Here is a 288,358-nt window from a genome sequence, read left to right on the forward strand (position 1 = left end):
GTGATTTTAGGAGAATGTGGAGGGCGGGGTTGAGGGGAGTCCTTATCCTATCCATCCTCCCAATCCTCCCTACCTTGTTCTCTGCTGGCTTAAATTATTTTAAGAGAAAATAAAAACTCCTTGTTTACAAGCAAGGAAACTGAGGCTCAGAAAGGACACAGGATTGGGTATAAAGTTTAAACTCCTAATGTTACAGGACCTCCAAAAGAGGTGACAAAAGGACCTGCTATAGGGGATAGAGTACTGTATATGAAGTAAGTACTTATAGTTCCATCCTACCTCCATCACATATAACCTATATAACTTGGGCAAGTTATTTAATCTTCTGAGCCTGAGTTTCCTTATTTGTAAAATGAGGAGATTGGATTAGATGGTATCTAAGGTGTCTTTCAACTCTAAAGCTATATACAAATATTACTATGACAAAATCCATCTACTCACCCTAAGACATAGGGGACTCTTATTCTATCCTTTCTAAATAACATATTCTCTCTCCTTATTGCGAAACCAGGGAGAAGAAGAAAAGGAGGGGCACTAGGCATTTAAAGGGGTGGAGATCATACTATAAGAAGAAGTAAAGAAAAGAAACTGGAAATAAACCTAAATTAATATGATTTCTAACATTAGCCCTTTAAGCACATTTTCCCCAAAACAAGGGAGCTGGCAAGCTGTGATTTAGTGCCTAATGTAAAGTGTCATGTGACATAAACATTCAATTTTAACTGTCCAAATGCAATATCAGGAGACTGACCTAAGATGATGTCTTTAAGAAATCTTAACCATAATACAACACTAAATAAGTTACAGCTTACCTCCCCTATATGAAATGACAAAATAATACTCTGGTGTGAACAATCATGATTATTCACATTTCTGTAGGGTTTTATGGTTACAAAGACATTTTCCAAAAAGCAGTCCTATGGCTGTGTAATATTGCTGGGGAACCTTCCTTAGTGCCTCAAGTGTCCAAAATGCCTCATCCTGCTTTAAGATCTCAACCTGATGAGCACTAGGCTTCTTTCAATAGGATTCTGCTAGAAATCTTCTAGATTTGGCTTGTCAATCTAGCTATGAAAAGAAGGGTATTCACTCAATAGCCATTCATTTGTAAACTCCTAGTAGCTAAGTCTGACCATTCCAACTCTATGTCTCACATTTTTTACTTCATTCTGGGGCTTAGCAAATACATAGTGATATTAACCCAACCCACGACCTGCCTGATTTGTACTCTCAAAAATGCAAATTGCATCTATTTAAATATGTAGTATATGTACCCTTATTTACTGGAACTGAATTTACCTCTTTTGATTTACAGGTCATTTTTCCAAATATAATTTGGTTTGGCTCAACTTTAAATTACTATAATTTCAAATCCAGACCTTTGTCCACTGCAACTCAAGGCTGGCTTTTGAAGTAACTTCCCAATCCAAGAACAGGTAAGTTAAATGATTTGCTTGCTTAGGTCCAAACCCAACATAACAGATACTTTGCTTTACATGTGGTTACTTTATCAACTAGACAGCATGTTATACCCCTGGATCCCAAAGCAGGAGATGGAGTCACATCAGGCAAATCATTGTATCTTTCTAATCATCAGTTTTGTATCCCGCAAATTCAAATGGGTAGAACAAGTAATCTCTACTATTCCTTCTAACTCTGACTCCTATACACTGTTGATTTTCTCAAAGTAATATTTCTGTTCTTGTAACATGTTAGGAAAAATTTAGAAGAGCAGCATCGAAAAGACATTCTCTATAGTTGGCATTCCTTATCAACAGAATTAAACCAAATAGAACACAATAAACAAGAGCATTTTGCCACATGTTTTAGTGCCATAGTCTTACCAATGGGTCTTCCAGAATAAAGCCCAAATCTTTTGAAATGTGAAATTTCTCTGAGTAGTCCCATGGGTTCTCCAGGAGAGCCATCTCTTCTTGAGCTATGCCTCTACTCTTGCCTGCAGTGATCTACTGCTGGGTAGAAACAGAGGACCTATTTATGGAAAGCCATGACTCCACACACCCTCTCAAAGAACATGTACAATAGGAAATTGTTGTCACCCCATTTATGGCAGAAATAGTTATGACATGGACCAAAAGAGTTTCAGTTTCTGTACTTCTTCATTTCTAACTGGAAGAGTAATCAAAGCAAAAACACCTTAGCCCTTCCTACCTCTATTTAGAAAGAGAAAGTTATTACTCCAAAAGATGGAATTTCTGATTCCAGTAATCCTACTATTCATCTCCATTATAGAATGCATTCAGTCAAACAGATAGGAATATTCACCTGGGTTGGTCAAGACACCCTTTCCACTAAATGATGCTAGGGAGATATTGATCTGTTGCATCTTTAGACTTGATGTATACTTCTACCATACGTTAGTGACAATCTGAGCTCATAATAGATATTGGGGGCAAGTGAAGTGGTCCTATAACTTGTCATAGGATCATAAACTTAGAACTGGAAATCACCTTAAACATCAGCTACTTCAACCTCCTCATTTATAGATGAGTAAACTGAGGCAAAAAGGAACTGGCCCAAGGTCAAATAGATGACAGGTGGAAGAGATGCTATTTGAATCCAGGTCCTCTGACTCTAAATCCACAGCTCTTTCCACTGGGACAAGGGAACTGAGACAATAAGTGACCTGCCAATGGTCACAAAGCCAGTCTGTACCAGAGGTAGGATTTGAACTCAGGCCCTCCTGACTCTAATACTGGCCCTTTATCCACTAAGTCATATCACTATTCCTCAATGGTTTTACTAAAAATAAGATCACTATCTATCTTACATGTTGGATTTGACTTGATACCCATCCAAAAACTATTTGTTGTGGTTTCTTCCCAACTACAACTGCAAATGACAAATTGCTCCTGCCCTACAAAAATTGTTACTACCAAAGCCCCTCACTCCTATACCCAAAAAAGTAACAAAAGGGACCCCTCTTACTCCATACAACATTCTCCTGCCCATTTTTGTTATCTCCTTCTACTCAGCAACTGATCTCTACCCTTGAGTTAGTGAGAGCCATGCTCCAAAAGCAATGGAAGGTAAAATGATCTACAGTAGAGAATTTACATATTTTGCTAGTCCACAGTGTAGTATGGATTGGGAAACATTGTTTTAGAGTATATTAAAAAATAAAAATATCATTGATGAAATGCCTAATTGTCAGAGCACTAGGGAGGAAATAGCAAAGTTTAGATAAGACAAGACACCTCCCCTCAAAGAGTTTGCAGGCTAGTAGGGGGACTTACAGTATATTAGCTGTATGGATAGCTACTATTATCTATTTTGTTGATTGTCATTCATTGCCATTGGCTCCATTTTTCAAGCATTCTCTCCAGATTCTACAGAGAGACACTGCCTTGTCTGTAGTGACATTTCCCTAACTATTGACTCATCAGACCTGGTACTATCCTGTTAGGGTCCTACCACTTCTGACACAGTTACACCCAAGAGAAGACAGTTCAGAAAGTATAGCCAAAGACATTGATAAGAATATTGCTCATTCCATGACAGATTTATCACTACAAAATCCTCTAGTGTTCTATGTACCCCAAGGCAATCCAAACACAATTACACAGCAAAAGTCACCATAGACACCCAAAGCCTGAAGCCATACTGTTCCAGTGGGAGGGAAAAAAGAAAACTAACCTTAACAAGAATTCCTTCCCTGCCATCTTGCTCATTCTCTCACACCAGAAGCAACACAACTTGGGATTTCAATCCTTGATTCCCCTGCCTTATCTTACCCAGAGCCAAGCTTCCATATCATTTGCCAGCTATCTTTATGCCATGGTTTCTTGTGCTTACCCATCCTTTATTTATTGCCTTCCTTTATCAGATTCATAAGAAATGGGACTGGCTCGCTTGCTTTTGCTTCTTCTATGCTTGGCATGGTACCTGGCACGTAGTGAATATGCCGTCAATGCTCTAAATATCTATCTTTCTTTGCCACCTTCAGGAACAACCACTTACTAGCTGTGTGACCCCAGGCAAGCTACTTAATTAATCCTGATCACCTCACAAAAAACAAAACAACAGAAAAAGTACAATTATAAAAAAAAGTTATGTTGTAAAGCATCCCTCATTATTGTGTTTTTCCAGGCAGTTAGGTGGTAAGTGGATTGGATTTAGAATCAGAAAGATCCAAGTTTGAATCCTGCCTCAGATACTTACTAGCCAGCTATGCATTACTGGACAATGAGTTTAAACTCTTCATCTTAGTTTCCTTGTTTGTAAAATAGAGATAATAACAATGCCTATCATATATTTGTCATAAGGATCTAAGACAGTAATATATGGAAAGCATTTTACAAAACTTAAAGCATAAAACTTTATAATGCTGGTGATTCTTATTCTTTGTGGATGACTGTCTTCTTTTCCTAACCCAAGGGTTATCACAGAGAAGCAGGATGGCTGATCTCTTGGAGCTGGAAGGTAGCAAATGGTGCCAATAGCCTTCTCCTGCTCAAAGGTCTTTGGTAGGTATCAGCTAAACAATTTCAAATAGGCTGCACCCTTTTGTTATATTACTACTTGTGGAAGTGGTTGTTCCTGAAGGAGGCAAAGAAAGATAGATATTGAGAGGTGAGCTATTGCTTTGGGGACTTGCTTACAAGAAGGATCTTGTAATTCTCTGGTCGAGATCCTGAGTGGCCATATGTTCAGACCCCCAACTGCTCAGAGGTAAAGGTTCTCTTGATCCAGGGGTGAATGTAAAGTATATATAGCAGTATTGTTTTGATTCAGGCAGTAGAGCCCTGTCTGTTGATCCTTATTCTTCTCTGTATTTTCTCTGTTCATATTTTATGTAATTAAAGAAGATTGTTGACCCTTGAAACAGCTATCTTTCCTAGTAAAGCAGATCTAATAACCTGTGCTAGCAGCCATCCTGGGTGTGTCGGTGTGGTTGCCATTACAAAAGTCTCTAGGGCCCCTTCTAGTTGTAAACCCTATGAGTCTATGAAAATTTCTACCCCAATATGATACCTTTGGAAAACCTTTCTTACAATCCCACATTCATTCTACTACTAATTCCACTTTTATATTCTCAGAGATTTTGAAATATGAATACGAAATACGTGTTTGAAATATGAAAAGGATGGGGCAAAATCCATTTAAAACGTGTTGTTCAGGAGCTGCCAACTCTTTGTGACCTCATAAGGAGTTTTCTTGCCAAGGGTACTAGGGTGGTATGCCATTTCCTTCTCCAGAGGATTAAGGTAAACAGAGGTTAAGTGACTCACCCAGGGTCACACAGCTACTGAGTGTTTGAGGCCAGATTTGAATTCAAGTCTTCCTGACTCAAGGCCAGCATTTTATCCACTGAAACACCATTTAAAACTAGTGTTCCTCAAATACAATTCAACCAACTCATGTTCTATTAGGTAACCAGTATTTTAACTGAAAACAACAATGACCACATTGGGGCAGTATATCACACAACATTGTTAATAAGCTAATGATTTACAAGAAAAGAAAAGTCAGTGCTTTTTTTTTATTTAAATGACAATGTGTCTCAGCCTTCTCAAGATCATTTATGAAAATCAGATAGGAAAAAGCTCCTGGCCTCCAAGATAACCTGAGCAGATGAGGAGGGTGGGAGAGGAGAAAAAGGACAAAAAGGAAAATGGAAGATACTAAGGAGACCTGTTGTCAGTTACTTGGGTGATTTGTGTCCTCTCTCTGGTCCTCAGTTTCTTCTAGATGATCTCTAAAGTCCCTGCCATCTCTGGACAGACAGAATGATCATGAAGAGTATGGATAAAAAGTAGTACAAATATCTTAGAAATACAGTGCTGGAAACCGAAGAGATGTTGGGAAATTGAATACATGGGAAATGGTCAAAAGCATATAGAATTAAAGTTCAATGATGAACTGCAAGAAAATAGTGCATTTGGTTATGAAAATTAAGCTTTTTAAAAAGAAAGTCTGATACATAAAAATATGACAGAAGGGAATTGATACAATAGAGAGAATGGTCTTGAAAAGAATGGATAGGAAGAAAGGAGAAGAACTAATCAAGGCCCTGGGGATACAAATGCAAAGAATAGAACAATCCCAACTCTCAAGGAGGGATAAAATGGCAAAGGAAGGAAGAGAGGGCATAAGAGAGGAAGGAAGGGAGGAAAGCAGGGAGGGAGGGAGGAAAAAAGAGAAAGAGAGGGAGGAAAGAAGGAAGGAAGGAAGAAGAAAGGAAGAGAGGGAGGGAAAGAAAAAAGCAGGGACAGAGGGAGGAAAAAGAGAGAGAGGCGGGGGGGCAGAGCCAAGATGGCAGCTGGAAAGCAGGGACTTGCGTGAGCTCCCCACCAAGTCCCTCCAAAGAAACCTATAAAAAATGGCTCTGAACAAATTCTAGAACTGCAGAACCCACAAAATAGCAGAGGGAAGCAGGGATCCGGCCCAGGACAGCCTGGATGGTCTCTGGGTGAGGTCTATCGTGCATGGAACTGGGAGCAGGAGGGGAGCTGAGCCCAGCATGGCCTGCCGGGCGGAGTGAGCCTTAGCGCCCTGAATCAGTGAGCTGTGGCAGTTACCAGACTTCTCAGCCCACAAACACCAAAGACAACAGAGAAGGTTAGTGGGAAAAGCTACGGGGGAGAGAGGGGAAAGAGTTTGTGGTTTGGCCACCGCCCTGGGGGCAGCAGAGGTGGGGCAGCTAAAGGAACTACAGCTGCAGTTGCTTCTGGCCCCAGGCCCACCTGGTGGAAGGAATTAAGTGGCAGATCAGAGCAGGAGTCAGAGCCTGCATAAGATCTGAGCCTAGTTCTGGTTGGGGGTTCTTGGGGAAGGAGGAGAACTGGTGTGGCAGAGCTGGCTGTAATAGCTCTGAAAACAATAGCGCATTGCCTCAAGCTTGGAACAAAGTACCCTTTACTCTACAAGCAGTCATACCCTGCTGAAAAACTCAAGGGTCAAGTAAGTTGCCTGGGAACATGGCCAGGCAGCGAAAACGCACCCAGATTCAGTCTCAGACTTTGGATTCTTTCTTTGGTGACAAAGAACACCAAAACATACAGACAGAAGAAGTTAACAAATTCAAAGAGCCTACAACAGAAACCTCCAAGAAAAACATGAACTGGTCCCAGGCCATGGAAGAGCTCAAAAAGGGTTTGGAAAAGCAAGTTAGAGAAGTAGAGGAAAAATTGGGAAGAGAAATGAGAAGGATGCGAGAAAACCATGAAAAACAAGTCAATGACTTGCTAAAGGAGACCCAAAAAATACTGAAGAAAACAACACCTTAAAATAGACTAACTCAAATGGCAAAAGAGCTCCAAAAAAGCTAATGAGGAGAAGAATGCCTTGAAAGGCAGAATTAGCCAAATGGAAAAGGAGGTCCAAAAGACCACTGAAGAAAATACTACCTTAAAAATTAGATTGGAGCAAGTGGAAGCTAGTGACTTGATGAGAAATCAAGATATTATAAAACAGAACCAAAGGAATGAAAAAGTGGAAGACAATGTGAAATATCTCATTGGAAAAACCACTGACCTGGAAAATAGATCCAGGAGAGATAATTTAAAAATTATTGGACTACCTGAAAGCCATGATCAAAAAAAGAGCCTAGATATCATCTTTCAAGAAATTATCAAGGAGAACTGCCCTGATATTATAGAAGCAGAGGGTAAAATAGAAATTGAAAGAATCCACCGATCGCCTCCTCAAATAGATCCCAAAAAGAAAACTCCTAGGAATATTGTTGCCAAATTTCAGATCTCCCAGATCAAGGAGAAAATACTGCAAGCAGTCAGAAAGAAACAATTTGAGTACTGTGGAAACATAATCAGAATAACCAAAGATCCAGTAGCTTCTACATTAAGAGATCAAAGGGCTTGGAATACGATATTCCAGAGGTCAGTGGAGCTAGGATTAAAACCGAGAATCACCTACCCAGCAAAACTGAGTATCATGCTCCAAGGCAAAATATGGATTTTAAATAAAATAGAGGACTTTCAAGCTTTCTCAGTGAAAAGACCAGAACTGAATAGAAAATCTGACTTTCAAACACAAGAATCAAGAGAAGCGTGAAAAGGTAATCAAGAAAAAGAACAAGAAAAAGAAATCGCAAGGGACTTGCCAAAGTTGAACTCTTTTGTTTACATTCCTACATGGAAAGATGATTTGTATGATTCGTGAGACCTCAGTATTAGGGTAGCTGAAGGAAGTATGCATATCTGTGTGTGTGTGTGTGTGTGTGTGTGTGTGTGTGTGTGTGTGTGTATGTGTATGTGTATATATATATATATATATATATATATATATATATATATATAGACAGAGGCCACAGGGAGAGTTGAATATGAAGGGATTATATCTAAAAAAATCAAAGTAAGGGATGAGAGAGGAATATATTGAGAGAGAGAGAAAGGGAGAGATAGAATAGGGTAAATTAGCTCCCATAAAAGTGGCAAGAAAAACCAGTTCTGTAGGAAGGGAAGAGGAGGCAGGTGAGGGGGAATGAGTGAATCTTGCTCTCATCAGATTTGACCTGAGGAGGGAATACCATACACACTCAATGGGGTATCTTACCCCATAGGAAAGAAGGAGGAAGAAGAAAAAAAAGAGGGGATGATAGAAGGGAGTGCAGATGGGGGAGGAGGTAATCAAAAACAAACACTTTTGAAAAGGGACAGGGTCAAGGGAGAGAATTCAATAAAGGGGGATAGGTTAGGAAGGAGCAAAATATAGTTAGTCTTTCACAACATGAGTATTGTGGAAGGGTTTTACATAATGATACGCATGTGGCCTATGTTGAATTGCTTGACTTCTTAGGGAGGGTGGATGGGAAGGGAAGAGGGGAGAAAATCTGGAACTCAAAGTTTTTAAAAATAGATGTTTAAAAACAAAAAAAAACGTTTTTGGCATGCAAATGGGAAATAAAATACATAGGCAGTGGGGAGTAGAAATTTATCTTGAAAGGAAGGCAGAAGGGGATGGGAGGGGAGTGGAGTGACAGAAGGGAGGGCTGACTAGGGAGCAGGGCAACCAGAATATATGCCATTTTGGAGTGGGGGGAGGGTAGAAATGGGGAGAAAATTCATAATTCAAACTCTTGTGAAAATCAATGCTGAAAACTATATTAAATAAATAAAATATAAAAAAAAGAAAAAAGAGAGGGAGGAAAGAAAGAAGGAAGAAGGAAGAAGAAAGTAAGAGAGGGAGGGAGGAAAGGAGGAAGAGAGAAAGGAATGAAGAAAAGGAGAGGGGGAAGGAAGGGAGGGAAGAAGGAAGGAATAAAGGAAAGGAGGGAGGGAAGGAAGGAAAGAAAAAGGAAATGAGGGAGGGAGGGACGAAGGGGAAAAGGAAGGAAGGAAGAAAGGAAGGAGAGAGGGAGAAAGGAAGGACTTAAGTGCTTTCTATGTACAAGACACTGTGTTAAACATTCCACAAATATTACTTCATTTGATTTTCACAACCAGCCTGGGTGGTAGTGCTACTATCATCCCCATTTTATAGTTGAAGAAACTGAGGTTGAGTGGCTTGCCCCCAAGTACATATTTGTACAGTAAGTATCTGCGGGAAGATGTGAATGCAAATCTCCATGACTCCATATCCAGCATTCTATCCACTACATGCCACCTTGCTGCCTCTAAGACAACAAGTAGATAGATAGATAGATAAATGTATGTATGTATGTATGTATGTATGTATAGAAAGAACAAATGCAAAGATGAAGAAACAGTAATCTATACAAGAGGTGATGAGGATATGAACTAGAAGTGATATTATCATACATTCTTAAAGTGGAGAACCTCTAAACAGTCCTACCAAAAAATTAAAGATATCTATAGTCATATGAAAAAATGCCCTAAATCACTATTGATTAGAGAGATGCAAATTAAAACAATTCTAACTCAACACCTATCAGATTGGCTAACATGACAAAACAGGAAAATGATAAATGTTGAAGATGTGGGAAAGTTGGAACACTAATGCATTGTTGGTGGAACTGTGAGCTGATCCAACCATTCTGAAGAGCAATTTGGAACTATGCCCAAAGAGCATAAAAATGTGCATACCCTTTGACCCAGCAACACTACTTCTAGGGCTATATCCCAAAGAGATCATAAAAATGGGAAAAGGACTCACATGTACAATATTATAGCAGCTCTTTTTGTGGTGGCCAAGAACTGAAAATCGAGGGGATGCCCAACAATTGGGGAATGGCTGAACAAGTTGTGGTATATGAATATAACGGAATATTATTGTGCTATAAGAAATGATGAGCAGGCAGACTTGGGGAAAACCTGGAAAGACTTATATGAACTGATGCTGAGTGAAGTAAGCAGAACCAGGAGAACATTGTACACAGTAACAGCCATAGTTTGTGAGGACTGATTTTCATACTTAGCCCTTCTCAGCAATGCAAAGACCCAAAACTTTTCCAAAGAACTCATGATGGAAAATGCCATCCACATCTAGAGAAAGAACTATGGAGTCAGAATGCAGAGTGAAGAAGACTCTTTTCTCTTTTGTTTTGTTTTCTTTCTCATGGTTTCTCCCATTCATTATAATTCTTCTATGCAACATGACTAATGTGAAAATGTGCTCTGTTGGAATGTATGTGTAGAGCCCATATTGGATTCCATGCTGTCTTGGGGAGAGGTGGGGGAGGAAGGGAAAGAAAATTTAAAACTTATGGAAGTGAATATTGAAAACTGAAAACAAAAACATTAAATATAAATAAATAAACAAATAAACAGATAGATAACTAGTCCTACCAAACTAAGTGATAGCTGTTTTAATAGATGATCTGTTGCTTTTTGCTTTTGACATCCACTCCACTTATTCTTCTCATGCACATGATCATGAGATTTCTTTAAATTCATAATTCGTTTTTTAATCTTGAACCCTAGAATGTCACTTCTGATATTGGAAGATTATATGTTAGAGATGATCTGTCTCAGTTTTGGTTAAATGGGAAAGACATTGCCCAAGATCACAAAGCAAAGATCACAAAGATCACAAAGGCTGTGCTTGGATTAGAAACCAAGTCTTCTACTGATTAGTAAGAATCCATAGAGCTTCCAAGAAACCACACCTTTCTCAAATAGTATGTGATTCAGATATTATTTTGTTTCTTTCTCTTTCATTTTCTCTAATTTACTTTACATTTTTTTTTCTTGTGCAAGGTTTTTTGTATATTGAACAAGTATCTCCAATAATTTAGAGGCACTTCTATACTACTGTGTATAGTATAATTCTTCAAAAAGATCTGTGATTTCATCAGATGTAGGTATTTGCTGGATGGACTGAGATTACAATATCTCCAGGCCACATGTGGCCTCAAGGAGCAGGCTCCCTACCCCTGGCCTGGAAGTGCCTCTAAATTATTGGAGGAACTTGTTCAATATACAAAAAAAAAAAAAAACCTTGCACAAGAAAGAAAAACATAAAGTAAATTAGAGAAAATGAAAGAGAAAGAGATCATCAATGAAAACAGCTATCATTGTTTATTGTACCAGGGAGAACGGAAGGCAAGCAGGAAAATCCCCGCCCCCACCCCCCAAATGTACAAACTTAAAACAAAGGAAGAACACGTGCAACTTTGCCTTGGAGTCCCTACCCCTGTGCTAACCAATTACTGGCCATTTAAGAAAAACCACCCCCCATCTCCTTCTCATGTTTTCTCATCTCTATCCTAACTCCACCCATCCATGTCCTACTCCAACTCCAGCTACTCCTTCCACTGTGCCCTCTACAATTCCTCTTCCAGAGTAAACATAACATACTCCTTTTCATCTTTAACCTGTTTCTCTCACAGTCCTTCCATTAACCTTCGCTGAGACCTGGACCCCTCCTAATTATACTGTTGTTCAGTCATTTCAATCATGACTGAAATGACTCCATTTGGGGTTTTCTTGGCAAAGATACTGGAGTAGTTTGCCATTTTTTTCTCCAGTTCATTTTACAGATGAGGAAACTGAAGCAAACAGAGTTACGTGACTTGCACAGGGTCACACTGCTAGTAAGTGTCTGAGGCCAGATTTGAACTCAGGAAGATGAGTCTTCCTGACTCCAGGCCCAGCACTCTAACCACTGCTGCCCCTAATTTTACTCCTCTGCAGACTGGCTGTTACTTCTCTCTAAGCAACTGCTTCCCCCAATACATACATACATACACACACACACACACACACACACACACACACACACACACACACACGTGTCCTGGAGAAAGAGTTGGAATACTCCTTGTCACTACCAGACTTTACCTCCCTTTACCTTCTATTTACTCATCAATGTTTTCTCCTTTGAAATCCACTCAATCAAAATTTTCTACCCAATCCAAATTATAATGGCTATAGTATACTGAACTCCACATAATTCTCCCAAATTTCTGTTCTCACTGCTGTTACAAGAAAGCTCTTATTTTTTATGCTTTGTTTTAGAGTTGAAGCTTGGGCCAGAGTGTTGGGAGAAGCCTTGGTCAGGTTAATGCAAAGGCCCAGCTTCTACTCTACTTCAGACTGAGCCTCTTTCACATATTCCCAGCCAAGTGGTCAGGAGGTCACCCAGATGCTTCAGTAGGTTCACCTCCTACCCTAGGGAAGTGGTTCATCAGGAAGTACCAGAGATATGGGTCTCCTTGGCTGAAGTCTTGGTCATGGAGCTGCAGTAGGACCTAGTTCAGGGCTCACTCTGGGGTCAGGGCAGCCTCCATGGCACCCAGGCTATAGATCCACTCCTTTTGGGCAGATTTCTGCACAGCCTAAAGGAGTACATAGGATCCCATGCTGGTTCTGGAACCACAGAAGGCACTCTAAAGCCCTCTCACCAGCTTACAGGAAAAGCACAACTATTGCATTAAGGGCTACTCTGTCACAGTGGAAATAAAACTCAGGGATATGTAAGGAGTAAAAGACCTGCAGGTAAGGTTGGCCAAGTTATTGACAGTGGTCTCAGTCTTTAGGAAGGTTTTGTGAGATCTAGAAGGTGGGACTTATGACACCTAGAGGCAGGACACCTTTGTCATAGTGACAAAGAAGGTTGTTGGTCTCAGAGGCAGGAAAGGTGCTGGCAGAAAAGGTAACTTTGTACTAGGGAGAACGGAAGGCAAGCAGGAAATTCTGCCTCCCCCCCACCCCCACAAAATGCACAAACTTAATACAAAGGTCCTAGAGTCAGAAGGCTGGTGGAAAAGAAGACAGCTGGTCTGGGAAGGAGGCAGGGGAAAGCTGAGGTGGTTGGTCCCAAGGGCTGTCCATCAGAAGAGCTGTGGTAGTCAAGGGTGAGGCATACTGGAGAAGGGGGGACCTGGATAAGTTCCATCTAAAGATGGCTGAATCTGGATGACATAGTCTGGCTCTTACTCTGCTTTCTCAAGGACTTACTTTTATATCTATGTAAATGTCCCTCAGATGCCCTAACCTCCCACTATCCGCAATCTATTCCTTTGCTCCACATCAGTCATACATAGGAACAGACACACTCTAGACTTCACCATTGCCCATAAATGTTCTGCTTCCCAAATTAGAAACTTGGACATTATCCCAATTTGACCACAATCTTCTATCATTCTACTTCTCTCTATGTTCTGCCTCCTTAAATCTATTCTTTGCCCTCAGCAGGATCTCCAGTCCCTTTACTCTTCGGTGCTTTCTCAGCCTATTACTACTCCTCCTCTGACTTCATTTTCTTCCCTTTCCAATACCAATGCAAGAGTTACTCATTTCAGCTCTACACTGTCTTTTGCTCTTGAATCCCTGGCCTATCTGTCCTATCGCTGATATTCTTTTACCATGTCAGCCCTGGATTATTTCCAACATTCATTTCCTTCATTCTTATGCAATTATTCAGTCATTCAGTCATATCTGACTCTTCATGACTCCATGGACCATAGCATGCCAGACTCTTCTATCCCCCACTATCTCCCAAAATCTGCCCAAGCTCTTGTTCATTGCTTCCATGACGCTCTCTGTCCATCTCATCCTCTGCCATTTCCTTTTCCTTCTGCCTTCAATCTTTCCCAACATCAAGATATTTTCCAATGAATTCTACCTTCTCATTGTGTGACCAAAAGTATTTAAGCTTCAGCATAGGCAACTGAATATGGCTAGAGAAGTTTCCACAACTGTGTTAAACACAAATTCATCTTTATCTAATCTCAAATGGACCCTGGTTGCAGTAAGATGTTCCCTTTTCCCTCTCTCATTTATTTCTTTGCCCTATCTCACTTCCCAAAGAAGCTATTCCAAACCCTTTCCTTCTTCAACCCCTCACATACACATCATTCTCACAGAGGTGGGGAGGGGGAGAGAGGGAGGCAGGGAGGGAGAGAGAGAGAGAGAAAGAGAGGGAGAGAAAGAGAGAGAGAGACAGAGAGAGAGAGAGAGAGAGAGCCTTAAAAATCTTGCTTTTTATTTACTGAAAAAAAAATGAGGCTTCTCCAACTCTCTTTATCTCAAAACCTCTGGGCATCATCTTCCATTTTCTTCTCTTTCCCCTGCTCTCAAACAAAGAAGTGGCCCATTCTATTTGTCAAAGCCAATTCTACACATACACTTGACCCCATCTTCCACCCCATCTTCTCCAGCAGTGCATGCCCTCAAAAATACTCCATCTTTCTTGAACTATTATCCTTTCCCTATCAAATTGTTCCTTTCCTGCTGCCTTTGAAAGTGCCAGTCTCCCTCATCCTTAAAAAAAAAAAACTTGATAGACCCTATGTTTTGTTTGTCCTATATTTTATTATTTTTTCCTCCTCCCAAAATGAAGCACATACTATAAACTCAGTGCATCTATTCTTGACTTACTCATCATTTATATAATTCTTTGATATCTACTCCTATTATAGTGGATTAAATAGTCAGAAAGTCTTGGGTTCAAAATCTCTCTTGGACCCTGTTGTTGGACTTTGGGACAGTCATTTAACCTTTCTGGGCCTCAGTTTCCTCACATGTAAAATGAGAGAGTTAGACTAAAATGACCTCTAAGTTCCCTTCCAAGACCAAAATTATGGTCTTATGATGTTTTTGATCCACAGTCTACTGAGCCTCTTCCTCTGACTCAGCCTAGTATCCTGGTCCTAAATACCCTAATTTTGTCAGTGGTACCAACATTCTTCAAGTAACCCAGACTCAAGTTAGGTTTTACTCCTCCCTCTTCTCCATCCCATTCCCAATGAGTTACCAAGCCTTCTTGACTGTTTTTGAAAATTCACTCCACACATGTTGTTAGACATGGTGTGAATTTATTTTGCTTAGCTATGCTTCTTCATTACAAGGGAGGATTCTATTACAGAGACTGAGAAATGACAGTGATATCCTAAATAATATATTTATTTTTAAAAATTCATTTCAAGAAGCATTTGTTAAACATCTGGTGTAAGGCATTCTGTTTCAATTTCCACTGTAATACTGAAGTCTCATATATTATCATACTTTTCCATACCCACCGACTTGTCCTCTATAATTCAGTCCCTCATCAACTAATGATTCAGCTACTGCTATTTACCTCTTAACTAGTCTCCTTGTCTCCAATTTCTTATTTTTTCCTTATCCTGAATACCTTCTTGCTATAATCAATGACATATTTCATCTTCCTAAAACTGCTTTTAACTCCTCTGTTTAAAAATCTTCAAGGACACATATCACTAAGGTAAAATTCACGACCTCAGAGAGGACCATGAGCATTTCTGAATGGTTTGGAATCCCAAAGTATAATGAATTCTCTAGGTAGAAGGCACATTTATTTTGACTCCCAAGGATCAGACTCAAGGACCACTGCCCCCAATCAGATATTGTGGCAATAACATTCCAAAACTGATAAGCCCACTTCCCTATAGTAACAAGGAGATTACAACAAAATATCATAGCAGCAAACAAGACCATACTTGTGCTTCCCCTCAATGCTAGGGCCCTCCTATAAGAAGATCACTCACAAATCCTAAGTCCTGGCTCAGCACTCTCCACTCTGCACACTCTGGAAGCTGGCCCTCAGCTTCTGAATCCTCAGTTCCTCAGCTTCTCCTCATCTTCAGTCCTCAGTTTCTCACTCTTTCCAAGTTCTATTCTCTCTTTTTATATAGTCCATAGCTGTCATCTGATTAACTAGAACGTCATCTGATTAACTAGAACTCGGGCATATATCATTGGTTCTGGTCTTAGAAACCCCCCTTAGGGCCCTGAGGGCTTCCACCTCTCTCAAACTAGCTAACTAGTTTGCTAACCAGCCTGGGGTCTCACACCTAATTAGACCTTCCTTTGTTGGCCCCACCTGAAGCCTATTCAATGGGTGGGAAAGATCTTTTCACTTACTGATTGGCTTTACAACACTCTACTTCCCACAGGATAAACTCCAAATTATTCATCCTAACATTCAAGGTCCTCAAAATTTGGTTCAAAATGCATAGCCAACTTTATCTTCAGTTACTCCCTGTGGAGCATTTTATGCCATTTTATGTCATTTTTAATTTCAACCAGACCCAGAGCCTGAATTAATGAGTAACTGGAAGAAGATCCAGGACCTGGGCTTCTTCGTTCTCTCAAGTTTGCTTAGAGAATATCTTTTCCCTGTCAACAAGGCCAGATCTGGCTGACCCAAGAACATTCTTTCCCCTGCTAACCATTAAGGGATGAGACCCTAATCCTGAGAGACTACCTCGATTAATATTCTACGGGTATATACTTCAACTGACCCTTGTCAACACATTGTATTGTATTTACAAATCTATTCCATTGAGGAAAATCCTCTTCTTGTATCATGGTTAAACATACATGGGGGTCATAAGAGTGAGGTAACACAGGCTTGCTGGGTCTGCTAAAATAACGTATATAAGTTTTCTCATTCCTTTGTTCAGACAGCCAGAGCTTATGCTTTGACTCCTTGTATGTACAAGTAAGCTAGCTCAGCTATGCTTTAAGGGAAAATAATAAACAACATGGATTTTTCTATCACCTAGCTTGTTTGCCTTCTTCAACCAAACTTTCAGGTTTAACATCCCCAACAAAAACTCTTCCCTCAAACCATTGTTGTCTCCTCCCTGTCTCTAAATAAATCTACCATGCCCATTCTACCTCCAAGCCTTCATTAATCCTGCTCCTTCTTTGGGAAACAGCCTCTCTTCTTCTGACAATATCTATCCTCCTTGCTTTCTTCAGAATCTTTCTGGGGTCACCCCCTTCTTGAAACTTCTATAATCACAGAATAGACTCAGGCTGGGAAGGGACTTTACAAGTCAGCTATTTCTATCCATGACTGAACAAGAATATTTCTTACAAAGTGTCCAACAAGTCATCATCCAGTCTTCAGTTGATGACCTTCAGTGGTGGGACAATCCATCATTTCCCAAGGCAGCCCATTCCATTTATGGACAGTTATGGTTGTCAGATGGCAAATTGAAACAGAAAATGTGTAAGAGAAAAGTGAAATGAGTCAAAGTACAGTAGGTGGGGGTTTTATGCTAAGTCAACATCTTCCCCTCTTCAACTTGAACTTATTTCTGTTTTCTGGGGCCAAAGAGAACAAGTTTAATCTCTTTTTTTCTACTTGAAGAGTACTGATGGGGTACAGGATCTGGGAGCCCCCTTGAACTCCCCTCAAATCTTCCTACTGGATGAGGCATTTTCCTGAGGCCATAAGCCTTTCATTATTGCTAGGCCCAAATCTGTAGGTTAGGTTACTCTTAACCTAGCCCAGCCCTCCATTGTCAGGCTAGTTTCCACCCTTGATCCTACCAAAGTGTCTATGCCCAAATCTTCTATTATCCTTAAATTAGCCTAGCCCTACTTGTTCTATTATCTCCAGGTAGCCTTCAGCTGCTTCCCACCCTTAATCCCATTCTCTTGGTTCCTGGAGACTGACCTCACCCCAGTCCCATCAAGCTCCCTCCTCAAGACCCTCCCTAAACCTCTCCTCCCATCACCCCAGGACCACCCTAGATCCCTCCCACAATCTTCCTGTATATAAGTTTCATCTTGCCTCCATGAAGGTGCTCAGATTCCAACTACCTCAGATAGAATCTGGTCCTCTTGTGAAAATGAGCAGCACAAATGGTGAGATTTCTTAAGACAACCCAATATGGCAGATCTGTAATAAACTTTGTCTTTCTTTGGCTGTGAGAAGGCTTGAGTCAAATTCATTCAAGCAGGAGCTGGCATGTTGGTATTTTAGGGTCTTGAGCACCCCTAAAAACATATAGTTCCCTGACCTCAACAGAGGGAGAAGCAATCTTCAGCAGTGACCTTAGAGACCCCAGGCCAGCGGAAGCAATTACCCGACAGACATGCTGTATCAGGACTAGAACATGGTGAGATGAAAGCTAGTTAGGAGCAAAATAAGCCTAATACTCTAGAGACTGAACTGCTATAGGAGTGACTATGCCCTGGAGGTAATGAAGGAAATACCTATCCAGGGGTGAAGAACCTGTGGCCTTGAGGCCACATGTGGTCTTCTAGGTCCTTGGGTGCAGCCTTTCGACTGAGTCCAAGTTTTACAGAACAAATCCTTTCATTAAGGGGATTTGTTCTGTGAAGTTTGGATTCAGTCAAAGGGCTGCACTTGAGGACCAAGAGGGCCATATGTGGCCTCAAGGCCACAGATTCTGCACCCCTGGCCCATACATTTGTCCCTACTATATCTTTGAAGTAAACGTCCCTTTGTAAAAGTCAATCAATGTTAAGTACTTAAATTGAACTGGGAAGCTAGTCCCCAGCTTCTAAAAATGGGCAGAAGATACAGCTGTAGGGGGTTAGGGTGCTCCCAAATCCTGAGGGAAGATGTAACAGGCCTGGTTCTAGGAGGGAGAGCCAGGGCATATATGTTAAAATAGGAAGGAGAAAAAGTAGAGAGTGATTCATCTACCTAAGTGTCACATAGAAATATAGTGCCATGGGGATAAGAAATGAACGCTACACTACCACATGCTTTTGTGTTGCTCCCTCTCCTCCTTTCCCCTCCCTTTCTCTTCCCCTCCCATTCCCTCCCCCTCTCTCTCTCCCTCCCTGCCTCTGCCTCTCCCTCTTTCCTCCTCCTCTCCTCTCTCCCCGTTTTTCTCCCCCTTCCCCTCCCCTCTCTCCTCTTCCCCTCCTGCTTTACCTCTCCCTCCTTTTTTCTCCTCTTCCCTTTTCTTTCTCCCCCTCTCCTTCTTCCTCTCCCTCTCCCCTTTCCTCTCCCTTTCTCCAGCTTAGCCCTTTAGGGATAACATGGCACTGATAAGTTTTCTTTGCTCTGCCCTTGAAAAGAACTGAGAATTACCCTAGGGTGTTTGTTCTATGTATCACCAGGGAAAATGAGGAGGCAGAGGCAAAAGTAATACCTTTAGGCAGATAAGGATGAATATCTCTCTAAATTTTCACTTTCAGCAATTATAAATGCAGATTCTTGCCAAGTCTTTTCAAAGTCACAGAGTTATGTCACCAGGGAAACGATAGCCCAAGATGACTTCTGATTCAAAACAAGGAACTCTTTGTCTACGGGGTCTACAAAACTATTATTAAGGCTGAAGTTTTTTTAAAGCTTTTAAAACTATTATAGCTTGAGCATGCTCTAAGACTTTTGGGACACCCTATACCTACTTGTCTGGATGGGAAAGCCAGCCTTGCACTAAGTAGGGACTGATAACACTTTTAAATGTAGAGACAATTTAATTTGTGGCTTCATTCTTTAAATCTTGCAACTGTTGGCCAAGATGGTGGCTGGAAAGTAGGGACGAGCGTGACCTCCCTGCCAAGAACCTCCAAAAACCTATAAAAAATGGCTCTGAACCAATTCTAGAATGGGAGAACCCACAAAACAGCAGAGGGAAGCAGGGCTCCATCCCAGGACAGCCTGGACAGTCTCTGGGTGAGGTCTATCCCACACGGAGCTGGGAGCTGGGAGCTGGGAGCTGAGCAGAGCAGAGCCCAGTGTGAGCAGCGCGGACCAACCAGACCAGAAGCCAGGCGGAACCTGCCCTACCACCCTGAATCAGTGAGCTGCGGCACTTACCAGACTTCTCAACCCACAAACACCAAAGACAGGGGAGAAGGTTAGTGGGAAAAGCTGAGGGAGTGGAAGGAGTTCACGGTTTGGCTACCAGCCCCGGGGGCAGGGGAGGTGGGGCAGCTACAGCTGTTGTTGATTCCAGCCCCAGGCCCACCTGGTGGGAGGAATTAAGTGGCGGATCAGAGCACGAGTGCACAGCCTGCTGAAGATCTAAGCCCAGTCCGGGTTTGGGGTTCTTGGGGAAGGAGCAGTGCTGGTGTGGCAGAGCTGGCACATCCCTCCCAAATGTGGAACATAGAACTCTTTAGTCTACAAGCAGTCATACCCCGCTGAAAAACTCAAGGGTCAAGTTAGTTGGTTGGGAATATGGCCAGGCAGCGAAAACACACCCAGATTCAGTCTCAGACTTTGGATTCTTTCTTTGGTGACAAAGAAGACCAAAACATACAGACAGAAGAAGTTAACAAATTCAAAGAGCCTACAACAGAAACCTCCAAGAAAAACATGAACTGGTCCCAGGCCACGGAAGAGCTCAAAAAGGGTTTGGAAAAGCAAGTTAGAGAAGTAGAGGAAAAATTGGGAAGAGAAATGAGAAGGATGCGAGAAAACCATGAAAAACAAGTCAATGACTTGCTAAAGGAGACCCAAAAAAATACTGAAAAATACACTGAAGAAAACAACACCTTAAAAAATAGACTAACTCAAATGGCAAAAGAGCTCCAAAAAGCCAATGAGGAGAAGAATGCCTTGAAAGGCAGAATTAGCCAAATGGAAAAGGAGGTCCAAAAGACCACTGAAGAAAATACTACTTTAAAAATTAGATTGGAGCAAGTGGAAGCTAGTGACTTGATGAGAAATCAAGATATTATAAAACAGAACCAAAGGAATGAAAAAGTGGAAGACAATGTGAAATATCTCATTGGAAAAACCACTGACCTGGAAAACAGATCCAGGAGAGATAATTTAAAAATTATTGGACTACCTGAAAGCCATGATCAAAAAAAGAGCCTAGATATCATCTTTCAAGAAATTATCAAGGAGAACTGCCCTGATATTCGAGAGCCAGAGGGCAAAATAGAAATTGAAAGAATCCACCGATCGCCTCCTCAAATAGAGCCCAAAAGGAAAACTCCTAGGAATATTGTCGCCAAATTCCAGAGCTCCCAGATCAAGGAGAAAATACTGCAAGCAGCCAGAAAGAAACAATTTGAGTATTGTGGAAACCCAATCAGAATAAGCCAAGATCTGGCAACTTCTATATTAAGAGATCGAAGGGCTTGGAATATGATATTCCGGAGGTCAATGGAGCTAGGATTAAAACCTAGAATCACCTACCCAGCAACACTGAGTATCATGCTCCAAGGCAAAATATGGATTTTCAATAAAATAGAGGACTTTCAAGCTTTCTCAGTGAAAAGACCAGAACTGAATAGAAAATTTGACTTTGAAACATAAGAATCAAGAGAAGCATGAAAAGGTAATCAAGAAAAAGAACAAGAAAAAGAAATTGCAAGGGACTTACTAAAGTTGAACTGTTTTGTTTACATTCCTACATGGAAAGATGACATGTATGATTCATGAGACCTCAGTATTAGGGTAGCTGAAGGGAATATGAATATATGTATATATGTTTATGTGTATATATGTAAGTGAATGTGTATGTATGTATATATGTATGTATATATATATATATATATATATATATATATAGAGAGAGAGAGAGAGAGAGAGAGAGAGAGAGAGTGGACACAGGGTGAGTTGAAGATGAAGGGAAGATATCTAAAAGAAATAAAATCAAACGAAGGGATGAGAGAGGAACATATTGAGAGAGGCAGATAGGGAGAGATAGAATGGGGTGGATTATCTCGCATAAAGGTGGCAAGAGGAAGCAGTTCTGTGGGAAGAGGGGAGAGGGCAGGTGAGGAGGGAATGAGTGAATCTTGCTCTCATCAGATTTGGCCTGAGGAGGGAATACCATACATACCCAATTGGGTATCTTACCCCACAGGAAAGAAGAGGAAAGAAGATAAAAAAGGGGGGAGGGATGATGGAGGGGAGGGCAGATGGGGGTAGAGGTAATCAAAAACAAACACTTTCAAAAGGGGACAGGGCCAAGGGAGAAAATTCAATAAAGGGGGATAGGTTTTGAAGGAGCAAAATATAGTTAGTCTTTCACAACATGAGTATTGTGGAAGGGTTATACATAATGATACACATGTGGCCTATGTTGAATTGCTTGACTTCTTGGAGATGGTGGGTGGGAAGGGAGGAGGGGGGAGAATTTGGAACTCAAAGTTTTTAAAAACAGACGTTCAAAAACAAATAAAAAAGTTTTTGCATGCAACTAGAAAATAAGATACACAGGCAATGGGGAGTAGAAATTTAGCTTGCCCTACAAAAAAGGAAGGGAAAAGGGGATGGGAGGGGAGTGGTGTGACAGAAGGGAGGGCTGACTGGGGAACAGGGCAACCAGAATATACGCCATCTTGGAGTGGTGGGGGGAAGGTAGAAATGGGGAGAAAATTTGTAATTCAAACTCTTGTGAAAATCAATGCTGAAAACTAAATATGTTAAATAAATAAATTAAATTTAAAAAAATTTAAAAAAATTTTCACCTAAGTATTGCTTTGCGTCACAAATATTGGAAAAAAAAATCTTGCAACTGTCAACCTGAACGTTTGGTTAAAGGAGGCAAACAAGCTAGGTATGTAAATTCATAGTTTATTCCCTTAAAGCTAGGGAAGCTAGGGAACTTGTATGTATAAGGAACCAGAGCAAAAGTTCTGACTATCTGAGCAAAAGAATGAGAAGGCTAAAATACATTTTAGAACAGTCCCAACTCAGCATGTCTGTGTTACTCAAATTTATGATCTCCGTGTATGTTTAACCATGATACAAGAAAAGGACTTTTCTTAACTGAATAGGTTGTAAATACAATAAGATAAGAGAGTTGACAAAGTGTCTACTGAAATTACAACTCAGGATCTCTGTGTTTAATTTACCTTTAACATGCCATAACATAGTATATCTCCATCAAATATTAAGATAAGAAAAAATCACATTATTCAAGATAGTGTCTCGGGTTAAGGGTTTCATCCTTAATGGCCATAGACAGAGGAAAGAATGTCCCTAAGTCAGCCCCATCTGGCCTTGCTGACATAGGAAGAGGTATTCTCTGAGGTTACTCAGAGAACAAAGAAGCTGTTAGGTCCAGGCTCTTCTGGTTGATTAGTGCAGGCTCTGGCCCTTATTGAAATTACTAAATTGATATTAAATGATTATCTGACACATGGAATCATAGGATTTTTAGAGTTCACGAGTACCTTGGAGCTTATTTGTCCAACACTGTCAATATACTGATAAGGGAACTAAGTTAAAAGTTTGGAATGACTTGCTCAGGCCACACAGGTAGTAAATATATTTCTTCGTAATTATTTATTTCTAATATTAAGAAGTTAATTAGATTATACTATCGTTCTTATAGGGAAAATCATATTGAGTATTTTTGTTTTGTTTGTCTTTCTCTGTTTTACAGTACAGTGGATAGAGCACAGAGCCTGGAGTCAGAAAGACCTAGGTTCCAATCCCTACTCAGATGTTTATTAGCTGTGTGACTCTGGGCAAGTCACTCAACTTCTGTCTGCCTCAATTTCCTTAACTATCAAATGGCAGTAATAATCACACCTACCTCCCAGGGTTGTTGTGAGGATCAAACGAAATAATATTTGTAAGGCATTTAGCATAATCTCTGGCACATAGTAGGCACTTTGTAAATGTTTTTCCCCTTCTCTCAATTGTCCACACTTAGAAATAGCTTGACTGCTGGGTCTACACAACCACTAACAGACATCACATTTCACTTTGTAGGAACCATCAGAAATGAAAGCTTAATACTTCAGAAGTGTGATTCAGTCTCTGGGGAAGTCTATTCTAATCTAATCTGTGTAAGACAAGAACAGAGGGTTCACTGAAGTGAGATGACTAAGTTTCCTATGAAATGGTGTTTCTTACTGTCTTTGGATACACAATAAAACCAACTCTGCCAACTACTTAGTTACCTTTCCAAAGGGATCCTATGAATCTTGCATTTAGTTATAGCTTCTTGATGTAGTCTGATTTCCTTAATGGGGAGAGTGATCAACTCACTGGTCAGTGGACAGTAATTTCACATTTTGAAGACTAAGAGTAAGATGGATGGATGTAGGTAGTCCAAAAAAGGTGTGGTCCCTACTGACCCTTTTCTTGCCTCTTTGCCATTGTCACTGCAGGTGTGAAACAGAGTCGCTTCCTAGGTCATCTTTTTGTGGCTAAACAAGTGGTGATGGGATTCTCTGTAATTATATAGGCCCTTCCATGTACTACAGACAATATATCACCATGACCACACTTGAAGCTTTTCCAGCTTGGTTTTTGTTGTTGTTCAGTTGTTTCAGTCATTTCTGACTCTTTGTAACTCCATTTGGGGTTTTCTTGGCAAAGATATTGAAGTGGTTTGCCATTTCCTTCTTCAGCCAATTTTATAAATGAGGAAACTGAGGCAAACAGGGTTAAGTAACTTGCTCAGGGTCACACAGCTATACAGTATCTGAGGCCAGCTGGAACTCAGGAAAATGAGTCTTCCTGACTACAGGCCGGGCTATATCCACTGTGCCACTTAGCTGCCCCTTCTAGCTTGGTAGAATCTACCAAAGGATATACTTTACTCCCCCTACCTCCTACCAGCTTCCTCTTATGTTTTGTCTTCCTACGTCGGAATGTAAATCCCCTGAAAGAAGGGGTCATCTTGCTGTTGCTTCCTCAGTGCTTAGCAGGAAGTGCTTGATAAATGTTTCAACTTTGTATGTATGTGGTCCATGTCTATCAATTGATGGATCGAGCCATCTGTCTATCTCTCTGGCTGCCTGTCTATCTACTACAAAGTACTTTCCCTACAGCAGTTCTAAGAGATTTGTGGGCTATATGTTATCCCTATTTTACAGATCAGGAAACTGAGACTCAGAAAATGATCAATGTGGCTAGCCAAGCAGGTAACCTTCTCTCTCTAAAAAGATGCAAAATGCAACAAAGAAATAAAAAGTGATGACAGTCAGCGAACATAGTTTTTCAGCAGGCATTGGGTTTCTCTGTGGGTAGAGAGGTACCATACAGAATACAAAAGCAACAAACAGAAGTGAATTGCTGCTGATTTCAACTCAGGAGAAAGTTTTCAGTATATATTCGTTCCTTTACGTGTCTCTGGTTAATAGACAGTGTCACAACTTAATTTCTTATTCATATTCAAACGTTTTAATTAAGTTTTTGTATGAGGGAGAGGATCAGCAGGAAGACAGGTTTGTCTGAACCAGAGCATGCAGAAAGCTGGGTAATGGAATAATTTAGAATAAGGCCAGAAAGGCAGCTTGGGACCAGGTTGTGAGGGCATTTAATTGTCAAACAGAGAAGTTAATATTTCATACCCAAATCAATAGGGAGCTACTGGAATTTATTGAATAGGTTGGGGTGACTAGTTAGACTTACGCATTAAGAAAGTCCTGTTTGGCAATTCTGTGAAGAATAGACCAAAATGAAGAAGGACTCAAGGCAGGGAGACCAATTAGAAGGCCATTGCAAAAGTCCAGGTGACAGATAATGAGGGCCTGAATCCTCACACTATGTGAGTGAAGAGAAGGGGATGGATATGAGCTGTGTGGAAATAGAAACAGCAAGATTTGGCAGTTACTTGGATATGTGGGGTAAGGGAGAGTGATAGATATCAAGAATGACTTCAGGGCTGAGAATCTCTGTGGCTAGAACTATGGTGGTCTCCATAACAGAAACTGGGAAATTCAGAAGATATGGTTTAGAGGGAAAAGCTAATGTTATGAGATCTGAAATGCAAAACACAACCATCCAAATGTGCTTATCTTATAAAACTCCGTCTCTCCAACCCAAAATGGGGGTGGAAAGGATGGGTCACTCCCCTTTCGAGTACAGAGCCCATCTGGAGGGGCACCTTCCATACCCATGAGGTTATCTGGGGCAAGGGGATGGAAATACTGTGAGGCAGCTAATGTTGCAGGTATTTTGGCTGCAGATTATAAACGCTTTGGCTGAGACTTTTGTTAAAAAAAATAAAACCTTTGGAACTTCCACAGAAGTGGGGGGGGTGGGATGGTGGGGATAGGGATGGTTAGAGACAAATCCTATAAATGGTTACCCAAGGAAGAGTTAAATGTGACCCATCTTCCCATTGTCCACACCCCTTAGGATCATGCTTTGGCCTTCCATTTTAGAGATCTCTAATCCAGACCAGAGGTTCTTAACCTGGTTTCCATAAATTCTTTTTTGTTGTTGTTGTTTTAACATTTCAATAACTCTATAATAATTGGTTTCCTTTGTAATCTTATATATTTTACTTTATACATTTAAAGACATTGTTCTGAGAAGAGTTCCATAGGTTTTCCCAGACTGCCAAAGAGATCCATCACACGCACGCGCGCACACACACACACACACACACACATACACATGATTAGAACCTCTGATCTAGAACAACATCTTCATTACATGGATGAGAGAGTTGAGATCCATGGAGGTGAAGGGTTTTGCCCATAGTAGCATAGGTAGTAGTCAACAGCAGAGCAAGAATTCAAACCCAGGTCATCTGAACTCAGATTTACTGCTATTTCTTCCATTCTAGCCTGTATCTCCACTTATTGCATAGCAGAAAGATCACTGGTCTTGGATTCAGAAACCCAAGTTGAGTCCTGGCTCTGACACTTACTTAATAGATGTATGAACCTACACAAGTCAAGTTATTCAATCCCTTTGAGCTTTCTTGTTTATAAAATGGCAATGATACTTACAAGCCCTCTAAGATTTGTTAATATTGTTTTGTAAGATGAAGATAGCAGTGTACATGTTTATTTTTACGATTCTTTTCTGTGGAATGAACAGAAAAAGCCAATCTTTCTTCCTAGTGTCAGTATGGGAATAAATTCAATTAAGCAAACATTTAATAAGCATCTCCCAGGTGCTAGGAATTGTCCTGAGAAAACAAAGAAAAAGTTCCTGCTGAGAAGAAAAAATAAATTAACTGTCTAGTAGGCTACAAGAGGTAAACATATTCTGTGAAACGCATACAAGGGACTATTACTGTTTCTTAGTTAAGATAAATCCTTTACCTCAAGAGATTTCTTAACTTCCAGTAGAAAGAACTGAAGGTCATTTGTTTCACATGCAATGAGACTAGAGCCAGGGTTATGCTGGAGCCAGCTCAAACAGGCTTTCCAGAGCCAATTGTTAAATTTTCAGTGTGAGCATTTACACCTCAGATATGGCTAATGCTAAAAATCAGGGCTTGATTCATTACTTCTTGATTGCATAGACTTAAGAAAATGATGGAGAAACTATTAATACTGTAGATTAAGCTTAAAAGTGTGTCACAGGCATATATGTGTGGTGTTGGGGTTTGTTTTGGGGGATTTTTGGAAAGCTCGTTGTTAAACATTTAACAATACACCCCTGCATATAGTGTCCCCAAACATAAACTGAAGTTTTCATTCCTGACAATCATTTAATATCAATTTAGTAACTTCAATAAGGGCAAGAGCCAGAGGATACCTCTTCCTATGTCAACAAGGCCAGATTGGGCTGGCTTAAGAGCATTCTTTCCTCTGTCTATGGTCATTAAGGATGAGACCCTTAACCTGAGACACTATCTTGAATAATGTGACTTTTTCTTATCTTAATATTTTATGGGCATATACTATGTTATGGCATGTAAATGGTAAATTAAACATAGAGATCCTGGGTTATAATTTCAATTGACACTTAGTCAACTCTCTTATCTTATTGTATTTACAACCTATTCAATTAAGGAAAATTCTTTTCTTGTATCATGGTTAAACATACATGGGGATCATAAAATTGAGTAACATAGAAATACTGAGTTGGGACTAAAAATGTACTTAAACCTTCTCATGCCTTTGTTTAGACAGTCAGAACTTAAGCTCTGGCTCCTTGTATGTACAAGTAAGCTTGCTCCGCTAGCTTGAAGGGAATAAACAATATGAATTTACCTGTCACCTTGCTTGTTTGCTTCCTTTAACCAAACTTTCAGGTCTACGTTCCACAGATCCTTCTGATATATAATATGACTGGATTCCAAGCAGTGTTTTCCTGGTGATTCCTAGAACCTAGTTCAGTCAAGGATAGTGGGGTTAGGGACTCATATATTCCTGGCTTTCAGGCCAGAATAGATGATCTCTCTGAAAGAAATTCCTGAATGCCCTGTGGGGGTAAACAAAACAATTCTGGAAGAGGGTTGGGAGTCAAAGCTTCCTCTAATTCTGATTGGTTCCCTTGGCAGAAGTATTCTGTAGTCTGAGGCTGGCTGGGCAATGGTCCCATCATTCAAGAGTGTTTGTTTCTTTGTTTGATAAAAAGTTTGGGTCTCTGAATTGGGAAAATATTACCACCCCACCTTCTCCCAGCTCATCCCTTTCCTCCCTCACAACTATTCATCTGAAAGATCCCAAAGTAACAAGGTTAGCAGAACCAGATTCTTGAACTCTGCTCCCCTCAGATTCACATCCCTCTGCCTCTCGAATGACTTTTACAGAAAACATTCCAAAGACTGGCAAACTTGCCTTTTCAAGAAATCAGCCTGCAATCCACCTGGAAAAAGTCAGCAGTTCTCCAAATGCATGTGATAAAAGGGCATATAAATGCCTACTTGTCAATATGACCCACCCTTCTGATCACTGCCTTCCTCCTGACCCTGCCAGGCTCTAGGCAGACTTCCATATTCTGGCTCAGAGAGCTCCAACACAGCCAAAAGAATATATTTCCTCTCCTTCACCTCCAAGATATGGGCTGAGGTTTCCCTAACAATTTTACCTAAAAAAGAACCTACTCAATTCTCATCAGATCTACTGTCAGAATTTTATTTAATTCGATAAACATTTTAAAAATGTCTGCTATGTCTAGATGCTATTCTAGGCTGAGGGTACAAGGACAAAAATTTCACAACTCCTGCCATCAAGAAACTTACATTCTATTAGTGAATTCAAAGGGCTTGTGCAGTCAATGTTTTTGGAGTTCTTCTAAAAGGGCTGGGATATGGAGCAAAGGGTACATGGGGGAACAACTCTCCGCCCTGGTTTAGAGTATCTAAACCTGCTTTCCTGGTAACCAGGAAAGCATCAACATCTGGGTTCACAAGCTGGGAGGCTCTTAACAACAGCTGCCCAGAGTCTCCACATCAACAATCCTCCATGAGTGAAAGCCCTAGACAGAATGCTAAGCTTTGAGCTTTTATACTCTATTCATGGCTCAAAGGATTCACACCTAATCAGCAAAAGGGCGTGGGCTTGGGGTTTAGCACCTAGTTAGCAAAAGGGTGTGGGCCTGGGGTTTAGCACCTAGTTAGCAAAAGGGCGTGGGCCTGGGGCTTTGCACCTAGTAAGGCTCAATCAAAGACACTTAATTAATTTAGCATTCTAAAACAGTAAAAAAGTTCCACCTTAATTACCAATACAAATGTATTTGCCACAGTCACCTACTAGCCACAATTTACTGTTGGCAAAAGTATTTACCAAGAGGGCATAGTAAAAACAGTAGCTGCAAAACATTTTCCCCATAATCCTAACATACCCTCTTCTACAAGTACACATGGCATCTAAGGTAAGAATAGACACAAACTCAATACAAGAAAAAGGGAAGCCCAATGTAGGGAAAATGTGGGGCCAAGACAATTCACAAGTTCAGAACTGCTGGGCCTCTGTGTCCTCTTTCTTGGTAGAGTCATATCTGCAGAGCACGTCTAGATTTCCAGGGCTAACTCACTGTGAGTCCATGGTTGGCTTTTTCTCTGTAGCCAGAGGTTTATATTCCCAGAAACTGTTTCTGACATTGACTACTTCTTTGTGCTCATGCGTAGGCTCCTATACTAATTGGATGGGATATCTCCTTGACTGATATAAAGGAAGTAGATGGAGAAAAATCCCCTTCTTTTCCATAAAAAGTTAAGAGCTAAATTCTTCCCTGACTTCTAGAGCTTGTCTTGATTCATTCAAACTGAGCACTTCATCTAAGGATTAGCTATTTGAAGCCCTGAAAGAGTAGATAAACTATATCTAATGACACAGCCCCCTTCTGACTTCCTTTAGAGAAAAGTGTTTATACTCTACAAAAAGATAGTTGGATATTAACACCTTGGCACCTGCAATATCCACAGAGCTGGGGGTTAAGCCTATGTTTCAACAATCTGGCTAGCAGCTGTTGTGGGGGTGAAAGCCCAACAACAAGAACCCTACCAGCATGCTGCAAAAGCATAGGTTCTTTTGATATGCTTAACTAAGTAAAGCAAGGTTAAGGGGTTGACAAGCTTACTTTAATTCAGTATACAAATATCATTTAATTAGTTCATGGGAAAAATCCAGCACCTGAACTTCAGAACAAAATACAAACAAATTACAAACATCAACAAACAGACCTTGTCTGATTCAAATCCCGATACATAGTTACCAGAGTTTAACAAAGTCTCAGCATCCAGGTTACAAGCGGGAGGGCTCCTAGCTACAGCTGCCTGAGTCTCTGCCTCAGCACCACCACAAGTGAGAACCCCTCGCAAATGGCTCTGTCTTCTCTTCTTATAGGGTTTCAGATGGTCATCGAATGTCATCTGAATGACCAGAACTTAGGCTGCTATGATTGGCTCTTGAGTTAGCCCCTCCCCTTAGGACCCTGGGAGGTTCACATCCACATAGGTTAGGTTAACACCTAATAGGGGTTAGAACCTGGGGCTTAGCACTTAGTAAGACTCAATGAAATACTCTGAATTACTCAAAGGAAACAAAAGCCCAACTCTTCAAGGGCACTTATTGAACTAAGTGCTAAGAGCCCATTTTGCTTACCAACACAGCCTAGGACCAAACCTCTGATGACATATGCCTATTTGGTCCTTGATTCATTACATAACTTAGTGGTTGCCACCCAGTGGTTAAATAGGTAAAGTCATTTGGGAGATGGAGCAGGAACAGTTGAGTGGATGGGGAGTGAATGCCCTCATGTAGTAGCTTGGGCCTGAGCTAATCCTTGAAGTAGACCAAAGCTTCTAAAAAGTGGTGATAAGGAGAGAAAACGTTCCATGCATAGGGGACAGCCAGTACAAAAACACAGGAGCAAAAAACAGAACAAAGTGGTATGCAAAGAACAGCAAATAGGCCATTTTTAGGGGAAAGATAATAAATTCTGTTTCAGACAAGGTGAATGTGAGGTGCCTATGGGGCCTCCAAACAGAGATGACCAAACAGATGATGTGGGTGAGGCTCTTGGGAAGAGTCAGGATTTGAACCTAAGCCATAGGACTAGCTTCTCTCCATTTAGGGCTGAAGGGGATGTTAGAGAGTAATTATTTCAATTCCTTCTTTTTAGAGATAAGAAAATGGAGGTCTTCTGGCTCCCACTTCAGTCCTCTTGAATGCCGTACTCTTGAATACAATGCTGCCTCTTCAAACTATAAATACACAGCCTTCCTCATAATCATATGTTTTATCAAACCTCAGATTATATCCCAAGCTTCACTTTCTGTTAGGCTGCATTCCTCCAGGTGAGTTATGGGGCCTCACCAACCATGGTCACAAGGAGCAGCTTGTTCAGAAAGAAGGAAAGAAAGAAACCTAGGCTGGGCAGAGTGAGACAAAGGGAATATCAAGATTGTTGCCTTTTAAAACGGTCTTCAAATATCTGAAAAACTTAGCGTACCTCAGTGAGTTTGACTGAGCAACTGTTGAATTTGTCTCTCTACGTCATGGAAAAATGGGCTATTTAAAATGACTAGGGTCAGCTGAAGCCAGGCTTCTTCATCATCTCCACCAAGGCCCCTGAAAGAGCCTTGTTTCCTTCTCACAGAGGCTTCTCCCTCACCTTTAGCTCATCCCTCCACTCATGGTAACTACCTCCCTGTCACCTCACTGAGCAGTAAGTGTATGGGGAACCCAGAGTATCCGTTAGCTAGATGCTTTTGTTTCTTTTTCCTTGCTTCCTTCCTTTCTTTTTCTTTCTTTCTTTCATTCTTCCTTCTTTTCATTCATTCTTCCTTCCTTTCTTTCATTCTTCCTTCCTTTCTTTCATTCTTCCTTCCTTTCTTTCATTCTTCCTTCCTTCCTTTCTTTCATTCTTCCTTTTTCCTTCTCTTTCTTTCTTTCTTTTTTTTCTTTCTTTCTTTTTTTCAGCATTGCTATTCATTCTCCCTTCATCAGAAGATGATAAGGCAAGGGACAGAGACACGCTTTCAAAGAGAAACACCTGGAAGCAAATTCTATGTCTTACCCATACTAGTTGTGTGACCCTGAACAAATAACTTATGCTTCTTAGATTGATTTCCTTTTTTGGAAGAAAATTTGTATGTTGGTGCAGAGGTCAGGCAAGATAATCTCAAAGATCCCTTTGAGCTTGAAATCCTATGATCCTCTGATGCTGTGGTGACTGATTCTACTCTACTGGTGAGTACCCAGAAGGGGTGAAGCATGCCCAGGAATGTACTGGTAAATATTTAACAGTTGCCTCCCTTGGTGGGGGGATGGGGGTGGGGAGGAGCATACTCAGAAGACACTTTTAAATTTAATCTGCATTGTCAACATTCTTCTTCATCACTTTATTAAGTCTGAACAATCAACAAAATAATAAATGAAACCTTGATTTATAGTATTTGCTGACTTCCCAGGTGCAAATAACTACACTGAAAATTTAACAGTCAGTTCCTACTGTAGCCAGCTCTGGCACAACCATATGCATGCCTTTCTGGGTAAAAGGGAGACACAAAAAAGCAGACAGGAAGGAAAGTAGACAGATGGCAGGGATTAAAAAAAGGCACAAAGCAGGTCAGTAAAGGGTATCATCTTCAAAGGGAGCAACATAATCAATTTGCCAGTTGGAGTTAGCTGTGAAACCATGAAATATCATGTTGGTCTTTCATGCTTATTGGCATGAGGAGCATAGTTGGGCAAAAGTAGCTGCTTCATTTTTTGTTAGGGGAATCATGCAGTCTCACACCTACTACAAACATGGTGTCATGGCCCCTGAGTCCAGACTGGTAAGGTAATGGGCCCATTCCACAGTCTCTGCTCTTCTAATAAGGGCATCAACCTGCTTATTTAGTACAGTCAATGGCACATGATGTCTCTAATGAGCACTGATATGCCCCCACAAACAACTGTATGTAGTGGTAGTCATTAGCAAAATTCTCCCCAAAGAGGAGGGCCCTTAATTGACTAGTCTTTCAAGGCTCCAGACCACTCTGCTGGACCCATACCTACTACCCAAGAATCAATGTAAAGGTTGAAATAAAGATGGGGTAGATAAGATAAAGATCTTCTTATCTGCCCCATCACTCAAGTCCCTCTCACATACTCAACATGCAGCCTACATCTTAGTCACTCTGTATATTCATCCATCATCTCTCTGTCATAAGGCAGGCAGCATTCTTCATCAGTCCTATGGAATTATGGTTCATGATTTTGCTGATCAGAGTTCTTAAATCTCTCAGAACTGTTCATCTTTTAAAATATTGATGTTATAGCACCGATTTTTCTCCTACAATCTCCATATTTTATGTTTGGTTTTGCTCCTTTTGCTTCCATGGTAATGAGTGAAGAACTACATATTTAAGCCATACATATGACTCCATTATACTATGCAAGAAGGACTTCACTGAAATGCAATTAAGGGAAGAGGGCAGAGTTTTCCTAGTGGGAGTAGATGCCCAGATAAGAGTCTAACTAGAGGAATCCATTCAGATCTCATCTCTAGACTAGTGGTTCTCAAACTTTTCCATGGGGTATAAAGAAAGCTTTGGCAGAACCTCCCTGGTAAAATCCTCTAAAATTATTTCTAATGCCTTGGTAATTTAATTACAAATAACATTAGGTTCATTAAAAAAAAAACCTTTTGGGTATTGTATTGCAGGGTTCCTTTCAGCACAAGTTTGAAAAACCTTGCAGTGAGATGTGCCACTTGGTGCAGCCAAGGCATAGAGGTTAGGGAATGGGGAGGGGTGGTCAGCCTCCCTGACTCGGGAAAACCCAGAAGCATTTATTGTTTCCTAGGAGCTCCCTCTAGTGTTTGGTAGGCCACATTGAGGGGAGGATGGTATTGCCAGTATTTGGACCTTCCTTTTTGTTGAAAAGAGGAGGGGAAAAGGGAAAGAGAATAAACATTTATATAGGACCTACCATATGCCAGGCACTATGCAAAACCTATTTGATCCTCACAAGAACTCCCTGTGGTAGGTGCTGTTATTATCCCCATTTGACAGCTGAGGGAAATTGAGGCAAACAGGGGCTAAGCCCAGGGTCACCCTGCTAGTAAGTATCTACGGCTGGATTTCTACTCGGGTCTTCCTGACTGCAAGCCCAGGGCTCTACCCTCTGCACTACCAGTGGCCTCTGAAAAGGATCACTCAAGCGGCCAAAAGTGGCCGGAGGCGGTTGAGTTTGCATGGTAGTTTAATGCAACCCATACGTGCAAGGCACTGGGCTAGGTACTAAGAATACAAAGACAAAATCAAGTCAAGTCTGTTCTCTCTCCTACTAAATGTTAGTATCCTTGAGAGGAATAAGAAAAGGAACTGTTTCTGATTTCATTTTTGTATCCTCAGCACTGAGCCTGGTGCCTTTCACACAGCAGGCACTTAATGTTTATTGAGGATCTTTGGAACTGAATACTCTTCCTTCATTTTCCATTGAGAATCAGTATGGCAGAGTAGAAATAGTGTTTTATTTGGGCTCAGGAAAAATTCATTAATTTATTCATTCACACACATTAAACAGGAGTAAAAATCTCTTCTCTGAACTTATAGGGATTCACCATGGTGGAGCCGCAAGAGTAGAGGATTTGAAGTCAGAGGATCTGGGTTCAAATTCTGTTCCTGGAATGACCTGTATGACCTTTGTAAAAATCACTTTTCCTTTCTGGGACCTTTCTTTATCCGTAGGCAGCTAGGTCACATAGTGTTGGGGCTTCCAGGCTTTTCTCTGCCATCTTGGCTCCACCCACCCTCCCCCCACCCATTGCATCACTTTTGACACTACAAATACACAGCCAGTTTAACAAGGCCAGGATTACCTTGGTAATTTAATGGATGCATGGTTTTATTGGTGTGGGTACCGCTACTGGTACAGGCTGAAACTTCTCATTCTCTACAAACCATTTTTAGATTTTTCTATATATCCTCTTAAGAAGACCTACCTAACACATTGGAAGCCTTCATCAGGTTCTTTTAGTATCTCAGGGGTAGCAACAAATCAAACTTTTAGCTACATGACAAGCTCATCTCCTTTTAAAGACATGCATGTCTTTTACATTGTCTTTTATGAGACTTTTCTCATGGAAGTCAACACTGACAAGGTATTGAAGCCTACTTTTGTTCATTGCGTATATCTCTATTACTCTCTGAGTCATTTGTAATTTTAATTCTGCTGAGGTCATAGACTTTCATGATTTGCCTTATTGTGAGTGTCAAGCCCAGAGTTCTAAGACGGACAAACAGAATTAGGTTGTAGATGTGTTTTATTTCTCTCAAGCTGGCAGTATGTACATGGAGCTGCATTCAGCACTGAGCTTACTTTGGGGTTAGGCTGCATTATAAAGACACAAAGAAATGCAAAGCTGGGTGGGAATGACTGTGTCATGACCCAATCAGGCACTGTCACAGTCTCTCAGGTTCAGTTTCCATTTTCCAAGGAGGGATCATTTCACAGAGATCATGAGGAGTCTACATGGAACAAGGAAGAGCATCACGCTGAAAAAGTCCGCAAGGTCCCGGAGCTAGGATTCTTGTGTTAGTTCTGTCCATTAGAGCTGGTATGAACCAGCTAAAGTCAGTTCTACAGTCAATAGCACAGCAGAGGAAGTTACAGGTTCAGCAACAGTACACTGCAAAGGATCTCTGGTATGGCAAGCTCAAGGGATCAATCTGTCTCCTGATTGGCTGATTCTGATTCCCAGGTTAGTCTGGCCTTCTCTTTTGAGCTCTAAGGGAGCTCAAGCAAATCAAGGTGGTTAGTAAAATCATTAACCATTCCATTTCCACAAGAAAATACAGGTATACGTGGGAAGTACCAGTGGTTTGAGGTCATTGAAAAGACTATTTCTATCCAATGTAATACAGGTTCAACTTTTTATATTACTCATTTCTGGCCAGAGCTCATTACCCATCTAAAGTACCTGTCCCAAGCATTTATATCAATCAGTAAGTTAAAAAAGCATTTAATAAGTACTTACTATGTACAAGGCCTTGTACTAAGTGTTAGGGATACACAGAAAAAAGCAAAAATAGCCCCAGCCCTCAAAAAGGTTACATTCTAATGGGGGAGATAGTATATGTAAATCAAAATGTATAAGATGTAAAATAAATTGAGTGGATAGAAGGTTACCTTAGAGGAGATAACACTAGTAGCTAGAAGGAGGGACAGGGGACCAGGAAACGTGTCTTTAAAAAAAAGGTCACAGTTTATAAAAGTGGAAGGTTGAGAGACAGAGCTTTACGGGAATGAGGAACAACCAGTACAAAGGCAAAGATCCAGGAGGCTGAGCATCATGTGTGAATCAATGAATGTATGGAGTCTGATTGGGCAGAATCCCAGTAGAACTATCACTGCCTTCATTCTGGACATTATGCTGTTTAATGAAGTCTAAGGTCATCTTGGAAGCAGGAAGACTAACTAGGACACCAGCTGTTTGATCACATACCAGTCACCTGAGCCTAGTTTTCTCATATATTCAATAGTATTGAGCTTCTAATTCTCTAAAACACTGATTTTTTTGTTGTTGCAAACTATGACCACCCTTCAATCCATTTCCCCCACCATACCCCACCAGGAGAAGCCCTTCTTTATAACATGTATGGTCAAGTGAAACAAAGATATTGGCCATGTATGAGAATGCATGAGAATAAAAACACCTTTAATCTGTAATGGCAAGCCTCCCTAAGAAACAAAAGGAAGAACAAAAGATCATCAGGAATGCAAATACACAAAAGTGTGTTGGAGAGAAGCAAAAAATAATATCATTAAAAGAAAACAAGCTCATTATGCAAGCAAAATATGCAGATCTCTGAACACAAGATGCATAGAGACAACCTAAGAATCATAGGCCTCACAGAAGAACAAGACAGGACAAAAAACCCTTAACACCATAATGAAGGAAAAAGAACTAACCAGAAATTCTAAACATAGAAAATGAAATTCCAATGGAAATAATTCACAGATTGTCTCCAGGGGAAGGGGGTTAAAAAAAAAACAGCAAGGCTTCAAACTTCAAGATGCCTTGTGGTTAAATTTAACAATTCAATTCAGAAACAAGTTCTGCAAGTCACCAGGAGAAAGACCTTTGAATATAAAAGAAAGGATATTTGAAGAAAGACTATTCCACACACACTAGAAAAAAACAAGGAAGGAATAGAATAATATGTTCCAAATTGCAATGGAGTTCAGGATGTAGCCCAGGGTGACCTATTTAATAGGTCACCTAGATAGATGTTCAATAATAAAGAAAAATTCAGAATATTTTTAGAAAGAAAACCAGAATTGAAGAGATTATTTGCCTCTCAAATACCCCAAACAACAAAAACACGGGAAGAGTGAATAAATGTTTCAGCAGAGCACAGCATCAGCAACAGTCCCAGTGAGAGACCAGTAAGAGACTTCTTTCCAAAGGTACATGTGAGACATGGTGGGAGCAGTTTTGTTTCCACAGAGTTGAAGGTATCCCTCCCGACCGCACCCCCACCCCCGCAGCTTTAGCAGAATGAAAGTCAGGTGACTGATTAGAACCAGTTCTAATCAGAGCTGTGATCTAGCAGAGACCAGGCTTCTGGTTGGGTGAAAGGTTAGAGGCTTGTATGCATGCTTAAATGAGTCATTTGAGGAGGACATGACTTAGGCAGTCAGGGGTGAATGGGATAGATAATTGTGAAGACTTCACAGGGTATGTCTAATGGAGAGGTTTTGGGATTTGGCCTTGTAATTTTGGGAAGGCATGCCCTTCCCCCTGTCTCTCTCAGATGTTAGAAGATAATGAACTTCCTGTGAGCTATTTGTTCTCTGCTCCAGGAAGGGTCTCTCCTTCCCCCACCCCATTTCTTCTCCTAGATTTTCAGACACCACCCAGGCAGCTGAGTTCTGATAGGGAAAAAACCTGAATGGACAGGATCAACCTTGGTCCTCCGTGTAGTTTTCCGCGCCTAGACTGTAAGCCCACCTCCCAGCCAATGGTGAGAAGGGATAGAGATGGGTGGGAATCTTTTCATTAAGACTATAAATTAAGGCAGGTTCCCTTTTACCTCGCCTCCTCCATTATGGAGGTGTGCCCAAATCTTGCAAGGTTTGTAGAATAAATTTACTTTGTTTCTCCTAAGGATGCCTCTGCTATTATTTAAAAATTCTGTCCCATACAGGGGGTTGCATCTGGCCAGTGAAGAGCCTGGTGGGAGATTCGAATTGGGAATCAATAAAAGGACTGGCCTCTGTCTGAGTCCTTGTACTCCCCTTATTCTGTTCAGGGGACATATCCATTTATTCAGACCCAATAAATGTAAAATATTAAAATATAATTCAAACGTTCCTGGCTTCCCAACAAGTACTGTTTATTCCTAGACAACATTATAACAGTACATAAGAAGACAGTGGTGAAGGCAGAAGTCTGGTAGAAGTAATAGTAAGAATGTTTAGCATAGAGAAGGAAAGGCAGGCAGGGAGGATATTATGGACAGAACAGGGCAACACCCTGACTGCAGGTGAATTAATACATTTTTGTGGGGCTACATTACAACGTGGAAGGATACAAAAAGAGGGAGATGGGGGCAGGGGGGATAAAAGAATGTGTGATGTACAGGGGTCAAATCAAGGGCCAGCAGTGAGGGGAAAGTGACCTCTATGGTCTCAGTAGAGTAGATAAGGAGGATGGGGGAGATTGAAAAGGGGTTATGATGGAAGGAGGTTTTACTTTGAAGGTGAATGCTTCTATAAGTGAAAAGAGAGATGGTCAGTGAAGGAAGAGGAGAAACATTCATTGCATGAGGCCTGGGGGTTTTATCCTTTAAAAGTCTATTTGGCCTAGGGCGGGGGTAGGGGAGGGAGGAAAAGGTGCTGGAAGCCCTGGGGGCAATTGGTACCTGAGCATTGGTAGAGTAGGAAGGAGATTTCCAGGCAAAAGTAGAAAAAAAAATAAAAAGGTCAGCAAGAGAGAATATAGATCAATGGTGGACTGCATAATCCAGGACATGGTGGGAAAGAAGCCCTACCACAAGGTAGTGCCCTCTCTGATGCTTATAATAATTGACATTGTTCTGGAAGTGAGGCACATGGCAATGGCAGAAAGCACCTGGAGGGGAGAGCCTAGAATGGATACCTTGGAAGCTTTGAATGCATGAGAGAGGCCAGATAATTATAGGGTCTAGAATCAGAGAATGAGTGGGGTGGGGAACCTGTGGCCTCCTAAATCCTTAAGTCAAAAAGCCACACTTAAGGATTTAGAAGGCCACAGGTTCCCCCCACCCTGGTTTAGAGTAAACAGAAAGATGGATAATAAAGAGAAAGGAATCCTTTTTGGAAAAGAGAACAAAAGTGAAATTTTAAAACTGAGGAACAGGACTAGCTGAACGGGAGAAGGGGGAATCTACTTGACTGAGAGGAAAAACAAGGGGAAAGAGATATACAACCAGATAAAAGCAGGGAAAGGGATATCATAGAAGAAAAGAAGATCAGGGCTAAGATGAAGAGATAGAATTTGGCACTCAAAGTTTGAAAAAATGAATGTTAAAATTGTTTTTACATGTAATTGGGAAAAAATATTTTTAAAAATGATACTAAAGTAAAACAAATTCCCGTATTGACCATGTCCAAAAATTGTTGTAGCTTACATTCTTTAATCTATCACTTCTCCATTAGGAGGTAGGCTTCACCATTGGTCCCCTCAAACTGTGATTGGTCATTGTGCTGATCATTGTTAAGTATTTCTAAGTTGTTTTTCTTTACAATGTTGTTATGTATGAATTTTTCTCTCAGTTCTTCACTTTACTCTGCATCATCAGTTCATATGTTTTCCCAGGTTTACCTAAAACTGTCCCTATTTCCTATAGTACAATAGTATTCCACTATGTTCATGTACTTTATTTGTTCAGCCATTCCCCAATGGATAGACATCCCCTTAGTTTGTAGTTCTCTACCACCACAGAGAATTGCTGTAAATATTTTTGTACATATAAGTCCCATTTCCTATTTATCATTTTTGTTATATTTCTGGATCAGAGGGTATGCACAGTTCAGTAATTTTGGGGGCATAGTTCCAGACTGTTTCCAGAATGGCAGGACCAATTCATATCTCCACCGACAATGCATTAATGTGACTGTTTTTCCACAGTCCCTCTAACATTTATCATTTTCCTTTTTTGTCAAATCTGGAAATCTGATGGGTGCAAGGCGGAATCACAGAGTTGCTTTAATTTGCATTTCTCTAATTATTAGTCATTTGGGTCATTTTTTTCATATGACTTTAGACAATCTGGGTTTCTTCCTTTGAGAGGTACCTACTCATATTTTTAGACCATTTTTCATTTGGGGAATGGCTTCCATGCTTATAAATGTGAATCAGTTCACTATGCGTTTTAGAAATTAGATCTTTATCAGTGAAGCTTTCTGCAGATATTTTTTCCCCACTTTCTTCCTTTCCCATTTTAGCTTCACTGATTTTGTTTGTGCAGTTTTGATTCCATGTAATCAAAATTGTCCATTTTTATTTCCCATGATCTTTTCAATCTTTTATTTATTCACAAACTCTTTCCTTATCCATAGATGTAAAAGGTCTCCTCTAATTTGTTGTGATATCACTTTTTACTTTTAAGTGATGTACCCCTTTAGAGTTTATCTTTATATACTGTGTGAGATTTTAGCATTCCAATTTTAAGAGGAATTATCTTAGAAGATACAATGACAAATATGTCCAGAGGAAGATATGTGTTATAAACCTGAAACAGTGCAATATGTGAAATTGTTGTGGGATAAATTTTTCTGCTTGTTAAGATTTCTGGATGCTTAGACTTTTTCTACTTGGCCCTAAAAAATAGAACTAGAGCCAAAGGGTAAAAGTTATAAAGAAATAGATTTTGGCCTAATATTGGTTGAACCCTAGTACTTAGAGCTGTCTAAAAATGAGCTGGGCTGCATCACTGGGTAGTGAAAGTATTTAAGGGGAGACAGAATGATCATTTGTCTGAGAAAGGATAGATGGATAGAATTCATAACTTGGGCAAGGGTTAGAATTCCCCTCTAATTCAAATATTCAATCATGATTCAGGTGACTCTTTGGAACTAATGGACAGAACATGAGCATGTGCTTTCATTTCAGCATGCTCAGACATTCCAGAATATATAATTCAGGGGTTTATAGGATAATGTATTTCCATATCGCACATAGTGCATAAAGAATTAGACGAAGTCAAAAGCTTTGTTGTTTATTGTTCAGTTGTTTCAGCTGTGTCCTACTCTTAATGACCTCATTTTGGGGTTTTATTGGCAAAGATACTGGAGCGATTTGCCGTTTTCTCCAGCTTATCTTACAGATGCGGAAACTGAGGCAAACAGGGTTAAGTAACTTAATCAGGGTCACACAGCTAGTAAGTGTCTGAGCCTGGATTTGAGTTCATGAAGCTGAGTCTTGATTCCAAGCCCATGTAATATCAATTAAGTTGGGACTTTCTTACTGTTTTAAAATGATCAATTGTTTTTGAGTCTTACTAGATGCTAAGCCCCAGGCCCAAACTCCAATTAGGTGCTAAACCTATGTGGGTGTGAACTGGTAACCAAGGTGGGGCCCCAAGTGGGGATAGGCCTGATTAGATCTTTGCTCCTACGTTTGCCCCAAACCCCAAATTACTAGGTGCTAAGCCTACGTAGGTGTGAAGCTCCTAGGGTCCTAAGGGGAGGTGCTAACTCCAGAGCCAATCATAGGAGCCTAAGTTCTGGTCATTCAGATGACAGTTGATGACATCTGAAATGCTATAAGACAAGATAGGGCCATTTGCACAGGGCTCTCACTCGCGGTGGTGCGCTGATGCAAGACTCCGGGCAACTGTAGCTAAGAGCCCTCCAGCTTGTAAACCAGGATGCTGGGACTTTGTTAAACTCTGGTAACTATGTATTGGGATTTGAGACAGACAAGGTCTGTCTGTTGATGTTTGTAATTTGTTTGTATTTTGCTCTGAAGTTCAGGGTGCTGGTTTTTTCCCCTGAACTAAGTGAGTGATGTCTGTATGCTGGATTAAAGTAAGCTTGTTAACCCCTTAAAGTTGCTTGCCTTAGTAAAGCAGATCAAAAGAACCTGGGCTTTGGCAGCATTCTTGTTGTTGGGCTTGTGTTGGTTTTTCACCCCCACAACAGCTGCTAGCCCGATTGTTGAAACAGCGCAGTGTTCTATCCACTGTGCCACCTAGTTTCAAGAGCACCTGAGTTCAAATCCTGCTGAAGTCTCCTTCTACCTACATGACCCTGGGCAAGATACTTCAACTTTCTTTGCTGTAAAATGTAAAATGTAAATGTAAATGTTGTAAAATGTAAAAATCTGTAAAATGAAGAAGCTTTGATCTCATGATGTTAGATAGAGCTGAAAGGTATCTTAGGGGTTATTTAGTCTAACCCTTTCATTTTACAGATGAAGAAATTCAGATACAGAGATAAAATGATTTCCCCAAAGTCACATAGGCTGAAGGTGGCAGATCTGGGTTCTGAAACCACATCCTTTGACTCTAAACCCAGCATTTACTTCAGTAAAAAGTCTTTACAAGAGCAGCAAGAATCACAGAAATATAAGCCAAAAGGACACACCTTGTTAAATAAAAGCTATTACTTCATAATGCTCTTCCCCAACTTACTAAATCCTCTCCAGTCTACCATAGGCACATAAAATACACATGCACACACATTTTATTTCACATAAAGAAATAATCCTTGAGAGACAGAAAAAACTATTGTATTAGCCAAGATACAAAGAAATCCCTGGGCGTTTCATTTCCAAGCAGCTAAGGTCCACCTTGCCCAGTCCAGGCAGTCAGCTGTTCCCACACCTTCTACTCTTAAACCTGTAGAAGAGACAACAGGGAAATAAGAGTGACGTTGAAATCATTAAGATAACTGATATATATCAGAACCCAAAAAAATCTTAATTAGGATTTTTTTCCAAGCAATCAAACTCACAGAATTAAAATTAGCTGTAACCTGAAATGCTGACAATGCACATGATGAAGGGATATAAGTTGATAATATCCAAGTGAAAATCTTTATCATGAAGAAATAAATCACTGACATTGATAACTCACATTAATATACACGTTAGGATTTACCAAGCACTTTACTAACAGCATATGTGAGGAAATGGAATCTCAGAGACATTAAGTGATTTGTAAGGGTCCAACAACAGTGAATATTAAAAGCCACAATTCAGACACAGGTCTTCCCTGAACTTTACCTTCTTGAAATTACAATTTTTTAACAAGTTTATCATTTCAGTGTTTTAGTTTACATAAAAGGAAAATATGTACAATTTTAAAACTTTTCAAGTTGCACCTATGTAAGTGTACTGCCATCAAAAATTAATATTTTATATTTCCATATTGAAACATCAGGAATTGGCTTCATAGTTTATGTTCACATAACAAAACAATATTCTAGTCTTATCATCTAGTACATGATAATTTTTTCAAGAAGAATTCTGTATCACATATCAAAGTAATAACTGGAATTTAAAATCTCTTTCTAGTTGTATTGACTTTAAAATATCTCTTAGTTTTTACTTTTACTGCACCTGTATTTCCTAATATATTCTTCTCTATACCATTCCCACTCCCAGAGAATTACTTCTTGTAACAAAAGAAATATGTTTAAAAAAAGCTGGCAAAATTAACCAATAAGTTAATCAAGTCCAACACTATGTATAGTGTTCTATACCCAGAATCCTCTTTTCACCCTCCTCTCTTCTTCTTTTCTTCTTCTTCTCACCCTCCTCCCTTCTCTCTCTCTCTCTCTCTTTCTCTCTCTCTCTCTCTCTCTCTCTCTCTCTCTCTGTCTCTGTCTCTTCCTTTCCCTCTCCCCCTCCCTCTTCCTCTCCCTCTCCCTCTCCTCCCCCACCCTAGCCCCCATCTCTCCTCATCTTTTGCAGGTCTTAACCTGCATTGGTAGAGAATGTTTCTTTCACCCAGGAGATCCCCATACCAATAAAGTCACAGGTCCCAGTTCTTAACTTTTTCTCTTAATATCTTTGGGTTTTCAACAATTTTTTGTATCCCCCATTGCTTCCTCTCCGGACTCTTCCCCTTTACTGATAGGTAGACCCCTGAGGCTAGATTGCAAGACTGCCTCCACACCCTCAGCTGTAGGGATATAGGCTTTATTAGCTTGGATCACTGGTACAAATATACTGCAGGAGAACAGGACCGACCCTAATTGGGTTTCAATGTCCTTTCCATTAGGGAAGGAAGGGAATAAACATTTCTGAAGTGCATCCGAGGCACCAGGCACTGTGTGAAGCTAAGTTCTTAGGTACTTTATACACACTATCTCTTTTGATTCTCACAGTAATGCTGGGAGGTAGGTGTTATTAGTATCCTTATTGTACTGTTGAAAGAAACTGAGGCAAACAGAGGTTAGGCGACTTGACCAGGGTTACACAGCTAGTAATTATATAATGTGGGATTTGAACTGGGGTCTTCCTGACTCCAGGCCCAGAGTTCTATCTTCTGCACCATCAACTGCCTTTAGTCCCATATTCCTCCTTCCTTTCACCGTGTTTCCTCCTTGTGGCTCAGAAGAATCAGTATCTGATGATACTTTTGGTAACGTGAAGGGAAGCCAGGCACGTTTGTACTAAATCACTGTCGCCCAGGGCGGGGGTCTCTATTCCAGGGTCAGTCCCTAGTCAGGAAGCCGCACGTTTTTAGACCTCTCCTGCCTTTTTTTCCCCTTTATTTGGCTGGTCAGTATTTTGCTTCTTCTTGCAGAATAGAGGGCGCCAGGGTAATTTGTGCAGAGTGTTTTGGGATGGGTCGTCCCTATTCTAGAGTCAAGAACTAAACAGGCCTGTAAGTTGTCTTGTGTTGTTATTTGTACTTCATTTTCAGAGAGGACCATGACATCACAGGGTGACGATTGCTCCCACATAAATTAAAGTGAAGCAGAATTGCACAGAATTGTTAGCCTCACTCTCTCCTCCACAGTCATCAAGGTCCAGTGACTAGATAAAAGTCAAGACTACCAGAGGCGGCCCAGGATGCAGCGGATGACCTGGGCATTTTTGATGTGTGACAAAGCTCTAAGCACTCCACAGTGCCTACTTCAGCTGCCTTCATGGCCATTGGAACAAAGCGTTCTTATCCATCCATTCTGTAAGAAAAGTCTTCTCCTGCTTAGGGTAGACACCCCGCTAATGGGTTTGAGGCCTGTCAGTCACTCTCAACCTGGTTTAGCCCATCTTCTGAGAAAGTTTACTGGTGTGTGACTGCTACACATGCTACAGCTTCTTAGAAGCACAAGTGAGAGTTGAGTGCCCAGATAGACACCAAAGATGGATGAGAAGCCCTGAAAACGGCTTGGCAAGCCCTCATACCAGAGATCCTGGTCCTCCCTGAACACCCCATACTCACTGTTGTGAGTACACATAGGCTGACAGGAAAGGGGAACTGAGGTAGTGCTCTAAGGATTAGCATTCTCTGGTGTTACTTCATAAAGGCTATTTTTATCTTGTCTCAAATTCCATATTCTGTGAATTTGGCTATAATTACATCTGTATGCAATTTTTTTTGACGGGAGGAAGGAAGGGGTGGGGGCGAAGGGCTGGACTGGTTTGAAGAAAATGTCTAATCTTCCACCTTGTTGGTTGTATGAACCAGAAATCTCCTGAACAGACTTTTAACATTTTATTCCCTGAAGCCATAAGCAACAATAAATCTCACCTAAGAGAGTAGTGCAAGAATTGGTTTGTAGAGGTAAATGTACTTTAAATAAAGAACCCACAATTCCTCTGTGTTTTTGTTATAGAGTAAAACTTACAAAACTCACCTTCATGTCTTAGATTTTTGGATTGTCCTTGGCTTCTTCTGAATAATTGTCTTCTACAAATGATCTTCATATGTAAAAGAAAAAAATTAAGTATTTAAAATAAAGGAAAAGAAAGGGAAATACTACTTTTCCAGTTACATCACTTTCTAATTAAATTTATTATTATATAAATGTTTTTTCTTATTATTCTACCTTCTACATAGTTTCATTAGAGTTTAAATTCAGAAACTGCTCTAAATCATGTCTAAGAATCTGAATGACATGTTGTGTGGTATATGGGTCTGTCATACCTCTCAGTGATATTAGGAGTAACGATGCTTGACCTGGCCCCATGCCAACTGACTTTTTTCCTTTGCGACATTTGTACCCTCACTATAAGAACTGTTTTTCCTAGCAAAGGGTTTTACATATGTTCCTCCTTCCTGAAGTGAAAACTTCTATCACAGTCTGCTAACTTACACAGACAGGCCTCCTTATTCCTAGGCACTGATATGTATATTATACTTGGCAATATAAATCTTATACAAAAGGAAGGGAAGAAGAGGAATAAGCATTTATTGTCTACTATGTGCCAGGCACTGTGGCAAAGGCTTTATAATTATTATCTCACTTGATCCTTACAACAACCCTGGGAGGTAAGGGCTATTCCTACCTCTTTTCCAATCTTCCCTATTTTGTCAAAGGCACCAAAATTCTTCTAGGCTCCCAAATCAGCAATCTCAGTGTTAAACAGTCTCAATTTCTGACTCTCCTGCATGCCACATGTCCAATCAGTTCCAAGGTCTTACTATTTTTACCTCCATACCTCTGGAAATCAGACCCCTTCTCCAGCTACCATCTAAGTTCAGCCTCTTAACATCTCTCACCTAGTTTTTTTTTTTTTTTTTGCATGGCCTAGTAATTGGTCCCCTTGACTCAAGTCAATTCCTACTTTAGTCCATTCTCCACATCACTACCAAAGCGATTTTTCTTAAGCACAGATCTAACCAAGTTCAACTCTAGTTCATCTTTTGGTTCTCACTAGGACCTGGCTCCCTCCTAATGACATAGAATCCCTGGCTATCGTGTCCAACACTGGTTGTACTTTCACTCATACACGCCCTTTGACTTTCTGGTCATGGTAGGAGAGCCATAATACTCCTTGGTCTCCAAATTCTCCCTTTATCACCATCACTCAGTAATTCCTCTTTCTCTGAGGTTCATTCAATACAAATTTATCACTCCATCAAAATTCTGATGGCTGTTATCTATTGATTTCTCCCACCACTAGCCCTGAGGACACTCTCCTTTCCTCAGTGAATTTAGTATCTGGATCACAGTCTTTCTCTCTACACTAACTCTTGTTCATATACTAAAGAACTTCAACATACACATTGATTCTCTCTTAAACACATCAGTTTTCCTGTTCCTCAATCTACTCATTTCCCATGACTTATTCTTCCACTCTTCAGTTGCACACAGAAATAATAAAACCCTTCCATGTTCATGTACTCTGAAGTTCCTTTGTATGATCATAATCTTCTATCATTCCATCTTTCCCTCTGCCTTATGACCACTGACCCTGTTTTTCCTCTTCACGGTGACCTCCAATCCCTACATTCCTCAGTTCTTTTCCAAGTCATTAACCCTGCATTGACTATAACTGCCTTCCCTATATCATCCCCCTGGTGATAGTATGACCTACATTCTCTCTTTTCCTATCACTCATGCCTTGCTAAGCCCAAACTTGGATTGCTCCCACCATCCACTGACTTTGTTCCTTTTCATATTTTACTGAATGGAGTTAGAGAAAAAATTATGAAAATTGCTAACTAGGTCCACTACAGATTTATGTTACATGATCTCAACTAGGCCCTCATTGCAGAAAGGTAATCTTTTTATGCCTCCTTAATTAATTCACTATTCCACTCAAAATAACAGCTAAACTTTTTTTATTCCTCCTCAGGCTTCACATAGCATTCACTCTCTCACCCTCTCAACTGAGGATTTGCCTTATATTTGATCACAAAGTTGAGGCCTTTTGCCAAGAGCTCCCCCATCTCCACTCCTTATCTCAGGTCACTCAGAGGTAGTCCCCCACTATTTCTTCCATACCTGTACTTCATTAGGAGGTAGCTCTTCTTATTTCCCAAACAAACCATTCTACACACATCCTTGGTCTTATCCCATCCTCTCTTCTCCAATAAATTGCCCCTCTCTCATACCCACTCTCACTGATCTTCATATTGGCCAACTTACTAGGGATGAACCCTTCTGTAGCTAGCTAAGCTTATGATCTGAAAGGAAACATAATCTATCAAGGTTATACTCAAAGCCTTCCTAGCATGGGAGAACGTGCCAGAGCTTGTATCTCATGGCACTGCTTTTGAGAACCCAGGAAACCACATCAGTTCTGAATGGGAAAGAACTTTGTGTCACACAATTTTACCTAGAGATAAAAGTGAGAAGGGAATCAGGATAAAAATACAGAAATGTTTCATAATCACTTGCTAACCTCTTCTCCACTCAAAATGAAAGAAACCAGTCTCAGCTGAGATGTTGCTATAAGCTGTCTAAACAAAAGCAAAGTTTAGTTCACTATTAGTAATAGTGACTAGTACAAGGAATTTGTATATTAAATGTGTTAGTAATATTTCATAAATTTTCAATGAAAAAGTAAAGTTACTCATCACTTGATGCATCCTGAGGTATACATTTTTTTCCTTGGCGAAAAAATATAATTGCTAAAATGACTGCTGTTGTAAAAATAACTGCCGCAGGTAAGCCAATTATGATGCCCCAGTTTTTAGATCTGTAACCTGAAGACATTGCAAATAAATCTAGGGAAAAAATTAAAAAATAAAAGCAGACATCAACCATAATGAAAAGCATTTGCCTATGAAACTGGAAAGTTTTAAATTATACTGTGATGATGCATCACTAATTTATTTATGCAGATAAATTCAATGTAAACCCTGTTAGATATTTTACATATAATGCACACATATATACAAGTACAATATCTATTAATCTCTCCTAAAGTTTTACTCCGATACATCATTGTAGAGTGAAAGTGACTCAGAATACTCGAATTCTTGAAGGTTATGGTGGGCAGCATTAGCAAGCTGGAAAAGCTGCCGGTATAGACAAGGAAAAGGATGTCAGATACATGACCAGAGGTGTTTTCTGCTCAGGGTAGAGAATAGCAGGATTGTCCATTCTGTAAAATGACACTGAAGATCAGGTTACCTTTTTTAGGCTGCCATGTTACACTATTGATTCACACTGAGTTTGTATTCCACAAAGTCTCCCAGATATCAGTCACCAATTTCATGGCTCCTCCATCCTGCATTTGTGGAACGGACTCTTTAAACCTAAGTGTACTACATTTATCCCTATAAAATTTTTTTCTTGTTAGATTCATTTAATTTGCCAAAATATTTTTGGATCATAATTCTTCTTGTACAGCATGTTAATTATCTGTCCATGCTTCGTGTCATCTGTTATTTGGTAAGTTTGTCATCTGTGCCTTCATCTACGTCACTGATAAAATTATTGAAGAAAAAAGGGACAATGACAGATTCCTAGGATACTTCACTAGAGGTCCTAAGTTGACATGGCTCTATGTATCAGTGATCTGGGCCTGGCAATTAAACCAATTCTGAATTCACATAACTATATTATCATTCATGCCACATCTCTGAGCCCTCTTGTCCAAAATAGTATCATGAGAGACTGTTCACTGTTTTATCAAGGCAGACTCAATCTGTGGCATTTAATTTCAAGGCTCTCTGCATGGGTAAAGATAAAAAGTGACATGATTCCTTCTCTCAAGGAATTTACATTCAAACAGAAAATACGTAATTAGACAAAGATAAGTACAATATAAGCATGGGTGGAGCAAAGGGGAGATTCAGAGAAAGTTCTCTAGGAAAAGTCAAGGGGGGAAAAACTTTTGGCTACAAGGATCATGAAAGGCTTTGAGGAGGAGATGGCCCTTGAGTTAACCTTTGAATGAAGAGAAGGATTTCGAAAGGCAGAGATGAAAGTCAAGAGTCTACCAAATATGGGACATAGCCTATGCAAGGATTCACCAAGCCATGTTAAATTGAGGAAAGAGCTATCAGTCCAGGCATATAGGTAGCTCAGTGTATAGAGAGAAGGATCTGGAGTCAGGAAGACCTATGTTCAAATCTGACCCCAGTCACTTACTAATTGTGTGGCCCTGGACAAGTCACTTAACCTCTTTCAGCCTCAGTTTATTCATTTGTAAAATGAGGATGAAAATAGCACCTACTTCCCAGGGTTATAACGAGGATAAAATGAAATAAGATTTATAAAATGCTTTGCAAACCTTACAGTGTTATATAAATGCTAGTCGTTTGTTTGTTGTTGTTATCCAGTTTGACTGGAAGGTAGAATATATGAAGGGAAACCTAAATGCCAGAAAAAAGAATTTGCATTTTAACTTATAGGCAACAAGGAGCTACTGATTATTTTTAAAGAGGAATAAGACCTGGTCAACTTATGCCTGAGGAATGTAATTTTGGTAGCCATGTGAAGGATTAGCAGGAAGATACCCTGGAGAGGAAGCAAGGAGACAAGTTTGAAGACTATTACAATAGACCTAGGTGGGAGATGATGAGGGCCTGAACTAAAATGATAGTAATATGACCAGACAGGAGAACACAGATTTGAGACATATTGTGGGATAATAAGTAACACTTATCAATAGAATGGATGGTGTGGGGAAGGTAAAGGGAACAATCAAGGATGACTTTGAAGTTTTGGAATCTGGGTTCCTAGGACTATGGTGGTATAACAAAACAAAAATAGGAAAGTTGTAAGGAAAGGAAAATTTTGTGGTAGATGGTGATTTTAATTTTGGACTATAGAATTTGAAGTATTGGCTACATATCCAAGGGAAAATGTCCAAAGGGAAGTTGAAAATGCAGAATTGTAGTTCTGTGGTAAAATCTGGACTATAAATGTGGATTGGGAAGTCATCTGTTTGGAGATGATGAATCCATTAAAGAATATGAGATGATCAGAAAGAAAGTGGAAAGAAAAAGGAATATGGCCTAGGATATTTATGAAGTAGAAAGAAGACAATGAACCAGTGAAGGTGGGAAAATGAGGTGACAGCAGTGTCATGGAATACAGAGTATCCAGGAGCAATGAGATGCTTAGCAATGTTGACAGATCCAGAAAGGTCAAGGAGAACGAGGACTAAGAAACATTTTAAGAATTAAGAAGTCACTTGTAACGTTTGCAAGAGCAATTTCCATAGAGTAGTAGGAGTCAGACCATAAAGAGTTGAGGAAGTAAAGGTAGTGAATGCAGACTATTATTTCTAGGAGTTTAACAATGAAAGGAAAAAGACATATGGGATGATACCAAGGGAGTGGGAATCATCATTCAAAAAGATACTGACAGGCTAGGGTAATGGACCATTTATAATATGAAGAAATTTAGTGGGACACATGACTGAGTTTGAAATTATAACTTCACAATGTGCATTTGAGTGCAAGTTACCCAAAAGGGAGTGGGTTTTTGGTAGACTTAAAGGTCAATTTAAGTCAACAGTGTGATATGGCATCCAAGAAAGCTAACATAAACTCAAGCTACATTAAGAAAGGCATAGTGGGGAGGCAGAGCCAAGATGATAGAGTAAAGGCATGGACTTGCCTGAGTTCTCCCCTAAACCTCTCCAAATACCTTTTTTAAATGCCGCTAAACAAATTATAGAGCAGCAAGATGGAGTGAAACAAATTTCTGGCTCAAGACAACTTGGAAATTTGGCAGGAAAGGTCTGCCACACCTGGGCGAGGGTGGTACAAAGTCCAGCACAGGCCAGGCCACACCAGCACAGCCACAGCCACAGAAAACCAGGAGCAGGCCTTGGGAGCCACTGAACAGCAGTAGCAGCAGCTGATTCCAAAGCTTTCAGCCCACAGACAGTAGAACAACTGGTCAAAAGTAGATTACAGGGGTCTTTTTGGTAGCACTGAGGCAGGACTCTGTAGCTTTGCCCATACTTGAATACAGGTCGCAGTCCTGGGTGGCAGTCCCAGGGTAAAGAGGAGTACTAGCACACCAGAGCTTGTGGCCACAGTGAAAGGGAAACCCTCATCACAGTTCCAGGGCAGAAAAGAGTGCTTGTGGTCACTCACAGACCAGAGCACAGGCCAGGAGAGTAGTAAACACCTCTCATCATGCCACCCTGGAAGAACTGAAAATTTACAGGTCCCTAGAAGTATCTCTGAAAAGAGCTGCACAACCCCCCTGAAGCTTGGGACAGTGTACCCTACACCCTGGAAGCAGAGCCCTACTTTAACAAAGAGTTAAAAGTCAAATAATAGAATGAGAAAATGAGCAAATGACAGAAAAAACTCTGACTATAGAAAGTTATGATGGTGACAAGGAAGATCAAAACACACATGCAGAAGAAAACAACAAAGTCAAAGCTCCTACATTCAAAGCCTTCAAGAAAAATATGAATTGGTCTCAGGCCATGGGAGAGCTCAAAAAGGATTTTGAAAATCAAGTAAGAGAAAAAACTGTGAAGAGAAATGAGAGGGATGCAAGAAAATCATGAAAAAAAAAGTCAACAGCTTAGTAACGAAGACACAAAAAATACTGAAGAAAATAATAACCTTAAAAAACAGACTAAGCCAAATGATAAAAGAGGTCCAAAAAGCCAATGAGGAAAAGAATGCCTTAAAAAGCAGAATTGGCCAAATGGAAAAGGAGATCCAGAAGCTCACTGAAGAAAATAATTCCTGAAAAATTAGAATGGAGCAAATAGAAGCTAATGACTTTATAAGAAATAAAGAAACAATAAAACAAAACCAAAAGAGTGAAAAATAGAAGATAATGTGAAATATCTCACTGGAAAAATAACTGACCTAGAAAATAGATCAAGGAGAGAGAATTTAAAAATTGTTGGACTTTCTGAAAGCCATAATCAAAAAAGAGCCTAGACATCGTTTTCAAGAAATCATCAAGGAAAACTTCCCTGATATTCTAGAACCAGAGGGTAAAAAAGAAATGGAAAGAATCCACCAATCACCTCCTAAAAGAGATCTGAAAATGAAAACTCCCAGCAATATTATAGCCAGATTCCAGAGTTTCCAGGTCAAAGAGAAAATATTGCAAGCAGCCAGAAAGAAACAATTCAAGTACTGTGGAGCCACAATCAGGATAACACAAGATTTAGCAACTTCTAGATTGAAGGATCACAGAGCTTGGAATATGATATTCCAAAGGGCAAAGGAACTAGGATTACAACCAAGAATCACCTATCCAGCAAAACTGAGTATAATCCTTCAGGGGGGAAAATGGATATTCAATGAGATAGAGGACTTTCAAGCATTCTTGATGAAAAGAACAGAGCCAAATAGAAAATTTGACTTTCAAATACAAGATCCAAGAGAAGCATAAAAAGGTAAACAGGAAAGAGAAATCATAATACAGTTAAACTGTTGACATTCCTATATGGGACGATTGTATTTGTAAATCATAAGACCTTTCTCATTTTTAGGGTAATTAGAAGGAGTATGTATAGACAGAGGGCACAGGTATCAACTGAGTATGAAGGGATGATATCTAAAAATTAAACTTAAGGGGTAAGAGAGGAATGTACTGGGAGAAAGAGAAAGGGAGAGGTAGAATGGGGCAAATTATCTCACATAAAAGAGGCAAGAAAAGTCTTTTACAGTGAAGGGGAAGAGGGAGGAAATGAGGGACAATAAGTGAACCTCACTCTTATCAAAACTGGCTCAAAGAGGGAGTAATATACACACTCAGTTGGGTATAAAAATCTATCTTACCCTACAGGAAAGTAGGAGGAGAAGAGGACAAGAGAAGTGGAGGGGGGTGATAGAAAGGAGGGCAGATTGGGGGAGGGATAGTCAGAAGCAAAACACTTTTGAGGAGGGACAAGGTGAAAGGAGAGAGAGAAGAGAATAAATGGGGGGGGGGAGTGGAACCAAATGGAGGAAATTATAGTTAGCAATAATAACTGTAAAAAATTTTGAAGTTTCTCTGATAAAGGCCTCATTTCTCAAACATATAGAGAACTGAGTCAAATTTATAAAAATAAGAGCCATTCCCCAGTTGATAAATGATCAAAAGATATGATGGTATGATCAGTTTTCAGATGAAGTAAAAACCATCAACAAGCATTATCTGTAATGGGGATAAGCTAGAAGTCTTCCCAATGATATCAAGGGTGAAGCAAGGATGTCCATTATCAGCACTATTATTCAATATTTTACTAAAACACTAACCATAACAATTAGAGAAGAAAAAGTTGAAAGAATTAGAATAGGCAATGAGGAAACAAAACTATCACTCTTTGCAAATGATATGATGGTATACTTAGAGAACCCTAGGGAATCAACTGAAAAACTAGTAGAAATAAACCACTTCAGCAGAGTTGCAGGATATAAAATAAATCCACAAAATCATCAGAATTTTTGCACATTACCAACAAAGTACAGCAGGAAGAGTTAGAAAGAGAAATTCCATTTAAAGTTACTTCAGAAAATATAAAATATTTGGAAATCTATCTTCAAAACAAACTCAGGAATTGTATCAATGCCATTGCAAAGCACTTTTCACATAAATAGTCATATCTAAATAACTGTAGAAATTATTTTCTGCTCATAGGTAGACTAAGCCAATGTAATGAAAATGACAATTCTACCTAAATTAATTTACTTATTTAGTGCTATACAAATCAAACTACCAAAAATTATTTTATAGAGTTGGAAAAAAATAATAAAATTCAGCTGGAAGAATACAAGGTCAAGAATATCAAAGGAATTGATGAAAAAAATGTGAAGAAAAGTGGCCTAGCAGTGCCAGATCTAAACTGTATTATAAAGTGATAATCATCAAAAGAATCTGGTACCAGCTAAGAAATAGAGTGGTAGATCAGTGGAATAGATTAGGTACACAATACACAGTAGTAAATGACCATCATAATCTAGTGTTTGATAAACCCAAAGTCCCCACTAGAAAGCTGTTTGGCAGAAACTAGGTACAGACCAACATCTCACACCCACATACCAAGATAAGGTCAAAATGGGTACATGACCTAGACCAGGGCTGTCCAAAATGCAGCCCACAGTGCGATTTATGCAGCCTGCCTACAAGCATAGAAATTTACATAAATGCTTTAGTAAATGAAGCTGAGCTATCACCAGAGCTCTCATCAAAAAGGCAAATCAAAATATGTTGTCTATTGTTTCAATAAAAACCTAAGGTTGGACAGCCCTGATTTAGATATAAAGGGTGATATCATAAGCAAATTAGAAGAGCATGGAATATTTTACCTCTCAGATCTATGAAATTTTAGACAAACAAAATGAAATTTATGAGAAAGAAGAGATAGAGAGCATTACAGAATGTAAAATGGATAATGTCGATTAGATTAAATTAAAAAGGTTTTGCACACAAATGCTGCCAAGATTAGAAAAAAAAAGCAGGAAATGGGGGGGGAGGAATTTTACAAGTTTCTCTTATAAGGGTCTCATTTCTCAAATATATAGAGAATTGAATTAAATTTAAAAGAATATGAGTCATTCCCCCAATTGATAAATGGTCAAAGGAACAGCTAGATTTCAGAATTAAAAATCAAAGCCATCTGTAGTCATATAAAAAAATGTTCTAAATCACTACTGATTAGATAAATGCAAATTAAAACAACTCTAAGGCACCACCTCAAACCTATCAGATTGGCTAATATGACAGAAAAAGTAAATGACAAATGTTGGAGAGGATTTGGGAAAATTGGGATAACTACAGTTTGGTGGAGTTGTAAGCTGACCCTACCATTCTAGAGAGCATTTTGGAACTACGCCCGAAGGGCTATAAAATATGCATATACTTGAACCCAGCAATACAACTACTAGATCTGTATTCCAAAGAGATCAAAGAAAAAGGAAAGGGATCTATATGTACAAAAATATAGAAGTTCTTGTTGGGGCAGCAAAGTATTGGAAATTGAGGGGATGCCCATCAATTGCAGAATGGCCAAACAAGCTGTGGTACATGATTCTGATGGAATAATATTTTGCTATATGAAATGACAAGTTTGAGAAAAACCCAGGAAGACATATGAACAGATACAAAGTGAAGTGAGCAGAAGCAAAGGACCATTGTACGCAGTAACAGCAATATTGTACAATGATCAACTATGAACGAAGAAGCTATTCTTAGCAATACATTGATCCAAGACACTTCCGAAGAACTTGTAAGGAAAAATAGTATCCACCTCCAGAGAAAGAACGAATGGAGTCTAAATTATGGAGATCAAAGTGCACTTTTTAAAACTTTCTTTATTTTACTTTTTGGTTTTGGTCTACATTTTCTTTTGCAATGCAGCTTATATGGAAATATGTTTGGCATAACCACACATATATAATCAACATCAAATTGCTTGCCATCTCAGGGGGGGAAGGAGAGAGAGAAGTTAGAATTCAAAATCTTTTTTAAAAACGAATGTTAAAACATCTTTATCAGTACTTGAGAAAAAATAAGAGAGAGAAAAAAGCACCACCAAATAGTATATAGTAATACACAAAAAATATCTTGAAGCCAGAATCAATGACAAGACCAGGTTACAACGTAACAAAAAGTGGGCCTGCATTCTCAGTGTCCTTTGTCCACTAGACTTTTTTTTAACACTATCAAAAAATGCCTTTAGATCAAACAAGTGTGATTATTTCTCTGCCTCTATATCTTAAGAGCCCAGAGCAAAATGGCTGACAAACAGACAGTCCTCAGGAAAAGGAACACAAGATATTTCAAAACACATAAATTTTTAAAAATGCAAATTAAAGCAATTCTTAAATTCAACTTTATGCCCATTAAATTGGTGAAAGCAAAATTTATTACAAGAATGGCTTTGGTTTAAAAAAAATACACTCTTGATAGAGCTGTGAATGGCTCCAAACTTTCTGGAAGGTAATATTGAATTACATACTAAGGGTTAACTAGTCAATAAGTAGTTTAAAATTTCTCCTTTGGGGCAGCTAGGTGGCGCAGTCAGTAGAGCACCGGCCCTGGAGTCAGGAGGACCTGAGTTCAAATCCGGCCTCAGACACTTGACACAAGTACTAGCTGTGTGACCTTGGGCAAGTCACTTAACCCCAATTGCCCTGCCAAAAAGCAAAAAAAAAAATATATATATATATATATATATATATATATATTAAAAAAAAATTTCTCCTTTGGTGGCAAGGAAATGGAATTTTAGTATCTATTTTTAATACTCACCAGATTTCGAATGGATTCCGCTGTCGATACTTCCTCCTAGTCCAGAGGTTGGAATGGTACAGTTTGGAGGGAGCCACCCATCTTCACAGTGACAGTGTTTTAGATTATTGCAAACCTGAAACCAAGTGGAAATGTGATGGCGATGCTGAGATTTTCAGAAAAAAGGATATTATCTATTATCCACCTTTTTAAAGGGAAACATTTAGAAACATGAAACATCCTCATTAATAACACTATTATAATAACAAGATGTGCCAAATCCAATTCTCATGCATGCATAATTTACAAAAGTACCTCCAAGCTACTCCCACTTACCCCTCGCCCCATGCATTTTCTAATATGACAGTCAAATCCCAGGGCACTAAGGTCCACACAATGCCGGTTCAAACAAACCTAAAAATTAAATGAAGTGAGAGGTAAATTGAAAGTAATTTTGCAAAAGAAGCCTTTACAATTTAAAGGTTGTTTGGATATTTAAATGCTTAAGTGATTGGAATAAAACAGGAAAGGATAGGAAAGTAGCATAAGAACTTCAAAATAAGCAAGTGGAGAAGGTACTATTATGAATGGTATAGGGGGCCAGCCCCTTGTGAGGCTGAGGCTCCTGGTTGATAATTACTGTAAAAGAAGTAAGATGATAATGAACAATAATTATAATAGCTATTATCTTATATATCACTTTAAGGTTTGCAAAGTACTTTACAAATAGGAGTGTTGATTACAAAATTCTGATCCTCACAACGACCTTGGAACGTAGGTGCTATCATTATCATCCTCATTTTATAGGTGACAGAGTTGAGTCAGGCAAAGGTGGAATGACTTGCCCAGGGTCACACAGCTAGCTTGAGCTAGTGAGGCCAGATTTGAATTCACATCTTCCTGGCTCCAGGCCCAGCACTGTCTCCACTGCATTACCAGCTGCCTTGCTCTTTTGCTTTGATTATGCCTTTTTCAACTCTCTTCTGGTCTATTTGCACATATACATTCATTGGCCCCTACTATACCCTTCCTTAAGCTATCATATCATCTTATTTCTCACCTCACTTTCTCCTACAAATTCCTTAAAAAAGCTGTCTACACTCGGTGCTTTCTCCAAAGTTAACAATGATCTCTTATATGCCAAATCTGAAGATCTTTTCTCAGACCTCATCCTTCTCTGTCAGCTGCATTAGACACTGCAGATAATCCTTTTCTCCTGAATACTCTCTCCCTCTCTGACTTTCCTGTGCTACTCTCCTTTGGGTTGCATGAACTACTCTCTCCTTGGTTGCTTCCTATGTTTCTATTTGTTTTTTCTGTCTCCTTTGTTGGTTTGATCATCCATATGATGACCCTTTACTATGAGTGTTCCTTAAGGCCACATACAAGGCCCTCTTCCCTTCTTTCTTTATATTTAGTTTCTTGGTAACCATTTAAGCTCCCAGGTGTTTAACTGTTATCTCTACAAATGACTTCCAGATCCAAATATCCAGCTCCAGCCTCTTTTCTGAGCTTCAGTCCTACATTGCCAGCTGCCTACTAGACATTTCAGGTTGGATTTTCTGAAGATGTCTTAAACTCCACTGAACTCAAGATCTTTCCCCTTAAACCTTCCTCTGTCTCAGACTTCTCTGCTTCTGTTGAATGTACCACTATCCTTCCTCTCTCCAGGTTCATAACCTTGGTATTATCTTAGATCCCTCACATTCCCTCACTCCACATATACAATCAGTTGAGTATAAATCACAACAACATCCAATCATGTGTGTGTGTGTGTGTGTGTGTGTGTGTGTGTGTACATCTATATCTACCATCTTAGTCCAAGCCTTCCTAATATCTTGTCCAGGTTATTGCAACAATCTCCTGGTTGACCTCTCTGCCTAAAGTTTTCCCAACTCCAGTCTATTTTCTGCACTGCTGCTAGTAATTTTCCTTAAACAGATCTGGTCGTGTGACTCTGATAATCAATCCTAGTGGCATTCTATTGCCTCTGGAATAAAAATACAAACTCTTCTGTTTTGGCCCTATAAAACCTGGTCTCAACCTATCTCTGCAGGCTCCCTGGACATTACCCTCCTCCCTCACTCTGTGATCCATCCAACTTGGCCTTCTCTCTGTTCCTCACACACATCACTCCATCTTTCATCTCTATGCCTTTCAACTAGCTGTCCCCCCATGCTTGGGATGCATTTCCTCATTACCTCTGCCTCTCAAAAGTCTTCTTTTCCTTTAATATGCAGGCCAAGGATCATTTTCTTCATGAAGCTTTTCTTTATTATCTTCAACTACTCACTCTCCTTTAGTCCAACATATCCAATTTGTTGCAAAATCTTATCACTAATACCTTTACAACATCTCTCCATTCAAACAGCCACTTCCCCTCATCACCTCTTACCTCGACAACTGAAATAGCCTTTTACTCGTCTCCCTGCTTTGTCTCTCCTAAATCCAATCCGTCCTTCACTCAGCTGCCACTGAAATTTTTCTGAAGCATAAGTTTGATCATATCATCCACCTGCTCAGTAGGCTCCAGTGGCTCCCTATTACTTCCAGTATCAAATATAAACTGTTATTTAAACCTCTTTATAATCTTGCCTCTCTCTTGTCTTTCCAGTCCTCTTGCATGTTAATTCTCTCTATGCATTTTACCATCCAGCAACAACAGTCTTCTTGAAGCTCTTCAAACATGATATTCCATCCCCTGTCTCTATACCTTTAACGTGGCTGTCCTCTATACCTTGAGTGCTCTGTCCCATCACTTCTAACACTGTTTCTTCAAGATTAAGACCTCAAAATTTATTATAAAGAAATAATCATCAAAACTATTTGTTAGTGATTTAAAAATTGATGTGCAGATCAATAGAGGAAATCAGATGAGGAAGAATCAGAAATAATTTCTCTCAATAACCAAGTGTTCAATGAACACGAAAATGCAAATTGTTTATGGAAGAATCCCCTATTTGACAACTTTGGGAACACTGGAAAGCAATTTGGTAGAAATCAGTTTTAAACTATACCATGTACAACAATAAACTCAACATGGATAAGTGATCTGAGTATGAAAGGTCATACCATTAAAAGTTGTTTTTTGTTTTCCTTTGAAAAGAACCAGATCAGGTAACTTTCATAGTTATTGCTAGAAGAGTAGTTTTTAATAACAGCAACAAAGGAATAGAAACAATTACAAAAGATAAAATGGATAAACTTAACTACATGAAATTGAAACTCTTGTACAACCAAAAACAATGTAATTAAGAAAAGTAGGGATGTGATCATGGCAAAGAGGTATCTTTATATCAATATGTCTTCTAATAGTCTGATATTAAGACATAAAGGGAGCTAAAACAAATACATGAGACCAAGAGCCATTTCCCATTGTATATGTTGTCAAAGGCTATGAACAAACAGTTCTCAAAATAAGATTTGTAAACTATTAACAACCGTATAAAAGATAAAATCACAAATAACGAAAGAAATGCAAATCAAACTATCTCTGAGGTTTCACTTCATACCTAGTAAATTGACTAAAACAAGAACAGTCAATGTTGGAGGGGTTGTGGCATGCTAATATACTGCTGGTGGAGATAAATCAGTTCAAATATTCTAGAAAGTAATTTGAAATTATGCTAAGAAAATGTCTAAAATATCTATACCCTTTGATTCAGGGATCCCACTACTATGCATATATCCCAAGGAGGTCAAAGATGGCAAGGGCAGGGAGGAGATGGTCCCTTACATGCTAAAAAATATTTAGAGAAATGCTTTTTGTTGAAGCCAAGACCTGGAAACAAAGTGCTCATTAATTGGGGAATGGCTGCATAAATTGCGGGACATAAATGTAAGGGAACATTAATTACTGCTCTATAAGAAACAATGAATATCAAGAATTCAACAAAGCACAAAAAGACATATCAGCTGATGTAAATGAAATAATCACAACTAGCAAAATAATAATGATAATGACTAGCATTTATATAGCACTGCAAGGTTTGCAATGTACTTTATAAATATCTCATTTTATTCTTGTAACAACTCTGGGAGGTAGATGCTATCATTATTCCCATTGCACAAATGAGGAAACTGAGGTTGAGAAGGTTACTAAGCGTCTGAAGTTGGATTTAAACCCGGGTCTTCCTGACTCAAAGTCCAGAGCTCTATGCACTGTTGCTGCAAAGTAATATTCCCAATTACCACAATAATGCAAATGGAACAAACATAAAAAGTGAAATTGAATGCTATGGAAGGCTAGTAATTATGCTCACACCCAAAGGAAAAAAAAATCCATCTTTTTTCCCTTCTTTGTAGAAGAGGATGACTATGGATATGAAAGACTATTTATACTGTCAGACTCAGTCTATATGTTTGTTAATTTTACTGGGTGTTTTTCATTCTTTGTTACAAGGGATGGCTCAATTGGCAGAGGATGTAGAGGGGCATATTTGGAAATGAAAGTAATATTTTTTCAAATTTAATAAATATTTAAGAGAAGAGTTAAATACAATTCTTAAAATGTTACATTGAACAAGGTCCCCTAAGAACAAAAGCAGAAATGTTTAAGCTCAGAATAAGCTAAGGCCAGCAAGGAATGGTAAAGACATACAAAAGGTGCTTTTAATGAATCAGGACTGTGGCTTGGTAGATAATAACAAATGATGATGGAGAGGTGATACTCAGATCTATTTTATCTCTATTTTTCTAACTATGGGGGAAAAATCTTTAAACTAAAATGGAAATAACAAAAATGGCTAATAGTGAGGTAAAACCTAGGACAGGTAGGGAGATGGTAATTATGATTAGCTAACCTTAATGAATTAAATTCAAAGGCCCAGATGAACTTCATCCCAATTCCCAGAAGAATTGACTTATATGATTGCTGAGCTACTGTCAGTGATCTTTGAAATATCATGAAGAATGAGACCAGTGCTGTAGCATGGAAGAAGTTTAGATAGCTGTCCCAATTTCCAAAAAGGAATAAGACAGAATCTGAAGACTATATGCAATGGATCTTGACTTTTACTGTCAAAATTCTAGAGATGGTTAATGAGCGCCTAACAAAGGAAGCAACCAGAACAAAAAATCAGCATGTACACATCATGCTTATAAAATGTATAGACAACACAAAGCTAGGTAAGATATTTAATATGTTATATACCAAAAACCAAAGCAATCTAGACAGCTAATTTGATCTTGGGCATAGTGTCCAGAATAAATGGCTTTCTGTACTCTGCCCTTATTCGATGATATCTGTATGCTACATATTGAGAAAAGGTCATTGATAAACTGAAAAACAAACAGGAGAGAATGATCAGAATGATCAAGGGCCTCAAGTAGATGTCATATAGGGTTGGTAAAAGAATAGGGGATGTTTAAGCTAAAAGAGTGAAGACTTAGGGGGACATCACAAAATCAAAGAGTCTAAGAGCTGAAAATGGCCTCAGAACCAAGGATGAAGGAAGAAGAAGGAAGAACTGAATTTTTTTAAAGGTAGTGTCATAGATGAAGGCCATTCAAAGAAAAATACAAAGAGAAATGAAGGAATCTATAAATTCATTCATATTGGGGAATATACTGAAAAGATGAAGCAATTCCTCTTTAGAAGTCTCAACTTTCCTGAGGTTTCATTAAAAAAAAAACAACAAAGAGAGGCTGAAAAATCCATTAAGTGGACAGAAATTATCCTAGAGGTTGAATGGAATGGGGAAGGGTTAGTTAACAAGATCATGGACATGGAGAGGGAAGGAAAATTGGAGAGTGCCTGCTACAACCATCTCATTTTTAAGATGAGAAGTCTAGGGTTCAGAGTGAAAGAGTAGCAAGCTAAGCAGGTAGAGAATAGCAGAGCATAGACTTAGCCCAGGTCAAAACTTGTGCTGTGAAATCCAGTGCTTCTTCCTTCACACTGATTTCCCACATTCATTAATGAATATTTCTAGAGGGAGTATGGGACTGTAAAGATGTATTAACCTTAATTAGTATGTCTGGGGGTGGGGCTATATGGTCTTTCAAATGAAGAAATGAAAAGTGAAGGGAATGAGGGGGTCCGGAGACACCAGTTGGCTCTGGACAAGGCTATAAAGAAAATTCTTGTCTTTTGGACCTCACACTCTTGGTGTGTTTTGTTGGAACAAACATTGCCTGGGTAGGGTAGGAAGCTTCAAAGGTTTCTCTCCTCCTGTGTGGGAGATGGGGAAGAGGAGAGGGACCAAAGGCTTCTCACAGAAAGGAGGCATTTCAGGAGCACCTGTTCTTAGAGAGGGTATGGGTTTCACCTGATCATGTTCCAGCCCTGGAGAGGAGGATTCTAGATCTTGTGGTTGTGGAGGACTGGGGTCTAGTGAGATTCAAGGATCACAGAATCAAAGATCTTGAGCTTCCAGGGACCTTATCTAAGATGGAGACCCAAGTTCATAAGTATGGTAAACTCTAAGAAGCAGGATTTGAACCTAGATCCCCGGACTTTGAAGCCAGTGCTCTTTACTCTATCACACTTCCTTCAGATGACCTAAGTTGCCTCAAGAAGATGTAGGGAGTGAAAGGCAGAGCCTGGATTCCTAACTGTATCACTTCTACATGACTTCTCTTCCACAAATTAATATTTTGAGGAATGGAGAATGTCAAAGAGAAGGAGAAGGGAGAAGTAGAGGTCAAAAATCATATGTTTAGCTAGGTTAAGAGTTTTTGTTTTCTAAAATCATCACCACGGGTCATGGAGGGCATAAAGAAATAACTTAAGAAGGGAGATTATATCCTAGAATATCCCAGTAAAGGAAAAATCTGCTGGTTCCTTCTATTCTGCCTTCAAACGTACCCAGGTATCTCCTGTCTTAAAAAAAAAAACCAACTTCATAGGACCTCACCTTTTTTTTCTCAACCAAACTACTAAAACAAAGTGGTGATCATGCTCGCTGTTTCCACTTCCTCTTCACTAACTTGCCTCTCAACCCTTTGCAATTTGGCTTCCAATCTCATCACTCAATTAAAACTGTTTTCTTTAAAGGTACCAATAATTTCTTAATTACTAAATCTAATTGTCTTTTCTCAGTCTTTATCTTTCTTGCTTCCACGTTTGACACTGTTGACTACCGCCTCCTTCTGGACACTCTATTTTTTCTGGAATTTCGTGTCGTAGGTTTCCTGGTTCTATGACTACCTGTATGATCACTCCATAGTATCCTTTGTGGGCCATCATTCATATCACCCTACCTATTTACAGATGTGCCAGAAGAATCTATCCTGGGGCTTCTTCTCTCTCCACATTTTGTGAACAGTTCAGCTCAAATGAATTTAATTATCCTTTCCATGCAGATGATTCTGAGATCTAAAAATTCAGCCCTTTTTTTCTCCTGAGTTCCGATCCCAAATTCCCAGCTGGCTGTCAGGCATTTCAAACTGGATGTCTGAAAAGAACCCCAAAGTCAACCCCTAAGCACAATGCTTTACATGTAATAAGCATGATAAAGGATTTGATAAAGGATTGATAAAGGATTTATCATTAACTCATATATTCACTTATGTCCAAGGCAGAATTAATTATTTTCTCCTCCAATCAATCAACAGGCATTTATTAAGCCCTTACTATGAGCCAGGCACTGTGCTAAGTGGTAGGGATACAAAGAAAGGCAAAAAAATCCCTACTCTCAAGACCTTCACAGTTTAATTGGAGCATAAATATGCAACTAACTATGTACAAACAAGCTATAGAGACAACAAATAGGAGATAATCAACAGAGAAAAAGCATCCACATTGAGAGAATTGGGAAAGGCTTCCTGTAGAAGGTAGGAATTTAGCTGGGACAAGAAAGAAGGGTGGAAGTCGGAAGATATAGATAAGGAGGGAGAGTGTTCTAGGCATGGTAAAGTTGAAATGAAGTGAAAATGCCTAGAGTCAGGAGACGCAGTATTTTGTGCAAGACACAGCTAGGAGCCCAATGTCACTGGATCACAGGATAAGTAGTGGGTAAGAGAACTTTAAGGTGTAACAAGCCTGGAAAGGTAGGAAGGAATCTTATAAGGGCTTTAAAAACCAAGCAGAAATGGATTTTCTAGGTTATGACCCCAAATTCACCCCTCTTCTCTGAGAAGCTCTTTAAAGAAATTCCTTTATGCATTACTATAAAAAATTAAATTTTAACCCCAAAGTTCACAAATTTCTGTGAAGGCTTTGCGTCAAAGCAACTATACTTTGCTTCAAGATTCGTTTGTGCAGAGAAAGGACTAGAAATGTCAGATTTGGAATGTTTCTTAAAATGGGCTGCTAACATTTTGTAATATAGATTTGGCCAGTAAAATCTCAGCAGACTATAAAAAGACTATAAAAATTTATAAAAAGACCATAAAAATTAAGTAGACATAATTGTCTCCAGACCAGAGTAAGTTGGGGTCTTGCTTATCCAGGAAAATGCCATACCCAGAGTAGGAAAGATTAGAAAAATAAAAGGTTGATGGTCTTGATGGTAGCTTGCTTTCTGATGTCATTGGCCCTGATCGCTGTAATAGTGTCAGATATTACTGTTTTTGCTTTATGATTTTTCCCTCCCTTTCTTGAAGAAGTCACCTACTGATGCCAGCTAGTAGGACATTTGCTAATGCTGCTACAGGAAAGAAAATTGTTAATAGCTACATATTTTCTATAGAGGTTATTTGCTTATGATCATCTTTTGAGCCTGATTCCATGTATTGGATTGAATATATCTATTTTAGCTGAGTAAATTAGAAAACTAAATTGATGTTAGAAATTATCATTAATATGGTAAGGATGCTGATGAATTAGTTGTCTATTGACAAAGGCATGTTGTCAGTAGGTGGTTTATTAAGTGCTCATGAAACACACAATGAAGTCGTAATAATGAATGTGAGTGGTGCATTTGATGAATGAATTGGCCCTTGGTAGTTATATAGAAGCAATGAGAAGGACAATTATGAAGAGATTAGCTGAACTTTTCTAAATACCTTTCTGTTTCTTTGTTTTGGAAGTGGTCATAGCTCTTTCTACTATACTTCTTAGATAACAGAAAGACATACTGCATGGAATGACAATTTTGAACCCAAGCTTTATCAAAATCGGATTTAAGGAAATTGGGACCAAAAGAACTACGTAAGTCTAAGGATACCTACAGTTGTCTAGATAACTGGAAAGCAGACCTAAGTCAAGAGGTGGCTAGGAATGCATATGGCCAAGGATAAGTGTGTGTGAAGGATAGGGAGCCCACCTCCAGAAAAGTATTTATGAGTTAAATCAGAGGTCACTTTATGGGATGAATACATCTCTCTGTTAGAAGAGATATATACTGGAGAGACTATTCATCCCCCTAAAGGCATTTTTTTTTACTTCTACCTCTCGTTCTTGAATAATTAAAGAAGAGAAGGTTAAAACTGCTAATTCCACTATGCCCACCCCCAAGGTTGCAATGAAAACAGAAAGATTATCTGCTCACCTCCAAACCATAATGACCTCACCTCATTCTAGACTACCTGTTATGTCTTCTACCTATATTCATCACAAAAATGCTGTAGACCTTACATATTTTTAAGGATCTGATAAAGTTTACAGAATTTAAGTTTGAAGTTTAGGATAACAGAAAAAATCATTTCCAATTGTCTTGAAGGTCAGACTCAATTTTTAAGATATAAAAATAAATCGTTACCTGTTTATAACCACAAACCATTCCATCACGTACCCACATGGGGTCCTTAGAATCATCATTTGTTGGGAAGTCTAAGGTGATACATAGATGTTCTTTTGCTTTAACATAAATGACAGTTGCTTGTGTATCAAAAAATGGCATTGTTTTTGTATATGCACACATTACTCTAGCACAGAGGAGGTTCCTGTAAATGTATTAGAAGAAAATTATTATTATCCATTTAGCATATGATCACAATATTGTAGCTGTATGACAACTAAAATACTCTTTAAAGCGCTGACCTAAAAAATTAATTCTTTTAAAAGACTAAATCAATTTTATTGCCAATATTGAACAATGGAAGGCCACACCAAAGTAAAAAGATAAATTATATGCAAGTCTCTAAAGTCCATGCTAGGCTTCCCTAACTCCTTTATGAGGCAGCTAAGTCTTATTGTGGATACAGCAGTGGTCTTGGAGTAAGAAAACCTGAGTTCAAATTCAGCCTCAGAAACTTCCTAGCTGTGTGACCTTGAGCAAGTCACTTAACCTCTGCCTGCCACTGGAGAAGAAAATGGCAAACAACTCCAGAATCCTTGCCAAGAAAACCCCATGAACAGTATGATCCAGAGGGTCACAAAGAGTCTGACACAACTGAAGACTGACTGAACAAAAACTCCTTTAGTGTCCTGATTTTGCTTTTATCTTTCTGTCTGGCTTAACTCCTACATCTTATATTCCTTAACCATAGCCAGGGGTGGAAAAATGTGGCCACATGTGGCCCTGTAGGTCCTTAGGTATGGCCTTTTGACTGAGTCCAAGTTTTACAAAACAAATCTTTTTATTAAGGGGATTTGTTCTGTGAAGTTTGAATTCAGTCAAAGGGCCACACTTGAGGACCTAGAGGGACACATGTGGCCTTGAGGCCACAGGTTCCCTACTCCTGACCATACCCATTGTTCCAAAAGTTTTATTTTCTCCTCCAGACTCCAAACTAACCTCCATCCCTACTACATAACACACACACACACACACATACACACACATGCACACACATATACACACACACATATACACACATCCACAGCAAATAAACTAGGCTATTACTTAAGAAAGAATATTTGGGTCAATTGAGTGGACTGTCCTCAGTTTCCATCTTTCTACTATTGAAGTGTACATATTATCTTTCTCTTTCCCTCTAGTCACAGAGGAAGAGGTAATGTTAATTCCTCTTGGTATATCTTTGGCTTCATCCCCTCCTACCTCCTTTGGAACCTTGTTCTAATGATCATTTCTCCTCTATCATTCACAGAATTTCAGAGTTAAAGACCCTCTAACACAGTCAGTGCCTGAAAAAGAATTTTCTCTGCAACATACCTGACAAGTAGTTATACAGTGTTTGGTTAGGATATCGAATGAGATATATTCACCATCTCATCAGTCTATCCGTCTCCAATGACTTTCTCCTGACTATAAACATATTCAGGTTTCTCCAATCCAGGAAAAAGAATCATATCATCACTTCTACCCTATCTAAATACTATCCCATCTCCTTCTTCCCCTTCATAGACAAACTTTTGAAAAAGTTATCTCCATCCAACGCTTCCACTCTTGCTAACTGATCTTTTTTCAAACTTTGATGACCTCTTAATTACTAAATACTTTCTTTCAGCCTTCAACCTTCTTGACCTCTCTGCAATATGTACTTTTGGTCTCTCCTTCTTTCTGAATATTCTTTCCTGGTTTTCTTGCCCCCCCCATTTCCTTCATCTATTTCAAAGATCAGTAGAACACACTAGGTACACAAGACTCAGTAGTAAATGATCTATCTATAAAGTGTTGGATAGACCCAAAGACCCCTGCTTTGGGGGCAAAAACTCACTATTTGACAAAAACAGCTGGGAAAACTAGAAAATAGTATGGCAGAAACTAGGTATAGACCAACATCTTACACCGTATACCAAAATAAGATCAAAATGGGTACATGATTTAGATATAAATGTTAGCACCATAAACAAATTAGGAGAACAAGAAATAGTTTATCTTTCAAATCTATGGAGAAGCGAAGAATTTATGAACAAGTAAGACAGAGAGAGAGAGCATTACTAGATGTAAAATGAACAATTTTTATTATATCAAATTTAAAAGATTTTGCACAAACAAAACCAATGCAACCAAGATAAAAAATAAAAAGCTTGAAAACAATTTTTACAGCAAATGTTTCTGATAAAGGCCTCATTTCTCAAAAATATAGAGAACTGAGTCAAATTTGTAAGAATACAAGTCATTCCCCAATTGACAAATGTTCAAAGAATATGAACAGTTTTTAGAAAAAGAATTCAAAGCCATCTATAGCCATATGTATAAATGGTCTAGATCACTATTGATAGCAGAAATGAAAATTAAAACAACTTTGAGGTGCCACCTCACACCTATCAGATTGGCTAATATGACAGACAAGCAAAATAATAAATGTTGGAAGGGATGTGGGAAAATTGGGACACTGATGCACAGTTTGTGGAATTGCAAACTGATCAAACCATTTTGGACAACAATTTGGAACTATCCCCAAAGAGCTATAAAACTGTGCATACCCTTTAAACCACAAATATTGCTTCTAGGTCTGTATCCCAAAGAGATCAAAAAAGACGGGGGAAGGGGAAAGACCTGTTCGTACAAATATATTTATGGGAGCTCTTTTTGTAGTTGCAAAGAATTGGAAATTGAGGGGATACCCATTAACTGGGGAATGCCTAAACAAGTTGCGGTATATGATTGTAATGGAATATTATTGTGCTATAAGAAATGATGAGCGAGATGATTTCAGAAAAATCTAGAAAGACCTGTGTAGGCTGATGCAAAGTGAGGAGAACATTGTATGCTGTAACAGTAATATTTTATAATGATCAGCTGTGAATGACTTAGCTATTCTTAGCAGAAGAATGATACAAGACAACTCCAAAAGGATTTATGTTGAAAAATGCTATCTACCTCCAGAGAAAGAACTGATGGAATCTGAATGCATATCTAAGCATACTACTTTTCACTTTCTGTATTTTTTCATAATTTTTTTCCCTTGGGTCTGTGTCTTCTTTCACAACATGACTAAGGTGATATGTTTTTCTTCATTGAACATGTCTGACTGATATTAAATTACTTTCTGTCTTGGGGAGAAGGGAAGTGAGAGAAGGAAATAGAAATTTTGGAACTCAATTTTTTTTAAATGAATGTTAAAAATTGGTTTTACATGTAACTGGGGGAAAATTAAAAAAAACATACCTCCATCGGCACTGTCTGAATCCATTTTTAGTACGACCACAGTTCCCTGATCGATCTCCCTTACTATTAAGTTCTTCAAAACATTCAGGAGCACCAAGAGATGAATCTAAAAAAATGACAGGTAAGTTTGTTATATCATAATGTAAAAATAAAATTAACAGATTTTTTAAAAATAGAATTCAAAATGTGTTTTTTCACAAACATTGAGATTTTAATTCATCCATTTCTCAAAGTTTTTTAAACCTTCAGGGCAACACAGACAATTATCATAATTACCTTGACCAAATATTTCTCTACAATGAGCATTTGGATCTGGGCATTTTCCTTTATAGCAGAAAGCTGTTCTGGAACGGCAATGATGTCCATCTTGAACATGTAAGTCAGGCATACAGAATTCTGAAGATCCATTACAATATTCAGGGAGATCACAGTCCAAATCAGCACGCTCTCTACATTGTGTACCTCTTTCACGAAACTTACAAAGGCAAGGGAGAGGGAAAGTAGGGAGAAATACAGAATAAAATGGAATATGAATTCAAAAGTATTAAAATATCATGGATAGCAGGCATTTACCAACTGAAATAACACAGATCTTACCCGACAGTTTTGACAGCACTCTCCATGGGCACACACTGCTCCACTTTTCAGTCTACAATTCGCAGTACAACATGTAATACAACTCTGAAAATAAATAAAATATTATAAAGTTTTGACCAATCTAATTTTGGTTTAAAATATATTTTAATGTTGATGAAAACTGTTTTTAAAGACTACATACAAAATATAATCTTACTATCACATACAAGAATAAACATTTATTTTATCTAAATGAATTGATTCATGTTATTAATAAGTCATGCAACTCAAAAACAATTGAAATGAGAGTTTTCTGTTTATTTAGGACAAAATTTCTCTAAAGTCTTCTGGTAGAAAAACATACTCTGTGGCCCTCGAGAATCATTTAAGGCCCTAGAGACTATCTCAAGCCTACTTAAAGTGACTTCTCCAAAAGGATAGAGAAGATCAAAAGAGAGAAGAGGAACAGATACACATACTCATAATAATGATACACCCGCTTAAACATTACATAAGACATTATCTATATTTCACTCATGGTTTTTAATATGGATCTATATTTTTAATTCAAAATACAAAATAGAAGAAAATTCTTTAATATTTTTCTGAGCACCTATTATACAAATCAATATGCACTCCAGGAGGTTAATAGGCTTCCTACGTTGTAATTTATATGCTCCTGAATCAGAAGACACTATTTTTCTAAACAATGGTAGACTCATCATCACACCCCCTGGTTCTGTTTTCTTCAATGCTGTTCCTCACCCATCCCTGGAATAATTTGCTAATACACCAGTATTCTAACTAATGGAAATTTGAAAATAGCAGAGAATACACACTTTAAAAAAGCACACAGATGCTAAAGACCCCAGAAGTACAACTCCCTCTCTGGGGTTCTCCCAAATATGGGAATATTGAGCAACATTTCAGGTAGTTGTTGAACAAGTTGGAAAAGACCCAGTAATTTACCAGCAAATAACTATAAACGTTATATTAGGAGAATAGGCAGAAATGCCAAGAGGGACTAATTTTTAGACAAACACAGCAAGGGTAAAGTGAGAAGTTCATGGACAATATGACCTAGTGCTGGCTCTACTCTTCATTAGTTGTGTTACCTCAGGCAAGTCTCTCTGGGCTTCAGTTTCCTGAATTCTAAGAAGGTCGAATTGGATAGTATCTAAGTTAGCTTCCCACTCAAACTTAGGATCACAATCTTTTTGGCAAGTTGCTTAAAGGCCACATGGTCCAGCTCTTTTAATTTACAGATGAGAATACTGATAGCCAGGAAAGTTAAATAAGTTGACAAAGTCCCATAAGTAGTAAGTGATTAGCCAAGATGGGTTTTTGACCCAGTTTTTCTGATTGCTAATCCAGCCCTGAAATCTATACCATATCTAACCTCACAATCATGCTGACTGGGTTCAATATAAATTCATGTTATTCTGATGTTCTGGTCTGGGTTTATTAACTCAATCCATTCCCCTCGTAGTTTATGTTTGATAGTGGAAAGAAATGAGTCACTTTTATGTAGATCATTCAACAGTTAACAAAAGGAGATTTACTTATCCATAGGAGGATATTCAACAAGTGTATTCAATGAAGACATCTCATGAATCAATTGATTCAGCTGAGCAATGTTCCCCTGCCCAAGTTGTCCTCCATGGTCTGCCAACCCAAGCATCAGAGCATTCTTAGAGCTTCCTGGGACTGTTCTGTACTCAGGCAACTACAAGTGACACCAATAGTCTAAGCCTTTAGCCCTTGAAACCAATCAATAGTAAGGATGGTTTCAATGCCAGTTAGGGAGAAGCTAGGGTAATTTACATTGGGGAAGGAGGTTAGGATATTACTTCCCCTACACTACTAGAAAAATGTGAAGGCCTTTTTTTCCTTCCACATTCCCTACCTTAATCTCCTGAGAAACTATTCCAAATCTTTACCATTTCATCCTGCTGTGTCCCCTGCCTGATCTCCAGGCTGCCATAGAAAGAGAAGAAGCATCATTCCACTGCACCAATCTCCTGCTTCTGTGGGGAGGGGAGAGGGAGCTATTCCATTGCACACCACTCTCCTGCCTTTGAGATAAGGAGAGAAAAATGCCATTCTATTCCCTAGATCTTCTGCTGTCTCCAGCTTTTCCCAGGAAGAAAAAAAAAACACTTTCTGTCACACACCAGTCTCCTGCCTTTGGGGTGAAGAGAGAGGACGTGATTCCATTGATTCAGGTCTCCTGCCTGATTTCCTATGTCTTGTTGGAAGAGGAGAAACAATGTTCTATAAAGCACCAAGTTCCCCCTTTCAGGGAAGAGGAGAAAGGTCATTGCATCAAGTCTCCAGCTTGGACTCCTGCCTTGAGGTAAGGAGAATAACACCATTCCTTCAGCTCAAAGTGCTTGTTCCCTCCCCTGAACTGCCTAAGGCCCTGAGGATTCCACGTGAAGGCCAAACCTCTATGGGCAATGAAAATCTTTTCTAAATTCATTCCTCAGTGATTAACAATTACCCTCCTAGTTGTACCTCTTCTATCCCAGTGATTCCGAACTCCCCATGGTCATCATTCAAACTCTGGTCCTTATTCACCATTGCCCAATATTTTGTTCCCATTCCCTTCAAACTCTCTCCTCAATTCCTCCCTCTAAAGCTATCTATCTCCTCTATTGTGCTCTCTAGAATGCTTGATCTAGTAAGCGACAAACTTGAATTCATCTTAAATCTTTCCCTTTCCTCCTGATGACACAACCTCCCTAGTGGTTCTTTCCAGCACTGGTTATACTTTGACTCTTTCCCCTGGACTCACAGGTCAATGTGAAGGAGCTGAAATATTCCTTGCTTCCCACTGCCACTTGCAACTTTTCCCTCTGCCACTATCACTCAGTTACCTTTCTGTCTTAGAGGTTCAATCAGTCCATATTTACCACCCAATTATGGTAGCTGTTACACTCCCCTTATTTCCTTGATGAGTTCAGTGCCTGGATCACAATCTTTCTCTCTTAATTTCCCTCTTTGAGACTTCTAGACTTCTCTACAACACCCAGAAAGTTCATCATTGGGAAAACCTCATGATCCTGTAAAATCCAATCAATCTTGGTATTCACACACCATTACTGTCCTCTCCCCTTCTGTTTGGAGGGCAGAACTTTGAACTCCAAAACCTCCATTTAAGGAAGGGGCTCAGCAAAAACATCTTCTCTCTCACCTGGCTGTACTCCTTTGGTACTTTTCTGATTTCTCCACCATGCATTCACATTGGGTACCTTGACCCCTACATAACCACCACCTTTCTCCTTCCTTTTATGTATTGTTATCCCTCATTAGATTGTAGGCATCTTGGAAGCAGAAACAATCTTTTATTTTATTTTAACTTATAATTTATTAACTACTAATTATTAGCTGACATTCCCATTTTTGCCCTCCTCCTAAGGGATTTTAACATATATAATGATATTCCCTCAAACACTAACCTCACGGTTCTTCAACTTACTTATTTCCTATAACCTACTCCTCCCACCCCCCTCAGCCACACACAAAAAAAGGTCATACCCTTTATTTTGCCATCATTCACATATGCTCCTATTCTATGTTCATGAACTTTGAAATTCCCTTATCTGATTACAATATATTATCATTCTACCTCTCCCTGTTTTACAACCCCAAATCATTTTCTTCATCCATGTTGTGACCTCCAAACCAGTGATACTTCATTTCTCTACCACTGTTGTCTTTGCACTAGAACTGCACTTTCCTCCATTCCCCATTTTGATAGTTTAGTGAACTAATTCAACTCTTTGATGCCCTCTTCTCTCAAGTGTCTTATCCCCTTCATCATATTACCAATATTTCCATGACAAACCTCATTCTTAGAGCATTCGCACAATCTGCTGCATTTCCTCCTTTGTTTGCTAGAGAAAATCATGAAACCATGCTGACTGGATCTATCAGAAGTTTATTTTACACAACCTCAAGTGAGCCCTCAGTGCTGCAAGGCAAACCATTTACATCTCCTCAATTAACTCACTATCTCACTGATCAAGAGTGTCTCTTCCAAATCTCCTCTTCCTTCCTCACGTCTCCGATGGCTCCCTCTATCCCCATACTCTCAGCCAAAAACTTTGTCTCATATTTCACTAAAAAAATTAAGGCCATTCAGTAAGAACTTCTTTTTACTTCCTCATCTCACATTATCCAGATGCCTTCTTCCACTGTCTCCTCCTTCCACTTTGTCTGATATGAAGAGGTATCCTTTCTCCTTATCAAATGATCCTTTTACATCCTATCTTCTCTAGCAGAGTTCCCCCTCTATCAGCCCTACTTTCCTTTTGGTAAATATTTTATTTTCCCCCAATTACATGTAAAAACAAATTTTAACATATGGGTTTTTTTCAAGTTTTGAGTTCCAAATTCCATCATTCCTTCTCCTCCCCCCTCCCTGAGATAGTAAGCAATCTGACATAGGTTATACATGTACAATCATTTTCATATTAGTCATTTTTGCAAGAAGCCTCAAACAAAAAAGGAAGGAAGGAAGGGAAAAACAGTATGCTTCAGTCTGTATTCGGACAACATCAGTTCTTTCACTGGACGTAGACAGAATTTATTTTATTTGTAACTTTTTAAATTTCAAACTTAAATACAAATAAGAAAAGAAAACAAGAAACAAACTTAAATAGTAAAACTAAAATAATACAAAATAAGAAAAAAGCACACACAGCAGAACGGTGAGAGAGGAACCAAAGTATACAACAATAAATTTCCATTTCAAGAAAGCCTATATAGTAAGTACTACACATTGTGTTCCAAGCTGTCCATCTTTTCTTCGCTTCCTTTTAAGTTTTCTTTTGTTCTCTGCTGTGCACACTTTACTTTGTTCTTTATTCCCTCTTCTTTCCCCCACCCCCGCCCCCTGCCAAAGGCTACAATTAAGCATGGAGATATGTGTGTGTGTACATACATACATACACATATATGTATGTGTGTGTGTACATACACACATACATATATACATACCTATATAGATATATATACACATATATAAACACATACACCCACATATACATATACTTACACATACATATACTTAGTGATAATCATAGCCATATAGATATATACATTCATATGCATCTTTGTAAGACCATATTATACTTATTTATTGTCTATTTCTCTGAGGGTGGATAACCTCTTCCTTCATAAGTCCAAGTCTTCCCATATTTTTCCAAGTACACCCACTCATCATTTCCTACACGACAGCAATATTCCCATCTTATATTGTCTAGTTGTTTTAAATAATCCAAAACAACATTGATAAATATGGCTAACACATTTTGTAGTTTCTCTATTTTTCTCTTTTGATTAAATCTATTTTAGCCTTAACTTTATCCAAGATCATGATTACAACCCTTGTTCCTTTTTCCCTAACAAATTCTACTCCTGATCTTTGTTTTTATGTTTGTGTGTATCTCTTATTTCCTATCCCTCCTACTTTACTTCTACCTGCTACCTTGCCCTCCTATTACTTAACCTATGCCCCTCCAAGGATCCCTCCACTATCTTCCCATTCCCATTGATCTAAAAACCTTCTACACAAACAAAAAAGGGGGGGGGGGCAGCTAGGTGGCGCAGTGAGTAGAGCACTGGCCCTGGAGTCAGGAGGACCTGAGTTCAAATCTAGCCTCCGACACTTGACACACGTACTAGCTGTGTGACCTTGAGCAAGTCACTTAACTGCAACTGCCCTGCTAAAAACAAAACCTTCTATATTCCCCCTTAACCTATTTCCTCACTCTCCCCTCTGAAGATTCCTCCCTTGTCCTCCCCATTAATCTAAACACCCTTCTATACTACCCTTTAACCTATTCCCTCACTCTCCTCTCTAAATATTCCCTCTCTTATTCTCTCCCCACTCCCTATTCCCTTAGCATTTTATTTCTTTCTGAACTTAAAAGACGTTTATACTCTCCTAGATATGTGTATGTATGTCTGTATATATGTATTGTTCCCTCTTTAACCCATTCCCAGTAAAAGTAGGTTTCCTGAACTACCAGCCTTCCTCTTCCTTCTAATTCCTGTGTGTCAGTTCTTCCTCTTACACTTCATTTGTATAAGATAATTACTCTTTTTAGATGTTCCCAAATGGTTTTACTTTTTAAAATCATATCATACTCAGGTCTACTCCAATCTTTCTTATGAACTACCCAATTACTAATAACAATCTTAGACTCACGTTTTACATTTTACATAGATAAAATGTAAATAGTTTGTCCTTACTGTGTTCCTTGTAATTAGAATTTGGTATATACCTTATATTTCTCTTGGCTCTTATGTCAAATCTTGAATTAAGTTCAGGTTGTTCAGTGTGTGGTTTTTTTTTTTTAACAAAATCCTGAAAGTCTGATAATTCATTAAATATCCATTTTTTTTTTCCACTTAGGACTATGCTTAGCTTTGCTGGGTATGGTATTTTTGGCCAGAAACCCAGTTCTTTTGCTCTTGGATACATAGTGTTCCAAGACCTGTGGTCTTTTAGTGTCACTGCTGCTAGGTTTTGTGTGATTCTAATTGTGGTACCACCATATTTAAATTGTTTTTTTTCTCTTGTTGGTCATAATATTTTCTCCTTGAGCTGGGGGTTTCAGAATTTGACTGTGATATTCCTGTGGGTTTTTCTTGTAGGATCCCTTTCATGTGGTGATAGGGGAATTTTTTCTATTTCTACTTTCCCCTCTTGTTCTAATGCTTCAGGACAATTTTCTTTCATTATTTCTCGTATTATTGTATCAAGATTCTTTTTTTGATCATAGCTTTTAGGTAATCCAATTATTCTTACATTTTCTCTTCTTGATCTGTTCTCCACATCAGTTGTTTTTCTTATGAGATGTTTCACATTCTCTTCTATTTTTTTCATTCTTTATGTTTTATTATTTTGTAATCTCTCATAACTTCACTAGCTTCCCCTTGCCCAATTCTGATTTTCAAGGAGTCATTTTCTTCCTTAATATTCTGGATCTACTTTTCTAATTGGGTGACTTTCTTCTTATAATCTTCTTGTTTTTCTTGGATTGTTCTTTTTTTTTTAATTTAGTTTTTTTCTCAATCTCTCTCATTTGATTTTTAAAGTCTTTTTTAAGTTCTATGAATTCTTTTCGGGCAGGTGACCACTTGACATTACTCTTTGGGGTAGAAGGGTTGTTTTTTGCTTCAATATCCTCCTCTGAAGACAAACCCCAGTCTTCTCTATTCCCACAGTAATTCTCTACAGTTGAATTCTTTCTCCTTTGCCTGTTCATTTGTTTTTAATTGTAGCAGCTTAGTTTTTATAATCACCTCTGGCCTTCAGGTATGGTGGGTGGTGCCTCTGGCCTCAGATCCTCCTTCAGTTCTCCCCTCTGGCCCAGAACTAAAACTAAGACCTCCAGCCTCTTGTAAGTGCCCATTGCTTCTGCACTCACCAGGCTGTGCTGGTTTCTTCTTGCCCCGGGGCCACATATCCACAGCACAGTTGGGTCTGGCATTCCTTATTAGCAGAGGTTCCTGTGATCTTCCCTGGCTCAGATGCCCAGCTCTCCTCACTGTCCCGGGGTAAAAGTTCCTGTGGCTGGGGCCAAGGTAGCCTCCTCACCCAACTAACCCCCAAGCTTGCCACTTATTGTTTAAGTGGACCTAGCCTGGAGGTGTTTACTCTTCACAGGGACCCAACCTCATCCTGGGATTTTTCTTTACATCTTCTCCAATTGTCAAAGGAGGAGCACTGTTCTGCTCCTACTCTTATTTATTTTTAGCACTCTGTGTTTGCCCTGAGGTGCTATTATTATCTCATTTATGGGGGAAATCTAGAGAGCTTGGAGTTTTCTGACCTATTCCTCCATCTTCCCAGAATCCTCTCTGTAACAAAAGATAGCATGGTATCTGGTTTTGTTCCCACAGAAGCTATCCATATAGCTGAGTTAAAGTTTACTTGCCAAGACAATGGCCATCCTGGGTTCAGGGAGGCTAGAGAGGCTAAATCAGTTGAACCAGTTCAAGCTTATCTTGTCAGTTCAAGGGTCATTTCCTGGTCAAGTGTCCAGGTCTACTAATCTGCGTAATTTGCATATGTTAAAGAGGGAGGGTAGGGAAATAAAGAATGTAGACTAATCCTAACTCAGACAAGAAAGACAGAACTAATTAACTTCACTTTTGCTTCTGTATCCTTACTATCCTACCTATATAAACTGTATAACTTAAGAAAAATATGTAAAAAAAAGTAAAGAATATAAACTAACCATAATTCAAACAGGGGTGGAGGAGCTCTTTACCCTCACTCCTGCTTCTGTATCGGTATGAGTACTCCTAGTGATCACTGCACCCACTCTCTAGAGGAGTGTAATAAATGCCTTCCTCTGTCCACTCTGGTCCTGAGTTCTTTGGGTGAGAATGGGCAAATCACATGGATCCTCCTAAGGTTATGCTAACAGGAAAGCAATGAGCTGTGGAAGTATGTCTTTGGCTTACTTTCTAACCCTGCCTTGGGGAGTCCTGTGATCCCCACAGTGGTGTTAAGGGGTCTACCACTTGGGGCTTCCTCAGACCTGTGGTCTGCACAACCTTCTTAAGGGGCCGTCACTTGGGTCTTCTGGCCCTGTGTCAGGAGCCTTGTGATCTTACCACCGTCCTAAGGGGCCATCGGGCCTTCCTCAGGGTCTAACCCCTGGGAAGCCCTGTGGTCCCCACAGTTAGAAGGGGGACTACCACTTGGTCTTCCTCTGAGAGTCCTACGGTCTACACAGCCTTCCTTTGGGGTTATCGCGTGGTTCTTCCTCAGGGCCTGACCTTGCCTAGGGAGGTCCTGTGATCCCCATAGACTAAGGGACCATCAGCTGGTTCTTCCTCAGGGATTTGGCCCTGCCCAGGAATTCTTGTGATCCCCAAAACCATGTTTCTCATACTCTCCAAGAGCATTTTTCAGCATGAGTCCTTTGGGATTTTCTTGGATCATTGTCTTGATCAGAGTAGCCAAGTCATTCATAGTTCTTCATCATACAATATTGCTGTTACTATGCTCATGTATGTCTTTCCAGGTTTTTCTAAAATTATCCTGCTTGTCATTTCTTACAGCACAACAATATTCCATCACAATCATATACCACAACTTGTTCACCCATTCCCCAATTGATGGGCATTCCCTCAATTTCTGATTCTTTACCACCACAAAAAGAGCTGCTAAAATATTTTTGTACAAATGGGTCCTTTTCCCTTTTAAAAAATCTCTCTGAGACATAGACCTAGAAGTGCTATTGCTGGGTCAAAAGGTATGCACAGTTTTATCAGTTTTATAACACTTTGGGTATAGTTCCAAATTGTTCTCCACAATGGCTGGTTCAGTTCACAACTTCACCAACAGTGCATTAGTGTCCCAGTTTTCCCATATCCCCTCCAACAGTTATTTTCCTTCTCTGTCATATTAGCCAATCTGATAGGTGTAAGGTGGTACCTCAGAGTTGTTTTATTTTGCATTTCTCTAATCAATAGTGATTTAAAGTATTTCTTTAATATGACTACAGGTAACTTTGATTTCTTTGTCTGAAAATTGCCTCATATCATCTAACCATTTATCAATTAGGGAATTACTTGTAGTCTTATAAATTTGACTCAGTTCTCTATATATTTGAGAAATGAGGCCTTTATCAGAGATACCTGCTATCAACACTACTTTCTCATTTATTTCCAACCTCTTCTTGTCTACTGGTTATTTTCCGACTGCCTATAAACATGCCCATGTCCCTGCCAACCTTCAGAAAATGTCATTTGATCTTCTGCTAACCATTATCCCATCTTTCTCCTGTCTTTTATGACTAAATTCCTTAAGAAGGTTGTTTACAATAAGTGCTTTCACTTCCTTTCCTCTTACTCTCTTTTTAACTCTCTGCAGTATGGCTTCCAACATCATCATTCAACCAAAACTACTCTCACCAAAATTATTGATGGTCTTTCAATTTCCAAATCTAATGACCTTTTTCTTAATCCTCACCCTTCTCAATGTCTCTGTAGTCTTTGACACTGCCAGTCACCCTTTTCTTGATACTCTCTTCTATGTTTCCATAACACTACTCCCTCCTGGTACTTCTCCTATCCATATGATCACTCCCTTTCAGTCTCCTGTGCTGGATCTTTATTCATGTTATGCTGCTAACTATGAGTGTCCCATGGGTTTATGTCCTGAGCCATCTTCTCTTCTCCCTCTAAGCTTTTTCAACTTGGTGATCTTATCAACTCCCATGGATTCAATTATCATTTCTATGCTAATAATTCTTAAATATATTTATCCAGTCCTAACCTCTCTGCTGACCTACAGTCTCACGTCTTCTATTGCCTATTACAAATCTTGGATTGTATGTCTAGAAAACATAATTCATCTTTCTCTCCAAATTCTCTTTCCTTCTGGACACTTTTAATATTATAGAAGGCACCACCATTATCCCAGTTACCGACTTGGAACCTAGGTGTCATCCTTGATTCTTCACTCTCTCTCACCTCCATATCCAATCTATTGCTAAGATCTATCAATTTTACCTTCATAACATCTCTTGCGTATGTCCCCTTCTCTCCTCTGACACTGTGATAGTCATTGGCTCATGCCTGGTCTACTGCAATAGACTGCTGGGTGCTCTGTCACAAATTTCTCCCCTCTCCAATATACCCTCCACTCAGCTATCATTGATCTTCCTAAAACACATATCTGACTATATCAATGCCACCCCCAACCCCACCCCCACACACTCAATAAACTCTATCGGCCCAGTCACCTCCAAGATCAAATATAAAATCCTCTCTTTGAAATTCAAAGCTCTTTATAGCCGGAGCTCCCATCTTTCCAGTCTTCTGATACTTTATAACCCATCACTCCTATTCCACCACAGAATGGCAAGGGCTTCCTTGATGTTCCTGGAACAAGACATTCCACACCTCCTAGCTCTGGGCATTTTTGCTGACTGTCCCTCATGCCTGGGACTTTTTCCCTTCTTCTCTTTGTCTTCTGTCTTCCTTGCTTCCTTCAAGTTGCAGCTTAAAGCTCACCCTCTCTAAGCAGCCCTTCTGGATCTCCCTTAATTCCAATGCCTTTTTGTTATTGATTATTTACAACTTAGCCAACATATAGCTTGCTTGTGCACAGTTTTTGAATGTTGTCTTCCTGATTAGGCTTTGAAATCCTCAAGAGCAAGGACTCTCTCTTACCTTTCTTTTGTATTTAGCATAGTTACTTCCTCTGGTATTAAATGTTTATTGACTGACTGACTGACTGACTTCCTGAAGCCCCCTACTCCTTTTCCTCTCCCCCCTCTCATCTGAGGACTTTGGCTCTCACTTTGCTTTAAAAAAAAACAGAACTGGGGGCAGCTAGGTGGCACAGTGAGTAGAGTGCCGGCCCTGGAGTCAGGAGGACCTGAGCTCAATTCCGGCCTCAGACACTTGACACACGTACTAGCTGTGTGACCTTGGGCAAGTCACTTAACCCCAATTGCCCTGCCCCCCCCAAAAAAAAAACAAAAAAAATCCTGAGGCCATTTATCATGTTTCCTCTTCTCTCACACTCTTCATCTCAAAACCCTTTGACATTATTTACCTCTTCTCTGTTCCTTTTCCCAAATCTCTGATAAAGAGTTTGCCCTTTTCCTTGTCAAAGCCAACCTTTCTACATATGTATTTCATTCCATCCCTTTCAGTCTTCTTGAGTGGACTGTACATCTAGCACCATTTCCTCTCCCATTACACCCAAGCTAAATCTTCAACCTCTCACTATAAACTGATTCCTTCCCTCCTTCCTTCAAACACACTCAAGTCTTTCTCATCAGAACAAAAATAACAAACAAAAAATTTCCCTGAACCCTACCCATCCTCTTAAATTATCTACATTTGCTGCCTCTACTTCCTGTCCTACCACTACTTAACTCTTTGCACTCTGGCTTCTGACATTGATGGGGTACATGCTCTGGGAAACTCCTTGATCTCTCCTTGAATCTTCCCACTTGATCTAGCATTCTCTTGAGGCCATAAGCCTTTCATTATCCCTATGCCCAAATCTCTGTTACCTCTGGATTGCCTCCTGCTACTTCCTACCCTTGATCTTATCAAAATCCCATTCTCTTGGTTTCCGGAGCCTGATCTCTAGGCACCCCAGCCTCCTGGCCACTCCCATCAAGATCCTCCCTGGACACCTTCTCCAGTCACCCCAGACTACTTGGCCACCCCTAGACCCCTCCCACAGTCTTTCTGTACATAAGATCCATCTCGCCTCCATGAAGGTGCTCAGATTCAATCTGGCCTGCTTGTCAATACGAGCATCACGAACACTCAGATTCTTTAAGAATCTACCTAATATGGCAGATTTTTAATTTTTTCTTTGGCTGAAAGAAGGCTTGGGTCGAATTCATTCAGGCAGGACCTGGAGTGTCACTATTTTGGATTCCCAGGAAGAACTCCTAAATCTCAACATTATCATCATTTATCTGAAACTCCTCTCTGCAGAGTTAATGGTTTCTTAGTTGTCAGATCTGATGGTCTTCTCTCAGGCCTCGTTAGTCTTAATCCTTCTGCTGTATCGACATTGTTGACCACTATCTTTTATGGGACATTCTCTTCTCTCTGGGTTTTCCCGACTCTACTTTCTTTTGGGTAGCTTCCTACCTCTCTGATTGCTCCTTCTCATTCTCCTTTACTGACTTCTCTTTCACATTGTGCCTAGGTTTTGTCCTGGGCCCTTTTCTCTTTTCCCTCTACTAATTTCATTGTTTCGGATGGGCTTAACTATCATTTCTGCACAGATAACTCCAAGGTCTATATATCTAGACCCAGCCTTTCCTTCAAGCTTTAGTTCTGCATCACAAATTACTTAATATACATTTCAAACTGGATGTCCTGAAGATGTCTTAAAATTCAGCATGTCTAAAACAGAATTCAATATTTTTACTTCCTTTGAACCCTCCCCTTCCCCGCCCCTACTTCCAAACCACTCTATGCCTATTGAAGGAATAAGTGTCTCTGGTTCACAATTCCCATATTATCCTAGATTCCTCATTCTCCCTCACCCCACATACCAATCAGTTGACAAGTCTTGCTATTTCTGCATTCACAATACCTCTCACACCTGTCCCCTTCCCTCCACTCACACAGCTAACACCACAGTTCACACCTTCATAATCTCTCACCTAAATTAATAGCTTTTTAACTGACCTCTGTGCCTCATCTCTCACCACTCCAGTCCATCCTACACAGTGCTGTCAAAGTAATTTTTTTTAAGTAATTCCCCTGCTCAATAAACTCTATTCTCCTCCTATTGCCTCAGATAAAATAGAAACTCTTCTGTTTGGCTTTTAAAGCTCTTCATGATCTGGCCTCAATCTATCTTTTCAGTATCACTGCACATTACTCCCCCTCCCACATTCTGTGATCCAACCAAACTGGTCTTTGCTCTGTTCATTCACAATACTCCATCTTCGATCTCTATGCTTTGCCCTAGCCCACAATCCCTCCATATCTCTGCTTTGTAGAGCCCCTTTCTTCCTTTTACATGCAGCTGAGGAACTATCTTCTACACGAAGCTTTTCTTTATCCCTCAAGTGCTAGCACCCTCCCTAGCAAAACTCTCTTGTATTTAACTTCTTTGCACATATTTGTATTTATTGACTTTATGTTTATGATGTATATGTGCTCTTTGTGTATGTTCCAAGCTTCTTGTGAATAGGGCCTCTTCCATTCTCTGTGCTTGTATCCCCAGCGCCTAGCACATAGTAAGCACTTACTTGTTCATTGATTGATTCTATAAAATGCTACTTTTTACAATTTGCTGAGCTCACTGGAGCTTAAATCTTTTCTTGTAGTTATTTTGCCTCACTTCTACTCTGGCTAAGGAATTATAGATGGAAGAGTTATGAGGCATTCAGAGACTCCCTATGTTACCTAGATGGCTATCAAGACAAGTTAACAGGCAAGGAGCAAAAGGTAATGCAGACATTTCACAGAAGGCAAGCTGAAAGGCAGGATAGCACTGTGAACAGGGACTGGTTTGGAAAGAAAAGGTTTGGTTTCAAGTTTGAATCCACCTCTACAAGCCACATGACCATGTGAAAGCCACTAAGTCTAATTACCTTTCTTTATCTGTCAAGTATGGCTAATGCTTCTTTTACTATGCCTGGAGAAAAGTATTGAGGATATCTGATAATGATATGTAAGCATGAACTATTCATATTGTTCATATGTTTCTCTATGAATCATATTGATTTTGGGATGTAAGATCTGTAAGATCCCATTAGCCTTGGGATTCTACCTCGTCACTACCCTCAGTCTCTCTGAAGGGTTATGAACTCCAAGCCTCCATTGAAGGAAAATCCCAGGTCAAACATCCTTTCTTTTCTCACCATCTCACCTGGGCTACTTTGGCACTTTTCTGACTGATTCCTCCATTATGCGCCCACATTAGTTACCTCTGCACCCCACTATGCCCCCTCTTTTCAGCTTCTTTTTGTAATTTGTCTTCCCCCATTATATTGTAAACTCTCTGAGGGCAAGAACTGTCTTTCTTTTTTCATCTTTGTATCCCCAGCACAGTGCCTGGCAAATAGGCGTTTCATAATGTTTATTGACTGACTGACTAGGGGCACTACAGAAAAATAAAGAAAAGCAGCATGAAATTATTTTTTTTAAATCCTAATATTCACCACTCACTTGGTCAGAGCCACAGTCACATTCTTCACCAGCTTCCAGGATGCCATTACCACAAGTGGAAGTTCTGTAAGATGGATCTAATTGTGGTCGATTCTGAAGACATTCAGGCTTTTTTGTTGATACAAAATTCTTAAAGTCTGCCATACTACAGGTACTAAATACTTTCATACCACTGGACCTCCTAAAAATAAATTGGATCATCAGGTTTCTTTCTTTAAATCCAGTCCATGTATTTTTCCTAAAATGTAACATTACAGAATCTACAATATGTAGTTCATGCTCAATATTGCTATGTTAAATTTCCCAAGAAGTATGGAAAAGGGAAACTTCCAACTGTAGGATGGCTTGAAGTTATATTATGAGAATACGCTCAAATTGTTTAGGTTGGGGGGGGGCAGCTAGATGGTGCAGTGAGTACAGCACTGGCCCTGGAGTCAGGAGGATCTGAGTTCAAATCCGGCCTCAGACACTTGACACGTACTAGCTGTGTGACCTTGGGTAAGTCACTTAACCCCAATTGCCCTACCCCCACAAAAATTGGTTAGGTTAATTTTTTAGTTTCTCATCTGCAAATTGAGGTGATGGACTACATAATTTCTGTATCACTTCCTACAAATCCTAAGAACTAGATATTTATAAAAATAATTAATTAAAATTAATAATTATAAAGCAAGAAGTACTGGTTCATAATTCCAAAGGAATTTTTTAAAAGTTACCAAGGCTAGAATGATTAACACTAAAATTCACTGCTATTATAGAACAAAGGAGTACTACTTTTTTTCCTTAGGAGAAATTTTTTTTGTTTAGATCTGACTTTATTTGTGTGAAAAGTATTTTTTTAGTTTTCAATATTTGTTTTTATAAAATTTTGAGTTCCAAATTTTTCTCTCTCCCTTTGTCCCTTTCCCCTTCCCCAAGACGACAAGCAATCTGATATAGGTTATACATGTACAATCATGTTAAACATCTTTTCACATTATTCATATTGTGAAAGGAGAAACAGAACAAAAGGGGAAAACTGTGAAAAAAATAGTACACTTCCATCTGCATTCAAACTTCATAGTTCCTTATCTGGATATAGACAGCCTTTTCCATCATGAGTCTTTTGGAACTGTCTTACATTCTTGCTTTGCTAAGTCTATCATAGTAGATCATCACACACTATTATCGTTACTGTGTACAATGTTCACCTGGTTCTGATCACTTCACTCAGTAACAATCCATGTAAGTCTCTCCAGGTTTTTTTTTCTGAAATCTGCCTGCTCATCATTTTTTATAGTACAATGCATTACATTATATTCATATACCACAACTTATTCAGCCATTTCCCAATTGATGGGCATTACCTCAGTTTCCAATTCTTTGCCACCACAAAAAGAGCTGCTGTAAATATTTTTGTACATGTAGGTCCTTTTCCATTTTTTATGATCTCTTTGGAATACAGACCTAGTAGTGGTGTTGCTGGATCAAAGGGTATGCACAGTTTGATTGCCCTTTTGGCATAGTTCTAAACTGCTCTCCAGCATGGCTGGATCAGTTCACAACTCCACCAACAGTAGACATTAGTGTCCCAATTTTCCCATCTCCCCTCCAACATTTACCATTTTCCTTTTCTATCATATTAGCAAATTATCAAATTTTATTTGATTATCAGATTTGAGGTGATATCTTAGAGTTGTTTTATTTGCATTTCTCTAGTCAATGATGATTTAGAACATTTTCAGAAGTTTTATTTTTAATATATTTTATTTATTTCACTAAATATGTCTGAATTACATATAAAAATTTCTAACTTTTGCTTTTTTAAAATTTTGGGTTCCAAATCCTCTCCTTCCCTTCTGCCCCTCCCCTCCATGACAAAGCAAGTAATATGATACCTATTATACACACGAAGTCATGCAAAGCATATTTCCATATTAGCAATCTTGCAAAAAGAAACACAGACCAAAAAGGAAAAGGAAAAAAAGAACGTTTTAAAAATTATGCTTCAATATGCATTCAGAACTCATCAGTTCGTTCTCTTTCTCTCTTTCTCTCTCTCTCTCTCTCTCTTTCTCTCTCTCTCTCTGGAACTAGATAGCATTTTTCATCATGATTCCTTTGGAATTGTCTTGGATCATTGTCTTGGTTCTGCTCATTTCATTTTGCATCAGTTCATATTAAGTCCCCCCAGGTCTTTCAGGAGGCATCCTGCCTGTTATTTCTTATAGCACGATACACCATAATAATGTGCCACATCTTTTGCTCAGCCATTCCCCTCTATTTTCAATTCTTTACCACCACAAAAAGAGCTGCTATAAATGTTTTTGTATATATAGGTACTTTTCTTTTTTCTTTGATTTCTGTGGAGTACAGACCTAGTAGTGGTATTGCTGGGTCAAAGGGTATGCAGTTTTTATAGCTCCTTGAGTATAATTCCAAATTGTTCTTCAGAATGGTTGGACTAGTTCACAACTCCACCAATAGCACATTAGTGTCCCAATTTTTCCACATCTCAAACATTTGTCTTTTTCCTTTTCTGTCATGTCAGTCAATCTAATATATGTAAGGTAGCACCTCAGAGTTGTTTTAATTTGCACTTCTCTAATACCTTTGACTTCTTCTGAAACCTGCCTGTTCATATCCTTTAACCCTTTATCAATGGAGGAATAGCTTTTATTTTTATAAATTTGGCTCAGTTCTCAATATATTTGAGAAACAAAGACTTTATCAGAGAAACTTGCTATAAATATTTTTGCCAGTTTCCTATTTTCTTTCTACTTTTGGCAGCATAAGTTTTGTTTGTGCAAAACTTTTTTTTTCATTTCATGTAGTCAAAATAATCCATTTTACTTCCCGGAATCTTTTCTATTTCTTGCTTGGTCATAAACTCTTCCCTTAGCTATAGATCTGACAGGCATATTTTTCCTTGCTTTTCTCATTTAATTATGATGTCATCTGTTATACCTATATACATTTGGACCTTATCTTGGTATACAGAGTGAGATGTTAGTATATCTTTACTTTCTGCTACACCGTTTTCCAATTTTCCCAGAAATTTTTGTCAAATGTTGAGTTCTTTCCCCAAAAGCTTGGATCATTTGGGTTTATCAAACACTAGATTACTATGGTCATTTACTACTGTGTATCATGTACCTAATCTATTCTACCACTCTATTTTTTAGTCACTATCAGATTGTCTTGATGATTACCACTTTGCCAAATAATTTGAAATCTGGTACTGCTATACTACTTTCCTTCACATTTTCTAAATAATTCTCTTGATATTCTTTTTAATCACTTAATTTTTATTTTATTTTTCTCAATCATGTGCAAACAAAAATTTTAAACATTTTTTCTGAGTTTCATATTCTTTCCCTCCCTTTCTCTCCTCCCCCATCCTTAAGAAGGAAGCAATTTGATATGCCTTATGTGGGGGCAGCTGGGTGGTACAATGGATAAAGTGCTGGGCCTAGGGTCAGGAAGATTCATCTTCCTGAGCTCAAATCTGGTCTCAGACACTTACTAGCTGTATGACCCTGGGCAAGTCATTTAATCCTCTTTGCCTCAGTTTCCTTATCTGTAAAATGAGCTGGAGAAGGAAGTGGCAAATCACTCTAGTATCTTTGCCAAGAAAACACTAAATTATGCTTCAGCCTGCATTCAGAGCTCATCAGTTCTCCTTCTCTGGAGATAGCATTTTTCATCATAAGTGCTTCAGAATTGTCCTGGATCATTGTATTGCTGAGAATAGCTAAGTCATCCACAACTGATCATATTGCAATATTGCTGCTACTGTGTACAATGTTCTCCTAGTGTTGCTCACTTCATTTTGCCTCAGTTTATGTAAGTCTTCCAAGGTTTTTCTGAAAGCATCCTACTCATCATTTCTTACAGCGCAATAGTATTATATCACAATCACATGAAACAACTTGTTCTGCCATGCCACAAATGATGAGCATCCCTCAATTTCCAATTTTTAGTAGTACAAAAAGAGCTGCTATAAATATTTTTGTACATGTAGTACATTTTTCCTTTTTCACGATCTCTTTGGGATATAGAGCTAGTAGTGTTATTACTAGGTCAAAAGGTATGCACAGTTTTACAGTCCTTTGGGCATAATTCTAAATTGTACACCAGAATGGTTGGATCATTTCACAATTTCAGTGATACTGTATGAGTGTCCCTATTTTTTCACATCCCCGCTAACATTTGTCATTTTCCTTTCCTTTCATATTAACCAATCTAATAGGTTTCAGATAGTACTTCAGAGTTGTTTTAATTTGTATTTCTCTTATCAATTGTGACTTAGAACATTTTTTATATGACTATAGATAGCTTTGATTTCTTCTCTGAAAACTTCCTTTTTGACAATTGGGGAATGACTTCTATTCTTATAAATTTGACTAAGTTTTCTATGTATTTAAGAAACAAGGCCTTTATTAGAGAAACTTGCTATAAAATTTTTCCCCCAGTTTTCTGCTTTCCTTCTAATCTTGGCTGCATCAGTTTTGTTTGTGCAAAACTTTTTTAATGTAATGTAATCAAAATTATATATTTTACATCCAGTAAGTCCATCTATCTCTTGTTTGGCCATAAAATCTTCCCTTATCCATAGACTGAACAGGTAAACTATTCTATGCTCCCCTAATTTGCTTACCATATCACCCTTTATCTAAATTATATATACACATTTTGACCCTATCCCATTATACAATGTGAGATATTGGTCTATACCTAGTTTCTGCCAAACTGCTTTCCAGTTTTTCCCAGCATTTTTTGTCAAATACTGAGTTCTTGTCCTTAAAACTTAGATCTTCGGGTCTGTCAAACACTAGATTACTATATTACTATGGTCATTTTCTACTATGTATTGTGTACCTAATCTATTCCATTGATCCACCACTCTACTTCTTAGCCATTACCAGATTGTTTTGATTATTATCATTTTATAATACAGTTTGAGTTCTGGTTCTGCTAAGCCACCTTTCTTCACATTTTTTTCACTGATTCCTTTGATATTCTTGAACTTTTTTCAGATAAATTTTGCTCTTACTTTTTCTAGTTCCATAAAATAAGTCATTGGTAGTTTTATTGGTATGGCACAGAATAAATTAACTTAGGTATAATTGTCATTTTTATTATACTGGCTCAGACTACCCATGAGCAATTAATATTTTTTCAGTTGTTTAAATATGTCTTTATTTGTGTAAAAAGTGTTTTGTAATTGGATTCATATAGTCTCCAGATTTCTCTTGGCAGGCAGACTCCCAAGTATTTTATATTGTCTGAAGTTATTTTAAATGCAATTCCTCTTTCTATCTCTTCCTACTGGGTTTTTGTTGATTGTATATCTGATATCAGTATATCATATACTGATGATTTATGTGGGTTTATTTTATTTCCAGGAATACTTTGAAAACAGATGTATTATAGGCATATATATGTATATATATACATATATATATAATATATAGAATTGATAACAGATATCAACAATTACAAATGTAAGTTAAGAGTGTTTGATCAGGGGAGTCTTTGATCAGTTTGATGAATTACTCCACCAAATCAACAAGCATTATTAAGCATTTACTCTGTGCTAGTCACTATGCTAAGCACTGGGGATAAAAAAAAAGGCAAAAAAAACCCAGTCACTATTCTTAAGGAGACTAAAGTATAATGGAGGGATGCAAAAAATAAAAGGGAGATGAAAAGCAGGGACCTGGGGAAGGAGAAGGTACAAATGTGGGGGTAATGTGGTGAAGTCCTAATAGTCAGAAGCGAAACCAAGAGAAGACAAAGGAGAGCTGGCCTTGGCCATTCCTCAAAATCGAACTTCTAAGAGGAATTCACTGATGAAAGAAGGGGGCTGCAGGGGTATAGGAATATTCTCTACACAGGAAAGAAGGAACATCCCTAGTGAGAAGGCTGACCTGCAGGTCAGAATCCTATCAGCCTGATGAGATTACAGGGCATGGGCCTTCATTTGGAGACATCTGAGAGACATATCCCATGGAACGCAGGTTTGTCCACTGGTCCCTTGATGATAGTTCACAGGGAATTAAAGATGATTCATGGCTGAGGCTCAAGAAAATGGACTCTTTTCAGAGGAGCCACCCCTCTCTGTGATTTATAAAAGCAATCTTACAGACCACCTCTTAATTTCTATATCTCATTCTATTTTTTAAATTAATTTTCTTTTCTTTTCAGATCCACATTCTCTCCCTTTTTCCTCACCACCCTAACCCACCCAATTGAGAAAGTAATAAAAAACAAAACCTCTATTATTGTATAAATTGTCCCCCTCATTCCACTCACTAACCATGAGGATATAACAACTGCAGCTGCTATTGATCATATAAACGAATATAAAAATGTTGCTAAATTCTATATCACAAAGGGATTTAATGTTTTGGTCAGCATAATAAAAAGTGAAGTTACTTCATTATCAAATTATGGAGCTAAAATGCAAAAAAGGGGGAGGGAAGTGACCAAACGAACATATTCTAGCCAATAAGTCTGATATTATAAACATAATCAATTATATTGCCAATTTGATAAACAGAAAATACCAAAAAAACCAAACAAGTACATAGTAGATGCAGATAAATATAAATGCAAGGATGAATGACAACAAATTAAAGCCTATTATATCAAGAGTGGAAGAAAAGGGAAATTTTTAATATAACGACATATTTTAAGCAATAAGAGATTCACTGCAATCTGTCAATTTAGAAAATGGTATTGCTGTATATTTATATCATATCAGAATACTTCTGATTCTGAATACTTCAATAATAAATTTTATAAGTATGCATTATAATTAAAAGGTTATATAGCCTTATGTTTTGAGGAGCTCTTAGAGATCATCTAATCTTAACCTCTCATGTAATATTTTCTCAATTTTTTCCTGCTTCCTTACTCTGAGAGATCAGGTGTTCTCCTTCTTCCACTAAAGACGGAGCAAAAATTATTGGGGTGGCCTACCATAACACAGAAATAATAAGACACTGAAATAGATTACTAGAGAATGTTCCTAAATCCTTATTGTTGGAGATATTAAAAATAACAGGCAAATCAAAAACAAAAATTCACAACATAAAAAGAGATAAACAAGGAAATTAAATTATACTGAAAGTAACCAAAGACAACAAACTTATATACTCCAAATGCCCTAATGTCTAAATACATAATGGGAAAAATTAACTGAATTATAAGATACAGACAGTAATGCAATAGTGACAGATTTCATTGTCCCTCTCTCAGTTTTGGGCAAATCTAACAAAAATATAAACAAAAGAAAAACACAGAATTGAACAAATTGCTAGAGAATGTTGCTCATTATATCAAAAAAACATCACAAATTCAGAGATTTCCCCCAAGAGGAGGAGCTAGTAACACCATAACAACTGCAAGCAGAGACTTAAAGGAAATGAATACATTTTTAAAAGGGACTCCATGAGTACCTAGAAGACATGAATCAAGTAATAAGAACTGAAATTAAAACTAGGGAGGAAAGAATTCAAAGGCAAATAGGTAGTTTAGAAGAGGAAGTAGTCAACCTTATATAAGAAATACATCCCTTGAAAACTCAATTAACAAAGCAGAAATCATGATCTAACAACAACACGAAGACTATATATTTCAAGAAATAAATGAAACCTGCCCAGATCTATTGGAACAATTGGACAAAGAAGAGAAAGAAGGAACCCACTTATTACAAAGAAGAAGAAAAAAGCATAGTCCATCCTAAATGTAGACTTGATCTCTTCTGGAAGAGAGGAAAGAGTAAAAGGAAGAATATAGTGTTGTATAAAGGAAGAATGAAGTAGCATTTGCTATGCAAGACAAAGAACATACGAACATAGAGAAGGTATGGTCATAGTGGTCATCAGATGAACCTCATTCTTCTCTGGAACAGAAAAAGCAGAGTTTAAAACAAACACAATTTGGGGTAGAAATAAATCAAACTCAACAGAGAAATAAGTGGGGATAGGGAGGGTTAAGAGGAAGGCTAATACCAGGGAGAGAGTAGTCACAAGCAAAACAAGTTCCTCAACCCTGAAAGGAAGATTCAAAGGGGAAAAAAGAAAAGAAAGATCTAAAATCTAAAAAGCGACCTAAGATTGCCACTTTGGCAACTGAGAAATGGCCGAATAGATTGTGGTTTATAAATGTAATGGAGTATTATTGTACCTTAAGACATGAGGAAGATAAATAATTTCAGAGATTCCTGGATAGTATAAAGTGATCCACAGTGAGGAGAATCAAAAGAATAATTCATACAAGAACACTGAATTCATACAAATTTATGCAAAATTCATACAAAATACAGAATTCATACAAAAACTTTGTAAAGAAAAACAACTTTGAAAGGCTTTATAACTCTGATTAGTATAATAATCAATCAAGCTTCTAGAGGACCTATGCAGAAGTATGTTAGCCATCTTTTGAGAGAGAAGTGATTGACACATAGATTGGCTGCCTCCTTAAATCCTCAAGTTGTCCAGTACCCATACTCTTACTGTCACAATTCAGAAGCCTCATCTTACAATGTTTTTCACTTTGGTCAATGATTATAGTCTTAACTGGCTTACCTATTTATCCCTGATTCAATGCTCACTTCCTTCATTCCCCAAACATGGAATCCATTGTGATAATTACATCTATCATTTTTTCATGAAATCTTACTGTTGGTGTTTGTTATAAGTTAATATTCATAATAATTATTCTTATATAAGGATTAAATCTCTATATTTAATATAGCTCAAAGAACATAAAATATGCATCCATCCATTATTCAAGTAAACACAGTGATGAAAGAACGGTATTACAAATGGACAGGTAAGCCTGCCAGTTCCTTTCCATTCAGGACATATTTAGTGACTAGACCAAAAGCTCATTCCTAAGTATAAGGCTCTGCCAAAAGGCACACAATGAAGTCATACAGATTATCTACATCTGCTTCCAGTATATATAATTTGATTTGAGGGGAGAAAAGATTGGTCAAAACCTTTCATGAATAGTATTAGTTCTGCCCACAGTTAAAATGTTAGTTGATACACACACACACACACACACACACACACACACTCACAGCTATGTATATACATACGCATGTATGCCTATATATAAAAGAAAGATATAATCTTATTGTGACAGATATTTGATAAAGGAAATATCTTACACTGCTTCTGGGTTCATTATGCAGACAGCTCTTGAACAGTGACAGCTTTCAACATCATCATAAGTTAATCCCATGTTATGACCCAGCAGTTGAGCAATGATAACAGAAAATGCCTCCAGACTTAATGTTCTTGGATACTAAAAATCAAAAAAGAAAAACAGAAAAAATTACCACTACCAAAGATTTAATAGTTCATTCAGCTGGGGAAAATGAAAAAATTAAGATAAAATGAACAATAGACAACAAACTTGAAATGGAATACAATACTTAATTCAATTCAAGAAATATTAATTGAGCATTTATTACATTAAAGGACTTGGTCTAAGCACTGGATATATTTACAAGAATGACAGAGGCCCTTCCTTCAAGGAACCTGTAATCCACTAGAGATGATAGGATGCACATAAATAACTAACAAAAATTAGAACTGACTAAGTGCATAATAGATGTAAAATAGATTGGTATGAAATATCTGAGTAGGTAATAACCATATATACTTGTAGGGAATCGTGGAAAGCTTCATTAAAGAGTTGTTGCCTGAGCCAGACCTTGAAGGAAGAGAATTCAAAGTGGGGTAGAGGGGCAGCTATGTGGCATAATGGATAGAGCCCTAGCTCTGGAGTCAGAATGATCTGAGTTCAAAGCCCACCTCAGATACTTACTAGCTATGTGACCCTGGGCAAGTCACTTAACCCCCCCCCCAAAGAAAGAGAGAAGAAGAAATAGAGGGAACATATTTGGACTGAAAATTAAATTAAAAAATTTAAATTTTCCTCTAAGCAAAGTTGCTACATACCAAAAATGTTAGTTCATTGCATCATTAGTTTCATTACCTTTAATGAAAACATCAATTCTTTCCATGATTGTTCTTTGATCCACTCATTCTTTAGGACTAAGTTAACTAATCCCCAATTAATTTTTAATCATTTATTCTGTGTTGTCTATTTTTCCTTTAGGTCTGTGTCTTCTTTCATAATATGACTAATGTGGAAATACGTTTTGCATGATTGCACATGTATAATCTATCTCAGGGAGTGAGGAGGTGAGGAAGGGAAGGAGAAAATTTGGAATTCAAAAAACTTTTTAAAATGAATATTAAAAATTGTCTTTACATGTTATTTGTGGAAAAAAGTATCATTAAAATAAATAAAATCTGATGCCTGTTTATCTTTCTAATCTTATTTGACCTGTACCTTTTCATATGTTATATTTTGAAGCCAAATTCTACTCCTCTCTCTTCCCTGATCTTATCTTGCCATTTGTTATTGCTATGCATTTGTATATATCTAAAACATACTTCTTCACATTTCTACATCTTGAACTCTTATAGTACAATAGTATTCCATCACACTCATGTACCATAACTTGTTCAGCAATTCCCCAATGGATGAGCATCCCCTTAGTTTCAAATTCTTTACTACCACAAAAAGAGATGCTATAGATATTTTTAACATATGGGAACTTTTCATCTTTCTTTGATCTCTTTAGGAGTATAGAGCTACTAGTGTTATCACTTGGTCAAAAAGTGTATCTGGCTGAAGAGATTTGGGGTGCATAGTTCTAAGCTGCTTTCCAGAATGGTTAGATCAATTCATAACTCCATAACAATGCATTACTGTATCTGTTTTCCCAGATCCCCTCCAACATTTTTATTTTCCTTTTGTGTTAACTTTGTCAATCTGATAAGTATGAGGTGGTACCTCAGAGCTGTTTTAATCTGTGTATTTCTAATTATTGGTGATTTAGAGAATTTTTTATATGGCCATTGATAGTTTGGATTTCTTCCTCTGAAAATTACCCATTTGTATTTTTAACCATTTATCAATGGGGGAATGGCCTATTCTTGTAAACTTCACTCAGTTCTCTATATATCTTAGTCTTGAAATGTTTATCACAGAAACTTGCTACAATGATTTTCTTTTCTGATTTCCTACATCTCAAATTTTAGCTGTATTGGTTTTGTTTGTACAAAAACTTTAAATTTTATGTAATCAAAATTATCCATTTTGCCTATTGTGAACTTTTCTTTCTCTTTTTTGGTCATGAACTCTTCCCCTATCCACAGATACAACAGGTGATTTCTTCCATGCTCCTCTAACTGGCTTATGATGTCACCGTTAATGTCTAAATCATGTACCCATTTAGAGCTTTTCTTGGTGCACAGTGTAAGATTTTGGTCTACACTTAGTTTCTGCCAGACTTTTTGCAGTTTTGTAGTCTTCCCAACAGCTTTTGTTGAACAGTAAATTCTCATGCCAATTGCTGGCATCTTTGGGTTTCTCAAACAAGGTTACTGTACTGATTTGCTTCTGTATCTTGTGTACCTGTTCTGTTCCACTGATAAGCCTCTCTATTTCTCATCTAATACCAGATTATTTTAATAATTATGGCTTTGTGGGATGATTTGAGATCAAATACTGCTGGACCTCCTTCCTTTCCATTTTTTTTGGAGGGGGGGAAGGCAGGGCAATTGGGGTTAAGTGACTTGCCCAAGGTCAAACAGCTAGTAATTGTGTTAAGTGTTTGAGCCGGATTTGAACTCAGGTCCTCCTGACTCCAGGGCTGATGCTCTACTCACTGCGCCACCTAGCTGCCCCCTTCCTTTCCATTTTTTTTCATTGATTCCTTTGATTCCTGACATTTCCTCTGGATTAATTTTGTTATTATTTTTTCTAGTTATATAAAGTAGTCCTTTGAAATCTTATGTGTATAGAACTGTAAATCAATTAATATAGTCATTTTATTATATTAACATAACCTCCCCATGAGATACTAACATTTCTCTAGTTAGATTTATATTTAATTTTATGTGTTTTATAATTATCTTCATAAAATTCCTCTGAGTATGTGTTTATGTGTATTTTGGCAGGTAGATTCCCAAGTATCTTAAAATGCCTGTAGTCATTTTTAATGGAATATCTCCTCCTGTGGGGTTTTGTTAGTAATATACAAAAATGTCGGTGATTCATGTGGATTTATTTTATATCTCGCAACGTTGCTGAAGTTACTTATTTCAATCAGCTTTTTTAGTTGACTTTCTGGGGTTCTTTTTAAGTATTACATCATCTGCAAAAAGCAATAGTTTTGTTTCTTCTTTACCTAGGCTTATTCCTTTAATTCCTTTTCTTCTCTTATTGCTATAGCTAGCATTTCTGGTAAAATGTTGAATAATAATGGTCATAATGGACATTCTTGCTTTCCTCCTGATCATAATGGAAAAGTTTCATGCTCTAGTAGGTAAGCCCAACCCTTGTGTAATTCCCCTTCTGTTTGGCACAAAATATTTCTTAATGGCTTTAAAAGCTTTACCTTTAAATAAAGAGCAGAGAAAAAGCTTTTATTATATTTAAATACAGTAACATGACAATAAGGAAGAATTTTAACAGTCTATATAAATATTAGTGATATTAATTAAATAATGCCATACCAAAGCAACACCACCAGCATAGTTCCTTTCACACATCTTTCCTTGAAATGTCGCTCCCACGTATTTAAATCTATTCTTATAACTTAAGCACAAAAATAAAATTTTATTAAAATATATCTTTGGAAAAAGTAGGCAAATTCATTTTCAACTGTTCCCTATAACTTTGAACCCTTCTGTGTCTAATTATCCTCTTAGAATTTCAAAGTTCCTCTCAGCCATGTGACACATATTGGTCCTATTATTTCTGCTTCTTTTAAAATGTGCAATAAAATACAAATTCACATAAAAGGGGAGAAGGAATATATGAAAAAGGGAAAGCAACTTATAAGAGAGTAAAAAAGAAAGAACAATTTAAAGTAACTGAAGATTATTTCATGAATGACCGTGCCCCAAGAGTTCATCACCAAGTTTCTAGACTATTAGTGTGATGAGACTCTTCATGCTTAGGCTGATCCTTGGAAAGTATACATATTCTCTCTCCAGGACCATACTCAAAGCCTTTTTCATGTGGTAGAGGTTTCTAGAGCTTGTGCCCCATTGGCAGTCTTTTCTAGAGACTGGAATACACTCCTAATTGGCCTCCCTGCCTTTATTTCTTTATCTCCCCAATTCATCCTACAGCTGCCAAACTGATACTACTACACATTGGTCTGGCTATGTAACGTCCCATATTCTGGCATTTACAGATCTGTCTCTAATATTATATTTACAATCTATATTCACTATCCAATCTCACACTACATCATGCATTCTATTCTTCAGCTACACTAGCCTAGTTGCTGCTCCCTATATGGCACACATTATCTATCATCTCTGCATTGTTGTGTCTCCCTTGCCTAGAATACTCTTCCTCTTCACCTCCACCTCTTGGAATTCCCACCTGCCTTCAAAGTTCAAGTGCCACACCTCCTATGTGAGGTCTTTCCTGACCATCCCCTCCAAATTGCTAGTGTTCTTTCTCCCTAAAATTACTTTTCATTTAATTTGTATATGTTTTGTATTTATTTATCCTTGGAAAACTTGTTTTCTGTAATAGAATGGAAATTTCTTGAAGGCAAGAGTATTTTTAATCTCTGTCTTTTCGTCCTCAGTGTCTATCACACCTTGCACACAGCAGACATTTGATAAATGCTTGTTTAACTGAATTGCATATTCTGGAGTAATAGAACAAGCTTCTCTGTAGATATTCTCCTAAAATCTTAACTCTTTTTCTTCTTATTTATTTATATTTTTAAAAAATTACAATTGCACTTTTGGCAACAAGGAAATGAAGGAGGCTCAGTCCTGTGGCTGGGCATTCTCCTGGTCCCATGAAGAGTTATTCAGCATTCTACTCTAGCTGCTAAAAGTTGCAATATTGATCTCCTTCAGCTGCTCTTTACATTAACAGAGGGAGACCAGGAACCATTTCCACCAACATGTTAATGCTGTCAGAATCTGGGACTCTTGCTCCCTCTGGCAGCTACTTTGAAAAAGGTTAACACAGCTGATTGCGAGAATAGATCCTAAAAATTTGCTTCTTGTTTTATAAAATTAATACTGATTTTTTTCTATGTTCTTCTCATAATGAGAAAGAAAACTTCCAGTAGAGCATTATTCCAGAGCTTCATCTTGGTGTAGCTAAGACAGCAGAGGGCAACTCTGGCAGGTTGTAATGAGCTGGAAAAGCTTTGTGTGAAGGGCCTCCATGGGACAGAACATACTTTAAGGCATCCTAGCTAAAATAAGGGAGCAGCTCTTCATCAGAAACCTGGCCATTAGGTGATGATATGCAAACATTCAAGCATACGTACATACATACATAGGAACATACATAATGCATACTTACATACATACACATTGGCTTCCACTCAGGTATGAAGGTGATAAATTTTGGTGGAAAGAACTCTCTAATTCAATCATAGGTTTAAAGAGTGATCTATATAGATCCTCCTCTCATGTACAGTGGCTTACATTCCTAGAAAAGTCACTGAAAATTGCAATGATATAAAACTTAATCTCATTTAACCTAAGAAAAACTTCATGAAAAGAGATTTAATTGCTGGTGAAGGTCCTAATGCCTAGTGTTTTTTTAAATAACCTCAAACATTATACTTAATCAGCTATCCATTATATACTTATATTGTATGAAGCTTTCATAAGTTAAATCCAACAGTTTATCACATAAAATATACCACATGATATAGTGCCAGTGTACTACAAAGAACTGCCTTCTCCATAACTTCCTATTTTTACTGCCACAAATCAGAATATGAAGAAACATCTTTTTCAGGATCAGGGTCAGGGAATTTATAAAGAGTTTCTTCAGATAGATTTTGACAAACATCTTTGTGGAGACTTGAGGGGGGGAAGATTTAGGATGGCCACTCGGTGGCTTTAGAAGAAATGAATCCAAAGCTATCTCAAAATTTTGGTTGGCTTAAATGATAATCAAATTTGCTTCCTCAAGACAAACAAACAAATAAATAAATAAGTCCTTGCCAATTAGCTTAAAATACTGGATTGTAGATATCATTGCCTTGGTGTCTGGGGTTTCTCCCCCTTCACTTAATTAACCATTTTAAAGGATTAAATCTGGGCTGTGACTATAAAGTAATGAGGCTAATTTTCTTCCCCACAAATATAGCAGGTAATGTAGGTGGTTACAGGGATTTGGGGAAGAGCATGCACAGTGTTCTAGATCTGATGCAGTCTCACCATACAGAGCCTGCTTGGCCTCCCCTGACTCTGACCATAGTTCAACTGTATAAAATAAAATCAATCTTAATTTATGTTTACATAACACTTAGGCAGCAAAGTTGACTCGGTAGATAAGAGTGCTGGGCCTGGAGTCAGGAAGACTCATCTTCCTGAGTTTAAATCTGGCCTTGGACACTTACTACCTGTGTGACCCTCAACAAGTCACTTAACCCTGTTTGCATCAGTTTCCTCATCCGTAAAATGATCTGGAGAAGGAAATAGCAAAACACTCCAGTATTTTGCCAAGAAAATTCCAAATGAGGCCACAAAGAGTCAAACACGACTGAAATAACTGAACAACACACTCCCTTGACCTTTCTCTCCCAACATCTTCCTTGCCTTCTCTCCTCCAACCCAGGCCAGAAAGACTAAATCAAAGATCTGAATTACCACCCCCCCCATGTCCCCAGGCACTGGACTAGTTCTAACCTTGAGGCAAAAGGGACTCCCTAAGTGAGACTGAGACTAGGACCTGGAAGAAGCTAGATTCAGAACAGGAGAAAGTTGATTGACTAAAGTTGGCTCATATATATGTTGCAAAATTTGGGGTAAAGAATGACTTCTTGGAATTCGAAGTGCTGTAAGGTAAGGATTACCTTATTTTTTCAAAAGTCAATGGTCAGATCATCTGCCATAAATGCACCATTTTTTTTCTTCCTTAGAAATGCTAGGATACTGTTCTTATGTGGGAATTGGGGTTTCTACTCCCGCTACAACTAATGTAAACACAGAAAACCCAGATTGTACGCTGAATTAATTCAGCCAAAGTTATAAACTAGGAGCAAATAAGTCCTTCCCTTGATCAATTTAGGAGTGAAATGCTTTGACCATTGGATAAAAACAGATGATGCCACTCAGCAAAGATTTTGTGATTGACTAAAAAATAAGATACACCTTTGGGTCTGTGCATGACACAGCAAGCTATTTCAGTTAGTCATTCAATAAGCATTTAAGTTCCTACTCAGTAAAAAGCATTGTGCTGGGAGTACTGATGCTACCCAAAAAAAGACAGTCTCTACCCTTGAGGAGCTATTTTAGCATCTGGCAATTCAGCAGCCAAGTAGTTAAGCTTCTGATTCATTATTCAAGACTGCTTTAAGGAGGCAGACCCTTGCACTAATATCAGATGTGGGAAAGGATTGGAGGAATTTTGTTTCCACAGGATTAAAAGTACTCCTAGCTTTAGCAGCATGTAAGTCAGGTGGCTGGTTCTAGTTAGAGCTGTGATCTAGCAGAACCAGGCTTCTGATCAGGTGAAAGGTTAGAAGCTTGTACACATGCTTAACAAGCTGTTGGAGGCGGGGCATGATGTGACCAGTGCAGGGGGTTGCCTCTGGCCAATGAAGAGCAAGGCAGGAGATTCATCCGAATAATATAAAAGGCTAGCATTCTTCTGAACAAATTGTACTCTCCATAAGGGACGTAGCCATTCATTCTGAAGAGAATAAATGTAAAATATAATGAAAATCTTCCTTGCTTTCCAATGAGTATTGTTTATTCCTACACTAAGTATGTTTCTTACATCAGAGAAAAGGCGGAGTTGCTTCACCACCACCCCACCCCCTTCTATCCCATGCTTCAGAGAGATTGAAAGCCACCTACCCAAACAGAAGCAAGCAGATACATGAAGAACTAATAACTTCATCCCAAAGGGAGATCCTTGAGGATTTCACAAGGGGAAGAAATGGCTTCTGTTTTAACTAGGGGTTCTGAATTATCCTTTGCCAAAGTATACTTACATATGTTCACAGCACCATTGCATTCTATTCCACAGGACACTATACCTATTTGTGGAAGCCTGTATGGCAGATTTGAGGGAGGGGATTTTTGTTTATTTTTGTTTTGACCAATTGTTTTTAATCTACAAATACCACTTTCTAAAAGCTGTGTGACCCTGGGCAAGTCACTTAACCTCTGTTTGCCTTAATCTATTAGAGAAAGAAATAGCAAACTACTCCTGTATCTTTGCCAAGAAAACTCCAAACTGGTCTGGAAGTGCAGGAGTACAGGACTCAATAACAAAAGCTAATTAAATTGGGGGAGCACACCGGATGGAAGCTCACAAATCACAATGCTGAAAACATTCTAATCCCTAGGTATTATCCCTTGAGCCCTGGGAGGAAAAGATAGTCAGAAAGCTTCTGGGGATCCAGGCTACCAATACAAGTGGGAATTGAAGAAGGTTGACCTCAGGGAGAGCTATGCTTACCTAAGCAAAAATGCCACATCATGCCTCCTTAGAACAAGGTAAGATTCTTTCCACTTTAAAAATCTCTCCAATAATTCATCAGGTTCTCCAGCAGTACTGATTTTATTTTTGTCTCTCCAGAACTCCAAGGAAGACAGTACAATAGTCAAGTTAAGTGAGCTATACATCTAAAAATGGAACAGATACAGAAAGCATATTCAGATATCACTAATCTAAATTAATTTTCGAAATAAGTCTGACTCTAATTACTTGATTATATTTCTTAGTGAAATGAGGCATTTATACAGTAAATAGATGAATAATAAATAGGGGACCTTATAAAGTACCATGACAGCTATTTAAAAATATCTAAAGCAGTGGTTCTCGAATTTTTGGTCTCATACTTTGGGTTTTTCTACTCTTAAAATTACTGAGTGGTTTTGTTTGTGCTTGTTATATCTATATATTAATATTTACCATATTAGGAATTAGAACTAATAATTTTTTAATATTTAATTCATTTGAAAATAACAACAAACCCATTCATTATACGTTAACATAATCAAGCAATAAATATTTATTAAATGTCTACTATGTGTCAGGCACTGTGCTAAGTGCTGGGGATACAAAAAGAGGCAAAAGACAGCCCTATTCTCAAGGAGCTTACAATCTAATGGGGGAAACAACATGTAAATAAATTTAAACAAAGCAAGTTATACTGAATACAGGATAATACAAGAAAGGCTTGCTTGAAGTTAAGAGATTGGGGAAAGCTCTCTGTAGAAGGCAGGATTTTAGCTGGGACTTAAAGAAATCCAGGGAGGTGAGTAGTCAGAGCAAAGGAGAGAGAGTGTTCCAGGCATAGAAAACAGTTGGAGAAAATGCTGGACCCTGGGAGATGGAGTGTCTTGTTTGTGGGAGCCAGGAAGCCAATGTCACTGCACTGAAGAATAAGTGTTGAGCAGTAAGATGTAAGAAGACTGGAAAGGAGGGGGGCGGTGCGGGAGGGGGGGGTGGGTGGTTAAGGTTTTGAAGGGCTTCGAGTGCTAAAGAAAGAATTTTATATTTGATCTTGGAGTCAATAGAAAGCTACTAAAGTTTGAGTGAGGAGGGATGACATGATAGGACCTGAGCTTTTGGAAAATCATTTTGGTGGCTGAATGGAGGATGGATTGGAGTGGGGAGAGACTTGAGGCAGGCAGATCCACCAGCAGGCTACTGCAATAGTCCAAAAATGAGGTAATGAGGACCTGCACCAGGGTAGTGGCAATGTCAGAGAAGAAAAAGGAGGCATATTCAAAGGATGCTGAAAAGGTAAAATCAAGCGTCTTGAAAACAGCTTGGATATGGGGGCTGACAGACAGTAAAAAATGCAGGATGACTTCTAGCTTGCCATCCTGAGGGACTGGAAGGATGGTGTTGCACTCACTCCACAGTGTTAGGGAAGAGTAGCATCATTTTTCACATTTTTGCAAATCTCTTTCTTAACAGAAGACAGATGTATTCTCATCTGCTTCTGCATCCAATTTGTTGCATTGCTGTTTTGGTTGAAGTTTATGAAGAAAATCTGGCCTCACACAGATATGTAGTTGGAAAAGGAAGGAATATTTTAAATGGCAAAAAAGGTCTTAATATTACTACAAAAATTGTCATAACCTTGCAGGCCCATGAAAGAGTTCCTGGGAATCCCAAAGGTCTGTGGTCTTCACTTTGATGGTAACTGCTCATCTAAAGTAACATAAATCAAGTACCCATTTTATGAAATAACTGCGTGCACTTTATTTGGAGTCATGATACCTAGGTTTTAACCCTGCCTTAACACTTTCTGAGCTGGTTAATGATGGGAAAATTACTGAACTTCTCAGAGATCAGTTTCCCCTTCTATGAAATGAGTAATATGAATTATTATTATTCTGTTATTATTTGTCCCTGTATTCTATTTAGAACACCAGGATATGGTTTTTCTGACATAAGGAACAGAAGCATCCTTTATCAATAGTGTCCTGAGCCGCCTCTGCAACTTAGAATATTAGATAGCTGCCTGGGGTAACTCCACAAATCAAGAAACATGAAAAGGCAAAAGCTTACTGTGCTGACAAGTCCAATAACCATGGCAATTTTCTGAGTAACAAGGTTTGCATCAGATCCCATAAAATTATACTGAAAAATATAATGGATTTTAAGTCTGAGTAAAATAATTTAATGACATCCTTTCTTTAGATATAACACTAGGCTAATTATCAAGTAAACACTATTGATTCAAAATGTAAATCTTAATTTGGAGAAGCAATTACTTTTGCATCATAATGAGAACATTACTCAAGGAACTATATCTTAGAGAGTAAGAAACCTTTCTAGCTAAGCAGAACATAATTAAACTCTCAACCATGTATCTAGGAAGTAAAAATGCAAGAGAATTAAACGTGTTTCCTCCTGAACTTCTCTCTGACTTTAGGTTAAGTGACTAATCATAAGAAGTAAAAGTTTTAAAATTCTCCAGATTCTTCCTTTACTTTCTGTCATTAATGTTACCAAATAATTCTAACACAAAATTAATTAAAAATGTTCCTCCCTAAACTGATAATATAAAGCAAAAAAAATCAGTTTCCAAAATTTTAGAATATATTAACAATAGAAGATTATTTCCACTATGTAATTTGAACAGAAAATTATGCATAGCAGTGTACTACTGTATCTCAATTCTCTCTACATTATTGAATATATTAGTTCTCTTCTATAGAATGATATATGACAGATACTATATGGTACCTGGACCACAGTAAGCACTCACAAATATTTGTTGGAAAAAGGTGGGGGGGTGGGGGGGAATCAATATAAGGATCAGACAACTTTGCTCCAAGAGCCCCTTGGACTTCATTTTATTAATTTTGAAGTGGATATAAGATGAGAAGAGAAATAAGATAACATGAAGGTTGGAAAAGAAAGACAAAGAAATTAGAATAATCGACTTACCAGATTTTTTTCCACTACAACATGCATTTCCAGATACCCAGAGAAAAATGATAAATAATCTAATCGGGACTAAAATTTTTAAAAGAAACACAAAGGAACATGTCAACATTTAACACTTCTCATATATTATATCTAATATTTGAATCTTTTAAGGTATTATTAAGGAACTGAAAGAAGCAGAACATTTAGAAACTAAAAAAAAACCTAAATATTTGATAATCACAGCCCCACCATAGGAATACTCATCCAAATCTCAATTACTACATGACTACATTACTATAAGAGTTTTTTGGTTTTAATTAAATTTTTTTCAATTAACAAAAATTATTTTCTCTTAACCTCCAATAAAAAGGAAGAAGAAACCATTGTAAAAATATGCATAGTCAAGCAAAACAAAATTCTCACACTGGCCATTTCCTAAAAATTTGTCTTGATCTGTCACCTAAATCCATCAATAAAGGAGTCACTGGAATTTATTGTGTAGGTGGAGTGACATGATTGGACCTGCATTTGGTGGCTGAATTGAGGATGGATTGGAGTGTGGAGAGACTTAAGGAAAGCAGACCCATCCACAGGTTATCACAACAGTTCAGGTGTAAGGTGGTGAGGGCCTGCACTAGAGTGGAGGCAGTGTGAGAGGAAAGAAGGAAACGTATTTAAGAGATGTTGCAAATAGGCATTAGCAACATATTGGATATGGCAGGTAAGAGATGATGTAAAGTGCAGGATGACTCCTAGGTTGCAAGCCTGAGGAACTGGGAAGACAGTATTACTTTCTACAGTAACGGGGTGGTGGGGTATGGGGAAAGATAATGAATTCTGTTTTGGACGTATTTTGTTTACGATGTCTACTAGACATCCAGTTAGAGATATCTGAAAGGCAGTTGGAGATGCAAGATTGGAGGTCAGTGGAAAGGTTAAGCTAAGACAGTTAGATTTTAGAATCATCAGCATAGAGATGGTAAAAATCCATTGGAATGAGATCACCAAGTAAAGTAGTCTGGAGGGAGAAGAGAAGAGGAATCAGGACAGAATCCTGTAGAATACCTACAGTTAGATGTCATGATATAGATGAGGATGCAGGAAAGGAGACTGAGAAGCAGTCTGATAGGTAGGATTGTGTTTGTCCTTCATTCTCGAAGAGGACCATGACATTAGGGAAATGATGACACGACTTGCAATTGACTTTGATTTGAGGGAGGGAGGGCTGGATAGGTAGGAGGAGGACCAGGAGAGAGTAGTGTCTCAAAAAAAAAACAGAAAAGAGAATATCAAGGAGGACAGGTTTATGTACAGTATCAAAAGCTATAGAGTGCTTGAGGAGAATGATAACTAAGAAAAAAGGCCATTGGATTTGGTAGTTTTTTGTTGTTAAATAAATTGTTCTCCCAGTTCTGCCTAATTCATTTTCTAACAGTTCATAAAAGTCTTCCCAGGGGTCCCTAAACTGTCCCTTCTTCATTCTTACTGCACAATAGTATTCCATTACATTAATAAGCCATAACTTGTCTAGCCATTCCCCCATTGATAGATAATCCGTTCATTTCTAGTTCTTTGTCACACAAAAAAATAGCAGTTATAAACAAATTTGTACATATGGATAGTTTTCATTTTTTTCTTTTATTTCTTTAGGAAACGGGCCTAGTAGTGACATTGATGGGTCAAAGAATTCACCCAGTTTAATAACTTTGGAGGCATAGCTCCAAACTGCTTTTCGGAATGGTTAGCAATTCAAAGCTTTCACAGCAATTCACAGCTCAAACCAGCAGTACATTGACATATCTGATTTCCTACAGCCCCTTTAGTATTTGTCATTTTCTCTTTTTTCAATATTAAAAATCTCATAGGTGTGAGGTAGAATTTCAGAGTAGCATAAATTTTGTATTTTTCTAATTTTAATAATTTTGGAGCATCTTTTCACATGTTCATCTACCTAATGCTAGCTCGGATTTCATCCCCTGAGAACTGCTTGTTCATATCCTTCAACCATTTATCAATTGAGAAATGATTATTTTTATAAATTTGAATCAGTTCCCTATATATCTTAGAAATTAGGCCTTTAACAGAGAAAACTGCTGCAAAGATTCTTTTACAGAAATTATCTGATTAGTCATGTATGTAATCAAAATTATCCATTTTACCTTCTCTGATGCTCACTATCCCTCTGTTTGCTCCTAAACTCTTCCCCTATACATAGACTTGAAAGCTAATTTTTTCTTGCTCCTCTAATGTCCAAGTCACATATTTATTTAAAGCTCATCTTGGCATATGATGTGAGTTGGTACTCTATAGTCCAGCACTTCTTAAAGTGTGGGGCCCACACTTTAAGAAGCACTGAAGGGGTCAAGAGTGAAAAAAGTTTAAGAAGCTCTGCATACCTAGCTTCTTCCATACCGCTTTAAAGTTTTCAAAGTTTTCTGTTGAATAGTGAGCTCTTACCTCAGTAACACCAGTCATCAGGTTTTTCAAACCCTAGGCTATTAGATTCCTTTCCTTATGTATGTTGTGTACCTAATCTATTCCACTGAGCCCTCTGTTTTTAACTAGTACCAAATTATTTTGATGATTATTGCTCTATAGTATGGTTTGAGATCTAATATTGCTAAGACTCCCTCTTTTCCACCTTTTAAAGTATGTGATATTTACTCATTTTACATTATTTTTTTTAAATTTTAAGTTCCAGATTCTCTCCCTCCATCCCTCCCACCTTTTGCCCATCCACTAAGAAGGCAAACAATACAATTTCAATTATACATGTGAAATATGCAAAACATATTTCCATTTTAGCCATGTTGCAAAAAAAGCCAAAAAATAAAGAAAATGAGAAAAGTGTACCTCAATTTGCACTCAAAGTTCATCAGTTCTCCCTCTGGAGGTGGATAGAATTTCTTCATCATAAGTCTTTGAATTACTATATTGATCAGAGTAGCCAAGTCTTTCACAGTTGATCATCATTACAGCAGTGCTGTTACTGTGCACAATGATCCTCTGGTTCTTCTCACTTCACTTTGCATCAATTTCTATAGGTTTTGCCATGTTTTTTTCTGAAACCACTCACCTCATCATTTCTTATGCCGTAATAGTACTCCATCACAATCATATGCCACAACTTGTTCAGCCATTCCCCAATTGATGAGTATCTCCTCAATTTCCAATTCTTTGCTACCACAAAAAGAGCTGTTATAAATATTTTTGTACTTTTCCTTTTTCTTTGACCTCTTTGGGGTACACACCTACTAGCAGTATTGCTAGATCAAAGGGTATACAGAGTTTTATGGCCCTTTGAGCATAGTTCCAGATTGTTCTCCAGAATGGTTGGACCGATTCAATTCATTACTCTATCAACAATTCATTAATGCACCTATTTTCCCTCATCCCTTCTAGCATTTGTGTTTTCTGATAGGTGTGAGGTGGTGCCTCAGAGCTTTTTTTAATTTGCCTTTCTCTAATCAATGATGATTTAGAGCATTTTTTCATGACTATAGATAGCTTTGATTTCTTCTGAAAACTGCCTGTTCATATCTTTTGACCATTTATCAATTTGGAAATGGCTCTTATTTTTATAAAATTTACTCCATTCCCTATATATTTGAGAAATGAAGCCTTATTAGAAAAATCTACTATAAAATCTTTTTATATTACTTCGTTGTCTGTGGTACTTTTTTTTTTTAGCAAAATATAGTTTTCCTAAGTCTCTCTTTCATTTAGATTTAATTTTACTTTTGCTTTCTCTGAGATCATGATTGCCTCCTGCCCTCTTCACTTCAGTTGAATCATAATGGACTCTGCTTCAGCCCTTCATTTCTACTTTCTGTGTATCTTTATATCCCAAGTGTGACTCTTGTATACAACACATTTTTGGATTCTGATTTTCAATCCATTCTGCTATCTGCTTCCATTCTATGAGTTAGCTCATCCCATTCACATTCACAGTTATGATCATTCTATATTTTCCTTCATCACATTTTCTTCAATTATCCTCTCTCTTTCTCTCTCTCTCTCTCTCTCTCTCTCTCTCTGTCTCTGTCTCTGTCTCTATTTCCCTTTCTCCTGTGCCTCTTCAAAAGTCTATCTTTCTTCCAACCTCTGCCTCCCCAATCCTCCCTCCCCCTAATAATCTCCTCTCATATATTTTATCCTCTTCCCCTTCCAACTCACTATTGGGTAAGACAGATGTCTATACCCAACTGAGTGTGTGTGTGTGTGTGTACGTATAATATATATACACACACACACATATATATTTCTTTCCTCTTTGAACCAATTCTGATGTGTAGTTCAACCATTAAGCACCACCTCTACCCCCACTTTCCCCTCCACTATAAAAGCTCTTCCTTGCACACCTCCTTTATGTTTCCCATTCTACTTCTCCCTTTCCCCTTCTCTCAATGCATCTCTCTTTCTTAGCCCTACATTCTTTTTCTGTAGATCTTCCCAACATAAGCAACTCATACCTGTGTCCTCTGTCTGTGAAGACAGTAAGTGATTGAAAGTTTCACATACAATGTCCAAATGTCTAAATGTGAAGCTTAGTCTTTTCCCTATCGATAAGTAAATTGTACAAGCATTTTTTCAAATTGTAATTCTGTAGAATATGTTAAATAAAGCATCTGTGAGGTCATCATCATTAAAAAACCCATCAGCTGCCATTAAGTTAGTAGTCACAAGCCCAATTATGGATTTTTCGGAGCCACCTACTCCCACCACATACACCCATCTGCCTAACCCTCGGGACCCCGGAACCTCAGGCATTTAGGGAGAATATTATTTTATCAATATTAATAATAACTAGCATTTATGTGGTGATTTAAGGTTCACAAAATTATATGTATGAGTATATATACATATGTATAACATAGATAGATATAGATATAGATGATTTATAGATATAGATATAAAGTCTTATTTGACCCTCACAACAACCCTGGGAGGTTGGTGCTATTATTATCCCCCATTTTACAAATGAGGAAAGTGAAGCAAAGGGAGGTTACACAGCTTACCCTAGTTCACACAGATAATAAGTGTCTAAAACAATATTCAAACTCAGGACTTCCTAAGTCCAGGTTCAACACTCTATCCATTATGCCACCTAGCTTCCTGACATCTTTAAAGAACAATTCTATCAAACTTTTAGAGAGCAATTAACACATACGATACAAGTTAGTCTCAAAATTGGAAATAAAACATGCTAACAAATTCTTTCTTATGAGGCAAACATATTCCTAAAACCTAAACCAGGAAAGGATAAAGCAAAGAGAAAAAGAAGTATAGACCGATGTTGTTCATGAATAGTCACTAAGTAAATAAAATCTGGGCAAAAACACTAGAGAGCTCTAAACAATGCACCAATCTGCTGCCTCAACTCGGTTTCCAAGAGGGCCAATTACTCCCACATGTCTCAAAGAAATCCAATAGGATTAATCCTACTTGGCAGACTTTTTCCTTAAAAACATGCATTAACTGAAGCTGGCAGTACACATGAACAAGGTTTCTAAGCATATGAGCGGAGTCAAAGGTTTGGGGAAAACTGTTCCTGGTCCTACAGCCAATCCCACTCTCAAAGGGGTAGAAATTCCGTAAAGGCCTAGGATGACCTCAGGTATTGTAACAACAATTCAGCTGGCAGCAGCTGTTGAGGTGTAAGACCCAGCAAGACCAGCAACAAGAGCTGCCAGCACAGGTTCTTTGATCTAAGGAAAGTAACTTTAAGGGGTTAACAATCTCACTTTAATTAAACATACAAATACTTAGTTCAGGGGGAAAAGCCAGCACTCTGAACTTCAGAACAAATACGAATTACAAACAGAGACAATATAAACAGACCAAATCACAATTCAGTTACCAGAGAAGAACCAATGGGTCTGGGTTAACAAAACCGGGGTGGGAGGCAGTTACAATGGCTTGCCCAGAGTCATACACCACTCTTCCAGAGAGTGAGACCACCAAAGGAAAAATCCCAACCTCTGAGTTTATATACCCTGTTCAGGATCAAAGGGCATCACAATATGTGACCCAAATCTATATGACCTAAAAGCGTCACAAACATGCCACTTAAACCCATGTAAACTAGGCTTTCCTTTAAGGCAAGCAGGTCATCAAGGACTCCTGATTTAATCAAAGAAACAAAGGCCAGACTCCTCCAGGGCTCTCAAATAAGTGCTTCAAAAGAGAAAACAGTAAAAAAAGTCCCACCTTAATTACTGTAACAAGTGTTAGTATCTACAATTCAATGAATACATTGTCAATAGTACTGCTCAGATAAATCTGAAGTATCTGCTAAGACTGATATCCACTTTTAGCCATTGCTGTGGTAAACAACACTTACGCAATGCTTAGAAATAACTGAACCTCTCTAGTTCTTCTGCAGCATTGAGTTCCCTGGTATGACATGCATTGACTACCCTTTCAGAAATAACAAGAGAATTAAGATTCAGACATCTACTAACTACTAAATCTTCTCCTTAAGAATTTTATGTAAACAAATCTCCATGTTTTTAATAATATAATGTTACAAATGTATAAGAATGCTAACAATACAAAGATATAAGAACAAGAGCCAATCCTCAGCAGATCAATGATCAAAGGATATGAAGAGGCAGTTTTCAACAGAAGAAATGAAAGTTTTCAACAATTATCCGAAAGACTTCTCCAAATAACTAACAGTAGGAAACGTACAAACTGAGATAACTCAGGTTTCATCAGAGTAGCAACAATGACAGAAGAAAAAACAATTAATCGTAGAGGGACTGTGGGAAGACAGACATAATAATATAATGTTGGTCTACCCGTTCTGGAAAACAATTTGGAATGATGCTAAAGGGGAAAAAAGGCACTAGAAGTACATACCCTTTGACCTCACCACACCACTACTAGGCATATAGCCCAAGTAGGTCAAACACAGAATGAAACGTCCCATACATAAAAAATGTACAACAGTACTTTTGTAATAGTAAGGAACTCAAAGAAAGTGTGTGTTCACTGAATATATGAAGAATTAAGAAAACTTTGAAAGATTTGAATGAGCTAATCCTGGATCAGGGTCAGTTACCAGTATCAATTATCAGGATCAGAACCAGGACAACAATTTTATGCAGGGGCCACAATAATGTAAAGAAAAACATTAAAAGACTTGAGAATGCTAATCAATGAAGTGACCAACCATGAACTGATGAATTGATAGAGGATTGATGGAGAAGCATGTGTCCTCAGCAAGGAAGTAGTCAACTATAAGTGTGGAGTGGGTCATACATTTTTAGACAAGTTTAATATGTTGATTTGTTTTGCTTGACTATACTTTTTCATTACAAGGGAAAATTTGGGGGAGGGGTAGTCATTGGGAAGTGACTGTGCTGTAAAATAGAACTCTTCAAAAAAAAAAAAAAAAGCTGGTTAGATTTGCTAGCTTCATCTTCATTAATTAATCCATCAGTTAAAGTGATGCCCACTAGAGGGTACTATTCTGCATCCTCTACCAATTTTCTTCACAAGTACTGGGCCAAAGGTAGTTTCTAGTATTTAATTTCTAGGTATCCCGCATATAAATCATTATAGTGAGACTGTGCTATACAGGAAATCAAAGGAGCTTTTCAAGGTTTTAAAACACCTATGGACTACGGATAAAGGGGGATTGGGGAAAAGGTCATTAATTTTCTAAGAAAATTTTGGCTAAGATGACTCCTGATTGAAATTCTCCAGGGTTATTCTAGGATTTATATTTCACTTTAGAAGATGTAAGGACTTAACAAGTTGTTCAATTTATATCCCTAGAAACAACCCAGAGAAGCAATAAAAACCTCTCCATGACTTATTATTTTGATCCTACAAGGGATATAACTATTCAAACTCTTAGGTCTGCCATTAGAGGTTATCCACAATCTAGTATTTAAATTTGCCTTTGCTGCAAATTATCAGAACTTTCTATTACCTACAGGATAATACTCTAAACTTAAACAATAATTAAAAGATCAGAGAAACGTAGTTTAGTGCTGGCTGAGAAATCAGAGCAGTATAATAGAAAGAGGCTTGGAATCAAGAGACAATTAACATCCAATTCCAATTCTGACACTTGCTTAGCTGTGTTCTCCGTGAGCAAGTCTTTCATACGTCCATCTGTAAAATGATGATTATAATACCACTAATTCATACCTTACAAGGCCATTGGGAGGGAGAGAGCTTTATAAACCTTAAAGTACTACGGGAGTGGCAATTTCTATCATCTAATCCATCTCTCTTATTTTATAGATAAGTTGCAACCTAGAGAGATTAAATGATTTCTCCAACATCACACAGGCAGTAAGCAACAGAACCAGGATTTAAATCCAGGTCTTCTGATGGTCAATTTCCTGCTCTTGCCTCTATACTACACACTAGCTGGTAACAATAAATATTTACTGAATTACCTTAAATATTGGTGAACTCAGTGCTACCTGAGAGCTGGAGTGAAGACTGCTTGCTTGACTCGATCTAAATTCACATACACTCTGAAGTCAGCAAAACCAGAAAAACAATTTCCAAACTGACTAAAACAATGTAAGTGGAAAGACCAGCAAAAACAACAAAGAAACCAAAAGACAAAGCTGAATGCTAAACTTGTTCCCGAAGAAGAGATGATAAAATGCAGAGGGCGGGGCCCATGTGTATGGAACACTGCAAATACCATCTTCTTCAGTTGTTGTACTTTATCATTTTACTTTTTTTCTTTCTCATTAGATCTTTGTTATAAGAGATAATTGAGTGAGTAGGAGAGGAGGAAAGGATAAATTCAGAAATCAAAGTGATGTGAAAAAAAGACATCAGTTTTTTTCAGAGAGACAAGAAAAAATGAAAGACTAAACCAGTTATAGTCATTCAAAAAGATGAGGAATAATTTTCCACTCTTTTTCTGTACAGGGTGTTTTATAATGATTCATTGCAATGCTTGGCTTTCTAAACAAATCATGAACGTATCCAAAGAAACAGTAAATAATAGGCAGAATAGAATTAAGAATTCAATGTTCCTGAATTTTCATCGAGGGAGCTGACTACACTAGCTTGCTTCTCTAACAGATGAATGAATATGCAACAGATTTCTTTGTACCAGCATTTAAACAAGCAAGTGGGTGATTAGTTGTGCCAGGTGTTCAAAGCTCTAATACCACTGTATCATAGTCATCTTGTAATACAAAATGAAAAACAACTTAGTCAAGTAACACTCAAAGTAGTATGTACATCCTGTGAATACTCTAGGTGTTCAGTAAATTCTGAGGTTGTGAAAGGAGAGAAGGAAACATGACACTAACTGTTGTGAAATTGAGACAAGAGGCTATACCTCTCCTGGCCTTGGTTTCCTTATCAAAGTGAGGTTTGCCTTGTGATCTCTTAGTTCCCTTCTAGATTGAAATTCTTTGACTCTAAGTTTTTTTGTTATGCTCGTTATCTCCCATCTAATAATCCCTCACTAAGACAAGGTCCCCCAATCTTGATGTGAGGAAAAGCTACTTCATATCTGCCAGGGGAGTGAGGAGAAAGGGTATATAAACTACAAAAAAATCCACTGAGGAGTCATGACAAAGGAGGGAAGCAACAAAGATCTACTGGAAGATGCTTTGAAATCTCTTGGCAAAAACTGCTGATTAAGGACCTTAACCTTCGACTATGATATGCAATCTGTAGGTAATAAAGAATATTGTTTATATTATACAAATAACATAATTGCAGCAAATCATCACTCACATTAACCATCTGGAATTCATAAGGCAATTTTCTTGACTTTATATTCATGTCGTTTTCAGCATATAGAAAGACATCTGTGTTTTCATTTCTTACTTGATAAACCGCATGTTCAAATCCTGCTGAAGACTCCAAAGGCTCAATTCCATATGTGACATTTTCAAACTGTAACCAACCTCTACAAATTCAAACACCACATTTGAAAATAATTAAAACTCTAGTATAAGGAAAATAGTAAAGAGTTCTACCAAGGACACCGCAGAGTGAGAAAAATGGGGGTTAAGGTGGCAACACATTTAGCAAACTTTACAAAAGTGTGTTGAGCATCATTCCATTCAACACATATTACCCAACTGCTTTTGGGAAATTACAGTGATCTTTTACTGACTATAAGCTTCCTTTGAGAGCAGAGGCCCATGTTTTCTATATATTTTAAGAATGTTGCTCCATGACAGAAAGAGTGAAATATGACTAAAATAATGGAGAAGTGCATAGTGGATGTGAGCTGCCTGTAATACAAAATCACTGAGGAATTCTGAAAAAGAGGAGTGAAAGACATCATCAAGGCATTGTATAACACAAAATCAAGATCAGCAGACAGTAAGAATGTTCTATTCACAGTGTCAGGGAAAAGTAAGGACAGCCTCTAGCATGTGGAGTGGAATCCATCTGGGGAACTTTCTGGAGGACATGGACAGGAGTTAAACAAGAAAAGTCAGCATGGTTGGGTTGTGATCTGCACTGTAGGAGGAAACCTCTGAATCAATAAGAGCAGATTTATTTAAGTATAAGGAAAACCGTGATCCCTCTGGGTAACAGGCAAATCTAAAGCCATTTTTGAAACCGGCACAAAAACAGAGCCACTTCAATAGGTATTAACAAAAAAAAGTTGTATGTCGTTTAATGTTATTATTATACTATTAGTGTCTACTTGCTAATATTTTCAGGACAAAAGTAATAAACTACTCCCATTTTACTTCCACGTCTTAGGTAATTGCTCCCCACCATGCACTCTCCACATTGACATTTCTGAATATGATAAAAGAAAAGAGGATTTTCCTATTTAACATTCTATAATCAATAAAAGGATATACTCATGACCTGATTCCAGAACAGGTGTTAAGCGTCACAACTGATTTTGGGAAATCTGCCACATGCCCTTGGTAGAAGCAAAAATTCTGAAAATTAAACAAAAATAATTTGTTGGACGTAAGAGGTGCTCAAAGGTTTGATACCACCACATTAAAATCACCTCATGATTTTTCAAATAATACTCAGAATATACTATATCAACTATACTATGAATATGGCAGGAGTTCAATCAGTGCTTAGATCCCAGGATCCCCACTTAGACTTCATTATTAGGGGTCCTTGTCTTCATTAGAAGAAAAGAACACTAATTGAGATATTTCTTATGTCTCTCATGTAAACATATATTATTCATGATTACCAGCTATGTGTCATATTTCCAACATCAGAAAAGCACTTGGCTGGAACAGACCCAGTTTGGTAGCATTTTCTCCATAGGCTAATGAATATATACGCTAGTTTTCTCTGCTATTCTATGCCTCTTTAGACTTTAATTGATTACAAATTGCTGCCTTACCATTATTCTTCCTACATAGCTTTATTTTCAAAAGCAGGAGGCACAACCCAAATAGAAAAATGTCTGTGTGTTTCTATACAAACCTAGCTGAAAAAACTGCATTTGTACTTTCATCATCTCCTCAATAAAAGTAGCTAATATGTAATATTTTAAGGAGAATTTTAGTCCAATTTGTTAAATACTTTTATTGTTAATTATCTCTAACTCCAATACTCCAGAAATTCAATTCAATTCAAAATGCGTTTATTAAATTCCCATTACATAAAAGGCACTGTGCCAGGTACTACAGATTCCAAAAAAAAAAAAACAATCTCTGATCTCAAAGAGCTTATATTCTACTGGGATACACAATATGTACATAAAACATAATTGGAGGGGGAAGAGTGCACTAACTAGGGAAATCAAGGAAAATCTCCCCGTGGGATATGACATATGATGTAAGCCTTGAAGAAAGCTAGGTATTCTAAGAGGCAGAGAGGTATGAAGGAAAGGCATTCTAATTATGAGTGCAGAGGAAGGAAATAAAAGGCAACGGTCAGGTAATAAGGAGCACACTATAACAACAGCAGCAGCAGATATGAGGAAAGAGATCATTCTAGGTTTGGGGGACCACCCGTACGCAGTCAGGGAGGTGGGAAGATGGAGGGTTATATGTGAGGAACAGCAAGAAGGTCAATCTGGCCAGATCACAGAGTGCATGGAGAGCAGTAGTGAATGAGACTAGAAAGGTGGTTGGAACTAGGTTAGAAAGGGCTTTAAATGGCAGAGAGAACTTTAATCCAAAAGGTACTGGAGAGTTAATAGAGCTCATTGATAATGGGCAGGAGAGTAGCATGGTCAGAGCAGTGCTTTAGGAAAATCAGTTTAGAGATATTAGAGAGGAGTAAGACAAGACAGGGCAACCAGTAGCCAGCTCTTACGATAGTCGAGATGAGAGGCCATGAGGGATCTGAACATAAAGTTGCATCTCTCAAAGTAATTAAATACTTGTTGAATTGAATGAATGTGTGTACTCTCTCCACTGAAATAGATTATAGCTCTTTCATACCTTTGTAAATGGCTTTTTTGAGTGGCTATGACCAAAAATGATTTTTTTTCATTTTCATATTAACGTTCCTGATGATGACCCTCTGAACCTAGCTCACCTGGTTTTCAGGTCATAATTAAAACCTTTATAATTTGTTGACATTTGGGAAGACTTGGCTTCCTTCCCCATCTTCACTTATTGAATTTCCACCAATTCTTCAAAGCCCAACTCAACTTCTTCAATATCATATGGCACTTTCTTTTATAATAGGATAATAGACTTAAAACTAAAATAGACCTTAAAGTTGATTTGAGTCCAACTCCACCATTTTACAGATGAGGACCTCGAGGTCCAGGGTCAAACAGGTAGTAAGTGTCTGAGGCAGTATTCAAATGTAGGTTTTTCTGACTCCAAGTCCAGTACTCTATCTACTATACCACTCTACCTCCCAAATACACCTCTTGCACTTCTCTACTGTAATTATCATGCATTACACTTATCTTTCTATGTGTATTATCTGCTTTGTTAAACTGTAAGTTCCAGACAGGAAACATATCTTAGCCAAATATTTTGTCTTCCCCAGTACTGAGAACTTGGGGCTCTACATACACTAAGAACTTAATTAGTATACTTTAATAATTTTCCCTAATTGCCCACAATTTCTCATTAATGCTTTTAGATTTGCCCTCCAATTCTCAGCACTAAGCTTCTGGCTATATATTCGCATTCAGAGATAACAGTCCTTGATCTAAGTCATAATGACTCTTTCAAGCTCTAATCAACACCTCTTTTGTGACTAATTGACTCCAAGACAGCTGCCTTCAAAACCTGGTAATGTCTGCACATTAAGTCTAATGGAATATGACCTTCAAAAGGAGTAAAATTATCCTTAAAATTGTTTTGCTCAAGAATAGAGATACATAAAAAGTCACTCTAAATCACCTGATAAAGTTGTAAGGGAATTACAAATTTAATGACAGTATCTAAGCCATACCTTAAAAAAAGGAACAAGGGAGGTCAAAAATCCCTCTTCATTGTAAGTATAAATCCTAAAATCATAAGGTAAAAAAATTCTGTAAAACAAAGAAAGAAATTATTTTGCTAACTATGTGTATTTGTGGAAAGAACGAAAGTCACATATATATTTATTTCTACATATATGTATATGTATATCAAAAAGTAGGGCCTGAATTTAGTTTTTACTTTGGGAAAATACTTTCTGTAATAGATTTGGTAACCACCTAATTTTAAATACCATGAAATCAGGTAGTATGTGTCTTTTTATTGGTAAGTAGAAAACCAATAAGATAAGGCTCCCCAGTGAGGGGATGGATCAGGATCCAAGTAGACAGTGACAGTTTCATTTGCACCCCCACCCAATCTGACCCAGAATCCAAGGTATAGAAGGCTATGTGGTATATGCTGCTATTACAGGCATAGTAGCAAGGGAATATAGAAACAGTAAAATGCTTTTACACAAGAGAATGGAAAAAGTCTGAGGAGTAATGGGAGAAAAAGAGTTGGGTTTTATCTTTAAAAGAACAGTAGATGACAAAGAAAAGTTATATTAGAAAAAATGAATCCTATTAATAAATTTATTCCATCTATTTATAATGGGAGACAGTGTGGAGTAGCTAGTGCAGAGAAGAACCTTGGAATCTGGAACACCTGCGTCCAAGTCTAGCTTCTGACACTTGAATCACCTGTATCACCCTGGGTAGATAACAATCTCTCAATGGCTCAAGAAATTTTTCTAAGACTCCAAGCTGAAGAACAGGTGCTGACCTACATCAATAAAAGGAATATTCCTTATCATAAATTTCCTGTATTTATGAAATCACAGGCCCAGTCCATTTTTTTAATGTGTAATAGAATAGTGTTTTCTGATTAGTCATTCTTACTCCTAAGCCACATCTAACTCAAATGTATATATTTTTTTATTTATGGGATTTATGGACATGGGCAAGATTTATGCAAAATAAGAAGGCATGGGTGAGTTGCAATTCGCACCACTGGAGGCTGTACCCATACCACTGAGATCATAGTTCCATTCAAGTAAGGAGTTGATATCCCTATAAACAGATGAACAGATGTGATGAAGGGAAAAGGTATACTGCATAACATCAATAAAGATAATGGTGTTATAATTCCATTAAAATTAATATTTTAAAATAGATGAAAAAATAAATGAGATGGAATAATTAAAATAAACAGTTGCACTTAAATAGCACTCTGTATTTTTCAAAGACTTTTACATATTATTAAGTTTATATCTATTTATTATTTGATACCTTTAACATTCTTGTGAAGTAGATTGGATACCTATTATTCCCATTATAGAGACAAGGAAATGAAGGCAATAAAAGTGGCTTGTCTGGCTTTACACAATGAGGTAATAACATAGCTTCTATAAGAACTTAGATCCCTTCACAACCATTTCTTTACAAAAACTCAGGATTTGGGAGGGATATCAGAAGTCATCTAGTCCAAATAATACATGAACAACAACCTTCACACCCCACCCTGCAAGTGGTCATCTAGATTTTGCTTGAGGACTTACAGGGACAGGTAAATAAAATACTGCAAACAAGCAATAAGCCACAAGCATTTATTAAGTGCTGACCATCTGCCAGAAACTGCGATAAGCACTGTGGATACAATTATGAGCAAATACATTTTAACAAGAGAATACACACAAAACAATACACAGAAGGAGAACTGAAAAGCAGTGAGCTAAAGGAGGTACCTGTGCAGGGTCATATTGACCAAGTCTAGAGAATTAGGGATAGCTGGTCTGGGGCCCTTCCCCAAAACAGAGGTTCCAGAAAGAGCTCACCATTTAGAGAAGGTGCTCACAAGCATAGAGTCAGAAAGCAGCTAAAGCAACACTTTGGGTCTTAATAGGTAGTGATGTTCAAGCAGAGACTGGTAACTACTTGTTAGAGATGTTGTAAAAGGATTCCTATACTGTATAATAAGTTAGACTGGATGACTTTTTTGATCCCTTCCAATTCCAATATTCTATGATCTTTTATGGCATTTAGTAGTTTTCAAAACTCCAATTTCCCATTTTATCAAAATGAAGTTGACTTGGATAATCTTCAATATTATCATTAAATCCTATAATATGAGGTGTATAGTTGTCAAGTTTCTCTGCACACACCTTTTAAAACTGTTCTGTTAAAAGGTCTATTTTGCTATTACAAGAAGATAGTGTTATGTTCAGATCTACCATCTAATCAAAATTCTGGTAGCTGTTATATAACAAGCTCCAGGACATTTCCCATCTTTCTTCAATGAGTTCAGTGCTTAGCTCACAATCTTTCTGCTCTCCAAACTCACACTAGAGGACTTAAACATATATATTGATAATACCCTAACTTCACAGTTCCTCAGCTTACTCATTTCCTGTAACCTACTATTCCACCCCACCTCAGCCACACACAGATGGTCATACTCCTGAGTTCCCAACGCCTACAAATGTAACTTGCAGATTCATGAACTCCGAAATGTCCTTATCTAATCATAATCAATTGTTATTCCACCTCTCCCTCAGTCTGGCCACTGTAAGCCCTCTTCTTTGTCTCCCTATTCTATGACTTCCACGGACTCAGCCCTGCAATTCTCTCCCAGGCCTTCACCCCTTTACACTCTCCTCCTTTTCCCACAGCCACCCTTTAATGAACCACTTTGCTTAACTGACAAATCTAGCGGCCTTTTTCTCAGTCTTCATCCTTCTTGACCTCTCGGCTGCCTTTGACACTGTCAATCATTCTCTTCCCCTTGATACTCTCTTCTTTCTAGGCTTTCATGCCTCTCCTCTCTTCTACATCACCTATTTCACCTATCTCACCAAGCTTTTTCAATCTCCTTTGCTGAATTTTCATCTGAGGTCATGAGATCATAGCCACTTTCCTTGGATATCCCACAGGGCCCTATCCTAGACCCTCTTCTCTTCCCCCTCTATACTATTTCACTTGGTGATCTCATCAGCTCCAATGCATTCAATTATCATCTTTATGTTGATGTTTCTCAAATCTATGTATCCAGTCCTAACCTCTCTACTGACTTCCAATCTCACATATCCAGCTGCCTATTGAGCATCTAGAACTGGATTCCAGTAGATATTTTAAACTTAATGACCAAAACTGAATCATTATCTTTTCCCCAAAACACATCCCCCTTCCAAACTTCCTTACTACTATCTCGAACACCACCATCTTCCTAGACCCCAAGCCTCACAGCCAAGGGCATCAATCTCAACCCCTCACTGTCTCAACCCACATATGCAATCTGTTGCCAAGGCCTGCTAAACTTCACAACATCTCTCCCAATCACCCCTTCTCTCATCTGATACAGCCACCACCTTGCTAAAGCTCTTCATCAACTTATACCTGGACTATTGCAATAGCCTACTGGTTAATTTTCCCGAACTGTTTATCCCCACTCCAATCCATCTTTCACTCAACTGTCAAAATGATCTTCCTAAAGAGGATCTGACTATGTCACATCGACTACTCAATAAAATCCAGTGATCTCTTATCACTTTCATGATCAAATTAAAAAAAAAACAAACCTCTGTCTGATGTTGAAAGCCCATTATAACCTGTTGTTATTATTCTGTCATTTCACTCATATCTGACTCTTCATGACCCATGGAATTTTCTTGTCTTAAGCATCTTTAGGGGGCAGATAGGTGGCACAGTAGATAAAACCCTGGCCCTGGAGTCAGGAGGACCTGAGTTCAAATCTGGCCTCAGACACTTGATACTTACTAGCTGTGTGACCCTTTGCAAGTCACTTAACCCCATCACCTCACCAAAAAAAAAAATTAGATTATCTGAAGGCTATGACAAACAAACAAATAAATAATCTGGCCCAACATGTTTCAAGAAATCATGAAAGAAAACTTTCCAGATTTTTTAGAACAAGAAGGCAAAGTAAAAGTCTGATGAATCCACCGATCACCTCCTGCAAGAAATCCCAAAGTGAAAACTTCCAGGAACATCATTGCCAAAATCTAGAACTTCCATGTCAAAGAAAAAAAGTTATTCATGTAGTCAGAAAGAGCTTAAGTAGTATGATACTATGGTCAGTGTGAGAAATGATGGAAGCAGTTTTGTTTCCACAGAGTCCAAAGTATCCCTCTGCCCCACCTCCCCCCATCTTTAGCAGAATGTAAATCAGGTGACTGATTAGAACCAGTTCATTCTAATCAGAACTGTGATCTAGCAGAAGCCAGGCTTCTGGTCAGGTGAAAGGTCAGAGGCTTATATGCTGCTTAAACAAGCCATTTGAGGAGGGCATGACGCAGGCAGTCAGGGGGTTGCATCTGGCCAATGAAGAGCTGGCGGGAGATTCGAACTGGGAATAAATAAAAGGACTGGCGTCAGAGTCCTTGTACTCCCTTTACTCTGTTCAGGGGACATACCTATTTATTTAGACCGAATAAATATAAAACGTAATTAAAATGTTCCTGGCTTCCTAACGAGCATTGTTTATTCCTAGACAACGTGAGTATATTTATAAGAATAATTTGGGGTCTCACCGTTGGGATAAATATAGCTTCAGAAAAAGCGAATATTTCATCCCAGAGAATGAGAAGGTACCCTGCTGGTTTCCAGTGGCCCCTAGTATCCACAGGTGGAAGTTTCCCTTCTTCAGACTGCTAACTTCCTGGGAGTATTTTTCTGGAATACTTGGGAACCCAGGAAAGTGAGTAAAGGCAAAAAGTGAAGGAAAATGGCCATAGACAGCATAAGTCTGGTACCTGAACAAGGCAGAAACAATTTGGGATCTAAAGTACATGTCTGGGTTCATTCTAGGTTGAGAAATGAGAGTTGCCTTGGAATAGGAAAAAGAGCTCTGAGAATATTTGACAGAGGTTGGGGACAATGGATTTCTCCTAGCATTTTTATGCATAGCCCATGAAGAAAAATGCTGGCAAATTGGGGCCAACAGGGGGCTGACTCAGGAAAAGGATTTGGAAATTTGTGAGTGGTAAAAATTCTCTCTCAGAGAGAGGTGGATTGATTGCATTTCAAAACCTTTCACTGCTTCATGGAAAGGAGAAGGTTTGTGGGTTGGGAACACACAGCCACAAGGTGATCTGGAGATGTGAAGCATGAAATGTATTATTGTTAATTTAATGCTTGAGATGGGTCTGAATTTGAATTCTAAATTGTTCATGTGCAATGTCTTATCTAATGTCTTGTCTGTGCAGCTTTTAGAACTGATAAGGAATCAGAGCCAAAGCAGCCCAGAGGAAGAGAGGGCTGATAGGGAGAAGAAAGCTGAGGGCTCTGAAATAAGATTTAATTAGGTCCTAAAGGTTAAAAATCTGTGTGTTTGCATTAACTCAATGCATCTGACATCAAGCAAAGTGTTTTAAAACTGCAGAAATAAAGGGGATCTTCTATATAATGGGATGACCACTTTAGGGGTTCAGTGGTCTGTTTAGAATGTGAATAAATTGTTAGACATTTAACTTTAAGTTTTAAGGTAAAAGCAGTTGGAGAAGAAGCTTGGTGAGTATAATCTTTTTTTCATTTATTTGAAATACTTGAGGTAGCTTGGGTCAAGATCAGGAAAGAAAGAGATTGAAACTGGAGCAAGAACATGGAGGGTAAAATGTTCGAGTAAAGATTGAGAAAGAAAGAGAGGTAGAAGCTCGAGGTAAGAGATTCGGGTAGGGTGAAACCGGAGTCAGTCCATGTGGCTCACAAGTCCGCCTATTCTTAGTCACCCCCTCTCCCACCCCACATTAGAAGACTGGGTGTGTCAGTCAGGAGCTTGAAACTAAAACTTGTAGCCTGATTGGAAAATAAGGCTGATTAGTTAGTAGTCAAAGATTTTATAGTAAAGATATTGATTTATATAATTATGCCTGTGTAAGGTATGATTGAATTTTGTTTCCACAGAGATTATATAAAATTATGATTTGAAGCCATACACTAGTGGCTAGGGGTAGGAAATTTAGCTAGCCACCTGAAAATTAGCATATATAAAAGGGCTCTATTGTTCTAAGAAAGGCCTCTGGTATCTCAAAGGGCTGCCAGGCATCTTTCTTTAGAGGACTAAGGGACTTTTTAAAGAGTCCAAAGCTTTTTGTTTGAAAGGGAAGTGGCCACACCTCCTTCAAATTTCTTAGGCCTTTTGTTAATTGAAATCTTTTTGTAAAATCTCTGAAGAACACCAGTAAGGAATTGGAATGCCTAAGGTGAGGTTTGGCGAAAGCTGACCAATTAGAGTCAGGGCACCAACTTCAAATCTGGATGGATAAATGCAAGTAATGATACGAAATGAAAATCTTTTTTTCTAAATTCATTCCTGGCCAGGCATATATTCCTAATAACTGGGCCAGAGGCAGTGGAAGGCTCAGAAGAAGAGCTGCTCAGTGCTGTATACAGTGAAATAAAATGTATTTAAGGGAATATATAAATACCAAAAGTAACAGGATCAATAATTTCTATATGTGATAATCTGGAAATGTAATTGAGGTCATCTTATTTCCAAATTATACTTTTAGAGTTCTCTTAGGTTGTAAAATTTGAGAGACTGTTGTTAGGTAGAAATGTGTTAAAAGCAATTTAATCTGGTTTTTGTTATATATGAATTGATCTTTTAAAAGGGTTGTGATAAAAATGTGACAGTTTGAAACTGTTATATTCGGTTATAAATAAGTACTATTACAGCAGATTTTCCTTTTGAAATATGGGTTATTTATGAAAATGTATACAGTGGTTATGAGATGAATGACTCCCTGTGTAAGGAGACTTAGAAAACCATTCACCTTAATTGAAGATGGGTTGTTTCAAATTTTAAATACATAAAAATGTTTAAGCTATTATTACATTTGTATGGTTTAAATGTTGTTAAGAATTGTACTGTCATGATGAAGGGATCAAAAAAATGACGAAGGGGTCAAAAAGTTGTTACTGTATTACTGCTGAAATTATAAACTTCCCAAGTGTTGGTCTTTATTTAGAAGGAAGCTTCAGTTGAAATTGTTTTAAATTTAGTTGTTATAAATCTTTGGGAATCCATGAAAAGCAATTCCTCTTGTAATCTAGATGTTGTTAGATTAAGAATTGTACTTAATCAAGAATTGAGGTTGTTAACTAAAACAAGGATTTTTGGCATAAATTTTATCAACCCTGTGTAAAGTCTTGAATTTTATGAGTCTCTGGTTGGGACCAGATGCTAGGAAGATAGGCACAAGCTGAATGTGCCTCACAGAGATACCCAGACAGGTCTGGGCAAATGTTAATTCCCCTCTGTTGTTGAGTGGGGTGGAGATTGATGTCTCTTTGATCAGGATACAGTGACCTAGGTCTACCCCAGAACTCATTTTAATATAGCTCCCTCCCAGAATATAGCCCATCAATTGGAATCCCTTGGGAACTCCTACTCTTTGAAGGGCATATGTTTTATAACTGCCATTTAGGGCCTTTTTCAACCTGGCAGAAGGGAAGGAGGGGGAGGGGCAGCAGTTACTGAGATTTAAGTTTTACTGAAAGAGAGAGAACAGCAGGGGTCAGAAAACCAGCCGACCTCCAAACCTGGCTTTTTAAAGTCAGCAGAACTGATTTCTAGTGATTGGTTTTTAGGGTAAGATTAGAATTTGGGATGGGGGTTCTAGTAAAGTTTTGATTAGTGAAACTTGCCATTTGATGTGAAAGAAGCCACCCTCTGGGGGAGATGCCATTAGTTAGAACAGGTAGATAAGATCCTGTTTTGTTTTGTGGCAGGTCTCTGTAATCAAAAATAAGTAGTTAGTGATAAAAGGAAAGGTCTCTGTCAGAATCTGTTACTATTGTGAAGTGAAGTTGTGGTACCTAAAGACCTAGAAGGTTTTGTGGGGAAAAGTGGAAAATTTGATTAACACAAATACATGAAATCTTACTGTTTTCAATCAAATGATTGGGTAAAATGGTACTGTTGTAGAGTCATGTGAAAGATAACATTCTTTCTAAATATTAATGGGAATAACTGACAAAGGGAAGAATAAGTTTGTGAAATAAAGATTATCCCATAGACTAAGGCTGGGATTTAAAGTTACTTTGTATTTATGTGGAATAAGGTCCTTAAGTGTTTCAGAGATGTAAGAGCAATTTGGTATTAATACAAATGGTTAATTAATTACTGGAATTAAATCAGAGACATTTTCTGTTTGGGGAAAATAATTTCAATGTAAGTTTCTTAAAGAGAGATAAGTTGTAGAATACTTTTGCATTGATGGGAAAAAGTAAATGTGGTTGTTTGGATTTGAATTTATTCCATGGTCCAAAACATAAAGATAAAGTTAGTGTTTGAACCTATCATATTTATATGGTTCAATTCTTGAAGTATATCTCATTCTTTCAGATCAGGAATAGTTAAGAGGAGAATAGAAAAGCCTGGGAAACAGAGGCAAATACATTAGAGCAATGACTTGTGATCTTAATGAGAAGATTTTATGAACAAGGACAGAAATACACACAAGCTACTTAAGGCTCACTTTAAAGATATTCCTTAAGGAATGTGAAATTATAGTCATATCTTAAAATGATTATTGGAATTTGCTATTCAAAGACCTAATGGGACTGTTAACTGACTTTTTCTGAGTCAAACTCTAGGGGTGAATATCAAGGAAGGCTGTCTGAGCCACTGATCCATGATGCAAGCAGCCCTGTGAGGGGCAAGTATGAACTGCAAGTATGATTTCATGGGAATGTTGAGAGGGCAACTGTTCCGCGTGCACTGAGGTGGGACTCTCTTGATTCCTTAACTGAAACCTGGCAGACTTTAAGCCTGGCTAAATGCAGTTTGCAGTTTGACACAACTTCTGCTTGGAGTTGACATGAAACTGTTCCCTTACTATAAGTTATGTCCCTGATACCTTAGAGGCAAATTTCTCTATAATCAGAAGTTTTTGTTAGTACAATAACAAATCTATTAAAATAATTGATTATGGAACATCTTACATTACTTGTAGGACTAGGACTAGTGTTCCTGTATAGGGTCCTGTATAAGTTAGGGTCCTTTAATTCTTGGTAATGGTATGGAGACAATTAGGTCAAGGGCTTGTGAGAATATTGTTATTTGGTTAATATCATGCTTGTCTAAAGTTTTGTCACAATTAGTAATGCTAAAAGAAGAATGACTTGTCGTTTGTATTGTAAATGCCATAGAGGAAACATGGCATGACTAAAAGTTTATGATTTTATATGTACTGTGTTAAAAATTGATTATTTAATGTATTTATGTATGTACTAGAGCCTGTTATTAATTCCTTAGTGAAATCTCATCCTCCTGGTGAAGAAATTAATAATGGATTAATGTAAAATATAAGAAACTGGGTTCTGATGTGAGTTTCTTAAACATGACAATTGGTCAAGGTTCCAATTTTGAATTCGTAAAAATGATCAGGATTATAAGGATTAGAAATGGTAATTTTAAATTGTGCTGAGATCACTTTTATAGAAGAATGGACAGAAAGCTGGTTCCTACAAGAAGACAAGAAGAAGAAGATGCTGAAATGCTGTGCTGGAGATGACTGGAACCAAGGATGGGAGGACTTCATTGATGATGTTCCCTGCCAGACAGCTGTATGAGAGAAGACTTTTAAATTTTAAAGGGACAACTGCATAATTGTTTTCTTTTGGATCTCTGTATCTGTATTTATAAAGGGGACTGCCCCCTTTGATTTGTCAGATGGTTAAGGGGAAGAATTCATATGAGAGAGTAAGGGAGTATTAAAGATGTGGAAACAAAAATTTGAATAAAAGAAAAGAGAAATTGTGAGAAATGGTGGAAGCAGTTTTGTTTCCACAGAGTCCAAAGTATCCCTCTTACCCCCTCTCCCTCCAGCTTTAGCAGAATGTAAGTCAGGTGACTGAATAGAACCAGATCGTTTGTTCTTATCAGAGCTGTGATCTAGCAGAGACCAGGCTTCTGGTCGGGTGAAATGTTAGAGGCTTGTATGTATGCTCAAACAGCCATTTGAGGAGGGCATGACTTAGGCAGTCAGGGGGTTGCATCTGGCCAATGACCGAATAAATGTAAAATATAATTAAAATGTTCCTGGCTTCCCAACGAGTATTGGTTATTCCTAGACAATGTTATTATATTTATAACAGTCAGGATCACACAAGACTTGGCAACAATAATTATAAAGTGGCAGATGACTCAATGTGTATCTTTCAGACATAGAAAAAATCTAAAAATAAAAATGAACACAAAAGAAGTTAAGAACCTGAATAGAATTTTAGGAATGTTAGGTATAAGTTTCTGGTGATAACTGAATACAAATAGAAAAAGTATATATATTTCTCAACTGTATGTGGGACCTTTAAAAAAGTGGCCATGGGGCAGCTAGGTGGCACAGTGAATACAGCACCAGCTCTGGAGTCAGGATAACCTGAGTCTCAGACACTTGATACTTCTTAGCTGTGTGACCTTGGGCAAGTCATTTAACCCCAACTGTCTTGCCTTCCCCCCCTCCAAAAAAGAGTGGCCATGTATTTTGAAATAAAAACTTCACAAGCAAATGCATAAGAGCAGAAATATTACTGGCAAGAATTCAATAAACATTGTATTCAATAAAGGGTTATTAAAGAAAAGATTAAAAAATTAATTTCAGGCTAAGTAACTTAACCCTAAGGGATTAGTGGGTTAAAAATCAATCACAAAAATATTACATAATTTAATTGAAGATTATGGGGGAAAATAAAAATTACAAAAGATATCAAGAAAAAGAAAATTCAAAGACCTTGCATATAAACAGATAAGTCAACAAGAAAAACATTAACAACAGGAAGAAATACGGTTATCAGATCTAGTAAACAAGGTCAGGCATCTATGAATAAACACTGCAAAACAAAGGAAAATGATTCAGTTCTTGACGAGACAGAGGACCCTGTGAACTGTAAGAAAATGGAACAAGAATATACTGTTCCTGAATAGTTTAAAAGAGAAATGAGAATTATAAGAACAGAATTTTATGTCCTACACAGCAAAAATAATGGACAGAATTGAAAAATTTGAATCTGCAATAGCAAACTTCACCAAAGAAACAAAAGAGAGAAAAACAGATTAGGAATATAAATAAACATAAGGGAAGGACATTCTAAACAAAAAGAAGCAAAAAACAATAACATTAAAAGAAAATATGCTCACTGTGCATGCAAAACATACAGATTTTGAAGACAAGATATGCAGAGAAAATGTAAGGATCTTAAGTTTCCCAAAAGAACACAACAGGACAAAAAAATCACCATAATATAAGAAATAATAGAAGAGAACTTCCTAGACCTTCTAAACATAGAAAATGAAATTCCAATTAAAAGAATGCATAGATTGTCTTCAGAAGAAAAAAAAATACCAGGCTTCAAACTCTGAGACACGTAGAGATTAAATTTAACATTTCAGTTTATACAAGCGATCAGGAGAAAGACCTTCAAATACAAAAAAAAGGGCAAGACTATTTTTTACCCACTAGAAAAAAGGAGGAGAGAATGTAATAATGTATTCCAAAAACAATAGAGCTCAGGAGGCAGGCAAGGTTGACCTATCCTGCAAATGTGAGATTTGTAATACAGGACAAAAGATAGATGTTCAATAATAAAGAAGCATTTAAGACATTTTTAGAAAGAAAACTAGACTGAAGAATTTATTTGCTTCTCAGACCCCCAGAAACAGAAATGCAGGAAGAGTGAATAAATTCACTAATTTCAATTCACTAAATTCAATTCAAATTCACTAAATTCAATAAATTCAGTAGTCAAGGTCAGCAAGAGCAGGAAAGAGACCAGTAAGAGACTTCTAAATAGACACAAGGAAACATGGCTGGAAATCTGGCAGAAGTAATAGTGAAGAGGTAGACAGGGAGTTTTATAGACATAACCTGGGCACAAACTGCCTACAGGCAAATCAATGCATTTTTTTATGGAATTGAAAGAAAACATAGGAGGGTATGTTAAAGGGGAGAAGGATGGCAAGGAATATGTGAGGTTTCTGGGTCAAATCAAGGCCTTGCAAAAAGGTGAATATAACCCCTGTGATTCAGAAAAAGAAGAGTCTACAGGGAAGTAGGTGAGGAGAAAAGAGGAAGAATTGAAAAGGAGGGGGAAAAGAAGGAGGCCTTATTTTGGTCGTAGAAGGAGACTCTACTGATGAAATGCTCTTGTAGGAAAGGGAGATGGTCCCTGAAGGAAGATGGGCACCTTTCTCTGAGTGTGGCCTGAGGGATTTGGTATTTAAAAGTCTCTTTAACCTAAATCGAGAAGAGGCATTTGGAACCCCATGAGGGCAACCAGCAACTAATAGAGTGGGAGAGCATGGACTCGGGGGAGAGATTTTGAAGCCCATAGGCAATACAGGTAAACAGGGGAGGGCATAGATTAGTGATGGGCTGCATAATCAGGAATGAGGTAAGGGATGGGCCTTACCATAAGTCAGTGTCCTCCCTGATACCTACAATAATTGGCATTGTTCTGGGAGTGAACCACAATGGAAAAGGAGAATTCACTGGGTGATCTCTGAAATGCAATGGCAGAAAACCACCTAAAGGGGAGAGCCTAGAATGGATACCTTGGAAGCTTTGACTGCCTGAAGAATGTAGAGAAAAAAAAGACACCTCAAAATTCTAGGTCTCATGAATCAGAAAACAAACATCTAGAGTAGACAGGATGGATAATGAAGCAAGTGAGTGGAATCCTTTTTAGAAAGGGGCACAAAATATGAAATTTTAAAAACTAATGAACTAGTTGAAGGGAGGAGAGTAAGAGGGAATCTACTTGACTAAATAAGAAGAAAGAGAGGGAAAAAATTATAAAAACTGGATAAAAGCAGGAATAAGAAAGAACTAACAAGCAAAACCACAAAGAAAAACAGCTAACAAATGAGGGGATCAGGGATGAGGGAAAGAGCCAGAGGGAAGAAGGCCACCTTAAAAAAAAGATTAAGGTAAAAGAATTTTGTAGGATTCCTTCTTTATCTATTTTTTCAAATACTTTATATAATATTAGACTTAATTGTTCTTTAAATGTTTGGTGGAATTCACTTGTAAATCTATCAGGTTCTGGGGATTATTTCTTAGGGATTTCATTTACAGCTTGTTTAATTTCTTTTTCTAAGATAGAATTATTTAAGTATTCTATTTCTTTAGAGCAACTTTTTTTTGTAAATGTTCCTCCATTTCACTTAGATTATCCATTTTATTGGGTATGTAATTGGGTAATAATTGCTTTGATTTCAGCTTCATTTTAATTTTTGATGCTAGTAATTTAGTTTTCTTTTTTAAATCAAATTAACCAATGGTTTGTCTATTTTTTTTCATAAAACCAGTTCCTAATTTTCTAAGTTGAATGTTTTCTTTAACTTTCACCTTTATTAATATTTCCTTTGATTTTTAGGATTTCCACTTTGGTGCTTGATTAGGAATTTTTAATTTGTTCTTCTATTTTTTTGTTGCATGCCTAATTTCTTGATCTGCTCTTTCTCTTTTTGGTTGATGTTAAGCATTAAGAGATATAAAATTTCCTAAGTACTGCTTTATCTGCATCCCACAAATTTGGATGTGTTGTCTCATTTTTATCATTATCTTTAATGAAATTATTGTTTCTGTGATTTGTTCTTTGACCCACTCACTCTTTAGGATTAGACTATTTAGTTTCCAATTAATTTTTATTAAGCTATGCTTCAAAGGCTCTTTATTGAATGCAACTTTAATTGCATTATGGTTCTGAAAAGGGTGCATTTAATATTTCCGATTTTCTGCATTTGTGAGGTGTTTATGTCCTAATATATGGCCAATTTTTATGAAGATGCCATGTATACCTGAGAAAAATGTATATTCCTTTCTATACCCACTCAATTTTCTCCACAGGGAATGCTTGAAAGTTATATATAAGGGGGGTGGAGCCAAGATGGCAGGTGGAAAGCAGGGACTAGCGTGAGCTCCCCACCAAGTCCCTCCAAAAACCTATAAAAAATGGCTCTGAACCAATTCTAGAACTGCAGAACCCAAAAAATAGCAGAGGGAAGCAGGGCGCCAGCCCAGGACAGCCTGGATGGTTGCTGGGTGAGGACCATCCCGCACGGAGTTGGGAGTGGAGAGGAGCGGAGCAGAGCCCAGCGTAGGCCACGTGGACAAACCAGAGCAGGAGCCGGGCGGAGCAAGCCCTAGCGCCCTGAATCAGCGAGCTGTGGCGGTTGCCAGACTTCTCAACCCACAAACACCAAAGACAACAGAGAAGAACTGCAGAACCCACAAAGTAGTGGAGGGAAGCAGGGCTCCAGCCCAGGACAGCCTGGATGGTCTCTGGGTAAGGTCTATCCCGCACAGAGCTGGGAGCGGAGTGGAGCAGAGCCCAGCATGGGCTGCACGGACCAACCAGAGCAGGAGCCTGGCGGAGTGGGCCCTAGCATGATAAATCAGTGAGCTGCAGCAGTTACCAGACTTCTCAAGCCACAAACACCAAAGACAACAGAGAAGTTTAGTGGGAAAACCTGCTGGAGACAGGGTGATAGAGTTCCCAGTTCAGCCACCACCTCAGGGGCAGCGGAGGTGGGGCAGCTACAGAACTACAGCTGCAGTTGCTTCTGGCCTCAGGCCCACCCGGTGGGAGGAATTAAGTGGCAGATTAGAGCAGGAGTGCAGAGCCTGCTGAAGATCTGAGTCCAGTCTGGGTTGGGGGTTCTTGGGGAAGGAGCAGTGCTGGTGTGGCAGAGCTGGCACATCCCTTCAAGCTTGGAACAAAGTACTCTTTACTCTACAAGCAGTCATACCCTACTGGAAAACTCAAGGGTCAAGTAAGTTGCCTGGGAACATGGCCAGGCAGCAAAAATGCACCCAGATTCAGTCTCAGACTTTGGAATCTTTCTTTGGTGACAAAGAAGACCAAAGCATACAGACAGAAGAAGTCAACAAAGTCAAAGAGCCTACAACAAAATCCTCCAAGAAAAACATGAACTGGCCCCAGGCCACGGAAGAGCTCAAAAAGGATTTGGAAAAGCAAGTTAGAGAAGTAGAGGAAAAATTGGGAAGAGAAATGAGAAGCATGCGGGAAAACCATGAAAAACAAGTCAATGACTTGATAAAGGAGACCCAAAAAAATACTGAAAAATACACTGAAGAAAACAACACCTTAAAAAACAGACTAACTCAAATGGCAAAAGAGCTCCAAAAAGCCAATGAGGAGAAGAATGCCTTGAAAGGCAGAATTAGCCAAATGGAAAAGGAGGTCCAAAAGACCACTGAAGAAAATACTACCTTAAAAATTATATTGGAGCAAGTGCAAGCTAGTGACTTGATGAGAAATCAAGATATTATAAAACAGAACCACCAAAGGAATGAAAAAGTGGAAGACAATGTCAAATATCTCATTAGAAAAACCACTGACCTGGAAAATAGATCCAGGAGAGATAACTTAAAATTATTGGACTACCTGAAAACCATGATCAAAAAAAGAGCCTAGATATCATCTTTCAAGAAATTATCAAGGAGAACTGCCCTGACATTCTAGAGCCACAGGGCAAAACAGAAATTGAAAGAATCCACCGATCGCCTCCTCAAATAGATCCCGAAAAGAAAATTCCTAGGAATATTGTCACCAAATTCCAGAGCTCCCAGATCAAGGAGAAAATACTGCAAGCAGCCAGAAAGAAACAATTGGAGTATTGTGGAAACACAATCAGAATAATACAAGATCTAGCAGCTTCTACATTAAGAGATCGAAGGGCTTGGAATAAGATATTCTGGAGGTCAGTGGAGCTAGGATTGACACCAAGAATCACCTACCCAGCAAAACTGAGTATCATGCCCCAAGGCAAAATATGGATATTCAATAAAATAGAGGACTTTCAAGCTTTCTCAGTGAAAGAACCAGAGCTGAATAGAAAATTTGACTTTCAAACACAAGATTCAAGAGAAGCATGAAAAGGTAATCAAGAAAAAGAACAAGAAAAAGAAATTGCAAGGTACTTACTAAAGTTGAACGGTTTGGTTACATTCCTACATGGAAAGATGATGTATATCATTCATGAGACCTCAGTATTAGGGTAGCTGAAGGGAATATGCATATAAATATATATGTGTATGTGTGTATATATATATATATATATGTGTGTGTGTGTGTGTGTGTATGTGTATATATATATATATATATATATATATATACACACACATAGAGAGAGGGCACAGGGTGAGTTGAAGATGAAGGGATGATATCTAAAAGAAATAAAATTAAATTAAGGGATGAGAGAGGAATATATTGAGAGAGAGAGAAAGGGAGAGATAGAATGGGGTAAATTATCTCGCATAAAAGTGGCAAGAAAAAGCAGTTCTGTAGGAAGAGAAAGAAGGCAGGTGAGGGGGAATGAGTGAATCTTGCTCTCAACAGATTTGACCTGAGGAGGGAATACCATACACACTCAATTGGGTATCTTACCCCACAGGAAAGAAGAAGGAAGAAGATAAAAAAGGGGGGATGATAGAAGGGAGGGCAGATGGGAGAAGAGGTAATCAAAAACAAACACTTTCAAAAAGGGACAGGGTCAAGGGAGAAAATTCAATAAAGGGGGATAGGTTAGGAAGGAGCAAAATATAGTTAGTCTTTCACAACATGAGTATCGTGGAACGGTTTTACATAATGATATGCATGTGGCCTATGTTGAATTGCTTGACTTCTTGGGGAGGGTGGGTGGGAAGGGAAGAGGGGAGAGAATTCGGAACTCAAAGTTTTTAAAAACAGATGTTCAAAAACAAAAAAAAAGTTTGTGCCATGCAACTGGGAAATAAAATACACAGGCAGTGGGGTGTAGAAATTTATCTTGAAAGGAAGGGAAAAGGGGATGGGAGTGGGGTGACAGAAGGCAGGGCTGACTGGGGAACGGGGCAACCAAAATATATGCCATCTTGGAGTGGGGGGGAGGGTAGAAATGGGGAGAAAATTTGTAATTCAAACTCTTACGAAAATCAATGCTGAAAACTAAATATATTAAATAAATTAAATAAAAGATAAAAAAAAATTTTCTCCAGAGGTCTCTCACATCTAACTTTTCTAAAATTCTATTTATCTCCTTAACTGCTTTCTTATTTTGTGGTGAGATTTATCTAGTTCTGAGAGGGTAAAGTTGAGGTGCTCTACTAGTATAGTTTGGCAGTCTATTTCCTCTTATAATTCAACTTTTCCTTTAAGAATGAAATTATAGAGGAAAGGATTCTGGGAAGAGGCAAAATAGGTCAGAAAATTCCAAGCTCTCCAGATTTCCTCCACAAACAAGACAAAGTACTACTTCAAGGTGAATGAAGAATGGCAAAAATAAGCAAGAGTTGGGGCAGAGTGGTACTCCTGGGACAACTTTGGCTGGAGTAAAATGTAAACACCTCCAGGCTAGCTCCACTGAAACAAGTGGGGAGCCCTAGGGGTGGCTGGGTTGGGAGGTAGACTCGACCTCAGCTACAGGAATCACCTCTTGGACAGTTTGGGGAGACAGGTGTCTGAGCAGGGGAAGATCAGGGAAGCCTCTGCTGACAAGGGACACCAGGCCCAGCTGTGCTGCTGAGATGCAGTTCTGGACAAGAAATCAGCACACACCCAGTGAGTACAGAACCAATGGGGAAGGGATGCTGCTGGCTCTGGCACTTACAGGAGAGCTGAGTTCTTCCTCTTGGTTCCAGGCCAGAGGGGAGAACTGAAGGTTATAGCCACTGGAGGGTCCTTATGGAGCAAGAGCATTTCCAGCATAGTGTGCCAGGGTTGCCTAGCTGTGGCTTGGAGGGGAAAAGGAGTGCAGAGGTTGGGCCCAGCATAAAGCTCAAAAAATAACAATAAGAAGGACCTGAAGCCAGAGGCACCATCCCCTATACACCAGGATTAGAGGTGATTATAATAATAAACTGCTAATTTTTTTTAAATATCAGGCAAAGGAAAAAGAACCCAACCATAGACAGTTACCACAGGAATGGAGAAGATCAGGATTCATCTTCAGAAGAAGATACTGAAGCAAAAAAGCCTCTCCTACCCCAAAGAGTAACATCAAATTGACATCTACCCAAAAAGAATTCATAGGAAAACTTTTAAAAAGACTTCAAAAATCAAATGAGAGAGATTGAGGAAATTTTTTTTAAAAAATAAGAACAATCCAAGAAAACAAGAAGATTAAGAAAAATCAACCAATAGAAGAGAATGTGAAACATGTTATAAGAAAAATAAATGATGTGGAGAAGAAGTCAAGAAGAGAAAACATAAGAATAATTGGACACCTGAAAAGTGTATATAGAAGAGCAAAAGAACTGGGGTTACAGCTGCAAATATCATACCTAGTATGATAACTATATGATTTAAAAAGACTTCAAAAATCAAATAAGAGAGATTGAAGAAATTTTTTTAAAAGTAAGGTGATCCAGAATCTTAAGGAAGAAAACAAATCCTTGAAAATTAGAATTGGGCAAGGAGAAGCCAGTGAAGTTACAAGAGACCAAGAAATAAAATAATAAAACAAAATATAAAGAATAAAAGCATAGAAGAGAATGTGAAACATCTTATAAGAAAAATAACTAATGTGAAGAAGAAATCAAGAAGAGAAAACATAAGAATAATTGGACATCTGAAAGCTACAATCAAAAAAAATCTTGATACAATAATACAAGAAGTAATTACAGAAAATTGTGCTGAAGTGTTAGAACAAGAAGGGAAAGTAGAAATAGAAAAAATCCACCAATCACCACCTGAAAGGGATCCTATGAGGAAAACCTACAGGAATACCATAGCCAAATTCTAAAATGCCCAGGTTAAGGAAAAAATATTACAAGCAACATGGAAAAAAAAAACAATTCAAATATGGCAGAGCCACAATTAGAATTACACAAGACCTAGTAGTTACTATACTAAAAGACTGCAGGTCTTGGAACACTATGTATGTAGAAGAGCAAAAGAACTGGGGTTACAGCTGAAAATATCATACCCAGTACGATAAGAATATGATTAAGTATAATCCTAAACAACAACAAAAAAAGGATATTCAACGAATTGACAAGACTTTCAGGATTTTGTTGCAAAAGGCCAGAATGAAATATAAAATTTGACATATGAGAGCCAAGAGAAACATAAGGTAAACATCAAAGATTAATTATAAGGGACTCAATAAGGACAAATTATTGATTTTTTTATATGAGGAAATGTAAACGGGATGTCTAAGATTGTCATTAGTAACTGGGTAGTTCAAAAGAAAGAGGGGGGTAGAGCTGAGTATAGTGTGATTCTACAAAGCAAAATGATACAGGAAAAGGCAAAAATAGTAATTATTTCATACAAATGAGGTTTGAGAGGAAGAACTGATACAGAGGTATCGGATGGGGGAGGAGGACGGGTAGTTCTGGAACCCTACTCTCATCAGGAATGGGTTAAAGAGGGAACAATGCAGATAGATAGATAGACAGATAGATAGATAGATAGATCTAGAAAGGTATAAAAGTCTTCTAAATTCAGAAAGAAATAAGAGGGCAAGGGGATAGGGAGGGGGGGAAGGATTAAGGATGGGAAAGGAAATAGAATAGGTGGGGTATAGAAGGGTGTGTTGACTAATAGGAATGGGATAAAGAGGGAACAACATATATATTTAGAAGGGTATAAAAATCTATATTGAGGCAGCTGGGTGGTACAGTGAATAGAGCACTGGCCCTGGAGTCAGGAGGACCTGAGTTCAAATCCGGCACTTGACACTTACTAACTGTGACCTTGGGCAAGTTACTTAACCCCAAATGCCTCACCTCCCCCCCAAAGAAAAAAAATTAATTCAGAAAGAAATAAGAGATTAAGGGGATACAGTGGAGGGAGAGGATAAAGGACGGATTCTTGGAGGGGGGTAGGTTAAGGAATAAGAGGGCAAGGTAGTGGGTAGAAATAAAGTAGAGGAATATAGAGGGATAGGAATAGGGCAAGAAGGATAGTGAGGAAAATAGGAAGGAGGAAAACATACAACTAATTATAATTTAGGATGTGAATGGGATGAATTTACCCACAAAATGGAACTGATAGCTGATTAAAAATTTGAATTCAACAATATGTTGCTTTTAGGAAATGCTATAAAAAAGAGAGATATACATAAACATGAAATAAAGGTCAGAAGAATTTATTATGTAAAAAAGCAAGGATAGTAATAATGATCTCAGATAAAGTTCAAGTTAAAATCAGATATAATCAGAAGAAAAAAATAAGGAAACTACACTATGTGTCGGCCCTATTAATCAACAGTTTTAGACTATATAAACATATAACTAGACACTATAGAGAATGAATGCTATGCCATTTGGTGTATATATGTTTAGAATTGACATTCATTGTGTATGGTACCTTTTAGCAAAATGTACTTTCCCTGATTATCTGTTAATTGGGCCTATTTTTTGCTTTTGCTTATTCTGAGATCATGATTGTTGTCCCTTTTTTACTTCAGCTAAAGTATAATAGATTCTATTTTAGCCCCTTAATTGTGTGTGTGTGTTTCTGTTTGAAATTTGTTTCTTGTAAACAACATACTCTTGGATTGTGTGTGATTTCTAATTCATTCTGCTATCCTCTTCCATTTTATGGATGAGTTCATCCCATTCACATTCAGAGTTATGATTACTGTATATTTCCCTCTATCCTGTTTTCTTTAGTTAATTCTTTTTTTTTACCCTGGTACTCTTCAAAAGTCCGTTTTGTTTCTGACCCCTTCCTAATTTAATCTGACCGTTTTCTTATCTCCCCTACCCCTTTGTATTATCCTCCTCCCCTCCTACTTCCCTGTTGGGTAAGATAGATTTCTAAGCCCAACTGAGCTTGTAAATAAATTCTTCCTTCTTTGAACTAGTTTAGATGATAGTGAGGTTCAAGCATTGCCTATCCTCTCACTGTAAAAGTACCCTCATCTATTGTAAAAGTTCTTCCTAGCATACCCCTTTTATGTGAGATAATTTTCCCTATTCTACCTCTCCTTTCCCTCTTCTCCCAGTACATCCCTTTCACTCCTCTTCATTTTTTTAAAACTCATACCAACATAATCGACTCACAGTCATAAACTCTGACTATGTAGACTTCTAAACTGCTTTAATAGTGTTCTTAGGAGTTACATGCACCATCTTCCCATACATGAGTATAAACAATTTAATCTTATTAAGTCCCTTATGGTTTCTCTTTCATGTTTACCTTTTTATGTTTTACTTGAGTCTTTTGTTTGAATATCAAATTTTCTACCCAGCTCTGGACTTTTCATCAGAAATGCCTGAAAGTCCTGTATTTTATTACATGTCCATTCACCCACTCTCTCCCTCCTGAAAGATTACACTCAGTTTTGCTGGGTAGGCTATTCTTAGTTGTAATATTAGCTCCTTTGTCTTCTGGAATATCATATTACAAGCCTTCTGCTCCTTTAAAGTGCTAACTGCTAAATCTTGTGTATTTCTGATTGTGACTCTATGGTACTTCCAAGGTGGTAAGATCTAGAGATATACATAGTCACTGTTCTCCTGGTCTTCAGTCTGGTCCTTAACTAGGAAGGCTCACTGATTCCTGCAGCCACAAGCACTTTTTCCTGCTTGTCAACGCTTCCCTTCAGAGCAACACCCAGTGGTGTTACATATAGGATATTAGTCTCTGAAGAATTAAGCTTGTGGGACACCTAAAGTGCAATGGCTGGGTCATATGATAGCCGTGGGCAGGCTACAACAAAATACCTACCAAGAACTTTGCAAGAGAAGCAGCATATAAAATCTCATAAAAAATACACACACACACACACACACACACACACGCACACACATGTACACACATATGACCAAAAAAAAGAAAGTGGGCCAGTCATTTGATCCAGAGTAAGGAATAACCAATAAAAAGTCTGAATGATGCGTTGCTATCCAAAGCATGTCAAAAGAACTAGGAAAAGTCCATTAGAACATTTGGTAGTGGGTAGAAGTAAAGTGGAGGAATGCAGAGGGATAGGACTAGTGTGAGAAGGATAGTGAGGAAAATAGGAAGGAGGAAAATATACAACAATAAGGGATATGAGACTTACCAGAAGACATAGGCATAGACTAAAGACATAGACAAAAAATTTTCAAGTGAGAAAGCGTGAATAGATTGCAATATGCTTTGTGGAAGAAGTACTGTTATCAATGAGATTACAAATACATTGAAATAAAAAACTATGTACCATTGGTCTTCCATTAATTTAATGGTTGAAATTCACATAGCTTTATGATTTATAAAATACTTCCAAAATCTCTTATGAGGTGGGTTACAGCACACAGTATGATATCCTTTTTACAATGAAGAGACTAAGGTTCAACAAGCCTTGTCCAAAGCCACATAGTTGTAAAATGGCAGAGATGGGACTCAAACACAAGCCCTCTGAATTCAAATCCAATACATGATATTACATTTGCATCAATTAATATTTTTGCTTTTAAATACTTCATTATTCTAAATGTTATGCTATAACCTTATGTCATAAGAGCATCAGAAGAGAAAATCTACCTCTTGATGTGTCTCCACACACTTTTTCCCCAAGTACTTACTATTTTGCTATGTACACAGGGTTCAAATATCTGTTAAAGATATTTTAAATGATATTTTAAATTCTCAAATTTCATGTTCTCAAAAAGGCAGAAATCTGAGCTGAGGGGATCCAAAGTAATATTGTTATGAATCCAGAAAATTTTCAAATTCAAATAAAAATATTTTCACGTGCAAAATGAGTTTTAGTTAATGGATATACCCAAAAGAAATTTGAATGAAGATATGAAGTGAAAGTAAAATTAACCACCTACTTTTGTTTTAGGAGCAAAGTATATGTCTTCCCTTCTACTGTAATGACATAAGATGCCTGTCATAAAAGCATATAAAAATAAATGAGAACAATTTTAATCATAATTTTTTTCAATTACTAACATTTATTACTCTTAACAAAAAGTACAAAATATATTTCTTAAATAAAAACCTGGAATTTGGGTCTAAGTATGTTGAATGTAATGGAGGTAAACTTACAATGATTGTCTTAATGTTTTAACAGTAAGAAACAAATCCATCAATTCTAAATTATTTAGCAATTAAAATTTATCATCAGATGATTTTCAGCCCACATAGCACAGAGACAAATACCACAGAATACATACTTGGGGCAACATTTTATGCCTACTCATGTACAATGTCATGTACAATGACTTTTAAAAGAATATTCAATGAAGTCAAGAATTATGTTAATAACACTTTTTAATGCCTACATAGGGTCTCTAAAATGTGACTGCATAAAGTTATTTGTAACCTCTAATATTCTGTAGGCTACAATTTATCAGGGCATTTCATTTAATTGAATATTTGGGTTAATAAACCTACACAGATTATCAATTTTCCAAAAGATTAGAATAGAATAAAATATAATAAAAACTATAAGAACATAATTTCATCTTTGATGATTCATAAACCTAGAAAGATTAGACTGAATACTAGGGCATAATCTATAAATTAGATTTTTAAAAATAAATATGATTGCCTTTTTTTTGTTTTATATCACTTATATTTCTCATTAATATCCCTCCCTATATCCGATCCAATCTCCAGGGGGTCATCCCTTACAATAAAGAATAAAAAAGGGAAAAAAACCTTACTGAAACAAATCAAACAAATCAAAAAGTCTGACATTATAGGTAGTCTTCTATAAGCATAGTACTCTGACTCTTCGACAAAGCAAGGAGAAATGTTTTCTCATATCTCCTCTTTAATCATTATAATTTTATAATATTCAACTTTGACTGTTTGAGTGTATATGTTCTTTACATTTACATTGCCAAAGTCATTTTATATATTATTTTCCTGGTTCTGACTACTACATTCCGAATCAATCTGTTACTATGAATCATTCATGCTTTTATTCATTAAATTACATTCATGCGCCACAATAAGCATTTATTAAGAGCTACTATGTGCTGACACTGTGTTAAGTGCTGAAGACACACACACACACAAACACACACACACACACACACACACACACACACACACACACAAAGCAGATATTGCCTGCCTGCCTTCAGGGAATTCACATTCTAATGAGAGAGACCACATGTAAATAACTAGGCTCATACAAGAGGAAGATACTTGTAGCTGGAGGAACTGGGTCTAAAGAATACAGGATATGAGATGTGAGACTTGAAAGAAGCCAAGGAAACTAAGAGGTGGTGGTGAGGAAAAAGAGCCTTCCATATATGGGAGACAGGACAAAGGCAGGCTTTATTGCAATAAGGGTCCAGATGAGATTTTTTATTCATTTTCGGTTGTGTCTGATTCTTTGTGCCCCTTGTAATGCCAATCATGGCAGCACATCTGAGGACCACTGCTGTGATCAATTTCAGGGGGTCCAATCATACAGTATAATGAACTCTCTATTTATTCAGCAATAAACCAAAGCACTGTTCAATAAAGCATAGCATAACATTCATGGCAACATCCTTAAGCTAAGTATAACATTTAACATTCATATTATCTCATATTGTTACATCCTTAAAGGGTAGCAGAAAACACCACACCATCCACCCCTAGGTCATAGTAAGGGCAATCTCCTTAAGATGGCAGCTGGAAAGCAGGGTCTTGCATGAGCTCCCCGCCAAGTCCCTCCAAAAACCTATAAAAATGGCTCTGAACAAATTCTAGAACTGCATAACCCACAAAATAGCAGAGGGAAGCAAGGCTCCAGCCCGGGACAGCCTGGATGGTCGGTGGGTGAGGTCTATCACACATGGAGCTGGGAGCGGAGGGGAGCAGAGCCCAGCATGGGCCATGTGGACCAACCAGACCAGGAGCCGGGCAGAACAGGCCCTAACACCCTGAATCAGTGAGCTGTGGCAGTTACCAGACTTCTCAACCCACAAACGCCAAAGACAACAGAGAAGGTTAGTGGGAAAAGCTGATTAGGGAAGAGGGGAGAGAATTTGGAACTCAAAGTTTTAAAAACAGATGTTCAAAAACAAAAAAAAAAAGTTTTTGCATGAAACTAGGAAATAAGATACGCAGGCAATGGGGCGTAGAAATTTATCTTGCACTACAAGAAAGGAAGGAAAAAGGGGATGGGAGGGGAGTGGGGTGACAGAAAGGAGGGCTGACTGGGGAATGGGGCAACTAAAATATACGCCATCTTGGAGTGGGGGGGAGGGTAGAAATGGGGAGAAAATTTGTAATTCAAACTCTTGTGAAAATCAGTGCTGAAAACTAAATATATTAAATAAATACATTTTTTAAAAAAAGAACAATCTCCTTAATCATTACCAAGCATCCAAGCAAAGTCTTCTTTCATCTTGACCCAAGGTTGACCTACAAGTCCCATAGCTCTTCCTCTGCAGGCCTACTGCTCCGGACTCTGACTCTCCCCTGGATTCACACATACACAGTTCACACAGTCCCAGCTCATGGGACTGCTCCACTTCAAGCTCCTGCCCAACAGCAGGCTCCAAAGTTTCCTGCCCACAGCTTCCATTTCTGAGAAAACAAACCTTAACAGGGTAGCAACACACACCACCAACACCACCATCTCAATTCACCCTCAAAGTCCAGAGGCTCTGTGCTAACAGCTCAGTTCACTTTAACAGCTCTCAAAAGGGGCTTAAGCTAAGCCTCCTTCCCATGGGCAGGTCTCTGCCCTACAGCTCCACTCACCTCCACTCACCTTCAAAGTTCAGAGGCTCCTTCAGCAAGTTTCTGCCATCAAAGCTCTCCTCTGAGCTCCTGGAGGCTCTCCTCTGCACTCCTGGAGGCTCTTCCCAGCTCTTTTAGGTATCCTCTAAGCTCTTAGTTCAAAAGCGTCTTATTTTCTCAACTCTGGCTCTCTCTCAGACTTCTTCTCAATGCTGGCAGCTCTCTTGCTGTCTTCTCTTCAACACCCTCTGGATGTCTCACACCCTGGGCTCTCCTATATTCAGTTCCAGCCAGCATCTGATTGGAACTTACGTCTCTGACTGGTTGAATTCATGCACATCTGATTGGCTAGTATTCAATGCACATATAAGTCTCTGATTGGCTAAAACTCCATGCACTTTCAATCCAACAAAAATACCACTTTGCTTGCCATTACACCCCTTTTAAGGGGCTTTTCTTGGCAAAGATACTGGAGTGGTTTGCCATTGTCTTCTCCAGTTCATTTTACATATGAGGAAACTGAGGCAAACAGGTTAAGTGATTTGCCCATGGTCACACAGATGGCAAGTGTCTGGGGCCAGATTTTAACTCAGCAAGATGACTTCTTGACTCCAGACTCAGAACTCTATCCATTGAGCCACCTAGCTGACTAACCAGATAAGATTAGATTATATAAATTTGTAGTGGGTCAAATTAATATGGTTTTATGACTTCCTTCTGCTCCATTCAACAACATGTAAACAGGAGAAAATGAGATGGATGGTTATGAGTAATCCAGTTTAGGGGATTGACAAGGTAGGACAAGAGAACAAGGGGACAGGGAATGGAGGATGTGGGATTATGTAGAGTTGAGTTGGTTCATACAAGGGTTGAGATAGGGAAGAGAAGACAGTGTAGCCAGTACTGGGGTGATGGCCTGGGAAAGAACTAATGAATGTTGCCTCCAAGAAAAATATAAATTGGTCTCAGGCCATGGAAGAGCTCAAAAAGGATTTGGAAAAGCAAGTAAGAGAAGCAGAGGAAAAACTGGGAAGAGAAATGAGAATGATGCAAGAAAATCATGAAAAGCAAATCAACAATTTGCTAAAGGAGACCCAAAAAATACTAAATAACACCTTAAAAATAGACTAACCCAAATGGCAAAAGAGCTCCAAAAAGCCAATGAGGAGAAGAATGCCTTAAAAGGCAGAATTAGCCAAATGGGAAAGGAAGTCTGAAGAAAATACCACCTTAAAAATTAGAATGGAGCAAGTGGAAGCTAATGACCTTATGAGAAATCAAGAATTTATGAAACAGAACCAAAAGAATGAGAAAAATGGAAGACAATGTGAAATATCTCATTGGAAAAACCACTAACCTGGAAAATAGATCCAGAAGAGATAATTTAAAAATTATTAGACTAACTAAAACTATGAACAAAAAAAGAGCCTAGACATCATCTTTCAAGAAATTATCAAGGAAAACTCCCTGGATATTCTAGAACCAGAGGGTAAAACAGATACTGAAAGAATCCACTGATAGCCTCTTGAAAAAGATCCTGGGGCGGAGCCAAGATTTCCACATGAAAACAATGAAAACAGTGCCTTACCGGAGCTCTCTCACAAGTTCTGTCAGATTCCTATAAAAAAGTGGATCTGAGCAGATTTGAGAGAGTTAGAAACCGCAAGCAGTCTGAGTGAGGCAAACTTCCAAGCCAGGAGAGTCCAAAAGGCTGACGGTATGAATCTGTAGGCTGGGAGAGCGCTCCGTGTATGGAGCTGCTCCAGAAAGCACCAAAGCGGAAGCAGCTGTGGAAACCAACGTGCGAGACAGGCTGGGAGAAGAGCAGTATTTGAGCTTTACTGTCATTGGATCTGGTTCAAGAAGGGAATAACACACCCTGATGAGTATAGAAATCTAACTTGTCCTACAAGCAGTAGGAGGGGAAAGGGGGAAAAAAGGGAGGAGGGGTGGTCAGAAGGGAGGGAAGAAGTAGCAAGTGGAAAACGGTAACATAAGGGAGGGGAATCAAGAGGGAGGGTAAACTGAGGAAGGGGGCAGTCAAAACAAAACTTTCTTGAGGAGTGGAAGGGGAAAGGGAAAAATAAAAGCATAAACAGGAGGGAAATAGGATGGAGAAAAAGACACAGATAGAAATCATAACTGTGAATGTGGATGGGATGAATTCTCCCATAAAACAGAAGCAAAAAGCAGAATGGATTAAAAACCATAATCCTACAATATGCTATTTACAAGAAACACATTTGAAACAGGGGGATACACACAGGGTAAAGGTAAAAGGCTGGAGTAAAATATATTGGGTTTCAGCTAAAGTAAAAAAAGCATGTGTAACTCAAAGTTTTAAAAACAGATGTTCAAAAACAAAAAAAAAAGTTTTTGCATGCAACTAGAAAATAAGATACACAGACAATGGGGCGTAGAAATTTATCTTGCCCTACAAGAAAGGAAGGGAAAAGGGGATGGGAGGGGAGCAGGGTGACAGAGGGGAGGGCTGACTGGGGAACAGGGCAACCAGAATATATGCCATCTTGGAGTGGGAGGGAGGGTAGAAATGGGGAGAAAATTTCTGAGTCAAACTCTTGTGAAATTCAATGCTGAAAACTAAATATATTGAATAAAAAAATTATTTCCTATAAAAAAAGCAGGTGTAGCAATCCGAATCTCAGACAAAGCAAAAGTAAAGATAGATTTAATTAAAAGAGATAAGGAAGGACACTACATCCTGCTAAAAGGCACCATAAACAATGAAGCAATATCATTGTTTAACATATATGCACCAAGTGGTATGGCATGCAAATAGTTAAGGAGGTAAACAGAATTTTAGAAAAGGCAGATATGATAGACCTCTGGAGAAAACTGAATGGCGATAAAAAGGAATATACTTTCTTCTCAGCAGCACATGGCACATACTCAAAAATTGACCATGTACTAGGGCATAAAAACCTCACAATCCAGTGCAGAAAGGCAGAAGTAGTCAAAGCATACTTTTCAGATCACAATGCAATAAAAATTATTTGTAATAAAGAACCATGGAAAAATAAGCTAAAAATTAATTGGAAACTAAATAATCTAATTCTAAAGAATGAATGGGCCAAAGAACAAATCAGAGAAACAATTAAAAACTTCACTCAAGAGAATGACAATATTGACACAACATACCAAAACTTACAGGATGCAGCAAAAGCAGTTCTTAGGGGAAGTTATATATCTCTAAATGCTTACATGAATAAAATAGAGAAAAAGGAGATCAACGAATCAGGCATGCAACTGAAAAAGCTAGAAAAAGAACAAATTGAAAATCATCAATTAAATATCAAATTAGAAATACTGAAAATCAAAGGAGAGATTAATAAAATTGAAACCAAGACAACTATTGCATTAATAAATAAAACAAAGAGCTGGTTTTATGAAAAAACCAATAAAATTTATAAACCTTTGAATATGATTTAAAAAAGAAGAAAAGGGTGAATTTACCTCTAATGAAGAGGAAATCAAAACAATAATTAGGAATTATTTTGCACAAATGTATGTCCACAAATTTGACAACCTTAGAGATATGGATGAATATCTACAAAAATATAAATTGCCCAGGTTAACAGAAGAGGAAGTAAAATTTATGAATAACCCCATCTCAGAAAAAGAAATTGAGCAAGCCATCAATGAACTCCCTAGGAAAAAATCTCCAGGGCCAGATGGTTTTACATGTGAATTTTATCAAACATTTAAAGAACAATTAATTCCTATACATTGTAGACTATTTGGGAAAATAGGTGAAGGAGTCCTATCAAATTCTTTTTATGACACAAATATGGTACTAATACCCAAACCAGTTACAGTCAAAACAGAGAAAGATAACTATAGACCAATTTCCCTAATGAATATCGATGCAAAAATTTTAAATAAAATAGTAGCAAAAAGATTGCAGCAACTTATCATGAGAATAACACACTATGACCAGGTAGGATTTATTCCAGGAATGCAAGACTGGTTCAATATTAGGAAAACTACTAGCATAATTGACCGTATCAACAACAAAACTCGCAGAAACCATATGATCATCTCAATAGATGCAGAAAAAGCCTCTGACAAAATACAACACCCATTCCTATTAAAAACACTAGAAAGCATAGGAATAAATGGAACCTTCCTTTAAATTATAAATAGCCTCTACCTAAAACCATCAACAAGCATTATTTGTAATGGGGATAAGCTACATGCATTCCCAATAAGATCAGGGGTGAAACAAGGATGTCCATTATCACCCCTACTATTCAATTTGGTACTAGAAACAGCTGTAGCAATCGGAGAAGAAAAAGAAATTGAAGGAATTAGAATAGGCAAAGAAGAAACTAAATTATCACTTTTTCAGATGATATGATAACTTACTTAGAGAAACCTAGAGAATCAATTAAAAAACTACTTGAAATAAAGTTGCAGGATATAAAATAAACCCACATAAATCCTTGGCATTCCTATACGTTACTAACAAAGCCCAACAACGAGAGAGAAAGAGAAATTCCATTCAAAGTTACTATAGACACTATAAAATATTTGGAAGTCTATCTGCCAAGACAAACCCAGGGCCTATATGAACATAAATATGAAACAGTTTTCACGCGAATAAAGTCAGATCTAAATAAATGGAAAAATATTAGTTGCTCATGGTTAGGCTGAGCTAATATAATAAAAATAACAATTTTACCTAAATTAATCTATCTATTCAGTGCCATACCAATCAAACTACCAAAAAATTATTTTACATAGCTGGACAAAATAGTAACAAAATTCATCTGGAAGAACAAGAGGTCTAGAATATCTACAGCATTAATGAAAAGAAATGCTAGGGAAGGTGGCCTAGCCATACCAGATATTAAACTGTACTATAAAGCAGCAGTCATCAACACTACCTGGTACTGGCTAAGAAACAGAGTAGTGGCTCAGTGGAATAAGGTAGGTACACAAGATGCAGAAGTCAACGACTTGTACTCTTTGATAGACCCAAAGAATCTAGCTTCTGGGCGAAGAATTCACTATTTCACAAAAACTGCTCGGAAAATTGGAAAATGGTAGGGCAGAAACTTGGCATAGACCAATATCTTACACCCTAAACCAAAATAAAGTCAAAATGGGCTCATGATTTAGGAATAAAGGCTGATACTATAAGCAATTTGGGAGAGCAAGGAATAGTTTACCTGTCAGATTTATGGAAAAGAAAAGAATTCACGACCCAACAAGAGATAGAGAGCATTATAAAAATGCAAAACAGATAATTTTGATTATGTTAAATTGAAACGTTTTTGTATTAAAAAAGCCAATGTAACAAAGATTAGGAGGGAAGCAGAAAATTGGGAGAAAATCTTTACAACTAGTGTCTCTGACAAAGGCCTCATCTTTAAAATATACAAGGAACTGAGCCAAATATATAAGAATACAAGTCATTCCCCAATTGAGAAATGGTCAAAGGATATGAACAGGCAGTTTTCAGAGGAAGAAATTAAAGATTATCTATAGGCACAAGAAAAAATGCTCTAAATCACTACTGATTAGAGAAATACAAATCAGAAAAACTCTTAGGTACCACATCTCTCCTGTCACATTGGCTAAAATGACAAAACAGGAAAATGATAAATGCTGGAGAAGATGTCGGAAAATTGGAACACTGTTACATTGCTGGTGGAGTTGTGAACTGATCCAGCCATTCTGGAGAGCAATTTAGAACTATGCCCAAAGAGCTATAAAAATGTTCATACCCTTTGACCCAGCAATACCACTTCTAGGGTTGTATCCCAAAGAGATCACACAAGTGGGAAAAGGACCCATATGTACAAAAATATTTATAGCGGCTCTTTTTGTGGTAGCTAAGAATTGGAAATCAAAGGGATGCCCATCAATTGGGGAATGACTGAACAAGTTGTGGTATATGAAGGTAATGGAATACTATTGTGCTATAAGAAATGGGGATGATATGGACTTCATAACAACCTGGAAAAATCTACACGATATAATGCTGAGTGAGCAGAGCAGAACCAGGAGAACATTATACACAATAATAGATATATGGATTCTGTGAGGACTAACCCTGATATACTTTGCTCTTCTCAGCAACACAAGGTGCAAAGACAACTCCAAAGGACTCATGATGGGGAATGCTATCTACATCCAGAGAAAGAACTACGAAGTATGAATGCAGATTGAAGCATACTTTATGCTCGCCTTTTTTTTCCCTTTTCTCTCTTTTGTTCTTGTTTTTGTTTTTTTTGGAGGGTTCTGTTTCTTCTTTCTCATGATTCATTCCTCTGGTCATAAGCTCATTGTGAAGTTATATGTAAAAGATATATCGGATTCCATGCCATCTTGGGGAGGGAGGGTGGGGAGGGAAGGAAGAAAATCTGGAACTCAAAATTATGTAGAACTGAGCGTTGTAAACTAAAAATTAAAAAAAAATTAAAAAAAGATCCCAGAAAGAAAACTCCTAGGAACGTGGTACCCTAATTCCAGGGTTCCCAGGTCAAGGAGAAAATATTGCAAGCAGCCAGGAAGAAAAAATTTGAATATTGTGGAAACATAATCAGGATAATACAAGATCTAGCAGTTTCTACATTAAGGGATTGAAGGGCTTGGAATATGATATTCCAAAAGTCAAAGGAGCTATGGTTAAAACCAAGAATCACCTGCTCAGGGCAAAATATGGATTTTCAATAAATAGAGGACTTTCAAGCAGTCTCAATGAAAAGACCAGAGCTTAATAGAAAATTTGACTTTCAAATACGAAAATCAAGAGAAGCATGAAAAGGTAAACAGGAAAGAGAAATCATAAGGGACTTACTAAAGTTGAACCATTTTGTTTACATTCCTACATGGAAAGATGATATTTGCAACTCATGAGACCTTTCTCAGTATTAGGGTAGTTGAAGGGAATATACATTGTATATATAGACAGAAGGCACAGGGTGATTGAATATGAAGGAATGATATCTAAAAAAAATATAATTAAGGTGTGAGAGAGGAAGATATTGGGAGAAGGAGAAAGGGAGAGACAGAATGGGGTAAATTATCTCACATAAAAGTGGCAAGAAAAAACTTATAATGGAAGGGAAGAGGGGGCAAGTGAAAGGGAATGAGTGAATCTTGCTCTCATTGGATTTGACTTAAGGAGGGAAGAACACACTCAATGGGGTATCTTACCCTACAGAAAAGTGGGGGGAAGGAGATAAGAGGGGGGGATGACAGAAGGGAGGGCAGATTGGGAGAGGAGGTAGTTAAAAGCTAACACTTTTGAAAAGGGACAGGGTCAAGGGAGAAAATTGAATAAAGGGGGACAGGATAGGATGGAGGGAAGTATAGTTAGTTTTTCACAACATGACAATTTTGGAAGTGTTTTGCATAACAATACATGTGTGGCCTATGCTGAATTGCTTGCCTTCTCAAGATGGGTGGATGGGGAGGGAAGAAGGGAGAGAATTTGGAACTCAAAGTTCTAAAAACAAATGTTCAAAAAAAAGTTGTTTTTACATGCAACTGGAAAATAAGATATACATACAGGCAATGGGGTATAGAAATCTATCTTGCCCTATGAGAAAGTAAGGGGAAAGGGAATAAGGTGGGGAGGGGAGTGGGGTGACTGAAGGGAGGGCAGACTGGGGAAAGGGGCAATCAGAATATATGCCATCTTGGGGTGGAGGGGAGGGTAGAAATGGGCAGAAAATTTGTAACTCAAAATCTTGTGGAAATCAATGTTGAAAACTAAAAATCTTAAATAATAAAAAATAAATTTAAAAAAAAGAACCAACCAGTGTTGAGAAAGGAAGTTATGATCAAGATGAAGAAATGGGTTAAGAGTTGTAAGGCATGGGGAAAGATAGAATGATAAAAGGTTAACATCAAATAAAGGAATTTCCAGGTTTTTAAACAAGGAAGGAAGACAATTAGAAGTGTTGGCAAGAAGAAGGATATGATTATCTATCTCTATGTGCAGCTGAGGTAGAGTAGAGTAGGACATAACTAAGTAGAAATGAACTGTAAAGTTAAGGTATTTGAGGGAATATTAATGTTAGGGGCGCTCTGGACCTAGGCCCCCCGAGAGGGTAGTGAGACGCCAGGGAGTCTGGACCTGCTGACGTGGCAATGCCTGCATGGCTTCTGCCACCTCAGTACCGGGGCGGCTCTAACTGGAGGAGCTCCACCCTCGGGGAGGAACTGGGGAGGAGCCAACCCAGAACACCCTGATATAAGGCGCGCCCCAGAGAGGGTCAGTGGGATTTGTGTGTGAGATTTCTGGTACGCCATTGCAATAAAACTGCTTGTCGCATTCCGGTGTACAGCCTGGTGATTCTCCTCTCGCATCCCCCGAGAGGAGCCGGAGACGTCCGAAGACCCGAGGGCAGGGTAAGTGGTAGGCGGTAGTCGGGGAGAGCGGGGTGCCAAGTGGGGCACATCCCGCCCGGCCGCCGACATATTAATACATATATTAAAGTCCCCTAGTATGAAGGCATGAGAGGGAGAGAAGAGAGAAGAGAAGACAAGCACTCAAATCACTGGAGAAGAAAGAATGGAATGGACTGGATTGGGGTGAGACTTAATAGAGGTAGAACAAACTTAAGACTATTTCGATAGTTCAGGTAAGAAGCCGTGAGGACCTAAATTAGGATGATGAGTATATAAAAATGGAGAGGAGATGTATATAAAAGATCTTGTGGAAGTATGAACAACAAGATTTGGCTACTGACTGAGTACATGGGATATCTCTCTCCTAGGCCTTCTCTTCTCAAACTATGCCTATTCCCTTAGTAATTTCATTAGCTCCAATATGTCCATTTATCCCTAGGCAGAGAGCTCCCAAATCTACTTGATCTCTAAATCTATGCAGGGACAAGAGTGTTCCCACCTCATTTCCACAGAATCTTTAACTTTCTTCAAGTCCAGCTTGCTTCTCTTCAGGTATCACCTTAAACGAGGAAGCCTTTTTAGTTGTTCTTTGTCATTAGTATTTTCTTCCTCCTCAAATTATCATAGGACCATAGATTTACATTAGAAAGGATCTCAAAGGCCATCTAGTCCAATCCCTCATTTTAGAAATGAGGAAACTCAGGCCCAATGAGGGTGACTTGTACAACATCACAAAGATAGGAAGTTTTCAAGGTGGGATTTACACCTAGGACCTTTGACTCTAGAATCAGTACTTTCTGTGCTACAACAACAGATCCCATTGCCCAGGGGACTGGGGCGCACTCTCCCCCAATAAGGGACTCTAGCTCCCATATGGACAGAATTCAGCCCTAGTGGAGTCTGGTCTCTAAAGAAAATGACCAGGCTTTTTCTCATTACCTCTAGATATTTATGCCCACACCCCACCTAGAAATTCTGTGAAAAATCACTTAAAGTAAGGTTTGACATATAGAGAGTTCCCTCCCCCCCCAAAAATAATTATCAATATACAATGTATATCATCACGTAGAGGGTAGCTATATCCTCCACACAAAGGACATACTTAGAAAAGATTCATAAGCACACATTGAAAAAACTTAAAACATGAAACAGTGACTAGACTGAGCAGCTGACCAGGGACCTATGACTATTCCAGTTACCCAGCTATCTATGTGTAGAAGTACTGCAACACCCAGTACAATGTAAGTTCCCTAAAGCCAATATCTGTTTTTATTTTTGTCTTTGTATCCTCCAGCATGTGATATATCATTGTCACTTAATACATACTTGAATTTAATCTACAAATCAAACCCTAATTACTCTCTCAAACTCCTCTCTTGGATAAACAGCTGCCTGCTAGATATCTTTATATGAATGGCCCATAACCAACTCCAAATCAACATTTCCCAAATGGAAACTTCACCCTCAGATACAAAAGTAGAAAAAGGTCCTTGAGCTATTAAGTTAGGTAGCTTTATCTTATTTTTGATGGACTGATGTTATTTTAATTTTTTATTTGGTATTAAATTTTTATTTTTTAATTAACAGAAAGTGGTTTCTCTTCTTCACACTCCACTTCCCCATTTAAAAAAAAGAAAGAGAAAAGAAAAACAAATTCCTTGTAAAAAAAAAAAAGCGCAGTTGTACAAAATAAATTCTCTCACCTGTCATATTAAAAAAAATTTGTTTCATTCTGCACCCTAAAACTATCACCTCTACATCAGGAGATAACTAGCATGCTTCATCACTGGTCCTCTGAAATAATGGATAGACATTGCATTTAATCATAGTTTTTACAGCTTTCAAAGTTGTTTACCTTTATGCTGTTTTTGTTATTGTATAAACTGTTCATTAGGTTATCTCATTTCTTTCCTCATCAGTCAATGTTTTCAAAATTATTCATTTTTATAACATTGATACGATAGCATATAAATTATTATGGTTCTACTCACTTCACACTGTACCAATCCATACAAGCCTTTCCATGTCTCTTCAAAATCATCATTCATTTCTCATAACCAATAGTATTCCATCACATTTATATACCATGCTTCATTCATCCACTCCTCAATTAGTGGGCATAATAATAAATAGCATATTAATAACAAGTACAGGGTACACAAGGAAAAAACAGTCCAAAATGGAGATTTATCCTGATTAATGAGTGAATTAAAGATCAAACCACAGAAATATTAATAATTACATGAAAGACAATGAGAATGATGAAACAAAATACCAAAATTTCTCTTGGGCAAAAAATAATCCCTAAGGATATACATTAACAAAATAGAAAAAGCACAAAATTAATGAGCAAAATGCATGATTTAAAATTTAGAAAATCAACAAGTAAACAAACCCCAAATAAGAAAAAAAAGGAAATTTGGAAATCAAAGGAGAGCAATAAAACAGAAAAGGACAACAGAATTAACAAACAAAAATAAAAGCTTTCTTAAAGACTAAAAAAGCTGATAAAACTTTTAGCCAATCCAAATGAAAAGAATAGAAAATCAAATTAGGAAATTTTTTAAATGAACAAAGTAAATTTACAACAAAAAATTATCAGTTATGTCACTAGAACTGGGAATTTTAAAAGATTATCTACAAAAATATTCCAATCAGCAGAATTAGAGTTATTAAATATAATTTCAATTATATTGAATTGAAATCAAATTAGATGTAAAGAAACTACCACAGGAAAAGAAAACTCCTGGTCCAAGTAGATTTACAATATAATTCTGTAAAATGTTTCAAGGATAACTAATATACATAAAACATGTGGTCTAAGGGCTTACAAAGCTCTGAGACTCCTACTCACAATGAGGAATAGAATCTCTGAACAAGCTACATCACCCCTCAAGACGGTAGGGAAACCCCCTGAGGGGTCAGAAGATTGTTTCTTTAGTGTAAGTGGCATTCCAGGGCATTTTCTCAGTATTAGTCACAAGTTACAGTTATTAACTCCCTTATATAAAGGATCATTTCTAGTGATTAGCACCTATTATATCAATGATCCCCTCCAGTGATTAGCATCATTATCATTTGACTCAATTAAATTTACTTGCTAACACAATGTGGCTGCTAGGTGAGTCAAGCTACTGCTGATCCAGAGTAAGTTAGTAGCTCTTCAAGGCCACTGCTACCACTTCATCCATATTTGGCCTCTCTCAGCATAAACTCCATCCAGCTCCTGGACATCTGATGCCCATTATTCCAACTTTTCAAAGATCATAAGACTGTAGTCATCTCCAATATTCCTTCACCTAAAAGCAAGAAAGAACAAATGCAAACAGGCAAAGAAAGCATTCATGGGCTACATGTCAGGACAAGGGGAGAGATCAGCAGCTGGAAACAGAGAGCCATGGTTGCCAATACTATTTGTCTCAGCAACAATAAAACCATGCTCTCTTGGCTTCATGGTGGGTGAGAGAAGGTCCAAGGCCTCTCTTCAACCTATAGAAGATCAGTAGCAGCATATCCTTGCTTACCACCAAAGTGGAGAAAAAGGTCTGAACTGCCCTTGCAGGAATTTCTTGTATGCATACCCATTTCTAGGTCAGCATCCAGTTAAAAAAAAACTTTCTTCATCACATAGTTAGCAAACTCAAAATAATCATAGCTGCAAATACCCTTTGAAGCCCACAGGGGAACTGCATCAGCCAAGTATATTATGCTTGCTCAAAAATTAAGAGAGCTGTAGGGGCTCTTCTACATAACGTGCACTTGCCTCCCCCTGCCTCCACACATGGCACCACCTCCTTTCTCTCTTAAGGGTTTAAACTCGTCCCTTCAAAGTTCAACATGGATGGTGATATTGTTGCCTTCATTGTTGACAATGGCTCCAGAATGTGCAAAGCTGGCTTTGCAGGAAATAATATCCCTCGGGCTGTCTTCCCTTCCATTGCTGGGAGCCCCAGACATCAGGGTATGATGGTGCGTGTGGGCCGAATACATGGGGATAGAGGCCCAGAGCAAGACAGGTATTCTGACCCTGAAGTACCCCACTGAACATGATACTGTCACTAACTGAGATGACCTGGAGAAGGTCTGGCATCATACTTTCTATAATGAGCTCTGTGCAGCCCCTGAAGAGCACCCTGTGCTGCTCACAGAATCCCAAAGCCAACAGAGAAAAGATGACACAGATTATGTTTGAGAACTTCAACACTCCAGCCATGTACACTGCCATCCAGGCTCTGCTGTCCCTGCATACCTCTGGTCGTACCACTGGTATTGTGATGGACTCCAATGATGGTGCAAGCCACTCTGTGTCTATCTATGAAGGTTATGCCCTTCCCCATGACATCGTCCATCTGGATCTGCCTGGCCATGATCTGACAGACCATCTAATGAAGATTCTGACTGAGAAAGGGTACAGTTTCACTAATACAGCTGGGAGAGAAATTGTGCATAACATCAAGGAGAGGCTGTTTTATGTAGTTTTAGACTTCGAGCAGGAGAATGCTACAGAATGCCATCTAGCTCTTCCCTGGAAAAGACTTGGGAGCTCCCTGGTCGTCAGGCTATCACCACTGGCAATGAGAGATTCCACTGCCCAGAAGCTCTCTTTCAACCATCTTTCTTAGGTAGACTCCACAAAATTATCTTCTACTCAACCATGAAGTTGACTTCCATTAGGATCTGTATGCCATATTGTATTGTATGCCAACTGTATTATCTGGTGGTACCACCATGTACCTGTCAGCATTGCTGACAGGATACGGAAAAAGCATTTATAGCCCTATCCCCCAGAACAATGAAAATCAAGATCATTGCTCCAGCTGAGCACAAATATTCTGTCTGGATTGGAGACTCCACCCTGGCCATTCTCTCCACCTTCCAACACGTTCTACCTTCCAGTGGATCAGTAAGCAGCAGTACGATGAATCTGGGCCCTCTGTTGTCCACTGTGAATACTTCTAAATGGACTGTTTGTGTATTTTTTGTTGTTTTTTTTTCAAGGGGTATGACATAATTGCCGCCCCCCCCAAAAAGAGAAGAGATTGACATGGCTTTGCTTTGAGGTTTTTTGTTTGTTTTTGGCACTTGGTTCAAGATTTAAAAACTGGAATCGTGAAGATGATGATCAGTCTCTAATTTTGTTGGAGGCAAACGTCCCCAAAGTTCTATGCTACATAAATTACCAAGTACAATGACACAGTGTAGAAGCCCCAGAACATATATTATCTTGGCAAGAACACCCTATTGACAAGAATTCCTGGGAAAACTGGAAAGCAGATGTTAAGAAATTTGGCTTAAATACCATCTACTACACACACAGACACACACAGGTGGATATGTGTATACATATATATATGTGTGTGCACTAAGCATATACATAATATGTACACACACATCTGTGTATACACACACACATATACATAGGATGCTTTATGTAGGACAAGGAGATAGCCAAAAGTGCAACATGGACATATATATATATATATATAGATGACATAGCTCTAGAATGGTATACATGTATACACACACATACATGCTTTGACACTTTTGACCATCTTCCCATCTTCTCATCCTACACACTCTCCCCTTTCTGGATTTTTGTAACTGTTATCTCTTGATTCACCTTCTGCTTGTGTGACTGTTCCTTTGCAGTCTCCTCTGTCTGATTCTTCATGCATGTCACGGCCACTAACAATGGATGTTCCCCAAGGCTCTGTCCTGGGCCCTCTTCTCTTTTCTCTCTATACTCCCTCAGTAACTTTATCAGCTTCAATGGGTTCAATTATCATTTGTATTAAGAGAATTCCTAAATTTCTATATCTCCAATCCTAGACTCTCCTCAGCTCCAGTCTTAAATCAACAACTGCTTCTTGGACATCTCAAATATCTGGATGTCTCATAGGCATCCCATACTAAACATGCCCAAAACAGTCAGCATCTTTTCCTCAAAACATTCTGCTCTTCTAAAATTCCGTATTACTGTTGAGGGTACCATTGTCCTTCCAGTCTTTCAGGTTCACAGCCTCAGTGTGATACCTGACTATTCTCTTTCTCACCTGACATATACAATTCACTGTCAAATCTTGTAACTTCTTTCATTATAACATCTATCGAATATAACCCCTTCCCTAGGCTCACAGAGGTAAGTACCTTATTTGAGGCTCTCATCATCTGTACCCTAGACAGCTGCAATAAGCTTCTAATTGGCCTTGCTGCCACAGCTCCTTTATTCTCCAACCCATCCTCCACAAGTTGCTGATGGGCCAAGCATACTGATCTAACTGCAGGTCCTCACGTGACCCTCCATGTCTCATCTCTCTGTCTTGTCACTGTCTGTTCCCCATGCCTCTACGTGTTCTTCCTCCTAACCTCCAACACTTAGAATCCTTGACTTCCTTTAAAACTCAGCTCAAGCACCACCTCCTCTAGGAATTCTTTCCTGCTTCCTCTGGGGACTCATGTCATTTCCTTGAAAGTTACCTTCCCTCTACCTCATATTTATCTTGCATGTTCTGGTTTTATATGTTGTCTCCCTCATTGAAGAATAGCTTGGTAGCTATTGGGCCTGACTCCCTTGTGTTCACATGCAATCTCCAAGGTCAGTGAAATAGAAGACAAAAGCAGCTACAGGACAAAATCACTTATAGGACAAAATCAATTACTTGTAAATAGGATCAATAAGAAAATGATACAAAATCAACCTTAATGTTTTCAATGGCAACAACTAGTTTTGCTTTGTCTTTGTATCTTTGTATCTAAGCACGTCTGGCACATAGTAAGTACTTAAGAGTTTACTGATTACCTGATTTTTCTATTTTTATATTTATAGTTAATTTTAATATTTATTATATTTTTGTAAATTTTTATTCATTTTAAACTTAAATACAAAATGAGAAAAGGAAAAAAAAGAATATTTCCATGGACACAGCAGAACATGAGAGGATTCAATATGAAACAATAAATTTCCATTTTGAGAAAACATATATAATAAATACTATGAGTTGTTTTCAAAGATATCTGTTTTTTCTTAGTTTCCTTCTAGGTTTTCTTTTGTTCTCTGCTGTGTACTTTTTATTTTAGTTTTTCCCTCTCTCCCCACCCCCTGCCCTAAAGAAGTCTACAATTAAATGTGGATATATACAATATACATAGATATCTATAAACATACACATAGATACCTCATACGTATATGTAAAACCATACTATGCATATTTCTACATCATCTGTTTCTCTGAAGGTAGATCCTTCCTAAGTGCAGGTCTTTCTGTGTTTTTCTAAATCAACCATCTCATCATTTCCTACACAGTAGCAGTATTCCAACAAGGTCACATCCTATCTGAGAGACTCTGAAAGTTTCTTCCCAATTTTCTGCATTCCTTCTATTCTTGGCTATGTTGGTTTTATTTATATAAGAAACTTTTAATTTAAAATAATCAAAATCATCCATTTTATACTTCAATAATACTCTCACCTTATTAGGTCAAGGTCTGATAGTGCTGAATCTCCTTCCTTTACATCCTTTTTCCCTGGTTTCTTTGAAATTCCTGACCTTTTCTTCTTCCAAATGAACTTTGTTATTGCTTTTTCTAACTTAGTAAGACAATTTTTCAAAAATTTATTTGGGACGGTATCGAATTAATTAATTAGCTAGGTAAAATTGTCTTTTTAAAATTATATTGGCTTTACCTACCCATGAACAATTAATATTACCCCAATTATTTATCTGTCTTTATTGATATAAAAAGTGTGTTATGTTCATGTTCACATAGTTGCTATGTCGTGGTAAGTATACTCTCAAGTATTCTATACTGTCTAGTTATTTTAAATGGTCTAAAACAATGCTGAATAATATTGGTGACAATAGTGTAGCTTCTCTATTTTTTCCTTTTAATTAAATCTATTTTAGCTTTAACTTTGTCTGAGATCATGATTACTAGCCCCACTTTTTTTACATAATAAACTCTACTCCAGCCCTTTACTTTATCTTTCTATGTAGCTCTCATTTTTTGTTGTGTTTCCTAAAAGTAACATATTGTTGAATTCAAATTTTTAATCTGCTATTTCTGCTTTATGGATAGATTCATCCCATTCACATTGGATTCTTTCTCCTTTGCTTACTCATTTTTATTGTTATTTTGTTTTATTTTGTTTTTAGCAGCTATTAATATAATCAAATTCTAGTCCTGAGGTATGGGGAATAATGCCCTAAGCCTCAGGTTCTTCTTAACATTTATTATTTTCTGAGCTCTGTCCTGAGGCCCTGCCTTAGACACTTTCCTCCACAGCTAGGGCACCCAGCCACACTGTCACACAAACCAAACATTCCTGTTCCCTGTGGTCCCTTTGATGGCTACAGGCTACAGCTCTCCTCTCTGCACTGGAATGGAAACCAGAGGCTTAATTCTTGAGCAAGTGCCCACAGCCAGCAGGGTTCTCACCCCTTTGGTATGCACTCACCAGGCCTATGCTAGCTCTTCCTGGGATAGGTCAGGTCAGCACAACTGTGTTTGGTGTAGCCCCACAGTGGAAGTTCCTAAAATCTTCTCCTCCTCAATATCAGACCCCCCACACACAGTGTCTGTGAGGTGAAAATTTCAGAGGCTGAGGCTGCCTCCCAATCCCAACTGTCCCCAGGCTGATTGTTTGTTGATTCAGTAAGGTCAGGCTGGAGGTATTTGCACTTCACTTAGGCCCAACCTCTGCCCCTGGAGGCCAAGTCTTTCCTGGGATCTTCTCAAATTGTCTTAGGAGGACACAGCTTTGTCCCAGAGTCTTGTTTATTTCTGTGGCTTTATGTTCTCTCTGAGGCCATGTTCTGCCTGTTTTTGTGGAGGAAATTTGAAGAGCTGAAAGTTTTCTGACCTACTCTGCCATCTTCCTAGAATCCTCTCTGATTAACTGATTTTAAAAATAGCTCTATAAGGCTTGCCTGTCAAATCCAACCCTATTCAGAGATACATTTTTAGGTTTTTTTCTTAATATAATTGCTGTTCATTTAGCCTTTCTGGTATATTTTTCAACAATATAGTTTGGAGTTACTATGTTTAATAATATTAAAGAGCGTTCAAAAAAATAAGTAAAAAAAAAGTCTTCTTTGCTTCATTTGGACCACCTACTATTATCCTAATAGCAGCTTACTCCTAATTACAGGTAAAGTACCCAAGAGAAATAAGACTCTAGGATGGCAAACTCAAACATAAAGTAACAACAAAAATATAATGATTTCATTTGAATTTCAGTTTTCTTGTAACTACTTGTTAAGTGAACTAACTAGTCACAATGCGATTTTCCTATTCTCCTACTGATAAGGAAAAAAATTTCTGGTTATTGAACTTTCTCATTTTTTAGATTCTAGACAAAAGGAAGTATGCAGCATACCAATGTTTCAAGTATTGAATTATACTAAAAGAGTATATTTTATAACGTAATTTCTTTTCAAAGTTTCAATAAGTTGACAACTTTACTTACTCCACAATTACCAAGTTTCTCTGACGTAAAACATAAGATATAAGCAACTCATCATAAAATATGTACTCTATAAATTATAATAATTCCATTGCTTAATTACATCTTTTGGTTCCAAAAATTCACTTGATGGTGATGAGATCTTTAGTGGAACTGTGATTGATAGAAACGTTTGATGAGAACCTAAAAGAGGTTTAAAAAAAAACCTGTTAATTTTTTGTACAATACACAAGCATCATGGGGTAGCACAAAGAAAGATGGCCTCAAATCATGGAAGATTTGGTTCAAGTTCCACCTTTGTCTCAGTGGTTGTGTGACCCTGGGCAAGTCACTTAAGAGCCATTAGAGTCTCAGTACTTTAGGCAACTCTATCAAACCAGAAGGTGCAGAAAAGGTATTGACCAGCTTTGGGAGATGGAATTAACTCACTTAGAAGGTTCCTATACCAATGAAATCACAGATTTAGTTTCTATCTCTACTTGTATGACAATTTGTTCAACAAATAATGATTCTGCATTTTCCTTTAACTTTTTTTCTAAAACCTAATTACAGAAATGTTTAACTCAATCTAGTTTTGTTTTGTTGAGGAGAAGAGCAGGAGATGGTCTTGACCTATGCCATTGTTTACATTGGTAGAGGGAATTTTGCATAACTTCCTCCGCTAAACCTAGGTGCAACTGTACTCCAGTTCAGTCTTAGAGATTGACAGACTTGCCTAACATCATCCCCTATGTGTGAAAGGTAGAACTTGAACCCAGATCCTCTTGGGTAAAGAAGACTCTTGCTCTCATTGCATCTCATCATCCTGTTCAGCTCAATTTCAAAACACCCCATCATAAAAAGTCCCTTTGAACTCACTCTCACTTTTTCATCAGTCCTTGTATACCTGGGCAATCTTAGGCAAGTCATTTCAACACTCTGTGCCTCCAGTTTCTTCATCTCTAAAATGGTGAGTTTGGACCAGATGATCTCTCATTTCTTTCCAACTCTAAAATACTATTATCCCAGGCTTTTCTGCCTTTTTAAGACCTGTTTTTTTTAAATTATGTATTTATAAAATAAAAAGCTCCTTTTCCCCTTCTGTACCCTTTATTTCAAGTGATTTATTTCTCATTAAGGAATGCATTCTATTGTCTTAAATATTTCCTCTATGGCTAGAAGCAAAATACACACCAATTTTTATGATAGAGAGAATGGCATACACATTTTTAAAGTGAGGCTGTAAAGCTTGAGGTTTCCTCTAATTCTTTTGTCATTTTCTACAACTATCAGAAGCCTTAAGAGAATAGTCTGCTTAGTTTACAAAATTTATTAAACATTCCCAAATGGCAACAACAAACTGCTTCTGTCTCTTTACATGCTGCTTTAACACTTTCCCCTGGGCTTTCTATACTGTGAAGTTCTAAAGAAATGCTGGCTGCTTTTTTTGGGGGGAGGGGTGGTAATAGGGGGCTACCATTTTTGAATGAAAGCACTTTTGTTACAGAGGAAGCTACACCAGGAATGCATTTCTGTGCTCTAGTATCTCCCTAAATAGGGTTATGGATACTCTGTAACCAAATAAAACAGCCCCTTAGGAAATTTAGAGAAACAGAAAAGTCCACAGAAACAAAGGAAAAAGAAAGACCAATAGGTGGAGACAGAGGCATGCTAACCAATTCTTCTCCCTCCCCAACCCGCCTGGTAGCAAGCAACTAAAGCTCCTTTCATTTTTACCACCCAGGGATAAGTAACCCAAAGCCACTGTTAGCAATTATGGCTGGTGTTTCAAAATACTCCCCCAACTTCAAAAAATATATGGAACAAACAGAACTACAGCAATAGTACCTAGGACTTAAGAAAACTATTTTAGTATAATTTGAGGGACAAACCTAATGTAAATTCTCACGATGAACTTCTCGGGATCATCATGGGATTTTCCTAAAGTGTAATTTTGTAATTGTAAATGAAGTGGGAGAAGGGGCAGCATTGATCAAAGGGGAACTTATCAACTGAGTGCCCCTCCAGTTCATTTGATAGATTATGAATGTAAGGAGCAGATAATACACAGAACAAAGTATCATGGCCTTAAAGGAAATGAAAAGCAATTGCATTTTATAACTTCCTCAATTTCTTGCACTGGAGGAAGGCAGAGCTTTTGATTGTCTGAAGGACCAGCTATGACCCTGGTGCCTTTAAGAAAGCAACACACTCTAAAAAGTCAGTCAAGTCAGAAGACAAGTCTGAAGACAGTAAACTGGCAGGAGAGATAGTGGCTAGCTTTAGAGGAAGAACACAGCTCTTGAGAGGGAATCCCTCTTTGCCATTTTCCTTGTATCTCTACCAGATGGTAGGATCCTTCCATTGAGGAGGTATTAGATATTCTGGTCATATGTGTTGCCTATTTGTATGTCATACTACCACTGTAATCTATTTATGTGTCACTCTTCCAACTGATGCTATATACACTGAGCGGAGGCCATACCTAGGATTATAGGGAGAATGTTTTGCACTGCTCTTATATATCTATAATGGGCCAGAACTGACCAGGCCAGTCAGGTGACTCAGGTCTAAGATTAGAACAAAATGAGACACTCATAGGTCATTCAAGAATTAACAAAATGAGGTTTACTTAGCCATAGCAGAGAAAGGACATTTAAGGCAGGCAAATGAAATTTACTGCAGATATAGCCTTGATTCATCTAAAGCCAGCTCTCGTGTACTTCTCTTGGTGATTCTGGTCTGGAGTCAGAAATTTAAGGAAAGAGCTCTAGCCCCTCATCTCTTGGCTGTTTTGCATTCAGAATAAATAAGCTCTTCAGTTCCTTTTAAGGAAAAATTAGTCTAACTTGCATAGGACTGGGCTTTAGGATAGCGCTCGTACCACACCAAACTCCTTGGTGGCAAGGTCCTAAAGTTCTTTTAGAGCAAGGATTCTTAACCTTGGTTCTTAACTTAGATTTCAGTGGTTCCATGAACCTGGGAAAAATACATCTTTACTTTCACTAATACATAACTAAAAATTAGCATTTCTTTCAGTTATTTAAATACATTATTCTAAAAGGAGATCCACAGGTTTCACCAAACTGTTCAAGAAGTAAATGACAAAAAATAGTTCAAAAATTCTGTTCAAAAGGATCTCCTACAACTTAATTTAACTGTAGGTCTTTTACTAGACAACCTTCACTCAGAGATGCAAGAAGCTTGACAAACTCACTACCCCTCGAGGAGGGGAGGGAAACGGCAACCAAATCCTTACTCCTTTACAAGCCCCTACCAAGGGCTGCCCCAGCTTATTCTCTCTCATCATAAGAAAGTAAGTCGCTTTCTATCATGATTCTTTGGTATTCTAGGTCCTTTCTGGGGAGAATTTGTCCAGTGATAACTGAGTACTAATAATAGCTAATAACCACTGTAAAATGAGCTAAAGAAGGAAATGGCAAATCCAGTATCTTTTCCAAGAAAACCTCAAATGGCATCACAAAGTCAGATTAAAATGCCCAAACAACATTTATACAGTACCTACTATGTGCCAGGCACTGTGCTAAGCACTTTACAAATATTATCTCATGGGATCCTCCCAACAACTCTGGGAGGTAGATGCTATTTATCCCCATTTAACAAACAAGGAGACAGAGGCAAACAGGTTAAATGATTTGCCCAAGACCAGTCACACAGTTTTTAAGTATCTAGATATGAACTCAGATCTTCCTGACTCTCTGCCCAGCACTCTTGTCCACATAGCTACCCAATTACTATACTGGCAGTAATGTAGAAAGCTCCCATCAGTTCCTAGTAAGCAGAAGGTTCTGCCCCCTTATGCTATGATTAACCTTTTCTGCCTTCTGTTGGTCCTGACTCTGCTCCCCCTGTTCAAGATTCCATGTTGCCCCATTATACTAGGGCTTAGCATTGCCACAGATGTGAACACTGGCAGAAGTGCTGCCAATGGCACCACTGCTCTGGGCCTTGAGATCTACCCCTTCGAGATGGAGACTCATGATGACCATTTAGGCAGGGCCTGAGCACAACAGCTTCCAGAGCTAAGATTTGTTTATTAATCAATATATTATTATTCAATCTTTCTCAATGACATATAACTCCAGAACCAATTCTTGGCTCTTATTGAGAATTCCAATCCCTCTATCTTTCAGTACTTTCTCAGATTATCACACCTACTCTGGCTACTCTTCTCTCTTTCCAATCTTGGTGCTATTTCTAATCATTTTTTCAACTTGAAGCTATTCTCTACTTTTAAATCCCATTATCTTGTCCTACCAAAGTTCGTGCCTTGACAAACTCTGTTGTCGTTCAGTCATTTCCTAATGGATCTGATTCTTCATGACAACATTCAGAGTTTTCTTAGCAAAGATATTGGAGAGGTTTGCCATTTCTTTCTCCAGCTCATTTTACAAATGAGGAAGTAAGGCAAATAGGGCTGAGTGACTTGCCCAGGGTCACATAGCTAATAAGTGTCTGGGGCTAGATTTGAACTCATGAAGATGAGTCCTCCTAACTTCAGCTCCACCTAGCTTTCCACTGACAAACTCTAACACTGGATATATACCATATGCTGTTGTTACTACTCACATACGAAAGAACAGAGCTAGAGGAAGCTATGAAACTGTACAGGCTGGATCTACAACAAATCTTTATCAAATCTCAACTACATCGTTTTTGCAACTAGGCAATCCTTTTACTCCTCCCTAATTAATTCATTATACCACTAATGATAGCAGCTGTCCAAACATTCTTTTCTCTTTTCAAGTCACCCACAGTATTCTCGACCCCTCTGTCCTTCACTCTATATAACTCTAAGTTGAGGATCTTGACTCATACTTGACCAAAAACATCAAGATCATATAACATACCACAAGCTCCCTCTTCTCCCATTCTCTTCATCTCATATTCCTTTGACTTCATACCCCACTATCACCATCTTATTCTGGTCACTGATTGGTCAGGTTGGCAGTCTCCTTGGCAAGACCAACCCTTATACATGTACTTTGGCTCTTATCCCTCCTAAATATTCTCCAACAGATTTACTATATCATCATTTCTCTCTTTTCAATCTTCAGTATCTAGTAACTCTATCTCTAAAGCCTACAAAGATGCCCAAGTTTTCAATATCATCAAAAGAATGTCACTATATCTTTTTTGAGTTTTTGATTAACAAAAATGTTTTAGTTCTCTCCTGCCTTCCTCCCATTCCACTGGAAAAAACAAAATAAAACAAAACTCATAATAAACATGCATAGTTAAGTAAAACAAATTCCCTCCCTTTTGTCATTTCATATAGTACAATAGTATTCCATGACGTTCACATGTCATTTGTTCAGTGATTCAATCCCCAGTTGACAGGCAAACCCTTTTCACATCTTTGCAGCTACAAAAAGAGATGACATAAACATTTTTGAAAATATGGTTCCCCACTATACCCAAAGGGCTATAAAAATGTGCATACCCTTTGACCCAGCAATACCACTTCCAGGGCTATGTCCCAAAGAGATCATATGAATGAGAAAAGGTCCCACATGTACAAAAATATTTATAGCAGCTCTTTATGTGGTAGCAAAGAATTGGAAATTGAGGGGATGCCCATCAATTAGGGAATGGCTGAACAAGCTGTGGTATATGAATGTAATGGAATACTATTGTGCTATAAGAAATGATGAGCAGATGGACATCAGAAAAACCTGGGAAGATTTATATGAACTGATGCTGAGTGAGGGGAGCAGAACCAGGAGAACAACGTATACAGTTACAGCCACATTGTGTGATGACTAACTTTGATAGACTTGGCTCTTCTCAGCAACACAAGGTTCTAAGACAGCTCCAAAGGACTCACAATGGAAAATGCTATGCACATACAGAGAAAGAACTACAGAGTCTGAATGCAGATTGAGGAATACTATTTGCTCTCCTTTTTGTTTTGTTTTGTTTCTTCTTTCTCATGGTTCATTTCATTGCTTATAATTCTTCTTTACAACATGACTAATGTGAAAATACTGGGCAAAAGAATCTCTAATATCCTGTATTTATTTTTCATTCGTTAAGTTCTCTTTTCATTTTTAATCCTGATGTTTTTTCTCTTTATTTTAAAAATAAAATTAGCTAATGATTGATGAATTCTCTAAATAAACTTCTACTTTTAATTCAATATGGTTTTGCTTTCAGTGTATTGATCTCCTCATCAATTTCCAGAATTTCTATTTTTTAAATTGTTTTATTTTTTTTTATTTGAATGTCTTGATCATTGTTGATGAAAGTGTTTAGAGATTTTCCTCTAAGGCCTGCCTGCTTTGGCGGCATCCTCAAATGTTGTCTGATGGGTGTAATTATCTTAATGAAATTATCTATTTCTATTATTTGTCATTTGACCCACCCAAATTATTTTCTTCAATTGTCCATTATTTAATATAAGTTCTATTGCAATACCAGTAAAAGGTGTGTTTAATTATATCTGCTTTTCTGCATTTGTTTGCTTTTATACCCTATTATGTGGTCAATTTTTGTAGAAGTGTCATGAATAGAACTGTCATATGCAATATCAATATGTATAATCTTTTTTATTCCCGTCCAACAATCACCTATCCATTCCTATGATAAGTATAGGATCTGTTTTTCTTCTAATCTTTTTAATGGTAAGATATTTGATATTAAGCTTAAATAACCATTCAGAATGTATTGTGGAGTGTGGTGTAAGATGGTGGTCTCAAAGGATAATAGGGTGGAGCCAAGATGGCAGCTAGAAAGCAGGGACTTGCTTCAGCTCTCCCCCAAATCCCTCCAAACACCTGTAAAAAATGGCTCTGAACAAATTCTAGACCTGAGGAACCCATGAAATAGCAGAGGGAAACAGGTCTCCAGCCCAGGAGAGCCTGGATGGTCGCCTGGAAGGGTCTATAGCACGGTGCTGGGAGCATAGCGCAGCCCAGCATGGGCCACGCCAGAACAGACTAGACCCAGAATCAGCCAGCCAGAACAGGCCTTGGAGTCATGAATCAGTGAGCTGTGGCAGTTACCAGACTTCTCAACCCACAAACACCAAAGAGCAGGTTGGAGGGAAACTGTGGAATCGAGTTCAGAGAGGTCTGATCACCAGCCTTGAGGGTGGCGGAGGTGGCACAGTGGTGCTGGCAGCAGCAGCAGGAAACTCCTGAGGCTGTTTCCAGAGCTACAGAGTCAGTTGCTGCCCGAGTCCCTGGCTCACATGGTGGAAGGAATCTAGCAGCGGATCAGAACAGGTGTGCAAGGAGCGCTTTGTGGGCACAGAGGCAAGTTCTCTTGCTGTGCCCTACTTGGATCTGGATTGCGGTCCTGGTTGACAGTACTTGGGGGAGGAGGAGCACTGTGGTGACAGTGGAGGAGAAGTAGCTCTGAAAACAGCAGTGCTTGGACCCTAAAGCTTGGGACAAAGTACTCTCTACTCTACAAGCACTCATATCCTGACAAAAAGCTCAAGGGTCAAGTAGTTGACTGAGAACATGAACAGGCAGCAAAAACAAACTCAGACTCAAACTCAAACTCTAGATGCCTTTTTTGGTGCCAAAGAAGATCTAAACATACAGTCAGAAGCAGTCAACAAAGTCAAAGAGCCTATATCAAAAGCCTCCAAGAAAAATACGAATTGGTCTCAGGCCATGGAAGAGCTCAAAAATGATTTGGAAAAGCAAGTAAGAGAAGTAGAGGAAAAATTGGGATGAGAAATGAGAGTGATGCAAGAAAACCATGAAAAACAAGTCAACGACTTGCTAAAGGAGACCCAAAAAATACTGAAGAAAATAACACCTTAAAGAACAGACTAACTCAAATGGCAAAAGAGCTCCAAAAAGCCAATGAGGAGAAGAATGCCTTGAAAGGCAGAATTAGCCAAATGGAAAAGGAGGTCCAAAAGACCACTGAAGAAAATACCATGTTAAAAATTAGATTGGAGCAAATGGAAGCTAGTGACTTTATGAGAAATCAAGATATTATAAAACAGAACCAAAGGAATGAAAAAATGGAAGACAATGTGAAATATCTCATTGGAAAAACCACTGGCCTGGAGAATAGATTCAGGAGAGATAATTTAAAAATTATTGGACTACCTGAAAGCCACGATCAAAAAAAGATCCTAGACATCATCTTTCAAGAAATTAACAGGAAAACTGCCCTGATATTCTAGAACCAGAGGGTAAAATAGAAATTTAAAGAATCTACTGATTACCTCTTGAAAAAGATCCCAAAAAGAAAACTCCTAGGAATATTGTCACCAAATTCCAGAGTTTCCAGGTCAAGGAGAAAATAATGCAAGCAGCCAGAAATGAACAATTTGAATATTGTGGAAACGCAATCAGAATGACACAAGATCTAGCAGCTTCTACATTAAGGGATCAAAGGGCTTGGAATATGATATTTTGGAGGTCAAAGGAGCTAGGATTAAAATCAAGAATCAGATGGTGGTCTCAGCCTAATGTCTGCCAGACTGTGTTCCAGTTTTCCCAGCAGTTTTGATCAAATAGAGTTTTTTCCTAAGTAATTTATGTTTTCCACTTTACCAAACACTGGATTGAGTTCTATTGTTTCTGAATCTCCCTTGTTTAGTCTGTTCCATTGATCCAGATCTCTAATTATTTAACCAGTACCAGATTGTTTTGGTGACAGCCTTTTTTCTAATCTAAAGTCTGAAAGTGCTATTCCCTCTTTGTCCTTACTTCTTTTCATCATTTCACTTGATATTTCAGATCTTTTTCTTTTCCAAATGGCATTATTATGTTCTCAAGTTCTGTAAAGTATTCCTTTGGTAAAATGATTGGTATAGCATTAAAAGTATAATTTAATTTTGTTAGTATTATCATTTTTATTATATTGGCATGGCCTCACCATGGGCACTGAATATTCCCCCAGCTCTTCTTTATTTCTTTAAGGGAAGCTTTGTAATTGAATCTGAACAAGTCTTTCCCATGTTTTGGAGGTTGATCTCTAGGTATTTTATGCATTGGCAATAAAGCTGCTTTTGCTTTGAGCTATAATCACGGCTTTTCATGCTATTTAACAAGTGGTGTTTCTGCCTGGAAAGACCTACGTGAATTGATGCAAAGTGAAATGAGAAAAACCAGGAAAACACTGTATACGATAATAGCAACATCATGTGATGATCAACTATGACCGACTTAGCTCTTCTCAGCAATACAATGATCTAAGACAATTCCAAAAGACTCATAATAGAAAATACTATCCACATCCAGAAAAAGAATTGATAGAATCTGAATGCAGATCAAAGCATACTATTTTCACTTTTTTCGCAGTTTTTTTCCTTTTGTTCAGTTTTTTCTTTCACAACAAGAGTAAGATGGAAATGTTTTACCAGATTGCATATATATAAGCTATATCAAATTGCTTACTACCTTTAGGAGGAGGTAGTGGAGTGAAAGAGAAAATCTGGAACTCAAAATTTTATTTTTAAAAATGAATGTTAAAAATTGTCCTTACATGTAACTGGAAAAAATAAAATACTATTTAAAAGAAATAAATCAGTGGTATTTCTAGTTAGAAATCATAGCTATAAAATTTGAGTTCATTACATATCTTCATGATGTTGCCCCTAAATTTGGCACACTATGTTCTTGTACATAATTTCAAGTAAAAATTTTTAAAACTAAAAAAAAACTTTAATGGGATTTTCCTTTTCTATTGTTGCTTCTTTTGTTATTATATAGAAATGTTGTTGATTTTTGAGGATTCATTTTGTAGCCTACAACTTTGCTGAAGCTATAAATTGCCTCAATTAGTCTTTGTGCTGATTTCCTGGGATTTTCCGGGATTTTCCAAGTAAACCATCATCGCTTCACCTGTTTTTGTTCCTTTAATTTCTTTCTCCTATCTTATTCCTATTTCTAGGCATTTCCAGAACTGTATCAAATAATAGTCGAGAGTGTGGGCATCCTTGTTTCATTCCTGTATTTATTGGAAAAGGTTCTGGCGCATCTCCATTGCATACATTTATTTTGGATTGCAAATGATGTTCATGATATGAAAAAAAAATCCTCTAAGCCTATATTTTGTAGGATCTTAAGTATAAAAGAGTGTTACATTTTGTCAAAGGCTTTTTTGTTCCCTGAGATGATCATGTTGTTGGGGTGTTTGCATTTCTAATATGATTACATATGTTGATTGTTTTCCTAATGTTGGAGCATCTTTCCATCCCTCCTATAAATCCCATTTGATCATAATGAATGATTTCTTGGATAAGTTGCTGTAATTTATTTGACGGGACTTTGTTTAAAATTTTTGAGTCCATGAGTTATTTAAGTATTCTAATCTGGGTAGTTTACATTTTTGTAAATATTCATCTGTTTCACTTACATTGTCAATTTTACTGGCATGTAACTGGTAAAATAACTCTTAATCATTGCTTGAATTTCATATTAATTTTCACCCTTTTTATTTGTGATACTAGGCATTTGGTCTTTTTTATCATATCAACCAATGGTTTATCAATTTTATTGTTTGGGTTTTTTTTTTCATGAAACTAGCTCCTAGTTTTATTAGTTCAATGGTTTTCTTACTTTCAACTTAATCTCTCCTTTGATTTTTCAGGATTTCCTTTTGGTATTTAATTGGGGATTTGTAATTTGTTCTTTTTCTAGTTTTTTTAGTTGCAATGCCCAATTCACTGATGTGCTGTTTCTCTCTTTTGTTGATGGACACATTTAGAGATATAAATCTTCCCCTAATTACTGCTTTGTTGGCATCCCACAAATTTTGAAACGTTATCTCGTTGTCATTCTCTTTAATGAAATTATTGTTTCTGATTTGTTCTTTGACTCACTCATTCTTTAGATTTATTTGAATTCTAATTAGCTTTTAATCCATGCTTCCATGACCATTTATTAAGTGTAATTATTGCATTATGGTCTGAAAAGGGTGCTTTTAATATTTTCACTTTTCTGCATCTGGTTATGAGATTTTTATGTCCTAATACACGCTCAATTTTTGTGAAGGTGCTATGTACAGCTGAGAAAAAGGTATACTCCTTTCTATTCCCATTCAGTTTTCTACAGAGGTCTACCATATCTAACTTTTCTAAGATTCTAGTCATCTCTTTTGTTTCTTTCTTATTTGTGGTTAGATTTTTCTAGCTCGGAGGGTAAAGCTGAGGCCCTCACTAGTATAATTTTATTATCTATTTCTTCCTGTAATTCATTTAACTTTTTAAAAAATAAATTGGATGCTGTGCCATTTGGTGTATATGTGCTTTGTACTGATATTAGTTCATTGTCTATGGTGCTTTTTAGCCAGATGCAGTTTCCCTTCTTACCCCTTTTAATTATGTCTATTTTTGCTTTGGGATAGCTAAGTGGCACAGTAGATAGAGTGCTAGGCCTTGAGTTCAAATCAACCTCAGACACTTACTAGCTGTGTGACCCTGGGCAAGTCACTTAAATCTGTTTGCCTCAGCTTCGTCATCTGTAAAATGAGCTGCAGAAAGACATGGCAAATCATTGCAGTATCTCTGACAAAACCCCCAAAAGGGAACTGAAGACTAAACACATTTTTGTTTTTGTTTTGTCTTAGATAATGATTGCTACCTCTGCCGCTTTTACTTCAGCTGAAGCATAACAGATTCTGCTTCAGCTCCTTATTTTTACTCTGTGGGTATCTCTGTTTCAAGTGTGTTTCTTGTAAACAACATATAATTGGATTTTGGTTTGTAACTCATTCTGCTATCTGCTTCCAGTTTATGGGTGAGTTTATCCTATTCACATTCACAGTTATGATTACTAACTGTGCATTTCCCTCTATCCTATTTTCTTCTGTTTATCTTTCTTTCTCTTTTTATCCTGTCCCTCCTCTAAACCCTATTTTGTTTCTGACCATTGCCTTTTATCTGCCCTCCCTTTTATCACCTGTCCCTTTCCCTTGTCTACCTACCCTCCTACTTCCATGTTGGGTAAGATAAATTTCTATTACCAACTCTGTGAGTGTATATATATACACATATACCTATATGTATGTAAATACATGTATATATACATACACACACACATATATATGTATACCCTTTTTAAATCAATTTCAATGTGTCATGTTCAAGCATTGTCTGCTTCTCCCACACCATTTTCCCCTCTACTGTAAAAGCTCTTCCTTGTGTGTCTTTATGTGAGATAATTTTCCCTATTCTTCCCCTCCCTTCCTCCCTCACCCAGTGCATTCTTCTTTCTTGCCTATCCATTTTTTTACATCATCCCAATGTAACTGACTCACTCCTGTGCCTTCTTTCTATGTAGAATCCTTCTAATGCCCCTAAAATAATAAATTCCTAGAAGATAAATGTGTCATCTTTCCATTCAGAAAGGTAAATAGTTTAGCCTTATTGAGTTCTTTATGACTTCTCTTTTATGTCTACCTTTTTGTTTCTCCTGAGTCTTGCATTTGAAAGTCACTTTTCTATTCAGCATTTCTATTCACATTCTTTTCATCAAGAATGCTTGAAAGTCCTTTATTTCATTAAATATCTATTTTTCACCCTGATAGAATTATACTCAGTTTTGCTGGGTAGGTTACTCTCAGTTGTTATCCCAGCTCTTTTGCCTTCCAAAATATAATATCCCAAGTCTCTCCACCCCTTTAATGTGGTAGATGCTAAATTTTGTGTTCCTGACTATGGCTCCATGGTATTTGAATGTTTTCTTTCTTACTGTTTGAAGAATTTTCTCTTTGACATAGGAGCTCCGGAATTTGGTTATAATATTCCCGAGTGTTCATTTTGGAATCTCAGGTGGTAATCAGTTGATTCTATGAATTTCTGTTTTACCTTCAGGTTCTAGGATATCAGGGAAGTTTTCCTTGCTTCCTCTTTTGCTTATTTGGATAGAATTGCCAGCATGGATTCAAATTTTTCTATTCTATGAATTATTTCTAATGTGAAGACCATTAATTATAGTATTTGCTCCCTATTAAACTTCTTTTCTCCTTATATTCTGATTTCTCTCTTGAACATTCTGTTGCATCTCCATGCTCTCCAGAATCCACAGGATCCTGTTTCATCAGGTATTGAATGAATTTCCTTCATCTTGCAATATCTTTTTGAAGAAATTTGTAGTCATTTAGATGTCTTAATAGCATCTTCCCATCTTTTCTAAAATATCCTCCCTGTTGATATATTTTAGTAACTCCCCATCACTATTAGGATCAAATATAAATTCCTCTATTTGACATTTAAAGCTCTTCACAACCTAGCCATTTTTCTTGTCTTTACTATCTCCTTACACATTACTGCTTTCCATGAACTCTTTGATCTAGCCATACTTGCCTACTTAATGTTCCTTACATATGGTATTACATTGCTGGCTTATGCATCTTCACTAGCTATCTTGAATGTCTAGAATGCTTTCTCCTCATTTCTTGTCTCTTATCCATGTTTCTCCCAAGACCCAGCTTTAACTATCACCAACTATCCACAGGGAGATTTTCTCGGTCCCCTTCTCAGGTAGTTATAACAACAGTGCTGCCTGCAGTTGCTGTGGAGGTGTAAGGCCAATAAACACCACCACAGATGAGGGCTGCTGGCACAGGTTCTTTGATCTGCTTTTCTAAGGAAAGCAACTTTAAGTGGTTTACAATCTCACTTTAATTCCACATACATTTATCATTCACTTAGTTCAGGGGGAAAAGTCAGCACCCTGAACTTCAGAGAAAACACAAACAGAAATTAGAAGCAGAAATTACATAAGCAGAGCAAATAACACAAATCAGCAGACAGGGCTTCTAGCTGTCTGTCCATAGCAATACATACATACATAGTTACCAGAGAGAGAAGCACCAGCATCTGGGTTTTCAAAGCTTGGGGTGCAGGGTGGCTCCTTAACAGCTACCCAAAGTCTTGTCTGGCCAAATCACAAGAACGCTCTTCCAATGACTGAGCCCCCAAGCAAAATGCTAACCTCAAAGTATATATACACTTCTTCAGGGTCAGAGGGCATCACAACCATGTGACTGACACTCATGCGACTTGGGCTTTCTTGTGACTCAAGCAGGTCATCAAAGACTCTTGATTCAATCAAAGACTTTTGAACGAAACAAAGGCAAGACTCAATCAAAGGCACTTGATTGCCTTAGTCCTGAGAAACACTCCAAAAGAAAAAACAGCAAAAAGTCCCACGCTGCTTGCCACAACACTAGTGCATTTCCCTGTAAGAATGACTTATGTGTATGTGACTTCCCCATTAGACTATAAACTCTTTGATGGCAGACTATTTTAATTCTTCAAGTATATATTAAGTGCAACTGTAATATTCTGCTATTAGAATCTAGGAAGAATCTTTTTTTAAAAGGAAATGGTACTTGCCTTTAACAGACTTACAATGGTGGAGACAACAGAAAAATCATATTAATAATGAAACTTTAAAGCATGACTAGGCAGTGAAAAGAACTGGGAATATACTTAGTCTGGAGAAGTGATTTTCCTTAAGCGTTGATGTGACCATATCACTACTCTACTCAATAAATTCCTGTGGCTTCCTGTTGCCCCTAGAAAAGGGGTTCCGAATTCTTAACAGAGGTCTATGAACTTTAAAAATATACTTTGATAACTATTTCAATATAATTTGTTTCCTTTGTATTTTATATTTTGTCATTAAAAATAGTAATTTTCATCAGACTGCCAAAGTGGTCCATAGCACAAAAAAGTTTAAAAAGCCCTCCTTCAGGATAAAATACAATCTCTCCTGTTTGTCTTTTAAAGCTCTTCCCTCTATCCCCAATCTATCTTTCTAACCTCATTATAAATTACTCCACTTTTGCACTGGTTCATCCCCATACCTAGAATGTACTCCTCACCCCACCTATCACATCTGCCTCACAGAATCTCTCATTTCTATCAGAATCTAACTGAAGCACTATCTTTTCAAATTTTTATTTTATTATTTGTTTGAATCTTAAAAACATTTCCAAACATTCCAAACCTCAAAGACCATTTGAAAGACTCATTGGTGAAGACTGATTACTCCATGCTCCATGACTGCTTGAGTGGCTAAGATGGTAAGAGCTGGTGAAGAAAGATCCTGATCCTCTTGCTTCCAGCTTCAATACGGATAAGACAGATCCAACCTCCCTTCAAACTGGACAGAAAGACTGGGAAGAAGCCCACATGTGGAAAGCCATCCTTTCAATCATGCATCTATTCCCAGTTTACTAGAGATTTTGAAGAACTTCTTGTTTGAGGTCTGGGACATTTTCTCTTGGTTGAGCTACCTGGCTCCCAAAGGGAGAGCTCAATCATTCCAAGGATTGTCTGGTGTATAGTCTCACGTGTATATTTTCTCCGGTTTCTGTTTGCTATCTGTTTGGATATATAGAGTTATCTGCTAGTTGCGCTATGTGTGCTCATCATGGAACCAGCATTTGGTAGAAAGGGTTGAAGTCAAGCCCTGGATATATCGCTTGGGGCACTCTTTCCCTGTTAAGGGGCAGTGACCAAGAATGTAGATTAAACCTAAAACTTATTTCCCTTAAACTAATAATTTTTAAGGAAGCAAATAAATATAATACTCTCCTAATAGCCCCTCTTTGAAAAGAGCAAAGTAGCCAGCTTCTGGTCCCCACCTCCTGCTTCCCTGCCTGGCAGGAAGCAAAGTCTCCCTTGGAGAAGAATTCGGGAAGGAGACTAGATGTATCTATTCTTGTCTCCCTTCCAGCCACATCTGGACTGAAAGGGACGGACTCATGTGGGAACACGTAACCTACATGGTTAAAACGACACGATTTACCACACATACCCCCCCCACTGCAGGGTCGCTAAACTTACGGAGGTCCTTCAATAGCCCAGAAAGCAGCAACAAGAGAGGAAACATAGCGCAGCCTTCAGCCAGATCGGAGAAAGCCACCGTTGTGTGCGTGAATGGCGGCGCGGGCTGAAAACAAGGCGGCCTCTGGTGGTCTCGCGAGAGCACGTAGCGATGGGGGCAGGGAGAACCCTCGAGAGGCTGCGCGGCTTGGTCTTTGAAAACCCTCGACATCTGGGCACGTGCTAGCACATGCGCAGTCTGGCTCCCTGGCAAATGGATGGGATGTCTGGCCGAGGGTGGGCGGGGTTTTAAGGTCTGAGCTTACTGGTTCTCCAGAGGCTGGGGAATGTCGAGGGAGTGGTGTGCTGGAGTCGGTTCAAACCAGGTTGAGCAAGTTGTTAAATTTTCAATATGAGCATTTACACCTGGGAAATTGGGTATAGATAACAAATCAGACCTAGATTTTATTGCTTTATTGTCTAGACTTAAGAAAGTGTCATGTATGTGTTAGTGTGATGCAGGTTAAGCCTAAAATATGCCCTGTACTTTTTTTTAGAACTTGTTAAGTATTTGCCAGCACACCTCTGCAAGACCATAATTCCCATCAGTTAAACTATGGATTCAGAGATCATCCATATCCAACGACTTTAATTTATGAGGCATCTGAAATCCAGAAAAGTGAGGGATGCGGTTTACCCAAAGCACCAGTGTGACCATGTTACCCATCGTCTCAGTAAGCTCCAGTAACTCACCATCATTATTATCACTAGTATTTATGTAGCAATGCAGTTTTTGGAAGGTGCTTTACAAATACCTCATTTTATCCTCACAACAACCCTTATTATCCCCCTTTCGTAGATGAGGAAAGTGAGGCAAAGCTTGGTTCACAAAGCAGGATTTGAACTCAGGTCTTCGTGACTCCAGGTCCAGCACTCCTGCATGACCTGGTTATACCACCTATTACCTCTGGGATCAAATATGAACTCCTCTGTTTGGCATTTGAAAATCTCCACAATCCGGCAGGTCCTGTCTTTAGAGTCTTCTTACCTGTTATCCCCTCCTCCTGACACCACTTTAGCTATGCTGACTTAATTGCTGTTCCTCACATAAAATAGTCCATCAGCCTTCTCCATCCATTTACACTAGCTATCTATTCCCCATGTCTAGGAATCTGTCTTTTCTTAGCTCCACCTCTTAAAATCCCTGGTTTCTTTCAAGATTCTTCTGCAAAGTACCTTCTGCGAATTGCCTTTCCTATTCCTGCCAGCTGCTATTGTCTTCCTTCTAAATTGACTTTATATATTTTGTATAGAACTATATATGTATGTGGTAAATTTCTCCCCCATTAGAATATAAATACATTGAGGATATTTTTGTATCCCCAGCACTTAAAGTAGTGCCTACCACATGGCAGATGCTTAATGAATTCTTGGCTGACTGATTTCCACCAAGGAAACTATCTGTATGATCCGTTGCTTCAGGGTTTTTTTTTTTTAATGTCCCAGTCATAGTTCCATGTCTGGGTCAATGGATCACTGAGAGTCTAAGAGTTCAAATAAGCAATTCTTCGAATAGAAGAATTTGATGTTCAAATATTCCAAGGTAAAAAGCATTTCCCAAGGTGGTTAAAAAGCAGTTCAAAGAAGGAAAAAAAAAAAAACAAGATAAAAGCCACTGGTAAGGAGGTTGCAATGAGCAAAGTGGTCTTAAGGGCTCACTGCCAGAACCTTAGAGCTGATTTTCTATCTTCCTTGACTAAAGGGCCCAAATCTAGTTCCCAGATCAATACACGTATGGACAAAATTCAATCAAACTGCCCAAGGTCTGCTCCACAACTTTTTTGCTCACAACAGCTCCAGCTGTGTTGGGGGGGGAGTATTGGTTAACTCAAGCCTACCTACTTATACTAGTCACCTGGGCCACAACATTCCACCGCAAGGGCACCAACAGCAGAGTCATAAATGTCAGCTTTGCAGTATAGCAGCTCCCACACCATATTTATTGCAGAATTGGTAAAAATAGGCCCCAACAAAGGGCCATTCATTATGGACTTATACCTGTTTCCTACAGTACTGGGAAGGGAACTCACTTGCCCCAAGTCATAACGTCCCTCCATGTCAGAGGTATTAACTATACCATGTTGCAAACTGTGATTGGGAATAAAACTGAGTGAAGTTTATCTAGAACGACTGTGTGTTATTAAATTGGAAATTCTAGATATAAAAATAAATGAATGAGAAAGGTTATGTATAGAAGCTCTAGTAAGGCACAGAAGATAACATTTTACTCTTAAGTATTTAACCTCAATAGATATGTATTTATTTGGAAACATGATACTCTCTCTAAAAATATTATTAAATCTAATGATTTAATGTATCTAGGTATGCTGAGAGCTAAGTCAGCTTTGGCAAAGAATGCAATCTTAGGAAGTCAGAAATCTTATTGATTTCTGACTTTTTGAAGAAGTTTTAGGGCTTTCATGAATTTTAAGTTGAAAAATAAATTGAATTCAGAAATTCTCCTGTTTTAATAAAAATGTAGTGACCTTCTAAATACTGTAATTAGCCTTGATTTGTTCCTAATTGCATTTCAGATAGAAGCCTCGTCTGTTGACCTGTGTTGATTTCTCAGACAGAAGCCCTGTCTGTTGACCTGTGTTAATGTATTAATGTGTTGATCTGTATTAATGATAGTGCTGGTAATGTGTGTAAATATTGTCATAGCCCTGTTAAGCTTTGTTTTCCTGGAAACAGAAGCTGTGGACAGGAGCCCCTTCAGCCTGCTGTCAGGCAAGAGCAGGAAGAGCTTGGAGTGGAGCAGTCCCCTTGAGCTGAGACAAGAAGCAGGAGCAGAGAGCTGCTGGCATGTGAATGCAGGCAAGAGCTGGGAGCAGTCAGCAGAGAAGGAAGCATGAGATTTGGAAGTCAGCCCCAAGTCAAGATAAAAAAGGACTTTACTTGGACACTCTATATTTACTGAAGAGATCATAACTTGCTGTGACTTAGGGACAAATGGTGTTTGGATTTTCTGCTACCCCTTAAGGATGATATGTTGTGCTAGGGAAGACCCTGGCCTGGGACCCCCCTGCTTGTGTAAACAAGTATTTTGAGGAATGCTACTGAATGCAATGAAATGTGTCATATGACATCCTGAGTGTTATGTGATATGTGTGTACATACACGCGCTCACGCACACACATACACACACACACACACACACGCACACGCACACACACACACACCGAGAGATATGTTTTGCTTAAGGATGTTGCTATGAGTGTTACGATTTAGTTTACTGAACAATGTTTAGTTCTGCACAGAGAGTTCATTATACTATGCGATTAGACCCTTAAAATTATTCACAGCAGCAATCCTCAGGTGTGCTGTCATGACTGGCTTTACAGGTGTCCAAATAGAGTAAGTAAGTAATTCCAAATTGTATCAAATATATAGTAAAACATGTTTAGTTACTGACCATGCTTAAATGAACTGAATATTACACCTACATAGACTACTGCTCTCAAATTCTCTTTAAAACCTTGTGCAATTTGCTTGCATTTCAGGGAATGCTTTATATCCATATCTTATTCTTCTTTAAAGTTAATCCTTGTCTTTAAAACAAAACTGAAGATATTAAAAGATTTTAAAGACCTTATCTTATACATAAATATGTAATTATAAATAGGTAGATAACAAGGCCAGATACTCATTTACTTATTCAGGGTATGGAATCTCGGTGCTAATGTATTACAACAATTATATGAAGGTGTGTTGGTAAGCAAAATGGGCTCTTAGCACTTAGTTGGCTTTTGTTTCCTTTGAGTAATTCAGTGTATTTCAGAGGCAGGAAGGGTTCTGGTTTGTATGCATTGAGTTTAAGATGTCTAAGGAACATCCACTTTGAAATGTCCAATAGAAAAGAAGGAGAGAGGGAGAAGGGAAATGAGCATTTATTTAAGTGTTTACTGTGTTTTATCACCCTTGTCTTAATTAGGATTTGAATCAGCAAAATTTTTCTTTGAGCAGAGGAGGTAATTTATCAGGAGACTGGTCACTGAGTCTTTGCTATTCCATGAGTGCATTCTTGTCTATCTTTGTGTCTGTTTGGAGTGCTTCATTGCTCCATGTCCTTGTCTCTGTGTGTCTATAGCATAGTATTTAGTGGTCAGCCCTATGTTAGTATGTGCTTCTGAGTGACTTCAATTATGTGCTTCAGCAGAGAGCATAGAAGGGTGGAGTTTTAAAATAGTTTGACCAGTAAGACTTTGCCAGTAAGGTCTTCTGTGTCTCCTTTGTCATATTATCTATGTTTAAAGTCAAACAAGGAGATTTATTTTCCTGAAGAACAAGAGTAAAGAGAAAACTTCTCGGAAAAAAAATCTTAGTCTTTTAACTGTGGCCAGGTCAGAAGGCAGACAGGAAAGGGGATCTTCTCCCCTATTTACAGAAATTTACAAGTGTAAACTAATTAATGGGGCTAAAATGTTAATTCTCTACTATGGATCACTAAATCATGGTTTGTACAAATGCTGAAATATTCTAAAGAGTTTGGGGTTAACATTCTTTGAAATTTTGTTCTAAGAAAATTAAGAAAATAACTGAGTGTTGTAGACAGACTTACTATTTTACAGTGAAGAGAGAAAGAAAGCAGTTTTGAAAGTAGTATTCAGTGAAGTTTCAAGATTTTTTTTTCTTTTTATGTATATGAGTGAATGTATATCCACCTAGGAGAATATAAAGCGAGCCAATTTTTTTGCTTTTTCCCTCATGGTCCAGTCAGCCTGGAGTTGTGCTAATAGAAGCATGCTCCTAGGTCACATCTGAGAATCTTTTTTGTTTTTTTAATAATGGTAACTAAGAAAAGTGAAAAGAGAACAGCAAAAGAGATTGCCTTAGAAAGAACACCTGAGCCAGGGAAAGCAGAAAATTAAAAAGCACTTAGGACATCTAAAAACATCTAACTGCAGGGAAAAGGGTCGTATTGCCCAAAATTGTAGAAGGAAAAAGCAGGGCCCCAGAAATGAGAAGGGGAATAGCAGCAGTAGGGTCTCTAAGGAGAAATAAATAATGTATGGAGGAGAAAAGGGGTAAGGGCTGTGGCCATCAAAGATAGATTTTCCTTTTTCCAGACCCAAAGAATACTCACTACTCCTTACTTCTTGCCAGGTGCTCCCTTCACTCCTAAGAGTGTCACATTGTGTTTTTGAGAACGAGCTAAGTGAAAATAATGAGTTCTCAATTTTGAAGCTCTGCCAGAAATCTGACACTTTACACGTTTCCATTAGTAGTCATAAAACCCATATGTGATTCAGTTGAAATATGACTTACAACTAAATCAGAATGTGGTCTTGAGGGTGCTCCCCTAGTAGAATAATTTTGGTATATTGGGAACCTAAATGAGAGATTGCCACTTTAAATTTTTGACAGTGGATTAGCTGAAAATAGTAGGCCTTATAATATGAAGTACTTAAAATAATTGGGCCTTGTAAAGACTAATACTAAATAATTGAAATTATTACTTAAGTATTGAGTATGATATCATTTGGGAATATAGATTCAGACATAATTTAATTAATTCTGGTTTCATTTTAAGTGGGTGGGAGAATTATGATCAGTCAGACTTTATTCTATTTGACACTGAGAAAAAGTGTTGGGAAAATGTATGGATCAGAAAATTTGCTGATTGTGTAATCGTAAAACAAGTTAACTCACTTTACCCATCTGCAATGCATATGGAGATAATGCCTAACATTAATTCGATAAGCCATTGCATTAGTGATATCATTAGCAAAAGTAACTTTTAAAATTTGGATTATATTGTTAAAAGACTGAAGTAAATGTTTGAAAATTATCTATTTATAAGCATAATAGATAATAGTAACAATTATCTTCAAAGTTGGTATAGCAAAAACCCCTTAAAATGCCCTCCTCTGTGAAATCAGAGTCCCAAATACCTTACCAACTCTGCTAAACCTAATAGAAATAAGTGACCTAGAGGCATTACATGTAATCTAAGACATAATTTGAGTTAACCATTTAATAAGTGCTATTTCAATCCCAACTGAGCCCTTGTCACTTCTTTGTAAATTCTCATGTTATTTTATAGCTAGCATTTATAAGGCACTTTAAGATTGCAAAGCATGTTCCATTTGATCCACACAACAATCTTGTGAGGTAGATAGTATATTATCTCCATTTTAGAGATGAGGAAATGAAGGCCAGGAAAAGTAAGTGACTTCCCCAGAAAGTATCCGAAGTAGGATTTGAATCCAGTTCTTCCTGGCTGCAGGTCCAATGCTCTATCTACTACAAAACTTAATAACCTTTTGATTGTTCATTTGTACCCTTGTCATTTGCTTTGGAATGTATTGAGATTGAAATCTTGCACGTAACATGTGAGTGCAAGTTGGAGCTAATAGTTAAACTATTTTTTTAAATAGTCTAATATGAAAGTATTTACAAGAGATAGGATGTTTTCAATGTGCTATTATTATGTATTGTGCTACAAAGTAAAACAACTGCAACATTTTGTTATTGTTGTCATTAAGTTGTCAGAAGTGTTAGCATGCAAGGTGAAATCTGGGGATTTTGGAGTTAATTTTTTTTATTACCTGTGATATCTTATTCCTTGTAAAAAAAAATTATGCTGATACATCAGCAATCTACCAACACCTCATATATTAAATCAATTCTATGTGGCTATAGATTACTGGAAATGGAGGGATAGTACTTTGAAGGCTGGATCCCAGACTCATTTCCCTCATTCTCAGCTTCTCCCTTTTGAATAGGTGAAGTTGTCCATTCATTAGATCATGGACTTGGCTCCTATAACCACTGAATAATGCTAAGTTATGATTCATAAACTGATTGTTCCAGAAAGATCTCTGACCTGTACCTAGGGTCAGAGTTAAGAATTCTTGTCCTTACACACCTATGGAAGGTAGATCTGTAATGTTTAGATCTAGATTTGATAAAACAGCACCAAACTTTTTTAACATTTGTCCTTCCTCTCTTATGGTAAAATTCACTAACCAATGAAGAATGACTATGTCTGAAACAGTTAAAGGAAATCAGTTGCTTCAAATTTCTTTCTGTCCCCCAATAGCACTACTCAACATGTCAGTGTATTGTTAATGTGTTTTTGCTTAATTTGAAGATCTTCCCATCCATTAATCGGCCCATGTGACCTGCTTAAGTCACATGGAAGCCTAAGTTACATGTGGGTGGAGGAGCTTGCTGCATAGGTGGAGCAGAGCCAGGAGGAAATTGGTCAGAGCAGTTAGAGTGGAGGGAGAGAAAGGAAGTGGGAAAGCAGACAGCTAGGATTGTGAGTGTTTTTTGTGGGAAGGCCCAAGCTGGGGAAAGGTTTGGGATTGTGATAATGTGTATTAACTTCTTTGTTGCTATGATGGATTCGGTTTTCTGGTGTTGGGATTTGGCTTTCTGGTGTCTGCATAAATATTTTGGTTTTGTCTTCTATATGGAGAGTCTGTTATATTTTGCGATTCAGAACTATGCTGGCATATTCATAGTTACCGTTGGTGCTGTGAATATTGCCTTGGCGATACGGTCAGTCATATTGGAAAGTCTAAAAAGATGAAATGAGTTGATCCTCTCCCACTATGAGGACCTTTTAAAGACATACAGAATGATTTTACTCAAATGCGAAAATGTTAGGTTTTTTTTAAATACACTTGTAAGCATTTGCTTATATTCAGGATGAACTGAAGCTTTTCCTTTTAAGAAAACAAGTTATTAAAAGACTTGTAAAGGAATTTATTCCTAGATTCGATACAAACCCTCTCATAAGTGACCCAACTTACAGACTAGATTGTAAGGAAATTTTGCAAGACTTTTCAGATTCAATATCATTTTCATTACCTACCCTGGCTCTACACAAGTAATAGAAGGACAAAATGGAATTCTTAAGAATACCATAGCTCAGACTTGATTTGTGCTGATATTGGACTTAAGTGATCTAATATTCATCACTCTCATGCACATTAAGAACACTGTAAACATAAAACATACCCTATACATGAGATTTTCCTGATGGCTTATGCAAATGCTAGTCAGCCCTCTAGTCCTTCTACTAAAAAGAATTCCAATTAAAAGATTAAACCATGCTGAATTACTATAAGGAACTAATGAAATGTATTGTCTTATTTACCAACAGATACCAAAAGTTATTCCCTGACTACCTGATAGCTCCTACTATAAATTCCAACAGGGAAACTGGGTCTACAAATAGGACTACTCATTGAAAAATGCCCTTATAACCTTCTAGAAAGATCCATTCTAGGTCCTGCTTACCATCGACATTGACAAGGCCATCAGACATGGATGGAACTGCAAAGGAACTTACTCATCCTTGGTACTAGCCACAATACCCCCTATGATTAAGAAAAAGAAATTCAAAACAATATACTAGCCTGCTAATCCCATTTTCCTCTGATGCTCCAGCCTGAGACTCTGCCACTCCAGAGCTTCTCCACCAGTAACAGCAGCTCTAGACTTTCTCACCTATTTTTTTTTGGAGGGGGGAAGGCAAGGCAATTGGGGTTAAGTGACTTGCCCAAGGTCACACAGCTAGTAAGTGTGTCAAGTGTCTGAGGCCATATTTGAACTCAGGTCCTCCTGACTCCTGGGCCAGTGTTCTACTCACTGCGCCACCTAGCTGCCCCACCTTTCTCACCTCTTTGATTATCCTGGGTAAAATCTGTGCCCTAGTGCACACCTTCATTGATCAGTTTGGATTTATAAAGACTAACCTCCACACTGTCTTGGACCATGTAGTCCTCTACATGTCATAGCAACAAAAGATAGGACATGGGCTCTGTTCTTGAGATTGTTCTCCTTAATAGGTATCTCATCCTGAATTTACAGTGTCATCCAAGAGTAAATCTCAATATTGATTGTTCTTTTAGTCTTTTCCCTCAACCTACAGGATTCCACATATATCACTAAAGCTTTCACACCATCCAGCTATCTATCTTCTGCTCTGAGAACCCCCAAGTACAAATTCTATTTACAGAACTATTGGAGATGGATATCACTGAGTGAAACTACTTAAGCTGAAGAGCAGGTGGGGGTGGAAGTTCAAAGGGAGGACCCCATAGTCTCCTATTAACATGTGACTATCTCGAAACTAGGTTTCATTCCAGTATAATTGAGCAGTCATATCGATATTTAAATTTTTAACTTTACTTCTACCAGTCTACTCATAAGACCAACCACAGAGAAAAACAAAGTCGCCCTATTCTCTGTTCCTGAGGTAAATCACATGAACATCTGTATTGTCCTTGAAAGAAAAAAGTTGCCTTGTTCTGCCTCCAGATTAGCTGAAAAGTTTGTAATCCAACATACTCTTCATTTTTCTTCATTCCATTCACATGAATTTCTCTGTGAACCTAATGGTGCTTTTCACTATCATGGCTTCTAATAATCATAAAGAATTTTTCTCTGACGTATATTCTAAAATTGTGAGCTGTGTTCCCCTCTCATGCATATACATAAAACAATTGGTCATCCAGATTCTGCTTGAAGATCTCCAATTATGGGAAATTCACCCTTCCTGAGACAGCACATTTCACTTTTGGATCAATCGAGTTTTCAGAAGGTTTTTCCTGACATTAAACCTAATTTTGCCTACCCAAAACTTCTAACTTTTGCTTTTAGTTCAGCCCTCTGGAACCAAATAAAACATTCTCATCCGTATGCCATGTGATAACCCTTCAGATTTTTGAGGATGCCTACCATGCTCCTACCTCCCCCTCCCCAAGTCTTCTCTTCTCCAGGCTGAATATCCCGTTCTTTCAATAGACCCTCATATAAATCGAAAGGAACTTGAAACCCTTTACCTACCGGTTGCCTTCCTCTGGACACTAGCTTCTCAATGTCCTTTTTGAAACTGTGGCACTAAGACTGATTACAAAGAATCAATTGGGGTCAGACCAGGCAGAGTACCTTCTCGATCATCTCCCTGGTCCTGGGAGCTATGTCTCTCTTCATGGAACCCATGATCACCTTACCTTTTTTGGCCACAACATTACATTGTTGATTCATTTTAAGACTATTTTCTAAACACCCTCATCCTCCCCCATCCTCTCTTTATAAAGTGATTTTGTGAAACCAAGTGTAAGACTTTACATTTTTCCTGTTGAAAACATCCCCCATTCTCCTTCCTCACTCAACCCCCTCCAGCTCTAGTACATACCAGAACCCCTACAGTTTGGCCAGTCAATGAGAAGGCCTGTCACCAGAAGGGGTGCTTTCTCCCCTTTGCTCTGTGAGAAGAGACTGTCCCACTTTTTCTGTTTGTAGCCTTCCTTTTTCCCTTATTCCTTTATTCTGGTGCCAGAAAAAGAGGTGGTCCTTTCCTTCAAGAAGTCCAACACCACTACATGTACCTTGCTCCTTATCCCCTCCCATCCATTCTGGAATATTGTTCCCACAATGATCCTGTCTCAATCTTAATTCTTTTCCCATTTACTGGTTGCAAACATGCTCAGGTCTCATCTACCCTTTAAAAACCCTCTTTCCACCACAGTATTGTCTTAAGTAATTGTCCCGTATTTTTCTCTCATCCTTATCACTGCCAAATGCCTCAAAAAAGCTGTCTACATATTGTCCCTAGCTCCTCTCTTCTTACTACTCAGCCTAATGCAGTAAGACTTCTGCCCACCACTCAGACTGAATCACTCTCTCCCAGAATTAGTTACAGACCTCTCAATTGCCGTAATCTGTGACCTTTTCTCAGTCATCATTTTTCTTAACTTCTCTTAGCATTTGACATTGAAGACTACCACTTCTGTACATTCATTCCTCCAGGTTTTTGTAACACTGATGCCTCGATTCTTTTCCTATCTCTCTGACTGTTCCTTGTTATTCTCTTTTACTGGCTCTTCATCTACAAGTCCCCTAGCTGTGGGTGTACTCAGAGCTTCTGTCCTGGGCCATATTCTCTATATACAATAACAGGTGAAAAGCCATAAATCTTAAACTCTGTGAAAGGTGGAAGCCTGGACATGGTGACCTGTTTACAATTTATATTTTAGACACTGAGTCAAAATGTAAGATATTGTGACCCATAAAAGCCAAAACAACAATATTGTGATCCATATATGGCTGGTACATGATCCATACACCAACTTAAGTTTGAGCATAACATTGGCTTAACTCCCAAGCTCATTACTAGGCAGAAAACCAAAAATATCCACCAATTAATAGTGATGCACTCTCTAGCTCCTCCTGTGTTTGTCTGTTTTCTATATATACCATGGGGATTTGGGGTTCTTCAGCGGGGATCCACAGAACTGTCTGGTTGCCTCCCCAGAATGAAGATTGCCCATTTGTAAGTATTCATGATGATTGACTAAACTACTACCTACAATCAGTCTAGAGCTCTGCAGCCTCTCTTTTGGTATAAAAAGAACATTCCATGGTTATGGGGAGGTACAGGGTTCCCTAGCCAGGGGAATTCCAGACTTGCACTTTGTCATACATAATTCTATTTTCATGAACTGTATAGTCTCACCAAACTGTTCCTCACACATAGCCCATGCTTTTACATAGCTGTCCCTCATGCCTAGAATGCTCTCTCTTCTCATTTATAGCTTCTTAAAATCCCTAGTTTCCTTTAAAGCCCAGCTCAGTTGTCACCTCTCATATGAGGCCTTTCCTGATACTCCTCCCCAGCTACTGGTGCTTCTCCACCCTCAAAATTATATTTACTCTTCATTTATTCACATATGTTTGAGGCAGTGCTTCAGTATCTCTAAAGGAAAAAAAAACTAGCTCCCCTGAAATGGGATAAGACCTTAGGAAAAGCCAACTGGGCCATGAGGGCAGGGCCTTAAGAAATATTGCTGCTACCATAGGATATTATTGAATGGGATGGATAATTGTGAAGACTTCACAGGGTATGTCTAATGGAATAGGAGAGGTTTGGGGATTTGGCTTTGTGATTTTGGAAGGTCAGGGCCTTGAACTATGGGCATGCCCTTCCCCCCCTCTCTCTCAGATGTTAGAAGATAATGAACTTCCTGTGAGCTATTTGTTCTCTACTCCAGGAAGGTCCTCCCCCTGCCTACCCCATTTCTTCTCCTAGACTTTCAGACACCACCCAGACAGCTGAGTTCTGATAGGGCAAAACCTGAATGGACCAGATCAACCTTGGTCCTCTGTGTAGTTTTCCGCCTAGACTGTAAGCCCACCTCCCAGCCAATGGTGAGAAGGGATAGAGGTGGGTGGGAATCTTTTCATTAAAGAGTATAAATTAAAATTGGCAGTTTCCCTTTTACCTCGCCTCCTCCATTATGGAGGTGTGCCCAAATCTTGCAAGGTTTATAAAATAAATTTACTTTGTTTCTCCTAAAGATGTCTCTCCTATTATTTAAAAATCCTGTCCCAAGGGGGGCGGAGCCAAGATGGCAGCTGGTAAGCAGGGACTAGAGTGAGCTCCGTACCGAGTCCCTCCAAAAACCTATAAAAAATGGCTCTGAACCAATTCTAGAACGGCAGAACCCACAGAACAGCAGAGGGAAGCAGGGCTCCAGCCCAGGACAGCCTGGATGGTCTCTGGGTGAGGTCTATTCCACACGGAGCTGGGAGCTGGGAGCTGGGAACGGAGTGGAGCAGAGCCCAGCCTGAGCGGCGTGGACCATCCAGACCAGAAGCTGGGCGGAGGGGGCCCTAACGCCCTGAATATGTGAGCTGCGGCAGTTACCAGACCCCTCAACCCACAAACACCAAAGACTGCGGAGAAGGTTAGTGGGAAAAGCTGCGGGAGTGGAAGGAGTTCACAGTTCGGCTTCCAGCCCCGGGGGCAGCGGAGGTGGGGCAGCTACAGCTGTTGTTACTTCCGGCTCCAGGCCCACCTGGTGGGAGGAATTAAGTGGCGGATCAGAGCAGGAGTGCAACAGCCTGCTGAAGATCTAAGCCCAGTCTGGACTGGGAGTTCTTGGGGAAGGAGTAGTGTGGGTCTGACAGAGCTGGCACCTCCCCCCCAAACGTGGAAAATAGAACTCATTAGTCTACAAGCAGTCATACCCCACTGAAAAACTCAAGGGTCAAGTTAGTTGGTTGGGAATATGGCCAGGCAGCGAAAACGCGCCCAGATTCAGTCTCAGACTTTGGATTCTTTCTTTGGTGACAAAGAAGACCAAAACATACAGCCTAAAGAAGACAACAAAGTCATAGAGCCTACACCAAAAGCCTCCAAGAAAAACATGAACTGGCCCCAGGCCATAGAAGAACTCAAAAAGGATTTGGAAAAGCAAGTTAGAGAAGTAGAGGAAAAATTGGGAAGAGAAATGAGAAGCATGCGGGAAAACCATGAAAAACAAGTCAATGACTTGATAAAGGAGACCCAAAAAAATACTGAAAAATACACTGAAGAAAACAATACCTTAAAAAACAGACTAACTCAAATGGCAAAAGAGCTCCAAAAAGCCAATGAGGAGAAGAATGCCTTGAAAGGCAGAATTAGCCAAATGGAAAAGGAGGTCCAAAAGACCACTGAAGAAAATACTACTTTAAAAATTAGATTGGAGCAAGTGGAAGCTAGTGACTTTATGAGAAATCAGGATATTATAAAACAGAACCAAAGGAATGAAAAAATGGAAGACAATGTGAAATATCTCCTTGGAAAAACCACTGACCTGGAAAACAGATCCAGGAGAGAGAATTTAAAAATTATTGGACTACCTGAAAGCCATGATCAAAAAAAGAGCCTAGATACCATCTTTCAAGAAATTATCAAGAACTGCCCTGATATTCTAGAGCCAGAGGGCAAAATAGAAATTGAAAGAATCCATCGATCGCCTCCTCAAATAGATCCCAAAAAGAAATCTCCTAGGAATATTGTCGCCAAATTCCAGAGCTCCCAGATCAAGGAGAAAATATTGCAAGCAGCCAGAAAGAAACAGTTTGAGTATTGTGGAAACCCAATCAGAATAACCAAAGATCTGGCAGCTTCTACATTAAGAGATCGAAGGGCTTGGAATGCAATATTCCGGAGGTCAATGGAGCTAGAATTAAAACCTAGAATCACCTACCCAGCAAAACTGAGTATCATGTTCCAAGGCAAAATATGGATTTTCAATAAAATAGAGGACTTTCAAGCTTTCTCAGTGAAAAGACCAGAACTGAATAGAAAATTTGACTTTCAAACACAAGAATCAAGAAAAGCATGAAAAGGTAATCAAGAAACGGAAATTGCAAGGGACTTACTAAAGTTGAACTGTTTTTTTTACATTCCTACATGGAAAGATGATGTGTATGATTCATGAGACCTCAGTATTAGGGTAGTTGAAGGGAATATGCATACATACATACATACATACATATATATATATGTTTATGTATATATATAAGTGAATGTGTATGTATGTATATATCTATGTGTATGTGTATGTATGTGTATGTATGTGTATGTATGTGTATATATATGTGTGTTTATATGTATGCGTATATATATATATATGTAAAAGAGAGAGAGCAGACACAGAGTGAGTTGAAGATGAAGGGAAGATATCTAAAAGAAATAAAATTAAATTAAGGGATGAGAGAACAACATACTGAGAGAGGGAGATAGGGAGAGATAGAATGGGGTGGATTATCTCGCATAAAGGTGGCAAGAGGAAGCAGTTCTGTGGGAGGAGGGGAGAGGGCAGGTGAGGGGAGAATGAGTGAACCTTGCTCTCATCAGATTTGGCCTGAGGGGGAATACCATACATACTCAGTTGGGTATCTCACCCCACAGGAAAGAAGAGGGAGGAAGATAAAAAAAAAATAAAAGGGGAGGGGATGATGGAGGGGAGGGCAGATGGGGGTGGAGGTAATCAAAACAAACACTTTGGAAAGGGGACAGGGTCAAGGGAGAAAATTCAATAAAGCGGGATGGGTTGGGAAGGAGCAAAATGTAGTTAGCCTTCACAACATGAGTATTGTGGAAGGGTTATACATAATGATACATGTGTGGCCTAGGTTGAATTGCTCGACTTCTTAGGGAGGGTGGGTAGGAAGGGAAGAGGGGAGAGAATTTGGAACTCAAAGTTTTAAAATCAGATGTTCAAAAAAAAAAGTTTTTGGCATGCAACTAAAAAGTAAGATACACAGGCAATGGGGCGTAGAAATTTATCTTGCCCTACAAGAAAGGAAGGGAAAAGGGGATGAGAGGGGAGGGGGGTGATAGAGGGGAGGGCTGACTGGGGAACAGGTCAACCAGAATATATGCCATCTTGGAGTGGGGGGGAGGGTAGAAATGGGGAGAAAATTTGTAATTCAAACTGTTGTGAAAATCAATGCTGAAAACCAAATATGTTAAATAAATAAATTTAAATTAAAAAACAAAAAAAAAACAAAAAAATGTTACTGAGAAGGTTAGATAAAATAAATAAATGAAAAAAAAATCCTGTCCCAAACATTATGATATGTGAGAAATATTTTAGGGAGACAGCTAGCCTCAAAACCAGGAGCGGCTCAGCTCTCGTGCCAATTCTGACACATACTGGCTGTATGACTACAGGCAATTCACTTAACCTCTTAGTGCTCTAGGCAATTCTCTAGGGTGCTGCCCCTGTCTTTTATATTTGTATGTATTTCCATTGGTAATATGTAAACCTTCTTGAGGGCTTGGAGTGTTTCGCTTTTATTTGTATCTGCAATGCATAGCACAGTGCCCAAAACATAGTAGGTACTTAATAAATGTGACATGAATATTAACTGCTTAACTGATTTTGTTGAGTTGTAATAAGTTATGATACCTTATAAGTTGTAATGTTACTGGATTCTGTTATAATCATTCTATGACTATTGCTCTTTTCTGTGTGTTTTTCTGCATAGTATACCTATTCCATTCTGATTACTGTTTGTACTTTGGGTACCTTTTATATTCTTCCCTTGCTAGGAAGAAGCCATTAGAATTCAAGCCAACAACTATTAACAATTAGCAACTCTAAGTGGCAACTTTCTCAGGAATGGCCCAGACAGGGTCAGGAGGCAATAATTGTGAAAACGTGGGGTTTACTTCCCCTGCTGAGAGGCCAGGCTCTCTCACCTTAACTGGGCAAACTGTGAGTCAGTAAAGGACTGAGGTGAGTACAAGTTGCTATCCCCTGAAGCCTCAGCCCAATTTAGCAAGCCATCTTGCTGGCCATTATATGGGATTTTACAATTCACATTCTTATTTAAATCTTAACACCTCATTGTGTATCCCCACCTTCCCCCTTATATTCTGTGATTTTGTAAGCTGGGCCTCCTGATTAACTTATCCTTTTATGCTAAGAAAGCTGATACCTCTGAGCCTGGCTCCATTATATTATGGAAAGTAGCTTTGGTATAGCAGAAAAAAAATATTGGATTTGTAAACAAAGATCTGTGTTCAAAGGCAGGCACTGTGTGACCTTGGGCAAGTCACTTCACATCTCTGTTCCTTAGTTTCCTTATCTATAAAATGAGGATAATCTATACCTTATGAGGCTGTTCCAAGGTTCTAATAAGAAAACCCATATAAACCATAAAAGATTGACAGCCAGGAGAGGATTCTGGAAAGATGGCAGAGTAGGTCAGAAAATTTCAAGCTCTCAAGATTTTCTTCCACAAAAGAGACAAAATAGTGCCTCTGGGTGAACGCAGAGCTGTGAAAACAAATGAGTAGGGGCAGAACAGGGGTTCTCTTGGGACAATCAGAGAAGACCTGAAGAAAAATCCCAGGAGATTTCCTCCCTGTGAAGAGTAAGCACTTCCAGGCTAGGGTCCACTTTACCAACAAGCAGCAAGCCCTGAGTTAGCTAGGTTGAGAGGCTGCCTCAGCCAGCCAAAGGAACTTTTATCCCCAGGACAGTGAAGGGAATTGTGTGTCTGAGCAGGGGAGATCTGAGGGAACCTCTGCTGACAAGGAACACCAGACTCAGCTGTGCAAACAGCAAGAACGAGAAGGAACCAGCACAGGCGCAGTGAGTTCAGAAGCAGTGGGGCGGGGATACCACTGACTGTAGGCACTTACATGAGGCTGGAGGTCTTGGTTTGAGTTCAAGGTCAGAGAGGAGAACTGAAGAGGATCAGAGGCCAGAGGCACCATTCCGCCACACCCCAGGACTATAGGTGATTATAAAAACTAAATTATTACCAAAAAAACCCCATGCACAGGCAAAGGAGAAAGAATCCAACCATAGAGAGCTACTATGGGAATACAGAAGACTGGGGTTCGTGTTCAGAGGAGGATACTGAAGCAAAGAAACCCTCTTCTATCCAAAGAGTAACGTCAAATGGTCACCTGCCCCCCAAAATTCATTGAAGAACTTTAAAAAGACTTTAAAAATCAAATGAAAGAGATGAAGAAAAAATTAAAAAGAAAAATAAGAATAATACAAGAAAAACAAGATTATGATGAGAAAGTCAACCAATTTCAAAAGGAGATCCAGAATCTTAGGAAGAAAAGGATTCCTTGAAAATCAGAATTGGGCAAGGCAAAGCCAGCAAAGTTATAAGAGATGAAGAAATACATACACACATACACACACACACACACATACACACATACACACACACACACACACATATGGAGAGAGAAAGAGAGAGAGAGAGAGAGAATGAAAAAAATAGAAGGCAATGTGAAACATCTCATAAGAAAAACAACAGATTAAGAAGAGAAAACATAAGAATAATTGGACTACCTGAAAGTTCTGATCAAAAAAAGAATCTTGATATGATAATACAAGAAATAATTAAAGAAAATTGTCCTGAAGCATTAGAATAAGAGGGGAAAGTAGAAATAGAAAAAATCCACTGATCACCACCTGAAAGAGAGCCTACAAGGAAAACTTACAGAAATATTATAGTTAAATTCTGAAACTCCAGGATCAACAACAAAATATTATGAACAATAAGAAAAAAGCAATTTACATATGACAATACCACAATTGGAATCACACAAAACCTAGTGTTAGCAATGCTAAAAGATTACTATTGAAGAGCAAAAGAACTGGGCCTCCACCTGAAAATATCATGCCCAATAAAGCTAAGCATAATTCTGAATGAAAAAATAAATGAACATTTGATCAACTGTCAGAGTTGCAAGACTGTTAAAAAAAACTTAATAGAAGATTTAATATACAAGAGCCAAGAGAAATATGAGGTACATACCAATGACAAGGGACTAAAATAAGGATAGAATGTTTACCTTTTATGTATGGAAAATGTAAAACCTATGTTTAGGATTGTTACTAGTAATTAGGTGGCTTATAAGAAAGATTGCAGTAGACTTGAATATGATATGAGTTCAAAAAGTAAAACCATTCAAAAGCAGCTAAAAGAGTAATTATCTTATACAAATGAGGTGCAAGAGGAAGAACCGATACAGAGGAATGAGATGGGGGAGAGGGGCTGTTAGTTCTGGAAACCTACTTTCAATGGGAATGGGTTTAAGAGGGGAAAATACATATACATCTAGAAGAGTATTAAAGTCTTCTAAATTTAGAAAGAAATAAAACTTTAAGGGGACAGGGAAGGGGAGAGGATAAAGGAGGGATAGGATCTTTAGAGGGGAGGGTGAGGGAATAGGTTAAAAGGGGGATATAGAAGGACCTTTAGATTTAGAGGAATGGGAGGATAAGGGAGGGAGTTTTAGAGGGCAGGGGACAGAATAGGTCAAAGGGTGGGGAACCTGCATCTCAAGGCCACATGTGGCCCTCATGCTCCTCAAGTGCTGCCCTTTGAATCCAAACTCCACAGAACAAATCCTCTTAACAAAAGTATTTGTTCTGTAAAACTTGGGACTCAGTAAAAAGGCTGCACCAAAGGACCTAGAAGGCTACATGTGGCCTCAAAGTTGCAGGTTCCCCACCCCTGTAAATCTAGACTATGAGTCTTATAATTATGACCAATGAATACTTAGGACACAGTATGTAATATCAACCTATCTTCTCATTTCTATTCAATCCCTGCTCAACATGATTATTAGCAAACTATCAAATTGCCATGGAAAAGAAAGAAATGTTAGAATTTATAATGGTTCCAAAAATTCAGTTTACTATAACGAATATCTTCAAAAGTACCAAATCATGGATTGGCAAGAGGAAATGTAGGAGAAGTAGAAGATTTTTCCTTTGTTTTATTAGTCTGACTTCTGATGCAGCGAATTGTAATTTCTTTTCTCCAGATCTTTGCTTTTGGCATCTTAGGTCGCTGTATGTTCACTGTAAAACAAAGTGTAATACTCAACATTAGTAGCAGATAGCTTTCTACTGTGATTTCTATGAAGTGCTAGATAAGTAATGTAACCAGCACAATTCAGTGTCATACTAGAGGTGATTCCTTATTACTTTGGAAATATCTAAAGCTGAATCAGTTTCCAAATTTAGACATTTGTGAATTTCAAATTCAGTTCAATGTATTTAATGACTATCATGCACTAGGCATTGGGACTAAAAAAGGAAAACAAGATAAAAATTCTTATCCTCGAGGAATTTATATTCTACTGGGATGGATAAAACCATATACAGAAAAGTATAATACAATGTAAAGCAAAGGACAAAGTATGCTAATTAAATTTGAGCAGGGAAAGAATATTCTTATCTAGTCAGGGTGGGGATGTCAGGGAATAATGGGATGTAATAATGCATTTTATAATTTTTTTAAAAATATGGTAAACTCTACTTGCTTCGACAGCACGCATACTAAAATTGGAACGATACAGAGAAGATTGGCAAGGCCTCTGCGCAAGGATGACACGCAAATTGGTGAATTGTTCCATATTTTTGGCAAGGGGATAAGAGAGAAGGGATGATATAAGGGAGGGCAGAGAAGGGGAGGATGTAATCAAAAGCAAACACTTTTGAAAAGGAGCAGGGTCAAGGGGACAAAATTAAATAAAGGAGGACAGCATAGGATGGAGGGAAATATAGTTAGTCTTTCACAACATGACTGTTATGAAAGTGTTTTACATAATGATACATGTGTGGCCTATGTTGAATTGCTTGCTTTCTCAAGGAGGGTGGGTGGGGAGGGAAGAAAGGAGAAAATTTGGAACTCAAAGTTCTAAAAACAAATGCTCAAAAAAAGATGTTTTTTACATGCAACTGGGAAACAAGATATACAAGCAATTTGGTATAGAAATCTATCTTGCCCTACAAGAAAGTAAGGAGATAAGGGGAGGGGAGTGGGGTGACAGAAGGGAGGGAAAAGTGAGGAAAGGGGCAATCAGAATATATGCCATCTTGGGGTGGGGGAAGGTAGAAACGGGGAGAAAATTTGTAACTCAAAATCTTGTGGAAATCAATGTTGAAATCTAAAAATATTAAATAAAGAAAAAAATAAGAAAAAAATATGGTAAACTAATGGCCAAAGGATGTGAATAAGCAATTTTCACAGGAAGAAATTAAAGCTGTCTATAGTAATATGAAAAAATGTTCTAAATCATTACTAACTAGAGAAATGCAAATCAAAACAACTTTGAAATACACATCACATCTATCAGATTGGCTAAGATGACAAAACAAGAAAATGATAAATTCTGGAGAAGATGTGGCATATGAATGTAATGGAATACTATTGTGCTATAAGAAATGATAAGCAAGTAGACTTCAGGAAAACCTGGAAAGACTTACATGAATTGATGCTGAATGAAGGGAGCAGAACCAAGAGAACACTGTACACAGTAACAGCCACAGTGTGTAAGGACTGATTTTGATAGACTTAGCTCTTCTCAGCCATGCAAGGACCTAAAACTTTTCTAAAGGACTCATGATGGAAAATGCCATCCACATCCAGAGAAAGAACTATGGAGTCGGAATATAGAGTGAAGCAGACTCTTTTCTCTTTTGTTTTGTTTTGTTTCTCATGGTTCTCCCATTCATTATAATTTGTCTATGCAACATGACTATTGTGAAAATGTGATTGATAGGAATGTATGTGTGGAGCCTATATCAGATTACATGCCACCTTGGGGAGAGAAGGGGGAGGGAGGGGTAGAAAATTTAAAACTTATGGAAGTGAATGTTGAAAACCGAAAATGAATAAATTAAATAATTTTTTAAAATATGGTAAACTTCATAGATGTGCTTACCTGCTACTGCTATATGAATATGTACTGAATTCTGATCCAGATCTACGTAAAAGTAAAAATACTGTTTTAAATTAGCAATTATGCCAAGGCTATATAATATCAAAGAATATTTCCTTTAGAAGATCAGTTTCTACAAGTATCTAATTCTACTTTTATTTAAAACACACTGCTGACAAACTCAACTTCTAATTTTCTCCCCCTATCAAGAAATATCAGAATTGGAGAAGTCAAGTCACTGTTTCTTCTCTGGCCACCTTCCTGAGTTTTTAGAAATGGTTGCACAGGGCTCACTAAAAAGTTAAGGCCATAAATGTTCCTAATGACATACTGGGAAGGGTACATGTCTATCATAAGATTATGTATATTTTTAGCACCTGAAGATTGAATGGTTCCTTTACCCCTCACAGATTCAGTGTATGGTTCAGTACCTCAACTAAACTGATTCCAAATACCTAAAAATTGTTTATGGTTTATTTTAATGAATTATCCCTCTTCAGTTGATAGATGACCTATATTCATTCTCATCATCTTTACTTGGCTATGATTCACAAAATCAGTGTTAGTGTTGTTTTCTTTTACATCATTGTGACAATTTTATGTATTATTCTATTATGTCTGTTTGCCTTACTCTATGTTAATTCATGCTAATGGTGAATGAAACTTGGTCCTTCTCAAGTTCCTCTGAATTCTTAATATTCATTCGCATTGTAAAATATTTTATTATATTCCTATATCCCAATTCATTTAGCCATTCCCCTTTCAAATATATTTTCCCATCATTCTTTACTACTATTTCATGGAAGTCACTAAGTTCAATTAGTGACATGGTTTATAAAATCTTGTCAAGTTCTTCATAGAATTTCTCTTTTTCTTGATCTTCTGCAAAATAGTGGCACATAAGCTACAATAATCATCTTTATTGTGGTCTTTTTGTTTATGCTTTTCAAGAGTAGTATGAATCAAGATGACCAAATGTACCATGAAATCAAGTTTCTTGTTTCCTTTGGGTACACAATGAAATCAACTCCATCAAACTTCTTCATTTGCCTGCACAAAAAGAACCCGTGATCCAATCCTTTTATTTCTAACTTTCTTGTTTCTTTTGGTTACATTTAGAGTGAGAATGTCAATATTGATATAATTTTGCTCCTCCATATTATGTCAATTCATTAACCATTCTAAAAGTATCTCATTTTTAAAGTACCAACTTCTTTAATACTTTGAGGTTTATGTTTTCATCATTGTGAGTACTTCCTACAAAAATGCAAATTATAAACTATCCATGTTGCCTTATTCTTGCAACTCTTGTCCATGTCTTCCCATGATTTCTGCACAGGTTGTCCACCCAAATTTCTGCAGGTTTCCCTCTAACTCTCCTGATATTTCTTGGATACTAATGGAGCACACAGGTTGTTCATCACTTATTCTTTACTCTTGCTACATGACTGATTTCTGCTTTCTTTTCCATCCATACTTCTCTCTGATTACATCCTTTATGCCACATCTTCAATGTTAATTCCTTGTTAGAAATTCTTCAGCCTTCTCATATCATGCACTTTTCTTTGGATGATATTTGGACATTAAAATATTTAACATGACTCACAACTACACATCATCAAAAGAATCCTGATATTGAAAAGATGGGCCTTTTTTCAGGGAGAATAGCTAACACTTATATAGTGCTTTTGAAATTTGTAAAGCGTTTTACATATATTATCTCATTTGATCCTCATGAGCTCATGAGATAAGTGCTATTATTATCCTCATTTTATAGATGAGGAAACTGAGGCTGAGAAAGGCTGTGATTTGACCAGGGTCATACAATTAGTAAGTGTCTGAGAAGAGATTTTAACCCAAGTTTCCCTTACTCCCAGTCTGCCATTCTACCTACTATGAAACACTGCTTTCTATTGCACCGTACAGTGTTCCAAAATTAATCCAGGCAACTTCCCTTTTCTTGTACAACTCAGGGCTTAAATTATCCCTCAAAAGTGTCTGTCCAAGATATAGGTACTATGGGTTGTCTACATAACAACGTATCATATTCTAGGTAATAGGCATTCTTCATTCACTTGGATTTTCCATTAGTTAGATAGTCTGAATTCTTTTGAACCATCAAAATTCTTTTAGGAAGTACTACAAAACTCTATCATTTGATGTAATCAGCACAATGTTATCTGCAACTAGGAGCATCTGAAAGCTCTCACCATTTATAAGGAATCCTTTAATTTGGACAATAGTGTATATTATGATAGCAAAGATATTTACTGAGTATATTTCTGTTTTGTGCCTTATTTAATATTGTGATTTTAATTTTAATCTAAGCTATCTCAATAATATCTTTCTTTTTTGTTGAGTTTTTTTTTTGATGGGAGAAGGCAGGGCAATTGGGTTAAGTGACTTGCCCAAGGTCACACAGCTAGTAAGTGTGTCAAGTGTCTGATGGCAGACTCAAGTCCTCCTGACTCCAGGGCCAATATTCTACTCACTGTACCACCTAGCTGCCCCTCAATAATATCCTTCAAGGAATACATTATGATTGTGTGATCTTCATGGAAGACACTTAATGGAAGATAGCCTTTAAGGTAGTATTTTGCTCTATGAAATAAAATGCCTTTTTATAGTCCACAAAAAACAGATACATTGAGATCTTATGATCTCTACAAATTTCAGTCAATTTTGTAACCACCAAAATGATATTCTGTAGAATGTAATTTTTAAAATCTTTACTGTTGACTTCTCATATCTAAATAGTTCAAAAATGAAAATATTCATAAATTTCACAGCTCAGGAAAAAATTCACAAAAATATTTTGTATACATAGGAATAATAATTAGTAGTTACTGATTACTTTTGGTATGTTTGAGATATACAAAGGAATAATGATTAGTAGTTACTGATTACTTTTGGTATGTTTGAGATTTTCCCAAGCCTTTATTATCCTCCCTTTTTCCCAGATACATTGAGAATCAATCTTTCAATAACTTCAAAACTGAGTTGTGATCCAGTTTGGACCTCCTCTGTGTATTCTTGACCCAGTCTATCTATCATTTACATCTTTCTTTAGTGCCATTTCCATTTCCTCATACAGCAAACTGTGAATAGTAATTTTAAGAGTCGGAATATGGTGGCTTCATTGAGAGGAGACTTTATTACGGAAATTCTTACAAACTTCCATTTTTCTTCCATGTATTGTCATCTTTCCAATTGATACTTTCCTATCTTTAGGATGATTTGGCTTAGTTAAATTGCTCAAAAAGTTTTCTACAAATAGGATTTTCTCTCCATTGCTATTGTTTTATGAGGTGATATTGCTCATACTCTACTCCATGTAATATTTTACAAGTGAGTTTATGTTTTAAATCTTGTTGCCTTTGACATACTTCTGACCTGACAAGGACATTCATTGATGGATAATGCAGCTTCTAGTCTCCCCTATTCTCTTCATTATGACAACAGATTTATGTCAGGTAAACTTCCCCAGAAAATGATGTGGTGAGATCTGGTTTTTTTTATATATTTTTCTCATTTTTCAGTATCAATACCTTATTTAACTGGATCAATTTGAAGTTGCCCCAACTGCACTCCACATATCTTCTCATTTTTATTTTCTTCTAGTTTGTACTGAATCTAAAATCTTCATTCTAATAAACCAATAATCTGACTTTATGCTGAATACTAATTCAGAAATGACTTCAACCTCAATAACTAGCCATTTTCTGCCCATTAAAATGTAATCTATTTTATTGTTTGTGAGGCTGACGTGCTCTCCTTCCTTCATGAGCACTTTTTTCTCTGGAGCTCATGAGAGGCTTCCACCATTAGACTTTCAGACACTCAAATTCTCTATTCTAAGTAGTTTTTTTAAATAGTATCTGGGATTTTCATACATTGTATTTTATACAATCTTTTTTTGGTTATAATAGCTGATGTTTTATACCAGCCCCAGTAGTTTAAAAACCATACGCTACAAGATATAACCAAGCTCTTTAACTAATCCAAGCAGACTTCCTTTGCAACATCACTCTATCCAGTGGGTTTCAAAGACATCTAAACTGATCAAGGACTTTTCCCACAGTCTCAAAGGTATAAATGAGTGATTAACTGACTGAGTGAAGGTGCTGTAGGTCTTGTTCACACCCAGTGAACAGCTGAGATGTGCTCACACCTGGTGCATAAAAATACACAAATTCAATTTACTCAGTAATTGGTGATTCCTCCCGGGATAAGCATCCTTTCAGAGATTTCCACTTGACAGTTATAATGGCTATAATGAAAAGAATAGGTAGAGAAATGTAGAAACTTATAAGCAGCCAGTTCTTCCTTGGAAGCTCTGCAACTCTGCCGCCTATGGAGGTAACATCTAAGAATAATTAAAAAAAAAAAAGAAATTCAGAGTAATGATAAACTAGGCTTACTACTTTTAACTATGAACGACATAAAAACCAGCTACAAGGAATAGTTTATTTTTTTCTAAACAAGGCTACAATAAACATAGACTTAAGCTTTTAAATCTAATTCAACAAGAAGTCAGTCAACAAACATTTATTCAGTGCTTATGATGTGCCAGACATTTTGCTAAGCCATCAAAATGCAAAGAAAGGACAAAGTCATCAAAGATAATGAATCAGTATCAATTCTTAGTATATGTGTGCTAAATGGCATAGCACCTAAATACTTAGAGGAAAAGCTAATCAGACTGCAGAAAGAAAGAGTAAAACTATAACAGTGGGGTACCCCAATGTACCCTTTCAGTAGTATAAAATTTGAAAAACAAGAAATTAAAGACCAGAATAGCATTTTAGAAAAGTTAGATAAGAAAAATATTTGGCAATTACTGAATGGGTATTGAAAAAAGGAATAAACATTTCTCAGCTGCGTATAGCACCTATACAAAAAGTTACTCTGTATTCAGACATAAAATCCACAGAAAAATATAAAAGTGAAACAGAAATATTAAAAAGCCTTTTTAAAGCACAATGCAAGTAAAATTATAATCGATAAAGAGCCTTTGAAGAAAGGGTCAAAATAATTGAAGACCAAATAATTTATTCTTAAAGAACTGATAGATCGAAGAACAAATCATAGCAATGGTAGAAAACTTCTTCAGAGAAAATGACAATGATGAGACAGTGTTTCAAAGCAGTCAGGAGAAATTTTACACATCTAAATGTTTCATGAACACAAGAGAGAAAAAAGTGATTAAAGAATTAAGAATGCAACTTAAAAAAATACAGCTAAACAAAAAAATTAAAATACCAAACACTAAATTAGAAATTTGTAAAATTAAAGAAAATGATAAAATAGAAAGGAAAAAAACTTTGGATTAAGTATAAAACTAAGAACTAGGTTTTTAAACTAATAAATTAGAGAACTAGCTCTGATTTTTTAAAAAGAGAAATGAAAATACAATAGTCATAAAAATGAAAAGTGAGAATTCAAAACTGAAGATGAAATAAAGGAACTTATCAAAAATTATATTGCTTAATTTAATGCCAATAAAACTGATAACAGATGAAATGTATAAATATTTGCAAAAATATAAAATATCCAGATTACAAAAAGAAATAGAATATTTAGATAACTCAGTATCATAGAAAACTGAACAAGATATGAATGAAATCCCAAAGGGAAAACAGGACCAGATGGTTTCACAAGTGAATTCTATTACACTAAAAAAATAATTGCAATTTACATAATCTATTTGTAAATAAAGGAAAAGAAGGAATCCTTCTAAACACTTTTGAGGACACAAATATGAGCCTAATACCTAACCCAGGGAGAGGCAAGGAAGAAAAAGAAAACTCGGGACTATTTCTGAACATCAACACAAAAATTTAACTAAAACATTAATAAAGCACTTAACATTTTAAACGGTTATATTCTATAACTAGGTTGGATTTATGCCAAGAATACAGAGTTTTATCCATTTATGAAAACTATAAGCATAACAGACCAGATTAATAACAAAAAATAACAAATAACTGCATCATAATTTCAATAAATGCTAAAAAATTTCTAACAAAATATAAAACTCTTTTCTGTTAAAAATACTAAAACACATAGAAATAAGTGGAACTTGCTTTAATATGGTACAGAATATATGCCTAAAATCCAAGAACCCTTGCTGAGGACTAACATACTTGACCTTCTGGCTAGGGGGACCAAGGTAGTATGTTATAAATGCAGTATCCCACAACTATTCCAGGGGACCAATGATGAACCTTGCTATATATCTCCTGACAAGTGTTGTATTCAAAGTATAGAATGAAGTATACAGGGTATACATTTTGAGATGCATTTAAGGTAAAAATCTGTTTTGACTTGATTAGGAGCATTTGTTACAAGAGATATCCTGGTATTCTGGAGATATAACCATTGGATCTGAGTGAAGCAAGAATGTAATTGGCGCAAATGTACCTTAGGGAAGTTCATTGATTGGATTCCTCCCAGGAAAGGTCCTCAGTCCTACTTTGTATTCACTATTATTAACAATAATAGTTTCTATTTAAATAGTGTTTTCAAGTTTGCAAAACACTTTATACATGTTCAGGAAGGGGGGAGAGGGGAATTGGGAGGTTTTAAGACTAATTTCTCCTAGCTCTATTCCTGATTCTGTTCTCCAGACACTGCCCTCCTACCCTGGAGATACCTCTTCCCCTGTGGCTGGCCTCCTGTTCCCATTGGCAGCCCCTCGTTCTCTCCTTTCCATCTGCATGCACCACTCTTCAGCTTCCTTTAATAAACTCTTCTCTTCCAGCAGAATACAAGCTCCTTGAGAGTTGGAACTGTCCATTTGTGTTCGTATCCCTAGTGCTTAGCACCAGGCCTGGCACACAGCAAGGGCCTCATGAATGCTCTGTTATGTCTAGCTAGCTAGTTACTTCAGCTGACTGTCTCAAAGACCACAATGCACCATAATAAACTAGACACAAAGATGAACCACAGTGATGCAGCTGCCCAATACCAATAAAAATTCTGCTGTAAAACACAAGTTCCCAGGAGAATGCTAGGTACTTCCATCACAGAAACTTCCCAATAAACAATGATTCCCCTTAATTTATCTATAACAAATACCACTTATGCATGGTTCTTTGGCACCAACTCACATTACACAAAAATATCAGTACCATTTCTTGTTCTACCTAACACGAGAAGGTGAAGATGGCAGCACAGCTTTTCCAGAAGAATTGGAATCATCACTATGGGAATGGAGGGTTCCTGCTATGCTACATGCAGCATCATCCCCTACAACTATGGAATTTTCGATACCAGCCCTTTTTCTGGCAATTGGAAGGGTTCCCCCACACTTAATGGTTGATGATGATATTGTTGGTGGCCAAAGCTCTATTATGGATACTCAGAAAAAAAGGAAGACCTAGGTCACATATGTCATTAGGTGGCTGAATCTAAGGGTAACTTGTTTTATCATTGCCTATGATAACAGCTCACATTGAAATGCACCATTTATTATTTCACAATGCTGCGAAGTGGTTGTTATTATACCCATTTTACAAATGAGGAAAAAGAGGCTCAGAAAGGGTCAGAACTTGACAAGTCCCACACAGCTAATAAGGAATTGAGGTGCGATTTATACCCAGGTTTTCCTAACTCCAAATACAGCATTATATCACTGAATATGAAACAAACCCTCTGAGTGACTCATTAAAATAACTGACCCAAAGGGCAATATGAAACTCAGAGAAGAGGAATGAATCACAGGTATGAATGGATATGTAGATGATAGATGAATGGATGGGTGAATACATGGGCAGATGGATGACTGAAAAAGCATTTAGCATTCATAATGGGACAAGCACTGTACAAAGACAAATACAACCAAGCAAAATAGTCTCTACTATCAAGGAGCTAGAAATTTGCGTGAAGAAAATACATAAAGGGAAGCCAGAAAGCAGCATTGGAGGAAGATGGAAAGAGAGCAGTAAGTGCATTATGGCATGGCTTGATAATGTCTGGAAGGTGATATGGCAGCCTGGTTCCAGGAAAAATAAGGTTTCCCCAATAAAAACCCAAGATATCAGGGGACAGAGTCCAAGGTCTGAAGGGAGGCAGATGAGAAAGATGGCCAAGATACATGTAGAATAATTTGAAATGTCCCAGAAGTTATTGGTGGCCTGGTTCCAGGCAGGATAAGGTGAAAGCTTATCTCTCAGAGTCTAGAGTTCCATGGAAATACCCAAACTCTGAGTTTCTAAGACCAGATACCCTACCCCTCTCTCATTTTTTTCTTGAACTGCTCTATTGCACACTGGCATTGCTAAACCCATCAATCATCAGCAATTCTATGCTGCTAAAGCCAAAGTTAAGTACACTGAAGTTGATCCCAGCCCCAAACAAGATTTACAGGTATCTTTCTCTAGAGTAATTGACTGTGTCTTCCCTTTCTTTAACTATATGAGAGGCTGAGTACCCTACATTCCTTTCCTGATGCTGATAAAGTTCACTTAATTCTATGCTATGCCTCTGCTCATTTGTTTATAGGCTGTATTATGGATACCAACCTGATGACAAGTCTGAATAACTGTAAGTGGCTCTAGTTTTCCTTCGGTAACAATCTGGAAATCGAAATTCTAATTGACATACGCATATTCCAGGATGATCAGTGCATGCCTAAGATAAAAAAACATTAAAAATGAAAATTTTCTTAAGCATAAATGCATGATTTGCATATTATTTGCATAAATGATTATTTGGATAACATTTCTGCATAATATTTTCTTTTATATATTTAATCAAAACAGTTTTAATGAACACAAAATTTGTATATAAATTTACATATAAACATTTATATATCTATATGCTTAGCTAAATTCATGTAGAAACAATCTGCTAGCAGCTACCGTGGCTGTGTAAAACCAATAACAACCAGCATACAGAAGGGCTGCTAACACAGGTTCTTTGATCTGCTTTACTAAGGAAAGTAATGTCAAAGGTTTAACAATCTCAATTTAATCACACATACAAATATATCTCACTTAATTCAAGAGGAAAAGCCAGCAACCTAAACTTCAAAGCAAATACAAACATACACAATACAAACAGACCAAATCACAATTCATAGTTACCAGGAAAGCATCAACATCTGGGTTTACAAGCCAGGGGCTCTTAAAATGTCTGCCCAGAGTCACATGCCACTCTTCCAGTGACTGAGAGCCCCAAGGGAGCACACCAACCTCTGAGTTTATATATCTTGTTCAGGGTCAAAGGGCGTCACAATGTGTGACTCAAACCCACGTGGCCTAAAAACATCCCAAATCTGGGGCGCAAACCCATGTGGCCTAAAAACGGTCCAAACCTGGGACTCAAACCCATGTGGCCTAAAATCCTCTAACATCACAAACATGTCACTCAAACCCATGCAAACCAGGCTTCCCACTGAGGCAAGGAGGTCACCAAAGATTCCTAATTTAATCAAAGAAACAAAGGCCAGACTCTTCAAAGGCACTTGATTAAATAAGTGCTAAGAGAGAAAACAGTAAAAAGAAAAAGTCCCACCTTAATTATCAATACAATTCATCATAGCAAAAAATTTTTAAAAAGCTAAAGAACTTCAAAAGAACTTCTTCAGGGTCAGTTAATGATTACCAATATTTCTCTAAACAGTCTAAATGGTGGCTATTTGACTAAATGGCTACTTAAATCCCAACAGCAGACCAACAAGTGCTAAGCACTGAACAAAGACAAAAAATAGTATCTGCCCTCAAGGAGATCACATTCTAAAGAGGGGGATAACATACAAACAGCTATATACATATGAGTTAAATATAGGGTAATTTGGAAGTAACTTCAGAGGGAAAGCATTAACATTAAGGGAGACTGGGAAAAACATCCTTTAAAAGATGAGATTTCAGCTGAGACTTGAAAAGATTCAGGGAAAACAAAAGTCAAAAGTGAGGAAGAAAAGCATTGAAGTCATGGAAGATAGCCATTGAAAATGCACAGATTTGGGAAATGGAGCATCTTTCGTGAGGAACAGCAAAGGGACCAGGGTCACTGGATTACAGAGTACATGGAGAGGAAAAGGGGAGTGTAAGCACAAATGGAAAGGTAGAGGACATGTTATGAAAGGTTTTGAATGTGAAACAGAGGATTTTATATTTGATCCTAGAGGTGATAGGGAGCCACTGGAATTTATTAAGTTGCGGCGGGGCAGGGGGAGCCAAGACGTGGTCAAAATTGTACTTTCGGAAGATCCCTATGAGAGTGGAGTGGAGGATGGACTGGAGTTGGGAGAGACTTGAAGCAGACAGACCAACAAAGAGGCTATTTCAATTGTCCAGGTTTGAGGTGATAAGGACCTTCACCAGGTTGGTGGCAGTGTCAGAGGAGACAAAGGGGCATATTCTAGAGGTGTTTCAAAGGTAAAATTGTCAAATTTGGCAAGAGAATGGAGATGGAGGTGTCAAAAGTTGAGGATGCTACCTAGATTGCAAGCCTGGGTGACTTGGAGAATGGTGGTACGTTCAATTCTTTTTTTTTATTTTTAGTTTACAACACACAGTTCTACATAATTTTGAGTTCCAGATTTTCTCCCCTCCCTCCCCCCTCCCTCCCCAAGATGGCATGGAATCTTATATAACTACCACATATAACTTCGCATTGAAATTAATTTATACACTAGTCAAGTTGTGGAGAAGAATTACGACCAATGGAATGAATCATGAGAAAGAAGAAACAGAACCAAAAAAAAACCCCAAAAACAAAAGAGAAGGAAAAAAGGGGGAAAAAAAAGGCGAGCATGAAGTGTGCCTCAATCTGCATTCAAACTTCATAGTTCTTTCTCTGGATGTAGATAGCATTCTCCATCGTGAGTCCTTTGGAGTTGTCTTTGTACCTTGTATTGCTGAGAAGAGTGAAGTCTGTCAGGGTTGGTCCTCACGGAACCCATATATCTGTGGTTGTGTATAATGTTCTCCTGGCTCTGCTCCACTCACTCAGCATTATGTCGTGTAGGTTTTTCCAGGTTGTTATGAAGTCTGTATCATCCCCATTTCTTATGGCACAATAGTATTCCATTACCTTCATATACCACAGCTTGTTCAGCCATTCCCCAATTGATGGGCACCCCTTTGATTTCCAATTCTTGGATACCACAAAAAGAGCCGCTATAAATATTTTTGTACATACGGGTCCTTTTCCCGCTTGTGTGATTTCTTTGGGATACAACCCTAGAAGTGGTATTGCTGGGTCAAAGGGTATGAACATTTTTATGGCCCTTTGGGCATAGTTCCAAATTACTCTCCAAAATGGCTGGATCATCTCACAACTCCACCAGCAGTTATGTTCAATTCTTAAGAGGAAAAATAATAAGAAGAGAAGATTTAGGGAGAAAGATAATAGGTTTAGCTTTGGACATGCTGAGCTTAAGATGACTATGAGACATTTAGTTTGAGGTATTCAAAAGACCTCTTCTTTTCTCCCTCCATACAAGAAGCAAGTAATATGAGAGCAACCAACATTTAATTTTAGAATTTTTTACTTTATCACTGTGTTTCTTCTTTGAATGATTTAACAGAACTTAAGTGTCTAGGTAAATTAGAAGCCACCTAAAAGGAAATGGAATAGACTATGCATTTGTAAGGTCTTAAGAGCACAAATTAGAAAAGTCTTGGGGTCTCAGGAGTTGCAAAGATCAGATTTGTTCCTATGAGGCAGAAGGTCTCTTAAGATAGTGGAGTCTTGTTGTTCAATAAAATACCAACTGAAGGTCAATCTTTATTTAAAAAAAAAACAACTTGTAACTATTTCTTTGACCTCTGAGGCTACTTTTCTGGGGAGAAGATGTTTTTTCCATTTTGATCAGAGAAAAATAAAACCATTATAATTAATTGGTATTGTATAAGAACATTCATGGTAATTTGAAAAGGAGAGATTCAGTGAAGAAAACTAGTTTTGTTGATAGGACTGGTATCAGATTGGGGAATAAAGAGGTAAGAGATTGAGAAAGTACTGAAAGAAAATGAAAATGATACCTATAGAATGATGCAATTATATCATCAGAAGATTAACTCCTCTTTTGATCTGAATGCTGTGAAATGATGAATTTAAGCTGTCACTTATTTTTTCATTATGGTTATAAAACTGAAGTATCTCCTTGGGTATATTTTGCTTTAAAATTGATGAGGAGGAAAATAAATACTGGTGTTTAAGAAAGTACAAAAGATCTTATAAATTCTCATTATCTATGAAATTCTTTGGGTATTTACCAGATCTTCAGTACTTTGAATCTTCAGCCATGACAAGGTCAAAAATCTTATCAGTTCTTTGAAAGGAGTTATAAGAATGTATGTGACTAATGAGAGCCTTATAAATTCTAAAATAGTAAATTGGTTTACTGAAGAACTGAGATTCCTTCCTCCAACACAAACACTCATAGCCAAACTGGGGGAGCAACTTGACTTACAAGTTCATTTTTAGTATACAAGTGATTTCTATGATGAATTGTCTAACTACTTATTATGAAAATTATGAAATTGTACTTGGAATATTTTTGCCTTAGGGGTTAATATGCAATACCTTAAGATACCTGGGGTAACAGAAGTCAGTGTTTTTTTGATTGTAAGTGAACTGTCATTCACTTTATATGAGATTTTCTTAATATTTACTGATTGATTAGTAAAATGATAAATGGATGCTTTGGAAAATATTTTGTATGTATTTCACACAAACACTAAAGATTTTTCTTTTTATTTTTATTTATTTATTTTTTTTGCTTTTTGGCAGGGCAGTTGGGGTTAAGTGACTTGCCCAAGGTCACACAGCCAGTACATGTGTCAAGTGTCTGAGGCCGGATTTGAACTCAGGTCCTCCTGACTCCAGGGCCGGTGCTCTACTGACTGCGCCACCTAGCTGCCCCAACACTAAAGATTTTTAATGTATATTTATTATTAATTTTTATTATTGCAACATGAAAGACCTTGTTATAATCTGTAAGCAGTGGAACTTTCTATGTGAAGTGGAACTGTAATTTTATTTGCTCTAAGTTTTGAATTCAGGCATAACTGATTGTTAAACAAGTTTAGCATTCAGGGGAAATGCCAAGAGCAACTCAAAGGCAGTGACTTTTTGGAAAAAAAAACTATCAATAGACGTAAATTACAGGGAAAAATTGAGAAGGATTTATGAAGGCAATGGCAGGATCCTCTTGATTCGGTTTCCCCATTGAGCTATTTCCTTTATAAATAATATTTCCCACCTGGCTGAGTCTGAGCCTAGCTATAATAGTCTCTGAATAATGTGGAATTCTATTATGTGGTTGGCTCTTCTAAAAGATATCTGACTTTTATCTAAAATTAAACAGAGTTAAGATAATTTTGACCTGTCATACCTATATTAGTTTAATCTGTGACTTTAGGCTTAGGCCTGAGGGATTAGTAAACTTCACCTTGGGAAAAGCAACAAGATTAAAATGTTTCCATTTGAGAACTAAGAAGTATGTGATTGGCTTTCAAATATTTTCCATTGGGTAAACAAATGTTCTTGGACCTGCAATAGCTATAAATGTACTAATAGCATTACAACAGGGGCAACTAGATGGCACAGTGAATAGAGCACCGGCCCTGGAGTCAGGAGGACCTGAGTTTAAATGCGGCCTCAAACACTTGACATTTACTAGCTGTGTGACCTTGGGCAAGTCACTTAACCCCAATTGCCTTGCTTTCCCCCCTCAAAAAAAAAGATAAATAAGATAGCATTACAAATTCTGTTGTTGTGCCTGTGGAAAACAATGGAAAAGGTCAAGTAAAGATGATGGTCCTAAATGATGTATTTTAAATTATATCCTAGGGACAATAGGGAATGACGGAACTTCTTTAAAATTCATTTAAATATCCGCAGATTCCTATTCATACGTATGCCTATATACACAGGCTTTGGATGTGTTTTAGTAATTGTTGCTAATGTTTCACATTGGATGGAGGCTTTTACATGTAGAATTATTTTAATTAGTGGTCAAGAAGTTTTTAAATCATGATTTTTTTTTCCTGTTAAAGGTCTCTCTATGAGAATATCAGTAGAAGAAATTATTTTACAAAGTTGGGTCCTTAAGGATGCATTTTAAAGATTCTTCTTTTAATTTACAGGTAGCATTATCCATAGCACAAACAGGTAAAGACAGAAAGAACAAATGGTATGTGAAGTTTGGGGACTCTCCAAAATTTTGGATGAGTTACAGTAGCTTAATTTGAAGTTCTTCCTATGGCTCTGATGTTTATAAGGTTAATTCTATAAGGGTTGCACTGCCTTTCACCACACGAGCAATTTACTGGAAAACCAGTGTGATTAAGTTCTGTAAGGTCTCTCTAAATCATACTAAATCTTTTTTTTAATTTTTTTTATTTTTGGTTTACAACACCTGGTTCTACATAATTTTGAGTTCCAGATTTTCTTGCTTCCCTTCCCCCCTCCCTCCCCAAGACAGCATGGAATCCCATATAACTTCCACGTATAACTTCGCATTGAATTAATTTGCACACTAGTCAAGTTATGGAGAAGAATTGTGATCAATGAAATGAATCATGAGAAATAAGGAACAGGACCAAAAAAAACCCAACCCAAAAACAAAAACAAAAGAGAGAAAAAGAAAAAAAAGGGGGGGGAGGGAAGGCTAGCATGAAGTGTACCTCACTCTGCATTCATATTTCATAGTTCTTTCTCTGGATGTAGATAGCATTCTCTATAGTGAGTCGTTTGGAGTTGTCTTTGTACCTTGTGTTGCTGAGAAGAACAAAGTCTGTCAGGGTTGGTCCTCACAGAATTCATATATCTGTGGTTGTGTATAATGTTCTCCTGGCTCTGCTCCGCTCACTCAGCATTATGTCATGTAGGTTTTTCCAGGTTGTTATGAAGTCTGTATCATCCCCATTTCTTATAGCACAATAGTATTCCATTACCTTCATATACCACAGCTTGTTCAGCCATTCCCCAATTGATGGGAATCCCTTTGAATTCCAATTCTTAGCTACCACAAAAAGAGCTGCTATGAATATTTTTGTACATATGGGTCCTTTTCCCGCTTGTGTGATTTCTTTGGGATACAACCCTAGAAGTGGTATTGCTGGGTCAAAGGGTATGAACATTTTTATAGCCCTTTGGGCATAGTTCCAAATTGCTCTCCAAAATGGCTGGATCAGTTCACAGCTCCACCAGCAATGTAACAATGTTCCAATTTTCCCACATCCTCTCCAGCAGTTATCATTTTCCTGTTTTGTTATTTTGGACAATCTGACAGGAGAGATATGGTATCTAAGAGTTGTTTTGATTTGCATTTCTCTAATCAGTAGTGATTTAGAGCATTTTTTCCTATGTCTATAGATATCTTTAATTTCTTCCTCTGAAAACTGCCTGTTCATATCCTTTGACCATCTCTCAATTGGGGAATGACTTATATTCCTATATATTTGGCTGAGTTCCTTGTATATTTTAGAGATGAGGCCTTTATCAGAGACACTAGTTGTAAAGATTTTCTCCCAATTTTCTGTTTCCCTCCTAATTTTTGTTGCATTGGTTTTTTTTTGTACAAAAACATTTCAATTTAACATAATCAAAATTATCTATTTTGCATTTTGTAATGCTCTCTATCTCTTGTTGGGTCATGAATTCTTTTCTTTTCCATAAATCTGATAAGTAAACTATTCCTTGCTCTCCCAAATTACTTATAGCATCAGCCTGTACTCCTAAATCATGAACCCATTTTGACTTTATTTTGGTATATGGTGTAAGATATTGATCTATGCCCAGTTTCTGCCCTACCATTTTCCAATTTTCCCAACAGTTTTTGTGAAATACTGAATTATTAGCCCAGAAGCTGGCCTCTTTGGGTTTGTCAAAGAATAGACTGCTGTAGTTGTTGACTTCTCCATCTTGTGTTCCTATCCTGTTCCACTGATCCACAACTCTGTTTCTTAGTCAGTACCAGGTACTTTTGATGACTGCTGCTCTATAATACAGTTTAATATCTGGTATGGCTAGGCCACCTTCTCTAGCATTTCTTTTCATTAACACCCTAGATATTATAGACCTCTTGTTCTTCCAGATGAGTTTTGTTATTATTTTATCTAGCTCTGTAAAATAATTTTTTGGTAGTTCAATTGGTATGGCACTGAATAGATAGATTAATTTAGGTAAAATTGTCATTTTTATATCCTACAACTTTGCTAAAGTTGTTCATTATTTCAAGTAGTTTTTTACTTGATTCTCTAGGATTCTCTAAGTAAATTATCAAATCATCTGCAAAAAGTGATAATTTAGATTCTTCTTTGCCTATTCTAATTCCTTCAATTTCTTTTTCTTCTCTTATTGCTACAGTTAATGTGTCTAGTACCAAATTGAATAGTAGGGTTGATGATGGACATCCTTGTTTCACCCCTGATCTTATTGGGAATGCATCTAGCTTATCCCCATTAGAAATAATGCTTGTTGATGGTTTTAGGTAGATGCTATTTATAATTTTAAGGAAGGCTCCATTTATTCCTATGCTTTCTAGTGTCTTCAATTGGAATGGGAGTTGTATTTTGTCAAAGGCTTTTCCCGCATCTATTGAGATGATCATATGGTTTCTTCTAGTTTTGTTGTTGATATGGTCAATTATGCTAGTAGTTTTCCTAATATTGAACCAGCCTTGCATTGCTGGAATAAATCCTACCTGGTCATAGTATATTATTCTCGTGAAAAGTTGCTGCAATCTTTTTGCTACTATTTTATTTAAAATTTTTGCATCAATATTCATTAGGGAAATTGGTCTATAATTTTCTTCGTTTTGACTCTACCTGGTTTGGGTATTAGTACCATATTTGTGTCATAAAAAGAATTTGGTAGGACTCTTTCTTCACCTATTTTCCCAAATAGTCTACAAAGTATAGGAATTAGTTGTTCTTTAGATGTTTGATAGAATTCACATGTAAAACCATCTGTCCCTGGAGATTTTTTCCTAGGGAGTTCATTGATGACTTGCTCAATTTTATTTTCTGAGATGGGGTTATTTAGAAATTTTACTTCCTTTTCTGTTAACCTGGGCAATTTATGTTTTTGTAGATATTCATCCATATCTCTAAGGTTGTCAAATTTATGGGCATACAATTGGGCAAAATAATTCCTATTGTTTTGATTTCCTCTTCTTTAGAGGAGAATTCAACCTTTTCATTTTTGATACTGGTAATTTGATTTTCTTCTTTCTTTTTTTTAATCAAATTGACCAAAGGTTTATCAATTTTATTGGTTTTTTCATAAAACCAGCTCTTTGTTTTATTAATTCAATAGTTTTCTTGGTTTCAATTTTATTAATCTCTCCTTTGATTTTCAGTATTTCTAATTTGGTATTTAATTGGGGATTTTCAATTTGCTCTTTTTCTAGCTTTTTCAGCTGTATGCCCAGATCATTGATCTCCTTTTTCCCTATTTTATTCATGTAAGCATTTAGAGATATAAAACTTCCCCTAAGAACTGCTTTTGCTGCATCCCATAAGTTTTGGTATGTTGTTTCATTATTATCATTCTCTTGAATGAAGTTATTAATTGTTTCCCTGATTTGTTCTTTGGCCCATTCATTCTTTAGAATTAGATTATTTAGTTTCCAATTAATTTTTAGCTTATTTTTCCATGGTAATTTGTTACAAATAATTTTTATTGCATTGTGATCTGAAAAGTATGCTTTGACTACTTCTGCCTTTCTGCACTGGATTGTGAGGTTTTTATGCCCTAGTACATGGTCAATTTTTGAGTATGTGCCATGTACCGCTGAGAAGAAAGTATATTCCTTTTTATCGCCATTCAGTTTTCTCCAGAGGTCTATCATATCCGCCTTTATTAAAATTCTGTTTACCTCCTTAACTTCTTTCTTATTTATTTTGAGGTTAGATTTATCAAGTTAAGAAGGGAGGAGGTTGAGGTCTCCCAATATAGTTTTGCTCTCTATTTCTTCCTGTAACTCCCTTAACATCTCCTCTAAGAATTTGCATGCCATACCACTTGGTGCATATATGTTAAACAATGATATTGCTTCATCGTTTATGGTGCCTTTTAGCAGGATGTAATGTCCTTCCTTATCTCTTTTAATTAAATCTATCTTTACTTTTGCTTTGTCTGAGATTAGGATTGCTACTTTAGCTGAAGCACAATATATTTTACTCCAGCCTTTTACCTTTACCCTATGTGTATCCCCCTGTTTCAAATGTGTTTCTTGTAAACAGCATATTGTAGGATTATGGTTTTTAATCCATTCTGCTATCTGCTTCTGTTTTATGGGAGAGTTCATTCCATTCACGTTCACAGTTTTGATTTCTATCTGTGTCTTTTTCTCCATCCTATTTCCCCCATTTATGCTTTTATTTCTCCCTTTCCCCCTCCCCTCCTCAACAAAGTTTTGCTTTTGACCACCGCCTTCCTCAGTTTACCCTCCCTCTTTATTCCCCTCCCTTATCTTACCATTTCCCAATTGCTACTTCTCCCCTCCCTTCTGACCACCCCGCTCCCTTTTATCCCCCTTTCCCCTCCTACTTCCTGTAGGACAAGTTAGATTCCTATACTTATCAGGGTATGTTATTCCCTTCTTGAACCAGATCAGATGACAGTAAAGCTCAAATATTGCTCTTCTCCCTCCCTTCTTTCCCTCTACTATAATATGTTTTTGTGCCTTTTCATTTGGTGTAACTTACCCTTTTCTACTACCTCCTTACCTCTTCTCTCATAGCCCTCCCTTTACATCTCTTAATTATGTTTTTTATCCTTATATCACTTATTTTATACAGGCACAAACAATCTATGTGTATCCCTTTCAATTGTCATAATAGTTGTACTATTCTCAAGACTGACGTATATATGTATATATATAAAATATACATAAGATGATATAAGCCTATATAAAGATGCAAATAATTTGCCCTTATTGATTAATAAGGTTTGTGGGGGTTTTCCCCCTGTTTACCTTTTTATGTCTGTCTTGAGTTTTGTATTTGGAGATCAAATTTTCCATTGAGTTCTGGTCTTTTCATCATGAAGGCCTAGAATTCCCTTATTTTGTTGAATGTCCATCTCCTTGCCTGAAAAATTATGCTTAGTTTTGCTGGGTAGTTGATCCTTGGTTGTAGTCCAAGTTCCTTTGCCCTTCGGAATATCATATTCCAATTTCTCCTGTCTTTTAATGTGGAAACTGAGAGATCCTGAATGATCCTGACTGTAGTTACACGATATTTGAATTGGTTCTTTTTGGCTGCTTGTAGTATTTTCTCCTTGACTTTGTAGTTCTGAAATTTGGCTATAATATTTCTTGGTGTTTTCAGTTTGGGATCTCTTTCAGGGGGTGATGGGTGAATTCTTTCAATGACTATTTTGCCCTCTGGTTCTAGGACCTCTGGACAGTTGTCTTTGATAATTTCTTTGAAGATACTGTCAAGGTTCTTTATTTCATTGTGGATTTCCAGTAGACCAATAACGCTTAAATTGTCTCTCCTGAATCTATTTTCCTGGTTAGTTGTTTTCCCAATCAGATATTTCACATTTTTTTCTATTTTTTCATTCTTTACATTTTGTTTTACTACTTCTTGATGCCTCATAGATTCATTAGCTTCCACTTGCTCAACTCTAATTTTTAATGAGTTAGTGTCTTCATTTTGCTTTTGAGTCTCCTTTTCCAATTGGTTGATTTTACCTCTCAGAGTGTCATTTTTCTCTATTTAGATTCTGAATCTCTGTAGCCATTTCACCAATCTTATTCTTTAAGGGACTTGATTTCATCAGTGGATTTTTTTCCATTTTTTCCATTTTTTCTTTTACCTCCCTAATTTGGTTTTTAAAATCCTCCTTCAACTCTTCCAGCAATGCTTTTTGGGCTGGAGACCAGTTCACATTACCTTTTGAGGTATCAGATGTAGCTATAGTGTCATTGTTATCCTCTTCCAAATTGGTATTTTGATCATGCCTGTCTCCATAAAAAGAATCAATGGTCCTCGGGTTTTTTGTGTTCTTCTTCATGTTGGTTAGCCTTTTCCTGGCTTTACAATAAATTTCTGCCTTTGGGGCTCAGGCTCTCTGTCCCAGCTTTCTTATTCTGGGGATTGTGAGTCTAGTTGTTGACTTTGTGAATTATAGCCTTCAGTTTCCTGAGGTGTGGGGGAGAGGTCTGGCTCCCTGATGTCTCTTCCCCTAGGGTTGCTCTCCAGCACTGTGGCTCTTCAGCAGTGGTCTCAGCTTTTTATTGTTTGAGCTGGTGTGGGCACTTCCCCTAGGGGAGCAAGATTATGTCTGGGCTCCTGGTGTTGACCCCTGCTGGCTCTGCCCCTCTGGGACTCAGGTACTGCCACTACTCGGCCACTGAAGCCCCACTTCTATCTCCTCTGTTCCAGCGTTCTTTTTTTCCAGAGGAATTCTCTGGGTGAAGGGGGGAGGAATTAGAGCCATTTACCTGGCCATTATGTCTCCCGGAAGTTCAAGAAGCCCCATTTCATACCTTTGGGCTGCAAGCCTCAGGAGTTGGTGTTTCACGGCCGGTGGCATTGCGCTGCCTCTTGTTGCTTCCACAGACTGCCGTCCTATGTTGGGAGCCCTGGGGATCTCCGCCGGTTTTGGGCACCCAGCTTTCTCCCAGCCTGTCTCCCACATGGGTTTCCCAGCCGGCCACTTCTGCTTTGGTGCCTTCTGGAGCAGCTCCACACACCGAGCACTCTCCAAGCCTACAGATTCGTTCCTTCGGCTTTTCAGACTCTCCTGCCTTAGAAATTTGTCCCACTCAGACTGCTCGCAGTTTCTAACTCTCTCAAAACTGCTCAAATTCCCTTTTTTATAGGAATCTGACAGACTTTGTGAGAGAGCTCCGGTGAGACACTGTTTTCATGTGGACATCTTGGCTCCACTCCCCAATCATACTAAATCTTAAAATTAACAGGTTTAAGCAGCCTAGTATACACTACATTTGCATTCACACACACATATAATATATATACATATATAATACCTATCTATCCATGCGTTATATATGTATATATAATTCTTTTTTATTCTGTATTTGACAAACATCAACAAAAATGAGCATTTCCATATACAAAGAATAGAAAAAATTGCTTATGAAACTACAAATCAACATTACACACAACTTGAAATTCTTTTCAAACTATGCAATAAATTCAACATGTTTCAAAGTTTCAAAGTTGTCCTCCTTGTTTGTGTTTCCCTTCAAATCTTTTTTCTTCGGTCCATTTTTTGTAAATGTTGCAATGACTTTTTTCCCCTTGATCTTTTTTCTTGTTTTGGCATCACTAGTCATGGTGATGTCCCTCCAGAATCTTCCCCTCAACTTAAAAAAAACCAAACATCAAAAAACCTTGAAACAAATAAGCAAAACAAATCTATATATTGGCAATGTATGAACGTATTTGTGCTTTCAGTCTTCCTAATTTTCTCTTAGTCTCTCCTTTCATCATTTCTTATGGCACAATAATATTACATTACCTAAATATCATAATTTGTTCAGCCTTCCCCCAAGTGATATGCACCTACGTTGTTTCTTGTTCTTTGCTCCAACAAAAAAAAATGCTGTGATAAATATTTCTGTACGAGTGGGTCTTTTCCCCCTATCTTTGGTCTTTTTGGATTATAAGTTTAGTAGTAGTATCCCTATTCGTTCAAAATTTAGTGATATTTTAGTCATAGTTTCAAGTTGCTTTCCAGAATGGTTAAACCAATTCACAGTTTCACCAAAAATGCACTAGTGTATCTGTTTTCTCACTGCCCCTATGATTATCATTTTCCTTTTTGTCTTCTTTCCCACCTGATGGGCATGAGGTAGAAATTTAGATTTGTTTTAATTTGCATTTCTTTATTAGTTATGCATTTTTTCACATAGCTATTGATAGTTTAATTCAGGTTTCTTCCTTTAAGAACTGCCTATTCATAGCCTTTGATGATTTATCTGGTGGGGAATCTATCACATATTCATCTCCAACTCTCCGAATCTTTACCTTCTTTCAAGGTAAAATTCAAGTGCTACCTCCTATAAGAGACCTCTCCTGATCCCTCAGTTCTGGTACCACCCCTCCCCCCAATTACTTTGTGTTTAATGGGTTTATGTTTTGTACTTACTTATATGTATACATGTTGTTTCCTTCAACAGGAAATTCCTTCGGGGTAAGCATTGTTTCACTTTTGCCTTTTTATTTCCAGTGCCTATTGCTGATGGGTACTTGGGTGCTTGTGCGTGGACCCTAATTCTAACATCACATTTCTCCTTAACCTCTACTTGGGTGCCTGTTCCTGGACCCCAATTCCAAAACCACATCCAGTTCCAAAATCACATCTCTCCCTAGCCTCAAAATACTATCTCAGGCAATTCCTCTCTAGTTCAAGGTCAGCATGTATTAGCAAAATACTTATCTCTACTCCTGATACTGCATCCAGCTGTACCTATAGAATTTATTAGTTTGGACTCCCCATGTATGTGCTAATTGGCTGTGCACTGGGCTAAAATGATATTTACTACTTACTGACCTTACTGATATGTATCCCAGACATAGTCAAATGTATACTCCCTTACATTCATCTTGCCTAACAAGACATTTGATGGAAGCAACCTGTATATTTCCAGTCAACCCTGACTGTTAGTTGATTTAGTAATGTTTCAAGGCAAAAACCACACCCCCAGGTCACCCCACCTTGGGCTATTTCCCAGTGAACTCTGGGTAAGATACCTGTGCAGTAGATAGAAAAAGTGCATGTTCCTTTAAGAACTGACCACCCCTTAACCACTCCTTAATCCCCAAAACACCTAATTGACATGTTTCACCCCAAAGTATTGTATATAAACTTACCCTGTCCCCCTGTAAGGTTGCAGTTTCCCTAAGAACACTTGCCTGCTGTAAAGCATAATAAATCTTTGCCACCTTGACTTAAAGAATGCTTGAGATTGTGAATTCATTCCAGACAGGCCCAACCCTCTCCAGTACTCAAGTCCTTGACGGGTACTCCCCCTCAACTACCCTGTCTGGGAACTCCAGTCTTGGGGTTCCTGGACCTTGTCTCCCTCAACATCACAATGCCTAGTACATAGTGAGTACTTAATATTTGTTGAATGAGTAATTAGGCAAACAATTGGCAATTATTGAAATCTACTCAATTTTAAGTCAGGGGAGTTGGATTTTAATCTTAACTTTGCTACTTAATACATATATACCCTTGGACAATACATAATCTCCCTCAGTCCCATTTTCCAATTATATAAAATATTGTTAATGATTTCTGTGATAGCAATGAGAGTACCTTATAATGACCCTTCCTTGAGTTGAGGAATATCATTTTAGAATAAGCCTCTATTTCAGTATAAATGGGAAGTCAAGTGTCTGGTTCCTATGTTTTGGTTCTCCTTAACCTCAGTCCTTTTACAACAATCAATTTTTTTGTGGCCAATGACAGAAGAGCAGATTTTCTCTCCCCAGAAACACAACAAACTGCCATCAAAGCCACTGACTGGGTTGTGAACCCAGAATGCTTATGTATTTTCTATATACAATAACTACCTGTAGGAAATGGCTTGCATCGAGAAACCCATTTGCTCCATAGAGATGTCCTTTTTCTATGGACCAACAAATGCTATGTCTTGAAAATGAATGAAATAAAGCCTTCTACCGATTTACACTAAAATTTAAACAGTATTTTCTGAGCCAGGCTTAGCTCAGTGAAGTCCAGTTGCTGGGCTCAGGTTTAGAAATCAATGAATACTCTTGGACCAAAAAATGCAATAAAAACAACTTTACTTAGACCTGAGGTTAAAAAAGATAAAATTCATAAAGTTAAAAAGTATACTATTTCAAATAAAATATTACTTCCCTCTTTATAGTCACAATGGCAATAAACATGGTTAGATCATAAAGTCTCTGTTATCCTTTTATAAGGTTTAAAGAAGATTTTAATCAAGTTTGATAGAACTGGAGGCAGTAGACAACTCTAAGGAGTGCAACAGCAGACCAGTGGAATTCTGCTAAACCCTGGGGTTTGCCTTTTACACCTCAGTCAGCAAGGAAACCAAAGCAATAACAATCCTAAGAATGCTCTCCCCACCTCTTCAAAGGTAAAACGGCTCTATTAATAAAAGTGCAACCCCTACGTTGCAATGAGTTTTCTTTCCACAACATCTCTAAATTCCCTTCGAATAAAAAATTGGGGTCTGTGATCCTATGAACCCTTAGTAAATTGACCAGCACAGGACCCACTTTTTAATCTCTTCAGCCCCACACAAATACAAGTACAATATGGCCAACAAGCAGACACCTGCAAAGGAATTCCATTCTAATGGGGATAACAAAGCACCAGATCTATCTTCCCTGGGACTAGAAACTCAGGCACTGGCTGAGAAGGAAACCTGTACTCAGGTACAAAGGAAAGGAGGTTTAGCTACTTCAAGACAAAGAGGACTGAAATTTCAGCTTCACTAAAACTGTATCCTTCACTGTGGATACAGGCTCTCCAGAAGGAAAAAAATTAGGATCATGTTCTGTTTAACCATCACAAAAGGGCAACTTTTTTGGAGGTCTAGGTACAGGAATGGGGTAGAGCACCCTAATTGAACATAGGCTATCATTTCTAACACTATGGCTAATTCCACAGCTATGTAGAAATAAACTGATGACATGACAGATGAAACTGACTCTATCTGCTACATCCCTCCAATCTTCCCAGCCTCCTTGGAGTAGGGAATTGAGGGAACAAGCAACTAGAAGGTCATTGTCATTGACTTGTATCCAAGAATGATGCTGGTAAATGTTTAACAACCAGCCCTCCCCACCCCCAAAAATAAGCATGACACATTTTTAAGTTTAATCAGCGTTGTTAACATTTTCTCCATCACCTTTTAAAGTCTAGAAATTGACAAAACTACAAATCTAGCCTTAATTTGTAGCATTTGCCAATTTCTGAGGTGTAAAAGCTCATACTAAAAATTTGACAATAGGCTCTCCAGAACTGGTTCAACCCAGCTCCAGGACACTTCTGCCTGTATCCAAAGGCATAGGAGCTATAGCATAGAGCATCTTAGCCTATGTTAGCAAGTTCACGTATATACCACAGATTCTATGCCCCTTAGAAATCACTGATTTGTACTTTTATATTCATAGATTGGATAATTATCTTAAAACTTTCATCCTAAACTAGCCTTAGCTGTTTTTTAATACAACTGTAAATTCTGAAATGATATTCATAAGTACTAAAAATGATGATGATAAAGGAAATACCTAAATCACAAATTATAGTATACCAAATGACACTACTGAATTAAAATGATGTTACTTACTCCACGTGCATAGCACCTTTCTTCTGAACAAGTTTTTGCCTCCTTTATGAGATTATTCATATATACACACTCAGAATTAAGACAAAACTAAAAAAAAAAGTCCATATCAGATGGGCCAAGTCATCTTAACTTTCTATTAATTTTTGTACAAAAAAATCAATAATTAAAGATTGTCAGAATTTGAGATGAAACAAAAATTTATGTGGACATGACCACTTAATTATTGAAAGACAGTATTAAGTACACATACAAATAAATGTTATTTTTTATATCAATGTAGTCCCTATGTCTGTTTAAGGAAGTTAGAGATTTCAAGACATGAGAATCTCTGTTATAACATTGAACATTATTAACCTGTGTAATGATAACATGAAAAGATGACTAAACTATTTATCATCAGAGGACCTGAATTCTAGCATTGGCACTGCCATTGTATTAACTATGTTGACAGTTGGCAAGATATTTTATTTCTCTAACACTTAACTTCCTATTTCTATTCCCATCCCATTTCTATCTCCATAAAGGCAGTAGATAAAGTAACAGGCCTTGGATTCAGGAAGAAAGACCTGAATTCAAATGTGGCCTCAGACACTTATATGACTCTGGGAAAGTCACTTAACCTCTGTTTGCTCCAGTTTTCCCAACTGTAAAATGGGGATAATAATAGGACCTACTTTGCAGGGTTGTTGTGAGAATCAAATGAGATAAGTGCTTCAATCAGTGCCAGATACATAGAAGGCATTATGTAAATGTTTATTGTCTTCTCCTCTTTCCCTATATCTATTTGGTAAAAAATGGGTATAATAATACCTAATAATAATGCCTCACAGAGACTTGATGAGGAAGTGCATGTGAAAGTACTTTAAAAACCATAAAGTATTACAAAAATATAAAGTATTCTTTATTTGATATCTTTGAAATAATAAAAAAACATAAAATTTCCAAGTAGATTTTACTACTTTTATTAACCTTCATCATAACCATTGGTTAAACTTGCTTCATTTATTTTTTTTTAGAAAATATAGCTTTCAATATCAAATAAAAGGTTCCTTGCCTAAAGAACCATATTTTCCAACTCAATAATAGCATGCCATAAGCTGGATTTACTGAGCTTTTAAAAGCTCTATACCTAAATGTAGTATCTGGGAGTCATGGCCTGTGTTCCCTATGTCCAGAGCAGCTTTGGTTTATCTTGGTTCTCAACAATGTTACGGTCAGGAGTGTAGTTTAATAAATGAATTTTCAGCCTCCTAATTTCATTGTACAAGTTCTGGATTGCTATGATTTAAACTGTAATTTATATTTACATGTGTAAATTCTTATAAATATAGATCATATCAGTATTGTCCTGAATAAGTGACTTTCAAAATGGAAGTGCTCCTGGAATCATCCTGGGGACCCTTGAGGGATAGTACAGTTCTAAGTTTAAATCTGTGACTCAGAGAAGGCATAATAGGCTACAGAAGTAACAAAGCCACTATGGCCAAGCAAGATTGGTGGCAAGATTTCTGGGTATTCATTGAGGAATGATCTGTTTATATTTTCCTCATATTCTGTACTGAAAAAAAAGTGAACTTCTATGTTTTAATAGAAAATAAATACGTAATATTTTCTTAAAGAGATATTAATTATTTACCTTATTACTATCACATGGATTTCCATTTGCCATCAGCATTGGATCTGGAGTATTTAGCTGAAACTTGTGATCTAAACTTATACATACAGTGTTTAGCACAAAACTATATATCACAGCAACATTTTCTCGAACATATGGTTTTCGATATGGGTATGTACAAATTAACTTTCCACAGAGGAGATTCCTACAAATATAAAAAAGAAATTGTTAAGCACATAGTGGGAGAACCCTAATCATCTGATTTCTAATGATACCATTTGATGAAGTTAAACAATGTGAGGGGGACAGGCAACAGAGACAATAGAATATTAAATGAAGTGTAAAGATGTAAAAACATTAATCAGTCAAGCCCGACAGAATTAGAGGGTGGCTTTGTTACCCTTTTATAAGTTTAAAGAAGTCTTCAGCCAACCTTGATAGAATTAGAGGGTAGATAACATTCAGTCTAGACAATAGATAACTCTGAGGAGTGTGAGGTCTGCAAAGACAAAGAAGGAAGGACTTAACGAAGAAGAACCTGTGAGTTCACCTTTCTAAATCTATAGTTCACAAGCTTCCACCAGTGTACTTATCTTTAATAGTCAGTCAGTTGTATCAGCAAGGCAATAATCACAGTATAGATGATAATTGTCAAAAATGCCTATGTGGTTCTGTATAGCAAAATATATGAGACTCTCCACATAGAAGGTAGAAGAAGTAAACCATTTATTCAGACACCAGAGAACCAGATCCTAAAACCAATTAAGTCTACAACATCACAGCAGAGAACCCCTCCATCCCACAACCTTCCACCCCCTACTGGGGCCTTGCCATCAACAAGCAAACTTAGAGCACAGCTATCATACATCTGCTATCTTTCCCTCAGCTCTGACTGTTATAACTGCTCTCGTAGCATTTCCTGTGACACAATTTCCTTTTTCTCTCAGCAAGCTGCTCCCACCACATGTGACTTAGACTTCCTGTGATATAAGCAGGTCCCATGGCCTATTAATGGGTGGAAAAGATCTTCACATCTAAATTGCTATTACACCAGTAGATACAATTAGCTCAAAACAAAGACATTTACTGAGATGACATCATAAGAATAGTAGCTGCAAAACATACTTCCCAAAATCCTGGGCTATGCATTCTTGAGCTGTTGTAGAGACATGATTCCCACTGAAGAAATCACTAATCCTTCTATTTATCAAAGTAAATATTTTCAAAACATACCTCCAGTTACAGAATTTAAATCTATTTTCTCCTTGCCGGCCACAATTCCCAAACCTATCTTGCTGACTATTGATTTCTTCATAGCAGGCAAAGGGACCATTTTTGGAACCTGAGAATTTAGAAATAAAATTAGATAACCACTTTCTTTCTCACTCAGACTACATTTTCCACATATTTGTCCATATGCGTGGTGTGAACTCCCTGACTGGTATAGCCAAGGATCTTTCTGGAAGTATGAATGGGAAGAAAAGGCATATGTCAGGGTTGTCCAACCTTAGGTTTTTATTGAAACAATAGACAATATATCTTGATTTGCCATTTTAGTGAGAGCTCTGCAGTAGCTTGACTTCATTTACTAAAACATTTATGTAAATTTCTATACTTACACTGCAGGCCGCATGAGGCCCACAGGCAGCATTTTGGACAGTCCTGGCATATGTGAATAATTATCACATATCTGTCATTGCATAACATAATACCTCACATCCTGTCTCTGCTTGTTGATGATTCCACTATGTCTCAAAGCCCATTGATTTGGTGATAGTTCAACTTTAGTCCTAAAATAACAAGGCACCTACATGGAGTACCACTAAATTGAGAATGTCTTCCTGAACCTGCAAATGGTAACTCTGAATGATGAAATGCACTGGAAAATGCAGTAAATAGTAAATTTTCTAGCCAAACAGAAGAGGTTGGTGATTTGGAGCCTGAATTAATCATTATATTATATATGAATTATTATTAAGAATCCACCAATCACCTCCTGAAAGAGATCCCAAAATGAAAAGTCCCAGGAACATTACAGCCAAATTCCAGATCAGATCAAGGATAAAATATTGCAGGCAGTCAGAAAGAAACAATTCAAATATTGGGGAGCCACAGTCAGGATGACACAGGATTTAGGAGCTTCTGCATTAAAGGATCTGAGGGCATGGAACATGATATTCTGGAAGGCAAAGGAGCTAACCAACTTTGAGGGGATAATACCAAAAAAATTAAGGAGTGAGAAACAGGATTAACACTAGCAACAGGAGTAAGGGAGAGGTAGAATGGGATAAAATGAAGAGGTACAAAAGACCTATTACCATGGAGGGTAAAATGAAAAGGTGAGCAATGGGCATAGCTCGAACCTTACTATCATCAAAATTGGCTCAAAGAGGGAACAACATACACAATCAGTTGAGTATAGAAATCTATCTTACTCTATAGGGAAGTAGGAGAAAGATAACTAACAAGGGGCGGCAGGGGGTGGGGTGTGAAGACTGACCAAAGGGAGGGCAGATTGGGGGAGGCAGTGGTCAGAAGCAAAACATGGTGGAGGAGGGAAAGGCTGCAAGGAGATAGAGAAGGACAAATCAGAGGAAAAATAGGATGGACGGAAATACACAGTTAGTAATAATAACTGTGAATGTGAATGGGATGGACTCTCCCCTAAAATAGAAGTGGATAGCAGAGTGGATTAAAAAACACAATCCTACAATATGTTATTTACAAGAAACACATTAGAAGCATAGAGGCATACACAGAGTAAAGGTAAGAGACTGGAGAAAAATTTATTATGCTTCAGCTGAAGTAAAATAAGCAGGGGTAGCAATCCTGATCTCAGACAAAGTGAAAACAGATATAATTAAAAGAGATAATGAAGGAAACTACATCTTGCTAAAAGGTACCATAAACAATGAAGTAATATCAATGCTAAACATATATGCACCAAGTAGTATAGCATCCAAATTCTTACAGGAGAAGTTAAGTTGCAAAAAGAAATAGACAGCAAAACTATACTAGTGGGTAACCTCAACCTCCCCCTCTCAGAACTAGATAAATCTAACCACAGAAAAACAAGAAAAAAGTTAAGGAGGTGAATGAAATCTTAGAAAAGTTAGACACAGTAGACCTCTGGAGAAAACTGAATGAGGATCGAAAGGAATATACCTTTTTCTCAGCAGTACATGGCACCTACACAAAAAATGACCATGCACTAGGGCTGATGCAGAAAGGTAGAAATATTAAATGCATCCTTTTCAGATCATGATACAATAAAAATTACATGTAATAAAGGGTCATGGAAAGATAGACTAAAAATTAATTGGAAACTAAATAATCTAAACTTTACAAATCATAGTAACAATCAATAGCTTCATCTAAGAGAATGACAATAATGGGACAATATCTCAAAATTTATGGGATGCAGTGAAGGCACTTCTTAGGAGAAATATCATATCTGTAAATGCTTACATGAATAAAATAAAGTTAATATCAATGAATTGGGCATGCATATTAAAAGAACTAGAAAAAGAACAAAATAAAAATCCCCAATTAAATACCAAATTAGAAATTCTGAAAATCAAAGGAGAGATTAACAAAATTTAAATTTAGAATAAAACTAAAAGCTGGTTTTATAAAAAACAAAAAAATAGATAAACTTCTGGTTAATTTGATTTAAAATAAAAGAAAGAAGAAAATCAAATTCTGGCATCAAAAATGAAAAAGGTGAATTTACCACCAATGAAAAGGAAATTAAAACAATAATTATGAGCTATTTTGCCCAACAGTACACCAATAGATCCTTAGTGAAATGGATGAATATTTACAAAAGTATAAATTGCCCAGATTAAGAAAAGAAGAAATAAAATAGTCAAATAACCTCATTTCAGAAAAAGGAATTGAACAAGTCATCAATGAACTCTCTAAGAAAAAAATCTCCAAGGCCAGATGGATTTACAAATGAATTATACCAAACATTTAAAGAACAATGAATTCCAATACTATATAAACTATTTGGAAAAATAAGCAAAGAAGGAATCTCACCAAATTCTTTTTATAATACAGATATGGTGCTGATACCTAAATCAGGAAGAGCCAAAAGAGAGAAAGACAATTATAGATGAATTTCCCTAACGAATATAGATGTAAAAAATTTAAATACAATATTAGCCAAGAGATTACAGCAACTTATCACAAGGATAATATACCATGACCAGGTGGAATTTATACCAGGAATGCAGGACTGGTTCAATATTAGGAAAACTATCAGTATAATTGACCATATCAGTAACAAAAATAACAGAAATCATCAATAAATGTAGAAAAAGTTTTTGACAAATTACAACACCGATTCCTTTTAAAAATACTAGAGAACATAGGAATAAATGGAGTTTTCCTTAAAATGATAAGTAGTATCTATCTAAAACCATCAGCAAACATTACACGTAATGGGGATAAGCTAGAAGCATTTCCAATAAGATCAGGGGTAAAACAAGAATGTCCATTATCACCACTGCTATTCAATATTGTACTAGAAATGATAGCTTTAGTAACAAGAGAAGAAAAAGAAATTGAAGGAATTAGAATAGGCAATGAAGAAACAAAGCTATCATTCTTTGCAGGTGATATGATGCTATACTTAGAGAATCCTAGAGAATCCACTAAAAAACTTCTTGAAATAATCAACAACTTAAGCAAAGTTGCAGGATATAAAATAAACCCACATAAATCATCAGCATTTCTATATATTATTAACAAAGCCCAACAGCAATAGATAAAAAGAGAAATTCCATTTAAAGTTACTGTAGACACTACAAAATATTTGAGAGTCTACCTGCCAAGACAAACCCGGGAACTATATGAACACAATTACAAAACACTTTTCACACAAATAAAGTCAGATCTAAATAATTGAAAAAAACATCAGTTGCTCATGGGTAGGCCAAGCTAATATAATAAAAATGACAATTCTATCTAAATTAATTTACTTATTTAGTGCCATATGAATCAAACTACCAGAAAATTATTTTGTAGAACTAAAAAAAAAATAACAAAAATTCATCTGGAAGAAGAAAAACGTCCAGAATATCAAGGGAATTACTGAAAAGAAATTAAAGGGAAGGTGACCTAGCCATACCAGACCTTAAGTTGTATTATAAAGCAGCAATCATCAAAACTACTTGGTATTGGCTAAGAAATAGAGCAGTGGATCAATAAAATAGGATAGTTACACAAGACACAATAGTCAATGACTACAGTAATCTACTTTTTGATAGACCCAAAGACTCCAGCTCCTGGGATAAGAACTCACTGTTTGGCCAAAAAAAAATTCTGGGAAAACTGGAAATTAGTATAGCAGAAACTAGGCAAAGAACAATAACTTACACCTTATACCAAGATAAAGTTAAAATGGGTACATGATTTAGACAGAAAGGGTGATACCATAAGCAAATTAGGAGAGCAAGGAAAATAGTTTGCCTGTCAGATCTATGGAGAATGGAAGAATTTACAACCAAACAAGAGACAGTGAACATTATGAAATGCAAAATGGATGATTCTGACTAAATTGAAAAGTTTTACACAAACAAAGCCAATGCAACCAAGATTAGAAGGGAAGCAGAAAGCTGGGAAACAATTTTTACAGACAGTGTCTCTGATAAAGGCCTCATTTCCAAAATATATGGAGAACTGAATCAAATTTATACAAATACAAGTCATTCCCCAAATGATACATGGTCAAAGGATATGAACAGGCAGTTTTCACAGGAAGAAATTAAAACTAGAGTCATATGAAAAAATGCTCTAAATCTGGGCTGTCCAAAATGTGGCCCGAAGGCTGCATGTGGCCCACAGTGCAATTTATGTGGCCCACCTACAAGCATAGACATTTACATAAATGCTTTAGTAAATAAAGCTGAGCTACCACAGAGCTCTCTCTAAAATGGCAAATCAAAATATATTGTCTATTGTCTCAATAAAAACCTAAGGCTGGACAGCCTTGCTCTAAATCACTATTGATTAGAGAAATGCAAATTAAAGCAACTCTGAGGTAACACATCACACCTATCATATTGGCTAACATGACAAAAAAGGAAAATTATTAATGCTGGAGAAGATGTGGAAAAATTAGAACACTAATACATTGTTAGTGGAGTTTTGCGTTAATCCAACCATTCTGGAGAGCAATTTGGAACCCCAAAGGGCTATAAAACTGTGCATACCCTTTGACCCAGTAATACCACTTCTAGGTCTGTATCCCACTGAGGTCATTAAAATGGAGAAAGGATCCACTTATAGCAGCCCTTTTTGTGGTGGCCAAGAATTGGAGATTGAGGAGATGCCCGTCTACTGGGGAATAGCTAAACAAGTTGTAGTATATGAATGTAATGTAATACTATTGTGCTATAAGAAATGATGAGCAGGCCGACTTCAGAAAAATCTGGAAAGTTTTGTATGAACTGATGCTGAGTTAAGTGAGCAGAACCAGGAAAACATTGTGCACAGTAACAGCAACATTATGCAATGACCTACTTTGACAGACATATCTTTTCTCAGCAATGCAATGATCTAAGACAATTCCAAAAGTCTCATAATGGAAAATGCTGTCCACATCCAGAGAAGAACTATGGAGTCTGAATGCAGATTGAAACATACTATTTTCCCTTTTTTTCTTTGTTTTTTTTTTCATTTTTCCCTTTTGTTCTAATTCTTCTTTACAACAAGATTAATGTGGAAATGTGTTTAATATGATTGTACATGTATGTCTATGTCAGATTGCATGCCATCTGGGGAGAGGGAGAGGGGAAGGAGGGAGAGAAAATTTTAAACTCAAAATCTTATAAAAGTGAATGTTGAAAACTAACCCTAAATAATTATTTTTAAATAAGTGAAAAAAATTCCTACATTGGATATTACAGAATAACTAAATTATATCTGAATTCTAAGGTCTTACAAGATTGGAGCTAGTAGTCTTGAAACCACAATGACAGTTCCCCTTAAGAGAGGTCATAGCTTATAGAATTCATTGTTTGAGGGAAGTGAGGGGATTTGAACAGCAAGTAGTTAATTATGTGAATTTAATGTACCATACTGACTCCATCTTGTAACTCAACTCTGGAACTAGCTCAGTTCCTTTTCTATTCAATTATGAGTCTATTCGAATTTCTGCCTTTTGAGAAAACTTTAGTCAGTTGTGGAAATTGGGAGGAAACACTTAATGCATCATTTGAACCTAGCCCTATATGGCGGAGGAACTGGACCACCTCTATCTGCTTTAATCAAGGACTTAGGTTATACTGACAAGAAACCCAATCAGATCCAAAGATTGATGCAAAGAATATTCTCACAATTTTACATTTCAAGCAATCCATATGTCTTACCTTAAAACTGGCCCCAAAGTGATCAGTTATTGTTTCATATTCCTGTTTTTCCACATTCCACATTCATAGGCATTTGGGGGAGTAGGGCACCTCTTTTTCTGAATTCAGGGAATTGTACCTGTCTGTTCTTCCCCTCCCAGCTTGGAAAGTCCCTAATCTTTCCTCCAATTAGAAATTGGATTACCTAATATTGTATTGTTTTCTTTTAATTAATTGGTCTTATTTGATTGTTTTTCGGTATAAAAGTCTGTCTCCCCCTGTATTCAGGGTCCAGGGCTAAGCTAAGGAGGTCTGGTGCTAGTATGTTAGGCAATTACCATGCTTTTCTCAATAAATCAATATGCTCAGAAGATCAAACCTGTCTTTCTTCAGTTATTTCATCTTTCACTCACCACATAAGATTAAACCTGATGGTTTTGAGGCCCTTTAGGGAGTCTGTAAGCTAACAGAATATGGGAAAATATTGACAATAATATTTTTTGAAGGTTACTACACCACATAATATTTTGTCTACCACCAGTTTGTTTTTCTCTCTGATATGAAAACTCCCAAAATAATATTTTGTCTACCACCACCTTGTTTTTCCTCTCTGATAATAAATCCCCAAAATAATACTTTTCCCTGACACCTAATACACAATTCAGCTAGCTCCAGGGAGGCCACCTAAAATTATAGTATAAAAGCCTTGCTCTCAGAAGAACATTTACCACACTCCCTTCTCCAGCAGGAGCACCTCCTCCCACTGGGGCAAACCCTTCTCTCCAGCAGAAGCACACCTTACCACTGAAGCACCCTTTCCCCTCCACCAGGATCATGCCTTCTCTTCCAACAGGAGCAGCTCTTCCTAGTGGAGTACCCCCTTTCTGCCCAATGCAGCATTGCCCTTACACGAGTTATATTCTGTGATAATGTGTATACTTCAGTTGTATGTCAGGTCCCCTTTTCCTTTCTTCCCTCCCCCCTCTTTCCCATTACTTGCAATAAAGCTTTGCATTGAACTGGCTATTGTTTTATATGTTATTCTCAGCACCTGAACTCTTAGGTGTTGTTTTCCCCATGTCTCTGGTTGGCCTACAGGCCTTTCCTCTGACATAAACTGGGTACCCAGAGAAGGACATAACCTATTGCTGCACCTACACTAGGGGAGTATGACACTCTGAAGCCAATTGTAGAAAAGTAGGGTCAACAGGAAAACCCTATGTCCTCCCTTATGCCAAGAGACTAGCACAAAGCTCAAAGTCAACCCTGGGATGACTAAGATTTCTTAAGATTTTATGAACTAAGAAAGAGCCAGTGACAAGACAAGCCATTTGAGTCTAAAATGGTACCATCATCCTAGCCAAATCTGGATCTACATCTCTGGTATAAGCTCCATTGGTCACATAATTCACCTTGGATTCTTCCCTAAAGAATACGTCCCTTCAAACAGCATTTCATTATACCTTATGGACCCTTCGAATCAAGAAACTGGGTGACCGTCTGTATCACCTATCCCTAAAACTGCTAATATCATTTCTATCATTTGTAGTGGGATATCTACTGACATTGTAGTTTGAGTCATTTCATAGGTGAGAGACTGGAATTCAAAATGTGGGTTAGAATGGCTAACTCTGTTTTCACTATGGAAGTCTGTCTACTATTTATGATATTTTTTTAAATTTACTACAGTTTTGAAGTTGAGTTCCTCTTTTAACTTACTAGTGTTGATGACAGAAACCAAAGTATACACAAATATCCTACCTTTTCCAAATAGACGCTGACATTTTTTATCAGGGTTCTGGCATATTCCATCATAACATATACTTGAAAGGTCAGCACATTTACTTCCATCTTTTGCCCTTAAATCGTGTGGGCATTCTGAAGAGGTGCCATTACATTGCTCAGGAAAATCACAGAGTGGATCATATGCAGGTCTACATAAACCCCCTCGATTAAACTGGTAGATAGGATAAGAATAGGAAAAAATAAGAAAATTGCTCTGTTAATGTAAATAGACTTACAAATTTTCTACTTCAAAACTTTGCAATTTCTCTTTGTAATTTGGTAATGATGACAAATTTCCCTTTAGGCAAATGAGCTAAAATTTATTAACATTCCCAATGAATATTTCAAACCACACCTTGAAAACAAGTTGAGTGTTTTGAGAATTAAGTTTTGAGATGAAAGTGCAAGGAAATATAAAGCAATGGAAGAGAAAAATATAGGAAGCCAAAACAAGGCAAGAGTTATGATTTCTTCTCTCACCTCTTAAATATAAATATTCTCTAATGGTCTATTTTTAGCACTCTTTTCTTCTTTCTATATGCCTTTTTTCAGTGATCTCATCCACCTCCCATGGTTTTCTGCAGAGAGCTCCCAAATCTACCTATTTAACACTGGCCTCTTTAGAACTTCACTCATTCTCTCAAATATCTATTAGACCTCTCTACCTAATATGAAATTGTATCTACAATTCAACTTAACTCATCATTCCATCCTCACCAAAATCTGTTTCACTTCTTTATTAGCTCAGCTAATGACACCACCACTCTTCTAGTCATTCATGTTTGTAATCTCAGATACATCATTTTTGATTCCTCCCTCTCCTCCAATCTACACATCTAATCAATCAGTCACCAAATACTGTCAATTTTATTGCCAAAATATCCTGCATCAAAACCTGCCCCCCCCACTTAGCATTCCCACTACTACAACTATAGTTTAGGCCTTCATTACTACCCATCTGAATTACTGAAATAGTAGTCTTAAGATGTTCCCTAATTCCTATTGTTTATACCCTCCAATTTGTCACATACACCACTACCTAGGGCACAGATATGGTTCTATAACTCCAGGAATTAGGAACCTCCTATTGTCCTCAATAAAAGTTCAAGTATATCAGACAAGCAATCAGATCTCATTGAGTTAAGCTCCAACTTACTCTTACAGCCTTCTTTTATTCTATTGCTTCTCAGTCAAACTCCAATCATCATACTGAATACATGACTAATGCTTTCACACTTCTATGCTCTTGTTCAAATTGATCCTTATACTTATAACATTATCCCCCTACATCTTCACCCACCGACATCTTAACCATCCTTCAAAGTTCAGTAAAAATAGCAATTACTCCTTCCCCCTTTGTACTTCCTTCTTTTGAGGACCCAAAGCTGTCATCAGCATGGACCACTGAACACATTAAAGTGAGATACCATGTGGACACACTTAAATACCAATATTTCACATTCCATTTGGGATTTTGGAGGAAATTAATTCTCCAAGTCTTAATAGTATCATATATTGAGCATTCTGTACAACTATGGGCCCAGTTGAAATAAGATAGCTTCAGTTAATTGTGGAATCAATCACCATGGTTGTGTAACTTTGTCTAGTATTGAACAGCATGGAAGTTGGAGTAAATGAGATACACAGTGGGAACATTTCAGGCCTGGAGTTTGGCAAGCTCTGAGCAGTGACAGAACAAGGGAGTGAGGAATTCAGAGTTAGAGGATTAAGAACTGGTTCACTAATGGGTGATATGGAAGAGAGTGAATTAAAGCCAGATCAGGAATGATGTATAGTCTGGGAATAAACTGAGGTGTGAAAGGATAAGAGGATATGTTGAGAATGAAGAATGTGTTCAGAAAGAATAAATTATAGGAAAAGTTGAAATAACAGGCTATGATCAGATATGATGCATTTCAGAATTTTTGATCTTGAAAGTGGAGTACTTTTGAGCAACATAAACATCAAGGATATGACCATCCCTAGATATAATTGTGGTAGAGTGAGACAGGACAGTAGATGGAGGAACTGGGAGATTAAGGTGTTTGAGGCTATATCAACATGAATACTGAAGTTCCCTAGTATAAAGGCCAGAGATAAAGTACTGAGAAAGATTGTGAGTTGGGTATCAAACTCCTTAAGAAAGGAGGGACTTACAGGCCCTGCCAGAGTCTAAATTCGATGATAAATTTGGATACAGTTAACCTCAAAGGTGGAGAACTTTAGTAGCAATTCATCTGTGGCCTATAGGGCATTCTGAACTAGATATACCAAAAGAAGACCTGAGTGCTGTGGCAGATGGAGGACTGCAAAGCAAGGAGTATTCTTACTTCCCTTCAGTACCAGTGTGTCAGGAGGATGAGGAGTTGAAATCTGTACTGAACAGGTTTGAGAGAAGCCAACTCTCAGTGAGTACCAGAAGATAAAAGATGCATGAGATGAAGAGGTCCAAAAATGAAAGAAATCTTGTTATGGAATATAAGTCTAGAGAATATGGTGAAAAAGGTGGGCAGAACAGATGTGGGACATTGCAGAGGCAGAGTTGAAATGGATTGGGAGGAGAAAATGGATTGTGGAGGTTGGAGAGAAGGTGGTTTATTCTTAGGCATCCAAGGATTCAATATCACTAGGATTGGCAGAATAAGGTGGGGAAAGGGGAATTAGTTTTTGTCTCTATTATGGTTGTGTCATGTGTTAGCCTACCCATGAGCAATTAATATTTCTTCAATTGTTTAGATCTATCTTTGTATGAAGAGTATTTTGTAATAGTATTCATATAGATCATGTGTCTATTTTAGCAGGTAGACTCTCAAGTATATTATATTGTCTGTTGTTTTAAATAGACTTCTCTTTCTAACTCTTTCTTTTGGATTTTGTTAGTAATATGTAGAAATGCTGATGATTTTTGTGGGTTTATCTTATATCCAGAAATTTTGCTAAAATTGTTCACTGTTTTTTAGTTGACTCTCTAGGGTTCTCTAATGCTACAGACAATTATATTGTTTGCAAAAACTGATAGTTTTGTTTCCTCATTGCCTTTATGCATTCCTTCAATTTACTTTTCTTGTCTTATTTCTAGAGCTAGCATATCTAGTACAATATTGAATAATAATGGTGATAATGGATATCCTTGCTTCACTCCTGATTTATGCACAATATAGTTAATGCTTATTCTTGGTTTTAGATAGATGCTATTATAATTTTAAGAAAACTCCATTTATTCCTATGCTATCTAGTGTTTTTAATAGGAATAGGTGTTATATTTTGTGAAAAGCATTCTTCGTATCTATTGAAATAAGAAAATTATTTTTATTTTTGTTATTGATCCAGATGTTTAACCCACCTTGCATTCCTGGTATAAATCCAATATAATAATAGTGTATGATCTTTGTTTTATATTGTAAGCTCCTTCATAGTATATTATTTAAAATTTTTGCATCAATATTCATTTGGGAAATTGATCTATAGTTTTCTATCTCTATTTTTACTCTCCCTTTTTAGGTATTAAAACTATATTTGTGTCATAAGAAGAAATGACTCCTTCTTTACCTATTTTTTAAAGGAGTTTCTATAGTATTGGAATTATTCTTTAAATGTTTGGTAGAATCCACTTGTGAGTCTGGTCTTGGGTTTTTTCTTCTTTAAGAAGCTGATTTATGGGTTGATTTCTTTTTCTAAGATAGGGTTGTTTAAATATTCTATTTCAGACTTCTGGGAGCTAAGAAGGTGGAATAAGAAGTAAATCACTCTCACCCTCCCTTATTGACCTCTTAAAGCCCAGAAAATATTGCCTCAGAAAAAACCCTAGAATAGCTGAGCCAGCAGAAAGACAGGGTGCAGCAGTCTTGTAGTCCAGAAAGCTTGGGGAATTAACAGAAAAGGCTCCTTTTGCTCTGGGGGAGAGAGAGCAGTACAGGATGGGAGGCATCCCAGCAATACAGCGGCAAGCCCCACTTCAGCAAAACAGGGGGAGATCCTGAGCCACAGGATGGTAGAGCAGGCAAGCACCAACACCAGGACTCCCCCTGTTCCCCAGTGCCTCAGCAAGGCAAGGGAATTGGTAAACATCAGCTTGGAAAACTACCACATGCACCAGTATTCTCCAGCCACAAAAATCTCCTAGTGCTTTAGCACAACTTCAGGAGGCACAGTTCCAGGGTGGCAGACACCCTCCAGCAGCCATACATTCAAGTACTTTAAAGAAGCTCAGGTGAAGAGGCATCCTCCAAGGGCCAGAATCCCCACACCCACCCAGAGAGCTCCAGTGTTGCTGACCCCAGCTCAATAGCAGGTAAGGGGTCAGACCCCTACAGCCTCCAGTTGCCAGCACCTGAGGCCCCAGCACACAAAGCCAGTGACCAGGTCCCGGACTCCTAGCACAAGAAGCTTGGGTCAGTGCTCCCTGACCCCCAGCAGGAAAGCTCAATTTTAAAAGCCAGGAAACAGGCAAACACCATAAGCAAAAAGCAAAAATGTACAATGACCACAGATTATTATTATGAGGTTGGGGAAGAACAAGGTACAAATTCAGAAGAGGACAACACTGTAAATATACCCATATCCAAAACCTCCAAAGGGAATATTCACTGGTCTCAAGGCCAAAAATCATTCTTAGAAGAGCTCAAGAAGGATTTTAAAAGTCAAAGAAGAGGGGTAGGAGAAAAATTGGAAAAGAAATGAGAGTTATGCAAGAGAGAGTCAATAGCTTGGAAAAGGAAGGACAAAAATTGACTGTAGAAAACAAGTCCTTAAAAAATACAATTGGCCAAATGGAAAAAAAGCACACTGGAGAAAACAACTCCTTAAAAAGTAAAATGGACCAAATGGAAAAGGAGGTACAAAATCTGATAGAAGAAAACAATTCATTAAAAATTAGAATTGGGCAAATGAAAGCTAATGACTCTATGAGACATCACAAATTAGTCAAACAGAAACAAAAGAATGAAAACATAGAAGAAAATGTAAAATACCTCATTGGTAAAAACAACTGACTAGGAAAATAGATCCGGGAGAGAGAATTTAAAAGTTATTGGTCTATCTGAAAACCATGATGAAGAAAAAGAGCACGGACAGTATCTTTCAGGAAATCAAGGAAAACTACCCTGAGGTCCTAGAACCAGAAGGTAAAATAGTCATCAAAAGAATCCACTGATCACCTCCTAAAAGAGACCCCAAATTGAAAATGCCAAGGAATATTGTAGCCAAATTCCAACATTACCAGGTCGAAAAGAAAATACTGTAAGTAGCAAGAAAGAAGCAATTTAAATGTCAAAGTTAGGATTATGTAGGACCTTGCAGCTTCTACATTAAAAGATCTGAGGGTGTGGAATACAATATCCCGTGAGTCAAAAAAGCTTGGATTACAACCAAGGATCAACTACCCCACAAAACTGAGCATGAGCTTTCAGGCAAGGAGATGGACATTCAATGATTCCATTGACTTTATTCCATGACATTCCATGACTTCCAAAACTTCCTGATGAAAAGACCAGAGCTTAACAGAAAATTTGATCTCCAAATACAAGACTCAAGAGAGGCATAAAAAGGTAAACAGGAAAGAAAAACACAATATGTTATTAGTAAAGGCAAATTGTTTACATCCCTACAAGGGAAGATGACACTTGTAACTCTTGACAACTGTATCATTATTATGACAATTTGAAAGGGTATACATAGTCATAGGGAGTGGGTATAAGTTGACTTTGATGTGATGATAAAAAATCTAATTAAGTGGGGAAAAGGAATTGTTCTGGCAGAAGAAGAAAAGAGGAGGCAGAAAAGGGTAAATCATATCACACGAAAAGGCACAAAACCCTTTTCTAATAGAGGGAAAGAAGGGAGGGGGATGAACAGTGTTTGAACCTTACTCTCATCAGATTTGGCTCAAAGAGAGAATAACATAATCAGTTAGGTACAGATATCTAACTTACCCTATAGGAAGTAGGAGAGGAAAGGGGAAAGAAAAAGGAGGGAGTGAATGGGAGGAAAGAAATAGTAAGGGTAAAGGAGAAGAAAAGAGAGGAGGATGATAGAAGAAAGGGCAGACTGAAGGGAGGTAGTGGTCCAAAGCAAACTCTACTGAGGAGAGAAAGGAGAAAGAGAAGCATAAACAGGGGGAAATAGAATGGAGAGAAAGACATAAATAGTAATCACAGCTGTGAATGTGATTGGGATGAATTCTCCCATAAAATGGAAGCAGATACCAGAGTGGATTAAGAATCATAATCCTACAATATGTTGTTTATAAGAAATACATTTGAAACAGAGGAATATACACAGAGTAAAGGTAAAAGGCTTTATTCCAGAATATATTATGCTTCAGCTGAAATAAAAAAACAGGGGTAGCAATCCTGATCTCAGACAAAGAAAAAGCAAAAATAGATCTAATTAAAAGAGAGAAATAAGGAAACTACATCTTGCTAAAAGGTACCATAAACAATGCAGTAATATCAACACTAAACATATATGCACCAAGGGGTATAGCATCCAAATTCTTACAGGAGAAGTTAAGTAAGTTACAGGAAGAAATAGAGAGCAAAACTATACTAGTGAGGGACCTCAACCTCCCCCTCTCCGAATGAGATAAAACTAGCCAAAACAAACAAGAAAGAAGCTAAGGAGTTGAATAAAATCTTATGAAAGTTAGATATGGTAGACCCTTGGAAAAAAAATGAATGGGGATAGAAAGGAATATACCTTTTTCTCAGCAGTCCATGGCACCTACACAAAAATTGACCATGTACTGAGGCTGTGATAGATTAGTTCTTTTCAGCAAAGCAAGGATCTAAGACAACTCCAAAAGACTCATGATGAAAAATGCTATTCACATCCAGAGAAAGAACTATGGAGTCTGAATGCAGATGGAAGCATACTATTTGTTCTCCTTTTCTTTTGTTGTTTTGCTTCTTCCTTCTCATGGTTCCTCTCATTAGTTCTAATTCTTCCTTAGATCATAACTAATGTGAAAATGTGTTTAATATGAATGTATAAGTACAGCCCATTTCAGACTGCATGCCTTCTTAGGGAGGGGATAGGAGAGAGAAGGGGAGAAAATTTAAAACTCAAAATCTTATGGAAGTGAATGTTGAAAACTAAAAATAAATTAATTATTAAAATATTTAAAATATTCTATTTCCTTTTCTGTTAATCTAGACAATTTATATTTTTGTAACTATTCATCCATTTCATTAAGGTTATCAGTTTTACTAGCATATAATTGGGCAAAATAGTTTCTAATAATTTCATCTTCATTGGTTTTGCATTTACCCTTTTCATGTTTGATACTGACAAATTTGATTTTCTTTTTTCTTTTTTTTAAATCAAATTAACCAATGGCTTGTCATAATTATATTGGATTTTTCCCATAAAACCACCTCTTAGGTTTTTAAAATTTTGATAGTTTTTTTTTTAATTTTCAATTTTATTAATCTCTCTTTTGATCTTCAGGATTTCAATTTTGGTATTTGATTGGGAGTTTTACATTTTTTCTAGTTTTTAAAATTGTATGCCCAAATTATTTATCTACTTTTTCTTTTACTGATGTAAAGGTTTAGAAATACAAATTTTCCCTAAGTATTGATTTGCACACATAACATAATTTTCAGTATGTCGTCTTATTATTGTTATGAGATTAAAATTATTGACTATTTCTATGATTTCTTCTTTGACTCACTCGTTTCTTAGGATTTGATTATTTTGTTTAAAATTAATTTTTAATCTATGCTTCAAAGACCCTGTACTGAATGTAATTTTTATTGCATTGTGTTCAGTAAAGGGCGAATTTAGTAGTTCTGTCTTTCTGCACTTGTTTTTGAGGTTTTATCACATAATGCATGGACAATTTTTGTAAAGGTACCATACACAGCTGAGAGGAAGTATACTCCTTTCCATTCCCATTCAATATTCTCCAGGGGTCTATCATACCTAACTTTTCTAAAATTCCATTCATCTCCTTTACTTCTTTTTTTGTTTGTTTTATGATTAGATTTATCTAAGTCGTAGAGGGGTAAAGTAAGGATCCCCACCAGTATATTTTTACTGTCTATTTCCTCCTATAACTCATTTAACTTTTTCCTTCAGAGTAAGCACTTGTTAATTATTTTAAAAAGCAAATGTCTTGTTTCACTTATCTGAAATAGAATTGTTATGCTTTGGGTGAATTCAACATAGAGAGCAATCATAAGTTTAGATAAGGCTACAGTAAATATAGACATGTACCTATAGACAAATATAGACCAATAAAAAAGAGAGAGTGACAGATAAGCAGGGGATCTATATTATGCCTTAAAGGCATAATATAGGAATCAATACCAATACTTAGGACACGCATACAAAATATCATAGCATCTAAATAATTAAAAGAATTATTCAAGTTGTGGGGAGAAATAGATTGTAAAGCTACTTACAGTAGAGCACCTCAATTTACCACTTTCAGACCTAGGTAAATCCATTCAAAGACAAGCAAGAAAGAATTTAAGGACTTAAATGAAACTCTAGATCAATTAGATATGATAGATCTCTGGCAGTTACTCAATGGGGCCAGAAAGGAGTTTACATACTTGTAAGCTGTGAACTGCACCTTTAGAAAAAATTGAACATGTTACAGGGCATTAAAAACCTCACCAAAAATGAATAAAATCAGAAATATTAACAACATCACTTACTGATGAAAATGCTATTAAAGATCCTATTCAATAGCAAGACTTTGAAGTGAGAATTCAATAATAAAGACTAAATAACTTAGTCTTAAGTAACTGATGGGTCAAGAAAAAAATCATCATAGAAGCAATAGAAAATTTCATTGAAGAAAATGATAATCATGAGACAACATACCAAAAATTAAGAGATGCAACTAATACAGTTCTTAGAGAGGAAAGCTATATCTCTACATGCTTTCATCAAGAGACAGAAATAGAACAGAGGAAAAAAGTCAATGAAATGAGAATGAAACTAATAAAACTAGAATAACTGATCAAAAACCTCCAACTAAAAACAAAGTTCTAGAAATAAAAAAAGAGTTTAATGAAAATAGAAGTTTAAAAAAATCACATCGAACTGATAAATGAAATTAGCACCTACTTTTTAAAAAACTAAAAAATACATAAACAGCTAATTTGACTTTTTTTAAAGTCAGAAGAAAATTAATTTATTTACTTCAAAAAAGGAAAAGGATTTGTACACAGTAATAGCCACATTGTGCTATAATTAACTTTGATAGACTTATCTCTTTTTAGCAATGCAAGAATCTAAGATAACTCCAAAAGACTCATGATGGAAAATGATGTCCACATCCAGTAAAATAACTATGGAATCTGAATGCAGATTGGAGCATATTTATTTGCTCTCTCTTTTTGTTTCTTCTTTTGCGTGGTTTTTCCCATTGGTTCTAATTCTTCTTTACAACATGACTAATGTGAAAATAGGTTTAATATGAATGTATATGTAGAGCCTATATCAAATTATATGCTATTTTGGGGTGAGGGGAGGGGAGAGATGGGGAAAAAATTTGGAACTCAAAATCTTATGGAAGTGAATGTTGAAAACTAGAAATAAATTTTTTTTCTTTTGTTAATTTTTATTTAATTTATTTAATGTATTTAGTTTTCAGCATTGATTTTCACAACAGTTTGAATTACAAATTTTCTCCCCATTTCTACCATCCTGCCCACTCCAAGATGGCATATATTCTGGTTGCCCCATTCCTCAGTCAGCCCTTCCTTCTGTCACCCCACTCCCCTCCCATCCCCCTTTCCCTTCTTCTCTTGTAGGGCAAGATAAATTTCTATGCCCCATTGCCTGTGTATCTTATTTCCTAGTTGCATGCAAAAACTTTTTTTTGCTCTATTTGAACGTCTGTTTTTAAAACTTTCAGTTCCAAATTCCCCCCCTCTTCCCTCCCCACCCACCCACCCTCCCTAAGAAGGCAAGCAATTCAACATAGGCCACATGCGTGTCATTATGTAAAACCCTTCCATAATACTCGTGTTGTGAAAGATTAGCTATGTTTTGCTCCTTCCTAACCTATCCCCCTTTATTGAATTTTCTCCCTTGAGCCTGTCCTTTTTCAAAAGTGTTCATTTTTGGGGCGGAGCCAGGATGGCGGCTGGAAACCAGGGACTTGCGTGAGCTACCCGCCAGGTTCCTCCAAAAACCTATAAAAAATGGCTCTGAACAAATTCTAGAACTGCAGAACCCACAAAATAGCAGGGATCGAGCCCAGTACAGCCTGGATGGTCGCTGGTTGAGGTCTATTGAGCATGGAGCACAGGGGAGTGGAGCTCAGCGTGGGCGGCAGCAGGACCAACCAAAGAGGGAGCCAAGTGGAACAGGCCCTAGCACCCTGAATCAGTGAGCTGTGGCCGTTACCAGACTTCTCAACCCAAAAACACAAAAGACAACAGAGAAGGTTAGTGGGAAAAGCTGCCGGGGACAGAGTTCGAGGTTCGGCCACTGCCGAACATTATCTTTCTATGTAGGAATGTAAACAAAATAGTTCAACTTTAGTAAGTCCCTTATGATTTCTCTTCCTTGTTTACCTTTTCATGCTTCTCTAGATTCTTGTGTTTGAAAGTCAGATTTTCTATTCAGCTCTGATCTTTTCACTGAGAAAGCTTGAAAGTTCTCTATTTTATTGAAAATCCATATTTTGCCTTGGAGCATGATACTCAGTTTTGCTGGGTAGGTGATTCTCGGTTTTAATCCTAGGTCCATTGACCTTCGGAATATCGTATTCCAAGCCCTTCGATCCCTTAATGTGGAAGCTGCTAGATCCTGTGTTATCCTGATTGTTTTTCCACAATACTCCAATTGTTTCTTTCTGGCTGCTTGAAGTATTTTCTCCTTGACCTGGGAGCTCTGGAATTTGGCGACAATGTTCCTAGGAGTTATCTTTTTGGGATCTTTTTGAGGAGGTGATCTGTAGATTCTTTCAGTTTCTATTTTACCCTTTGGCTCTAGAATATCAGGGCAGTTCTGCTTGATAATTTCTTGAAAAATGATATCTAGGTTCTTTTTTTGATCATGGCTTTCAGGTAGTCCAATAATTTTTAAATTCTCTCTCCTGGATCTATTTTCCAGGTCAGTGGTTTTTCCAATGAGATATTTCACATTCTCTTCCACTTTTTCATTCCTTTGGTTCTGTTTTATAATATCTTGATTTCTCATAAAGTCATTAGCTTCCACTTGCTCCAATCTCATTTTTAAGGTAGCATTTTCTTCAGTGGTCTTTTGGACCTCCTTTTCCATTTGGCTAATTCTGCCTTTCAAGGCATTCTTCTCCTCATTGGCTTTTTGGAGCTCTTTTGCTATTTGAGTTAGTCTATTTTTTAAAGTGTTGTTTTCTTCAATATATTTTTCAGTATTTTCTTGGGTCTCCTTTAGGAAGTCATTGACTTGTTTTTCATGGTTTTCTTGCATCATTCTCATTTCTCGTCCCAATTTTTCCTCTACTTCTCTAACTTGCTTTTCCAACTCCTTTTTGAGCTCTTCTATGGCCTGAGACCAGTTCATGTTTTTCTTGGAGGCTTTTGTTGTAGGCTCTTTGACTTTGTTGACTTCTTCAGGCTGTATGTTATGGTCTTCTTTGTCACCAAAGAAAGATTCCAAAGTCTGAGACTGAATCTGAGTGCGTTTTCGCTGCCTGGCCATGTTCCCAGCCAACTTACTTGACCCTTGAGTTTTTCGTTGGGCTATGACTACTTGTAGAGCAAACAGTACTTTGTTCCAAGCTTGAGGGGATGCACTGTTGATTTCAGAGCTATTTCTATACAGCCATCTCTGCCATACCAGCACTCCTCCTTTCCCAAGAACCACCAACCCGGACCTGATGCAAATCTTCAGCAGGCTCTGCACTCATGCTCTGATCTGCCACTTAATTCCTCCCACCAGGTGGGCCTGGGGCCTGAAGTAACTGCAGCTGTAGTTCTGTAGCTGCACCGCCCCCACTGCCCCTGGGGCAGTGGCCGAACCTCGAACTCTGTCCCCGGCAGCTTTTCCCACTAACCTTCTCTGTTGTCTTTGGTGTTTGTGGGTTGAGAAGTCTGGTAACAGCCACAGCTCACTGATTCAGGGCTCTAGGGCCTGTTCTGCCTGGCTCCCTGTTTGGTTGGTCCTGCCACTTCCCATGCTGAACTCAGTTCCCCTCTGCTCTGTGGGTGATAGACCTCATCCAGTGACCATCCAGGCTGTCCTGGGCTGGATCCCTGCTTCCCTGTGCTATTTTGTGGGTTCTGCAGTTCTAGAATTTGTTCAGAGCCATTTTTATAGGTTTTTGGAGGGACCTGGCAGGGAGCTCATGCAAGTCCCCACTTTCCAGCTGCCATCTTGGCTCTGTCCCCCCAAAATAAATAATTTTTTTTAAAAAGGAAAATGAGAATTTATAAAAATTGAAGAGGAAATAAAAGAAACTATTAAAACTATTTTGCCCAATTATATATTAACAAAACTAATTACTTAGAGGAAATGGATAACTTACATAATTTAAAACAACCAGATTTTTTAAAGAAGTGGATTATTTAAATAGCCCAATATCAGAAAAAGAAATTGAGCAAGCCAAAAACTCCTGAAGAATAGAACTGCAAGATTAAATGGATTTACAAGTAAATTCTATTAAACTTTCAAACAACAGTTAATTTCAATACATAAGGTGCAAAAATAATAAAAGGATCTTTTCAGTCTCTTTTATGATACAGTCTTGAAACCTAAATGATGAAGCAACAAAGAATAGAAAGAAATTATAGATCATTCTCTCTAATGAAAATTAATGCAAAAATCTTAAATATAATATTACCAAATAGACTGAAACAACATGTTAAAAAGACTATATACTATAACAAGTTCAGATTTATACCAGGAATACAAGGTTGATTCAATATAAGGAAGACTGTGAAATAATAAACCATATCAATAAAATAATATAATAAAATAAATAGATGTTTATCAGATGTGACAATGTCCAAAACTCATTTCTCTCTAAAATGGTAGAAAGTATAGGAATAAATGGACTTTTCCTTAATATATATAGCATGTTGCATCTATCTAAAATCAAGAGGTATCTTTATATGTAATGGAAATAAACTGCCTTTTCAATAAAATCAGGGATAAACCAGGATTGCCTATTATTACTGCTGTTATTTGATGTAGTGAAAGAAATACCAGGCATAGCAAATAAAACAAGAAAAAGAAACCAAGGGAATAAACATAGAAAAAGAAGGAAAAATATTATCACTTTTTGGAGATGATGTGATAGTCTATCAATTCTGGAGAAAACTAAAGGGTGCAGCTAAGTGGCAGAGTGAATAGAGTACCACCCCTGAAGTCAGGAGGACCTGAGTTCAAATCTGGCCTCAGACATTTGACACTTACTAGCTGTGTGACCTTAGGCACATCACTTAACCCCAACTGCCTTGCCTTTCCCCCTCCCCCAAAAAAATGGTGAGAGAGAAGTCAACTAAAAAATTAAATGAGACAATAAATTCACCAAAGGTGAAGATATGAAATAAATCTGTATCAATATTTTGAGTAGCATTTTTAAAACAAAAGGAAGAGACAAAGAGAGAAATTACATTCAAAGAGAATTTTATCTCATCCACGTGACCTTTTGGGCATCTCCAAATCATAAACTATGCACCGAAGATAAAGCATCTTCGACTGTCTCCATGGTCTAAGACAGGACTGTCCAAAAGGTGGCCCACAGGCCTCATGTGGCCTGCAAAGCGATTTATGAGGCCCGCTTACAAGCATAGAAATTTACATAAATGCTTTAGTAAACGAAGCTGAGCTACTGCAAAACTCTCACTAAAATGGCAAATCAAAATATATTGTTCATTGTTTCAATAAAAACCTAAGGTTGGACAATCCTTGTCTAAGATACCAGAAAATAAAAAGGAGATTTTTAAAAACCTCCACTTAGTAACAGCTCCCCCCACCACAATGCTGGTAGCAAGGTTGCACTAGCTGATCCAGCCCACAGGCTTACAACATAATACAACCCCATACCCTACATGGACCTCCCCTCTCTTTCCAGTTTCACGGAAGTCCAAGCTCCAAATTGCAGAAATTTGCCAAAGTCTCAACAGCCAGCACCATGGCAGCATCATGTGCTTTAAGAAATCTGTGCAGGAAGGTAGAAGAACAGAAGAAAAGAATAATTTAACACTTGATAAGATAGAGGACCACGTAGATTTTGAGAAGAACATGGAACTACAACATGATGTTCTTGAGTGGTTTAAAAAAGAAATGAGAATTATAAGAACAGAATTTATGGCCTGCAAAGCAGAAATAATTGGCAGAATAGAACAACTTAAATTTGCCATTGAGAGTTTCAACAAAGGAACAAAATAAAGAGAAACTGATTAGGAATGCAGCTACATAGAAGTGAAGGACAAACTAGAAGAAGTGAAGCAAAAAGCAAAAACATTAAGAGAAATTATACTCTCAATTCAAGCAGTAGATAGCAATCTAGAAGACACAATACACAGAGATAACCTAAGGACTGTAAGTCTCCCAAAAGAACAAGTCAACCTAAATACCATAATACAAGAAAACTGATCAAACCTTCTGAATACAGAAATAAATTCCAGGTGACAGAATTCACAGATAGCTTTGGTGGGGGGCGGGGTGGGGGAGTTGCAAACAACAAGAAACAAAGTGGTTAAATTTAATAACTCAACTCAGAAACAACAAATTCTTCAAGTGACCAAGAGAAAGAGGAAAGTAAATTTGAATGACACAAAACTATTCTGGATCCACCAGAAAATGCAGGAGGGAATGGAATAATGTGTTGTGAAGAGTAGTGAGGCTGAGGATACATTCCAAAGTGACCTACTTTATCAATCTGAGCTTAAACACACAGGAACAAAGATAGACATTCAACAATAAAGAGATATTTGAAACATTCTTAGACAAAAAAAAAAAAACAAAAATAGGATTATTTTCTTTTTGAACACCCCAGACAACAGAATTGTAGGAGGGAAGAATGAATGCAGCAGCCACAACAACAAAATGACAGCATAAAGATAAGTAAAATTCTTTGTAAACATACACAAGAAGATAGGGTGAAAGTAGAAGTCAGGTGGAGTGACAGTGGAGAGATGAGTCAAGAGCATTATTGATAGGGCTTTGGTAGGCAAAACTTTTAGGGTGTCACTGAAGTTTTTTGATCAGGATAATTGTATGTTCAAAGTTTTGCCCCAAGAAGATTATTCTGATAGCTACAGGTGAGACAGCCAAGAGACAGACTGGGTGCAGAAAGATGTTAGGATTCTACTATGATAGTCTATGACAGGGCTGTCCAGCCTTAGGTTTTTATTGAAACAATAGACAATACATTTTGATTTGCCATTCTAGTGAGAGCTCTGCGGCAGCTCCGCTTCATTTACTAAAGCATTTATGAAAATTTCTATGTTTGTAGGCAGGGATCATAAATCACACTAAAGGGAGAAGACAAAATATTTATTTTAGCTAGTGACCTCAAGACTGAATATCAATGGTCTGAAACTCAAATTTCAGGTTTTTTTAAGTTTATCAACTCAAGAATTTATGCCACTGCAACTTGAATCTTTGTCTCTCTTTTTTTTGGCAGGTCCATTGAGGTTAAGAGACTTGCCCAAGGTCACACAGCTAGTAAATGTGTCAAGTGTCTGAGGCCAGATTTGAACTCAGGTCCTCCTGACTCCAGGCCAGTGCTCTACTCTCTGTGCCACATAACTGCCCCAATCTTTGTCTCTCTTGACCAAGATTTGCTAATCTGAAGGGTGTAAGAACTGTATGGCATACATGATAATGGGTGTGGGGAAGACTGAAAGCAGTCCCATGCAGCTTCTTGGTTTGACACCCCTATTCTATATAGTTTCACTAAGAATTTTTAAAATTTTTTGATGCTACCAAACAAAGCTCTTACCCGACAATCTGGCTGGCAGCAAACCCCAGTAATACAGTATGCAAAATTACTTGCTCGACAATAACTTGGATTACAGCATTGTGAATATCCACATACCTATTAATAAAAAAAGTAAAGGATTAAATGCATTTATCTCATTTCAATAGGACCTACATTTATTGACTGTCTCTTAAAGTATTAAATTTTTTTCTACTCACAAAGTTACCACCTACAATGTTTTAATGCGACAGTCACATATATGCCAGGCTTAATTTAAGGAAATATGATAATTTAAAATTTCTTTCAGAGTAGTACAAAGTGGATAAAGGGGATGAGTGCCAAACCTGTAACATCATGAGTACTATAGATGTTATGAATCTTTGAATATGAAAAGCTTACCAAAGTGAAAGAAAGCTTTGTGTCTGAGTCTAAATATTTTTCATGGTGTTTTCCCATCTTCATGCCACTAAATGAATGGAATTATAAAATCACAGAATATTAAAGACTGAAGGAACCTTAGAGATCATTTAGTCCCAACCTTTAATTTTGTGTTTGGGGAAAGTTAAGGCCAATAGGCCCCATTCTCTTCCCAGAGGTGATTTTGATTCTCCAGACTTTGCTACCATGACTTATACCGGCATCTCCCTCAGTACCTGAGATTTTCTTGCCTTGGAACATCCCTTCACTATACCAGCCCTTTTTTCTCACTGGTAAATTCCTTTCCAGGCCTCCATTTAAGGGGTCAATTCTAAGCTGGCCATGCTTCATTCCCTTCCTGGATACCCTCTTCCAACTTTGCCACTATGACTTAGTTGCCTTCTCATCCTGAAATTTCCCTCAGAACCTAGATTTGGACATGGCCATGGCCATACACATAGATAGCCACAGTACATCCCCTTAGTTTCAATCCCACATCACTAACTGCCTAAGGAATATACTGGATACATCTCAAATTAACATATCCAAAACAGAACTCATTATCATTTTCCTCAAACCCATCCTTCTTCTAAACCTCCCTATTTTTGTCAGACACCATCTTTTTCCATTCTCTCAGGTTCATAACCTTAAAATATCCCTTTATCTCACCCCACATATCCAATCAGTTGCCAAATCGTCATTTTAATCTCCACAATACCCTATACGTATGACTCCTTTTCTCAACTCAAAGGGACGCCAAGCTAGTTCATATCCTCTTGCCTAGAATACTACAAAAATACTACAAAAAGCCTTCTAAATGGTCTCCCTGACGTGAGTCTTCACCCTAGTCCATCCTTTACACTGGTGAAAAATTTATTTCTCATTAAAGAGAAAGTCTCTCCATGCCAGTCACTTATTCAATAAACAATACTGGATCCCTATTTCTCCTAGGCTTAAATAGAAACTCTTATGTTAAGCTTTTAAAGCTCTTTACAACCTTGCTCCCACCTTTCTCCCACTTTCCAGGCCCACTGGATATTACTTCCCATCACTCATTGTAATCTACCCAAACCGGCCTTCTGTCTAGCTAGAAAGAATATGGCAATCAAGTGAGGGTTTCTGAGGATGGGAAAGACATAGGCATGTTTGTAGGCAGTAGGAAATAGACCAGTAGACAAGGAGAGATGGCAGATAAGAGAAATGGGAATAGAGAGGGCAATTGGCTGATGACAGGGTGTAATGGGATCCCAACTGCAGGTAGCAGGGTCTATCTTGGCAAGGCAAAGGGCTACTTCTTTATGTGAGACGAGTGAAGAAAGATTGAACTCAATCTACATATATCAATTGAATCCACTCTGATTACTGAATGATGAAGAAAAGGTCATTTGATTTGCTTCTGAGATGGAACTGAATGTGAATACAAAAAGGACAAATTGTTTCTCTCTCTCTCTCTCTCTCTCTCTCTCTCTCTCTCTCTCTCTCTCAGCACTTAAAGGAACTATAGGAAATGTCCAACAGGCAGTCAAAGCATAGCATCATAGAATTATAGAATTCAGAGTTGGAAGGATTTTTAAGAGGACATCTGGTCCAACTTTTAGAGTTTTAGAGAAGAGGAAATATAAACCTAGAGAAATGAAACAACTTTCCCAAGATCTTTTTGTTAGTTACTGGCAGAGGAAGGATTTTAACCTAGCTCCTCTTACTCCAAAGCCAGAATTCTTTCCATTGTACCATGCTGCCTTGGACTGGAATTCTAGGGAGAGACTGGGATGCAATACATAAATCTGGGAATCATCTGAATAAAGATCCCATTAAATCTATGGGACCTCATTAGGTCAACAAATTAGAGAGTATAGGGAAGAAAAGAGGGCCCAACACAGAACATTGTGGTATATACCATAATTAGGGACATAATGTGGATGATTGCCTAGGAAAAAAGATGAAGAAAGAGTGGTTAGATAGAAAGAGAGAGAGTCCAAAGAGAATAGTGTCATGAAAATCTTGAGAAAGGGTGATCAGCTGCAGAGGTGGTTAAATTCTGTAAAGAGGTTAACAAAAAGATTAGGATTAGGAAAAAGCCATAATATTTTGTAATTAAAAGATTACTGGTAACTTTGAAGAGAGAATTTTCAAGTGAGTGGTGAAGTCAGAAACCATATTATAAAGAGTTAAGAAGTTCGGAAATGGAGGTAGTGATATAGACAGCTCTTCCAAGTTTTGCTAAGAATGGAAGGAGAAATATGGGAATAATAGCTGCAGAGCTTGGTAGATTCTCCAAATCTTTTTTTTCTTCTTTTATGGAGATTTTAGTATGTTTATAGGAAAGAATCAGTAGATGGGAGAAATCAAAAGCAAGATATGAGAGGATGATTGTCAGAAGCAATATGGTAGAATAGATAAGAAGAGAATGGGATCAGGAATACAGGGATACAAAAGACAATGGGAAGAAGAGTTACTACTTCATCAGAGATTACGGTAAATTTAGAGAGGATGGGAGATGATATCAAGGCATTGTGAAATGTGGTTGGTTGTTGTCCTTTGTTTTTGAAGAGGACCAAAATGATATCAGTACGCTAGAGTCAATTTTCAATGTGTATGACTGTGCCTGATCAGACCAATATGAGCTTGGAAGGTTTTACCACAGGCCAGACACAAACAGTCTGTGTGATACTCTAAATTTGTGTATCCTTCATTTCCTTTGAACTGTTTCAATACTGCTTTGGTCATAGAGCACAGCGCCATCTCTGATGTGGGCACACATGTTGAGCAGTCCTGTGCCAGTGTCTCCCATATCACACAATCAATTCCAAAGTTCTTAAGGAAGACCTTGAGAGTGTCCTTGTATAGCTTCTTCTGACCACCATAAAAACACTTTCCCTGTGTGAGAACTCCATAAAACAGTCTTTTTGGCAAGCATACATTTTGCATTCGAACAACATGACTAGCCCATTGGAGTTGCGCTTTCTGAAGCAGAGTTTGAATGCTGGGCAATTTAGTTCAAGTAAGGACCTCAGTGTCTGGTACTTTATCCTGCCAGGTGATCTCCAGAATCTTCCTAAGACAATTCAAATGGAAGTGATTCAGTTTCTGGCATGGCATTGGTATACTGTCCAAGTTTCACAGGCATACAACAATGAGATTAGCACAACGGCTCTGTAGACTTTCAGTTTGGTAATCAGTTTAATACCTCTTCTCTCCCATACTTTTCTTCAGAGCCTCCCAAACACTGAGCTAGCTCTGGCAATACATGCCTCAACCTCATTATCAATGTGTACATTCCTGAAAAGTATACTACCAAGGTAAGTGAACTTATCTATAGCATTCAAAACTTCTCCATTTGCTGTAACTGATGGTTCCACATATGGATGGTGTGGTGGTGGCTGTTGGAGTACCTGTGTTTTCTTGGTGTTGTTAGGCCAAAATTAGCACAAGGAGCAGAGAATTGATCCATACTTTGTTGCATCTCAGCTTCAGAAGCTTCACTGAGAGCACAATCATGCCCCAATACTCCCTCCACTTTGGTCTTGGCTTATAGTCTTTTCAAGTCGAAGAATTTTCCATCAGTGCAATAGTTGACCTTGATGCCATGTCCATCTTCATTGAAAGCATTTGATAACATGGCTGAAAACATCATGGTAAAAACCATGGGAGCAAGCGCACAGCCCTTTTTAATTCCACTGGTGACTGGGAAGGCACAAGAGCATTGTCCATTATCTAGAACCCAGGCAAGCATACCATCATGAAATTGATGTACGATGTTGATAAATTTCCCTGGGCAGCCAAATTGTGACATAATTTTCCATAAGCCCTCATGACTAACAGTATCAAAGGCCTTGGTCAGATCTATGAATGTTGTTTACAGACCTCTGTTCTGCTCCTGGCATTTCTCCTGGAGTTGTTGGACAGCAAACACTATATGATTGTTCCTTGGCCCTTTTTGAATGAAGCCACACTGGCTCTCATGTAGATGACCATCTTCTAGATGAAGGATCAACCTACTAAGGAGGATTCTCACAAGAATCTTGCCAGCAATGACTAAGAGAAAGACCCCACTGTGATTGTCACAGGACAATCTATTTCCTCTACCTTTATAGAGATGGCCAATGGATAGATCCTTGAACTCCCAGGAGAATAACCTCCTCCTGTCATAAAACCTAGAAAATTTCAGTCAGCTTTTGTATGAGCAATGGACCCCCTATCTTGTAAATCTTAGCTGGAATAGAATCAGCACCAGGTGCTTTGTCACATGAAAGGAGCCTAATGCCATTCAAAACCTTCTTCATCTGGAGCTTCAGGTAGAGAGGGATTGACTTCAACCTCAGGTTCAGTCCATCTCTCTAGGATCATATCCTTATCACTAATCAATGTGGCTCTGTCAGCACAATAGCCTTCAAGGTATCATAAAAGTGCTTTGGATTGTTACTATCAGCATAAAACTGAATTTCATCTGCCTTCTTACTGAGCCAAGAATTCTGCATCTCTCTAAGCTTTGCTTGTCCTTTACTTTTGACGTATGATTTAAATATTGCCTTCTTACAGATGGATGAAGTATCCTGCTGATAAACCCTTGTGAAATATAGTGAAAAGGTAAAAGAAGGAGCTTGTGGTGAATATCTTCTGTTGTTTAAACAAACATAAAGTGAGTTCCCTCCTCGGCTGCAAGGATGGGGTGGAGGAAGAGACAAGGGATTTGGGTTATTTCTGCAATAGAAGCCAGATTTAAGAAGAGTATTAACCTGAAAACATTCCACCCACACAAGAAAGATGAATATGTACAATTAACAATTTTTTTTTCTCTTTTTCTCATTTTTTCTCATATTTCTCATCCAGGGTTACAAAGAACTAAAAGAGATCATCAAAGGACAATACAAAAGGATCTAAAGGACTAAGAATTTACAGAGAATTTTAGGAGACAGAAGAGAAAGGAGCCAAGATGACCACATGAAAACAACGTCTTACCAAAGCTCTCTCACAAGTTCTGTCAGATACCTCTAAAAAAGTGAATCTGAGCAGATTTGAGAGTTAGAAGCCACTAGTAGACTGAGTGGGGCAAATTTCCAAGCCAGGAGAGTCCGAAAGGTCAGGAGAGTGCCCGGAAGGTGGAGCTGCACCAGACAGCGCCAAAGCAGAAGCAGCTGCAGAAACCAGCCAGCAATCCAGGCTGGGAGAAAGCTGAGCGCCCGAAACCGGCAGAGAACCCCAGGCCTCCCAACACAGGATGGGAGTCTGTTGAAGCAATGGGAGGCAGCAGTAGCACAATGCCTGCGGCCATGAGACATCTTCTCCTGAGGCTTGCAGCCCAAAGGTTTGAAACCTGCCTTCTTGAACTTCTAGGAGACATAATGGCCAGGTAAACAGCTCTCTTTCCTCCCTCCCTCCCTCCCTCACTGACTCAGACAATTCCTCAGGGGGAAAATGCTGGAATAAAGGAGACAGAAGTAGGGCTTCAGTAGCCAAACAGTGGGAACTCCTGAGTCCCAGAGGGGCGGAGCCAGCAGGGGTCAACACCAGGAACCCAGACATGCCTTTGCACAGCCAGGGAAGTGGCAGACACCAGCACAGACAATAGCTGAGACCACTGGGGCTGGAGAACACCCCCAGGGGAAGAAGAGACTTCTGGCAGCCAGATGACCCCTCCCCCACACCTCAGGAAACTGAAGGCCATAATACACAAAATCAGCAACTAGGCTCACCATTCGCAGAATGAGAAACCTAGGACAGAGATCCCTGAGCCCCCAAAGCAGAAATCCACTGTAAAGCCAGGAAAAATATAACCAATATGAAGGAGAACACAAAAAAACCAAGGACCGATGATTCTTTTTATGGAGACAGGGAAGGTCAAAATACCAATTCAGAAGAGGACAGCATTGACACTATACCCACCTCTGATACTTCAAAAGGGAATGTGAACTGGTCTCAAGCCCAAAAAGCATTCCTGGAAGAGCTAAAAGAGGATTTTTAAAAACCAAATTAGGGAGATAAAAGAAAAAATGGAAAAAAAATTGGCAAAATTACTAAGGAGATTCAGAATCTAAATACAGAAAATGACACCCTGAAAGGTAAAATCATCCAATTGGAAAAGGAGACTCAAAAGCAAAATGAAGTCAGCAACTCATTAAAAATTAGAATTGAGCAAGTAGAAGCTATGAGGCATCAAGAAGTAGTCAAACAAAATGCAAAGAATGAAACAATAGAAGAAAACATGAAATATCTGATTGGAAAAACAACTGACCTGGAAAATAGATCCAGAAGAGACAATTTAAAAATTATTGGTCTACCAGAAAACCACTATGAAAAAAAGTCTGGACAGTATCTTCAAAGAAATTATCAAAGATAACTGCCCAGAGGTCCTAGAACCAGAGGAGAAAATAATCATTGAAAGAATCCACCCATCACCCCCTGAAAGAGATCCCAAATTGAAAACTCCAAGAAATATTGTAGCGAAATTTCAGAATTACGAAGTCTAGGAGAAAATACTGCAAGCAGTCAAAAAGAAACAATTCAAATATTGTGGAACTACAGTCAGGATCACGCAGGATCTTTCAGCTTCTACATTAAAGGACAGGAGAAATTGGAATATGATATTCCAAAGGGCAAAGGAACTTGGACTACAACCAAGGATCAACTACCCAGCAAAATTGAGCATAATTTTTCAGGTGAGGAGATGGACATTCAATGAAACAAGGGAATTCCAGACCTTCCTGATGAAAAGGCCAGAACTCAGTGGAAAATTTGGTCTTCAAATACAAAACTCAAGACAGACATAAATAGGTAAATGGGGGGAAAACCCACAAACCTTGTTAATCAATAAGAGCAAATTGTTTACATCCTTATATAGGATTATATTGTTTTATATATGTTTTATATGTGTGTGTATACATATATATATATATATATATGCCAATCTTGAGAATAGTACAGTTATTATGACAATTGAAAGGGATACACATAGACTGTGGGTGTCAGTATAAAATAACTGATATGAGGATAAAAAACATGATTGGGAGATGTAGAGGGAGGGTTCTGGGAGAAGAGGTGAGGAAGTAGTAGAAAAGGGTAAATTGCATCAAGTGTAGAGGCACAGAAACACATTGTAGTGGAGGGAAAGATAGGAAGGAGAAGAGTAGTATATGAGCTTTACTCTCATTGGATTTGGTTCAGGAAGAGAATAACACACTCTGAGAAGTATAGAGATCAAACTCGTCCTAAAGGCAGTGGGCAGGGAGGGGGTAAAGGAAAAGGGGAATGGTCAGAAGGGAGGGAAGAAGTAGCAAGGGGAAAAGGGTAAGATAAGGGAGGGAAATCGAGAGGGAAGGTAAATTGAGAAATACGGTGGTCAAAAGCAAAACTCTTTTGAGGAGTGAAAGTGGGGAGGGAGAAATAAAAGCACAAACGGGGTGGGGGGTTGAAACAGGATGGAGAAAAAGACGCAGCTTGTAATTATAACTATGAATGTGAATGGGATGAACTCTCCCATAAAACAGAGGCAGATAGCAGAATGGATTAAAAACCATAATCCTACAATATGCTGTTTACAAGAAACACATTTGAAAAAGGGGGATACACAGGGTAAAAGTAAAAGGATGGAGTAGAATATATTGTGCTTCAGCTAAAGTAAAAAAAGGAGTAGCAATCCCAATCTCAGACAAAGCAAAAGCAAAGATAGATCTAATTAAAAAAGATAAAGAAGGACACTATATTCTGCTAAAAGGCACCATAAACAATGAAGCAATATCATTGTTTAATATATGTGCACCAAGTGGTATAGCATACAAATTCTTAGAGGAGAAGTTAAGGGAGTTACAGGAATAAATAGACAACAAAACTATACTAGTGGAGGACCTCAGCCTCCCCCTCTCTGAACTTGATAAATCTAACCTCAAAATAAACAAGAAAGAAGTTAAGGAGGTGAATAGAATTTTGGAGAAGGCAGATATGATAGACCTCTGCAGAAAACTGAATGGGGATAAAAAGGAATATACTTTTTTCTCAGCGATACATGGGGCACACTCAAAAAATGACCATGTACTAGGGCATAAAAACCTCACAGTCCAGTACAAAAAGGCTGAAATAGTCAATGCATCTTTCTCAGATCATCACGCAATAAAAATTATTTGTAATAAAGGACCATAGAAAGATAAACTAAAAATTAATTGGAAACTAAATAATCTAATCCTAAAGAACAAGTGGGTCAAAAAACAAATCATAGAAACAATTAATTACTTCATTCAAGAGAATGACAATAATGAGACAACATACCAAAACTTATGGGATGCAGCAAAAGCAGCTCTTAGGGGATGTTTTATATCTCTAAATGCTCACATGAATAAAATAGATTAAAAAGGAGATCAATGAAATGGGCATGCAACTGAAAAAACTAGAAAAGAACAAATTGAAAATCCTCAATTAGATACAAATTAGAAATACTGAAAATCAAAGGAGAGATTAATAAAATTGAAATCAAGAAAACTATTGAACTAAGAAACAAAACTAAGAGCTGCTTTTATGTAAAAACAATAAAATTGAGAAAGCCTTGGTCAATTTGATTAAAAAAAAGAAAGAAGAGACAGAGGAGAAAGAGGAAGAATGAAATTAATTATCTCTGAATTTAAAAAATCATGCCCCCTCTAAATGATCAATATTTGTTTTTGGTGAGGGCATCACCCACCCTTGACTACTTACTCTCATTCCCCACATTCAAAATGTTGCCAAGATGTACATATTCCACCTTCATAATATCTTTAGTGTATTCTCACTTCTCTCCTCTGACAATGCCACCACATTTCAGGTCTTCATTACCTCATGCAACAACTCTTCTGGTGGTCTCTCTGACTCAGCTCTCTCCATTTCAATCCATTCTCCACTCAGCTATCAAATTAAACTTCCTAAACCATAGGTCTAATCATATCACCTCTCCCCCCACCTCCAAGATCAAATATATAATCCTATTTGACATTTAAAACCCTCCATAACCTGGTCCTTTCCTACCTTTCCAGTCTTCCTTTACTTTACTCCCTCCCCCATATGTGATGCAGTACACTAGTCTCACACAAGATACTCAATCTCCTGTATGAGTATTTTCACTGGCTGTCCCCTATACCTGGAATTTTATTTCTCCTCATCTCCATCTTCTACCTTCCCTGGCTTTCTTCAAGTCCCAGGTAAAATCCTGCCTTCTACAGGAAGCCTTTCCTGATCCTGCTTAATTCCAGATACTTACTTGCTGTATGACCCTGGGCAAGTCATTTAACCTCTATTTCTCTCAGTTTCTTCATCTATGAAATGGGGATAATAATGGAATCTACCTTTCAGGGTTGTAGTTAGGATCAAATGAGATAATATTTGTAAGGCATTCAGCACAATGCATGGCACAGTAGGTGCTTAATAAATGTGTTTCTTTCCTTTTCTTCCATTCTTCCTTCTTTCCTTCCTTCCTCCCCACTTCCTTCCCAGTGACTTCTCTTTGTTGTTTATCTCCAAAATATCCTATAGCTATGATTTGTGCATAGTTGCTTTCATGTTATCTCCCCCATTGGACTGAATTTCTTGGGATCAGGGACTGTTGTTTGCCTTTCTTTGGATCCCCAGCACTTGTCACAATGCCTGGAACATAGTAGGCACTTAATATATGCTTACTGATTAGACTAACAAGAAAAGGAGCTGGTCTCAACCTCAAAAGACCCTAGCTGTAGCAAGGCAGTCTTTTTACTCCATTCTAATATATTCTCTGTTAAAGCCTCACAGACTGAAATCCTTTTTCTCATTAATCCTCCCAGGTCTTCTCAACAGAGGACCTCATTTTATTCTTTATTGAGAAAATATAGCCCCATTTACCATGAGTTCCAACTTCTCTCCAGTCTCAAAACCCCCTAAAATCAGTCCCCATTTCCTGATTTACTTTAGTTTCTGATGAAAAGGAAGCCCTTCTCACCAGGGCCAACCCCTCTTCATGTGTTATTGATTCCATCACCTTCCATTTCTTCTAAAATCATTTAGTAGATTGTCTCCATAACATCTTCAATCTCTCCTTATTTACTGGTTCATTCCCTGAAGTCTATGAATATAGCCAGATCTTCCCCAGGCTTAAAAACCTTCGGTTGACTCTGCCATGCCTTTAAGGTAGCATGAAGTTTTCCTCTCTTTCTCAACCAGCCTCCTAGAAAAACCTATCTATTCTCATTATTTCCATTTTCTCTCCCCTTACCTATTCACATGGTGACCACCTTAGTCTAGGCCCCCATCATCTTCCACCCCAACTATTAAAATAGCCTAATTGTTCTGCCTGCATCAAGGGTCTCCCCTCTCTATTCTATCCTTTATCCAGTTGCCTAAATAATATCCTGAAGCTTGAGCTTCTTAAAATCTGACCATCTACTTTCTTGCTCAATAAACTCCAGTGACTTATTATTAACATTTAAATGAAATACAAACACCTCTGGTATTTAAAGTCCCTTACAACCTGGCTCCAACCTACTCTTCCAAGCTTATTATAAATGATTCCCTTTCACAAATCCTATAATCCAATCAAACTGGTCTTCTTGTTGTTTCTCACATACTATCTTCTGTACCCATGCACACACCATCCCACAAGTCTGGAGTGCATTCTATCCTCCCCTACACTCTTCAAATCCCTTGTTTCCTCCAAAGTTCAGGTCAAGCACCACTTCCTGGATGTCTTTCCTGATCTTCTCAGCTAATAAGGCCTCCTCCCCTCAAAATTATCTAGTATTTATTTTATGTGCAAGTAATATATATGTACATGTCTATGTATGTGTTTTCTCTCTTACTAGGACTAAAATCAGGGACTGTATCATTTTTTTGTCTTTGTATCCCCAATTTCTAGGACGGTGTAGATGCTTGACAAATGCTTGTTGACCCATAGATTAATTGCTTGATAAGACAGAAAACAAAGTGGTGCAATTGATAAAAGATCCCATGGGGTAGAAGGGAATGATAAGGTCCTCATAAGGTGTTTTTGTTTCTAGGGAGTAGAGACCTTAGGAGCCCACTTTAACACGTTTAAAAAAAATAAACAGGAGAGGATGTGATAAAATCTACAAATTACCGTGACAAAAATGGGGTATAGATTATTCAATTGCTGTACTACTGAATGCCTAACTTTAATGAGAAACATAGAGAGAAAAGAATTAACATAGCATAATCAGATAGAGTAATAATAAGGAGAACAAAGTAAAAGAACATTTCTTGGAAAAGGGAATCACAAAAGAGAGTTACTTAAGTTAAGAAGTTGTGTAAGAGAGAGCTCAGAGAGCTTTGACCACATTCATTTCTGCATGGGAAGAGGGAAGGGTCAAAAGGAGGAAATAATAAGAAATAAATATATTAACAATTTAAATAAATTCAAGGAACTTGGGAAAAGAAAAGTAAAGGGGAGTGGGAAAGAGAACTTATAGATAAGCAAAACTAAGCATAGGGGCATAGTTCTGACCTAAAAGAGGAAGGAAGTTTAAAAGCAATACGAAAGAAATAAATGAAGGAAAATTAATTCTACCTCCCTCTTTTATTTGGAGACATGGAGGATGTAAGTACAAAATGTTGCTCAGGTTGTCAGAAATGATAGCTATGTCAGTTGGTTTTGTTTAAGTTTTTCTTTGTTACAACTGGTCGGGTTGTGGGGAGGCGAGAGAAGGGTGTTGAAGGCATAAACCTGTAAATGACTGTGATGTAAAAAACAAAAGCATTAGCAAAATTTTAATTTACAAAAAAAAATTTCCATGGAGGAAAAAGGCTCCCATGCCCAGTTTTTTCAATAATAGGTATTTTGTACACTTTTTAGTCTTATTCAAAACTCCACAGGCTACCTAATTCCCTCTATGTACCACAATATGCTTTAAATTGCTTTTGACTTTTTGTTTCATTTTATTTTGTTGGATATTTGCTGGATATTCAGATGTTGCAAAACATCTTCTTTATTCATAGCAATTAAAAATATGGAAGGTTCACAATAAAATCCGTTTTCATGATATTTACCGATGGAGGGCCACAGTCACACTCTTCATACTCATCTATTTCATAATTCCCACAGGATGCAGGAGGCTCAGAAAAATAATATTTAAGAGCTGGTTGATTCTTAAGACATTTAGCTCCAGTCTTTGAAATGAAATTTTGAAAGTCATTCAAGCTGCAGCGGCTAAAGACCTTAATCCCACTGGAGAGCCTAAAAATAAATCGAATAACTTTATCAAAAACATTACTTCTGAATGCACATATATTTCTCCACCTATAAAAAAGCAATTGTGAGTTCTGATTTTAAATGTCCTAAATAGATTGAGAATAAATACAAATGGTTCACAATACAAATTTTAATAATTCAAAGTGATGATTGACAACAAGACAATTCCATTTCTCTCACTCGAGTACATTAAAATATGATCCTGGTTTGCCAGTGATTTAGCTATATGACCTTAACTTTTCAGGTTCTTCATCTGTATTAGAATGTGAGAACACTGTCATAGGGAAATAGAAGGGTGAGGGAGGGTACAGCTGGCTGCAGCCACCAAGTATGCCCAAGGAAATAGACATTTCTGGGGTACTTGGATATTTCTCTGAACATCATGGGATCATAGACCTAAGATGCTGCAATCGACCATGGAGGTCATCTGAAGAGTCCTTCAGATGAGGTAACTGAAGCTCAAAGCTCATAAACACATATATGCTTTTGAAGTTCCATTGTGAATCGGGATGATAAAGCATTTGGAGCATAGATGTTTATTACTGATAATGGTTTGTTGTCTTCGGTTCCTTTCAGCACATTATAGTTTCCTTGTTTATCCCTTTGTATCTTTTGAATGCTTGTTTTTGGTTTTTCTGAAAGTATGGTGGCAACTCTTGCTTTTTGGATTCACTTGATGCATGGTAAGTTTTTTTTTTCTATCCCCTATATGTCTTTGTTTTTAAATGTGGCTCTTGTAAGCAACAGGTCAAAGGGTTTTATTTTCTTAGCCAAACTGTTACTTTTTTTTTTCATTTTATTGGACTGTTTAATCCATTCACATTTGAAATTACAAGTTAGGTTTCTATTTTCTATCTCTAATATTTAGGTTTTTAAGGTATTATTTTCCTTCTTGTGCTATAAACACAGTATTATATCCTTTTATTTTACCTTATTCTTTTTTAAGATGGCTTTCTTCCTCTGACCTCTGATCACTTCCTCTTATTACCCCTTTCCCTTTGAGATTTTGCTTATTAGTTCTTTCTTCTCACCTGTTTTTATATAGTTATATAATTCTTCACCTGTTTTTCTCCTCTCATTCAAGTAGATTCCCACTTCATCCCATCCCCTTTAACTAGTCCTTTTCATTATTTTTTTTAATAAATTTCAGATATGGAGACCACATTTCCTTCTATTGCTAGAATTTTCATTGTTGACTCATCTGCTTATGCTCAAGGTCTTTGAGTTTTCTTCTTCCTGAGATCTTTGATCAGTCTTTTTTGTTTTCTTCATGATTCCACCCCTCTTCACTTTCTTCCTTGGTACCCTCTGATGGCGGTTTCTTTTGGAGCTGGAACAAAGTCTCTCAGCCTTCTCCAATGTTGGGTGGTTCACCAGACCATATCTCTTCCTCGAGTGATTTTGGTTGATCAGAACTGGCCTCAGCTGGATGCTCTTTCCCACAGACTTGATGGAGTACTGCACAACTCCCTAATCATCCCCACTCAATACACATACACTTAGTGTCTTGTCCTAGTATCGTATCCTATTCCTTCTGTTCCTTCTTTCTCTGCCCCAGCACTAAAAGTTCAGACATTTGCCACATTGGTATCATGGGGTTTTCTACCATGGCACTATCTTTACTATTTCTACTTGGTTGTCTGCCCTGGCAAAAACAGTTCAGAGTTTTGCAGCTCTCGTGTTGTAAGGGTGTGGCCTCATCTGACTTTTGCTCTGAAGGGCTATCTGTCATGGCCCAGGCAAACTTCCACAGTCTAAAGGCACTTGAAAGAAGGAAGGGGCCTAGAGTGTGTGGGTAGGTTCTGTTGTAAGCCTGTGTTAGGTCCTTGTAACTGCCAGTGCAGCCTTGCTACAGACAGCACAGGAGGTGGGGTGATTCAAGTGATTCCCTTCTCCTTCCACCTCTTAGACCTTGTTTATATAGTTTTCTTGTTAAGCAACCTGATTATATGACAGTAACTTTCCATCCTATTCCTTGCATTATCTCCCCTCCCTTTTCTTTCTCCTTTTAAGGCCATTAAAACACAGCAGAACCACTCACATGCCCTCTTATTTAATTCCATAACTCTTAACAAAATTAGGAGTCTAAGGGAACATGTTTCTTTACTTCCTGATAGAATGTAAACATTTCATCATTGCTTATTTTGTTTTAATTACCCACATTTATTTCCGTATTTATGCATTTACCTCTTTATGTTTCTATTGATTCCTGTATTTGCATTCAGAAGTCTCTACTCAACTTTGGTCTTTTCATTAGGAATGCTTTGAAGTCCTCTTTTTGACTAATTAATTGATTGATTTCCCCCATAAGTTTTTACTCAGTTTTTCTGGGTAAGTTATTCTTGGTTGTATGGTTTTTGTTTTGTTGTTATTGTTGCCTTTTGGAATTTTTTTTGTTCCAAGCTCTCCTCTCATTTAAACATATAGATACCTAATCTTGTGTGATGCTGATGATTGCTTCTTAGTACTTGACCAATTTTCACTAGTTGTATTTTTTTCTTACATAGAAGCTCTGGATTTTGGCCATATTCCTGGGAGTTTTCATTTGAGAGTTTATTTCAGTAGGTGGCCAGTAGATTTTTGTTTTCATTTTGCCCTCTGGTTACTTCTAGTGAATATTTGATGAAATATGGTATCTTGGCTCTTTTTTGGTAATTTTTTCTTCATCTTTCTTTAGGTCACTTTTGTTATATGAGATTTCTTACATTTGCTTCTATTTTTTCCCAGATTTTTTTACTTTGTTTTAATATTTCTTGTTGTTACATGAGGTAATTAACTTCCATAATTAATTAACTTTAGCATTTTAAGAACTAGCTTTTCAGAATCTTGTTACTTGGCAAGATTTTGTATTTGCTAATTCTGCTTCCAAATCTTTCCTCTGGAGCAATAATGTCAAACTCAAATAGAAATGAATCCCTTTAGGCCACATATTGAATGGGAAAACCACAAATTAACATAATTAACATATTGCATTTTTGTTATTGAAAATTTTCCAATTACATTTTAATCTGCTTTGGGACACATTCAGGAGTTTTGTGGGATGCATGCATCCCACAGGCTGCAAGGTTGACATTTGTGCTCGAGAGCTCTTATTTAATTTGTAATATCTTTTTAACTTTTACTTCATTTCTTCTAGGAATTCTGGTGGACTTTTTGTCCTTATTGTGTTTTTCTTCATGTCTTTGTTCATAAATGTTGTGAAGTCATTCTCTTCTTCTGGACTTGTTTAGGGCATTCCTGGCTCCACATTCCTTATCAAGTATCTTTTTTATTAATTCTTCCAGTCTTATTTCCTGAATTGGAAGACTTTTGTGTGAAGGCTGGCCTATGGACAATTCTGGAGACACAGTAGAGGTCTTGTTTGGCCCCCATCTGTGTTAACTAAGGTCTTGTCACTATTTTTCCTTGGACATCAAGTACTATAGTCTACAAAGATGTCAGGGGTTGTTCAAGTCAGTAAGCTATAGCTTCCAACTCATTTCTGGGTCAGACAATACAACTATAGGTTTTCACCTGGTTGGAGCTCCAGTAGAGAGCTACTGACCCTAGACTAACTGGAAAGCCCTTCAAGTTCAGAGTCATAGAACTTCAGGGCTCATCCCTGGTCTATGATTTCTGCTGCAGCCCAAGTCTATGAGCTGAATCTAAAATGCTGTTCTAGTGTCAACTGGATGGCATAGTGAATAGAGTACCAGGTCTGGGGTCAGGAAGACTCATCTTCCTCAGTTCAAATCTCAAATACTTACCAGCTGTGTGACCCGAGCAAGTCACTTAACCCTGTTTGCCTCAATTTCCTCATCTGTCAAATGAGCTGGAGAAGGAAATGGCAAACCACTTCATATCTCTGCCAAGAAAACCCTAAATAGGGTCACAAAGAGTCAGACACAACTGAAATGACTAAACAACAGTGTCAGAAACATAGAGAAGTAGAATTGTCCCTAGTCCACACTTCTTGCCCTGCTATATAGCCACGAGGTCCAGCTTCCCTCTGAGCTGCATCTTTGACCCTTCTCTGAGGTCAGAATGACACAGCTATAAACGTAGCTCTGGTCTTCCCTCCCTGCCCCAATATCTGAAAGCCACAAGCTCTAACCCCAGGACAAACTGGAAGGGCCCAATACTCTGCTCAGTGTCATAGAAACATAATTGCCAAATCACACCTCTTCCTCCTCCCTACTCTACTGCATAGCTGGAGGGCCTAGCCCAGTCCAGGTGCTGAAAGACGGTCCCCCCCCCCCCGCCCCCTCCACCAGTGCCACTGAGTTTCTTTCTCCCTGTACTGACCTGGGAAGGAAAAATTAACTACTGTGGCTCATCCTCAGATTTCCCAACTGCCATTCACCCAATCTCATGACCTTCTTTGATCTTTGTTGTCGCAGTTGAAAGAGAGAGAAAGCACCACGATATACTGCTTCCCCCTTTTCTGTAATCTTTTCCAGTCTCCATCCAGGAAGACTGCTTGTAAGGTATGTCATACACTATACTAGTGATTCTATTTGTGTAGGGGTTGAACTAAATAGTCACCCAAATCCCTTTGAACTCTCAAATTCTATGTGATTTTGTGTGACAGTAATATTTGCAAGTGTGACTTTAATCTTTAAAGATTATTGTCAGGGTAGATATTTTTATCCTCCCAGGAGATACAACTTACTTCTTGGAGTCACTCTTGGAAAGATTATTAGCTATTTATCTGACATAGTATAACAATTTTAAAGCTCTCACAGAGTTAGATAGAATGTATATTTAACATAAATCTTTTTTTAAAAAATGAAAGAGTTAGTCCCAGGGATTTGTGCCTACAAGTGGCCTCTTATAAAAGTACCCTATATTTTTTCTTCCTCTATGATTCATCTCTTGGCTCCTATCATTGAGAAGAGAAAACTTGGAAAAGGTAACTCGGGTTATTCTTCTTTTACATTACCTCCTTATAGGCTCATGTTGCCTAGCAAGCTAGAAGAGATCATTATAGCTTCCTCTGACCCATAAGCCTGATTACAATCCACTGTAAAATTTTTTTTTAAATAACTCCTATAAAGTTTGTCCCTTATATTGGTTCTATAAAGAAATCCTGATAAATTCATTCTGTAATGCAAATAGTCTAACTAGAATAACTTTCCAATTTATCTTCTAAATTAAAGTGTTGTATCCTAAATTGTCTGAGAGCAGGGCCCACCTGGCCTTATTCTTTTTTTATAAACATGTTGAAATCAAGTGTATATTTTACAGGGAAAGGATCAATTTGTGTCTTTTTCTGGTATAATCTTAATTAGTAATGACTTGGATCTTATACACAAAATATATATGCAATAAAATAAACAACATAATCAAGAAACAAAGTGTTATTTAATCTTACACAGCTTCTGGGTTCATTATGCAGGTAGATTGTGAACAGTGGCATCTCTTGTCATCGTATCTTATTCCCAGACTAAGCCCCAGCAACTGTGCAATAATAACAGAAAATGCTTCGACAGTTATTCCCTTGGGATACTAATGTTGGGAGAGAAAAAAAAGTGGGAGGGGGTGGGGGAGAGGAGAAGCTGTTACCAAAAAGTTTATTGAAATGCGGAAGCAAATTAAATTATCAAAACTATTAATTTTTATTATTGTTGCTTTAACATACATTGAATAAGAAGGAGACTAGTGGACACCCAATCACGTATTCTTAAGATCTACACAGAGCTGGTAATGCCTAATAACTTGGTGTGCACATAGAAGCCATAACTAGTTGTCAGGATTATAGCTTAAAGCACAGCTTGAACATTTGGCTTAATTCTAGGATAGGTAGTACAAATACAGAAAAGGAATATATGAATACAACCCATGTTAACCTTTGGTTCTTTGCAGACACAATCTCCTCCTTGCATTCATTTGGGGGAAAGAAGTTTTCCTAGGTCCAAAGTGGTTAGCAATGTGGTTTCCCTTTGCTATTAGGAAGCCAAAACTTGGAGATGCAGAGAATAATTCTTTGTGAATTAGTGTGTTAGAGAAGCTGTCCTTCCTTACCTATGCTTCTTAGAATCCCTAGTTTTCTTCAAAGCTCCATTAGGAATCTGCTTCCTACATGAGGCCTTTCCTGATTCCCCCATGTTAGTGCTTCCTCCTTAAAAGTAACCTGTATTAATTTTGTACATCAGGATAGGTACAGGACTGAAGATATCAGTGGTTATGGGGAACTTCAAAGCGAGAAAATTCTCGCTACTGATTAAAGTCAGCACCTTCTCTGTAACTCATAACCTTAGAAAGTGACCTAGAACACCAAGAGGTTAAGTGATTTACCTAATCACATAACCAGTACCTGTCAGTGGTGGGAACTGAACCTAAATCTTATTGGCCTCAGGGCTAGCTTTCTATCTGCTCTACCATGCTGCCACTCAGTATAGATTCATTTAGTTTGCTTTGACTCAAATTCAGAAGATGTCCAGTTATTTAAAAGGAGGAGGAAGCAGACACATTTACCACCAGGCTTTATCCCAACATATAAGCTTTTTACACTTCATTTTCTTCATCTCAAAAATGAGGGACTGAACTTCCCAGATTCTTTGTAGTTCTAATGGTATGGTCTTATGACTTCTGAATGTGAGACCACTTTAGACCAAGACAACTGAGTTTACAGAATCAGAATCAGAGAGTTAGATAGGACTTTGAAGGTCATTTAGTCCAACCAATAATCCAAAGCACAGATCCCTTCTATAATCATCTAATTCTATTTGAACATCTCTATTTGCCGAAGAACTAATGTAAAAATCCTAATTTTCTCCATTAAATATTCCTTGAAAGAAAACAAAATTCTAATCTTTACTCCCAGTTCCACATTGTATTCTAGATATATTACCTCCCAAGGCATTTTTATAGCTCTAATTTTTAGAATTCCTTCTTTTCATTGAGTTGATAGCTCCCTTCTGAAACCTAAATTTAATAATTTTAATGGAATAAATAGGTACAGATAGAAACCTCCACTTGAAAATTTGAAGTTAATAAAGGATTCCAAAGAAGTTTCAAGCTTCCAAAAAGTGATTCAAGACTGTATGGAAGTCTGAAATTACATTAAATTCTTTTTCCCATAATGCAGATGTCCATTATTTGTGAACTTCTCAAATGTTTTCAGTTCATTCAAAATAATCTTCACATAGCTTCTTCAGAAATGGGTTTTTCCATTTGCTTGCTGAATTTAGGTTTTTATGGTACAGTATGACACGAGAGAGACTAGCTCATGCTGTCAGCATCCTCCCCACAGCAGCAAAAAGTCTAATAAAACCAAATTATGGAACAGTTCCAGGGACAGTTTTACAATAAGAAAGAACTCTGCACACTCATTATTTCAAGCTACTTGAAAGTTTGACCAAGGCATTTTATATTCAAGTAGGACATTTTTGGATGTGATTACTCACTAGTGATAACACATTTTTATTTTGTGCAAATTGGATTTTGTTTTTTACTTAAGCAGAGTTGTATTTATTCTTTTTTATATTCTGTACATACTTATGTATATACTTGTCTCCCCTCATAGAGCATAAGTTTTTGAGGACAGGAATTATTCTATTCTTTGCATTTTTATCTTGGGACTTAGCACAATGTCTGGCACACAGTAATTGCTTAATAAATGCTTGTTGATTGATTGGTTATTTTGATTGAACTCAACTAGATCCTAGAAATAAAAAAGAGGAAATAAGACATAGACACAGTCCTCCAGGATAAAATATAGCTATAATATATTATATACGGGTTGGGGCAGCTAGGTGATGCAATGGATAAAGTGATGGGCCTGAAGTCAGGAGTTCAAATCTGGCCTCAGAAACTGTGTGACCACGGGCAATTCACTTAATCCTGTTTGCCTCAGTTCCTTATCTGTAAAATAAACTAGAGAAGGAAATGGCAAACCACTCCAGTCCCTATACTAAGGAAACCCCAAAACTGGGTCACAAAGAGTTGTACACAAATTAAATGCCTGAATAAAAACATATACAAATTAGATTATATAAGTTATTTTGTCTACTTTGTTGAGCAAGGTTCAGAGTTGGTAAAGAAGGTGACAGGGAGAGTAGTTGATAATAACTGGTAATAAGAGCATTCATAAACTGAAAAATTTTGCAAAAAAAAATTTTTTACAAAAACTGTTAAGCTGGTAGTACAAATATTTTGTCTGTGTTTTATAGATGAGGAAACTGAAGCTCTGAGAGACTCTGTAATTTTACCATAATCATACAGCTAGTCAGTACCTGAAGTAGGTTTCAAGCCCAGATCTCCTGACATAAGAAGTACAAAGAAGAAACCAAAGTGTCAGTAGGGATCTGAGGAGGTTAAACTTCTCCAGCTAGGAGGCTTCATGGCAGATACATGAAAGCTTCTTGGATGAGGTGGCACCTGGGCTGGTACTTTAAGAAAAAGGATTTTGAAAGGTAGAGTTGTAGGGAGAGTCCATTCCAGACATGGCAGGAAGTGTGCCCAAATGCATGGTAACAAGGAAAGGCAAGACAAGATCAGGGAAACATGAACACTCCAACTTAGTTGGAGCATATGTATATGAATGACAACAGTGTGAAATAAAGCTGGAATGATAGGATATATTAGCATAACAGGGAAAACAGAGCAGTTAAAATGCAGATGGAGAAGAAAGCTGTTATACCAGATATCTCCTGGTGTTCCATTTGGCTAAAGGATATAACCCATTTATTGGAGGAATATTTAGATCTCCACTTTTCATCTTCAGCTCTGCTTGGTCTGAACTCTGAGGAACATGATGCCCCACCCAGGATAAGATGATCACCTAAAATCTCATCCTCATATTGTTTAACTCATCTTAGGATACTCAACACCTTCCCAACTCCATCCCTTTCCTTCCAAACCCCACTTCCAAGCTTCCTGTCTTGTGTATGTGTTATTTTCCCATTGTAAACTTCCCATTGAGGATAGGGACTGTCTTTCTTAATTGAATACCCAAGCACATTGCTTTACACATAGTAGGTACTTAATAAATGCTTAGTAACTTAATATTTGGTCTTGAGAATACTTCACATTATAGTGTGGTCCTGACATTAAGACTTGCCCCTGTAAGAGACTTTTCTTAGAAAAGAGACAAGGATATGGGTAGAGTCCCAAAAAGAAAACCCAGAGGGCAATATTAGTATAGGAATTCCACAGATATTTTCACCTTTTTGATTCATCCTTTGCCCTCCCTTCCTTTGTGGAAGGCTCTGGAAGAGTAGGAGCTACATGTGTGTCTACATCGTCACCATCAAGATTTTGTAGCAAAGCTATCAAAAAGTTGTATATTCTGAGTCATCACCTCCATATTATAATACATTACACATTGTAACACACTATAGTTATCCCTTCCATATCATGGGGGTTAGGGGTATGGTGCCCCATGGTCTGGAAAATCTGCACAAAAGATTTTGGCCCTCCTTTTGCAACAGAGAAGAAGTCTGAATTACTATGGTATTAAAAGACAAAATATGTTGATATTTTGTACTACTATACACATATTTTATGCATTTTTGAGTTTCTAAACTTTTACTATGTCATCTGCAGGCCTTCATGTGTCATCTGCGGCTCCTACAGAACTCCACCAAAATTCACCTTTAATTTCTTATGCTGAGCTGTGATATATCAAAACCTCAATGGGGAAAGTTGCAATGAGGAAGGATTAACTGTATGTTAGGAAGGGCTCCAATATGATAATTCAGAGCCAGATTGTGAATGATCCTTAAAGACAAACTAAGGAGTTTGCATTTCCTTTTTAGATAACAAGTAATCACTGAAGGTTTTTGAGCAGAGGAAATGAATGAGCAGAAAAGTACATTAGGAATATTACCCTGCTAGTTTGCTGAGGATGGGTTTGAGAAGGAAGAAACTGGAGGCTGGATGAACAGTTATGAGACTGTTACGATAGTACAGATGAGAGTTAATAAGTTCCTAAAATAGGAGAGACAGAAGAGGGTAGACATGAAAAATACTGCAAAGTTAGAATCAGTAGGACTTGGCAATTAACCAGATGTATGGGTGGAAGGGGACAGAAAAATCAAAGATAATTATAAAGTTGCAAAGTTAGTCAACTATGAGGCCAACTTCAGAAAAAGGAGTTTAGTATTGAGTACTGGTTTGAGGAGTAGAGGAGAAATGAGTTTAGTCTTGAACTTTTTGGATTTTATGAATAAGCAAGACATCCAGGAAATTGGAAATGAAAATTAACAGCTCAAAGGAAAGGTATATATGTGTGTCAATATACACATATACGTATACATATATGTGTGTGTTTGTGTATATATACATGTATATGCATTTGAGAGGCAAATAGATGGCTCAGTGGATAGAGCACTGTACCTGAAGTCAGAAAGACCCAAGTTCAAATATGGCCTCAGACACTGACTAGCTGTATGACCCTGGGCAAGTCACTGAACCTCTGTTTGCCTCAATCCAGTGGAAAAGAAAATGGCAAACCACTCCAGTATCTTCAGCAAGAAAACTCCATGGACAGTAGTGGCGTGCTATGGTCCACAGAATCATGAAGAGTCAGACTGAATAACAATAACTATGTATTTTATAAATACATATTAAATATATGTGTGTATGTGTATACACATATGTATATGCATACATACATACATGTGTATCTGTGTATATATGTGTGCACATACAATTTATTTATATGTGTGTGTATATGTATGTATATATGTATGTATGTAATTTCCATCTTTCTCCTAACCTTTGATTCTGAATCTCCAACTACCTGAGTACCCTTGCCCACACTAAAAAAGTCAACAGGTCTAAAACTGAATTAATCAACTTTCCCCTCCACCAGACTTTACTATTTCTTTTTATAGCACCATGTTTCTAGTCACCTAGGTTTAAAATCTTAGAGTCACCTTTGATTTTTCCCTTTTTTACTCAGTTAAAAAAAGTCTTATGAAGCCTGTTTCTTCAATATTTTATACATCCATCCCATCCTTCTCTTAATTTATGCTAATCCCACTCTAATTCAAGTCCTCATGACCTAGACTCCTATGTTCCCATACTCCAATGGATCTGTGATTTAACGTACGTTGGTTTCCCTCCTATGATGCAGATCACAAAACCTATCCATGCCTATACATCATACATGATTTTTGTTCATGGCTTCCCTTAAATTTGCCCCAAACACCCAACATGTTTAAACATATGTATGAACGAGGTGAAGCAAGGTGATAGCATAATAAGACTCCCAACACCTCTCAGAGGTACTTCTAGAACCCTGAGGGTGGGGGTGGAGTTGGGGAGAGATGTCGCTAGCCACCATCTGTGGAATGGGAATTAGGATAGTGAGTTTAGAGTACATAAATAGGGGGCGGAGCCAAGATGGCAGCTGGAAAGGAGGGACTTGCTTAAGCTCTCCTCCAAATCCCTCCAAACACCTGCAAAAATGGCTCTGAACAAATTATAGAGCTGCGGAACCCACAAAATTGCAGAGGGAGACAGGTCTCCAGCCCAGGAGAGCCTGGATGGTCACCAGGAAGGGTCTATCGCATGGTGCTGCGAGCAAAGTGCAGCCCAGCATGGGCCACACCAGGACAGACCAGACCTGGAGTCAGTTGGCCAGAACAGACCTTAGGGCCATGAATCATTGAGCTGTGGCAGTTACCAGACTTCTCAACCCACAAACGCCAAAGAGCAGGTTAGTGGGAAACTGCGGGATTGAGTTCAGAGCAGTCTCCAGCCCCAACCCTGGCGGTGGTGGAGGTGGTACAGCAGTGGCGATGGCAGCAGCAGGAAGCTCCTGAGGCTGCTTCCAGAGCTCCAGCATCGGCTGCCTCCCAAGTCCCTGGCTCACACGGTGGGAGGAATCTAGCTGCAGATCAGAGCAGGAGTGCAAGGAGCACTTTGTGGGCACAGAGGCAAGTTCTCTCGCTGTGCCCTACTTGGATCTAGATTGAGGTCCTGGTTGACAGTTCTTGGGGGAGGAGGAGCGCTGTGGTAACAGAGCCTGTGGTGACAGTAGAGGAGAAGTAGCTCTGAAAACAGCAGTGCTTGGACCCTAAAGCTTGGGACAAAGTACTCTCTACTCTACAAGCAGTCATACCCTGAAAAAAAAAGCTCAAGGGTCAAGTAGTTGGCTGGGAACATGAACAGGCAGCGAAAACTAACTCAGACTCAAACTCAACCTCAAACTCAAACTCTAGTTTCCTTTTTTGGTGACAAAGAAGATCAAAACATACACCCAGAAGAAGCCAACAAAGTCAAAGAGCCTACAACAAAAGCCTCCAAGAAAAATACGAATTGGTCTCAGGCCATGGAAGAGCTCAAAAAGGATTTGGAAAAGCAAGTAAGAGAAGTAGAGGAAAATGGGGAAAAGAAGTGAGAGTGATGCAAGAAAACCATGAAAAACTTGCTAAAGGAGACCCCAAAAAATACTGAAGAAAATAACACCTTAAAGAATAGACTAACTCAAATGGCAAAAGAGCTCCAAAAAGCCAATGAGGAGAAGAATGCCTTGAAAGGCAGAATTAGCCAAATGGAAAAGGAAGTCCAAAAGACCACTGAAGAAAATACTACCTTAAAAATTAGATTGGAGCAAGTGGAAGCTAGTGACTTTATAAGAAATCAAGATATTAAAAACAGAACCAAAGGAATGAAAAAATGGAAGACAATGTGAAATATCTCATTGGAAAAACCACTGACCTGGAGAATAGATACAGGAGAGATAATTTAAAAATTATTGGACTACCTGAAAGCCACGATCAAAAAAAGAGCCTAGATATCATCTTTCAAGAAATTATCAAGGAAAACTACCCTGACATTCTGGAGCCAGAGGGTAAAATAGAAATTGAAAGAATCCACAGATCACCTCTTGAAAAAGATCCCAAAAAGAAATCTCCTAGGAATATTGTCACCAAATTCCAGAGTTTCCAGGTCAAGGAGAAAATACTGCAAGCAGCCAGAAAGAAACAATTTGACTATTGTGGAAACACAATCAGGATAACACAAAATCTAGCAGCTTCTACATTAAGGGATTGAAGGGCTTGGAATATGATATTCTGGAGGTCAAAGGAGTTAGGATTAAAACCAAGAATCACCTATCAGCAAAACTGAGTATAATGCTCCAAGGCAAAATATAGACTTTCAACAAAATAGAGGACTTTCAAACTTTCTCAATGAAAAGACCAGAGCTGAATAGAAAATTTGACTTTCAAATACAAGAATCAAGAGAAGCATGAAAAGGTAAGCAAGAAAGAGAAATCATAAGGGACTTACTAAAGTTGAACTGTTTTGTTTATTGGAAGGGAAGAGGGGGCAGGTGAGGGGGAATGAGTGAGTCTTGCTCTCATCGGATTTGACTTGAGGGAATAACATACACACTCAATTGGGTATCTTACTCCACAGGAAAGTAAGGGGAAGGGGATAAAAAAGGGGGAATGATAGAAGGGAGGTGAGCTAGGGGGAGGAGGTAATGAAAAGCAAACATTTTTGAAAAGGGACAGGGTCAAGGGAGAAAATTGAATAAAGGGAGACAGGATAGGATGGAAGGAAATATAGTTAGCCTTTCACGACATGAGTATTGTGGAAGTGTTTTACATAATGATACATGTGTGACCTATGTTGAATTGCTTGCCTTCCTAGGGAGGATGGGGGCGGGAAGGGAAGATGGGGGAGAATTTGGAACTCAGTTTTAAAAGCAGATGCTCAAAAAAAATTTATTTTTGCATGCAGCTGGGAAACAAGATATATAGGGAATGGGGCATAGAAATCTATCCTGCCCTGCAAGAAAGTAAGGGGAAAAAGGATGGGGGGGGGGGAGTGGGGTGACAGAAGGGAGGGCTAACTGGGGAATGAGGCAATCAGAATATATGCCATCTTGGAATGGGCGAGGAGGGTAGAAATGCGGAGGAAAATTGTAACTCAAAATCTTGTGGAAATCAGTGTTGAAAACTAAAATAGTAAATAAAAATGATAAAAATTTTTAAAAAGAGTACACAAATATACATGCACATACATATATGCGTATACATATACATGTGTGAGTTGAGAATATATACATGTATATATGTATGTATACACGTGTTATACAAATATATGCTTGTATAGCCAACTCATATATGTGTACATGTACATACATATAGCTATTATGCTCTTAAATCACACATGTACATACATATGCATACATGCATATATATACTCTCAAATCACGTATTATTTACATATATATTTATATATATTTGTGTATGTATATGGGGTGTACAGTTGCTCAGGAAAGACTAGAACCTCTAGTGTAAGGGCTGCTTTTCACTTCTGCTGTTCAATCAGTCACCCTACTATCACCTGTGGCTCTGAAGGGGTAAGATTTACCCCTCTTAGGTATGTAAGATTATACGAACCAAGGCCTTGACTCAATTGCAAATTTGGCACAAGTCTTATCTCCTAAAGTAGAAAGCCCTGGGAACACAAAAACAGGGTTCCTCCCTGGGTCCTGGCTAAGACCCTGAGACGAATCCACCAGGTTCCTGGAACTAGCCACTCCAAGGACGCGCACTGTGCTTAGAGACCTTGAAAGGATTGGCCTCCTTTCAGGGCCTTGCATAAGATGTAGCATTTGCTAAAAAGACCTGGCATGATGCCTTCTTTGTTTCCAGCATTATTTATGCCATGAAATTCGGACCCCAAATTGGAATCTCACCCATGGCAGAGACGTCTGGCCTGGGACTTCCGTGAGCGGGACCCTAATGGCTGTACCCCCAGGATTTCCCAGCTTGCGTGCTCAGGTGTTGGAGCTCCCCTGCATCGGTGATGACTATGTTGATTTTAGTAGTAATTGCCTTGATATTATTATTCTTAAGCCTCCTTCTCTGCTACTTTCGATTTCTATCTTTCTTGCCTGTGTTTGAATAATAAAAAAAACTCCTTTCGGGCTTCTTGCAGTGTGGAGTGTTTTGTCCGGGTGAATCCGAACCTTTCCTGTACAGGCTCCAAAAAGCTGTAGCATACACAATAGTCACATTCCTGTAAACCATTTCGGCAGACAGGCTAAACCAGGCTAAAGGTAACCAAGTGGTCGCAAACCTGTTGGTGAGCTAGGGGATGTCTGCCCCAAGCTTGTGAAGACTTCCACGGCAGAGGCCAAGGACAATTTGTTCTAACAACCATGAAGGCAACTGAAGCAGGCACTGTGGAGTGCTTATAGCTTTGTTAGACATTGAAAACACCAAGGTCATCCACTGTATCTTGAACCATCATGAACCATCACTGACTTTTGTCTTGTCTCTGAACTTCAATAACTCTGGAAGACAGAGTGAGGCCAAACATTTCGCTCAACTTTGCCTCATTTAAATCCAACATATATGGATTATGTCACATTTTACCATTTTTGTCTACCTCAGAGTCCTGTGGTAATGAGCAAATGATGAAGCAGCAGGTACAGATACACTGGGAGCTGTAGTCACAACCCTGCATGCAGGCAGCTCAGGCCATACAGTCATCTTCTCACAGAACTGAAGCAGCAGTGGGATTTGGCAGCTCCCCAGGTGTCACAGCAGCCTTTCTTAAGGACTGCACAGCTCACATCCTGGTGTGAAGAAGAGGCTAGAAAGGGTGTCCTAAAAATTTTCTGCTTTACCCAACCTAACACTGGCTTGCTTATTATGGCTGGCAAGGATCCCACCCTATGGTTGAAACACAAGAAAATGTACAAAAAAATTTGAAAAGATGATTCCGCTCACCATTGGTAAATGGAATGTGTACATGCTTATTGACAACAAAAAATTCAGTAGATCTGAAAGACAAACAGTTCTTATTGTGAAAGAACTCATCAGGTATTACATCCAAATAGCATCACTATGTGAAACAAGGTTGGAAAATGAAGGCCAGCTTACCAAAGTTGGAGCTGGGTACATGTTTTTCTGGAGTGGCTGCAGTGTTGGGGAACACACTGATGCTGGCATAGGTTTTGCAGTCAAAACTAATCTAGTCAACAAGCATGTATACCTCCCAAGAAGAGTGAACAGCAGGCTCATGACAATGTAATTGCCACTTGCAGGAAAGCACCATGTCACCATCATCAGTGCTATGTTCTCACCATGATGAACCCTTATGAGATCAAAGACAAATTTTATAAAGACCTGGAGAACCTAATCATCAATGATCTGAAAGAAGACTGACTACCTTGTAATTCTAGATGACTTTAACACCAGAGTAGGCACAAACTATCAGACATGGCAGGGAGCCCTTGGGAAGAATGAAGTCAGAAACAGCAACAGGAATGGCCATTTACTACTGAAGACTTGTGTGTCTCACAACTTTCTTATCACCAATATTGTCTTCCATTTACCTAAACACAATAACATTTCATGGATGCACCCTTGCAGAAAAGGAGAAAAGATAGACAGGATGTGATAGTGACAAAGGCAATGTGCAGCACAGCATGCTGGACTGATCATAGGCTTATCCTCTCCAAACTAAATATTTGCATTCAACAAAAGTGGAGGCCCTAAGGCAAGATGACTAGAGAAAACATAATGTTGGAGTGCTTTCTCTTAGTGGGAAGAGTTTGTTGCAAACTTGGAGGAAAAAATGAGCCAACACACAGTTGGCAACAGTGGAGTAGAAAAGGCATAGGCAGCTTTCAAAGATTTGGTTACATCACCATATTTACTCATCTGGGCCAGTACACTCACAAACTTCAAGATTGGTTTGATGAAAATGATGGGGAAATTCAGAAGCTGCTAAGTGAAAAATGAGAACTCTAGCAGGGTTTACCAACAGGATAGTTTATCCTTTTCTAAAAGGGCAATGTTTAACTCCATCAAAAGTAAAATGCAAGCAAAGCTCAGAGAGATACAGGATTCTTGGTTCAGTAAGAGGGCAGATGAAATTCAGTTTTATGCTGATAGTAACAATCCAAAGTGCTATTATGATGCTCTGACAGCTATTTATGGGCCAAAGACCTATAATGCATCTCAACTACTCAGTGCTGATGGAGCCATATTAATTAGTGATAAGGACATGATCCTGGAGAGATGGGCTGAATGCTTCCATGGTGTTCTCAACAAACTGTCATCAATCAATACTGAAACCACTGACCATATACCTAAGGTTGAAATCAGTCCTGTCCTAGCCAAATTTCCAACTGAAGAAGAGGTTTTTGAACGTCATTTGGCTTCTTTCATGTGGCAAAGCACCTAGTGCTAATTCTATTCCAGCTGAGATTTACAAAGCAAGGGGTCCACCGCTCATACAAAAGCTGATTGAAATTATCCAGGTTATATGGCAAGAGAAGGTTATCCCCCTAGGACTCAAGGATGTCTCCATTGTCCAGCTCTGAAAAGGAAAAGGAAATAGGTTTTCCTGTGACAGTCTCTTAAGTCATTGTCAGCAAGACTCTTGCCAGAGTTCTCCTTAATTAGCTGATCCTTCACCTGGAAGATGGCCATCTACCCAAGAGTTAGTTTGGCTTCAGAAAGGGCCAAGGAATGGTAGATAGGGTATTTGCTGCTTGACAAATCCAGAAAAAAAATGCCAGGAAGCAGAATAGAAATCTGTATACAACATTCATTGATCTGACCAAAGCTTTTGATATTGTCAATCATAAGGGGCTGCGTTTGTCTAAAGGACTATTTTATAGAGAACTCCCACAAAGCAAGTACTCACAGGGAGGTCTCTCTGAAGAACTCTGGAATTGATTGTGACACATGGGAGACACTGGCACCACCCAGCATGGCATGCCTAAATAAAAGAAGGCACTGTGTTCCATGTGCAAGCAGAATTGCCATAGCTTAAAATAAATGTGAGATGCACAAATTTAGAGACATCTCCATTCCAAAGGTTCATATAGACAATGCCCAATCTCTGACAGAGCCTTTTAAGCTCATATTGGCCTGATCAGCCACAGTCAGATGTAGTGCACATTGACCTTGACATGGTGATGTCATTTTGGTCCTCTTTAAGTATGAAGGACTACAACTAGTACGTATACATAAGCATATGTCTACTTTTTATAGACTATAATGTATTTAACTGCAAGAACCATACTGATTCTTCAATAATTAAATGGATCTATATGTATATTGTCAATGTTGGCACTGCTTCCAAAGATGAAAAATCCAATGCTTTCATGGTTGCTTATACTATTTAACTCTTGTCCATGTCCTTCAGTAAATCTACCACAAGAGGTCCACTCAACATGCTAAGGGCCTTTCTCTAGAACAGCTGACAGCATGTAGCTATCAAGAGAATTTGAAGGTCTCCACATTATTTCTCACTCTTTTTACATGACCAAAGCATCTTATTTTCTAGGCATACATTCTTTGATGACATCCATTATACAACTTCTCCTGTAAAATTCTTCAAGTGTCTCCATTGGCTTCATTCATTTCTTCAGAGACTGTGGTATTCCATGATTTTCAAACACACATTGTCACTAGAAGAATTTTGGTATTAAAAACATAAACTGTTTCAGGAAGGTTAGTTATTTGAAGAACTGTAAAAATTTCCAAAAGTAATCTAGCCTGCTTGCTTTTTCCTACTCAATTGTGGGTTGATATCACTGTCCTTTTGAAGTAACTTTCCAAGATATGCATATTGAAAGGTAAGCACTATAGGTTATCCATCCAACTATATACATATATGTGTGTGCATATTTATATATATACAGACACATATATGTATATATGTACACATACATATATATATATAAACACCTACATATATGTGTATGTATGTATAGCATAGTATATCAACATACCATAGTATACTATGCGTACCAACAGACATTTTTCATCCACTTGATTTTTCCAATGTGTACAGCTATAGCAAATGGAACTCTTCTGTGTGGTTAAGGATCTAATTTAGGAAGCTGTGCAATGTTTTAGTGATTGATGTATTAAACACAACATACCCACAAATAAAAACATCTGAAGGACTTCACCATCTATACGAACTCTCTCTTAGATTTAGGCTCTGTACTACATAGCCTCAATGGCAGTGGCACATACCTTTGGTAAATTTATGTCTCTCTGGCTTACCTGAGAATTACAGAAGATCATGGAACAAAGTTAGCTCTTATTATATTATTTAAGATATCTGTATTATTTTTACATATGTGTGGGAGATACCTGGTTGCAAGAGAACTTTTAAAATGATGCTTCAAAAACTCTGATGTTTCACTTCGTAAATTGGCAAAGATGATTTTTTAAAATGATTAAAGTGACAATTGGAGTTGTAGAAGCTGCAAATAGGACTTGAAAAGAATTAGGAATCATGCTTATAAAGTGACTAAAATTTCATTTCTTTTCACCTAGAGGCCTCACTTCAAGATTTGTACTCCAATGTCACGGAAAGACACCAAAATATTTTAAAAGCATTTTTATAGTAACAAAGAACTGGAAACAAAGTGAATATCCATCCATTGAGGACTGGTTAAACAAACTGTGGAACATGGATATAATGGAATATTATTATATGGAATATTATTATTCCATAAGAAATAATGAATATGAGAAATATATAGAATATATATGGAAGGTCTCTACAAACTGATGGAAAATGAAGAAAACCCAGAAGATCGATATATACAATAACTATATAAATGGAAAGAACAACAAATCAAATAATTACAATGATATAAGTGATATAAGAATGTATTTCTCTTCCTTTTTGCAGAGTTGGAAGAATGTGGATATGGATCACTGCATATAATACTGAAATTGGTGGAAAAATAGACTAGTTTAGTTGAACTGCTTTTAAAAAATTCTTTATTATAAGGGATAGTTCTCTGGATTGAGAGGAATTTATTGGCAAATAAAGGTGACTTAAACAGTCAGCAAAAAGAAGCATTTATTAGGCACTTACTATGTGCCAGGCATTGTGCTAAGTGCTGGGGATACAAAGAAAGGTAAAAAAGGTAAAAACCAAAGATATCAATAAAAAACTATAAATGGTGCTTTTACCTATTGAAAAAAAAGTTTTTTATAATCAACAAATCAGCAGAATGGGATCTTATATTCTCCATACATTTCAGGTAATTGTGTGACTGTGAAAATGTGTTCTGCTATAGAATATTACTTGTGAAAGCCTATTTATTCCCTCCTTCTTCAACTTCCAACAAAGATGCCCTTAACAAATGTTCATATTATGAACATAAAAATATAGTAAAGATATAGTATCACTCTTCATAGCAAGTAAAACAATCAATAATTATAGGACCTAAATTTGGAGCTGGAAGGGACTATGGAGGTAATCTAGTTCAACCCACTCATTTTAGAGATGAGGAAAGTGAGGCCCAGGGAACCTAAATGACTTAAGCAAGATCATATCAATAGTAAGCAGCAAAGCAAGGATTTGAACCTAGGTCCTTAAACTATAAAAATAACATGTAAATGCTCCCATTATGCATTTGTGTGTATGTTTTTAGATACCAAGGTATTAGGTAGTTTATAAATATTTAGAAAGAAAACAATAAGGTTAATTAAGTCACTGCATACCAGAACAATTCCTGCAGCATAATGAAGAACGCACATCTTTCCAGGAAAAGTTGCTCCTACAGAAGTAGGATGCTCCCTATAACTGAAGAAAAATTATATCTTTATTCAAAATTATTATTAACAAAAATGTCAAATTTCAATATTATCATTAAGGATTTAACTTGGTTGTTTATAAATATGCATACTTATTAGAACATACAGGGAAGATAGTTTGCCATGTCAGCTTTTATCATAAATTTGAGGGATTCTCAGATATATGAGCTAGATAAAACTCATGCTATATTTTCTGAAACTTATTCAAAGCATTAAAATCTCTGAAGCCTTCCCATTTCCCACATAATGACACTGAATTTTACATGAAGCCAGAAATGGAAAGAACATCAAGGAATCCCTTTCTCTGGTGCTATGTTTTGACGAGCAAGAAATATCAATTTCCCTACATAGGAAAAAACTCCTTTCCCAATCAGGGTGTATGCATGCAGTCAGATTCCAAACTAGTTGACACAAAGATCAAAATCAACACCAAATTAGAACAGGTAACAATAAAAAGAAAATCAGAAGGACAAGTAAAGATGAAAAAACATTAAGTACAATTAAAATAGCTTTGATCTGGTCCATTCAAATAGTTTTTGATGTCAAAATATAAGAAGTGAAAAAGGGTAAAGGTATGATCCTTGATTTTGATATCCAACATTTGGTAGTTTAAATAATGTCAAGCAGACAACCTAAGAAAGGACAAAAGAACTTCTAAACTGTCACAACCAGCAAACAACTCATCTCCTTACCAAGTGGGGACATGAGACAGCCAAAAGTAATCCCAGTTTAGAATGCAAATTCGTTTATAAAATATTATGGAAGATTACGAAATCAGAGCATAAAACATCAAAAAACAATTGAGATTAAAAAAAACCACAGAAAATTTTGTTGAGAGACCCAAGGCAGATCACCATCAAAGCATTGATGGATTACAGAAAACCAGAATTTCAGAGCTGAAAAAGACCTCAATGGTCAGGTAGTTCAAACAGAAAAAATTGCTCTCTAACATATCCAACCAATGGTAATCCAGCCTTTCCTTGAAGACCTGAAATGGGAAAAATTATACTATATCCCCAATCCATTTTTGGAAAGTCTAATTGTTAATAAGTTTTTCCTTCCATCTGTGCTAAATATGCCTCTTTGTAACTTCTACCAAATACTCCTAATTTTGCTATCTGTCATCATTCGCAAATTTGAAAATGATCTCCTCAGTGCTTTTATCCAAATAATCAATAAAATCTTAAGCATCACAGAGTCAAGTACAGATCCCTGTGTAATTCCAATGGAGACCTTCTACCAGCTAGCATAAAGCCATTAATGACTACCATGAAGAAATATTGTTAACTAATCCATACATTTTTTTAAAACCAATAGTGTGAAATATTCCATCAAATGCTTTGCTAAGATCTAAGTAAACATATCTGCATTTCCCTATTCTACCAGTTAAGTAACTATCAAAAATAAATAAAATTACTGTACCATAATCACTTCTTAGTGAAGCTGCACTGGCCCTTAATAACGACTTCCTTTTGAAAGGAAAACAAATTTTGCAAGGAACTCAAGTTAAGCTCATCAGCCTATAGTTTGCAGACTCCATCTTCTTTCCATTTTTGAGAAAAATAACATTTGCTCTCCTATGGTTCTCATGTTTGTTTTCTGTGCTCTTACAAAGATGACTAGCATTTGCCCAGGAAATGCATCCACTTTTTTTTCATTACCTTAGAATGTAGTCCATGTGGAGCAGGTGACTAGAAGACATGAAGTTATTCTCATGCTTTTCCTTACTTATTTTGAGTATCAACTGCCTATTAGCTATTATTTCTTCTCTTTTCCTATGCAAAGACTATTTCCCTTGGCAGAGAAAACAGAAGCAAAATAAGACTTGAGCAGTTCTGTCTTCCCTGCTATCTGTTAGTATTGTCCCAGCTACTATAAGCATCATTTCCAAATTTTTTTGAGTTTCTTCTTCTTCCTACTTTAGCTTTAAAAACCCCACAATACTTTTTGTGGTTGTTTGCTTTCCTCACCAGTCTCAGCTCATTTTTCAGTTGTTGTTCAGTCATTTTTCAGTCATGTTTGACTCATAGTGACCCCATTTGGGGTTTTCTTGGCAAAGGTACTAGAGTAATTTGCCATTTCCTTCTCCAGCTCATTTTACTGCAGGATACTCAGCCAAACAGGGTTAAGTGACTTGCCCAGGGTCTCACAGCTAGCAACTGTTTAAGGCCAGATTTCAACTCAGGAGGATGACTCTCTCTGACTTCAGACCTGACACTCTATCTACTGCTCCACTTAGCTGTCCTCATTTTGGCTTTGAATGCTAAACAAAGCATTTTATATTTTATCCCAGAGGCAACAGGGTGCCACTGGAGTTTACTGACTTGGGCAGGGGCAGGGGGGTTGGGGTTAGAGTTGAGAGGGAGGGGGTAAACACATGTTTCAAGAAAATTACTTTAATGGTTGAATGGAGGATGGATTGGAGTGGAGAGACACTTGAGGTAGATAGACCCACCAGCAAGCTATTAAAATAATCTAGGTGTGAGGAAATGAGGACCTGCCTAGAGTAATGGCAGTGTCAGAGGTGAGAAGGGGGTCTATAAGAGAGATGTTGACTCCTAGGTTGTGAGCCTTAGGGATTAGGACAGGGGTAGGAAACCTTCAACCTCAAGGCTACATGTGGCCCTCTAGATCCTTAAGGACAGCCCTTTGACAAAATCCAAACTTCACAGAAGAAATCCTCTTACTAAAAGGATTTGTTCTGTAAAACTTGGACTCAATCAAAAGGCCACACCCAAGAACCTAGAAGGCCACATGTAACCTCAAGGCTGTGGCTCCCCACCCCTGGACTGGGACGATGTGTTGTCTTCTACAGTAATAAAGATGCATAAGGTTTAGGGGTAAAGATAATGAATTCCATACTGAATATATTGAGCTAAGTGGTCTAATGGACATGTAATTCAACATTTCTGAAAGGCAGTTGGGGATGTGAGATTGGAGTTCAGCAGAGAGATTTGGCAAGAAAGATAGATTTGAGAATCATCCGCATAGAAATTGTAATTAACAAGTGAAGTACTATAGAGGAAGAAGAGAAGAGGCCCTCGACAGAACCCTAAGGGACACCTATAGTTAAGAGTGTGATCTGGAGAAAGATCCAGCAAAGGAGACAGAAGAGTGGTTAGATGAGCAGGATGAGAACCAATACAGAGTGGTGTCCCAAAAACCAAGACAGAAGAGAGTATCAAGGATTAGAGAGTGGTAACAATGTCAAAGGCTTCAGAAAGGTCAAGGAGAATGAGGATTAAGAAAAAGCCATTGGATTTAGTAACTTAAAATGTCACTAGTAACTTTGGAGAGAGTAATTTTGGTGGAATGATAAGGTCAGAAGCTGGACTGTAAGATTAGAAGAAAGTGAGAAGAAAGAAAGTGGAGTTACCTATTATAGATGGCCTTTTTCAGTTTAGCTACAAAGAGCAGAAGAGATATAGAATGATAGTTAGCTGTGAGGGAAGGAACAAGTGAGGATTCTTTCAGGATAGAGAGACATGGATATGTTTGTAGGCAATAAAGAATGAGCCAGTTAAAAAGGAGAAATTGAAAATGAGTGAAGGATTGGGGATGACAGAGGAATCAATCTGCTGGAGGAGGCAGTATGGAATGGTACCACTTGAACAAGTAGAAGGGCTAGCCTTGGTAAGGAGCAAGCTGTTTCATCATGTGAGACAAGGGTAAAGAAGGAGACTATTAACCCATATATCCACATGATTAGAGGCAGAAA

At 37.8% G+C, this 288,358-nt stretch overlaps 3 protein-coding genes and 1 non-coding gene across 4 annotated transcripts in view; 1 reads left to right on the plus strand and 3 right to left on the minus strand.

The window, feature by feature from the left end:
- Positions 1-1,999, minus strand: part of IDO1 (indoleamine 2,3-dioxygenase 1) — a 14,132-nt gene extending 12,133 nt beyond the window's left edge. The window contains exon 1 of the mRNA XM_036748227.1: positions 1,845-1,999. Coding sequence (XP_036604122.1) covers positions 1,845-1,928 — 84 coding nt within the window. The 5' untranslated portion in view covers positions 1,929-1,999. The remainder of the gene's footprint in view (positions 1-1,844) is intronic.
- Positions 2,000-46,028: 44,029 nt separating this feature from the next.
- LOC118842518 (disintegrin and metalloproteinase domain-containing protein 2-like) lies at positions 46,029-178,741 on the minus strand. The gene is made up of 20 exons (XM_036749996.1): positions 178,531-178,741; positions 162,865-162,944; positions 142,058-142,113; positions 119,261-119,339; positions 116,735-116,811; positions 115,637-115,811; positions 105,926-105,994; positions 105,041-105,112; positions 102,974-103,140; positions 98,026-98,107; positions 94,599-94,735; positions 85,433-85,613; positions 70,763-70,846; positions 70,442-70,640; positions 70,166-70,271; positions 66,908-67,091; positions 57,600-57,677; positions 57,285-57,399; positions 48,685-48,838; positions 46,029-46,083 (listed from the first exon to the last, which is right to left on the minus strand). The coding sequence occupies exons 1-20, from the start codon at positions 178,739-178,741 to the stop codon at positions 46,029-46,031; spliced, it is 2,361 nt and encodes a 786-aa protein (XP_036605891.1).
- A 19,427-nt stretch (positions 178,742-198,168) lies between these two features.
- On the plus strand, positions 198,169-198,271 carry LOC118845248. The gene has a single exon (XR_005010106.1). It is a non-coding gene; the product is annotated as a U6 spliceosomal RNA (small nuclear RNA).
- A 5,501-nt stretch (positions 198,272-203,772) lies between these two features.
- Positions 203,773-288,358, minus strand: part of LOC118842519 (disintegrin and metalloproteinase domain-containing protein 32-like) — a 132,867-nt gene continuing 48,281 nt past the window's right edge. Inside the window, exons 10-19 of the mRNA XM_036749997.1 lie at positions 284,548-284,629; positions 269,460-269,593; positions 263,905-264,091; positions 251,518-251,613; positions 235,596-235,791; positions 227,713-227,821; positions 226,501-226,684; positions 224,865-224,951; positions 208,099-208,207; positions 203,773-203,939 (exon numbers count right to left, since the gene is read on the minus strand). Coding sequence (XP_036605892.1) covers positions 203,773-203,939; positions 208,099-208,207; positions 224,865-224,951; positions 226,501-226,684; positions 227,713-227,821; positions 235,596-235,791; positions 251,518-251,613; positions 263,905-264,091; positions 269,460-269,593; positions 284,548-284,629 — 1,351 coding nt within the window. The remainder of the gene's footprint in view (positions 203,940-208,098; positions 208,208-224,864; positions 224,952-226,500; positions 226,685-227,712; positions 227,822-235,595; positions 235,792-251,517; positions 251,614-263,904; positions 264,092-269,459; positions 269,594-284,547; positions 284,630-288,358) is intronic.

The sequence above is a fragment of the Trichosurus vulpecula genome, chromosome 3 (genome assembly GCF_011100635.1).
Source record: "Trichosurus vulpecula isolate mTriVul1 chromosome 3, mTriVul1.pri, whole genome shotgun sequence".
Lineage (NCBI taxonomy): Eukaryota > Metazoa > Chordata > Mammalia > Diprotodontia > Phalangeridae > Trichosurus > Trichosurus vulpecula.

Bases quoted from the DNA above. Each gene is read 5' to 3' on its own strand.
- LOC118842518 (XM_036749996.1), bottom strand. From the start codon at position 178,741: ATGTCGAGGGTTTTCAAAGACCAAGCCGCGCAGCCTCTCGAGGGTTCT. The intron at 119,340-142,057 runs GTAGGTGGTTAA...TTTGTTTTACAG, and splicing joins ACTTTGCTCCTAAAACAAAA to AATTTTTTTACCTTATGATT. The intron at 70,641-70,762 runs GTAAGATCTGTG...TGCCTTTGTAAG, and splicing joins AGTGCTGTCAAAACTGTCGG to TTTCGTGAAAGAGGTACACA.